The sequence below is a fragment of the Eublepharis macularius genome, chromosome 2 (genome assembly GCF_028583425.1).
Source record: "Eublepharis macularius isolate TG4126 chromosome 2, MPM_Emac_v1.0, whole genome shotgun sequence".
NCBI lineage: Eukaryota > Metazoa > Chordata > Lepidosauria > Squamata > Eublepharidae > Eublepharis > Eublepharis macularius.
Window position 1 is genome coordinate 49,987,290 of NC_072791.1, and position 236,174 is coordinate 50,223,463.

The window sequence follows — 236,174 nt, forward strand, 5'->3', positions numbered from 1 at the left end:
CAGTATGAAAAGTAGACACAGAATGCTGTGTTGAAATAAACTTCTACATAGGAGTTTGTTTCTTTTCTTTCATTTTTTGTTATCAATGCCAGAAGGGACTGTTTTGTTATTGGGTTGTTTTGTGTAGTTTTGTCTCATTATTATTTTAGTTACTGTTGTTTCATTTTCATAATTCTATTTCATTTTATTTCCTACTAGTTTTGCTGGAAGATTGCCCCCCCCTTTCCTTGCATCTGTGTTTTCATGGCTTCCATCCAAATTCAGAGGGATTGTAATCCTCAATGCCAATTTTTAAACAGATAAAATAAAACTGCAATCCCTCCCCCCCCCCCGGAAATTAGAGGCAATGAAGGCATCCATGTTTAAAATTAAAGTATATAGGAGAATTGATAGGGAAGATTCCAATCATTAATACAGACAACACTGCCGCCAGTTAGCTTTGAAGAACAGTAGCACAAGGAAGAGGCAGACAGACAAAGCAAGGACATTTGGTGGTACAAGGAGGTTAAGGCATCTAGGCAGGCAAGCAGGGACAGGAGGACCTTGAGGTAGATTTGCTTGGACGAGGTACAAGTAAATTTGCTGGCCCCTTGTGGGGCCAGGGAATCCCCTGCTCCCAGCCTTCTCACCCCACCACCACTCACTCACCTGTCCAGCAGGGGGAAAGGTGTGGGAATGGACCTCCCAGGGTGCACACTAAGTGCAGCATGACATCATCGCACAGGCCCCAGGAGAGCTCCTGGGCTTCACGTCGGGCTGATTTGGCCTGTTTGGGGGCGCAAATTGGCCTGGCACAAATCCAGGGAGCACTCTCAGGGCCTGCACAATGGTGCTATTCTCAGAAGTGACATCATTGCACCATGCCAGGAACGCGCGTGAGGCAAGTGCTAGGTCCCCCCTTCCCACTGGGAGGGTAAAGGGACCTGGCAACCTTAGGTATAAGGCTTGGAGAGCAGCCAGCAAGCAGGGGAGTGCAGATGACAAGGGAAAATTTAACACAGTGGGGCAGGCATCGGGTGGAGGGAGGAAAACAAAGTCCCACCCCCATATCCTGCAGGATTTGAATACCTCACATATATATCTAATCCTAGTGGCTACTGCTTGCAGTGAGAGTGTATGTTCCCCCTCCCCTTAAGGAACTCTTTCTATGCCCCAATTAGGAAAATGTTGTCTTGTAAGTAAAACAAATTGAGGTAGATAGTGCAATAAAATAAATTGAAAGAAAATAATATAAAACCATGGGATTTTTTTTCATTATAAGCTATTTAGACTGGGAATTTGTTTCATTTTGATTTTAATTATGATAGTTACAAAACACCTCATTATCATACTTATTGTAACTAAAACAAAAGAAACACACAAGTCTAGTTTGAAGCTTATCTTTTGCCATTTTGACCAGGGGAACAGATGAAGCAACTTTGTTCCTCAATATCAGATAGCAGCCCCTCCCGTAGCACCTTTTTATTGGGGGGGGGGGAATCCTGTCTTCATCCTGTTCTTCCTCCAAGGCGTTCAGGGTAGTGTACTAGATGGGGCCTGGAGATCTCCCAGTATTACAACTGATCTCCAGACTACAGAGATCAGTTCCCCTGGAGAAAATGGCAAGCTTTGATGGGTCAATTTAATGGCATTATACCCTGCTGAAGTCCCCCCCTTCCCAAACCTGCCCTCCACAGGCTCCAGCCAAAATCTCCAGGAATTTCTGAACGTGGAGTTGGTAACCCTAGGTACACGGTTTCCCCTCCTCTGTTTTGTCCATATGGCAACCCTGTGAGGTAAATTAGACTAAGACATTTTGACTAACGCAAGGGTGATTCTCATGGCAAAATGGGATGCAATTCTGTCTCTTATTACTCCAGTGTTCTAAATATTATACCACAAAAGAGTGCCAGCTTGGGAGATTGTGGGTGGAATATCTCGTTCTTTCTGTAGTTCTGTTCACCTGCGAACTCACGTAAATCTTTAATTTAAGGGCTCCAGGTCTTCTTTAATATGTGTTTTAGTTTTGGTTTTAATTTTTTAATTGATTGTTTCATAATATTTTAACTGCTTGCCTCCTTGGTGCCCTGATCAAGCAGAAAAACAGCATAGAATTTTTGTAAATGAATAAATAAACTGTTGAGGTTATTTTTCTCTTTTTAATTTTTAAAAAAATACAGTATGCTTTCACAACAACCGTGCTTTGCCCTGTGCTATGGGAAAAAAATATAGCTACCCAGCAATTTTTGTCAGCAGGAAGAATGTTACAAGATTATGATTTTCAGCTGGAAAACAGCATGAAATCTACTTTTTAGTATTGGGGGGAGTTTTGTGGATACCATGGACTGCCAAAAAGACAAATAAATGATAAATGGTTCTAGCTCAAATCAAGCCTGCGTTCTCCCTATAGGCTAAGCTATGTAACGGAGGCTACCATACTTTGGTCACATCATGAGGAAGCAGGACTCACTGGAAAAGACAATCATGCTAGGAAAAGTTGAAGCTGGTAGGAAAAGTCCCAATATGAGATGGATTGACTCAATAAAGGAAGCCATGGCCTTTAGTTTGCAAGACCTGAGCAAGGCGAGGTAATTGATTCATATAAATCAGAAGCAACTTTACAGCACATAACACACAGTACTGGGGGGTTCCGGGCTTTACCCCTCCTCCATTATATACTAAGGTATGTTTCAGGAAGGCTCAGTATCTCCCAGAAGCTGGCCTTAGAACTCTGTGCAGTCTCTCCTGCTTCCTTGCTGTTTCTTTGGCACCCTCCCTTCTAAAAGAAAAGCCGCCAGCTTCATGGGACAGTTGCTCGCTCATCTCTTCAAGTGATCTTAAAGGTGTCTGCCAAACCCCAGCTAGCATAATTAGCATGTTGGCTCCTCCATAAGAACATTTATTTGTTTCTCACATTGAGACTTGCCATGGGGAAGGAATGGAGACTACCTTAATATCCACTGCTGCCTGCACAGGGATTCCATTCCTCAAATGCTTCATTATAACCTATACTCCTGGTTCACTGAACACTTCAGTATGAAAACTCCACTCCTGGTCCTGAAGATGTATTTTTCCAAATGTCACCAGGGAGGTTCCAACCATAAGACTCATCTTTGCCCATATTCTTACGGTTTTGTCATCAAGGGACCTCAGAGTCAACAACGTGCTTGTGAGAATATGCATAAGATGCTCTTCTTCTGAGAAAATGCGCTAGAATAATAGATATCGTTCCTGCCCTCAGTGGTACTGATTGAGCAACAGCCACAGCAAATGGAGCAGGGCTTTCTCCTCTCATTCACCTCAGTCATTATCAATAGAAAAACACATCAGAAAATTCTGCAATGACCTAGTAAGTTGGACTCTCTTTTTAATTTTTTAAAAATTTATTTGTACAAAACAAAAAAGAAAACAAAAACAATAAAAACAACAATGGCAGCAAATCTACACATAATGGTCTATAAAAGGTCTCCAAAGTTGGACTCTTTTTGCCCATCTTGCCAGCAGTAGTTCCACAAAACTCAAAAGATCTCTCTTGTGACACCCGCATGTCAAGACATCATGCTCTCATGTGACACCCACATGTCAAGACATCATGATCAAGGAATAAGCCACATTTTAATTTGTCATTTTTGAAGCTGAATTCAGACAAGACAAAGGTAATGCTTGTCAAAAAGTTTGATACTCTAGAGAGACTGGATCCACTTGTCCTGAATGGAGTGGAGCTGGCTTTTTCAGAGTAGGTTAAGAGCTTAGGGGTGCTCAAACAGCTCTGCCATTTGTAAAGCAGGTTAGCACGCTGGCCAACATTCTCTTTTGTTTGTGGTGTCTGATTCTCCGTCTCCTTTCTTAGCCTCTGCCAATCTGTCTATGCTGATCCATGCTTTTGTAATTCATGGTTTGATTATTATAACATGAGCTACTTTAGGCGGCCTTAAAGACAACCTGCAAATTGAGAGTGGTCTAGAATGCAGCAGCCTGAATATTGTCAGGGCTAGCCCACGGGAAGATATGTTGCCCATCCAAAAAGTCTACATTGGCTGCAATTTTGTTTTGAGTTCAATTGAAGGTGCTGCTTATTATGACCTTTAAAGCCTTTCATAGGTTGGGGCCCACACATGTGAGGGCCTCTGCTTCCATATGCTACGATCTTCAGGCTGCCACCTGCTGGCTGTTTCCCCACTTAGGGTGGCCTGCCTGGTATCAGAGAGAGCCTTTTCCACCGTGGCTCCCATTCTATGGAGTGGGCTCCCTGGAGAGGTGAGGGGAGCCCCCTTGTTGGAGATCTCCATGAGGTGTTGCAAGTCTTGAAGAGAAATCAGAGTTTGTTTGCCAGGACTTTTGACGGGCTATGGACAGCAGGCATCTTTGGAAGCAGGGAGTTATTTATGGTTTGTTATTTTGGTTTTAACTTACTATGTTTTAATTATTACTGTAAGCTGCCCTGAGCCATGAGGAAAGGTGGGAAATATCAGTGTGGTTGGTGGTTAGAGTGTCTGACTAGGATCTGGGAACTGAGGTGCAAATAATCCCTACTCTGCCATGGTAGTTCACAGGGTGACCGTGTGCCAGTCACTTCCTCTGTTCGCTCGACCTAACTCACAGCTTTGTTGCTGTGAGGATAAAATGGAGGAGAGATGGGAAATGTTGCAAGCTGGTTCAGGCCCCCTTTGTGGAGAAAAACACAGTATCAATATCTAAATAAAATTAAAATCTGAATAAATTCTGTGAGCTGCTTTGGGGCACAAATTGGCCCACTGAGAAGCCTGGGAGCGCCCTCAGGAGGGTGTGATGGCATCACTCCTCATCATGCTGCCTAGGGCGTGCCCCCGGGAGGCCCATTCCCATGTCTCCCCCCCCCACACACACACACACTGGCCAGGTGAGTGGTGGAAGGGGGTGGACGGTGGAGCGGAAGATCCCCCATCCCCACTGGGTGGACTGTTAACCCTACATGGTGATGGGGCTTACTATTTACAAGGAAGAAAACTAGCCACACAGACCTGGAAGGTTTGGCTTAAACAATTAGGCATGGACTGGCCCTGCTTACTCAACAGGGTGAATGGGCACTCTGCACATATTTAGAGGTCCCTCATCTTTTATATTATTTAACCTAGAGCCAGGGTGTGGCCCTTCAAACAGATTCTCAGGAACCCTGGTTTAAAGACGGCTGGTATTGCAAGTTGACCCACTAAATGACTAATTAAAAGTTTATCCTTCACCACCAAATGATCACCAGTATAACAAGGATTTGCAGCACTTGGAAAACAGCCTTAGGCTTAGTGGGAGTTGCCACAAGGAAAGCCTTGATATTGCATCCATATAGACAGTAAATAGTGAGGCTGGTCCCCCAGGCAAAGAATACACAATGTACCATCTTTGGATGAAAACAGGCCAGACATTTATTGATTACAGCCACTGGAGCATTGGCAAGGCCTAGGGCAAAGATCCACTGGATCGAATGGCCCCTTACTGCTTGATGGGTGCTTCCTCAGTATGCGTGCTGGGCACTATAGGATGACGGGGTATACTCCCAACCAGGCACGGTTAAGGCAGTCTCTGCCACCCAGGGTGAAGCCTATAATGGCCAGCCCAGGCACATACCTTTTGGCTTCCCCCAGGTCCCTTAAGGAGACCCCGAAAAGGGAGGGGTGAGCAGTCCGTTCAGCACAACTCACCCCACTGAATCCAACCAAATGCCTCAAAATTGCCAAAAAGTTGTGACAAGCAACCCTCAACTGCAGCTGGCACCAAAGGAGGGAGGAAGAGAGACAATACATCGCCTCTGCCTTCCAATGCAGGAATGGTAGTGCTAACCACAAAGTGCTGCTGGAGTGGAGCCAGACCCCTCCTCCACTCCTCCCCCAGCCCTCCGTGGCAGGCACCCTTACCGTGATGGGGCACTTGCCCTCCACCCCCAGCCTCGCCTCCCGGCTACAACTGCCCTGCCAGTAAGTCTGCAAGCCCCCTTTTTTATTACATACCTATATCAAGCTTCTTCCAGGGAGCTTATGATGGTGTGTGTGAAGCTTTCCAGTGTGATCCTCACAACAGCCTTGTGAAGTAAGCTAGTGTGGTGTAGTGGTTGGAGTGCTGGATTAGAGCTTGGATTCAAATCCCCACTCAGCCATTAAGTTTGTTGGATGGCTTTGGGCCAGTTACTCTCTTTCATTCTAACCTACCTTCCAGGGTTGTAGTTAGAACAGGGTTGCCAGGCAGCAGCTGGCACCCAGCAGGAGACAGGGCAGGAGGAGTGTTGTCAGAGTGATAATGTGGTGTCACTTCTAGGTCAACCTAGAAGTAATATTATTCCATTGATATGATAATCTAGGATTCACCAGGAACTCTATGGTAAAACCATTGATACAGTAATGTAATTTCTAGCTTTAACCTTGAAGTAATGTCAGACCTATGATTTGAGGAGCATTCCCGCCCCCAAGACCCTACTGAGTGCTAGTGGGAGGCAGGGACTGCTGTTGGGAGTGTTCCAGCTCTAGCCTGTATAAGGATAAAATGGAAGACAGAAAAACCACACCACCCTGAGCTCCTTAGAGGAACGGTAAGATAAAAATGTGACAGGCAGACAAGCAGGTGAGTTAAAGAATAGTTGAACCACCAAGAGGGGGTTTAGGGGTACAAAATTTCAGGGTCACCTGGAGGCTGGGGAAAGTCCCGCTTGGGAATAGTAGCTAGCAGATTTTTTATTTATTTTATTTCATTTTATTTACGTTATTTACAGTCTGCCTTTGTCACTGAGACTTAAGGTAGATTACACAGTATAAGACAATATGGATCAATGGCTGGGACATTCAATAAACAATGCAATAGGGTATGGATTGCAGAAATTTGAAAACAGCAGAAATCTGATAACAGAACTGTAATAATTTTGGTGGTCCTGTAGATATGAGGGACCAAGGCCATGAAGGGCTTTGTATGTGATAGCCAAAACCTTGAACTGTGTGCAGAAACTGATGGGAAGCCAATGAAGGGACTACAGAATGGGTGTAATATGCCTGCATGCCTAGCTCCTGTTGCATTTTGCAACAACTGGAGTCTCTGAGCTGACTTTGAGAGGAGGCCTATGCAGAGTGCATTACAGTAGTGTAGCCTTGATTTTACCATGGAGTGGATCCACATGGCCAGATTGGGGGCTATCTTCTGGGCTAGACTGAATTGGGCTTTTTTGGGGGGGGGGCAGCTGCATTAACTTGCTTCTCTACTAGCAATGCTGGATCCAATATAGCCCCTAGCTCTTAATCATGTCTGCAAGGCTTAACTGAACCCCATCAAAAGCGGGGAGCACAATGTCCTTCAATATCTCTACCTTCTCAACCAGCATCACTTCCATCATGTCTGAGTTCAATTTTGATTTGTTCATTTTCAGCCATTTGACCACAGCAGGGAGGCAGAAATTCAGGACCTCTACTGTATCAGCAGGGGATTTGGTTTGAGCGCTGGGTGTCATCCACACATTGATAACATCCAATTCCATAGCTATGAATGATTTCTCCTAAAGGCTAGAGATGGAATAACACAAGGGATAAGACTGCACTCAGTGGAAACCAGCAAGATAACTTTCACACTGAAGATGGCTGGTCACCAACAGCAACCCTCTGAATCCATTCCATGAGAAACAACTTAAACCAATCCAAGGCACACCCGATACCTACTTCTGCCTCCAAACACCTCAACAGGATGGCATGATCTACTGTATCAAAGGCTGCAGATAGATCTAGGAGGAGCAACAGAAAAGCGTGACCTTTGTCTACATTAAAATGGAGGTCATTAACTAAAGCCTCCAGGGCCATCTCCCTTCTATATTCCAGCCTGAAAGAAGACTGAAAAGGGTCCAAAGCATAAGAGTTCACCAAGAAGACCTGGAATTGGTATGTTACTGCTCTCTAGATCACTATGCCTAGAAAGGGCAGATTAGAGAGACTGGGTGATAATTGGCCACACCACTTTTGTCTATGGATGTTTTTTTAAGTAGTGGTGGGACGATAACCGCCTATTTGAGTGGCCGAGGGAAGGTGCCTTGATTTATGATAGACATCGAGAGCTCATTTATATGGTCTTTACATTTATATAGTCTTTACATTTATATAGTCTTTACGTGATTTTTTTCAGCCAATGTGGGCAAGGATCTGGTGCCCAAGTAGTGATCTTCACAGATCACAGGATCTTATCAATATCTATCATTGTAATGAGGTCAAAATTGTCCATAAGTAGACCAGAAGGTGTATTAAGCCTCACCTATATTACAGCTGGCATCCAGATGTAAGCATATTCTAATTTGTCAGCAAAAACCTCTACAAAGGTGTGTTAATTGTTCCTGAGCCAGTAAAGGTTCAGATTTAAGAATTAGATAATGTTGAGATATTTTAAACAACTGGGATGGTCACAACCAGCGGATGCAATAGTTGCAGAGAAGTAACATTCCTTTGCCACTATTATTACAGTTTCATAGGTTTTCCAGTGAGCTGTATAGCACACTTTATCTGATTCAGTGTGGGTTTTCCACATATCTTAAGCATCTCACACATATGCTTCTGAGTTTGAGAGGTTCAGTGCTAGGGTTGCCAGCCTCCAGGTAGCGGCTGGAGATCTCCCGGAATTGTAACTGGTCTCCAGGCCACAGAGATCAGTTCACCTGGAGAAAATGGCTACTTTGGGGGTGGAATGTATGGAATTATGCCTTTCCAAGGTCCTTTCACCCCCAAACCCCTCTTTCTCCAGGTTTCACCCCCCAGATCTCTAGGAATTTCCCAACTTGGAGCTGGCAACCCTATGCAGTGCATGTAAGTAGGCCAGACAGGATCTTTATCTGGGAGCCTATGGTGCTTTCAGCAACACTTCAAGATAGTAATTAGCCAAAAGTCACCCAATGATCCAAGCATTTGAATCTGGTCTCCCTTAATCTCTATTTGATATGCCACACCATGTGTGCTGTTAGCCTGTTACTTTCCAGACTTTGCACAAAGCAAGAGTCCGCCTGTAAGCCACAGAAATCAACCACAGAAATTGCCCCATCTCAGAGGAAAAAGCTCACCCGAATCACATCTACACATGAAGCTGCTTGCTGAGATTGACCCTCGATCTGTCAAGGTCCGTGTTTTCACCCTGTCCAGTAGAGGCTCTTCAATCTTTTACATCACCTGATTGATCCTTTTAACAACAGGTGCTGCTGATTGAACCTGGGGCCTTCTGCCTACCAATAAGGTGCTCGACCACTGAGCCATGACGACCCCTCTCTGGTTAAAAGGCAAGATAGCCCACAGGCAAGTATGTTTTGTGAAGCATCAGGCTTCTTTTCTTAAAGCTAGCCACAATAATATTTCGAATGATCAGACTTAGCTTTTGTATTGAAGCCGCCTGCTCTGAAGCAGCTCACAAAAATTCTGTAGGAAATGTTTTGATGACTGCCAGAATGCTCAGAGCCTATGGACTGGAGCCAAGCTTTTTCAAACATTGAGCCTGTTTATATGTAAGATCCTGGTACAGCCACTTTGGACTAGTGGAGGTTGGAAAGATAGAACAAGCTTCCATTCTTCCAGAAGGCGAGCCAAGGATAAGATTGTGCAGGTTAGGCTACAGTGAGTGCCAATAACACAGTAGGTAAAAGAGGAAATCCCAGGCAAGCAGTCTCACAGATACCTTACAGAAGACATCAACAGGAAGTCATGCTGGCAACAACAAAATTCAACTTTGCCAAGTTGAGGGTGGGAAGCAAAAACTGGGACCCAAGCCAGCAGAGACCAGGGAGTTGTATTTTCAGCAGAAGTAGCTCTCAATAGATTTTCACAATGCAGGGGATTCTGAGGCATCACTTTGCAAGGAGGTTTTATGATTGCATTGTGCATAGCCAAAGGGCATTACAAACAAGAAGATTTTAAATTCAAACTCAATTTTTTTAAAGGTGGTAAATGTAGGGTCTGCCCCCATGACACCCCTGGAAAATATGAAATGTTGCACAGTCTGTGTCAGATTAAGACATGCTGAGGCCTTAGGCTACATCAAGATTAAGAGATGCCATAGCATTACCAAAAGCAGTAATTTAATAATTTGTTTTATTTAGAAACCCAATGTAATTGGAGGCCCTAAACTGTAGATTACTTAGTTTGTGCATAAATCTTGCTCTGTGCACAGTAGAGTTACATTGGAAAGATTTTTGACATGCATAGTAAATGCTGAAATCCAGACAAAGGGTTTCTAATACCTGCTAGTATCAGGTGGTTAGCCATAGAGCAAAGTTCACGTTTAGTAGCATCTTAAAGACCAACAAAATTTTCCAAGGGGTAAGTTCTCGTAAGTCAGAGTTTCCTTTGTCACCCCTGTTAGGGATCAAAATTTATTTGGGTTAGCGTTTGTTCATTTAAAACTGTGTTTGGATTTGTTAGTATTGTTATATTGTGTTTAGAGTTGTTGCTACATTTGGACATTTTCACTGATTTTAATGGAAAATATATTCTCCCTGTAACTTTTTTTTGTCTCCCAAACAGGTGGGATTAAATTCCATGGATTGTACTCCTCATTCAAGGCAGCTTTCAGATAGGTAGGAGAAAAGCTACCCTAAACTAGAGGCAACCACAATTCTCACAATTACAATTCTTCCCAGGAACAGGGGTTGTCTCCTCTGCCTCTTTCATGATGCTTTGGACAACAGCTAAGCACCCCTTGCTTTGCAGAGTCAGGCCCTCCTCCAGGGCTGAGTTATCTCATGAATCTTTATGTGCTGGTGTTAATTTCCATCAACTGAGTATTGCATGCACATTTACTCAGAAGTAAGTTCTACTTTATGCATAGGGCTTTACTCCCAGGTGAGCATGCATTAGGACTGCAGCCCTGGTTTGCAGAGAAAAGGTTCATGCCTTAACCAACTAGCCAGCCTTTTGGGCACCACAGCTTCAGGCATCCATGTCTGCTATCGATATAGCGAGGATTTGGCTTATCTTGAAAAGAGTTGTTGTCACATTTGATCAAATGAGCCTCAGCTTGCAGGGTTTCATCAATCAAGCCAGTCACAATGGAACAGAAGCAAGCCTCTGATTGAAATCTGTTCAAGTGACTTCATGGAATGTGTTCCTCCCTCCTGGGAACAGCTTTGGAGCAGAGGAGTGAAACATAAGCCAGATTGCTTACAGAGAGACAATGTCATTAGATCCAAAGCAGTTAATGTTGGGAATTTCCAAGGTTTCTCCACAATGAATTGCCTCCTTCCTTTCCTCTTTGTTCTTTGGAGATTCCTATATGGGCCCAGTCTCTCCAACCACAATGAATGCAGCAAGAGGCCAACTGACAACTGACAGAGCAGCATTTGTTTTTCTTCATATATGAGGTCATCTTTGGCACAAACATTTTACAAAAGCCAGGTCTTCTGTATTTAAATGTATGTACATGGGATATAAGGCTTGGAAGTAGTGAGTTGTGATTTTCCAGGTGTGTGTGGATGGGAGATCATCAAGGTGTCTTCCAGACATCAGTATTCATTAGCGTTTAGCAAACTGTGGAGGCAGTTCCTCCCAGAGTGCTTTGGGGATGGGCATCTCACATGGTGCGTAGTACTCTGCACCATCTCTGTTTGTGTTCACTACACATGTCCCTGACTCAATACCATTTCCTTTTTTTAAAAAAATTGTGCACATAAGCTGTTGCAATATGCCAGGATGGCATCAGCAAGAACTCCAAAGGAACACGCTCTTCCACCACCATCCCAATCTACATGTCTTAGTGACTAGACTACTTTCCTGCCTGTCTATACCTGCTTCTGTTGATCTCTCTCTGTGGTATTTTTTAAAAAAATAATTATAAAGTGGTAGATTTTTTTTTAATTATGACTTGGAACCTAGTGGGCATGGCATCTGGAAATGCAGCATATCTTCCATGAGGGGAAAAATGCAATGAAAGCACTTTTGAGGGAAACATTAGAGCAGAGGAGGTTTGGAAATGTGAGGGGGGGGGAGAGGAAAAGGTGGCACAGTATGTAATTGAAATGACACAGTGTGGAAGCTCTCTCTCACACACAAATGTTCAGGACCAGAACTGCAGCAAGAAGGCTGTCTGGAAGACATCATTGTGGGGTTGCCAACTTACAGGTGGAGCCTGGAGATCTCCTGGAATTATGACTGATTTCTAGGCTACAGAGATCAGTTCCCCTGGATAAAATGGTTTCTTTGGAGGGTGCCTCTTATGGCATTATACCCTGCTTGCGATCCTACCCTGCAGTCCCCCTCCTCAGGTTTCCAGAAATTTCCCATCCCAGAATTGGCAATCTTATGTCATGGTTAAGGTGGTATCCTTCAACAATGAATGGATGAAGGAATTACCTTTCATGACAACAGGCAGTGAGGCAATTGTCAGGAAGTTAAGATGAGTAGCAGCCAGTAATGTAATAGTAACACCAACAGGGAGGGAAATATTTGAAAGATGTAGCGTGAATAAAATCCTAGTTGGAATGTCTGAAGCAAACTCCTCCTAGTTCACTCCTACCTCGCAATCTGTATTCCTTGAGCTGAAAACAGCTGAGAACAAGAAGAGGTCAAAGCCCATTTTTCCTCTTACAGGACTGGAGTCTCCTAGTTTCCCCTGTGGGAGAAGGCAAGATGGGGCAGGAGGAATTATTCTCTCTTGCCCATGTTCCCTCTTCTCCATAGCTCAGTTTCAGCATAGCTAGAAAACATGCCAATGCAAACAGAGGAACTTGGTGATTAGTATCAGTAGAGGGAGGCGTTGAGAAGCCACAAATTCTGACACGGAAACATTGGCCTTGTTTTCAAGAACTCTGTGCAGACTTGTTTGGCTTACTCAGTTAGGAGGAACAGACACTCTGCACATGCTTAAAAACCTCTTTCTGTTAGTGATATTTAACCTGTTGCAAAATGAACCTGTGGCCGTTGTGACAGATTCCTGGAAGCCCTGGCTCAAACTGGGTCAGGCATTGCAAGTGAATCTATTAAAATGACAAAGCAAAGATTTCCTCCTCTTATTCCTAACTGCTAAACTGTTGCTTGGATTTGGATCACTCCTGACTTACTGCAAGTGAACATCCTTACCTTAGTTACATCTTTACTGACTACTGCAATGTGCTGTACTTGGGGCTACCCTTGAAGAGTGTTCAGAAAGCTGCAGCTAGTGAAGAATGCTGCAGCTAATCTACTGGTTAGTGCCAGTGTTGGGAAAATATGACCCTGATATTACAGCAATTACACTGGCTACTGATCTGCTTCTGAGCCCAATTCAAGTTGTTGCTTTTATCCTAGGGTAATCAGGTCCCTTGGGGCCCAAACTGGGGGACAGGGGGTTGTGGGGGGCATGCATGGGGGAACTTACTTCACGTGCATGCTCCATAAGATTTCCTTAGGATTGCTATTTAAAGCACCAGGATATTTCAAGGACTATCTTATCTCAAATGTTCCTGCCTAGATCACAGGGAGAAGCCCTCCTAGGGTTGCCAGGTCCTCTTACCATCCCAGTGGGAGGGGAGACCTGGTGATTCCCTCAAATGCACAGGAACGGGCCCACTGCAAAGTGCAGGAGCACTCCTGGGGCCTGTGTGATGACATCACTCCTGGGAGTGACGTTGCGTCACACCAAGAGTGTGCCCAAGAGACCTGTTCCTTTTCCCCCCACCAGCTAGATGAGTGGTGGCAGGGGGCGGAGAGAGGAAGTGGGGGATTCCCCGCCCTCACCAGAGGACCTGGCAGCCCTATGCCCTCCTGACTGTCCCATCAGCCAAAAAAGCTCAGGTGGCAGGCACATGAGAGAGGGTCTTTTCAGTGGCAGCCCCACTATTGTGAAACAACCTCCCCAGGGAAGTGCACCTGGCCTCCTTACTCTTGATCTTTAGGAGGCAACTGAAGACAGTTTTATTTAGAACAGCATTCAATTAATTTTATTATTTATTAATAGTTTTAGATAGTGGTTTTTCATTGAGGTTTTAATGTATTTTTATGTCTGCTATAAGCTGCCTTGAGTGCCTAAGGTAGAAAGGCAGCTAACAAAAGTTTTAAACACAGACACACATAAATAAATGTTATTTTCAAGGTCAAACAGGCAGGGCATTTTTTCAAATAATAGTTGTATGTCCAAATGGACACCCAGCCCAGCTGTTGGCCTTCCAGTGGACACAGATTGGGCATGTGACATCACATTCGAGTAATGAACCAAAAACCACACACTCATCTGGCATAGTAGCCTGGCTCCACCAGAGCATTTCCACAGACAGAAAATTTACTATCTGAGGAGCATGACGTTTTCACTTCCCCCCATCCTGCTGCAGTCAATAAAAACACTGTGGTGGATCAAGCCCTATATTTTGACTCTTCCTTTTAGCTTTCTAAAAATAGCCTTAATATTCTTTTTAAAAATTCCAAACATTCCACCGCAAACCAATAAAACCAAGAAATTATTTTTTCTCTTCAGACATTGTTTTCTCTGGAACTTTTTCCACTTAACCTTTCTAAATATTTCTGGTTTTTTGTTTCATATAAGGCATGCTTCCCTACAGGGATAAGTCACCTAGAAGGCTTCCACCCTCCGAGTCCTGTGCCTCTGTACTGGTCAAGGGGAAATGACCACTAGGGTTCCCTTCCTTTTTTGAAGTGAATTTTCTGCCATTCAGAGAATTAAGATTAGCCATATAGGGAAATTATCGGCCAGGCCAGCCCTGGAGAGGCTTAGCTGGCCCTCGGCCTGGTGTAAATCAAGGGGGTTACACTCCAGTTTAACGCAATCCCTGGTAAAGGGCAATCTTTTGTCTCTGCACCTAGAACTAATGCAGGATGGCTCTGATACTATCAAGAGCTTTGAAAGCATAACCCAACTCCTCATTGAGAGAATTAAGATTAGCCATACCATCCAGTCCAGCCCTGGAGAGCCTTGGGGCAACTATTATCATGGGCCTGCCTTGGATACCTCATATTTTAAGAGCTGCAGTAGCATGATGGTTAAGTTGCTGTTCTATGAACCAGCACTCTGGTTCACTGTGCTGGTTCAAATTTCGCTACTGCCATGAGCTCAGCAGGTGGCCTTTGGTAAACTACTTCGCTCCAGCTGTACGGTGGGGATTATCGCTGATTTTGTTCATTCCTCTGAGTGGGCACTAATCTGTCTAGAAGAGGAGTAGATAAGCACACTGATATTATTGTTTATTATAATTACTCTAACTCCACCTCATCTATTGTGAATGCTGCACTCCCCTCCTAGAGATTTAAATAGAGCAATTTCACCCTAAATGAAATCAGGTATCAGCAGCCTCTCAGCAGCTCTCCCCCCACCCCCGGTAGCACTACCAAAAACTGGATTTTTCCTGTTCAAACATAAAATCAATAACCTTTAAAAAAATTCTCCTGCTATCCATTTTATTCTAAAAAGTGTGTCCTTTGCCTCCCTCCATATCAGGGGAATATGGTACCAAGCTTGACTTACGTAAATCCTGAAGGTCCCAAAGACACAAGCCTGTAAGTGCACTGGGAGCTGGTCTGGTAATATTTCTTTGGTTTTGGTGGATATCAGAAATAAGGTGACAATGGGTATGATTATTTCCTGGGTGTAGGAAGAAGAGTGTGTTCAAAAACAGGTACTTGATAGAAAAACGCAAAGATATGCCGAAGAGGTGTGTGTTAAATGCAAGAATAACACACACACATACAGGACACATGCACTCCACAGCAGTCCCATTCTTGTCATTGTCATTCTTGTTAGTGGGCAAACCCCACAACCATAATGGAGGGACCTCCCTATATAATGTAGGAAAAAAATTAAACTCGTGGTAGCACAGATTAGGTGAACGGCACAAAGTTACAGCTTGGAAATGGATATTCAGTTACAATTTATTTAAAACAAACATTCTCCAAACCCGATAGGACAGGGTGTTTGTTTTAAGCTTTTGCTCTTTGCACAGCTGGAACAAAAACTTGAAATGACACACCCTCCTGGATTGGTGGCTATCTGTTTTAAAAGATACAAAGAGAAGTGGGAAGGAAATGGTGCAAATGTCTTTCCTGCTTAAAGTTTTGTATTGCTGCAGCATGACCCTGGTAGGAACTCAACCAGTGTTCCTTCTTGGGAAAAAGGAACCCGTAGCAGACATAGGGGAAGAAGGCTTGTGGGAAGGTCCCTGGGAAATGTACACATAAGCATACAATACAATGGTCACAGTGCACAACCTGGGGAGAAAATGGTTTCTTATAGGAACTCACAAATATCCAGCCATAGCTTCCTCTCCTCAGCTCATTCTTTTGCCTTAAAACCTGATGGCCATTTTGTTGGGCAAAATACTAGTGAGGGATTTTGTGGACATGCATAACCCCAGCGGCATGTTATCAATGCTGAAACCTCTGTTGTGAATGTGAGTCAACAACCATGCACTTCTGAGATGTGGTCTCCCTGGATAATGACTGGAGATAATGACTGGCTTCTTGGCTTCTAGGCTAAAATCAAGTGTAGATCTTTCAGTATCTCCATCAGGGCATTTAAACATAGTTGTGGGTCCAGCACCCAGACCTAGCTGTTGGATACCAGGAACAGATTGGCCATTTAATGTTCAGGGGAAGTTCCTGGTTGACCCTTGCCCTGGAGGGCCGCTGTCAGGCTAGGAGCATCAGAGCCAAACTCAGGAGCTCTGCTAAAGCTGCAGGGGCCTCTTGGCTAGGACCCTTCAGCATAAACAATGAATAGCATCAGCTCACCAGTTACCTCTTCTTGTATAGCCATCAGTTGGTGGTATCAGCCCTGAGCCCGCTGATGTGGGGAAGGCGGAGTATAAATCCAATAAATTAAATTATTGGGGGAAGAAATGGGTGAGCCAATGCCCATCAGTGACCTTTGAATGTGGGCTTGTATCACTGCTGGGACTGCTCAGCTTGGTTTCCTCGTGGTCTGTTTTAACTTCGCAGTCAGGCTCTGCTGGGCACCCAGTAAACACAAATCAGACACATGACATTCAAACAATGAACTGAAAACACATGTTGGGATCAGAAGCCACTGAAAATCACAATGCTTCAAGTGTGGTATTTTAATGAAATTAAATAGAAATGGTAGAACACAGAGGCAAATCATACAATATTTCTTTGGGGTTTTAAAAATCTTTCTGAAAAAAATCTAAAAATCTATTTCTGTACAGTATGATATGTGCATCTCTCTATATATCGTTGTCCATTTAAGAATTCTGCTGCACTAAGGCATGGTTCGTAAGCAGTAGTTCCTATGCCATTCAATAGAATGGGCATAAATTAATAGATTCTTCTACCAAAGCATAGGCTGAGGAGATTTTGACTGTGGCGAGAAACCACTCTCTCTATTGTCACAGGGTGGTGAGGCAACACCAAAATAGAAGCAGACTATGTCTGTAACAAAACTGTTGCACAAATAGCAAGCTCACAGAGTTAGGTAGAATAATTAGTGTCATAATCGGGAGAGTCTATTTTTAGTATTTTCTGTATTGCAGACACTAGGGAAAATTCTTCCACAGCCTCTATTAAAAATGGACTCCGCCAGTGGGCGTGGTGTCCAGCATCAATAATTCTTTAGGGGTTGATGCTGTGAAAAGAGAAGACAGAGAGAGAAAATATTGATCTCTTGTTCTTGGAGTTTAATATCAAGGAACATTGTGATACAACTTCTGCTTCATCATATAACCTCCATCTGGAGGTCCTTTTCAGGAAAATTAATTTCTCTTCCTCACCTTCTGGTGGAGGGCTGCTTCTAATGATGTTGAATTTTCAAAGTGCATTATCTCTTGCACTCGGTCTATCATGGAATATCAAGCAGATCTTCTGAAACACTTTTTTGCAGTTCTTAGAGTATGAGTTATGTCTACAATTAGAAAAGTTTATATAACTTGCTGCAACTTTATGGTGCATAGCAGGGCTTTCTTTCTGGGAAAAGAGGTGGTGGAACTCAGTGGGTTGCCAGCACAGGGAGCAGCTCTTGGTGCGAGGTAGTACCCCTGGTACCACATGCATGTGCGCAAAGTGCGCACATGCTCCCAGGACTGCAGAATGATGTCACTTTGGGTCAGCTGGAACAAGGGGGAAGTTTTTTAAAGTTTAGATCGCCCTCAGCGAAAATGGTCACATGGCTGGTGGCCCTGCCCCTGCTTTCCAGACAGAGGGGAGTTTAGATTGCCCTCCACGCCTCCTGAGTGCCGGAACTCCATTCCACTGCATTCCTGCTGAAAAAAAGCCCTGGTTCATAGCTGTTTTCATGTAAGAGATTATCTGTATAGCTCTCACTCCAGATTGTACCTTTCACCTTATAATTCTGCAATGCAAAGGGCTAGAAACCTGAGAACTAGTAGACTGTAGCAATAGATTGTTATATTATTATAACACTATAACAATCTAGCAACTCCTGACTTTAAAAACCTCCAACGTGTGTGGGAGGGAGGTAAATGGCAGACATGGGAGCTGAGGCAAGGAAAGTGGCCTTCTTGTCCAGGTGCTTTAACTGTGATGTTTCTAAAAAGATCATACCAAACCAGGCTTGGGAACTATCAGAACAAAGTAGGGGCCAGGGAGGGGGGGGGTGCTATGTCTTCAGCATTCCAGTAGTGAGATATTTTTTGTTTCGTGCTTTAGAATCAGACAGCTATTCTTCAACAGTTCTGCATCTTCTACAGGCAATGTAGAATGATAACAGTAAGGCTTCTTATAATGTTATTCAAAATATGAAAGAAACCTATGCTATTCTGGGAAAAGATGGTGCAGAATTTTCAGTTTGGAAAGGTCTGAAAGAATGCAGCTAGGTCAATAAAATTCCTTAGCCATATCTTCAGTACAGGCACTATTTTAATAGCTAATCATTACTAAATAGCTAATCATTACTAAAGGGACAAAAAAAGAACAATTCTTTCAGTGCAAGCCCCCCGAATTTTTTCAGCACTAAGGACCTACTTTGCATTATCTAGCACTTATTCTTTGTAGCCAAAGGAAATAAAATTATCTTGATGGAGACACGTCTTTCAGTGCAGTTCTATGCAGATTACTCTAGTTCACAAATATTTCTGAGCAAGACTTTCATCTACGCTGTATTAAAAAACCCAAATCTGTCTCTGGGCTGTATCTTATCAGATTACAGACTGGGCCTTACTTGGCTGAACACTCCTGCCATATATGTCTGTCTACATATCTGCCATGAGTATTTTCTGTGTTCAGTGCTGGGCAATGATCCTCTGAGAGTACATGAAGTTGCCTATTGATGCCTGTTTGGCTGGGAGTGGCTTATCTTGCAGGTGCCTATGGTGGCATCTACTTTCATTTTCACAGCCGCCTGAGTGTCCTTGAGGGCCGGCTGAGCCTGGGAACTGAAAATGACTTCATTTTTTCTTCTCTCCTCCAGTCCGTCTCCCCTCCTGTTTCGAAAGCCCTTCCTCTCCCTCCTGACCCTTTCATGCTAGAATCTCAACTGTCTTATCCCAAAGGCGGGAACTTTCCCTATAACTGACCCCTCCAAACTTCCATACATCACTTCTGCCAATGACCTTGTCTGAGTATGCTGATACTGATAGATCTCTAATAAAGTTACTTTAACTCATACCCTGGAGTGTGTGCAGTGGAGTACTATGGGGATCTAACTGCCAGAACCTGACAACTCCTCTGATTGTTTTTTTTTTTAAAATCAATGCATATAACTCAACCTTTTCCCTAACATGCTTATTTTCTAGTTGTCAGGATCTTCTTGTTTTGGACAGGAAGTGTTCTGCCAAGTGAGCTTCAATCTATAGTCTGATGTGATAAAACCTAGAAACCAGTTTGCCCCCGTCATCTGTTGATTTAGAGAAGGCGTTCAAAGCAGGGAAATCCCAGGCCCTGGCTTCCTTCCTCTTCTTCAGTGCATGCAATCATTTTGACATTATCATGTAATAAAATTTTCTTCAGGCAAAATACCATTCCATTTTTTGTGTTTGTGCTGCAGCTGCTACTGCTGGGTTCATCAAGAATTTTTTTTTCTGCAAGTGAGAGGAATTGAGGCATTTTTCTTAAAATTTGGAGACATAATGTATTGCATCAGTTCTGCTGTAACACCCTACCATAAGCAGATCTCTCTGTGGTTTCTAGCAACAGACACTGAGGTCACTTACTTGATATGTACCAAGAAGATGTTATTTGAAATGCCTGCGTGTAAATAGTTGCTAGTGCTGTTGAATTTAAGACAAAGGCCACTGGGAACCAGAACCATTTTTTCCCTCAGAGTACCTATCAAGCAGTAAGCTGCACAGTGTCACATGCTTCTCTGTGATATCAAAGCAGCCAGGGAAGCAGTAATGGCATATGCTCCCTAATATCTATACAGACTTTGCAAGCCTAGAACCGAACCGCTAGTCTACTTGAGTAACCGTTATGACATCAGAGCAGATCCACCAATGGCCTCCAGAGAGGCAGGGCAAGGCAAGCAGGGAGGACACAGGTGAAGGAGGAAATAACAAATGTGAGGACTGAGATTACACAATATTCACAGCTTTTGTTATTGTTGATGTTGTTACTGCCTAGTTCTACATATATAATATATCTTTTAGAATTTTTCCTGTGAATGTGGACATCAAAAATGTTTTGTTGGGATCAGTAATTCATATAACTTGTCCTAAATTGGGATATTGTGAGTTGTAGCTGGATTAAGGACAAAAGGGGGGGTAGTTAAGGAGATTGCCCTTGAGCAAGATGCCTAAGCACTGACCTACTCCAGTGAAACCTTTTCATGCAGATATATCTGTTGAAATCTTTCCTAGAGATTGCACCAGAACTGGTCATAAGAAAAGAACTAATTAGAGCAATGGAAACTTTGAATGACACTTGAGAATCTTGGAACATTTGTACTGGGACAAGGCAGCACTCATCTTTGAAGGCCACCTTAGTACTTAATATGCTGATGAGATGATGCAAGTTTCATTTTAGAAACTGCTGGTGTACATGATAGTATCTTCTGTGACATCATGCAAGTCCCGATCTCTTTGACTGTGCCTTTAAGTTCTGGTGTGTTGGAAAATATGATTTTTTAAAAATCTCATAAAATTAGAAGGCTGCTACTTAGCCTAAGGAACCTATTCACTTCATATGGAATTCAAGAATATAAATTGGGAAGCATACATACGTTTAGAGATTTTTTAAATTGCTATTTTTTTTTACTGTGCCTATACAGCTGGGTGAAAAAATAGGAGACACACAAAGGTGGGTGTGAAACAGGTCATATATTATATGAGAGCTTCCAATTATTTTACATACAAAAGGCAGTTGTTGCTAACTGCCTAGATTCTAACAGGTCAAACCTCCCATCTTGATTTCTGGGTATCCACCCATCCAGACTGCTAGACAAGCCAGGAAGAAAGAGTGGCTTTTGACCAGACTCTGTCTGAAGCACATTCCCACAGTCCTTAGCCTCTTTCTCAATCTAGCAGAAGGGATGCAGCTAATGTTCCATCCCAGCAATGGGCTGGGGCTGGCTGCTGCCTTGAAAATGGTTGGGGTCATCTGCCCAATGTTAAATAAGTCATTTATGACAATAAATAAGGAACCAACCATAATTAGCAATGCTGCAATTAACTTCCAGTTGCTTGTGATAAGGAAGGCAAAAACCCACACCCTGTATTGGCACATGGTGCAAGGATACCCCGCCCCCCCCCCCCCCCGCCCTTTGCTGAAAGTACTAATTTCCATAGCCATTGTTGTTGTTATCAGCGATGCATAGCATTGTAATGGACTTCAACTTTGCAGTAACAACAGTACAAAGATTCAAAAGCAGGGCAAAGAACCACTGAATGGAAGGTGGGGCAAGTTTAGTGCTGCCTTGGCTATTTGTTCCTAGTAGCCCCGAGGTTATCTAGAAACTTACCTTGACTTGTGCCAGGTACTATTAGGAATGGGATCTGTAGATTTTTTAAAAATCACATCCTTTCTCCAGGTCCCATTCTCTCAGACTAATTATCATACCACACAACTTCTTCTGATAACAATACCACATCCACCGTCCTATTATCCACCTTGGGATATGACAAACTTTAGGGAAATTTTAGCAGACAGACTAAAGCAAAGTCCAGACCATCATGTGATTTTTTAAAAAATAAAGTGTTATTAAATTTTAAAAACTTGATTATGAAAACAAACAAAAGTAAAAAAGAAATATTTCTAAAAGATAAAGCAAAAAAGAGGAAAAAAATAGGAATACATACCGATTTTCTCTTTGAAAAGGTATAGCAACGTTACATATTATATACTCAGAGGAGTTAGCAGTGTTAGTCTCCCCACCAGATGCATCTGACAAAGAGAACTGGCAGGGAGAGCTGTGGTTCTCGAAGGCTTGTGCTGCAGTGGAATTGGTTGGTCTTGAAGGTGCTGCTGGACTCTTTTTGATTTTGCTACTACAGACTAACAAGGCAAACTCCTCTGAACCTTTACAGAAGCAAACTGATCTCCATATCAGAAGGAGCTGTTTGCAACTCCATATCAAAAGGAGTTGTTTGCATCTACCCCGCCCTCCCCTCTCCTCCTCTATATCTGACCAGTTTCTTTTGGCCCTCCGTGCATCTGACGAAGAGAACTGTGATTCTCAAAAGCTTATGCTACAATAAAATTGGTTAGTCTTAAAGGTGCTACTGAACTCTTTTTGATATTATATACTAACTCTAAAATTATCACAAGTAACTACTCCTTTTCATTTAGACATTCTTTCCCTCTCCCTAATCTTTGAAAGCACAACTCATTAGTTCATCTCTTTGTTTCTCACAAAAAGTCTGGGAGGGACTTCCAGATAATCAGATATTTATCTAATGTCCTTTCCCTGATCAAAGTTGTCAGTTTAGTCATCTCAGCATAATCCATCATTTTCTCCAGCCACTCTTCTTGTAGCTTTCCATTTTTGAGCATATAACAATCTTGCTGCTGTTGTCATATACAAAAAAAGTGTGCCATGTGCACCCTCCAACTGTTTGTCATTCAACTCAACAAAAAGGTCTCTGGTTTCATTTGTACATTAGTCTTTAAAATCTTCTGAATGTATTTGTTTCTAAAACTTTTGTTGCATGTCCACCATAAATAAAAAAATGTCCCCTTCACATTTGTTCATCTGTTCACATTTGTTCACATTTCTAACATCTATTCGAAACATTCTTATACATTTTTGCTAACTTCTCCAATGACATATCATCTATATAAGATTTTATAAAATTTTCTTTCATACCCCAATTTAATATAAATTTAAGACCCTTCAACCACATATTCTCCTATTGTTCAAGTTATATATTACAGCTAACATTCTTTGCCCATTTTATCATACATCCTTTCACTTGTTCTTCTTCTGTTTCCAGTCTCAACAAAAATTTATACATTTTGACAATAACATGGTCCTCATTCAAACATAGTTCTGTTTCAAATTCCGTCCGAATTTGATCAAATCCAAGCATCTTTTTATGACTTTAAATTACTCTATTAATTGTGCATCATATGATCATTCACTGCTGACTTATTCAGACATTTAAAAGAATGCTTTGTTCTTGAACTGCACTCTTCAAAGCCTGATTGCAACTTGTATTGAAAAGTGAAGACAGAGGTCCTGCAGCTGGGACAGGGGCTGCCAGATGTTGGGATCCAGCTCCCTGCCCTGGATGGGACACCACTGGCAACTTTGCCAGTGGTAAAGAGTCTGGGTGTGCTCCTGGATGCCTCCCTATTGATGGAGGCCCAGGTCACGGCGGTTGCCAAGTCTGCATTTTTCCATCTTCGTCAGATCAGGCAACTTGCCCCTTACCTGACGCCCCAGAACCTGGCTACAGTGATCCATGCAACGGTCACCTCCAGGCTAGATTACTGTAACTCACTCTACGCTGGGCTACCCCTGGGCCTGATCCGGAAACTACAACTGGTCCAGAATGCGGCGGCGTGGGTCCTGACTGGTATACATTACCAGTCACACATCACACCTGTCCTGTGCCAGCTGCACTGGCTTCCGGTTGAATTCCGAATCAGGTTCAAAGTGTTGGTTCTTACCTTTAAAGCCCTGAGCGGGTTGGGACCGGCATATCTTTGGGACTGCCTCTCCCTGTACGTTCCCCAGAGATCGCTTCGATCAGTGAATAAATATTTACTTGTGGTCCCCAGCCCTAAGGAAACCCGCCTCGCTTCAACCAGGGCCAGGGTCTTTTCAGTCCTGGCCCCAGCCTGGTGGAACGCTCTGTCAATGGAAACCTGGGCCCAGCGGGACATATTATTGTTCCGCTGGGCCTGTAAGACAGAGCTGTTCCGCCAGGCATTCGGTGACTGAAGGGGGCGGTGCCATGTCGGCCTCCCACCTTTGGGGTGGGGGAGGGTTCTCCCCACCACTGCACTTTGTTAATTTGTTTTATTGTTTGCATATTGATTTTAGTTCTTGTTTTTATCAATGTTAACTGTTCACCGCCCAGAGCCCCTGGGGATGGGCGGTATATAAATTGAAATATAATAATATAATAATATAATAATAATAAAAAGAGTTCCAAGAAAACAGGTCCCTAGTATTCCCAAGAGTGGCCTATGAGTGGCATCTAGAGTCTCAGTAACACATAAAGAATAGAGTGTGGTTGCAAGTCTGCCTTGGCAGAAAGCATATCCTGCCAAACCCCAAACCCATTTAAATCTCATAGGAAAAAAAGCCACTCCTCTAATTCTCCTTCATTTCCTTGGTTGTCCTAAATGAAAGTACAGCCACAGGATACCAGATGTAACCTTGGGCACCTGCTTCAGGAAGCACTGCTTGTGGTAAACCACCCAGCAGGTAAAAGTATTTATTTATTTATTTATTTATTTATTAACCTGCCTTTCTCCCCAAATGTGGACTCAAAGCAGCTCACATAGTTCTTCTCTCCTTCATTTTATCCTCACAACAACCCTATGGGGTAGGTTAGGCTGAGAAGATATGACTGGTCCAAGGTCACCCAGCGAGCTTCCTTGGCAGAGTGGGGATTCATCAAACCTGGGCTTCCTCGATCCTAGTCCAGCACTCTAATCACTCTCCTAGGTGGCCTAGCAGCTCTAGTTTTCCTTTATGCATACATACTATATTGCCAGGCGTTCTCCACTGCAAGCCTGAGCTTTATCATGAGGCATCTGAGATACGCCAGTGGATTTAGTTCTAAATCTAAGTTGTTGAGTTTGATAGTAGGATCTTGGTGTCTTGTGACATGGCACGTCCAATTCATTTGCCAAGTTTTTGAAAGATTTTTGAAAGGGTTGCACAGTTTATTTCTTGTATTGGGGGAATCACATGAACAGATATTTATCCCCCAGATTTGTTCACTATATACTACTGTCTTTCCTGTTCATTTCCAAAAGGAACGGAACTTTTCAGACGCCAGAACACCCAACTGGCTTGACTTTTCCCACCCTGTAAGCTGCAATAAGCTTAAAATCTTGTCAATGGACCAGCAACCTATGAGGTTGATTTTGCCTTATCAAGGATTCCCAGTCGTGGTTCCGCTGCTCTTACCCAGCTTAGGGGCAGAGACACACAGACACCCACGTTTGGTACTCTGTTTAACAGAACTTAACAAACATGCCAATGAGAGACTAATTTTCACACTAGCCTGGTAAGCCGCCACCACTCCCTCTTGTCTATCCCTAGGCTTTGAAGCAAGGGAGAAACTCCAAGCCTATGGGGGACCTCAAAACGGAAAAGTCTACCTTGCAAGTTTGAGGTTGCAAGCAGAGTTTCCCAAACTAAAATGATTACCTTGGTAGGTGGTCCAGAAGCAGGGCATGGGGTGTGGCTGGTTCTTTGAGGTATCAGAGTCAAGACCCACGCAGGGTAAAATTTTATATTTAATTTATTAGAGTGCAAAAGAGAGACAAAAGGACACAAGACAGATTGTGGGGATTTTAAAATAACAAATCCTAAAGCAGGTAAGTACTTGCTACTACATACCCAGTAATCCACAAGAGTTAGGCAGAAACAGTGTCTCTTTCCAGAGGCACACAGAACTTCAATGGTTCAGCAAAACAAAACAAAACAAAACAAAACAAAACAAAACAAAACAAAACAAAACAAAACAAAACAAAACAAAACAAAACAAAACAAAACAAAACAAAACAAAACAAAACAAAACAAAACAAAACAAAACAAAACAAAACAAAACAAAACAGAAGAATGGTTGCAGGCTGAGCTTCCATCCTACAGTCAAATTCAGAGCCAGAACTGAAGCCAGAACTGGGTCACAGCGTAGGCTGGCTGTAACCTAACCAAAGCCCCCTTGCATTATGGAAGGCAGCAAATTTATGGGTCTTGGATTCTCGAATGGTCTGGGCCCCTGACCAATCAAGAATTCAAGAATTAGTGTCACCAAGTCAAAATGCAACATATGGAAGGAGGAGGGAGACCAGTCTGCAGCCACCTCCTTTCCCAAGGTCGAGATGGTATGATTAGGCAAGAATGTTAATTGGTAAAAAACCCTCCGTGCCAGGGAAGCTCCAGCTTGCTAACAAGGTAGTCACCTTATCTTATCTTACAAGGTCACTGCATACCCAGAGCCTCTACAGCTCAGCAAAGTTGTTCAGGGAGAAGTCTAAAGAGGCCTCTGCCTGAACCAAAGGTTTTACCAAGATGGCTGCAGTTTGAACATGCAGTTTCTTAACAAGCCTCTGATCAAGCAAACTTAGGGGCAATTGTATTATTGACCCCATAAGCCTCTGGTTTCTTAACTCATCAACATTTCAACCATGATTAAAGATTGAGGTTTGCAGGAAAATAACCAACTTTCTAGGACCTGTCCAGGAATATGACTTACAATACAAACTTCTCTGGAAACAAATAAGTGAAGCCAGGGCCATCAGTCATCTAGCCTTTTGTTTGCATGCATTAATCAGGTTTGCCATTCAGGAAATTCAGCCATCCCACTCAAATCCATCCCATCCTGTTCCTCTCCTTCCTCATTACCCTTTTCAAAATCTGCCAATGGGTGCCAGGATTCTCACTCTTCCTCAGTAGGAATGAAGTTCCTAGAATTTCTTTGGTTACACAGCATCCCATGTTCCCACAATCACAGGTAGAATTCTGACCAATGAGAGAGATGCCACCAAGAGAATTTGGCTCCAATAGTAAATGCCCAGGAAAAATAGGATAAAGGTGGCATCCTGGAGTAAGCAAGTTGGGTTCATCCTAGATGGTTCTTCTGCCACAAGACGAGTGGTGTAAAAGTTCAGTTTGACCTCCCAAGTTTGCTCCTCTTCCTCTGAAGTCACAGAGACCCTCTTTCCAGCTGGACTCCCCCCCCCCCCGCCAATACTTTGGAACTTCTTCAGCTATACTGGGACTGCTAGATCAGGCAAAGTATGAAATGTTCTGTTCTGCTTCCCTGAATTTATTCCTTTTCTTTCTCCACTCCAAGTGCCACATGGTGTTGCTTGCTTGTTAGGCAGAGAGTATCTTGGCTGTAGTATTGAAAAATCCTATGCACCAGACAAAAAGAAAGCTGGTAACGGTGGTAAAGAAATTCAGGACTCTTCAGGTTTTGTCTAAATTATATTATTGTACAAAATATGGTTTGAACGTAGCAGTTTATTGCAGCATAAGCAGCATCTAACAAGACAAGCTTACAACTCTGATCACACGAGGAGCAGTGTGATGAGGAAACATTGGGGGGGGGGGAATTCCACTAATTCTGCTTCCTTTGTACTTGTCAGTTCTCAAAGCCAATATGGTTAAGATAGCTTAAGTTAAGAAATGGCTCACTGATATATGAACACATTGGAGCAATAAAAGCATACCGGATTAATGTTTATTAATAAATTTGCTTATGATTCCACAATTCGGCAACAGTAAGAGTGTTCAATATTGCTTATGTTTTGATCTGTACAAAATGAATTGCAGGAGAATATGGGAGCCTGAAACAAATACCAAATAATGTTGCATAAAAAAGTTCCTCTTATCCAATTGAAAACAAAGTTTTCATTAAAGAACTTTTTATTCATTGTATAACTATGTTCAAACAGTTATGTAGGTCCTTTCTTGGCCAGTTAGAACTCTTAGCAAGTTAGATCTCCAACAGATATAGGACAGTGCCTAACAACTGAATACAGAAATTCCCTCCAGGCTATAATTTTAAATTTACCAAATGTTCAGTATTCAGAATATTAACTGCAGATTGCAGCTAGGTAGGCCAAACAATGCAAAAGTTTGGTTAGTTTCATGTACACCAGTGCTGTATGAAAAATTATTTTCCCAGGGTTGCCAACAGGACTTCTCCATGGCTTAGATTTTTTCATCACTGCAAGCAATGAAACTACTTTGAGCAACACTGGCCTATCGGCACAAGTGAAGCTTTCATTCCTACATGCTCGAAACTGACACTAGAGAAACTGGCTCTGCAGCAACACTATTTAATTGCTCTGGGCAGCAGCCAAAAAGAGAAAAGATAGCACTAACATATTTCATGTTTTGAGTATTGCCAAAGGAATACAAGGGCAAGACCATGTACATGCTTTCTTAGGACACAATACTAGCCTGAATTCCTTGGAGGAAGTGCACAGTAAAATGTAACTAATAAGTAAAACTCAAGATACTAGCTACCTACTTGTTTGTTCATACATTTAAAATGTAGATCCAGAGGAGTTAGCTGCGTTAGTCTGCAGAAGCAAAATAGTAGAGTCCAGTAGCACCTTTAAGCCTAACCAACTTTACTGTAGCATAAGCTTTTAAGAACCACAGTTATCTTCGTCAGATGCATGACAGAGAACTGTGGTTCTCGAAAGCTTATGCTACAGTAAAGTTGGTTAGTCTTAAAGGTGCTACTGAACTCTTTATTATTTAAAATGTAGACACACAAAGAAGTTGATTCATCTTTGAAATTCAGTATTCTCAACCAAATGCCTTGCTAGAATATACTGTTAAACCTAGAAGAATCTTGTTCCTGTCAGCCACCATCATCAGCTTCTAAAGACTCAGAAAAACCAGCTCCACAAGTAGCAGATTTGTATTAGCTGGGCTTTTACAGTAAAATGGGAACCCTTTGGGATCATGTTGAACCCAGCATGCCTTTGTTAGGAGCAGTTTACAATGCAGTGATTTTTCAAGTTACACAGAACTCAGGCTGTAAAGATCATCATTGTGAGGAGGACAGAGTTAAGCCTGTAATTCAGTTCATTTCAGTGTTGATAGTAATGGAGAAAGTTCTTATAGACTAATTGGGCTGAAACTTAACCCACCTCACAGGGCTTTGTTGGGATAAAATGGAGAGAACCATGTATGCTATCGTGAGAAGAAAACTACAAATTAAGCAGATGTGATTCAGGAGATGTTACACAAGCAGTGTAGTTAAAATTGAAAATAAAACTTGCAGCCTAATTTGCAACAACAGAAATAAATCTAAGCATCCTGCAGTGATGCTGGCAATACACCAGATTCAAAAATCTCACTGTACAACTGATATAATTTTCAAATTAAAAAATGTGCAAAGCTGATTTTCTGTGGCATCTTCAGGAATGTTTACTGCTATCAAACACTCAAATTCTTTCACACCATCACTGAAATGTAATTAATTCACTGCTGGGCAATGAGAAAGGACAAAGTTTTCCAAAACCTCCGTTTTATTTGCACAGAGTAACATACATCAGATAATGAGAATTTCATTTGCAGCCATCAACCAAGTTCGTTTTCACCAAACATTCTAGCCTGAAATCATGGAATCAGGAATTCTAAATAGTGCTAATCTCTCTCTGCTAGAGCAACAAGGTGTGTATCAATCTCTGCTTCTGTAAGGATCCTAAAAGAGGGAAAACACAAATGAAAATTTATTTTTCATCTCAAGTATTTGTACAATTAGGAAATCCACTAAACCTTGAAAAAAGATGGACAGCCTATTTGTCACCAAGAATCATACCGGAAAAGATAAGACACGTCCCACCCCCACCTTGGAGAAAGGGCAGCACCAGCAGCAAACACAAAATCTGGCCAGCTATCAAGGACAGCCAAAGAGACCCCCATTTCTAAGCAATTATCAGCTTCTTGCTTCTGTATGTAGTAGACAATTAAGTACCACCCTAACTAAACCATACTTTCAACATGTGATTAAAGTCTATACACCTGAAGCTGCCTTATACATTTATCCCCCACCCAGCTTAGTATTGCTTATAACTGCAGTGGCTCTTCAGGGTCTCAGAGCTTACTACCTTTAAGTGTTTTACTGGAATGCCAGGGACTGAATCTTGGACCTTAGACACCCAAGTATGTGCTTTCTCCTTCCTAGATGGGTTACAGAGGAGATCTGTGGCTTACTGAAGACTGCATTGCTCAAGGTCACAGATGCAATCCTTAGCAAACCCAGTTAAAGGATCTCAGGTAGCAGACATTGGGGAAGACTTTTCTGCACACAAGATGTAACTACAATGTGACTTAGAACAAGGCAGCTCTATGTTTATAAATTCACTAAAGCAACAGTCCATTCCTACCATCTTGCCAAAAGATCCAGCAATATGTATCCATTTTCAAAACTTGCCCTGCCTACTTTTATCTGGATATTTAGACCTACTCCAGTATCTCCCTCTCCCCTTGTCATTACATGCAATGCACACAATAGCACCAGAGAGTGGGAAAACACCACTGAGCTGGATCCAGCCAACTTTTTAATTGAATCCCACCCAATCCCCCTCCATTCTACAGCTCCTGTCCAACATAGCTTTTGTACATGCAGGTCTCATAATCCTGTACATGCATAATCTCATAAATCACCAGCAGCCTTTTTTGGTGGTCAAAGGAATTCCCCTGCACTTCCCTTTTCAGCAGCAGAAAAGTTGGTTGGATTCAACCAGCTGAAACTGTATCTGAACTATTTCTAGGAAACAGGTAATAAAAATGAGCAGTCCAGGCACTCTTTACCTGAATTTTGGATTTTCAACTGTGACGACTCCTACTTCTATTTCAGAAGGTTTGAAGTCAATGGACAATACGGTAGAGAGGCAAGTTATCGCTGTCTAGAAATAAAAGCATACAGGGAAAATGTAAGGACACATGAAGCCACATTCAATGAAAAGATACTTCACAATTTTATTTTTCTTTTAATTTTACATTAATTCAGTCCCTGCAACTTTTAATATGATTTTTGGTTCATCATCAATTTAAGTTCACATTTCAATCCAAATCAAGGTGCAACAGAAACAGCAACATTTCTTCTTCACGTTTACTACTACTCTGCTATTGATTCTTTCAAGTATTAAGTCATCATCTATGAAATGGTTGTCTGCCCCCCCCCCCCCAAGTCTATGGCCAAGCAGCAATTTGAGCCAAGGATCGTCCAGGGCTTTATCCATAGAGGAAAAGAATCACCTCCTGTAAGAACATTCCCTTCTGTTATAACTATAGGAACACAAATATAGAATAATTATTTCCTGAAACAAATTGTAACAGATTAATTCTAACCACTAGGATTTTGATGAGTTTTATCTATTCGTATGATTATGATCACTTCTACGATAAAAACACCCAAATAGAGTTATTCAAACATATGCAAGTTATAACACAGTACAACAAGAGTTGGCTGCAGTTCTGCAGAAGCAGCAAGATTCCACTGGAAGTCTTGAATTTTGTTTATGGGCACTTGCCTATAAAATTATCAAAACACATAACTACTTGATACAGAATTTGTTAAAAAGTAAAGCCAAATGTATATGTCTAACATCAGCAGAAACAAATTCCAATAATAAATTAGAGGTTGTTCTTAAAAAAGATGGAGAAACATTCCCACAAGGCACTTCATGTCAAAACTCAGCTTTGGCAATACAGAATGTGAGAAGCTACTGACAAGTATTAACAAGAATAATGCTAACTATCCCACAAGCACTGCCCAAGAGCACCAACACGTATGTGAAAGAGGGTAAGGCTTAAGGCTTAATTATTTTGGTGAGAATTTGCAGAACAGCCACAGGGATACAGGGGATAACTGCAGATTAATTTTAATTGCCTCTTTTGCCAAGTCTTCTCAAGTATCATAGAAGTGAAGCCAAGAACATTTTGCAATCGCTTCAGGTGGTAATGGAGAGAAATATGATCAACATGAAGTCACCTTACAATTAATTTTTTTTAAACAACCCTTTATTTTACACCTTTATACAGAAATCACATCTTTTATTTAATAATGATGACATTCCCACCTGTAAAGGCTTGGGGGTGAAAACCCAAACAGTGACTTGGCCCAAAAGTTTTATTTCACTTTTTTGCAGATTACTTTGCTCTTGTATTTTAAGAGTAATTCCCCACTAACATTTCTGGAAAGTCCTGCTTTCACACTGCCAGATCATTGTCATGACAGAGGGGTGATAACAGAAAGTGAGAAGTGGGCTAGAGTTGCTCTCATGTTTCAAGGAAACTGACTTACAAGGTGAAAAGCACTGGCTCTTGCAGTGCTATCCTAAGCAGAGTTGCACTCTTAAGCCCACTAATCTCAATGGGCCTAGAACTCTGCATAGGATGGCACTTTTCGTTCCTTTGATGCTGTGCCTCACTCACGCGCTGTTCAACACACACATGCAACAACTGTAGTGCTATGTACAGTGGTGAAAATCTCCACTGATAGAAGAATTTCCATCACCAAGCATGACTTCTCCACCTCCACCCTTCCAATGTAGCTCAGAATGTTCCCAAAGATGGTGCTCAGAGGGGACAGGGTTGTCCCTCCCTCCCTCCTGAAACAGCATGAGGTGGGAAGCGGAAATCTGGTACAGAAAGAATCAGCAAAAATTGCACCACCACCCTACCTTGTAATTGCAGAAATGATCAGTGGGATCCAACCCAATGCTAGAAACACAGCAGCTTTACCATGTATGACTGACTTATTAAAGAACCAACTATTAGAACTCAGTTGGAAAAGTAATTTTAGACGTCGCAGAATACAGAAACTCTTTAAATACAGCCTCTGGCACCTTGTGTTTGCTTACCTGTTTCTTCCATCTTCCCTACCAAGTGAAAGAAACTGATGCATTTTTAAAATTACATATATAAAAACCAAAGGACAAACTAGCAGGGGAGAAAATGAGAAGCTTGCTTCTATTCTTGTAAACTTTCGATTATCTTTCGATGTTGAAAGTCAAAGATGTTTGAAGTCAAAGTTACTGAGATGGCACAGGATATATCTTACCAATAAGAATGACTAATTGTCAGGCTTTCCTTCTTTGGGTTGGAGCCTGGGACCAGTGCACCTTCCAGCATCCTTTTGGGCTGGGCCACAGTTAAGCTTCAGTCTACAGAGAGGAGGGACTCTGTCTCACCCAGGGCCCTCTCTTCCCAAGCCTCGCATATCTACCTAAGTTGCCTGGGAGAGGTATGGCTCTTTCTCCCAGGGCTAGCCTATTGCATGGCCACTGAGGGAAGGGATAGCTCCAGGTTCCCTGCAATCCCTCTTGCCCTGCTACTGGGCTCTGGAGAGTGACAGGAATGAGCACCAATAGGTTCCCCTGCTGCCCCACCCTTGTTCCAGCCCTTAATGATCTGAGCCTTTGGTCTGTGTGGGCCTAAGGAGACTGGGAATGCTGCCACTGATGTTTTCTGATGGGCTTCCTGCTGGTGCAGCTTGTGCCTCGAGCTCCACCTCTCCACACAGCAGGCCTGCCTGGCTCTGAGGTCAGCCCTGCGATGGCTCCGTCTGAAGCTGTGTCCTTGGTCCATTGTCCTTGCCTCCCAGTCAAGGCTTGGATCCCAGCAGTTCCCAAGCAGCTCCAATCACTGTTGCTGCCCCCCAACTCTGCCTCAGCAGACTTTCAGGAGCCAATAAGTGTGGGGGATGGGATGCTAGCCCAGGTAAGAATTTATCTCAAAACTCTCCTACTTCTATAACTGAATATCCAGCAGCCACCCATATTATGCAGGTCAAAATGTCAAAAGCTACTTGTGATGTGGCATGGTTGCTCTTCCAAGTTCTGTCCTGTAGTATAAAGTTCCACTGAGCCTGTGCAAGCCCTTTGGCATATCTCTCTGAATTTAGGGCATTGTTACTCATCATGGGTATATAATTTCTTTGCTCCATATCACAAATTGCTTTCTTGCTCAACAATCCTTTGAAGGATCTTGGGACAAGTCTCTTGTTTTTAACCTAAGCCATATATTGAAATTTACGATTCAGCAGGGAACTTCGCTCTCTTGTTCATAAGCCTACCTGTCTTCCTGAAGAACCTCACTGCCACATACCCCCAGTTCACTAAAATTCATGTTATCCATCCTGCCAAAAAAGGCCTGTGCATGTCCCCTGAAAAAAGCACAAAGAGCATATTCTACAGCAATTAGATTGCTAATGTCCAGGTCAACGCTAGCATAACAGTGACTCAGTAATACTGGACTGGATCCAGCAATCTGCCAGCAGAATGTGCTGATGGACACGGGCCTTTTCTGCTTTACCCTTCTGACCTCAGGAAAACTGATTATTGGGGCTGCAGCACCTGCACGTAGTAACAGCTACATGGGGTCAGTGTGCTGCAGTGAGGAGGAGGGGGGAAAAAACCTCCTTTTCTGCCTCACTGATCAATGTACCTGCCTTTGATGGAAAGCCAAGCCCACGGTACTGGGTGGCTTTCATTCCAGGCAGGTCCCGTGAGCCCAGAAATCAACGTTCTTGGAGAAAGGAAAATGTGAGGAGATTCTACAATCCTTGTGTGAAGATCCTTGTGCAAATGGATGACTAGATCCAACATGCTGCTTGTTCAGTGAGCCAGTCACAGTCAGTGTACACTGGAGAACATGCATTTACATGCAAAAAAGATGGTTTCTTTATGATTTCCTTAGCAAGCTTGCTGCGGTGGGCATCTTCATTTGCTAAATCAGTAGTGGCCCATATACTTTTCACATGAACCAACATGTGCTAGTCATCTGCTTCTGCACTCAGTTCTTTCTGATGAAGTCTGCTTAAGGTAAAAATTGCAGTGATGTTGCAAAATCATAGGATAGCAATCAGAAGTCAGTGTAGGAGAAAGCGTTCACAGAACAAACCTACATGACTGCCTCACAATAGCTAAAAGCCTTTGATCAACAAACCCTGTAAACAGACTAAGTCACATGAGCCAAGTACACATAACATTAACAAAAGGGAAACCCCACAGTTTGACAATGAAGATACTGAAGAGAAAGAAGGAAAGGTAGACTGTTCCCATCCTCACAGTTTTCATAAAAAGGACTATTAAGAGTAGCCCTAAATTATCATATGCCAGGCAACTTGGCATGTTACTAGTAGACATGGGCATGAGCATTAAGAACAGAAAAAACCCACGAACAACCTAATCTCTGTTCCCGAACAAGCTGTTCCTGAGGCCCCATCCTAAATGAACAGGTGGTCCTTAGCCATTCGGCAAGCCAGACAGTCTGGCGCCTGCTGCAATCAATCCCCTTGGCAACTGGAGTCAGGGAGGGACTGAACTCTGTCTGAACTCCTTCTGGCTTTAACCCTTCAAAGCACTTCCAGCAGAGAGTCCCGTTTTTGCCACTGTGAAGAGAAAATGACAGCCAATGGGGAGACCCGTGGATCATGCCTTTCCCGGGGTGCAATCTCTCTAAAACTTGGGGGGGTCTTCAGTGAGGACTATGTCTCCTGCAAATTTGGTGGGTACTGGACATTGGTAAGGTCAGTTTGTGGGGTGTTTAAAGGACCCAGCCCTTTGCACATGGCAGGAAAGGGATCTTTAAAGGGCCAGGTAAGTGGGTTTGAGGGGAGGGGGGGCTAAGTGTGTGTGGGGGTTTGGGGATGAGTTCTGGCCCCCACAAACAACGAACACGGCATTCAGGGGGGTTTTTTCCGTTCATGCCCATGTCTAGTTACTAGTACTGAACGGACCTTATGCTAAAGTTGCAAATACACCAGTTTGGCAAGTGAGTGAAAGAGGAAGAAGGGGCTACTTTTCTAGGGCTAATCCAATGTAATCTTTCTCACAGTAATCCTGCCCATCTTCTAAAGCAGATTAAGATCTTTAACAGGCCAGTTCTATGGTTGTCCCAGCAAGTTCAAGAGTACGCAAGGTTGCAGCTCAACTTTGATATGCTTCTACTGACTTACCTCCACTGTCTGTTCAAATGTCCAGTCCAGTTTTTTCTTCACTTTCTTCTCCAGAAAGCTAGTGGATTCTGTCTGTTTGACTCCTGCAGCTGTAGCCTTAAACCCGCAGTAGTATCCTGCTGGATCACACTTATACACCTGAGGATTGTTCTCTTCGTCAATGCCAATCAAAATCATGCCTTTGATAAAGGAGCACAGGAGTGGGTTTTTATGCAGAAAAAATTGTAAACAAAAAAGTCAACTGTTTAGGGAATATCCATTTATACACCATACACTGGTCAACACAACACAACACAGGCCATTTGATATTGCATTGCTGAACTCTCTCTCTCTCTCTCTCACACACGCGCGCGCGCGCGCGCGTGTACATCACAGAACAGGACTCATCAGCTTCTTAGGAAACATAAGGTTTGTTGATTTTTCTAGACCTTAATTCCACAATGAAAATCCTAAAAGTGAAACAATTATCTATTTTAAAATAGTTTATATAGTCCCTTTTTGCATTTCTTAAAAAGCCAGATTCAAAAGACAGATGAAAACAAAGTAAGAAGCCCACCATGAACACCTGAAATCAGTGTCTAGTATTTCAATGATATATAGATCTGAAGCAGATTCTTTTTTTTTTAAATAAACAACTTTTATTAATTATATGAAGCAGATTCTTTTTAATCAATGGGATTTCCTTCTAAGAAATGCATTTTTTCCTCTATAGCACATCCAGCAACCTTGATAGCAGAACTCAGATTCTTGGAGTCCTTCTTTCCAATCTCATATTGTAAATCTACCTCCCAACACAACACAGAGGCCGTTCTAAATATAATGAGACTTTTCCTCTTCATTCAAAACCCAAGAATAAGTATGCTTTTCAGCTGCAAGTCTAAGGCAGCACAGTTAAACACTTACTCTGCCCATCCCTCTTTGAATCACACATGAAGCAAAACAGAGAAACCTTGAATCAAGCTTCAATTTACTCTGATAAGTGAATGCAGGCACCATGCCTTCCCTACCAAAAAACCTTGAAGCTTGATTCAAGCCATCTCAAACCCAGAAGCCTTCATTCATACTTAGTGTACAATGGGAAGAGGGAGGCAGGCGCATGAGAACAGCAATAAACTGTGCTGGTGCCCATCACATAACTGCAGCCCTTGTGATTTAAATCAGACTTTCGTAGTAAGCATGCACAGCAACCCTATCTTCCCAAAGTTCCAAATTGTTACTTTTAATGGTACTTACAGCAACCAAGAGGCCTCATTTCAGCATTCTGCGTGTAGACTTGAGAAATGTCTGCAATCCTTTTACATAACATATCCACTGGAATATCATAGTTGTACTTGTATTTCCAGTTTGCAGCCTCATAGCGGGCTCTCTGCACCTGGGACCTGCTGTCCGCTAATATCAAGAAAAGGAATTGAAGTCATTTCTATGCTTCTTCCAACAAACATGATTTAAAAGAATTTCACCTTGAATAGAAAAGAAGTATGTGGGGGCAGGATTGCAGAAAGAATATTCTCCTATCCAGTACAGTTCATGAATCTATATATTTAATACATTTGTATCTCTCCCCCGCCCCCCGCCCCATCCCAAAGAAACTCAGTACAGTCTGTTTAGGGTTACCAGTTGACCTCGACTCCAAGAACTAGCTTGAATCAGGCCTATTTAGCATCAGAGATGGAAATATGCCCAGTGAGTATGGAACATCTTCATGTCAATAGCATTTTAAAATATATAGTACTTTTTTACAGAATATGAAAGCATTTGAATCTCTCTACCCATCATTTTTGCTATCAATGTAGGTGACTTTGGTACCTGTCATGCCTGTCATTACACATCCAATATTTTCAGTTATTCTGAATAAGTGAGTTACTGTGCTGGAATCCAGTAGCTTGTCCTAAGGGATGAAACAGAGAAATAATTTTAAATAGTGCAGGTTTTTGAACGAATACCAAGTTGTCTTCAAGGGCAGCCATTAACAGGTTTTCACCCTTAGTTATGTAAATGCCAGTTATTTCAGTAACCAAAAATAACCAATACTAGAAATATATTGGGTTGGACCCAGAAGACAACTTTTGCAAGGACCTTTGCACAACCAGAAAAGTACCAACATGTCTATGCTGGGAGTTTATTGTCTCCCAACTTGCATTACTTCTTGTGCAAGACACTGCACAAGTAATTACTTGAGAAAGGGGATCAAAAAGCATTGCAGTATATGTAGCACAAGTGTATCTGCAGCGAGTTTGTTCACATATCAATGGATCCAACCCATCTGAAGGACAAGAAAGGAGGGAGAGAACAATTCTAATTTAAGTTTGGGGAGTTTTGCCCCCTTCCTCCCCTCAGCATAGCTCCTGCATAACTACACTGCTCTTAATCCACATGAGTCCTGGGGTTAGAAACGACTACTGGTAGGGAGGGGAAATCTTCACAATCCCCACACTCACGGAAAGCTAGATCTAAATCGGTGAAATCTTCACAATCCCCACACTCACGGATTGCTAGATCTAACTCAATGCTTGAAGCAGCTTTGGCATGCTGCAAAGGAATGACCTTCCGAATATGTTTCTCCAGAACTTACTTTTTATGAGCTCTAAAAGAACTCCATTTATTTCTAATACAAAAGCTCAGAGCACTGGAGTTATAATTAACAATCATGGATGCTGCCAAGGAGAAGTTTATATTACAGATTTTGCCACGATATTGCTACTTACAGGTACTTTCTTCTGTGTAACAACAACTGCACAGTCCTTTCCACGAACAGCTACTGAAGTAAGTCCACCCTGGTTTATGGCCTTAAATGCATACTCTAAATGGTACATGGAACACAGTTACTGGTCAGGCAATAATGCTACGGTAACAGTAACATCTAGAGGCAAACTGTTACTAACAGCTGATTACTGGTATATGTAGTAATATTTAAAGAACAATATACAAAGTTGCACAACTTGAAAGCAGTGTTGTAAAAAAGCCAATGTTCTCATGCACTGATTTTTTGTATTTCTCCATTAAAGTATTTGTGACATTCACACTACAATCATTCTCATTTTCCCCACTTTTTAACAGGATTTATTTGTAAATTCAGCAGTAATTCATTGCCTTTTGAGAATCCAATAAAGATACACGTTCTTCCTCTTCCCACCAAAAAGGCCTAAATATATAAATTATTTAAGATCAAATTGATATTAAACTTCTCTCCCCTTGTACATCTTATTTATGACTTTACTTTGTCTTCAAAAATGTTACATATGTAAGCACTTAAAGCCTGCCCATATTTATACATTATAAATGAAAACTGATGTGATGCCAGGGCTGAAATAAATGACCAATAAAATAGTATTTTTCATAAGTCTTGTTAAATAATCTTTTTTTACCTTGAAAAGACATGAAAATCTTCTTCCAAATCTATCAGCAGGCACATTAATCAGAATATTTTTCTAAGAGTACACTAAACAATTACTTGGTGCTTCACCAAATATCCCAAAATTCTTCAGGCTTGTATTAAATTTTTTAGCACGTGGACAACTAAATATGTTAGATATTTCCCACCTTACTCCAAAAGTTATATGGATAATAAATAGGGACACCTGCAACCTAAGATATAACCCTTGCAGAAAATAAAGAATTTGTCCTCACTGTAAGGCTCAAAGTTTCCAACTCTGTAGGCACTTTCTGTGCTCCTAATTACTGATTATGGTAGACTATAAACTACAGAACAAGTTATATATGGAAAAGTGCTAACAACACTACTGAAATAAATGGAGCAAGAATAAGAAGGGTCATAACCGACCCTTTTTATTCTTGTAGGCACTTTACACAGAACAAGATACCTGATAGTAATACCAGATATTTTAGAAACTTGATCAACCACCTACTGATGATCTGAGCTTTAGCTAAGTGAGGTTTTATAAAAAAATGAGGAACATATTTGCATTCTCAGAATGCCTAGCTAAAAAAACACAAAGGGCCTGTCTAATGAATGCCATAAGCTACCTGCAGGTTCCAGGTCACTTAAACAACCACCTCTCAATATGCTCTTCTGAGACAGTTTAGTTCATCTGAGCAAAGTTATTCTGAAGATGTTATCCTGCAAATGAGCAACATCAATAGCCACTGAGGTCTGAGTGTTCACTGCAGTGACTCCTACTTCATAGAATGATCTCAAAGAGAATTCTAGCAAAAGGGGGAAATATTCAGTAAAAAATATTATTCTAGTCTTTTTTATTTCAGCATTCTCTAATTCTGTAATCCAGTTGTAGTGCGTTGCTTGTTGTATGTATTATACTGGTTGTCACTGCATTGTTTTCCAATTCTGTAACCTGCCTTGAGGCTCAATGAGAAAGATAGACTATAAGTGAAGTTAATAAATAATCTCATTTATGTATGTATGCATGTCCATATGTATGCATGTTATTAATTGTCCGCCTCTTTCACTGAAACTCAAGGCGGATTACACAGAGAGAGATGAGTACAGTCAGTATCAAGGACAATTTTATAAACAATGCCATAGGGTAAATAAACACAAGTTTACAAAGACATAACATTAGCAAGAATCCAATACAGAGTTGAAGAAATGATGAAACAGAACATATGCAATTCTAGGGCTGACATAGGTGCACTATTTAAAGTAACAGATAGTACATAAGGCAACATACAATACAAAGGCCTTTTTGAATAATTCAGTTTTGCATCATTTGCGGAAAGCTAGGAGAGAGGGGGCTCTCCTGACCTCCTCAAGCAGGCTGTTCCACAGGGTAGGGGCCACCACAGAGAAAGCCCATGTAGATTTCGCCCATGTGCAGGGTGGCGCCTGCAGGAGACCCTGTTCAGATGAGCGAAGTTGCCTGGAGGAACATAGGGAGGGTGCCTTACCTTGGGAAGTCGATAACTTTAGGCAAGATTCTAACATCACTGGAAATATTGCCATTACACTTAAGTAAAAGATCAACCATGCAGAAGGAAAAGGCACAGAGTAGTACTCCTTTGAAAAACTATCTTCCCCTTCACCCACAACCACAGAAGTGCTATGTTAAACACTGCACCATCCATGTTTGATTGTCTCAGATGACTAAATGTTATTTAGACTGTATGATCTAAATTGGTTGTATTCAAGAATAAATCACACTTATTCTTTTAAAAGTTTCCAAGGTTCTGCTGCTTGTTTGTTTGAAACAGTACCAATATGTAGCCTGTTGTAATTTATTTTCAATTGCTTACACTACTCTCAGCCCGTGCCCCGATTATAAATCCACATCAAACAAGGCAACCCGATAAAAAGCAGGTAAAATATCCCGCAGCTTTAACAGTAGCATAAAAGGGAAGAATGGCAGACGGTGCAATTGATAATGGAATCAGTGGGCTTGATAAGAACATTCTCCTCCTCTACATCTACTAGCATCAGCATACCACCCAACAGAGACGGACTTGTTTCAGTTTCGCTTTTGAGTTCCGACAATTAATCTCACTATGCCCCTACGTTGCCCGTTTTTTACAACCAAGGTACGGGGCTGTGACTCAGCACTCTGCTGGTTTGAATCCCTCGACTACCATGAGCTCAGCAGGTGGCCTTGGGTAAGCCATTCTTCCCAGCCCCCACTGAGTTGTGCGGATAACAGCATTGACTTTGTTCACCGCTCTCAATGGGGTACTAATCTGTCTAGAAGAGCGGCACATAAGCACCGTTATCATTATCATCATCATTCTGTTTCTCCCCACAGTGGTTCACATTTGCTGGGCAGAAGAACGCGGGCTGTATCTTAAACGATGCCTCTGAAATCGGAGAATTGGCAGCGCTGCTCCCCCACACCACACAAAAACAGGAGTAATTGTTCGAGGCGGTTCTTAGCACTCACCTACTTGGTAGAGGCGCCCCTCAGGCGAGAAAATAGTGATATGCCGGTCAAAGCCGGCACTGGAGCCTCGGGACATGGTAACACGTGAAACGAGAGCGTGAAAGCGGGGGCAGAAAAAGAAACCGTCTGTAGACACACAGTGTAGGGGCCACCACCAACCGAACTGTGAGTAACGGAGAAATACTTCCGGGGCCACAAGCCTCTCGCGCACGCGCAGTTGGCGAGTATCTCCATAGGCAGTGAAAGAGTCGCAGCTTCATTTCCTGCTCGCTTCACTCCTTAGTCATTGTATATAATGCGCAGGCGCAGCGAGTGCTGTAGGTATGAAGTGGTTGCTTTCTGAGCATGCGCGCCCGCAAGCGGCTCTCTCTCTCTCTCTCTCTCTCTCTCTCTCGCGCGCGCGCGCGCTCGATAAGCACAAATGTAGTGGCCGCAGTTCTCGCTGCAGCACCTTCATACTAGGAGCAAGTCGCGTGCAAGGCGCTAAAGACATGGGAGCGCTGTCAGAAAAGAGGATGACGGCTGTGCCTCTGCCCTTAGTGGTATGATTGACCAGAATTCCCGCACGTAACAGCCTCTACCTCTCCTCCTCTCTCTGCTACTTGGGAATCCCACAAGATTCCAGTTCGAGAGGGTGGGAGGAAATTACGATTCCTCGTTGCTTTTGCCTATATTTCTTCACCACAATACTTCCACTTACCTTTTAGCTACTCTATTGTGTTGTTTCAGATGAATTTAAACCTTGGTTACTTTGCTGTTTTCAAGGAAGGAAAAAGAAAGTATTTTGACCACCACAACATACGCTTCCTGAATCAGAAGTGCTTAGGAATTAGACCTGGTCCTTGGCAGACACGCAAACCACAGACTGTGGCTTTCTGTGGCCAATTGTCCTTGGCTGTAGTTGCAATTTACTTTTTAATCACAATGCATTTGCTAAATTTTCATCCTTGTTTTCTGCCACTACAATCCCATCCTACGCTTTTACTACGCACAAGCTGTATGCTGTTATAGTTGAACAGCAGCAGCAATATATATACTTTTTTGGTCTAAGCACAAACAGTGGAAAGGTGCTATACACTTTGAAAACTGTGTGAAATGGCCTTAAGACTGCAATCTTGTGCACATTTAGCTGGGAGTAAGCTTTGTTCAATTCATTGGAAAATTTACTTCTGAGTAAACATGCACACAACTGATTGCAGCACATCTCTAATTGGTCCCTGTCATTTGTTACATTGATATCAGATTTCTTGTCTTTACTTTCAGTTCTCTTTCTTTGCCTTTTGACTATAGTGCATGTGTTTGTTACTGCTGTATGGCTGCATCAAGATCCCATGTTCTAGCCCTCAAGTCGGCTACAAAGCCCCTCTTCGAGGTTTGTGCTGTTTTTCTTGCACACTATCACCTTAACAAGTCCGAACTGTCTGCCACCTGCTAACCCTCCTGTATTTCCCATTCTCACAAATCCTGTATCAGATACTGTTGTCCTTTTATTTTTGTTGTTTGTGGTGTTTTAACTGTGAGTACATTTCCAGAAGTCAAATCTATACATCATAGATGCTAAATAATAACAACTGCACTTATATACCACTCTTCTAGTCAGATAATGCAGTGAACAAATTCAGTATTATTATCACAACAATACAATTGGAGAGCTGGGGCTGACAGGAGTGGCTTACCCAAGGCCACCTGCTGAGCTCATGGCGGTAATAGGAGTCAAACCATCAGAGAGCTGCTTTTTTAATCCAACCACTATGCTACAGCAGCTCTCAATAACAACAACATTCATTTTATATACCACTCTTCAGGACAACTTAACACCGATGCAGAGTTGTTTACAAAGTGTGTTATTTTATCCTCGCAACAATCATGCTGTGAGGTGGATGGGGCTGAGAGAGCTCGGAGAAGCTGTGACAGACCCAAGGTCACCCAGCTGGCTTCAAGTGGAGTAGTGGGGAATCAAACCCGGTTCTCCAGATTAGAGTCCTGTTGCTCTTAACCACTACACCAAACTGGCTGTCAATATAATAGTGGTGGTCATCACTTCTATCTACAAGGGTTGTTGCAATAAGCCATTTTCTTTAATCTGTTCAAAAGGCTTGGAATATACTATAAGACTGGATGTAATCAGTGTATGATTATTATTTGCGCTTGTAAGGAAAGGTGTATGCTGAACAGCTGTAACAAACTGAAAAAACAGAAAATACGAGGCATTTGTAAAACATAATCCCCCCATTTCTTAGCACTATGATCTGCCATTATGATGAGTAAGGTTTGTGTGGAAGGAGGGATGTGCCTGCATACTGCAGAGACTGTCTCTATATTTTATTGGACACAGTTGGGGACACTGCTGAGCCTAGGGTGAGGATCAGGTTTAGTCCCATCTCAGCTGCGCTCCATCTTGCAGTCTATTTACTATGGAAGAAAAAGCTATTGAGGATGGCACTAGCCCTTATTTGAATGAGCTTACCTCTTCATCGTCATATTTGCTTGCACAAAGTTATGTTAGAGTGTGTACAAATGTATCACAAGGATCAGTATACTTTTTAATAATGCTGCAGAGTGAACTCAGCTTCTCTTAGTCCTCACTCAAGGAACACCCAACCCACACTCACTCATGTGAATCCAGCACTGATTTTCTTCTTTCCTTTATGGTGGGCTTTTAAAATTACTTTTTCCAAATGCCTTTCATGTTTGTCTGATTGCTTATTAGATGGCTTTAAAAATGAACTGCCACAGCTTTTTAGAAAATCTTTAAATTTATATAGAGTGGTATGATTTTGTGGGGTTTTTTAAAACTACTTTTAATCAATAGAAAACAGACCAAACATTTAACCCCTCCCTTCTTCCTCTTCCATAAGTGTGACTATTACAGTACATTGCCCTAGGTTCATAGGTTTGGAAATAGCTGTTGGGGGAGGGGAGAGCTGGGAAGCTCAGTAACCATTAGACATGGGCACGAACTGAAAAAACAACCACCTGATTCGTGGTTCGTCGCTGTTCCATGAACCATGAACTTCCATGAACTTTTACCAGTTCACGAATTGGTTCGTAGTTCGTGGAATTCAAACGCCTGGCGCTGGCTTCTGAAGCCAGTGTGGGGTGTTTGAAACTGACAGCCTCCTTCGGCTGTTGCCCTGAAGTAGCAGGAGAAGGCTGTCAGCTTCAAAACACCTCACGCAGGCTTCATCTGATTGGGTGAAGCCGGCGCAGGGCATGTGAAACTGACAGCCCCGTTCTCCTGTTCCCTGAATGGCAGGAGAACAGGGCTGTCAGCATCACCTACCCCGCACTGGCTTCACCCCATCAGTTGAACCCAGCATGAGGTGAGTGAAACTGACAGCCCTGTTCTCCTGTCCCCCGAGTGGCAGGAAAACGGGGCTGTCAGCTTCACTCACCCCGCACCGGCTTCAGCCCATTGGCTGAACCCAGCGTGGGGTGAGTAAAACTGACCGCCCTGTTCTCCTGCTGCCAGAGTGGGAGGAGAACGAGAGCTGTCAGTTTGACAGACCAGCACGGGATCTGTCAAACTGACAGTGCCCGTTATCCCACTGCCCAGGGCAGCAGGAGAACAGGAGCTGTCAGCTTCACTCACCCTGCGCTGGCCTCAGCCCATGGGCTGAACCCGGCGCGGGGTCTGTCAAACTGACAGCCCCCATTCTCCTTCTGCCCAGGGCGTTAGGAGAACGGGAGCTGTCAGTTTCACCCCACATTGGCTTCAGCCCATGGGCTGAACCTGATGTGGGCAGTTTCACATACCCCTCAGTGGCGCCAGCCTGTCTGGAATCACGAACTTATGAACCAGGCAAAAAAGTTGTGGGGTTCGTGGAAAACGTGGCCCCACGAACCGTGTTTTCCCGAACCACGAACTAGCCCGGTTTGTGCATTTTTTTGGTTCGTATTGGGAGTTCCTGCCCACCTCTAGTAACCATCAGTGCATCTTGTTGACAGATAAGAGGATGCAACACAAATCTTTTGTGCTAGAAAGAGCCAGTGTTCATATAACAGTTAAAGTTTTGAACCAGAAGCTGAGAGACCTGCATTTGAATCTCCCTTTTGCCCACAAGTTTGCTGGGTGACCTTGAGCCAATCTATCTCTCAGCTTAAACTACCTCCTAGGGTAATTGTACGGACAAAATGAGAAAGGGAGAACCATGTACGTCGCCCAGAGCTCCTTGGAGGAAAGGTAGAATAAAAATGTATTAGAGAGATGGAATGTGAATTCTATAATGGATACCCAGAGTCTCACTTATTTAAAATAATAGAGCTACACATACAATGTCAGTTTAGAAAAATTGATCCTTTATTTCTGTTGAAGACAAAGCCATTTTGTTGGCACTTCGTAAGAAGATCTTTCCAAGAGACTGTCATCATAGGGAATATGCCATGTACTACCTGTAGTCTGCACAACTGTATCGTAATTCTGTACATGCTGGTGAGTAAAAAGAGAGAAATTATAGTTTTTAATACATGTAACAATACAAATGATGCATATTTCCTAGAATACATTTTTCTTCTTTTCAAGTATTAAAGGACTATTTGTTTTATTTAGTAAAATTTTACATTGCTTGTCTGGACCTACTTGACAATAAAATAATTCATTTGATAAATGAATTAGTTACTAAGAGCTTAAACACCAAACTGATTACTTTGAGAGGGATGTCTGTAAATAAAACCTTATTTCATGTTATCAACGTTATCCTTCGAGGTTAAAAAAATATCCTGTTCCCCTTTAAGTTTACCCCCCCCCACCCCACAACATCAAGTTCCCCAATTTAGGGAACTCAAAATATAGTATACTATACAGTATATCAGACCAGTTTATCACTGCTAACACTACATAACTGTTAAACTGACTAGTGCAATAAACTCATACCTCAAACTTTATCCTCTTTCCTGGTGCATATTCAGATAGCACCATCTGATGCCCACGCTGCCATTTAAAGAACAGGCGTCGAGTGAGACTGTCAGGAAGACAAGCTTTGTGATCACGTAACAGATCCCTAGTAACAAACCTACAATGACTGCCTGAGTGAAGAGTGGCATAGAGCAGGAAGGGATCATCTTCAGACCTTAAAGCAGAAAAGACAGAGAGAGATCATATACCACAGAGCTGAGTGGAAGGCTATAAAATGAAATTTTGTTTGCCCACATTAACCCATTGTGATCTTGACTGTATATGTTCCGTGCAGGGCAACCCTGTAGAAATGTAAAAATGAAATGTAATTACATGTAATGAAAGTTTGAATGTATTTTGTGACGAGAACTTTTGTGGCTTAATAACTTGAGTGATTGAATATTCCATGTTAAGGACTTCACTTATAAAACCTATCATTTAATTGAAAAGGGAAGGTGTATTATTATCACTCCTTGCTATACTTCCTTGAGCTTGGGCTCCTTTGTTGATGCCCTCGTTAATTACAAAACTATTCTTGATTTTTTTTCCTACTCACCCCAACTAGATGTACATTTTAGGGAACAAAACTTTAAAGAAAGTTTCTCCTTCCAGTACAGTCTGATACAATAACATGTTCATGAGAACATCAGCACCAGGTAAAGGTTACAACTTAACACACAGTGAAATTCCCTCGCCCAGACTCATGGGGTTGGATCCAGACTAAATTGACAATTTCTACAGATCTTCCTTCCCACAGCAAACTCTGTTCAAGTGGCTCCTCAGGGTCCCACCATATCTCCCAGGAGCAGATTTTCATGGAGATCAGTAGGTTGCAGTGCAAAGAGAGAAGCAGGGAAGCTTCTTTTTGCTGATGGAAAATTTAATCTAGATCCAACTCACTGATTTAAATGGTTTTAATAATAATAACAGCAACAACAACATTCGATTTATATACCACCCTTCAGGACAACTTAATGCCCACTCAGAGTGGTTTACAAAGTAAGTCATTATTATCCCCACAATAATCACCCTATGGGGTGGGGTGGAGCTGAGAGAGTTCCTAGAAGCTGTGACTGATCCAAGGTCATCCAGCTGGCTTCAAGCGGCAGAATGGGGAATCAAATCCGGTTCTCCTAATTATGGTCCTGCCACTTTTAACCACTACACCAAACAATGTTAGACAAGCAAGTGCTGAACACATCTGGACTCTTGTAATGCAAGTAAGCATACAAAATATTCTTGATCTATTCTTGACTTTTTGCACTACTTTCTACTCCCCAGGGTAATGTAATGAATCCATCCATTTCATGTAGCTCTGCTATATGGTAGCCTTGTGTTGTACTTGTTTATCTGATGCTCATCTGCTTTGTGTTCCCAACAACATTTCCAGGAAGTATATCAGCCAACCTGTTATGATGAAGGAGCAGATGGAGTGATAAGATGAGCTTATTAAAGCTGCCTCTCTAATCCTAAACATTAAGCAAATTGGTGGCAACAATATCACAAACTTTTAGATGAGCAACACTGTACAGAAATGAAGTTGAGAGTTTTGCAAGCATTCAACCAAAAGATCAAACACTTCATTATTCAGTCTCTCACTTTTCCTCTGTACATCCATACACAACTGAGAGTGAAAAGTACAGTGTAGATAATGCAGTTAATCATTTCATGACTTACAGCTAGCTTCTTTAAGAGTTCAGTTCAATGCTAAGGCTAACTATTTTTTAGAATCAATCATATTTAAACTTCTGGTCTAGAAAGATGGCTACAGTTCATTTTAATTAGTACATACACATTTTCAGTAAAGAAGAAGTCTGCTTTCTTCTTCATAATAGCTATATTTTTTGGGTTCCAATGGTGAGATCTTTTCAGCATGTGTTTACGCCCCAGCACGAGTAATCGCAAATTCTGATGTGCTAAGTGGAGGACAACATCTAGCAGCTGTAAGAAGAGAGAGGAAAAACAAACAAACAAACAGAGAATTAGGGTACTGTAACCAGAAACAAGTTTCTAATGCATGAACTTCTTTCTGTATCGGTTCTCTCTAGCTTAATACTCAAGAAGATCCTGAAAACCCTATGGGCTTATCCAAATCACAGCATTACTGTAGGCCACTGCTAAAGCTGATTGAATTAACAGCAGTTTGGCAAAATCTAGGATGAAAATTTTGAGAATCAGTGTAGGTATTTATTTATTTATTTTATCGTATTTATATTCTGCCCTCCCCGCAAGCAGGCTCAGGGCGGATAACAACATTAAAACATTTAAAACATTTAATTAAACATTAAACACAAAACATTAAAAACATTGTATAAAGATATTAAAAATAGCAGCACTCTTTTCTTGGTGGCGGCAATATCGTTGATTACAGAAAGTGCAGCAGTGCAATTGAACATGGCAGCAGCTTCAGAACAGTGGTGGGCAGCTCTCATAGGGAGGGGAGTAGATGTTGTATCCTCCAGCCAGTGAAGGCCCAGCCTCAGCCATAAGCCTGGCAGAACAACTCTGTCTTACAGGCCCGGCGGAAAGATAGTAGATCCTGCCGGGCCCTGGTCTCGGTAGACAGAGTGTTCTACCAGGTAGGAGCCAGGACTGAGAAAGCTCTGGCTCTAGTCGAGGCCAGGCGGGCCTCCTTGGAGCCAGGGACTGATAGCAATTTCTTTTCTCCTGATCGGAGAGTCCTCTGGGGAATATACAGGGAGAGACGGTCCCTCAGGTACGCTGGCCCCAGTCCGCACAGGGCCTTATAGGTCAATACCAAAACCTTGAACCTGATCCGATACTCCACTGGCAACCAATGCAGCTCGCGCAATACTGGTGTAATATGTGCCCTATTTGGTGCTTTCATAATGATGCGCGCCGCTGCATTTTGCACCAGCTTTAATCTTCGGGTAGGCACACGGGTAGGCCCGTGTAGAGCGAGTTACAGTAATCCAACCTAGAGATGACCGTTGCCAGGATCACTGTAGTTAAGTCACAGGTAGACAGGTAAGGGACAAGTTGTCTGGTCTGCTGCAGGTGGAAAAAAGAAGACCTGACAACCGCTGTGACCAGTGCCTCCATTTTCAGGGAGGCATCTAGGATCACCCCCAGGCTCTTAACCCTTGGAACAGGCACAAGCTGTGCCCCATCGAGAGTCGGGAGCCGGAGTCCTGAATCCAGTCCCCCATGACTCAAGTATAGGACCTCTGTCTTTGTTGGGTTCAGTTTCAGTCAACTCTGTTTCAACCAATCAGTCACGGCTGCAAATGCATGTTCCAGGACATCTGGGGCTGAGCCGGGCTGGCCGTCCATCATCAGATACAGCTGGGTGTCATCTGCATATTGATGGCACCCAAGCCCAAAACTTCGCACCAGCTGGGCAAGGGGGCGTATATAGATGTTAAACAGTAAAGGGGAGAGTATTGCCCCCTGTGGGACCCCACACACCAATGGGTGACGGGGTGACAATTTCTCCCCAAGCGGCACCCTGTCCCCGACTGTGGAGAAAAGAGACAAGCCACTGTAAGGCAGTCCCTCGTATCCCCACATCGGCGAGGCGGTGAGTCAGAAGATCGTAATCAACTGTGTCAAATGCTGCTGACAAATCCAATAATATCAGCAGCGCTGAACCACCTCAGTCCAGATGTCTGTGAAGGTTGTCCGTGAGGGCGACCAGCAGCGTCTCCGTCCCATGTCCTGGCCGGAACCCGGACTGAAAGGGATCTAGGGCCGAGACATCATTCAGAAAACCCTGTACCTGTCCCACCGCTGCCTGTTCAATCACCTTTCCCAGAAACGGGAGGTTCGAGACTGGGCGATAATTGACCATGTCAGTGGGGTCCAGTGATGGTCTTTTCAGGAGCGGTCTCACCACGGCTTCCTTTAGTGGCCCGGGGAAAACCCCAGTGCCCAAGGATGTGTTAACAATGGCCTCCAGCGAGGACCGTAGACCATCGGCATTGGCCTTTACCAGCCACGATGGGCAAGGGTCCAGGGGGCACGTGGTGGGCCTAACAGATTGCAGGGTCCTGTCAATCTCTTCCCCAGATAGTGGACTGAACTGATTAAATATTGACCCTAAAGACGGCCTAGGGTCTCTAAGTTCCTTCACTGTATCAACTGTGGCTGGCAGGTCACGGCGGAGAGACAAAATTTTTTCAGCAAAAAAGCTCCCAAAAGCCTCACAGCTGATGTCTGAATTCTGAATTTGGCAGTCTCCCCCTGAGAGGGAGACTAGTGACCGAACCACATTGAACAATTTTGTTGGGCGTGAGCTAGCTGATGCGATGGAGGCTGTATAAAACTCCTTCTTCACAGCCTTCACCGCCATCTCATAGGCTTTCATAAACGTCCTATAAGATGATCTTGCCTCTTCGTTGCGAGATTGCCGCCACACTCGCTCAAGCCGTCTTAGCTCCTGCTTCTTTTCTCGAAGCTCCTCTGTATACCAGGGAGCCTGTCTTACACGGGGGCAAAGAGGGCGACGGGGAGCAATTTCATCGATGGCTTCGGAGAACTGGCATTGCCAGTCCTCCACCCGCTCATCTAACGAACTGCCGTGGAGCATAGGATCCCGCAGAGCATTCTGGAAATCAATTGGATCCATAAGTCTCTGCGGGCGAGCATAAATCAGCTCACCGCCCTTGCAAGGGGGGGGTGGCATCTCCAGTCGAGCCCTCAAAACCGTGTGGTCTGACCATGGCACTGGTTCTATTGCCTCTAGATCCACATCAAGGCCCATCCCGAAGATCAAGTCTAGCATGTGGCCCGCTCTGTGTGTGTGGGTCGATACAAATTGGGAGAGTCCGCAGCCTGCGCAGAGGAGGCGTCTTCAGCGTGGACGTTGAAATCCCCCAAGACCAACACTCTGGAGAACTCCAAGGCCCACCCCGCTACCACCTCTAGCAGGCACGACAGGGTATCTGCTGGTGCGCTAGGCAGACGGTACACCAGACAGATGGCCAAACTCTCCTCAGCACCCCACACCAGGCCTACACATTCAATGCCAGAGATCTCAGGGGTGGGGAGCGGCTTGAAGGAGAAAGACTCTCGAGCAAGGATTGCCACCCCTCCCCCCGGCCTCCTATTCGGGACTGATGAAGGACCGAATACCCAGGGGGGGGGGGTCAGTTCTCCCAGGGCAACCGTTTCGCCCTCCCTCACCCAGGTCTTGGTCACGCATACCAGGTCCATATTGCTCACCGCAAAAAAGTCTTGCAATGTAGCAGTCTTGTTATTTATGGACCATTGAAGCAGTCTCTCCATACCTGGCATGCTATTGGCTCCTCTACCCTTACATTTCCATCATGAAGCACCATTTGTTAAAGGAGTTGGTGGTTAAGGAGAGACTATATTGAAGCTGCAGAGCTGATGTGGCATTGGCTGCAGATGATGCAGGATAAGAAAGGGAAGGGAGCTGAATCATAGCAAGAATGGGCGCAAAGCCAGGGCCACCTCAGGTGGCCTTTCAGCCTTAGCAGGGCGAGGCTATCCTTGCATGAGCCAAGTGCAATCTAGAAGCACCTGAGACATCAGAGAGAGCTGTGGCGTGATGTTAGAGAGTCAAATTGGAATCCGGGATACCCAAGTTTGAATGCCCACTCTGCCATGGAAACTTGGGGGGGGGGGTGACCTGGGGTCAGTCACATTCTCTCAACCTAATCTACCTCACAGGGCTGCTGTGAGGATAAAATGGATGAGGGGACAGCAATGTTGTAAGTTGTTTTAGATCCCCATTGGGTTTTATCCCCTAATGTCTATTTCTCTAACCTTTCTTTTTGTGTGTGTCTGTAGAATAAAATTTGGTTAAATATATCCTCAAGATTTCTTAAAGTAGCCGCAATTTTTACAGTTAAAAGTTTAAAGAGCTAGAAGCCAGAGGCCTGAATACACTACCAAGGTATGGCATAGGCTGGGGTCGGGGGTGACCCTGGAATATAAAGGGACCCCACAAAGGGTCTATAAGTGAAGTCCAGGATGGGGAGATTGTTAAGGACAAAAACAAATGCCTGGCTAACCTAAACCTTCCAGCTCCCTGTTCAAAGGTCTGGGCTACCCAAGTCTTAACTCTTGAGAGGCAAGTGGGAGTCTTACCTGCTTTGTGAGAAGGGAGAGATGTCACATACACACACACATATCTTCATACATACGAGAAAAAGGAGATTTATTGTGCCATAAAGAAAGATAAAAGCCTGGATCTTACTTAGGTATGCATGTACACGTAACTACATAGACACATACCCTGTTGCCTCAGTATAGAAAGGCAAGTGCTGCAACAGCCAGTGCTGGGTGTCCCAAAGGAAATGAGGGGGACCCCAAGCTAGGGTATGCATCAGCTCTTATTCCCCTTTCCCCCCTTCTTCTTTAGGATTGGCTAGTGTCACCCTGGGAGGATTGTAATCTAGTTCTACAGCAAATTTGGGTCCAGTAGTACCTTAAAGATGAACTAGATTTCCAGGTATGAACTTTGACTCTCAAAAGCTCATACCCTGGAAATCTAGTTGGTCTTTAAGGTGCTACTAGACCCAAATCTTGCTTTTCCACTGTTGACCAACAAGGCTACCCTGATATTATCTACGGCTAGGTCTAGTATTAATCTTGGTACTTGGAAATAAAAGAACCAAGGCCCCTTTGTTCTCCTTTTATCTCTGGGATTCTCACAGACACCTGAGTTTGTAAATTATAAACTGTGTTAATAGTCCTAAACCGTAATTCTGGCTGCCAGCTATGACCCTAGGGTTGCCAGCTCCAAGTTGGAAAATTCCTGGAGATCTAGGGGGTGAAACCTGGAGAAAGGGGTTTGGGGAGGGAAAGGACCTTGGCATGGCATAATTCCACAGAGTCCACCCCTCAAAGTAGCCATTTTCTCCAGGTGAACTGATCTCTGTGGCCTGGAGACCAGTTGTAATTCCGGGGGATCTCCAGCCACTACCTGGAGGCTGGCAACCCTATATAACCCTGAGGTGTTGATAAGAATCCCACATACCCACATTTTAATCTGGCTCACTGGGAAGAGCTGAGGAAGGTGAGAATGTAGATGGCTACAGTATTGCTCTCTGAGGAGGCCTCAAATCAGAAGACAGCCAGAGTTGCCTCTAACAAGACCAAGACAATAATTATGGGAGTTGATAGTGTCCAGTATCTCATACAGGCTATACAGTGGAAGGTGGTGATCATGTGGGGTGGGAACCTTCTGAAATAGGGAAGGAATTCTGCCAGAGGACATATTAAAGGATGGCTGTCCTTCTCCTGAAAGTAAAAGGGGGAATGTTTTGCCATACACAGAACAAGAGTCCTGCTTAGAGCCAAGCCACAAGTGACGCCTGACACAGGTTGGACACTTGTCAGCTTCTCTCAAGTTTTGATGGGAAATGTAGGCATCCTGGTCTTGCAGCTGTAATGGAGAGCCAAGCTGTAAAACCAGGACGCCTACATTTCCCATCAAAACTTGAGGGAAGCTGACAAGTGTCCAACCTGTGTCAGGCGTCACTTGTGGCTTGGCTCTTAGACAACCTAACATGGGTCAGACTAATCCTTCTACTGAAATAATCAAAAGCCGCTGAACACCAATGGAACAGAACCACAGTCACCACAGAGTGGCTGAAAACTATCCTGCCTGCTTAAAAAACCTCCTTCTACCCACTTGTTGCTCATCTAATGAACTATTATATCTAATTTAGATTTGAATAGGACTGTGGTGGTCTAAACTTAGCTACACTATGTTCATGGCAGGGGGATTTCCTGTCTGGTTCTTCTCCCACGCAGAACTGTTTCTCAGGAAAGGAACATACGACAAACCACCTCCTTTTAGTCATAAAGAAAACTGAATATAGTGCAAACTGTAAGAATGCAGGTAAAAGTTCGATGCCTTAAAATCTGCATATACACTGTTTTCTCCATTCACTAATAGAGAAAACTGGAACCTAAGTGGCACAGTTAAAACCTTTCTTAAATTTGCTTCTTTTAAAGCCAAAACAAAACAGTGTGGTATAGTGGTCAGAGTCCCAAACATGGCACCCATCAATATCTTCCAGGTGCCCACCAAATGATTTTAGAAAGTGGGTGGGGCCAGCAGGGCTTCTAATTGGCCACTGGATATCCAGTTGGCTGTGCAGATAAAAAAACTGTTGTCTCAGTGATAGTTGCCACCATGGTTTTATTCTCTCTCCCTCCTCTTTCCCAGTGTATTTTTAAAATTAACCCTCTTCTCCCCTGCACTTGGGCTTCTTCTGTGTGTGTGTGACTCCTCCTCCTGTGGTAGCCATTTTGTGGTTGTGCACAACCACTAACAGAATTCCAGAGGTGCCCACAAGACTCAAAGGGAACCCCAAGTTAGACTATCAGACTAGGACCTGAGAGATCTAGGTTCTAATGCCCATTCTACCAGTAATCTTACTTGTGGCCTTGGGTCAGTCACACACTTTCAGCCTAATCTAAAACAAAAGAGAGGAGGATAATGTAAGCCACTTTGGATGCTCTTTAGGTAGAAAGGTGGGGTACATAAATTAAGTAAATAATAAACATATGCAGTAAAAGTTACTGCATGTGTATGTGTGTACTGTGGAAGCAGATAGCCTCATGGTCAAGAATGGGATAGGCGATTGAAGAGTACAGCATGAGTGAAAGACAACAGCCAGACCTTAATTGGAAGAGACGATTTAAATGACTAGAAATTAGTTGCCTAGAAGTCACATAATTTATTATGTATCGACAAAGGAAAACCACAAGATTTATGTCATCAGTATTAGTAAAGGTGTATTTTATCACCTTTTGTAATCAATGGGAACTCAGCAATTGGTAATGGAATTAAAATGGATCCAAATCATTGTATAAAGCAAGGTACAACATCTAAAAACCTTACTTCCTAATCACAGACATTATTAAATCGCATAATATATGTGTATCATACTTTTTTAAAATAGTAAAGAGTCCTGTGGCACCTTTAAGACTAACCAACTTTGCGTCAGATGCATCTGACGAAGAGAACTGTGGTTCTCGAAAACTTGTACTACAATAAAGTTGGTTAGTCTTAAAGGTGCTACTGGACTCTACTATTTTGTGACTACAGACTAATACTTTTTTAAAAGTTCAGGCATTTACTACAACAACCTTCCTCCTCAAAACATGGGAACATTTCTCAGATGGGAATTCCCTGAATACTTTTGTACAAAAGCACTACAGATTATGACTCAGCTAAAAGGCCACTAACCTTCTGAAGCTGTATCATACAAGGAAGTCACCTTCAAGAGCATTCACCTTTGCTAGCATAAGAGTGATTCAAAAATACATAGCTGTTTTCTGTGAAATAGTCAGCGAGTGACTATGGCTGAGTAGTAGAGCACGTGCTTTGCATGCCAAAGGTTCCATGTCCAACACTTTGCACCTCCAGTTACAGGACCAGGCAGCAGGTGTTATGAAAGGCCTGAGACTCTGGAGAGCCAATGGTAGAAGTGGAGTGACTATTTCACTTACAGAGAAATTTCCCACTGGATTACTGCAAGCAGAACCAAGCCCCAACAACTCTGCCAGGACCTCATAGGCCACCCTTCTGTGATAAAGGCAATCAGTGTCAGCTTGCCAACTGCCACCTGTTTGCACCAAGGAAGCACTGGGTTAATTAATGTCCATGGTACTGCTGAGCTTAGAGCCCCTGCAACATTGGCCTGCAGTGCCACAGAGGGTGCTCAGGTTGCTCCAGGGCCATTTTAACTTTCCATTGCCAGTCAGATAGACAATGCTGAGCTTGAGAGACCAATGATTTGACTTGGTACAAGGCAGCTCCATGTGTTCTAGCAAATGTACGTGCTGGTGGGAGGAGTGCAAAAATCAAATCGGTTCACCTACCACCTTAATGCTTGTGATTGAAACAGGATGTTTCTCTAGCAAAGCAGGCTTGTCTCTAAAGCCAGGTCTGCACAAGTCTATTTTGCCAGTTCAGTTCCCATACTGCAGCGATTTTTTGTGTGACCGTCAGCACCAGATTTGCCGCCATGAGTAATCACTCTTTTTCCGCAGCTTTCCTGGGAGTGCTTATACTACAACTTTTTTAAAAATCGGCTTTGCAGTCTGCTGTTTCCCTGTGCACACTCTTTATTCTGTCTTGGGGTGTTCTACCCTCTTCCTCCCTCTCCCATTCCCTGCCAGCCCACTTCATTGTGATTGGCAACTGTCATCTATCCAGCCATTCCCTCTCTCCTCTTTTTCATCTCCTCTCCTCTCCCACCCCCTTTTTCTTTAAATGTTAAGTCCAGTGCAGGATCGATTAATCGCTGCTTTGAAAACGGGAAGGGGAAGTTCCCTTTTTATTCTTTTTGCAAAGAGCCCCTAGAACTGAAATTGACTGAACTTTGTCAATTTCATCTCCTAGCTAAGCGGCTCCTCAATTTCATCCCATTTCTATCCAGACTCGTGGCAAATAGCAAGTTTTTAAAATGCTGCCTCCTTGTTAAGGCCGGGCAGGTTGTCATCGTCCCCGCCCCCCCCCCCGCCCCCCAGTTCTCAACCTGAGAGCCAGTCAGAACGGAGCTGCTCAAATTTGACCCCCCCCCCAAAATATGGGGCCACGTGGACCAAACATGAGAGTTGAAAATGGCCATATACAAACTGGTTCCATGCCTTTTGGCTTGTCTGCAGGGATAATGAGGAGTTATGTCCCCAGTGCAGAAGGGGCTTCAGTTGCACAGAACTTTTTGCCTGTGGGGTATTCTGTCCCCGCCTTTTGTTTTGTTTGCAAGGTCCTTGAACTAGCTCTGACGATCACAGACCTGGTCCATATTATAATGTAGCTTTATAAAGCTGCAAAGTCAGAAATTTTCAGAAAAACTTGTAAGCAAGGTACAGCGCCAGTATGGATCATAACCTGCAAAAACTGCAACTTTGTATTAAATGCAAAATTCTGTGCTTATTAATCATCTGATCAGGAAATTTTTTGTAAAACACAACAACATGGAAATGTAAAGCATCGGGCTGTTTCAATTTTTGAATCACCATGATGCATGGAACTGTGTTTTCAAGGGGTTATTTGCACTACCTGTAGTGGAAACATTTCCTTTTTGAACAGGTAATTGTCATTTTAAAAGATTTCTGGATTCAAAAGTAAAATATGAGGGCTGAGTTCTATAATACAATATGCTGCCTTTTGTTTTTTAAGAGGATTTAAACTAGAGATGATGTGAGTTGTTAAAGCCAAGAAAGATAATAGAATCTCTCTCTCCCTCAGAAGGCAAACTTTAAAAAGAAGCATAGCATTTTAAAAACAAATACTAAATGTAGCCACATCTTACCACAGTCCTGCAAAAGCAGTGGTTATCATAAACTACATGGGAAGGGGGGCTTTTTTCAATTGCATAAATTTTGCAGATGAATAATTAATAGTCTACTAATAGTTAATAGTTAACAATTCAACATTTCAGGCTGAAGCTCTGCTTAACACGATGCTTTTAAAAATGAACGTATTGTTTGAAAATATTTTCTTGCATAGACACAACTTAGCTTCAATCATGCAATGAAAAATTCTTGTGTTGTGGCAGCAGCTGCAGCCAAAACAACATCTTTTAAAAATCTGCACAGCCAATCAGATCTCCAATATTCAATCAGAAGCCTTGCTGGGCAAAAGCCACACCTGGTTCCCTCCCACTTTCTAAAAACACTTGGTGGGCACCTGGAAAGGTGTTGGTAGGTGTCATGGTGCCCACGGGCACTACATTGGGACCCCTGTTATATTGCTTAACTCATAACGGAGCAGTTTTGCTGGTGACAGAAAGGAGCCACCAGGTCCTGAATCCTAATACGGACATATCAGAGTATGTCCCTAAGCCAGAGCCAACCCCCTCCACAGCTTCACACTTCACCTAGACAGAAGGAACTGCCTTACAATTACAAAATTGCCATCTATGCACGTGCCTTTCAGGGCTATCCATGTGCCTGAGTGCCTGGAGAGGCGATGCCAAGCAGGCAGTCCATCTAATCCAGTGCTGCCTGCTTGGCATCACCTCTCCAGGCACTCAGGCACATGGATAGCCCTGAAAGGCATGTGCATAGATGGCAATTTTGTAGGAACACAGAAAAAGCTTCTTGAGAGATTCTCTACTCTCTCCCTTTTGTGTGTCTTTTTAAAAGGAAAGTATCTAGTCCTTATGGCCGGGAAGATATTCTAGAGTAAGCAATGTCTAGTGAAGTCTCAAAAGCTGCTGTAGCATAGTGGTTAAGTGTTTGGGATGCAAATCAGCACTCTGCTGGTTCAGATCCCACTACTGCCATGAACTCTGCAGGTGGACTTGGATAAACTGCTCCTCTTAACCCCCGTTCCCCAGCTATATTGTGGGGATAATAACAACACTAACTTTGTTCACCACTCTGAGCGAGGTACTATTCTGTCCAGAACAGTGGCATATGAGCACACTGTTATAAAAGTCAGGAGTGGCAGAAATGAAGTAAATAAAAATAAATATACAAGCTACAGAAAACAAAAGGAAGAGAAAAATAAGCATGGGAGTAATAAAAAGATGTGCCAAATTACACATCTGCTGCACCAACATAAATAGGAAAATGCAGTTACACTTGCCTTCAGATGCCTTGGTGTGAGAGGAGAAATGAGCAATTTCATATTATTTAGGCTGCTTTTATTTTACAATCTTGCTAACTAGACTACTTAACTAGGCTAATTGTTTGGGCATGCTTTTGCCTAAAAGCAGAGAATTCTGTCTCTACTTTGTGATGCCAGAGGGTAGCAAGAGCATACTTCTCTCACTGTAGTTCCAGATGCAATACTGCAGAATTCTTTCCAACAACTTTATTACTCAAAACAATACAACAATCTCAGCAAGATCAAGAGGGCTTGCATGCACCCTGAGAGGTGTTTTCTTTGAGCAGCAGACCCCATAATCTATAGCACAAATGATTTCTGAAACTCTCCCAAGTCTCAAAAGTGCATGTCACATGGGAGCCATTCAGGAAATAGGTCCAAAGCCCAGCAGGGAACACAGTAACTGCATGGTTCTTCCAATTCTGGACTATAGATGGGGCAGGTCTAGAGACAGCAGAATAAAAGGAAAAAATTTCCAAAACCAAAAGCCATGTATTAAAACCTTTTATTAGAATCAACCAAAATCACACAAAACAGCATAGTAGTAGAGTCCAGTAGCACCTTTAAGACTAACCAACTTTATTGTAGCATGAGCTTTCGAGAGCCACAGTTCTTTTCGTCAGATGCATCTGATGAAGAGAGCTGTGGCTCTCAAAGACGTATGGTATAATAAAGCTCGTTAGTCTTAAAGGTACTACTGGACTCTTTACGATTTTGCAATTACAGACTAACATAGCTAACTCCTCTGGATCTACAAAACAGCATACAAACTTTCAGGTTCTCCAGAGTTCTTCATCTCGCTGGATGTTAAAAAAAAAAAAAGGGGAGGGGGGAGAGGAAATAAAATGATCCAGGCCCTGATTTTAAGGTCTCTTATCTGCAGCCTATATAGAATGCCAGGCAGATCACAATAAATAAAGCAGTGATAGGAGAGGCTGGTGTCAAGTTGCACTGTTTTCCTCCTGGGGAGAAGAAAGTATAACAGCAGCAGCCACTAACTGAATCAAGGGTCCCTTAAAAGGACTGAGATAGAGGGACAATATGGTAGTCATCTCCTGTTTTGTTAATGTAATTTTAGATGCTACATTCTGTAAAGACCCAATATATGAGCCAAATTGGATAATATTACCTAGTTACAGGGAAACCCCATAAGCACAGTACTTTCCAGGGTCATTTTCTTCCAGTAGAAGAACTCTTTTCTGCTGAGGATCTACAAAACACAGCAACTGCGAGCATTTCTTTCTAGGAAGACACAAATGGCCTTGCCTTCGGGCTGCAGTTCAGAAAAGGCCTGGAGGATAATTATTATTTTACCCAGCACTGTACAGTGCAAATGCTATACAAACTTCCCTAGGAGACATTATAAGCGAAGAACTTCCGTAATCCCAGCAACTTCTTGAGAACTAATTTAAGACCTTTCCTCTGCATTCAGTACATGCAATTGCAATGCTGGCTACAACGGTTAGGGATACTAGCCTCCTAGTGGCATCTATCATCCCTACCTTTTACCCCCCACCTGGCTGGGGGAGGGGGGGGAGAAGAGGCAGGCTGGGAGCCACCAGAGCATGTGGCAAAATAGTGTGTGCATTGTGGAGGCCCCGATGACACACTTCCAGTTAAAAACTGGTCGCGATGGCGTCTCATCAGTTTGGGGCTGATTTTGCCCCTACTGAGACTCCTTCGCTTCCAGTTTTCAACTGGAAATGATGTCATTGGGGCTTCCAGAGCACACATGCAAAGAAGCTGGATTGGGTGCCTGTGTCTGCAACGTGACCACCAGCCCCCCCCCCCCCCCCCGTTGGTTGGGAGATAAGTGGGGCTGACAATTCTAGCAAAGGTGGCATCTGTGATTGCAACAGAAATGGCCAACAAAAAGCAATTTCCAAGACCAAGAGATGTCTACAAGACAAGGAACTTAACACATAATCAGTTGTGTATCTAGAAATACAGCATTTTGATGTACCCTTCCCATTTGAAATTTCTGTAAGGCCAATTTACAGGTCAACAAACGTGTAGTCATGCCAGGGGAGGGTGTGTTGGTGAGAAGTGGTCTTATTTATTTACAATATTTTTATGCCACCTTTTTACCCAAGTTAGGGTCCCCAAGGTACCAAACAATCAGAAATATTAAAACAGCTTACACCCACAATTGAAGATAATTAAATAAAACACACACACGAAGAAGGGACAGTTAGTGTGAGGGAATGCCAAACTAAGCAGAAAGATTTCACCTGCTGGCAGAAGACAATGACAGAAGGGGGCAGATTAATCTTTGGAGAGGGGGGGCATAATTTTGGTGCAATGACCAAGAAGGCCATTTCTCGGGTTACCATCCATCTCAATCTCAAGGGCACCTGAAGCAGGGCCCCCAAAGATGGCCATAGTGGTTGGGTAGGTCCATAAGGGAGTAAGTGGTCTATAAGGTATGCTAGCCCAGAATTTGGCATTTTCCTTATATACGCCCCTTCACCACCATGTCAGCTGAGGGATGGGGGATGAAACCAATAAAACAGCAGAGAGAAAAAGAACTAAAGTCCTGCTTATGCAGCACCACATTCCCAATTACAAGTCTACTATTAATAGAAATTTAAAGAGAAGGGAGAACTGGTCCCAAATATCCATCATGTTATAACTCTGGCCCATATTGCATCAGTAAACTCATGATGACTAGACTGTGCCACTTCAGAATGGGGGCTTATGTGATTATACTCTGCCATATAAAAATGAGTACCAGAGTGGCAGAAGTACACAGAAATGCTGTTCTCTCTGCATCCTGCCAGTATTGCTGCCACATGGTGACCATCCTGTCAACTCTCATTTCTGATGCCAACAAGAGCAGCAGAACACCCACATTGCAGTTGCCCCCCGCACTTTCTTTAACTCACCCCTCTGTGACTACCATTCTCCTCCTGTACCAATGGAGGACTTTTTAAAAAATCAGTGACTGCTGTGTTGCTATAACAGCAATATAGCAATTAATGATTTCTTTTTCTATTAAAATGATAGAAAAATACGTAAAAGGCAAGAGTAACCAAATAATTCCCATGTATGAACATGCTATTAATATGAAACCTGTACAAATACCTATAAGGATGGTTTCCCCCTGAATTTCTTTTAAAGTCCTACCAAAATCAGCCAGTGGTGTGGTGAGGAATGGAAGCACCAGGGAGTTGAGGCAACAAAAATGGCACCAGTATGGGTGGGACCTACAAAAATGCATGCCTTCGGCTCCACGTGTGTGCAAACACTTTGACTGCGATCTTTCACAAAATATTGTATCCAACCAGACTTGGGTAAGATAAGAGCAATGTAGTGGAAAGTAGATGATTTGGGGACATTATCATGTGGCTGCCCCCCTGCCCGCCGTTAACTTATAGTGAAACCCACCAGGGCCATTATTTTTCAGTTTGCAGCTGGGGACTGACAAACTGGCTTCGCTGAGGAGGTGGCACGTGCTTTCCTTCCCCGCAGCTGACAAAAAGCCATTCCCTCAGCGGTTGAGGTCTGGTTCCTGCAGACTCTTGTCTGCAACAGATATTGGTTGAACAATGAAAACAGGCCTGATGGTTGCCTTACTTTTATTTTTGCAAAACAAGTTACTTATTTTTATTTTTGCAAAACAAGTTACAGCTAAGTTCTCAATGTACATCCTAAATAGTGGTATGTTACAATAGTTGGATCGATGCCCAAAATAAAATCTTACAATATGAAGAACAAACAGATCACTGATTTGCAACATGTATTCTATGGGAGACTTCTATATTTCAGGCAGGAACTCATGTTATGCCATAGGGAAGTGACAAATTGGATGACTTTGGTATGGTTATGGATGACTTTGGTATGGTTATGTGTGTTTTATGTCACTGGGTCTATATTAGAAAGCCACAACCAAAGACGCCTGAATCTCTCAGACATGGGTTGCATGAAACTTTCTAATCTTTTCAGAAAGTACTTTGGTGAAATTCTTAAAATTGTATTTTATCTTTTAGATATAAAATATATAGGATAAGGGATGATGACATGTATACTTCTCTGCTGATCCTCTTTGACATATGGAACAGTTTTCTGTATCTCTGTGATCCTTGTAAATTCGACTATTTCAAGATTGATTTTAAATAAGTCTATAAAGACAATGATGAGTGATTTTTGCTGGGATACACGGTTTTCACTTTACACCTGGAATAAACAAACTTCTGATTTCATTTCAATCAGAAGGCTGTTAGCCTATAAGAAACAGGCTGAACAGAACAGCCTTTTTAATAATCTTGTTGTCTAGTGGTTAGAGCGTTGCTTTGAAATAGACAAAGAGACTTCTTGGTTCCATGTGTCTATTCTAAGTGGAATGCTCCACCCACAGGAGACATAATACTTAGTGACATGATGTCTTACAGGGCATGCCAACAGCATGGAAGAAAGTATTTTTGAGTATTGGAGGAGGAGGAACACTTTACTGTGCTTTATTGGAGGACACTTTACTGTGTCTATCCTCCTCGTTTAGGTCCCTGGGATGTCCATACACAGTCATCCTGTGTGAGAAATACAGGAAGTAATGATTTATTCAGGTTAAGACCAATAAGTGTGATTCATCAATTTTTAAAACCATTCTCTTCTAAAGAAGTAACCTAAATCTTAAAAAGGTTATGTTCTGGTTCAACAGTCTTTCAAATTGCAATTCAGGTTCCATTCTATTTCGAGGGGGAGGGAGGGAATGAAGATAATAGGGTCTGTGGTTTTTTTATTCAGATTTGACGGGACTCCCTGTATAAGACTGAAACTTAAAGATGAATAATGGTAATATTTTTGCTTATAAATGTGTGCCTGACATTAATAGATTTATCTTCCTTTGTGTGGTTTAAAAAGTGTTCCAAAAAATACTTTCACACTTGTGTCGGGGGTTAGTAACACATGAATGAGGGGAACCACCAGTAATATAGGTCCTGACCTGGGATTTCCTGACCTTAAACATCAGCTTTTACTAAAAATTTCCTGCATTCTTAAACACTCATGAATACACAAGGATTTACAATCTTGATTAAAACTTGAATTAAAATAATTGTTGCAAATAGTTCACTGTCATGAGAAGCACTTAGCATTACATTCCTCACAAATGTGTGGTACACCACAGGTAAGAAGCATCTCCTTCTGGTCAGGTTCCTCTCACAATATAGATAACTCTCCACATCAGGTTGTGTGGCTTTATTATCAGAGGTCAACTGAGCTGCGATTCAGCTGTTGTTGAGGGCTGACTTCCAGAAGATCACCAGAAGTCTCTGCTATGTTCAAAACCCTGACATGGAACCAAGTATCTACAAATGATGGGAAGTATTTTACCTTCATAAAAAGTACCAGATGTTTAATCTTTGATTAATGATTTGAATGGAGCAATCCACTAAAACAATGGGGTTATGTCCTCCATTAAATTTTTTTTAAAAAACCTGTCTTATTAGCAAACTATTTAAACCCATGTTGGCCGTGCCCATCCATTAAAATCTGACCATAAAGTAAGACATTCCGCATTTTAATAAAACATTTTCCTTTCTAAAAATCTATGTATAGGGTTGAAATGCTACCAATGGCATGAGTAAATATCTCCCTTAAAATGAAACCAAACTATGAACAAATTAATTAAGTTTTTTATTTGAACATATATTGTGAAACATTCTTATCGGAATATGCCACAAGTCAGGGAGCGCTTTTTCCAGTTCTTTTTAAGCCAAAGTGACAGAACCACAAGTAGATAAACAAAGCTATTATTGGAATGTCAGCGATGGAAACCATGACCTCCAACATCCCTTCCAGCCACACCCTAGGACGCACATGTTATGGCAGCAATGACCTCAGGAGGCAGTCTTAACCTCTAACAACCAGCAATTAAATTAATTTGAAACACGTACGGCCCACTTTTCACCTTCAGAGCACCTAGTAAACAATATCTAAAATTCAAACTTCACATCCTACTCAGAAGGAGGTTGTGAGGTTTTATTATCTTCAAATTGTAAATGGAGAAAAAAGATCCAATACCCTAAGGGAAACTGCAAAACAATGTGTACAGGTTCAAAACGGTGTGTGAAATCCCAGTTACCCTGTTTCAAAGATGTAGTGGAACGGAACTCATTTCAGAGAAGGGTAAACTATATTACTGAAGGAGATAAAGCAAGATAGGAACTTTGGCAAGTCATCTATCACCCTCCTAAAATATCCTTTCATCCCAAAGGCCACCCTCTAAGGCAGATAAGAGCTGATGCAGTGTAGTGGTTAGAGTGCTGAACTAGGGCAAGGGTTCATATCTCCACTCTTCCCTGAAGTCCACAGAGTGACCTTGGGCCCAGAACCCCCTTACCATAATCTACCACACAAGGGTGCTGTGAAGATAAAATGAGAAGAAACCATTGGTGCCACCCTGAGTTTGCTGCAGGAAGAGCAGAAGAAAACCTAGTAAATAAGTAAATAATTATGGAATCCTCTCACACAACCTCACATAGAAAAGTTGCAGTTGCTATTTTAAGCAATGTTACATCCTTTTAAGCCCACTGAAGTCATGGGGCTCAGAAAGGTGTAACTCTGTTTAGGAGTCTGTATCATTTAATTTGCAGCATAGTATTATAAGCAAGCAAAGTTGCAAGATACTTAGGCTTTAGGAGAGGGGCAGCCTACTAATCCTACTTGAATAACCCAGATTCGTGGGAGGGAGGGGAGAATGCTACAGTAACCCAATGGCTCCTGTCCAGGGGAAGCGGGTGGCAGGGCAACCCTTCTGTCTTACCACACTCCTCCTGGCCCATATCAATTGTACCTCAGCAACCGGGAAACATTCAGCTATATAATAGTAAGTAGGCCTGGTACGCGCATGCCAGCATGATCCTGCTGTAAGAAGCAATGTGAATAATTCATTTTTAAAAAATTACACCTTGCCTCTTTGTAAAAAGCCTTCAAGGCTTTTAAAATAATTAAACAATAATCAACAATTACAAGCAACATAACTAAAACAGCAACATCAGCTAGCATTAACAAATAACTTCAGACAATATTTAAATCAGATCAATCAAATGCTTGAGAGAGTAAAAATGTTGTTAGCTGTTGCCTAAAAGCTGACATACTAGGTGCCATTTGAATATCTCTGGGGACGCACCAACAATTCCCTAGCCCTGGTCACTAGCCACTTGACTTCTGAAGGCAGGAGCACCTGAGTCAAGGCTCCTGAAGATGACCTCCGCTGATGAGCATGTTTTTATGAGAGCAGGTAGCCCTTTGGGGTTACCCAGTAATTTAAGGCTTTAAAAGACTAGCATTCTGCCCAGAAATAAACTGGACACTAGTGAAGATATTTTTATGCTGCCAAAAGACATTCCAGTTAATAATCAGGTAGCCTTATTCTGGACTACCTGCAGCACTCTGAAACCTACAACGTTAACAGATGTGGTCAACCTACCTCTACCCAGGAAGAACAGCAACTGGCACAATAGACTAGACTAGGTCCTTCAAGCCACACAAAAAGGTCCTTCAAGCCACACAAGGTCACCTGTGCCCAAGTATGAGGTAAATCTGACAGCACCCTTAAACTGTGTACTTGATCAGTAAGGGAGAATTACAACCCCAGTCGGGGGTTGAACCATTGGTGCCAGCATCATCATCGTTAATTGCCATCCTTTTCTGTGCATTTTTACACTCAATGCAAGGAAAGGCTGGCAACATCCACGTGGGCATGCACACGTGGGTGTGAGGAGGGAAGAGTCTTCTTCAGGTTCTGAGTTGCCAGCTGCCGCAAAGGCTTATGTTATGCATGTTAGCAGGGCTTTTTTTCAGGGGGAATGTGGTGGAACGGAGTTCCAGAACCTCTTGAAAATACTTGGCAATAGTGCTTGAAAATAATATTATTTTAAAGAATCCTGTATATTTTTTCCTCATTTCCCTCTTGAGAGTTCCGCCACCTCTTTTCCCAGAAAAAAAAACCCTGAATGTTAGGATGAAAATTGGAAAGAAAACTGGAAAGTATAGAATAGAACCATTAAATTTGGAAAGAAAAAGCAATTATTAAAGGAGAAACACAGTGGCCTTCTGCTGCTGCTGTCCTTTGCTTAGATGCCACAGTGCCAGGGCTACCACTGTGACTAAAGAAGTCCTCCAAAGATAGCGGGCCAAGGAGCACCAGCATTAAATGATGGAGAGGTAGCAGATATGTGTATGGCTCACTTGCATGCATACCCATCTTTCCAGATCAGTATTCCACATGGAAGGGCCAATCTGGTCAGATTTTTTATTGTCTGGCACAGGAACAGGACTCCTTCCTTGCTTGTCTTCCTGTGATTTCTCCTTTTTCCTTTTCATTCAACTCTGGATTAATGGTTTTAGTTGGAAAGGAAGGCAGCCAGCCAGCAACCTATCCAGTCTCTCATTTTTACTAGGAAAAAAAAGACAGCTATTCCCTCTCTACTTCCTTTCCCATGAAGGAAAAGCCAACATCTAGCTCTCCTTTTCTGTGCTTTTATGCACAGTCCAGGAACAGGCTGGTGGGTTTAAACAAGGAGTCCCGGGTTGCTGCAAAGCTGATTAGGGTGAGGAGGATTCAATCCTCATTGTGGAAATGAAACTACAAGGCATAACAGCAGGACTCAATGGTTATAATTTTGGGGTTTGTCACTAAAGCAGGATTTTTTTTTTTTTTAATTTCCAGGCTGGGTGTGATCCCTCCCCTCAGATTCAGCTATGGATTGTGCACTCCCAACTTTTTCATGACTTTTGCAACTGATTTGCATCTACTCCCCCCTCCCCTCACTACCTATATATCTCTGGCCATTTTCTTCATATCCTCCATGCATCTGATGAAGAGAACTGTGGTTCTCGAAAGCTTATGCTACAATAAAGTTGGTTAGTCTTAAAGGTGCTACTGGACTCTTTACTATTTTGCATTCTGTGCCATTCTAGATGCCCCTCTTGATTATGACTGATCAGTTGAATTCTGTACTACTTTGGCATTGATAAGCATCAGTGGCCATTTTCAGCCCCTTTTTGCCATTTTGGGCCTAGTTTCGGCCTTGAATGGCCAGGACTGGGTCCAAAACAGCCAGGATAGGTGATGTCAGGGTGTGTGGCATATGCAAATCAGTTATGCTAATTAATCATGCTAATGAGTTCCTCCAGCATTTTTTCTACAAAACGACCCCTGACAATAATTAAATAAATGTCATCGACATTTTTCCCACCAACTTCTCTGCTGTGCTTAGAATTGCCTTCTAACCAGTGTTTAGTAAATCAGATGCAACGTTTCCAAATGTTGCATCACTCTGTCCTTAATCAATGGTTCAAGATACACTTAAGCAAAACTGGACTTGCCCATCTATGGCTTTCTGGATGACAGAGAGCGAATAATTTCATAAGTCACAAAGGCATATGAATCACCTCTACTGTAACTCTACTCTCATTATTGTTTCAGGATTTCCTTCACTGAAATACATGCTATTCAAATAAATTGAACAATACTGGATTATCAGCAGGAGGTATCTATTGTTGACACTATCTGCTACCCTACCTATTCATCCAAGATTTGACATGTACTTTCCTGAAAGCTTTTGCATTGATTTCTTAAGCTTACTCTCAATTTTTATTTCACATGGATTGCACACTGGATTGTATTTTAGCACCGCACTCAGTCAAGGATAGCCTGATCCACCAATACAAGTAGGATCTTCTTCCAGCACAGTGTGCCTTGCGCTGGCATACCACTCGCAACTGAGGGGAGGGGTAGGATGCAGCCCTCTTTGTATTATTTCATTGATATCAGAGGAATAATTTTAATCCTCACTTTAAGGCAAACCCAGCAAATAACAGGGGAAAGTCAACTGTTAGTGTCAATCATTGCCTCTTTCCAGCTAGCTAGAAATGATAGCATGCAGAGAATGAATTCACATTCTGCTGCTATACACAAATATATGAGGAGTGCATAAAAACTAGCAACATGTTGTCAATGCTTTTTTATAGTTGTGTAAATGAGGTTTAATTAAATTTACCTTTATATGTTTAGAACTGAACGTCTTCCTAGTCTGTATTGAGTTATGGTGCCAGGGAACTTCCTGTTAGATAATGGTCCACAAACCGCCCCCCCCCCACTTCTTCTGTCTACCATGGAGGGGAAACCCAAGCCCTTCTGAGATTAAAGATGGATTTTTGTGGTTGGCTATGTACCAAGTCTGAGCTGACAGAAATAAACAATAAGTAGGTATATATGCCTATTATGTTGCTAGTATTAACCCTTGCTGTATCCATTATGTGATTTTACTGCGAAGCTCAAGAATATTCAGTCTGGTAATGTAAAGGATTTAAAAACATTTTAAAAGGCCTTTGGAGGTCAGATAAATAGGCCATTTATAAGAGTGACAAGTATTTATGTATTCCTTATTGCATTTGTATACCACTTTTCTCCTTTCTTGCAAGTAAAAGATGCTACAGCAGAAGTAAGCTGTAGCACAGCGCTAATAGAGTGTCTCAATCACTTTCAACTCCTGCAGTTCTAATGCTGTAAGACAGGATTGTCAACAACCTGGGCTTCATTCACTCCAAGGAATACCAGATCAAAGGGGGTTTTGAACTTGAAGACAGATAGCTGAAAAGCCTGCAGCCCAAGCAGAATGAGGCTGAATTTGGACTTAAGCTTTTCAGCCACCTCCCAAACTTCAACACTATTCTAGTACCACCAGTTTGGCCACTTTAAATCCTCATAGATGTGAATGGTTGTGACATAAAACACACATAATCAGATCCAAGATTCCATCTCCCCTGTCAGTACAGTTTTACATATCGGCATAAGAAAACAAGAGAATGGAGGAAAAGGTCCTAGTTGTACACCCATGCCTTTGGTAATTTGTAATAATACAAGAAATGGCACATGGGGCTTGCGGGAAGGTGGGAATTTAGTACAGCTATTGTCTGTAGCTGTTCTTCTCTCCCCTCACATGAACTTAGAACACAACTATCTTTGAATATTGCACACACTTTCCCAACACAGCCAGAATTGCCCAAGTTGCACAAGGACTGAAGAGCATCAGCTAAACAGCCATTGGTTAACTGAGTGATCAAGAGCTACTGCATTTTTTAAAATCCTGTTGGCAGATACCCGCATCCCGCAGAAATGAGAGAAGTATTTTTGAACACAGAAAAAATTAAGTGACACATTGTAAACTTGTATGCAGCTGTCCTCTAGCTCAAATCCTATGAGAAATGACAAAACACTTCCCATTAACTTTATCCAAACCACATATGCTTTTTCTACACTGAACATTATCAGTATCTTATGATCCTCATGGTGCAGAGTGGTAAGCTGCAGTACTGCAGCCCAAGCTCTGCTCACAACCTGAGTCCGATCCTGGCAGAAGCTGGGTTCAGTTAGCCTGCTCAAGGTTGACTCAGCCTTCCATCCTTCCGAGGTTGGTAAAATGAATACCCAGTTTCCTGGGGGTAAAGTGTAGATGACTGGGGAAGGCAATGGAAAACCACCCCATAAAAAGTCTGCCAAGAAAATGTCGTGATGCGACATCCCCCACGGGTCAGTAATGACTTGGTGCTTGCACAGGGGACTACCTTTACCTTTACCTATCAGTATCTTAGCTGCCAGTGTGTTTTTGCATTATTTTATGCTGTTTTAGTTAAACTGGGGGAAAGGGTGGCAGGGTGAATTTTCCTCTTGGCACAGTCTCATGTTCTACTTTTTAGCCTATAACAGCAGCATAATACAGTAGAATCAGAGTTCCTAGTGCTTTATAAAGTAGGGTTGGAATCCCTCTTTTAGTACATAAAAGAATCTATGCTTCCTCCTGGTGGACAAAATAATATATTGCTAATTACGATTCATTGCTACTAACGCTTATAGTCTGATACAGCAATTTTGGTGGCTTTCAGACCGAGGGTTTACTCTACTGCGGTATCCACAGCAGTGTTCATTGTTTTTATTTTTGGCATTCAAGAACTTTGTTAATCGTTCACTTTCTCTCTCCCCTGCCCCTGTTGTGATCTTTCCTGAGCCTGGTTTGGTGCAATCTTTATGGACAAATCACACTCAAAATGTAATTTTACACCAGATAGACAGGAAGGTGTGTATTTTCCAGGTTCAAGCCATATCACCTCACACACACACATATCCTGTTTCTCCAACCATTGGAGGGTGTGTGTTTTTTTTCCTTTTAAGTTAGAAGTCTAGCTCTTTTTGTTGCAGTGATATGCCTTTCCCCTTATATCACCACAGCCAAAGGAGCAAGAGGCTTTTTAAAAAAGGAAAGCTGGGAATTCAGAGGAGCTAGTAGATATATCAGTATAGCCTTATATGACTATAGTGATAAGTCAGTTTGTGATTTTTTTTAAAAAATTTTTTTAGTAAAGAGCCCCCCAAAGTCCTTTGGTGATAGTGGAAGGGGGAAAATGGGGGCTGAGGCAAGGTATGAGGAAAGTAGCTTTGTGGATGTGGCTCCATTGCCATTGCAAATCCCTCTGCTTTTGCAGTGGTAATGCAAGCTATACAGAGAACAGTGATCATATAGACGCAGCATTCCTCTGTCTTTGGAGTAAATAACTCAAGAGGGTTTGAAAAGAGAGTACATTTTCTTTTCTCATCTGTGTTGCTTCATGCTTTATGTATTTTCATACATTAAGGATTGGTTCTCCTTTTGTATTTCAACCCTCTGTTCTTATTGTGTGTGTATGTGTGCATTTTCAGGGTATCTTTCACTAAAGAGGGCACTGATGACAGAGTCAATCAAAGTAAAGGGATGAAAAATCACTCAGTGGTAGCATTCTGACAAGAAAGTAGACTCCCTCAGATGCAACAAGGCCTCCGCTATCAGTCTACAACAACCCAGAGACTATAGGGTGCAACAAGTGCAAGGCAAGAACTAGAAATATATGCCTCTGTTGATTATTTTATAACATATAATCTTTAAGTTTAATTCTGTGGAAAATTTCCATTACTGGCAGGGGAAAGATTTTCATTTACCACCACCCTGCAGTAAAATAAATAATGGATTTTTACTGATTCCACTGTCATTGCAGACATCTAATTGCATGTCAGAAAGCAGAGGGGTTCCCTTTCCCCAGGTACAGCATTCCAGGGGCATTCCAGGCTGCAGCAGAAGAAGTAAGAAAGTCCCACTCTGCTGACAGAAATCCTGCCTATTGGCAGAAATTTACCCTGGGATCCAAGTTACTAGATTGAAATAAAATGTGAACAGAAACTGAAGCTTTGTTTTCTAAACATTTCTATTGTTTTAAATTAACCTAATGCAAGTAAAAGGTTAAATGCAACCCTAAGGTAACAACTACAACTAGGTAAGCTGGGTGTGCTCTGAATTTCTCCATGAAACACCTGCAACACAATGGGAGCAACTAACAACACATCATGGCACATGAATGACAGAGAAACCTTCCTGAATCCAAGCAAGTATGAGCTAGTCATTGTAATTATACTGATACTGCTCTTTACCACCCTTCCTAGGAACCTCATGTTATGTGGTCTAGAGTTTCACAATGGAAGAAAAGTGTGTTACAAACAAATAAAAATACTCTGCTGAAAAAATAGTTAAGGCAAGGAAGTGTTAATTATTTAGTATTTTCACTATCTCCAGAAGGTCTTGAGCTGAACAGAAACATGTATGAATAAGTTATTAGTTATCTGAGGTCTTGTAGGACCTTGGAGGCTATTACACATCTCATATGCTTTCTCTATATACTGGGAAGGTAATACTTTTCTGCTATAAACAATAATCCTTAATCCTTAAATTGGAGTCTTCAAATACATTATTATAGTCCCCCCTTCATTAAAATATGATTTGATTAGAAATCTGAACCTAATATCAGATTGGTGTTTTCTAAAAGGCAAAGGAGGGTTAAACGTAAGATCATCATCCACTAGGTTTGTCATTTTCTGGTTTCTTTGCATAAAAGAAATGCAGCCAAACTATGTGAATGTTATCAAAGCTATTGATGGAATCCACTGCCTAAGGTGGTAAAGGGCAGTATTAGTAAAATTACTATGAAGAAATGGTGACATGAATATAGACAACTGTGTTACCAACTTGAGGGATCCAAGTAGAGAACTTTCTCAGCAATCAACCTATTTTATTCAGTCTTTGTACTAGTGACCCTAGGGAGGAAAGTAGGAAGTGCTGATGAAATATGCAAATAACAGAAAGGCAGCACGGGTTTGTACTGAGAAGGATGCAGAAGTTATGCAGGATGAACTTGTTAGCATCATGAACTGCGAGCAGAAGGGCATTAGCTCCAAAAAAGCACACAGTTATGTGGCTGGGGGACTAAATTACAAACATTTTTGTTATCACTACTGGCAAATCTTCTGGGAACAAATTAAACGAATGTGGAGGATCATTAGACTATGAGCCAACATGGCTGTAGGTAAAAAAGGGTAAATTGTTTAGTCTGTTCTCCCAGTGAAGAGCCAGGTTTTGAAAACACACTATAAGTTCCTCAAAAAGAATGCTGACAATAAAAGACTCTCCCTCCCCACTGACAAATAGTAAGTCTTGAAACGTAAAGACTAACTATGTATATATGGGCCGTGCCTGATATGCAGTATTTTACCATTGTCATCTTGAGGAGAAGTTTTATTGTATATAGTTGTTTTAATTTTACTGTAATGTTTTAACTGTTTTAAAGTGTATTTATGTAAACTGGAATGTTGTACTCCGCCCTGAGCCCGCCTGCAGGGAAGGCAGACTAAAAATCTAATATAATAATAAAATTAAAAATAACGATTATGACATTATCTTAGTTTTTGTGAACTCAGTTGTTAAAGGAGGCAAGAATATCCAGCAATTCAAGAGACAGATGGGTTGCGTTACTATGCAAAGAAGAAATGAGTACAAAAGAGCAAGCAATCCCATCAGGGGAGGTATGGTCAACTCCCAACAGGTGACTCCCAAGAGAAGTAGAAGCGGCCAAGCTGGAATGTGTACAGATTTGACTCCATCAAACTGGGAATCAATATGGACTAAGGGAGGCTCCCTGCTCAGTACTCTATTCCTTTGTAAAGGGTTACGTATGCCTCATCTTACTTTATTCCTTCACCACTGGGACTGTTCTGTTTGTACCCCACATATATTTCTACCAGCATCATGTACCTGGGCTCTGGTTCATGCAAACTTTTGCCACAGTACATTTGTTATTCCATAAGGGTGGAATGGAAGAGATGATGATGTAAGCAGCGTTGGGTCGCCATTGGAGTATTTATACCCATGGGAGGGTATAAATAAAGTTAAATAAAATAAATAAAAATAGGCTCTAGTCAATTACAGTCAACACAAAACACTGTTAGCTGCGGATTTTTATCTTTCCTTGCTATTACTAGCAGCTGTCTTGGGACTACTATATTGCTGTTCTGTTAGTACAGCTGTAAGTTAAATCCAGGGGCAGTATGAAAAATGTGACTTCTGAAGTCTGCAAAATGAGCAGTTTCAGGGGAGCACTAGTTTGTTAAAAGCCATGTGCTAAGTTGACATGGTTCAAAGATGGGGCTCACAGGTCTGGCCACTGCCCCACATAAATGTGCCCCAGCATAAACAACAACATGCAAGAGTGTCATGGTAGATAGTTGGGGATCCTCTGCAGACAAGGCAACACAAAAGGAGTTCCCGAAGGGCAGAAAGCTGTAATTTTATTTCATCTCCTGCCTTTCTCCTGTGAAATTCAATTGTTCTGCAGAACAACACTACACTAGCACATGTGTTTAGATATATCTGCAATCGGTGTTAGAAAAGCCAATACTGAAGCAAATCTGTCAAGGCACAACTTCTAGTTTTATGCATTATGCTTCAACTTTAGGGCCAAATTAGATGAGATGGTCGAGATTCATTATTGATTCTACAGTTTTTTGTTTTTTTAAGCTAAGCATTGGAAGAAAAAATTAGATCAGGACTGCAGCGCTGGGGTAAGAGAGGGTTTCAAATCTTTTTCTGTGCCCCCTCCCCCTCCAGGATATAAAATAAGCCCACTCTCACCAAAACTATTTGCTTAGGTGAGTTTTCCAAATAGGTACAAAACAGAAACTGGGTAGGGTAGGATATAATAACCATACTTTCATATTATAATTTAATTTGAAAAGAATGCAAAATCTTATTTGAAAATAAAACAAAATCTATAACAGGGTAAGAGTGATGTTTGAATTTAAGTGCAAACCAATTCAATGGAACAGGCACGATATCTTAGCATTTCGCATATAATCCCTCCCTTTTGTTGCCATGTATGCTCTTTTCAAGTGTATCATTAGACATGTGTAGACTCTCTACCTTTGGATCACTCACCCATAACCATGACCACTTTGGGGAACTTAAGTTCAATGTCGGGGGAAACCTCTTTCCACTTCCACAGCCTGGCTAGCATGGAAACCTGACAGGGTTAAATGAACTGAAAAGACATTTAGGTGTAAGAATAATGAAATGGTTATGTCCAGAAGGCCATGTCTGAAGAGTTAAAGGGGAGAAGAGAAAGAGGAAACCAAGCTGCCAGCTGAGTAAGATTTCTACACCAGAAAACGGGCATGAAGATGAGTGGGAAGCAGGGAAATTTTTAAAAGGGGAGAGAGAGTTTTGAGAGCAATTAAAAGTCAAAGTCCAATGAAGGAGTTTACCTATTTTCAGTCAGCTGTGCAGGGTAGAGTATGTTGTCTGTTTAACTGAAGGGCAATGATCCAGAAAATTAGCATGAGTGAACTCTATCACACCCCACAAAGGCTATTTTATGGAAGCCAGCTGCTAGAATGATCCAGAGGTCAACCTTTATGGCCAATAAAAAAATGATAGGCAGAGTTCCAGAAAAGTCCCAAGGAAGAGAGCCAGTTTGGTGTAGTGGTTAAGAGCGGCAGGACTCTAATCTGGAGAGCTGGGTTTGATTCCGCACTCCTCCGCTTGAAGCCAGCTGGGTGACCTTGGGTCAGTCACAACTCTCTCAGAGCTCTTTCAGCCCCAACCACCTCAAAGGGTGATTGCTGTGGGGATACTAACAACATACTTTGCAAACCACTCTGAGTGGGTATTAAGATATCCCAAAGGGCGGTATATATAGGGGCAGCGCCAGGGCTTCTGGTACCCGCGGCTGCCCCTATGTGCGCACGCACATAGTGCAAGCGCGCCCCCTGGTCTGCGTGATGATGTCACCGTGTGATGATGTTCATCACGCAGCAAAGCCGGGCCCATTGGCTGGCGGGTGGCTGGGGTGGCGCACGGAGGCTCCCCACGCGCCGCACACCACCCTGGACGCCTGCCATGCCTGGACCACAGCTGCTGCGGCTAGCCGGGAGTGTGTGGCAGTGGTGGCGGTGAGGTGCTGGCCAGGTGCAGCAGCTGCGGGCCAGGCACGCCAGCTCCATGGCATGCACCTCTGCCCCCAGCACCTCCTCCGGCGCCCGCCTCACCACCTCAATGGTGGCGCCAGCCCTGGGTATGTAAATCGAATGTTGTTGTTGTTGTTGTTGAAATAATAAAAGACAGGGCAACAGAGGGACACTCCTTAGTGGCAAGAAAACTTTCCAAAGTTCCAGAAGAAAAACAGACATGGCAGCCCCTGAGTGGGCACAGGGGGTGAGAATAACAAAATTCTGTTTAGCAGAGCAGCACCAGTTATAGGAGCCAGCAAAAAAGGAATATGAGAAATATTGGGAAAATAAAGACATTTGGGGCAAGCGTGTATCAATTTTCCAGCTGTATTTGGGTTGGGGGGTTCTTCTCAGGAGGGCATAAAACATGATTACACTCAGGTTGAAGAATATCCTTGGTAGACAAAAGGACCTGCAGGGTGGAAGCTTCACTCATGCCTGAGGTAGGGAAGGTACACTGGTAGGGGACATTCAAGCAAGGTCAATAAGCCCATCTAGCAGTAATTTGATTTCGCAATCAGGAGGACTGATATTGGTTGAGGAGATCAAAATGATAGACTGAGGTGGGCGTTTTGCAAGCCCTTGCAGCAACAGGTAGATATGCAGACACCCCATCAGTGGGCCAAACATCTCTAATATATAAAAGGCAACCTATGTTGCCAACGACTCACTTTTTATTCTGCCGCAGATGTGGTGAGTCATCAGCAACATTGCCCCTGTGCCAGGATAAGCCCAGAGAAGCAGCGGAGGCGGCAGGGAAGCCCAACGTGGTGCTGCACCACTCCCAAAGCCTCTGTGATGCTGCCTTCCCAGGGAGGCCTGGCAGCCTTTTCCATCACTGCGGGGCCTTGGAAGAGGCGTGGTATGGTGGCAGGCCTCTCTGTCATCTCTGTGGCTGTGGAGGTGGTGGGGAAGCCTGGCATGGTGGTGCGCCCCTCCAGAAGCCCGGGAAGGCCTGGTGCGGCAGCAGGAAGGCCTGGCACTGTGTCGTGGCCTTCCAGAGGCCCAGTGGAGTAGCAGGAAGGCCTGGTGCACCAGTGCAGCCCTCCGGAGGCCCAGGAAGGCCTGGTGCGGTGTTCCGCCCCTGCAGAGGCCATTTTCTAGAGCCCATTGTTTTTACAATGGGTTTAGTTGCTAGCTAGCAGAACAAAGGGGAATTGCATAACTTAAGGAGAGCCATGACCTCACCTTCTCCAAACTGAGGCACTGCTAATTCCTAAAATGGCTGTGAAGATATGGGTTCAGCCAAGATGGAGTCAGGAGGACTGATAGCACACATTTAGGAAGGGGGTTCTTGGTAACACTTTCTCCAAAGAATATGCTACATCTTCAGCGCTTTAGAAGAAAAGTGGAATAAAATAAAAGTATCTAATAGCCATCCTAGATTTTAAAAAAATATTAAAAGCAAAAGGCTTATTTTAATAACAATCACCATGTAAAGCATGCAAATGACATCCATTTAAGTTAGTTTATTCTTCCACTATCTTGTGATTGTCCTTAGATTCTCAACTCAAAGAAAAAAACCCAAACCCTAACATAATATAGGTTACCATAGGAACTATCTATTCAACAATGATTCACTAAGACAACTCCTTGTTTTATTCAACTGAAAGATTTTAAAGTGACGTTTTTATTGACAAAGAAGGCTTGCTGATGCAAAGGAAATGTAAATACTGCTTTCTCACTTTACTGGGATTCCCTATTCTGAATACTTGCTGTGCTACTAATATGTACAACTAAGAACCTTACTTTGCAAGTAGCAGTGTTACAGCCTTAACCCTTGCATTTTTCTAAGTAACTCTGCCTGTTACAAGGTTGAATATTATTACTCTTGTGATGTGGAAGTCATGTAGACAGAAAATGGTCAGACATGCCTGGCTTGTTCTCGGTTGCAAACAATGGGTATCTGAATTCTCCCAGGAAGTAACAAATAAATTTGGGAGAGAGCCCATAAACTTACATGCCTCTGACCCTATTGAGAAAATGTCTCTCAGTCTTCTTTAGTCTCCAGATGAAATTAAAGGCTGTCCAAACTTGCAAATATTTAGTCTTACTTATAACTATAATTATTTCCATGCCTTGCAAGAAGCTGATATGAACGGAACATATTGGTTAAATTAGTGATGCGAAAATGAACTTTTAAAAAAATAGTGACAAACCCTCATTTGAAATTACGTAACTAGTTTCTGCACATACACTTCAAAACTCTAAAATACACTTCCATCTTACGTTTATCATTATTAGGCAAAAGGTGACACTGTGTGGGAGAAAAGCATTCTAAAAAAACTGGTTAAGGATTAACATTAAGAAACTGATGGGGAGGAAAAGTGTCTCATCTGAAAAGAAGCAACAATGTGATGCAGCATGAGTCATTTTGTGGGTAGGATTCCCTGCACAAAAATCAGAAAAATAGCTTGCGCAGGCACAGCTCAGTAGCAACAAATTGTGGTTGCCCCAACAACAGCTGATACACATTGAGCAACTGAAGCAATGCTGTTTTATGCTAGTCATTACAAATGCAGTCGTCAAAGTTCTGAGAAAGTTTCCCTATCTTTGAAGAAGAAAGAACTTGAAATGCTTCCTGGAGTATCTGTCCAAACTATTACTGGTCTGGTTGTTGTGGATTTTCCGGGCTGTATAGCCATGGTCTTGGCATTGTAGTTCCTGATGTTTCGCCAGCAGCTGTGGCTGGCATCTTCAGAGGTGTAGCACCAAAAGACAATCCACAACAACCATTGTTCTCCAGCCGTGAAAGCCTTCGACAATACATATTATTGGTCTGTGCTGCTTTATATGTGACTGGTGAAGATCCGAGTTTAAATAGATAGATTTGTTACAGTTGCACGTGGTTTGAGTTTCATCAATACAAACAACAGATGTGGCAAAGACCTTCTCTTATTATGTAACTCAGCCACTTTCTCCTGGGTGCCTATGCAGCTCACTATTTAACTCTCAAGCTCTGCTCTCTGTGTCTCCACCTTCAAAGGTGAGGTGGGGCCTAGGGACAAGGCATTTTCTCTGGTGGCATCTCACCTTTGAAACACCCTCCCCCTTGAGGCTCCCCTGACAGCTGCTTTACTTTCTTTTAGGTACGAGGCCAAAATATCCTTTACCCAAGCATGCCCTGTGGCACAGTAGTAACCTGCAGTACTGCAGCCCAAGCTCTGCTCATGACTAGGGGTGTGCAGCAAGGAAAGATTCGGTTTTCCCGATTTGGATTTACCCAAAGCGGGAAAACAATCCGGAATACCCCAAAACGGGCCCAGTTCAGGTATTCGGAAATCGCTTTGGTATGTTTCGAAATGATTCGGAGCATACCGAAGTAAGATTCTCATCTCCCCCCTGAGCCCCCCTTCCCCCAATCCCACTTACTTCCGAAAGCTGGAGCAGGCCTTCTGCTGCCACCGCCGCTGCAGCCAGCAGGGCGTCGGGGAAGGCTGGAGCCAGTACCTCCGATGCTCATGGCGCCATGGAGGCCTCTGAGGCAGCCAGCAGCAAACACCAATGCCTGCACTGCCCGCACTGCCGCGGAGGCCTCTGCAGCGGCCGGCAGCAAGTGCCGGCACCTGTGCTGCCTGCGCCACCGCGGAGGCCTCTGCGGTGGCTGGAAGGGCAGCAGCGAGTGCTGCCAGTGCTGGCGCCAAGGTTTCTGCAGCGGCCGGCAGGGCGGCAGCAAACGTCGCCACCAGAACACTACCCCAGGTAAGTGGTGGGAGGGCGGGCACCCATTAAGGCCCTGAAGCCTTCTGAAGCAATCCAAATTGCTTTGGAAAGCTTTGATTTGGTATTTCCAAATCAGGGCCATCGTACTGGCCCCGATTCAGAAATACTGAATCTTTACAATTAGGGCCCGGTTTGGGTTTTATTTCCAAACTGGGAACCCGAAACGTACACCCCTACTCATGACCTGAGTTCGATCCTGGCGGAAGTTGAGTTCAGGTAGCTGGCTCAAGGTTGACTCAGTTTTCCATCCTTCTGAGGTTGGTAAAATGAGTACCCAGTTTCCTGGGGGTAAAGTGCAGATGACTGGGGAAGGCAATGGCAAAGAACCCCATAACAAAAGTCTGCCAAGAAAACATCGTGATGCGACGACCCCCTATGGGTCAGTAATGACTCGGTGCTTGCACAGGGGACTACCTTTACCTTTTCCTACCCAAGCTTTTTAACTGTCTTCTGTTTTATGGATAGTTTTTATGCTGCTTATGTCCAATGGCTTATTTTTAATGGCTTGTTTTTTTATTGTGATTTTAATTGCAGGACTCTGAAGAGGTGGCATGGAAGTATCCTAACGAATGGCCTGAGTGTTTGTGTGTGCAGCAAACATGTGGAGAATCATATTTTTGAATGCTTTCCTATGTTTGTTTTTAAAAATTTCATGCAAATTTTTAAAAAACTCTAGCACAGCAGAGTGAAGGCTAAGCTAGAACTTCTTTCCCCGGTGTGTTAATTTTCTAGCTACAAGGAATCACTATGTGGAATATGGGGATGTGGAGACACCCTCCTCTCACATGCAGTCTGAAACCATCCTGTTCACTCCACCATCCCAGGACTCTATAACCTCATTCACCGGCATGTTTGACAGGCAAAACGTAGTGTGAAGCATGTTTTCAGACAGGCAGAATTCTGCGTGAGTCTCTGTTGTGACCAGGTTGGGAGTCTTAAAGTTTGTTGCCTCTGTGTTGGCTTGCTTGGGAGTAAGTCAGTGGGCACTGTACAAACTGCTGACCCTTCAGCCCTTGTTCAGGAGCATGAAAGCGAATTAGCACAGCAAGATGAATAGTAGCTGTCACATCAATGCTAAGGTTAGAGGTAGGTTGCTGCACAAATGGCCATTTAAGAACTGATCCTTCACAACAGCACTAAGAGCTATATGCCCCATCTTATACATGTCTGTCCTTCAGCACAAGAGCTCTCAGTAACCATGCTGCTGACCGATTGCCTTTCTTGCTTTTTTGGATGAAGCATGTTTCTAGCCTTCACAGGGTGGCACAGTTACATTTGAAAATCTGATAGCTAAAATACAAAGGCCAAGAGCGCAAAGTAAAATAAAGCCCAGTTATTTGATTTTTCAGCTGCTATCTCTCACCACTAAAAAACAAATCTGCTGCCAGTTCAAAAATTTTCAAGTATGTCATAGGTGTGTGGAAAATATGCAAATCAGAAGTGTCCTTCTGGCTTGATGTATTTTGGACATAGTCCATCCCTGAAATCTGGTTTGGCTTTTGCTTACAACAGTTTCTGTCTCCATTTCGTAAAGGAAGAACTTGGTGACCATCAATAACATTAATGCTTAGCCAAAAAAAAGTTCAAGCACGTGCCTCTTATACAGTGCTCTGTATTATATCTTACTAGCAACCAGGCCTGTTGTAAAAACAACGGGCTCTAGAAAATGGCCTCTGAGGGCTGGGCCACCCCGCCCCACCGGGCCTTCCCACCACCATGCTGGGCCATCCTGCACCTCCTTCCCACCACAGCACCACACCCCTCTCAAGGCCCTGAAGTGATGGAGAAGGCTGCTACATTGGCATGGCCCTCCAGAAGCCTCCTTGGGAGGGCTGCGCCATGGAGGCCTTGGCCGCTGCTTCTCTAGACTTATCCTGGTGCAGGCACAGTGTTGTTGACGACTCACTGTGCCTGCGCCAGGATAAAAAGTGAGTCGTCGGCAACGCACTTTGCCTTTTATATCTCAGGATAATTACTGCCTGCCTACATGCTAGCTACATAGATGCAGGTTGCCTGGGGGGACATAGTTACACATCTAATTTTCTTAAATTTCAACATACAATAGGAATCAGTTTGACCACTTCCTGCATTTTTGCCATTTTCTCCCTTTCCCCATTTGTAAATTACAAGGAAAATTTCCTGACAACTCTAATGCTACACAGTAGTTAATTAATTAAGAGGTAGGGAAGTCTCTATTGTTGCCAAATTAGGAATTCACTTCGCCTCTCTTACATGGATCTTTGTAATACAACTTATTTTCTTATGAGAAAGAAGTATGGGGAACCATTTATTTCTGTTTAGTCTAAAAAAGATTAGAAAATACATTGCAGTCAAAACACTAAAAATAAATAATAAAAAAGACTTCCACTATAACAGACAGAAAACATTATTGCTTGTATAGGTTTCAGACAGCCTGATTTGCAATGGCAAAATTGCACACTGGTGGTAGAGAGTACTATCAAGTCATAACTTATCTATGGTGACCCCTGGTGGGGTTTTCATAGAAAGAAACTAACAGAGATGGTTTGCCATTGCCTGCCTCTACAATCGTGGTCTTCACTGGAGGTCTCCCATCTAATCACTGACCAAGGCCAACCCTGCTTAGCTTCCCAGATTTCACAAGATCAGGCTTGCCTGAGCTATCTAGATCAGAGGGAAAATTATACCCTACTCAATCCCAAAGGAACTCTCCAACTCTCATACCACCAGGCTAACAGCATAATCCCAAGCAGAATTGCACCCTTCTAACTCCACAGGTCAATGGGTTTAGAATGGCATAACTGTGTTAAGAATTGCAGGGCAAGACCACTGCAAGTACAACGTAATATGCCTTGAGTCTCATTGAGAAAGGTGGGCAATGGATAAACAAACAAATGCAAAGAGTCCCTTCAATGGAGCTAGTTTCAGTTGGGTAGCCACATTGGTTTGCAGTACAAAAGCAAGATTCGTGTCCAGTAGCACCTTAAAGACTAACTAGATTTCCAAGGTATGAGCTACTGAGAATCAAAGCTCCCTTCATCAGATACAAGGAGTGGAAAATAGTAGGAGTCTGTATAATCCAGGCAGAGGGTGAGAGGGGTACTGCAAATTTGAGTGTCAGGAAGTTAGCTATAATACATGTTGTAATTACTTTGATTTTTCTTGCACTACCAATGCTAATTCTCTGCACTTCACACCCTTCTCTATCAACTTATGACATGTATTATAGCTAGCTTCCTGACACTCTAATTTGCAATACCCCTCCCACCCTCTGCCTGAATTATAAAGACTCCTTTCTTTTTCCACTCCTTGTATCTAATGAAGGGGAGCTTTGACTCTTGAAAGTTCATACCCAGAAAATCTTGTTGGTCTTTAAGGTGCTACTGGACCTGAATCTTCGGGCTATTATTCATTGTGGTTCAACTTGCACTAACATTCTTCAAACAGGCTGGATACTGGCAGAAATTAAAGGAGAGAGAGTCTGCAATACCCCTGCTGTGCTGCTGCCATAGTGTTACAATTATGGTATTACTGTAGAAGTTAAAATACCAGCATCACCACCCTGGTAGTTATGCCTTGTTTCATGGACATCCAGCACAGGATATTCCTGTTACTGACTTAGACCTGAGTCATAAGTCACTGGAGTAACACTGGATTTGCTTCTTCACAAAACTTCCCACACTGTTCTTGTAACATCTGTGGAATGGAGGCACATGGGTCAGCCAAACGATAATGGCTTTCCCCCAAACCAGCAAAACCAAGGACATTATTTCCTATTCTCTTGTGCTCTTACCTAAGCAAAGAAGTATGGAATCATGTTTATTAAAATATTTTTATCTCACCTTTGCTCAAGGAGGCTTACATTAAAAGCTTTTACAGTTAAAATCAAAATAAAATAACTCCCAAATCCATCCCTCCTCCCCTTAAAAAATGACTGCATTTAACTCCCCTCAAAAGCCCTGGCAAACAGTGCCTCCTAAAGATCTCCAAAGTGGGAACTCCTGTCACCTTTTCAGCGAACTCATTCCATACAGCAGAGGCAACAATGGAAATGTCCAAGCTCTGGCTGATACCTGATGGACCATCCTAAGAGGTGGGACCACTAGGAGACAACTGCCTCAAAGCCATAGCTGGTGCATAGGGATATATGCAAGGATAAATTCCTTCAAATATGTGGATCCCAAGTCATGAAGAGCTTTAAAGGTCATAATCGGCTCCTTGAATTAAGCTTGGAAACAGACTAGCAACTAATGTAGAGTGACATCATAGCCGCTATTATATATGCAAACTCAGAATTTTGTTCTTAAGCCATACACATAAAATTGCCATTGAAGCTGATACCCCAGGGGATAGCCTGGTCACACAGACAGCATAAGGAATTTGGCAACCAAAAGCAGGGAAACTTGGTGGTTAAGAGTGGCAGGACTCTAATCTGGAGAACCGGGTTTTGATTCCCCACTCCTCCACTTGAAGCCAGCTGGGTGACCTTGGGTTAGTCACACCTCTTTCCAAGCTCTCTCAGCCCCACTCACCTCACAGGGTTATTGTTGTGAAGATAATAACAACACACTTTGTAAACTACTCTGAGTCGGCATTAAGTTTTCCTGAAGGGCAGTATATAAATCCAATGTTGCTATTATTGTTGTTGTTATTGTTATATGTGCAGAAGGAAGAAGACACTATGAATGATGCAGCTACTTACTCAGCCCCCCGCCCCCCGCCATCATCAAGCTGCTTATCCTGTACTGGGGCACTAAAGATCAATTCTTTAGGAATAGATAGGTTGTATTGTATTTTTTATGCTGTAACCCTTAAATATACTGGGAACTCTGCCTTAATTGATCTACAAGGGTAATGAACTCTTTCAAGGTAACGTGGGAGAGGAAAAGTCTTCTGCATTATTTACAACACTTATTTTTACAAACCAAATCCTGTGGGAAGGTGTTAGTACCAAACTCTGTAATTTTACAATTGATAGCAATATGCACATATGGTATGGTTCTGAATTCTCTTGTCTTCTAGACTAACTAGGATGTGAGCCTTTCACTCTGAGAACTTTCCCATGGTATTATATCCTCTTCACACTATAATACTATTGCCTAAGGTACTAGGGAATGGGAAGTCTCAAGCTTCGAACCCCAAATATACTGACTTTTGGTCTCCAAGCAAATATACTAGGGCTCAGAAATCAGAATTTCCCCACTTCCCACTGTACATAGGAATATCCAGCCTCCAATCTCAGTCCAAATTAAACCCGTGACCAATTATAACGAAGTCATGTGATAAGCATTCATATTAAATAGTCTCATTTACATAATATACAAGTTGCCCAAGTATAAAGGGAACCCCAAAAGGATTAGTTGGTTACTCTTGTACCACTTGGTGCACCTTATGCCACCTTTTCCTATCGGAGTGGTCTTGGAGCCAACTTTTCTACTTAACACGCACTGCCAACACTTGAAGATTCTCAGCACAAACTCATGGAGAAAAACATCCCAACTATCTTCTCTTCAAGGCAGGTCATAAGGTTTTCTTATGTGCCCACACACATGATAGAGAAATTACAGCCTTTGTGTAACCTAGGCTCACGGATGTACAGCAGAAGCAAAATTCTTTTTCTTATGTAGGACTTGCTGATCAACGTTTCCCTCTTTGCTTATATTTTCTTCAATGTATTTTCCTAATTTTTGCCTTAGTGACTGTTCCTTGCCTGTTGTATATAATTTTGCCTAAGCCTCATATTAGACCATACGAGGTTAATGACTGGCATTTACAGCTGCCTGGTAAATGAGAAATTGTACACCTGACTTTGCTTATTGTTGTTCAATGACTGTTTTTATTTTGGTTACTGCATTATTATTATGTATTATTATTATGTATATGAGTATATGAGTATCCTGAGTTAATAAGCACCTTTATACTGGATATCAATGAGTTGTCTAATGGCTTCTTTGAAGTTGGTAAGGTAATGTCGATGCTCCATAAGATTTAGTTGTAACTTGAGAGGGCTGTAAGATCACCCTCTCCCACAAGGTGTTTTTCCCCCAGTAACCAGGGACAGTCCCCCCCATGGGAACCGAGCAGATACAGGAAGCAAGATCCCCATGCAACAATCACCTGGTTGCACTGTGGATGCGCTCAGAAGGATGCCTTTAGAGGCCACGGAACAAACCTGGGTAGCCATTTTGGGTAACATGTAGTTTTAAAATAGGCAACATATGTTCCCAGTGGTTGGCCCCTGACAATAGTCAGGTTGGATTACTGCAATGCATTCTGCGTCAGGCATTCTGGACCAGTTATAGTTTTCCCAGTTGTTTTGAAGGGCAGCCCCACACAATGTGCATTGCAGTAATCCAAACAAGAGAACAAGAGGTTATAGACACATGGGTCAGCGTGGCCAGATTAGCTGAGTCTACGTATCATTAGAGTTGGTAAACTAGATGCAGCTGATAGAAGACACTCTGGGCCACCATGCCAATCTGATTTTCAAAGAGCACCTCCAAGTTTTTAACCTGCTCTGAAAAACTAAGTTCACTCTATCCAGGATGAGTGAATTTATCCCCTCTAGAATATAAGCCTTCCCTACCAGCATTACTTCTGTCATGTCTGCAATTTAGCTTCCGCTTGTTCTGCCGTAGCCACCTGACCACAGCTTCAAAGTACCGGTTCAGAACCAAGACGATGCAACTGGAGGCTTGGATAATGAAATACAGAGTTGGGTATCATCTGCACATTGATGACACCCAAACCCAAAGTCCCAGATGATCACATCCAGCAGTCTCATAATATTTGTAGGTAGGTAGGTATGGGTGAGAGAACAGAATCCTGTAACACTCCGTAAGACAAATTCCACTCAACCAATTCCACATCTCCAGAGGAGACTCTTCAAGTTGGTCAGACAGAAAAGAGTGAAACCACTGAAGGGCTATACCCTTAACACCAACTCTGTATTCAAGCTGGCGGATGAGAATGAAGTGGTCAACTCTGCCAAAGACTGCTGAAAGATCTAACAGTATCAACAGCAAAAACTATCCCCAGTCCAACTTTAAATGAAGGTTGTTCATCAGTGCAACTAAAACCATTTCAGTACCAAACCCTGGCTTGAAACCAGATTGAAATGGGTCTAGGGCAGATGTGTCGTCCAGGAAGCCCTGGAGCTGCTCTGCCACCACATGTTCTATCACCTTCCCTAGAAAAGATAAATTAGAGATTGGCCTTTAATTGATCACCTCATCCCTGGCCAATAAAGTTTTTTTGAGCAGAGGTCTAATAAGTGTCTCTTTCAAAGATTTAGGGAGAACCCCCTCAGTCAGGAAGGAATTGACTATTTTTACTAATGGCTTCAATATCTTTTCCCAGCAAGATTTTAAAAGTAAGGATGGGCATAGGTACATAGGAAAAAAGTAGCCCTAACACTCCCAAGGACCCTGTCAGCATCCATAAGCAGGATCATCTGAAACTACCCATAACAAAAGGACAAGCAGGCACTTCTGACACTTCGGGTATCTGATCAGCTTTCAATTTGGCTTGCAGATTAGAATGGATGAGAGATTTTGTCTGCAAATAAATGTTCAACTCACTTGCATTGTGTGTTCAGCAAAGTGCCTCTAACTTAAGAAATTTATGCTGCAATAAACTTATTTGAATGTTATATAGCAAACATAAAATGACCAGCCCAGCAGAATGGGTGTCCAGGAGAAACATGCAAAAGCAGAACTAGAAGGAACAGTGTTCAGAAAGACATAAAATGTGCATGCATAGAAGTAATACTATTGGTATAGGTCAAAAATGGAAGTACTTATGGAAAGAAAATAGGTAATTCCAGAGGCACTTAGGGAAAATTTCCCAAGGTGGGGATATACAGGTTTTAATCTGTTTAAGGAAGGGAGTGAAAGAGAGATGTGGCTCAAACAAAATAGGTCTTCTATGGAGAATCAGGAAGTGGCAGGACTCCTCCCCAACAATGGCAAGTTTTGATACTAGTGATATGGGTTTTCCAGTAGAAATATGTTGAGAAAGTTTTTGGTAAAGTTTTTTCAGGTTTTTTTGGAAATTTTTCTGATGCCCTCATTGTCAAAATAAGCACTAAATGATAAAATTTAACATATTTATTTAACATGCTATGCAATATTGCTGAGGGAGGGGCAGAGAATCTCCATTTATTTGCAACAGTCCACTACTCCCTTATGCATTCATTGTTCACATGAATTAGCCCTTTATTTCTGTTCCCCCCAAACTAAAACATTTTGCAAGTCTGTATGATGGGATGGAGGTGAACAAGTTAGGGGTTAGGGAGTAAAGAAGTAAAGGAAGTGTCTGCAGAGAAGGTTAACCATCTGTGAACTCGTTCTGCACTCTACTCCCTTTACTTTGCAGATGAAGCCCCCCTCTTTCTCCAGGACACACATGGCCCCTAAAATCTTCCCCACTCAACCACCCTCCTGCAGGTTTACTTATTCCTCATTTGCCCTCTTCTTATTGGGTGCACTCATCCCAGGCCAACTGCTGCTTTCTTCTGCTCCTTCATCACTAATCAACAATGCCAAGATCAGATCAATGGGCAGAAAGTAGAGGAAGCGTCATGATGGTGGAAAGCATATCCAGTGCTTAGAAGAAACACTCTGGATCTTTCTAATTCCCTACATAGCTCTGTATTACCAGAAGATAAAGCTGAAACAGAGGGAAAGCTTTTGTGGATAACGGTGTTCCAGTAGATATGTACACGTTGACTTCCAAAAGGCTTTCAACACAGTCCCTCACCAGACTCCTCAGTAAGCTCAGCAGTCATGAGATAAGAGGACGGATCCTCTTATTGATTAAAAGTTGGTTAAATGCCAAGAAGCAGAGAGTAGGAATAAATGAACAGTTATTGTAATGGAGGGAAGTGAGCTGTGGAGTTCCACAAGAATCGGTATCGGGACTGGTGATATTAAATTGGTTTATAAATGAACAGGGTAGGGAGAAGACAGACACACAAGAACAAAGTAATGTATAGCGAGGCCTTCAGACAGTAGGCAGACAGACAGTATTGATAGGCTTCAGTCAATGTACTTTTCCATCCTCCTCTCTCACCCACTTTCCCCAGAACTGGTATCTCATTTTTAAAAAATGGAAACAGCAGTACTTTTTAGGATGAGAGGGAATCAGGTTGTGAGCCATAATAACCCATGGGTGAAAAGACAACAAGTGAGATCATAGCATAGTGCGCATCAACGTATCAAGGATTTAGGGGCTTCTATCAGGACCCACAGGATCTGAGGCTGGGATCTACACTACTGAGCTCCTGTGGTCTACCTCAGAACTCTCTTCAGGTACAAGAGGAGTAGAGAAGTGTAGCGCTGGCTCCTCATCATGAGCCTCTCTGACTGGCCACTTGTGGAATGCATGCTGGAAGCCTGGCCTTGGCTTTGCCTGGCTACCACAGCACAGCTTCCTCCAGTTCAGCTGGTGGTTCAGCAGACCTCAGGCTTCAGCTCCCAACCACCAGGCTGCAGAGAAGGAAAACACCCTGCAGGCCTAGAATCAGGTATGGCTGGCCACAGTCTCAGCTTGCCCCATTACTGTAATAAGCATAATGCTGACCTTTCAGAAATCTCTCTTTAAGCAAGAGAGAAGCATGCAGCATCTGGGGCACGAGACCTTGGATAATAACCTCGTCCTTCAGCTTGTACACACAAGAGAACAGCTTGTACACTTCTTGTTTTGCTTCACAATTTGGGAAAGTACCCCTACACTGTGACCTAATTACTCAGATTGCCTATGAATGTACCCTATGGTCTGTTCTCAGAAGAACACACTTTTATCTTGTGTTTTATTTCAATGTAAATATTATTCTCTACACCTTTTACGCTCATTTCCTTGAAAATTTGGAATTTTTAAAAAGGATGACATTTTATACAATAAAAAACCAATAATCGTTTTTTACTTTCTCCCCAGTGTTGTGAATGGGACTCGCCCCCTGCCCCCGATCCCTATTCTGGAATTAAAGCCCTGCTCACCATAGGCATTTAAGCTCACAACATGAAATACTCAGGGCACCGAATAGGATGTTGTGCGTGAGTGGCAAGGGCCATAAAAGGCTGCGAGAGGGGTGTGGACATTTATCCATACCAGACAGAAGCCACCAGGTGCAGCTGTAGCACTGTTTAATTCACAGGCCAACTCAGTTTACGAAGAGAATCTTCCCAGGAAAACTAGCAGCCTGCTCATCTCTCTCTCCTCAGCCCTTTTTATATGCTAGCTCTGCCCCTGGGCTGAGATTGCTCTCTCCTGCAATGACTTTGCCTAACCCTCCCAGAGGATGGGCTCCTGTCTCCTGCCATACACACAGTCCACCCTACACCTGAGAATCCTTGCCAGCCTTGGTCTAATTGATTTCTTGGCTCCCTGTTAGCTTCCACCTGCTCCAAGGCCTGGGTTAACTCGTTAGGTTCCCTTGTTGATAAAGCTCCCTTCCTACTGAGGGTTGCTGTGATTTCCCTGCTAACCCCTTTCTCCCCTATCAGCCCATCAGGATCCTCCCTGCCACACTGTATTAAATGCCAGTATGATTTGCAGTTTCGGATGATGAAAAATCTGGTTTGTTTTTTTTAATTCCAGGTGTCCTTTTAATTAGTCAACCAACACATATTTGCTAGACTTCATAGTTAAGGAGGCTCCTACCGAAATCCTATTGCCATGATTATACCTCCCTCTCATGGCCAGTTGAACCCCACTTAGACTCTATATACAGCAGGCCACATGAATGAACTATGGGCTCATACGTATCTGCATGGCAATACGCCACGAACTCCCTGCCCAATGATTTATCTTGCAAAAATAAATGAGATGGGAGAATTTCATTGCTGGGATGTGCACACTATAGACTGGAAGTAAAAAAAGTGCCATTTCTACAGAGAAAAGTCCCGTAGCACCTTTAAGTCTAACTTTATTGAGGTATAAGCTTTCGAGAACCACAGCTCTCTTTGTCAGATGCAGAGAGCTGTGGTTATTGAAAGCTTATGCCTCAATAAAGTTGGTTAGTCTTAAAGGTGCTACTGGACTTCTTACTATTTTGCAACTACAGACTAACACGGCTAACTCCTCTGGATCTATGACGATGAAAAGCACCTCATTCTACAGAGAAGAGACTGATGCCAAATTGTTACTAAGGTTAGCTAGAGGCTGACCCGGTTAATACAATTTATGTCTTCAGCTTTGGATGATATATTCATTGTCACACATATATAGTAGGAAAATATACATACAGATTTTTTATATAGAGACATACAGTTTCTTAGAAACAGTAAAACAGCACTTACTGTTTGAGAGGGATTATGTTTGTAGGAAACTCTGGCAACATTAAGGCCATCTATCACAACATCGAAAGGAGGACGTGCATTCACAAATGTCTGAAATTCTTCAAGTTCCTAGAACAGAAGAAGGAGGAGAAGAAGCAACACAACTGGCTCACCAGAGTTGTATATGATAACATGATGTACGATAAAAACTTGCAGTGGCCACTGTATTCAGTATTATAAGCCCTAAGCTCTGTTTTTCATACAAACACAAAATTTCTATTCCCCAGGGCAATAATGTTGGACGTTATAGCATATGGACAATAGTAGACAAAATCTCAGAAGTCTAGGGGGAAGTTCTGAGTGGCTCCGAGCCCACCCAGCCTAATGACTAGAAGAAAGGGAGTTATGCAAATAAAATATGCCAGTTTTCATGGTGGGGCTATCCTCAAAGACAAACTGCAACTAATTCTAATGCAAAGAACATCTTGCCTATCTTAAAATAACTATACTGACCACCAATTTGTTTCCAAGTTTAAATCAAAGTGCTGGTTGTAACCTTTAAAGAGCTCATTGCCACGTGTCTGAAGGACATATTTCCCCATGTGCCAATTACTGTTGTCTAGCTGCTCCCTTCGAATTGCCCAGCCACTTAAGGTTGTCTGCTTGGACCGAGTCTGCCAGAACCTAGTCCTTTTCAATGAAATGTCTCAATAAGTGGAACAGGCTTCCTGAGATAATGAAGAGGTACCCTTCTTTTAGGAAGTTTTTTTGAAGGCACTGCAAGGCCATTTTGTCTGCTAGGGCTTTTTATGAGTTTGAACTACAGGTTTGGGGTAGGGGTGTTAAAGGGGTTTTGCTACGTTATGAATGTTTTTAATTTGGATTTGTTAGCCACACTGAGAGGGAAACTACACGAGATGGCCTGGGCACGTGTCAGGTCCCGCAAGGTTCCCTGGCTAGTGTAGTCTTACAAAGAACAGCTGAGCGACACGATTCTCTGCCAGGGGAAGAACGATAGGAGGGATTTTATCTCTTGCAAAAAGCCTCAGCTCAGGTTTTCTTCCAGGAGCTCGGGGGGTGGGGGTGGGGGTAACAGGAGGCAGGAAATTCAGTGCAGCTTTTTGTGAGAGAAACTGCAATGCAATTCTCCACCAAAGTGCGGGGGGGGGGGCAGGAATTCCCTCTCTCTCTCTCAAAAAGCAGCCATGGATTTCCTGCCTCCTGTTACATCTCCCCCCTGTCCCTGCTCCCGAGCTCCTAGAGGAAAACTCAAGCTGAGGCGTTTTGCAAGAGAGAAAATCCCTCCATTGCTCTTCTCCCCATGGAGAATCGCATCGAGTGGCTGTTCTTTGTAAGACTACACTACCCAGGGAACCTTGCGGGACCTGACATGTGAAGAAAACGTGTCTGGCATCTCACGTAGTTTGGCTGTGAGCTGCAAGAAAAGGTAGGGTATAAATAACTAAATGTATGTTATAGCTTTCTGCCTCTCTTGATTAAAAAACCAGGATAATCACAAAATGTCAATTTTAAAACATACAGAGTCCTGTCTCTATGAATAAACCCTGGAGATCAACTGGGTTTTGTTTTTACACTAGCTACAGAACTTACTATTTCTTGTTTCTGAACTGAAGTTAATTTCCTTGGGAACAGCCAATTTCCTCTGACTAGTGGAAGCAGGAAGCAATTTCCCTTGAAATTTCCACTTACTACCAAAAAGTTCCATACATGTCTCAGAAAAAAATGAAGAAACACTTGGCATATTTGCTTATCTGTGGGGCAAAATCTGATAATGGTTTTCCAAAGCAGTTCAGACTCTTAGCAAAGTAGTTAGGAATATAAACTGTGAAGTCCGTGGTTCAAGTCTCACCTAAGCCATGAACTTATCTGATGGCCTTTGGTAAGCATTTATTCTCTAATCCTCAACCACAGGACCCCAATCTGCAATATGCAGCAATAATTCTGAAACTGCCATTGAAAGGATTACTTCAAGAATACACATGAAGCACCATGAATACTCTGGAATGGTGAGTGTGCTTAAAATGTGGTTGCCTGATCTGAAGCAACAGATTGCATTAGCAATCATAGAGATACTGCCAGGTATGTTTAATCAAACTGACAATTTTACTTTCAGGCCATAAAGAAATCAGATGCATATTTGCCATTTAGCTCTATAAAAACAGAAACTACTACTATTGGCGAACTCTGCGTGAAAACAAGGACTGAGGCTACTTGAGCTGTTTTTTTTTAATGATCCTTCAATCCCTGCTGCAGATGCAAAATCTGCCCTTTTATCTCAGAGTAAAGAGAAATTTCTCATGGCAGGACAGGAAGAAACAGCACCTCACTCTACCACTTCTTCTGCAGTCACTAAAAAAAGAAAAAAAACACTGCTCCAATAAATTAATTTTTAAAAAGTGTTGGGATAAATCTCGCATGGAGCCTAGAGAGGCAGGAATGAGTGAAGGCTGTGAGTAAGCAAGGAAACATGAAGGACTTGGAGCACTATAAGCTAAAGATCTGGCCATGTCAAAGAGGGATCAATTTCATCTATCAGTCTAAAGCCATTAGCCACATTCTTTTGCTTCAAGACCAGTGCTTAAATTATCAGTTTATATTTCATAATTAATAGTGCAATCCTATTAAGATAATCCTATGATATCAATGGACTATGATGATGATCACAGGGTTACCAAGATCCTCCAACTAGCAATGAACCTAGCTGCAGAGGGTTGGGGAGAAACAGAGACTCCTCCTATTAAGATAATCCTATGATATTAATGGACTATGATGATGATCACAGGGTTACCAAGATCCTCCAGCTAGCAATGAACCTAGCTGCAGAGGGTTGGGGAGAAACAGAGACTCCTCTGGGGCTTCTTTGGTTACCCAATTTATTACTGGAAACAAAAGGGAAAAGAATCTATGCACAAATATAATTCTGAAGGAAGGTGAGATAGGTAGTGAGTAGAGGTGGGCACGGACCAGGAAAAAAACACGGACCACCGTTGACCTGTGGTCCGTCGCATTTCCTGGACCATAGACCATGAACTTTCCATGGACCCATCCCTGTTTGCGGACTGGTTTGTCAGTCCATGGTCTGTCACTTCCGGGAGTCCTAGGATGGCCTCCTTCACACTCAGAGATGCCAAACTCACAGGGAGTCTTCAGCAGTCTCTTCTCCAGCCACCCTCCAAGTTTGGTGAAGATTAGATTTCAGATGTCCGAGTTATAGACACCCAAAGTGGCTGCCCCCAGAAAAGTTCCATTACATATAATAGGAGCCACAAATGCCAAATGACTTGCACTGGCTCTATTGAGATACACTGCAGCACCAAAAAGTTGCAAAGAAAATGGAAAGTGCTCTGCAGAGGGGCTGTTCTCTGTTATTTCTGGACAAGCTTAGATGCACTGCTCTGCTCTAAGCCTAGGGTTGCCAGCCTCCAGGTGGTGGCTGGAGATCTCCCTGATCTGATCTCTAGGCCATAGAGATGAGTTAATCAGGAGAAAACGGCTGCTTTGGAAGGAGATCTCTATGGCATTATTCCTTGCTGAGGTTCCTCCCTTCCCCAACCCTGCCTTCTTCAGGCTCCACCCCCAAATTCTCCTGGTATTTCCCAACCTGGAGCTGGCAACCCTATCTGGGCCTGGAATGAAGGCCCTCCGAGTAGAATGATGGTCTCTGGGAACAGATCAAAGGGAGTGAGTAAAAGTCGGATCCAGATGATTTTAAACAGACCCTCATGAATTCATATGATTTTTATATTGAAACAAACCAAAAAGGCTGTCATACTATAGATCATGTCCTAGTCTACAGATAGCACCATAACAATCATGCACCCACTGATCTGTGGTGCTGCCGCAACGCAAAAACATGCTTCAAAAGCATGGATCATCTTGATTTTTACATTGCGCCACCCCAAATCCACCACACAATCCCATATCATGTCCACCACACAATCCCATATCATGTCTATTGCCACAAATCGCACCCAAAACACCATGAACTCATCGCTTCATTGCACCACCAGGGCACAAAAACATGCTTCAAAACTACGGATCCTCATGGTCTAGTGGCAAGGAATTCCCAAAGGGGGAAAGGGTTCAGATCCTCCTGGAACAAACCCAGCTATGGGCAATGAGTTCCTCTGCTAGGATGCAGCCAGAGGGCAGAAGGCACTGGTGGACTAGGAGATGGGAGGGCCCATGGGAAAGGAGGTTAAAATTTCCCTTGTGGGGGGTGCATTCACACTTGGCAAGGACAGGGGGTGGCCCAGAGCCCTGACCCACCCAGACACCTTCCCAGCTGGGACAAGTGCTCTAAATAATAATGATACTGTTAGTAAGTATAATAAATAAAAGTATTCTGTGAGCCCTCACAGGCTTAGCCCCTAAGCCTAGCTGTGAAACAGAAGCAGCCAGAATCTCAAGCAAAAGTTTCAAATACCTCCCTCTGTGACTGAAAAATCCACCCTGCAGTTTCTCCAAGACTTGCTGCCTGCTGGAAACTGAAACTACTTGCCAAAGAGGTAGGGAGAAAATTACTTCTGTTCTCATAGAGACGAACGGGAGCTCTCTGTCTGACAGCCAGAGAAGGGCTGTGGATGTCCCCTCCGTTGCCTAGGGAATGGATTGCTCAGCGCCAGCATATCTGGTTTCATGGACCAATGGACTGACAGACTGGCCCAAAAGCAGTCGTGACCATGAAAAATGCCCGTCCCACAACCTGCCAGTTTGTGAACGTCGAACCAAGCTGGTCTGTGTCAAATTTTGGTCCATTTTTTGGTTCGTGCCCACCTCTAGTAATGAGGGAAAAACACAAATCAAAGGCTTTGTTTGCTTTTAGGGACAAGTAGAAGAGGTCAAGTTCTTTTACATTAACTGGGAACAGGGGCGGCGCCAGGGTTTCTGGCGCCCGAGGCTGCCCCTACGCGCACACACAGAGTGCATGTGTGCATGCACCCTGGACTGCGTGATGACATCACTGCATGTGACATCATCACGCAGCAAGCTGGCCCCACTGGCCGGTGGGCAGCTGGAACGGCGCACGGTGGGTGGCTGGGGAGGTGCATGTGCGTCCTCCCAGCCCTCTTGCTCCATCATTCCACACGCCGCCCCAGACGCCTACTGTGCCTGGCCCGCAGCTGCTGCACCCGGCTGGGGGCGTGTGTTGGTGGTAGCGGTGCGGGATGGGAGAGCTGGTAGGCTGCAGCAGCTGCGGGCCAGGCACAGCAGGTGGCCGGGGCAATGCATGAGCAGCTTCCCATCCCTTCCACTCAGCTGCCAGTGCTGCTGCTGCCAGCTCCGTGGCGTGCACCCCAGCTCCCGGCACCCCCTCCGGCACCTCAGAGCTCAAGGTGGGGCCCGGACCTGCCTCAATGAGCGTGCCAGCCCTGACTGGGAAGAGTGTAGATTAACAACACTAAAACCTGACTAGCAGTGTGACAAGAGAAACTACCCAGCGGTTTTTTTTTACCATAAAAGCAAAGCCACCATCTTAAGAACATATAATTGTCGCAGTCTCATCAATACTTGATGGTTGCACTTTGTTCTAATATTTGACGTTAGTCATTGATGTGAATCATTCACCCCTCATTATGTCTCAAAACCTTATTTTCAACCTAGTTCTTGTACAAAGTACCCAAGTCGTCATCAGCAAATATTCTGGGAACTCCCCAGTGTTTTGTTATGCAAAATGCACTGTGCAGTTTACTACTGTTTAAGGTAGGTCTCCTGAAATGAACCCTTTTAACTCACAAGTGTAATCAAATCCCTCTAATTGCTCCTGGCATTTTTGTAGCATCAAAAGAAAAGCAGAATCAGACATTTTGCGCTTGTTTGAGTTAACGTGTTGCAACATGCTGCTGAGAAGTTCACACAAGATTCTTGTGCAAGCACCACAAACATAGAAGATTATTTTCCTATTTTCATAAAAGTTCCTGGTTTTGCCATCAATTATGTTAGAAAATAACCAAAAATCCTTTTTCTTGAAGGGATTTCCCCCTTAGTATCACTTCTATGGGTAACACAGCCCCAGAACTGTGGAGGACTAGATTCTCCCATGAGCTTGGGTCAACTGTCTGGGCCTTGCTCTAATTTCCATAGCTATGGAAAAATAAGCTGCTGGTTACCAGAAGTTGGGCTTTGGGAATGTGGTACTTCTTTACAAAAGTCCTATCTCAGTAAAGCCTTCCAGGCTTGCTTTTTCAGGTTTTAGGAAGCAGTCTAAGACTTGCTCATTTAAGAGGGCACGGGCGAGCTATTTTTATAATTCTCCCTCTGTACCCTTTATTTTAAACCTAGACAGAGCTTAATTTTAACATTTGTATCCTATCTTAACATCCATACAAGAATCCAAGGCAGCCAGCAGTGAGGAATTAAAAACAACATGGATTAATACTCCTGCTCTTTGAAGGTTCCTCCGAACCATGGTTGCTGCCAGCTCTCATCCGATATCCTCCTGTGCCACCCACCAATAGCCTCTTCCCACTGAAATGGGCACCAAGAAAACAAAACACTAGTGTTGTGTTTTAATAGCTGATTTGCTAACACATTGTTAAAATTTGGAAGTTTGTCCCATTAGAGAGACTATAGCTTGTTGCTAGGCTGACTAGGTCCTGTGGACCTGAAGGGGGAAAGAAAAAGGAGAAAGATGAAGGAAAAAGTAAAACAGGGCGGGGACTTCCGGTTTGGGATTCATGGAGGTCTAACGCAGCTCCATTTGCGGAGCTGACCGGACTGCCGTTTTAACCGGCCGGAGGGGTGAAAATAGCCCGCGGCCGACTGCTCTCAGGCGGGGAGCAGGCAAAGAACGCTCAAGACCCTAGGGTGAGCTAGATCTCGGACGAGGGGGGGCTCTACACAACGAGTCTCCCCCCGATCCTTGAGGTCCCACCTTGCGACGGGTCGGCTATAATCTCTGCGGCAGTTTTGGGGCCAATTCGGCTGGCATAAGACCTACATACCCAAGCTTCGATTGGGGGAAAGAAGCTGAGAGGAGAATTTAAAATCGAAACAGCGATTACAACCCGAGAAAAGTGAAGAGAAGGTAAAGATCGCTATCTTTTGATACGGGACAGATTGACAAAAACAGAGAGGAAAAAAAGTAGATTTTTAAACTGCAACAGACTAGTGAAAAGGAGGTGAAGACTCGGCAGGAGTTGTATTCGAAAAGAGACTAAGTTTAAAGAAGTTATTAAAGAAATCGGACTATTGTTTTGAATACCTGTGGCTTTGGAGCTGTGAGAAAAAGACACCATCGCGAGACCTGCTGTGGGAAGACGGGAGACAGGAAGTGCGTAACAACAATAGAGTGGCTGGAGAGAAGCGGCCCTTGCCGGAGGACAGGAAGTAGGGAATCGCCATTTTTGAAAGGGGAAGGGTCGCGGCTTCAGCGGAAGAGGAAGTAGGCCATTTTGGATTACAACATCATAGAGAAACCATAGAGAAAAGACGCCCGACATTTTGGACACTTTAAAATTTAATTTTGGCAAGAAGATTGGGACATTTGAAAAAGAAAAACGTTTAATTTTACGCCACGGAGTTAAGGAAGAGAGCGGATTCGTGGGAGCGAGCTAAAGCAAGCCCCACGATGTCGAAAAAAGAGTGGCAATCGGCAATAGAAAATCTGGATAAAAATCTGGACAAAAAACTTTTAGATATGATTAAAGAGCTTAAGGACACGAAATTGGAGCTGATTAAAGAGGTTAAAGAGGTTACACAGACAGTAAAGTCGGAGCTGTCAGAAGTGAATAAAGGTATGGAAACGATTCGTAGTGAATTACAAGGAACGCAGCAGAGAGTTAAAACAGTAGAAGACGCGATGGAGAATTTAATAGACACGCAACAAACAGAGATGAGATTGGTGAAGGGGAGAATGTCAGTTGCAGAAACTAAACACATGGAGAAGCAGCTACGTTTTCGTGGCCTGCCAGAAGTGGAAGGGAAGTCAGCGCAAGAACAGATGACTGAGGTGTTGGCTGAATACCTGGGGAAGGAGGAGGAGGAAGTTGTGGCTATCCTAGATGTGGCATACCGTGTGAATTCGAGAATTGCAACCCAGAGGAAATTACCAAGGGATGTGATTGTGCAGTTTACAACACGAAACATGAAAGAGAGGATTGTGACAAAACAGTTTCAAGATCCATTGGAGATTGATGGCAAGACGATCATTATAATGAAGGAACTGCCCAGATCAGTGTTATTGGACCGGAAAAAATACAAAGGGCTAATTCAGATTTTGAAGGACATGAAAATCAGGTACAGATGGGAGCTACCGGAAGGAGTGTCCTTTGAGTTTGGAGGGGCAAAAAAACGCATTAGATCTGAGCGAGAGATGGAGCGATTTATTAAGGACAATGAAAAAGACTTACCAACAAAACTATGAGTATGGAGTGCAAAGTATTATCTTGGAATGTAAATGGACTAAACTCACCGAATAAGAGGAAAAATATTTTTCATTGGCTACTAAAACAAAAATGTGATATTGTTTGTTTGCAAGAGACCCATATTAGAAAACAGGATGTAAAATATTTAAAATCTGGAAAACTGGGTAAAGAATTTGTAGCGGCCTCCAACAAGAAAAAAAGAGGAGTGGTGTTGTATATAAAAGAGGAGCTACAGCCAAAATTTGTTATGAGAGATGTGGAAGCTAGATTTGTAGCAGTGGAATGCATTTGGAATTTAAAGAGAGTGTTGGTAGTCGGACTTTATGCACCTAACGGTGCAAAAGAAAGCTTCTTTGAGGATTTAAGGAAGCATTTAGACGATCTTGTATACGACCAGATAATTCTTGCTGGAGACTTCAATGGAGTGACAGACTTGGAGCTAGACAAAAAGATTACAACGGCACAAAAGAAAAGAGGACTATTACCAAAGCTTTTTTTTGAGTTGATTCAACAAGAGACTCTCGAAGATGTATGGAGGAGAGAATATCCTAAAAGTAGACAGTTTACTTTCTATTCTGCAAGGCATTCTACATTATCAAGAATTGATATGATCTGGGCCTCAAAAGACTTAGCGTTATGGACTAAGGAGGTAGAAATAATGCCGATGGTAGGCTCAGATCACAACCCAATTATGTGGAAATTTGGAAAAAGGAGAAAAAGGAAAGCATGGAGAATAAATGAGGACTTGTTACAGGAAAGAGAGAATATGGAAATACTGAGAAGAGAGACAAAGTTTTTTATACAATACAACGTGAATAAAGAAGTACCAACCAACAAAGTTTGGGATGCGTACAAGGCGGTTGTAAGGGGCATACTAATGGACTTAAATGGTAGAGCAAGAAAGAAGAAAGAGGAGAAAAGACAAGAGATTGAGGAGAAAATAAAAGCCAAAGAAATACAACTAAAAAAGAGACCAGGGAAAAAGAAGGCATACCAGGAAATCAAAATTCTTCAAGAACAGCTAACAGCAATGAGTAATAAAGAATTGGAGTGGAATCTTAAAAGACTGAATCAAAAAGCGTTTGAGGGTGCTAACAAACCTGGGAAATACCTGGCATGGCAATTGAAGAAGAAAAGGGAAAAGAAAATAATAAATAAAATTTGTGAAGATAACAAAACGTATTTGGAGCAGACTACCATTAGTAGAGCCTTTTATAAATTCTACGCTAAGCTGTATAATAAAAAAGAAGTAAACAAAGAATCAATAGCATCATATCTGGAGAAAACCAAACTTCCAGAAATCTCGGAAGCTTGGAGAAATAAGTTGAACAGTGAAGTAACTGACGAGGAAATAAGCAAGGCAATACAATCCGCAAATCTAGGAAAGGCGCCAGGGCCAGATGGACTTACGGCTAAATTTTATAAGACAATGGCCAATGAACTGGCACCATTCCTAAAAGAGGTGATGAATGGAGTTTTCAGGGATCAAAGGATTCCAGATACTTGGAGTGAAGCGAATATATCATTGATCCCAAAAGAGGGCCAAGATTTGACTAACGTGAAAAATTATAGACCTATATCACTACTCAACAATGACTACAAAATTTTTGCGAAGATATTGGCGGAGAGACTGAAGGGGTGGCTCTCGGAAGTCATAGAGGAGGAACAAGCAGGCTTTTTGCCAGACAGACAAATAAGAGACAATTTAAGGACAGTGATCAATGCTATTGAATATTATGATAAGCGTTGTGACAAAGAGGTTGGTTTCTTCTTTGTAGACGCTGAAAAAGCGTTTGACAATTTAAACTGGGACTTTATGTTTGCCACTATGGAAAAGCTACAATTGGGAGAAAGATTCATCAGAGCAATTAAGGAAATTTACAGAGACCAGACTGCAGCAATTGTAGTGAATGATGAATTGACCAAGAAATTGACGATTAGTAAAGGAACAAGACAAGGTTGCCCGTTATCTCCATTGTTGTTCATTTTAGTATTGGAGATTCTGATGATACAAATACGTCAAGATGAGGAAATTCGTGGAATAAAAATAAAGGATTATTCATACAAGGTCAGAGCATTCGCGGATGACATAATGTTAATTGTAGAGGACCCATTGGAGAACATGCCAAAAGTGATAGATAAGATCAAGGAGTTTGGAGACTTGGCAGGTTTTTATATTAATAAAAAGAAGTCAAAGATATTATGTAAAAATATGACTAAGCAGAAACAACAATTGTTAATGGAAACAACGGACTGTGAAGTAACAAGCAAAGTGAAATATTTGGGAGTTGAACTGACTGCAAAGAATATAGACTTATTCAAAAACAACTATGAAAAACTATGGACTCAGATAGAGAGAGACTTGATCAAATGGAATAGACTGAACTTGTCATGGTTGGGTAGGATTGCAGCAGTCAAGATGAATGTGTTACCAAGAGTAATGTTTTTGCTACAGACAATACCAATCATCAGAGACTCTAAACAATTTGAAAAATGGCAGAGGAAAATATCAGATTTTGTTTGGGCAGGCAAGAAGCCTCGAGTGAAAGTAAAAGTTTTACAGGATGCAAAGGAAAGAGGCGGAATGCAACTGCCCAACCTGAGACTTTATCATGATGCAATCTGCCTAGTTTGGTTGAAAGAGTGGATGACACTAAAGAACAAGAAACTATTAGCCCTAGAGGGATATAAAAATTTTTTTGGATGGCACGCATACCTATGGCATGACAAAGTAAAGGTCAACTCGATGTTCCTGCACCATTTTGTACGGAGAAGTTTATATATAATCTGGAAGAAGTATAGAATTTACCTACAAGAAGGAACCCCCTTGTGGGTGGTTCCATATGAGGTGATAGATCCGAGAGCTGTTGATAATGAACAACAATGTTTAACGTATAAAGAAATAACTAAAACTGAAGCATCTAAACTTAGAATAAAGACACAAGAGGAACTATCACCTAATTATGACTGGTTCCAGTATAGACAGATTAGAGACTTATATAATTCGGACTCTGTAAAGGGGGGCATACGAACAGAGAACTCGGAACTAGAGCAGACCCTTCTTAAAGAAGACAAGAAAAGAATATCCAAGGTATACCAAGTACTGTTGAAATGGTATACCGAGGACGAGACAGTTAAAACACAGATGGTGAAATGGGCTATAAACTTTAATAAAGAAATAACAATGGAGGCATGGGAATACTTGTGGAAAACTACAATGAAGACAACGACATGTACTAATATTAAAGAGAACATTTACAAAATGATCTATCGTTGGTACATGACACCAAAGAAGATTGCGCTAGGGAATTTGAATACTTCTAATAAATGCTGGAAATGTAAGAAGCATGAGGGCTCCCTCTATCATATGTGGTGGTCATGTGAGGTAGCCAGGCAGTACTGGGGGGAAATAATAAGAGAAATGAGCGAAATTTTACAGTTTCAAATAAATAAGAACCCAGAACTCCTGCTACTAAACTTGGGAATGGAGGGAATTCCAGCCCATCATAGGACGTTAATATTTTATATGACAGCAGCAGCTAGACTTTTGTACGCGCAAAAATGGAAAGTACGAGAAGTGCCAACTATTGAAGATTGGATCTACAAATTGCTGTACATGGCCGAAATGGACAAGATGACAAGAAAACTGAGAAATCTGGACTCAGGGCAGTTTAACACAGATTGGGAGAAGCTGAAACAATATCTGGAGAAGAAATGGGAGGTGGGAGGAAAACTGTGGCAGTTTGAGAACTACTGAAGCATAATAAAATGTAGAGGGGGGTGACTTTACCGGGGAAGGAAGAGATAAATGTGAATTTATAAGCAGTTAGATTAACAGATTGATATATATATAGATATATATAGGTTAATAGATAGAACATTGATAGAAAATAATTAATGATAAGGTTTAAACATAAGGATTGAGCAACCAACAGTATTTTCTTTCTTTGATAAGATCTATATAATGCACCAAACTGAATATACAGAAGAGTCAAATTGATTGACTATGTGATGAGCTATATAGAATTACCATAAAAAGATAGAATGAGTAATATATAGAGAATAAGTCAAATTGTTTGATTTGAATGTAAGATTTTTATGGTTTATGATATATAGGTTTATGATATGTAGAAATATTTAAAAATGGTTTATCCAAGATGGAAATAAGGACTTACAGTTTGGGTATATAACAAGAAAAGTAGTTAAGGATGTACTGCTTAATATAATGGAGAATGTATATCTGTTTTAGATAGAGGAAATTAATAGAAGTAAGGGAAAAAGGACAAAGGGTGGGAAAGCTGTTGGAAGTCAACAAAAGGGGGGGAAAGGGAGGGGGTTAGAAATGAAAAACTTGGGAAAAACTGAATGTAAATGTAAAAATAACGGATTCTAACCCAATAAAAAATTTTTCAAAAAAAGAAAAGAAAAAGTAAAACAGGGCCTGTAACAAAAGAATAAAACTTCTTAAGTATCCTTCCTGATATTGCCTCCTTGCCTACATCAAGCCACAAACTCCAGATTACATTACAGGGTGAGGGCTTTAGAACTGCCACACTAGAGACTTATGAGCGGCCCCGAGAATCTCTTCATCTCCACAGCAACAAAACCTGAAGTAAATGGCAACTGGCCTCATTCCAGCCTAGGTGTTCTGGTAGGCCCACTGTAAACAGTTGCTTTCCCTGGAAATGTCCCTTAGGAAAACCTGGCATCGGATAAATAACAAGAAAGCAGGGAGCAGAGTCTCTATGTGTATGCTGTTTTATTGGAATGGTTTTAGAAACACTGTGTGTGTCAGCTAGGCTTCCCAGTAGGGTTGCCAGGTCCAGGTTGGGAAATTCCTGGAGATTTTGGGGGCAGAGCCTGAAGACGGTGTGGTTTGGGGAGGGGAGGGACCTCAGTGGAGTATAATTCCATAGAGTTCACTGTTCAAAGCAGCCGTTTTCTCCAGGAGAACTGATCTCTGTTGCCTGGAGATCAGTTGTAATTCCGGGAGATCTCCAGCTATCACCTGGCGGCTGGCAAGCCTACTTCCCAGTTGCCCACTGGTGGTGGACAATCTCCCAGGGGATTTGCCCCATTGCCCACTGATTGCTAGTGACCAGGCCAATTTTGGACCCAAATGGACTGAACTTGCCCTACCCAAAGCACAGGAGCATGCCTGTGGCTGGCTTGATGATGTCACTTTTCAGAAGTGATGCCATCTCGCAAGTGTGGGGGGGGGGGGAAAGAGGCACGAGCACACACCCCTGTTGAGAGGGTATAGAGACCTGGGAACCCTAGTGTCAAGTTTATATTTATTTTAAGTATTTTTTGTCTGTAAGATGCCTCAAAGGCCCTGTATAGGAAAAAAAGAAATAAGTCTCATTATATTTGCTTTGAAATACCTTTCCATCCTTCCAGATCTACCTTGGCTAGCTTTCTCAACAAAAGAGGATGATCATGAAAGAATGAGATGAAGCCAGGAGGGAACTAATATGGGACAAAAAGCTGGTATAGGAAGGGCAGAGAGGGTAAGGAAATGGGTCTGGGAATGGTAGGAGCAGGAAAGAACTAAAAAGGGAATTTGCAGAATGCAGGAAGGTGGTAGCAGCAGCTCAGAGTGGGGAAATACAGCTGTCAGGAAGGATTAAGTGGCATTTCAACTTCTAATGGTACCTGAAAATTGCAGATTACTTGCAGCAGCATCCTAAGCAGAATTGCACCTTTCTAAGTTCATAGAAGGCAATGCTCTTATGAGCAGGAAACTCTGCTTATGATGACACTATAAATTCCGGTTCCCTGATACATTTCACTCAGTTTGCATAGCAACGTTAAACACGTACTTATATCCAGTGCAGCTTTATGCAAACTGGAAATGAAATGCTGACATAATATATGAGAAGGTTTTTGGCCTCTATGAATGCTATTCTCTAGAGAGGGACTTTTAAAGTCTTGTCTCTTGCTATAAATATTTTGTCAGCTCTCTAAGAAGCAAGAAACACTTTTTAAATGCTTATTCCCTCACCTCTCCCAATACTAGTCTGTGAGCAATGATTAAAACAAGATGCAAAGACTCTTGACAAGGAAACTAGAGGGAAATGATTTGAGTTAATGACTCATTAAACTGCCACTGCACCCCTTTGGCTAACTAACAAATTTCTGGAAGGCAATAATTAGCTACCATTGCATTCAAATTCATTTCATTATTTCCTTTTTGAAATGACAGGTATTAGGAGCAGGGATTAATTAACAGTTTTATAAAGGCTAATGGAAATGGGTAGGTGTCATTGCTTTAACTTGTAGCAGTAGTGGATAAAAATCCAAATGAGTCAGTGACAAATAGGGTTCTGAGTCTCAACCTAAAGAATCTGCCTGGCTCTTGAAGACCTCTGCTGAAGCATGAGAATATATAGTACAGAAATCTGGCATCTTGCTGTTCTAAGAACCCCCTCACCCACCTATTTATTCCTAAGTATTTTGTGTTTAGAAAACAGCAGGAACAAAGGCAGGCAAAATGCCCCCTGGAAAAGTAAAGCAAGATGGTTTCTTTTTCCAAGGTCTTGGGCAATCTCCAAGTTACATCCCTATTTGATGAAGAGGCCAGTGCAAATGTTACTCATTTATCCAAGGACTACAACTGAGAAAAGGTGAGGAGGAAAGGGCTGGCAAGAGGAAAGCAGCCTTATTTCTTCCTTTTCCGGCAGGCTGTTTTTGTTTTTTTATGCTCAGTACACAATGCTCTTGAAAGAAGATGAGATCCTATCTTTGCATTATGGTCCCCTATAAAACACGCAGTGCCTGAGAACCCTTTCCTGCCAGATATAAACATGCATCCTGTGCAACAGACGCAACGAAGAAAACTGGAGGCTTTAAAAACCTCATAAAAAGAAATAATGCTATTCATTGGGAATATTCAAAATCACGGGTTGCTGAAGCTGTAGCTTTTCTTACATTATATATTATCTAGCAGGAATGTAAGAATCATTTAGTTGCCTTAGCAGGTTGAGACATGCCTATAGCAAGAAATTTTGTAGTGAGGAGAGCTGAGTTCCTGGGGACGAGGAGTCATCATAAACCCTGTAAGTCGTTCGGTGGGGCCTGATGTCATGAGTAGGGGTCCAACAATGTCATGGGGTAGAGCTTGCCACACTGGATAGCTGTACCAATAGCAGTATTACCGAATTCCACAGTGTGCCATATGTATCACTGTGTATTCACAATCATGTGCCTTAGAAGATGTGTACTATTTACCAGTTCTAAAAAACCCACAGAAATTAGCTATGCGCTGAATATAAAATGTAGTTGATTTTTCCGTCCCAATTACTGACTTCCAGTTACAGTTCATATGTACAGTATTTACCAGAGGAAGGCACACAGAAATCTTACAAGAAACCATATCTCTGCAATGGGGCACACTCATCATCTATCTGGGGAAAAGTGATTTGCTTATGATCATACAATGAGTCCTTTCATTTAAATGAACAGTGTACCTACATTCTTCTCTCAAGAGATGTTGCAGGGCAAGATTGAAAACTGTGTTGGGTAAGCAGAGAGAAAGCTATTAATCAGTGCCTCGGCTACTAAAATTGGAGATTCCTAAGCCACATCTGCCTGCAAACCAATTCCTCCAACCTAGGTATTATCCCCCAATATCATCTAGACAGATGTGTGTGGTTACTGTGTAATAAGGGGAAAGCCCTCTACGTATGTACTGTGTTTCCAGTCTTGCCATTCAGAGAATTGATTATGCTTGGTGCAGAATTATTTAGGTCCTCCCAAAGACTTTTTCTCCCTGTAGTGAGAAGTAATGGAGCTTAGGACTGCCCAAGAAGTATGTCCCCTTAGCCATTTGGTCATCTGTAGTAAGGTACTACTTTTTATGTTGTGAAAAGTTCTGGAGTTAAGATCTACCTTGGTATTATGCTGCCTCAATCTTTTAGCCCTAATCCAGGATTTTTTGGGGGAGGGGGTAGAGGGAGAAGACAAGAGCTTGATGTGGTTTCACTGGTGAGCAAAAGGCATTCTGCACATGCTCAGAGACTGAATTCACTTTTCTTCTCTATTTTTTTACTCTCCTCCAGTCTTACGTACTCTTCAGGAAAATTCCTCACTGCAGAGGAAACAATCTCAAAACAGTATAGATTTCAGTCTAATTTTCTGCACAGCTGTCCCTCTGAACATTAAAGAGGGCAGAAACAACAACAACAAAAAAGCAAAAGTCTCATGGGATGAGATAACATAAAAGATAATGCATTTCATCAGGAAGGTGTTCATCACTCTACTCCAGACGGCTTGCAGCTGCCCCTCCCCTATTCCTTCCAAGGCAACCAGACAAAAACTGCTTGCACATTTTCATTATATCTCAGCAATGGAAAGGTCTAGACACTTTTTCAAAAAATTAAAGCTAAGAATTCAGAGGTGGGGCATGACTTATTTTTTGGGTGGGTGTGTTCTTTCTCCCAAAAGCCCCCCATAGCTATGGGGCTGGTTTAATAGAAGAAGATAAGGCAGCACAGAGAAGTTCTGATTCCATAAAAGGTTCTTGCTGGATAAGATGAAGGATTCATCTAATCCAGTATGCTGTTTCTCACAGTGATTATACAAATGCTTCTGGGAAGTCCACAAACAAGGTATGAAAGCACCAGCATCTTCTCTGTCTGTCAGGATATTCAGATAATACAGAATACATACAATGGAAAGATTCCATGCAGAAGAGAGGGAAAGAGAGGTAGTAGGTCAGTGCAGCTGGTCCCAGGATTTGTGGTATGGATCTGGTTTAGCTAAAGATATGTTGGCCTCTGCATGGTTGGCCTAGGGTACCCCTTCGGGATATTTTCTAGCTTATTGGGATGGATGTGCCTGCTGAATGATAACTGCAAGCTGTGACCAGGATACATGCAATCCGTAAAGCTGTGGCACTGCACTGAGGAACTGCACCAGGACCTTTGACTGAAGCTTATTAGCCTAACCTTGGCCACAAGGGATGCTCTCTTCTTTCTCAAAGATTCGGCACCTTTACGTTCCTTATATTTGTTCTTCATGTGCAAGAGCTCATTGGGAAAAGGATGAGTTACAAATGCAAAACTGGCCCATCATGAAATCCAGTTACTCAACAAGAATACCAATGAAATTCTGTGATATTCTCACCAAAGAGCAGAGTGCTCGAGGCATTCTGAGTCAAGAGGCAAGGCGAGGTATAAATATTTTCATATATAAATAAATAAATTCTCACTGCACAGCAAAATATTCATGGAAACAAATTCAGCAAATATACATTATTTATGCAGTGCATCTCAAGTGTTCAAGTCTCTGCACATTCATTATACCAGTAATCCATAGATAATCCATAGATAAAAGCCTTGTAAGGTCATTTCACACAGAGTATAATCAGAGAATAATTGCTTGCCTAAAGCTATCCAGCACATGTATGGAAGAGGTGATGTTTGAACCAGGGACTTTTTAGCCATTACACTCTACAAGTATAACTAGTTTAAAAAACAGGTTAAAAAAACACATCATTTAGATTGTGATGTGTGTGTATGACACACACAATCTACATGATATATATGAATGAGATGTGGGAGAAGGAAATGCCACCCTCTCCCTTGATTCCTCTTCTTCTTCTCTGCCCCTCTCATCACAACCCCATTTTGTTGAAGAATTTATAAACAGCAATGCCCTCTCAATGTTACTATGTTCTATAGTTCATTCAAACATTGTATTACTTTATTTATTCTTTTGGAACAGCATCAGAATCTTTGGTTTAGTCAACGCTATCCATCATTAATATCATATATGAGGTACATCAGCACCACCTAGGGGCCATTCCTTTCTATTCCAAAGGAAACAAAGGTTTAAATTACTAATTCCTACTGCAAGATAGTAGTTCAGAAGAACTCAGTGCATACCGAATGTCAAATTGCTTGGAGTCTTGGTGAGAAAGGCAGACAATCAATCAACCAATGTTTTGCATTATGCAAGCAAATGATGGTTGTGATTTCTTTTCTTACCATTTCATGGCAAACCAGAGTTTTGCCATGTGAAACAGAAAACTATGGTTTACGCTTGACCTCCAAACTAGAACTGAAACATAGTTTAGGATGGGGTGGATCAACATTATAAGCCATAACGTTATGCCAGAGGCAAGAATATTGCAACAGAATGATAGGTATATATATTCCTGCAAATAATTAGATTAAAATGCAAACACTATTCTCTTTGAAACTCACCTGGGGAGTTGTTTTCCTAAATGTATCTGTCCCCTGTATCACATTCTTTATTATTTTTTCCTTGAGAATGTTGTATTCTTCAGGGCTCAGATTAATGCTTTCCAAATACTGATTACAAGAAGGGCACTGTCCACTGTAATATCAAAAAAGTCATAGACATCAGTGGATCTATCAGATGATCGTGAAGTATCAGTGTGTCAAATTTGATTTCAAGAAAAGATATGAAAAAAAATCTACTGAAATCATTGCTTGATAGGTAGAGTCTCAGAAAACACAGTACATAAAATAAAAATTCTGAAGATTAAGAAAAATGAACTGAACCATATATATTTTGTTGATTCATCGCTGCCTCCTCTAACTTTCAAGATTACAATCATTCACCAAGGTTAGAATCACTGAATTGTCATTTAGAAATATCTACTTATTGTCCATAACAAAAAACAGAATGATCAAAATGGCAAAATGAAAACATTGACTAGGGTGGCACAGCAATATACTACACTAGAAAGAAAAAGGAATTTGGCTAATCATGTTCATGGTATCTTGAAGACATTTACAAATGCAAACTATGTGATTTGAAGCTTTTTTTAAAGACCATGTGATACTAAGATTTTTACTCATAAGTAAGCAGCACAAAGTTAATGGGACTCCTTGTCCCGTAAGTGCACTTGGGACTGCAACATGAGGCAGGCTAGTTATCCTTTGCAAAATCAGATCAGACAAACCTATAAGCAGTCCTTAATATTTTACATGGTCCGGTTTTTCCAGGATTCAATAAACAATAAAATAAGGTACAAATTGCAGAAATTTGAAAACATGCAGAAACTTGATACAGAGCTGAAACAATATTAAAACAAAACATATGCAATTTGACATGACATAATTAGTGACAGCAACAGACAGTACACATGAGGGGCTTTGTATGTTAGCCAAAACCTTGAATTGAGCCCAGAAACTGATGGACAGCTAACGACCGCAGAATGGGACTAATATGCATATTCCACCTAGCTCCTGATAATAATTGAGAAGCAACATTCTGCATCAACTGGAGTCTCCAAGTTGACTATGAGGGAAGACCTACATAGAGTACAGGGATCCCAGGTGCTATCAGTGTTGGGCAATCTCCTGGTGGTTTAACTGCTTGCCCACCAGCAGGCACCCCCAGAATATGCACAGCATGCGCACTCTCAGCGGATGCAACAACATCACTTCCAGAAGTGCCGGCATTGCGTTAGATGTAGGAGTGTTCCCGTGCTTTATCTTGGGCTGATTTTGGCCCCAAACGGGCCGCTTCTCAAAGAATTGGACCTGCGCAGAGTGCAGGAGTACTCCTACAGTCAGTGTGAGGACATCACTTCCTGCACATGGAAGGCATGATATAAGTGCCGGGTCACCCCCTCCCACTGGGAGGGTAAGAGGACCTGGCAACCCTAATAGACAACATTACAGTAGTCTAGCCTCAATATTACAATGGCATGAGTTCAGGTAGCCAGATCAGCAGTGTCAAGTTAGGGAAGCATTTTTTAGGCTAGACTAAGTTTGTGGAAGACATTTCTTTTTGCAACTGTATTAACTTACTTCTCTAGCAGCAGCTATATAACCCCCTGTCATATAGCAGTTTTTAGCACCATGTGTATTATGGATCTACAATACTGCATGTACCATTACATCTTGAATTTAGTTTTAACGTCCACATCATTCAAGTAGTATTTTATAAAATAATTTTAACCATTCATAATCTTATTTTGGTGGTTATAAATCTTGAAAAATCCTGCTTGAATCTACTACTGTACAGACTGGAAATGTTATTAAATCCCCAAAAGAACTCTTTGAATTCTCTGTCTGTAATTTCTCAGAAAAATGATAAGCCTAAATTAAATCTGAAGCCACAGCCATGAGTCTTTTCTTCTGGCACTTAAAATCAAAGCACTTAAGAGCAAAATATTAATACAGAGCTCTAAAACGAGGAATATATTTACCTATTTTTCATAGAGGTTAAGTTTCCTTTCCAGTTCTCTCCAGGAAGACTACAAAAGATTGCACAAAATATAAATCCAGTATTACACCTAATCACAGGCAAATAAAAAGAATATCATCTCAGTACAATCTAATTAGGGCAATTCTTGTACATTTACCTGGGAGTAGGTCCTTAGTACATCACGGGACATTTGACTAAACATTTTAATTTATTCTATTTCTAGTCTTTCCTCCAACGAACTCAGAGTACCTTATATGGCCTCCTCCCCCAGCCCACCATTTTTGACTCAGAACAACTCTGTAGAACGAGACAGAGAGGGTGGCCCAAAGTCAGCCAGTGACCTCCATTGCTGAGCGGGCACAGTTCTCTCCAGTCCATGTTCTAGTCACAGTACTACCATACCGGCTATCAAAAACCAAGATACATGGCTGCAATCCTGTGAATAAAATGTTGCGCAGCCATTATCAATCCATGCAAAATCCAAAAACAAGAACAGAATCCATGTAATACCTTTTACTGGACCAACCGATGCTATGCACATCTACTTGAGAATAACCCCTCTTGATCTCAGTAGGATTTTGCTTTAAGGTAGCCACCAGTTCCTTATTTGAAAGAACTTTTTTCATATTTAGTATTAAAATCTAAAGTGACTTTATAACTACAAATATAAAAATAACTTTAATACATTATAAGGATGATATATTCTAATAAAGACACATTGAGTCTAGGGATGCTAAGAGGCAGACCCAAGAGTTTCAAGGGTACAGAAAGGGGTGGAAATTATATCAGGCTATGTGGTGATGTCACACCCAGGCAAAAATCCAGACATGTTAGCACACTGACTGACTATCTAGAAACTCTATGGTATTACAACAGTTTCTAGAGTGTTGGCTGATGCTTGAAAACCCAGACATAGCATCAGCATATAGCCCAACATCATTTCCTCCCCCCACTGCTTTTCCCTCTAGCTCAAGAGAAAAGTGCCATTGGGACAGCTCTTTCCCAAATAATATATACAAATGTTTTTTATATATATATATATATATATATATATATATATATATATATATATATATATATATATATATATATATATATAAAACATTTGTATATATTATATGTTATATATATAACAAACGTTATATATATAACATTTGATCCAGAGAGCTGTGATTAGCCCACGGTCACCCAGCTGGCTTCAAGTGGAGGAGCGGGGAATCAAGGAATCAAACCCAGCTCTCCAGAGTTCCACGCTCTTAACCACTACACCAAACTCTGTGTGTGTGTGTGTGTGTGTGTGTGTGTGTATAAACTGTATATATAAAAAACTATATATATCTATATATAAAACATATATATATTGTGTATATATATATAACAATACACACACACAAACTATTTTTATACACACACACACACACACAATACCATCTTTCCTCTTGGCTCAAGATAGGAGTATTTCAATGTGACTTGGAAGTTCCTTATACTATGCTGTGAATGCTATACTATGAATAAGTTACTTATTATATGCTAATGTGTCAATAAGAGCTACCAAAAAAGATTCATAACATTCAATTTATATATCGCTCTTCGGGGCAACTTAATGCCATGCTCAGAGTGGTTTACAAAGTGTGTTGTTGTTATTACCCTCACGACAATCACCCTGTGAGGTGGGTGGGGCTGAAAGAGCTCTGAAAGAGCTGTGACTGACCCAAGGTCACCCAGCTGCTTCAAGTGGAGGAATCAAACCCGGTTCTCAAGATCAGAGTCATGCCGCTCAGAAGTGCCTTGCGCAGTTATGATGAGAGGCAGTTGGAAAATCCTATGCCTCTCCCTGCTGACATGAAAGACAAAATCCAGAAATTTTGTGACTGAAAGCTGTCCTTAGAGGTGGTCATGTAGGATTTCAGTGATGAAATGGCTGCTCTTTGAAAGGAGGGAGGAAAAACACAAGAAGAACAGAGGAAGCAGTGGAAGAAAGAGGCACCAGAGTAGAGGTGACTCTGGCAAATCAGCATCCTACCCTTTCAGCAGAAAAGAAGACAGTGTTCTACAATCTGTACCTAGAAATCCTGAGAGATTTGCTACTACCCCTTTTGTGCAGAGCCATCAGGAATTCACCTCAAGGAGACACTGGTGAGAGATAACTGTAGAGGGAAACTGACATGATTGGGCTGTTGGGGTTACCAGATACTTGGGAAAAGAACACCGCTAATAACTTTTGGGCTTCTGAGGGTATTTGGGTTGTGGGGAAGAAATCAACTAGTCCTGTCTCTCATTGAAGGCTCTTAGCTGTTGTTTCCTGACGCTACCCTTTTCATCATGGCATGTAAGCCCAAGATCTGGGTGTGCCTGGACTACACAAGGAGCCAAATGGCATTATTCAAAGTGGAAAGGGAGGAGTCAATTGTTTGTTTCTGTTCCTGTTCTTTGTTGGGAAAGAAGGTCTGCCCTCTTTTGTAGCTATGTGGGAGGTCAGTGAGCTTTTGAGGCAGCTAATGGAGTGACTGCAGAATGGTAGCAGATCGAATGGCAGAAGAGAGACAAATGGGGAGTTTCCGTGTAATTTTAATATGTCATGCTAAATTGCTTATGTTATGTGTCAGATCTTTATCAAATTTCTGCTTGTTTTTTCATATTCTGCCATACGTACCCTATTGCGTTGAGTTTTAGTGAGAAAGGTGGATAAAAATGAATAAAAAATGAATAAATGAATAAAAAATAAATCCTAAGAAAAATTGTAAGGGTTACTAAGGGTGTAACTCTACTTAGGATAGCATTGTTAAGTTACAGCCAGTGGCTGATCGCTTCAGCTTCACCCCCCTCACCAACACACACAAGCTGACACAGAAAAGAGATCCCCCCTCTCTTATTACTGACTGCTCACATCATCATAGGTAGTGTTGTCTCACATCTGGGGAACCAGATAGGAGACTTTGCTATGCTCTTTGCCAGACACACAGACAGAAAGGGAATCTAACAGCACATCATGGTTATTTCTTACCAACAAACAAAACTAAAGGCTAACAAGTTCTTTATAACAATCTGTATTTCGAAGCCTATATGATTGTAAATAGCCTTCAGATAAAAATTAGGCTGAACTATCTTAACCAGTATCAGATATATAGTCCAGATGGATGACTTCAAATGGGGGGGGGTGAGGAATGGATACTGCATTACCTTGTACCTCTGTAATCCCAACCTGCATTGGTCACACTATGTCAGCCTGGACAGTTTGTTGTTCACCTTGTCATTTAATTTTGTATTCCTAGTCCTGTTGCATTGGTATTACTGTTTAATTTTGTATTCCTAGTTCTACTGCATTTTTCTTTGTACATCTTATACTTTATTTCACATTACTGTTCAAACTGTCATTCAATTTTGTATTCCCAGACCTGTTGTACTCCTATTCATTCAGTGTCCTATACTATAGAATTACCCCTTTCCCCCTCCTTCAGTATTCTGTAATGTGTCTTGAGTCACAACAAAAAAGGCGGGCTATAAATAAGCCAAATAAATAAAAAAATTACCTTTCAAACCACTGGTTAATACTCTGCATTAGCACTTCTCCAGGATATACTTGATTATCTCTTAAGTAGAATAGGACATGAATGAGTTTGGTTTTCCATTGGTCATCCTTCACATTTTTGCCGACATCAAAGAAAGCCTGTATGGTATCCAAGTTTGGTATCAAATCCTTTGCTACCATCTCATAAAACAGTTCGCATGCAAGATTTATGTCCTGGTTAATAAGAGCCCCCTTGATGCAATCCCCATAGTTTCTTTTCGAAGGGGTCATGACTTTTTTAATCTCCTCCAGCAGGGACAATGCCTCCCTCCAGTGCTGAGAACTGCTCAGACCGCTGATCAGGAGACCATAAGCTGTTGTTTCTAAAACCTTAAATCTGGTTTTCATAATGTCTTGGATCTCATATATCTCCTCCACCTCTCTCTGAGACACACAGAGAGCCAAGTATTTCACCAGCAGACCATACCCAATATCCCCTTCTCGATTAGCAACTGCAACCAGTAAGGACTTAGCCACATCTATCGGACTGCAGCGAATAATCATTTGCTCCATCATCAATTCTTCAAACTTTTTAGTCCCTCCAAATTCTCCTATCATCTTTCCCCACTCCTCTACACTCAAAGGTTTTTCTGGAGGACAGAGGGTCATCTTCTTAGAAGCAATAGGTTTCTTCAGATCTGTAAGAGGGTCTTGAGCCACTGATCTCCTCTTGGAAGCTCCAGCAGCAAATAAGTTGAAGGGGCGGGGAGAGGAATAATCTTTCCCAGCTCTGCTTTGCCTTATACCATCCTCTTTTTCTCTATATTTTATTTTGGGAGTGCCATTATAAATTGCTTTAGGATCCACTGGTTTTGCAGACCGAGATGATGATGTACAAATTAAGTACCCAAAGACTGTAGGCAATCGGCGAAGATGCAGAACAGGGTAGAACATCTGATAGCTCTTCAATGAAGTCAGTAATGCACAGTTGCTTTTTTGGCAGAAGAGCGCCATGATGACTAAACAAGTAAAAATTGTAGGAGAGATTTCTAAGGGAATAACCCAGGAGAAAGTGTCATTTGAAGTACAAAAGAATATAGAAAGTGTTGTCAAAACTTGGGACAAAAGGTGATAGAAGTCACTGACAAACTTAGCCTTTTCATTAATTTCATCAGCCTTTAGCTCCCTCAGAAGAAAAGACTCAATAAAATCCCTTTAAAATGTGACCATCTCTTTCCTCAAAAAACCTCCATTGATGTTCTTTCATCTGTCATAAATGTACACTGGAGCAAGAACTATGATGTTGTAAAATATTCATTCAAGTCAAGCCAGGCTAGAGAAAAGCAGAACAATGAGTTAACACCTCTCCAAAGCAACACAAGATTTTACACACACACACAATTTTAGCAAGCTGAAATTCTCCCCATCCATGGCACAATGAAACAAGATTTCAGAGTCCTGGGCAAGTTTCTTTCTGCTCACCTAGTCCAAAACTTCTGCCATGTAGCAGTATGAGTCAATTGCTTTCAAACTCCAACTACTAACATTTAAAGCAGGTGAACAAAAAGCTGCTCATTAACCTCCAACCTGAGTAGTACAATGCAAAGAGGGGTACATTTTTGTGCTACCCTCTCTATGCTCTATGGAACACATCCCTGACTTGACTTTCACCCTCATTCCAAAATGGAATGAAGACCTCATCCTCATTGCTGCTAAGAGTCTTGAGTGTAAGCATACATATATAAATGCACACACATGTAATTTATTTGCACTAGAGGAAACTCTAGTCACATAGCCTTCAAGTAAGTTTTCAGTTCACAAGATGGGGTCTGGCTCAGGAGACATTGTTAACCTAATGTAACTGCATGGTCCCACATTTCTACTAAGAGGCAACCTGGTGGTTATGTATATTGACATGGTCAAAAGACTGAGCTCACTGAGCTATTGCAATCTTACCATTCCAGTTCTCAGAATACCTCAGTAAGGCTCGTATCACACATGTAGGAGAATGAGAATTAGATAGTAATAAGGGGGCAGACTGAACCATTTCAGACTGCAGAGGATGGATTCCAGCTGTGAATGCTCCATCACATTTTTTTTAAAAATGCAAATACAAAATTAGCTTAGCAGACATTCCCTCTCTTTGCATACTGCACTGCTTTTCTTGTTGTAGAGACCTTTAAAGAACATTCCAAAATGTCCACGATTGTGCCCCTGCAGTCTGAAGTGATGCAGCCTATTCTACCATCCTGGTTTTGCAGCTGTAATGGAGAGCCAAGCTGTAAAACCAGGACGCCTACATTTCCCATCAAAACTTGAGGTAAGCTGACAAGTGTCCAACCTGTGTAAGGGGTCACTTGTAGCTTGGCTCTCATACTCTGGAACAGGCCAGGTCCAAGTTTGCCCTCACACTACCATAGTGAACAAGGCTAACTAGAGAGCTTTACTGTAACATACTGCACAATAAAAAAGACAAAACAGAACAAATTGGTTTTAAAAAATAAGATTATGAAAAGTTGATCACAAGCATAGAAAGAGATAAGGTCTCAGTGAGACTCTATTTACAATCTTGTAGCTTTTGTTTCCTCACTAGAAGAGACCGTTACGAATGGAGTAACAATCCCTACTAATGTTGTATAACTAAAGAGATGTCATGGATGGTAGAAACAGCAATCTACATCTTCTAATTACGTTATCACTCGGTGCACGTTGTAAAAACAGAAGGAAACACACACACAACTGAGTTTAGACCTGATTTTGATTTCTCTTCTCTCATACGCTCGTGCAATTATGTTACAGCTTGTGCAGACAAAACACCCCCCACCGCGAACGTACCTGAGTTTTACAAATGATAACCCCCCACTTCCAATACTGAGTCAAACTTTCAACATGCTACAGAAAATACCTTCCGGAAAACTAGAGCACAGAGGATGCTGGGAATTGTAGTCCGTGTTCACCACAGAGGCAAATTGCTGGGTAAATTTAGGACAACCGAATGATTTGGTTACAATATCCATGCAATAAAAAACAAGTATCATATGAATATGGACTCCATATAACCAGCTGCACTAAAAATCGACCATACACCGCGAAGCGCACTCGAAATCGCTTGAAGCCTTTCCCGGGTCTTTCGACGCTCTGAAGATGGCGCTCCCTAGATCAGCTGACTATAACCCGTGATCTCCAGGACCCAATGAGAGATGAGAATGGGAAAGGATTGTTTTGTGGCCATGTGGGTTAAGGGCAAGTGCTCTCAGAAAAGTGTGGACTGCTGAGGTTTTCTCGTCGCTAGGGAAGATGGCGGCCGAATAGAGCGGTGCGTGTCACGTGATCCTGGTACCGTTGTCCGGATGTTGGGCAGTTGGAGGCGGCGAATGGGAGCGGGGTTGTTGGTTGGCTAAGGTGGAAGCATCGTGGGACATGGACTGGAAGCAGGCACTGAAGAACCGCCTGGCTGCCGGTACCGACAGTAAGTGCCTGCGCTGGGGAAGAGGCTGCCGGTTGGCGCTAGTCTGTCCGCGGTGCTGGCCTTGCGGTCTCTCTGGCGGGCTGTGAGGAGGGAATCTCTGATAGTTGGAGGACGGTTGCTGGCTTCAGCACCTGCGGGCCTTAGCTGCCTCTCAGGGAATCTTTGGCTAGCCGGCTCCAGTGGTTGCCGCCTCTAGGATGGAGCCTTTGGGGCTGCCGCTCTTGCTCTCTGGCTTACCCTGCTCCTCTTTTCTCTCTGGAGCCTGTGCTAGGCCGCCCCTCGGGGGGAAAAACCGATCAAGACTTTTTTTTAGTCCATAAGATTTGTATACCGCTGTTCATTGTAGAAGTCCCAAAACGCCGAGGAAAGACAAAAAACCAGCAACCGGGTCCTAACATCTCAGCTAGATTATAAAGCAATTTATAAACCAGGAATGGTGGAGGACGGATTTAACCATTTAACTTGCGAAGACTCAAGGGAAAAGAAAACATAATCCTATGCATTGTGTACCCACAAATAAGGCTCACTATGGTTAAGGGGGCTTACTGCCATGTAAATTGGAAAGTAATGGGGGATGTCTTTGATCTAATGGTGTCAGATGATTTTTCAGAATCCTTTCCCAGACCTTTTTTATTCCCTCGTTGTACTAAGAACTTAGTTTCCAGGTGCACAGGAACCTGATTTGGATCAGGACTCAGGCAGACAGGATTGGGTTAACCCCATTCTGGGGCTGTTTTCATGACCTGAAATCGCTTCAGGAGCTACTTGGGAAACTTCATGCACTCATGGTTACATATACGTTTTGCCAGTGGAACAAATAATGGCTTGCCAGAGCGTTTTGTGCTGGAAAAACAGTATGGGGGGTTTTAAGCTTACCCACTCTATGTTCTTTGGCTCCCCATGTACTGGGAATTGAGTTCCTAGCATGTAATTCTGAGTGTATATTGGATCACAAGCCCTTGTGGTGTCCACAACTTTATTGGAGAATGAGACAATAGTACTAGGGGTAGTAGTAATTCCTGATTAACAAATTATCATTTGCGATTACATTATAATGCTTTTGTATCTTCCTTTACCAGCTGCAATTCAAATTTGAAATGCTGCTCTGTGTATGGAGGAAGGGGAGAAATCAGCTTAATTAATCTCAGTCAAGGTGCCTACCAAATTGTGGTTAAGATCTTTCTAACAGCTAGAATTGTATTTAGTTCTCTTAACTATATGATATCTACTTGTGTCTGAAGAAGCGAACTCTGACTCTTGAAAACTTACACCCTGAAACTCTTGCTGGTCTCTAAGGTGTCACTGGATTCAAATTCTGTATGACACCTGGTTGTTTTGTTCCCTGTTTTAGAGTGGGAGCTGAGGCTGTGACAGACTAATTTGCCTAACACTACTCATGAATTTATTGATTGTTGGGGACTTGAGTCCACCTTCAAATCAAACAGAACCATGGCAAGTTGCAATGGTGCTATGAGCGGCTAAGTCTAGAAAGCTAGTGTTGGCTGAACCCTTCAGGTCAGGATGGGAAACCTGCAAGTAAATAGCTGAAATGAATAAAATGTATTCTTTCTTTGAAACCATTATAACTCCAGATTCCACAGAGCAAGCCTCTTCCTGGTCCTTTCCAACTGGCAAACCCAGAGATGGGCAACTGTAGTTGATACTTCCATCCTATAGTGGTTTTGATTAGGTTTTAATTAATAATTGTCACTTTTGGATACTTATTAAGTCTTTCTTGTACATGTAGGTCTGAAGAGAATAGCACGGGATGTGGGGAGAGAAGTGGCATGAGTCCAGTAAATCTACATTCAAAGGTCCACCATATATTGGGTTGTCTCTCTACTCGTACAAATAGTTGCTATATTTGCTGATGTACCCTCTTCCTTTTTTGACATTTGAGTGGGGTTTCCCATATACTAGTCTGACACTCTAATCGCTACACCCTGCTGGCTTTCAATGTTATATCTATGTTTTTTGCTGGGTGGAGTTCCTATCAAAGGTTTTGTGATCTAGCTTCTGCTCTCGCATCTTGTACAAGCCCTTTGGTCCTAGATATCCTCATTTTTTCCAGAGATTCTAAAGCTCCTCACTACTTTTTCAATACTTAACTATGTCTAATATTGCTATCAAATCAGATTACTGCACTTAATTGCATTCCGTGTACTGTAATCACAATTGCAGATGAAGCAGGAGCAAAATGGAACATACAAAAGTCTAGAGAACATTGTTTAATTAAGGAATAATGGTCAAGACATATTTGCTAATGTTTTCCAAATAATTATTTTATATATAAAGTGTCTCTGTTATTAAAGACTTTGTTTTAATTAGTGGGAGGTAATATCTAAGTTGGCTTTGTTTTTAAATGTGTAGGTTTCAAAGGGACTTTTCTATTGCCTAAGCCTGTAAGAACTTTGTGATCTTAGTGCCATTACTTGTAGAAAAGCATCCTGGTTTTCCTTCCTTATGAATCATTATCCTTTTCTGTACATGTTATTTGCCCCAGGTTTGATGCTGTTGAGAAGTGTGTTTTCCCTTGCTTCCGCCCAGCATTGTGTGGCATTCTTTGATCTTTTCCAAACCTATATTCCTGCAAAGTTTTGAGCAAGACTGCAGTAAAGCCAGAATGTCAGCTTTGTGGATAGGAAGGTTTGGATTTCCCCCATCTAGCCCACATGGCAGCTGTTTTTTATGGTCCTGTCCCTACAGTGACCATTCACCATAGTTGGGTGGAGTGCTTTGTTGTTATAATTGGCAACTGAATAATCAGCAAGCAATGTGGTATAGTGATTAGAGCGTTAGACTAGGATCTGGGAGATCTAGGTTTGAATCCCTGCTGTGCCATGGAAGCTTGATGGGTGATCTTGGGCTAATCACGCTGTCTCAGCCTAGCCTACCTCACAAGGGTTTTTTTTGAGGGTACAATGGAGAGGTGATTGGGTCCCTACATGGGTAGGAAATAAATAATATATCACTATAATATTATAACTACCTGTGTATCAGGATCTTTGAGTTTCCAAGTTTCATTTTTTTTTTTAAAAAAAAAGCAAGGCTGTAGCCCCTTTTGTTGCCAAAATATTCTTCCCCTTATAGCTCCACAGTGAAAGAGGCTAGAGCTTGAAGGAAGCTGAGAATTTAGAGTACCTGATAACACAGATAGTTATAATGAAATCCAATAGCCAGGTTTTTAAAACACCTCAAAATGTCTTAGTGGTGCTGGAGGTGGAGCACTGCTGGGAAACTGGGTCTGGGAAACCTGCCTTGTGAAAATCCCATTGCCACTGTGCGGTAGCAGCAATAGGGAAACCATACAAGCCCTATTCCGCTGGAGAAAACATGCCTTTGAGTGCAAATGCTTGTAGGATGTTAAATCTGTAATGCTGCTGTTGATAGTGTATATCATGACTGTACAAAGCCAAGCTAAGTTGTAACAGAAGCTTAAGTGGGGAAACCTTCATCTATAGATCTTCTAGGTATTTGGAAGGCTGGTTTAAGACAAAGCTGCTTTCCTCTCTCCTTGTACTTGTTACGCACTCTCTAAGCTACATCCTAACCTCCCTCCTCCCCTTTTGCTGCTTGCGTTTTTTCCCAGCTTCCTCTCCCAAGTTTGAAAAGCTAGGAAAGGCAATCAAGAGGTGCTCTTTCTCTGTGGGGCTCTCAGGTTTGCATACTTCAGCTTTAGAGGTCCGAGAAAGAAAGTAGTCCTAAGTTTTGCAGTGCTTATTCTGTCTCTACAAAACAGTGCTACAAGGATGGATGAGGGATACTGCCACTTCTTTGTAATTGTTATTTGTGCCAGGCAAGTAACAGATTGTATCTCTGATGCAGATTTCTCTAAGGTGTCCGATTGTGATGGTGGAAGACATGGTTGGAAAAATCTGATGCTTAAAAATTGGTGCTGGTACCTCAGAATTTGGATTTTTTAAAACCTAAAACTATAACAGTCTTTAAAGAAGAAAGCAAATATGTGTGAAGAGTCTGTGTGATGTACAACTCTAGATGATTTTCACAAAAACATCAGTAAATAACCTCTGCTGTGTCTAGGAGCTGTCCACACAATGTTTTTATATGGATAATAAACTTATTCTGGTACAAAAATGGTTAATTGTTATTCAAAACATCTTTCCTATAAACAAGTACAAGTGAGGCACTATTGGAATTCAATAATCTGTGCCTTGCTGTATTGTATTGTATTGTAGCTATCTTTGGGATATGGTTTTCATTTATGCATTATACAGGAATATACACAGAGAAACAGAGAGAAAAAGAGAGAGAGATCAGTTGCTGTATAGTCCTTGAAGAATTTTTAAAAAGATGGGTGCAAATAGGAAAAGGAATATATTATATAAATATTGGAAAATTCTATCCTTTTTTTTTTATCTAACATACAAGACTACTACATACATACATAACCTACAAAACAGTAACTACAAAAGACTACAATAACACAAGGGATGGGAAGGAAAGGAGAAAAAAGAGAAAGGGAAGGGGGGGGGTGGAGAGAAATGGGAAGGCAATCTACAAACACTAAACGCTACATTTCAATGCTTTCCCTTCATACTGCCACAGTAAAAAAATAGCTTAATAAGATAGTGACGGAGTGGTTGATCATACAAATTACAAATTACAGTTCAAATTAAATCTTTTTTCCCTCCCCTGGGCCTCGGGCGCAATTCCCTCTGCGCAGCTACCGCCGGAGCGCTCATTACCTCCCCCCTCCCTTCAGGCTTCGGATCCTCTTCTCTTTGCTTGGTGTCTGGTCCAAATTCTGAATTTTTATCCACAAAATCCCTTAGCTGATCTTCGAATTAATCTTGTAAGCTTTATCTTTATAACTAAACCCGATTCCTTCCGGGAGTAGCCATTTGTACTTCATGTCCCTTTCCCTCAAAAGAGCTGCCAACATCTTGTACTTAAATCTTTTCTTCCGCACTAGAAATGGAACGTCCTTCAATATCTTGACTTTATTTCCCAGAAAGTCCAATTCCGCATTATATGAATTATATAGGATACTGTCCCGGACCCTCCTAGATGAAAACTCGATAACAATCTCGCGAGGCAGCTGCCGCTTCGTTGCATATTTTGAAGATGCCCGACGGACTCCCAAAATGGCGCTTTTCACTTCTTCTTTAGTTGCCCTCGCGGGTGTCGCTAAAAGTTCCGAGGCAAGATCCCATAAATCCTCTTTTTCCTCCTCCTTAACATTCTGGAGGCGCAAAATGGTTTGTGTTCGCTCCACTTGCAGTCCCCGATCAGCTGCAAAAAAATATTTTGGGGGGGGGGAAATTCTATCCTTAATGGACTATTCTGCCTCCTTTTCATATATTTAGTCTACTCAGATTTTAGCATTTGATTCTTTGTCTTCCAGAGCCCTTTCCAATATATTTGGAAAGTTACTATGGCAACAACTGTACTACTTCATTGTAAGAATCCAACCACCTCTAGTCTCTTGTCTTGAAAACCCCAGCCGGGGTTACAATAAGTTGGCTGCAACTCGATGGCACTTTCCTCCACCACCTAGAAGTCACTACAGCCTGCACTGGCATTACCAGTTCCTCAAGCACAAACCACTAATCAGATAATGACACAGGTTACCAAGAAAGCACTTGAATTCCTCATTGCTGATTATGGAGAAAAAGAAGATGATAATTTATCCTTTTTCAGGGAATCTGTACATGAGTTTTTGGTCCTGAATTGGGTTGGATTTATCTATGTTAGTGATATGAAGAAGTTAAATATTTTTAAATTTAAGCAGATATGCATTGAATGTAATATGAATAAATTTGAATATCAGATGTCAATATTAATTGTAGCTCATTGAGCTAAACATGTTTTCCTTTCTACTGAACTTGAGCTCAGAATCCTACTTTGACAGCAGCCAGTGACTCCTAGGTGTAGGAGCTTTTCACCACTCTGCAGCCCTGGGGTGGTGCTACCAAACTAGCTGGGATTCTTGTACTTATGTGTAACAGCCAATAAGTGTTACAACAAAGCAATACTGGAAGATGGGATGTAAATCTTGTTAAGAATCACAGGTTGTGACCCCTCTACTTACTAGTGTTAACTGGGTGTCAGCATTCAGACATCACATTTAACTGGTGCTTAATCAGGCTGTGATTTAGTGTGACATTTGAATGCAGTCAGTAAGTACAGGCTCATTGTAAACAAATTTGTGGTAGTTTGTTGTAGATTGTGTCACTCAAGATTTTATCATATCCCCTGATGAGTCACTTTATTCTAAAAGCTAGTTGGCATCAGCTAGGCAGTCTAACTGCTCAGAGAAAACTTTCAGTGGTAGATTGTAAACAAATCACTGCTGCTTATGTTGGGAAAGTGAGAGGTCAGTTTGGGAGGGAAACCTGTCATGGGTCCTGTGGCCAGGAGGAAATGTATGCTTCTCACAGAGAATAGGGTTACAGTTAACAGGTCTTGAACACTGAACGCTAGTTATGCAGGGATGTATATATGTTGAACATAAGAAGAGCCCTGCTGGGTCAGACCAGTGGTCCATCTAGGCCAGCACAGTGGCTAACCTGTTACTATGGAGAACCAACAACAGGGCATGGGGACTGAGGCCTTCTCCCAGTATTGCCTTCTGGCATTGGTCTTCATAGTTTATTGCCTCTGAATGTGGAGATTCCCTTTAGTCACCATGGCTAGTAAATATAACATAGTGGGTCATTCATCCAAACTGTTTTGACTACTAGTCTGTTAGGATAATGTTAAGGCAAAGCAAAATCATTTATACTTGAAGTGTGTCTTAATATAGCCCATATAAGTAAAGTGTAATGCATCTTGTCTTATGTTTAACTAGCTAAAAGGAGTGATCAAGAGCTGAAAGATGAAGAAATGGAGCTGTTCACAAAATACTATCTGGAATGGAAAGGAGGAAGAAAACATGCCAATACTTCCTATACGAACATACCACGATTTTATTATAGGGTAAGTTTTGTATTTCTTACTTCCATAACTATTCCAGATATTTTTTAAAAATCTGCCTCTTGTATAGAAGAGCAGTTTGGCCCATTCTACACGATGAAGAGAATTAATCGTGAGCTAGTAGTCAATGTCATTAAAACCTTTTCTTACCTAGGATAGAATTGCAATATGCATGAACTATCATATTTCTAAAACTAAGGGATGCAGGAGTGAGTTTGTTCCTATCACTACAAGGTTCTTTTGATAAAAATGAAAAGGAGGAAGCTCTTCTTCTTTCCTGCCCAGATCTTAGTATGAAAAATGGTTCATTTGTGCAAAAGTATTGATTTAAAGCAAATTATTGTTGATTGATTTAAAACAGATTATTGTTGAATCACTGACTGTAATTTATCCCATATTTTTAACTAGGAGAGGCAATCCTTGACAATTTTAATCTTTTTCTTGAAAAAGGGAAGAATTCTGTGTTCCAAGGCCAAGTGTGTGGCTGTGAATTTCTCCAGTTAAGTCTCACCCTACCTCAGTCAGTTCTTTTGAGAGGTGGCATGTACATTTTCTAAATAAATAAAAACAAATTGTTCACACAGGTTTGTAGTGTATAGGAGCTTACTGAAACTTCAGCTGTAAGCTTTGCCAGCATTACTTAATGTCATGATGCAGCCTGGGACATACAGTGTTGTCTAGGTCACAAAGATCCTTGGCTCCCCCCCACCCTCAACATGGAGTCCTTGGGTTGAAATAGCAAGGTGTCGTTTATTTATTTACTTGTGTTTATTTTTAATTACACATAATCATACATTTTCAAAATACAGCAAACAAAAAAATCCTGTCAGGCTCTTCCAAGTCGGGGTGGACTCCTGACCCTTCACTGTTGTGGCCTCCCTCTGTTGATGCCTCAGATGTGGAACCAAAGGGGAGGTTGGGTTTTGTGACCCTTAGTGCTCACCATTGATCCTGGAAGGTGGTTCTTTGTCTCAGGACCAGCAGCTCTGTTTCTCCTCCTTGTCCTGGTTTTGGAAGCCTCCTTGCATTACCTCCTGCATTACCTGAACCCTATCCTCACCCTCCAGGGTCCTGTCCCCAGGGCATGTCCCAGCACCTGGGCTAAGGACTGCAACACTACTCTCTCTAGCCCTGAGTGCCAACCTATCTAACCCTTCCCTGCACCCTCAGGCCAGCCTGAATCCCAACCCATTCTCCTGGTTCCCTGCTGGCCCTACGCCTTCCTTGGCTTCCATGCTGCGTCTGCTGCCTGTACAGGGTCAGGCTTTTCCTGGTTGAGGCTTGGGGCCAAGGCTGTTGTTTTGGCTGGGGACCTCTCTGGGCATTAAGGCCATCTCAGCAGGGCCCAGTGGTATCATTCCCAGCCCAATGCCAGGTAATAATGTTGTCCTGGAGGACCCAGCAACATGAAGCTCCAGTGAGCATCTTTGGAGCTCTGTACTGTGGCCTGGGGCCACTGGCGCCTGGCTGTTGCTGCCTGGAGCATTGAGTGCCCCCCAATCCTGTCTCCAGAGGTGAGTAGGAGCTTCCAGGGTGTCTTCAGGACTTGCCGTCATGAGCCGCAGAGGAAAGTGGGACAGATTGCAGCCCGTCGGCTGACCAAGTCCTGGGCAAATTCCAAAAGTAGTCATAGACAGTCTCTGTCAAAATGCAGGGCAGGAAAGAAAGCATTACATGGATTGAAAAGATTTGGTTTCAAGATTTACTTTTGCTGTGAACTGTAGTTTAGTTTACACAAACGGCACATGAGTGGTTAGAGCCAGTCTAGATTGTCTATCAGTAGAATGGAATGTTCCAGCCTCCCCCCTCCCACTAATTACCCTGAAATGTTCCTCTTGGGAGATGAGAGACCCTGAGGTACAACATGAGGGAGATCTGCAGTGAGGAGGGAGAAATGGCAGACATTTCTTTTAGTGGAAAATTGAGTCTGGGTCTAAAAGTATTTACAGTAGTAAATAGGCATGTACATGAAGCTGCTTTATATGTCCATCTAGTCTGGTACTTTGTCTGGTAATGGATGTCCTGCGTCCCATGCTCCTCAGTCTTTTCTAGTTCTGCCCCCTAAGATCATGTGTCTAGAGGTGTTAGGGACTGAACAGACAATCTTCTGCATGCAAACTATGTGTGCTAACTACTGAGCTGTGATCACTTTCTGGTTCCAAAGCTTTGGATGTATCATGCTGAAATCCTACTTATATTTCAAATATTGTAGTGTTGCTGTGCAAATGTCTACACCACTTTTCCTCCTATTGAGTATAGCTGCACATCTGTTTTGATGGGCTGGTACACAGGTGGTGCCTGTCCTGTGTGGGTGAAGCTCTGGACTTGTTACATGTTACATTTTTGCATCATTTCCCACCATGGTATCTTGGTTTTTTTTTGGAATATCAAGCATGAGTTGTTGATTATGGGGATATAATTGTACCTTTGAGTGATTAAGCAATGGGAAAGTACCTGTTGTGCAAAGGGGAAGCTAGTTTGCCCTATAGTTGAGGGATTTTTAAAGATCTGTTAAAAACTTCCTTGTCATAGGTGGCTCTGTTGGGGTGCTGCCCTCTGCTTATTACATCCAGCATCTTTTGTGATGAGCTCTTGAGGAATTCTTCCATATTCTGTTGTCCCTCTTTATGGAAGTGATATTGCAACATATCTATGTTGTGTCTGCCCCTTTGCAGACACACACTCATGCTGTGGGTGCAAATCCCTCCTTGACACAGGACACAGTCTGCAAAGACAACTCTGCCTTTTTTCTCCAGGAACCATTCCCAACTGTCATGGAGGGAGAACAGCCAGGCAAATCCAAATCATCTGGCCGGGCCCCTCGTGGACCCACCTGGACTGATGAGGAGACCAGAGTTCTCTTGAGTCACTGGAACACTTTGCTAGTCCAGCGTCGGGTTCAAAATATGCCCACCAACAGTGATCTCTATGCCATACTAGCCAAGAAGATGGCTGAGGAAGGATTCCTGCGCACACGAATCCAGTGTAACAACCGCATCCGGGACCTTCGCAAAGCCTACCGAAAGGCAAAGGATGCTATGAGCAAGGCAGGATCCATGCCAGTTCGCTGCCGTTTCTTCAGGGAGCTGGATGAGATCTGTGGAGGAGAAACAGAGACTGTCCCCTCCTCCATAAGTCAATCAATGAAGCTCCAGTCCTCCACTACCATGGTTCAACCAGGTCCATCCTGGGAACCAGGTCCATCCTGGGAACCAATACCAGAAATCTCCTGGAAGGTGGAAGAGGATTCTGAGTCTGAGGCAGCCCTTGATGGGATGAGTGATACCACACAACCAATGCAAGAAGTATTAAAGATTAAGATAGAATCTGAACTTGAGGAAGCCACCACTTTTCAGCTGCCCTTACAGCCTGTTTCCTCCTCATCCTCGAGCACAGTGGCAGTTGCACCTGCCTTAGAGGAGGATCAGCAGTCTGCTGTCCAGGAACCAGATATCCTCATGCCTTCCAGGCCAGCTGCTACTCAGGCTACACGGCCCTCATCTCCTACCTACTGTTCGGAACAGAGGTTGAAACCAGAGATCCAGGACAATGTTACCATAGGTGAGAGTTCCTAGTAATTTTTTCCATATTTCTTTTAATACTACTTCTGATTCTCTTTGCTCTGATTGTTTCACTTACTAATGCACGGGAATTGTGCCGGCCACTTTAAATTCCTCTCCTACCACCCGTCCAGCTTACAAAGGAAAATGTACTCATGTTGGTCACATCCTTGATCTTATCCCTGCTGGCAGTCCCCAGAAATTCCACTGAGTTGAGCATCTGTCTCTCTATTCTTCAAGTTAAGTTTTAAAAGGACAGTTTATGATGGATTGGGTTGCCATAAAATGACCAAAAGACGTTTCTTTCAGTGGGTTTCTGTGGGTTTCTAATTCAACTATTGTTGAAGCTATCTTGCCTTGTCATATACTTAGTAGAGTACTGATATTACTATCAACCCATTGCTATTCCTTTCACCTGAAGTTTTTCTTACCAGAATGGGGTCCCGTTTACCAAAACTGTCTGCACATATAAACTGAGAACCTGTAGGATGATGGGCACTAATACACTTCTTTGCCTGGCTTCTGTTTGCTGACCATAACAACATTGCTTTCATAATAGATCCATGTCTAAACAGAGACATGGTAGCAACAAACTTCTTCACCATGGCAAAATTATTTTTGCATGATAATTGATACTTTATTAAAGTTACTCCTTTTTACTAAGTACATAACACATTTTTGTTACTTTTCTTCCACCCCCTACCCCCGAAACAGGAAGACCAAGACATGTCTCAGAGACTGTGCGAAAGCCAGTACTGGGCAAAATGGCACAGCTGAGAGCTAGAAGATGCCAGGCAAGGAAGGAAACCATCAGTTGTCTGCTTGAGGAGATAAGGGCTGGGAGGGAGGCCATGGACACAACATTCCGGCTTTTCCTGGAACAACAGCGGTCATTTCAGAATAGCCTCATCAAGGAGATGCGACTGGCAAGACAAGAACAACGTCGGGCTGCCGAAGCAGAACTCAAAGCCCATCAGGAGGAGTGGCAACAGCAGAGGACTCAGCGTATCCTGGATTCGAACAGAACTGATGCTGAGATTGTTCACTTCCGCCAGGAGCTCAGTCTGCTTAGAAACACTTTTGTGGAGTTCTTTTCAGGAACAAGACCTTGCCATCCAGCTTCTCAAGTGAGGATACCCTCCCCTGCCCCCACTCAGAGGGAGAGTCCTGTCCTTCCTGGATCACACTGGGAATGGTCTATCCCTACAGCATCCCAGCAGCAGGCACCTCTTCCAGACCTACACGTGCTTGGGGCATCTGCAAGGGGAAGGAGAGGAAGATCAAGGAGACGTGGGGGTTGTGCCCAGAAGCTGTTCCACAAAGAGTAGTCACAGTGTGGCTGAGGTGGCACTTTAGGTGGGCTGCCTGTGGGATTGGTGCTAGACAACTTTCTTTCTACCTCTTTTATTTCTGCACTGACAGTCAATCTCTGGTTTTCAGTACTGTTTTTTTAAAATAAATCAGCTTTTAAATACTTTTAAAATGTACCTGAATACAATAAGGGTTGTGCATCACCATGCATTTTAATGTTGTTATGAAGTAAGGGACAATTTCACTGTATGATTCTTCAGTAATTCTGTGATTTGTTTGTTCTTCCCTCGCCCCTAATAAATTTTGTCATTGTACAGTGTGATGCTATATGTGCATTGAATAGCTGAACCTTTCAAAAGCAAATGGAAGTCGAAATTGGGTTTGCAGTTGGGCTTAAGTCATTTAGTTGGGAAGAATAGCAGTCTTGCCTCAGTCCAGGGAACTTAGCGATTCACAAACATATTTGCTTGTTGTTTGAAGTGTGCAGAAGGAAGAACGCATCTTTCTTGGCTAGTAACCTTCTTCTCAAAGCTCTTCAGGCGTTTATGGTTTGAACCCAGTGGGCATGAACAGAAGTCACTTATGTGAACACATTGGAGCTCATCTGCCCCTTCATTCCCCCCTCCCCCTGCCAACAGATTTCCCCTGCTGCCCTGTGATGGTAGTGTGGAGAGATGCTGCTGGAAGGGAAATTGGCAATGCCCCCTGCATGTGGTTGAGAATGCTGTCTGCTCATGCATGGGGATCCTTGGGTCCAAGACACTAACAGGCACATAATACTACTAAACTTTTAAAAGGCAACCTTCTACTTACCTGTTTTTGTCTCTCCCCCGCTCCCTCTCTCTGAACTTTTAAAGGAAGGCCACCTAGTCATTCTTGGGATTCAGTTTACCAAGATCCAGAGGAGTAGCCGTGTTAGTCTGTAGTAGCAAAATCAAAAAGAGTCCAGTAGCACCTTTAAGACTAACCAACTTTATTGTAGCATAAGCTTTCGAGAATCACAGTTCTCTTCATCAGATGCATGGAGGGCACTTATCTGACCAGTTACTTCTTGCCCTCCATGCATCTGACGAAGAGAACTGTGATTCTCGAAAGCTTATGCTACAATAAAGTTGGTTAGTCTTAAAGGTGCTACTGGACTCTTTTTGATTTAGTTTACCAAAATGTTCTCTCTTTTTACTGAGGTTTTCTAGGCCTCTTTATGCTTCTTTGAGTATGGATTAAATAGTTAATTTTCTCTGTCTCATTTTAAAAGGATTTCACATACTGAAGCCATTTCTCTCACAACTGCCAATGTCTTGAGCATTTTTTAATTTTTTTTCTTACTTCTGGTACTTGAGTTACCAGAATCTTCTGAGTGCTTGTAGTCCTTTCTAGGAAGAACCCTCTCAGCTTTTCCTTCTGTCTGCATTCAAAAATTCCATTTTATTCAGAGACCAGGCTACAAAGTTTCCTGCAGCAAACAGAGAAATCGAGCTGCTTTAGAAAAATTTGGCTATAGATGATGCTTTCTCAGGACGCCTTCTCTTTTGTGTCCCCTGCCTATTAGTGAAGACTCACCAAGCAGGATTGTCTGGAACCAGCCTCCCCCAAGGGGAAATTTAAAAGTAGTTGACTATCCTGTACTTATAATCCTATACTTTTATTCATTTTGCTATGTGTACAGTAAAGATTGCTGCACACAAAGCACAGCAGCAGTCAAAAGCAGTTCACAACTCACTCACTGCTGTACCTCCCACTAAAGAGAGCTTCCTCTTTGTATCCCAAGAAAAAGCGAGTGTATTTTAACCTAAGCTTTTATTTTTATTTTTGAGAGAAAATGTGGTTAGGGAATATGGTGAAATGGCAAGAGAGGAGGAAGGCAGTTATAGCTGTAAAATGTTCCTTTTTCCCAGAGTGAAAAGCTTTAGAGAATGCAGCACAATGGCTAGACAGAAAGGAGGATAAGCATAACCAAGAGTGACCCAAAATTCTCCATGGATGGTTGGCTTGCTCTAGCTTTTCCTGCCCATTTGTTGAAAACAGTAAATATGTGAGCTGTGTATGTAGTTACACTTTACCAACCATTTGGGAGCTCGAGATAGCATTGCTTTGAAGTAAAAAAAAGATGTGAACAGCAGGCAGTTTTACAAAGGTTTAGTCTGTCAGGATCATCTGCTTGATTAGCTAAGGTTTGCACAACAAACTGCAGTTGAAACAAATAGTTTATCATGAAGTTTGAAAATGACTACAGAAATTTGCATATTTTAGACTACCTGCACTTGTAACTGTTACTGCATATGTGTGGACCATTTGCAGATGTATGTTGGATGTTAGCTGTGGTAGTCTGCTATTTATCAGCAGTAAATAGACCTAGGATGTGAAGAATTGTATAATTTGACTACTCATCATTGATTACTGCAAATAAAGTTGGATCATCTTAGGTAATTAAAATTTCCTTGTCAGTTCTAAGTAATGTAACATTGGTTAGCGAGAGCTGAAGATCCAAAATGACAAGGAAGTTACCAGACAGCAAGAATTCCTGTCGCAGAAATGTGACGTGAAACAACCATAGACTCATACCTATATTCTGAGGTTTTCAAATGGATTTGCAAGGGATTGATTGTATTAACAAACTCACTTCAGTGTAGTTAGGGGATCTTGATTTTTATAGCCATGTTTTAATGTTGGAAGACGTTTAAAATTAGCATAGTGTAGATTAATTTCTCTAAGTATGTTAGGCAAATTGAAAATGGAGAGGTTAGTCTTGTGCATGTGTATGTATGCCTTACCAATATCAGTAAAAAAGCTCATGAAAAAGATTAGGAGCAGGTTACACACTTTAATCTCATATCCTTCATTTGTTTGACCTTGTATATTGAGGCAACATAGCCTAACTTCTTTCTTGTGGCCATGGACTGGTTTTGTACATATTTGTATGGTATATGTTCAATAAGGCTCTGTCACTGCAAATAACTCATTATCTTTTTTTAGCTGCCAGCTGAAGATGAAATTTTATTGCAGAAATTAAGAGAAGAATCTAGAGCAGTCTTTTTGCAGAGAAAAAGTAGAGAGCTATTAGATAATGAAGAACTGCAGGTAAGAAAGCATTAAAATTTGTTACTTGATTATAAAAATGTGTAATTTTAGAGCATGACCGTTCAGTTATATGACCAATCCTTAATGAGTCTAAATCCCCCTTTAAGAATTTGTGGTTTCTGCTGGACAAACATCAGACACGACCCATGATGGGGGATGAAGCAATGATCAACTATGAAAACTTCTTGGAAGTTGGTGAGAAAGCTGGATCCAAATGCAAGTAAGGTTGCTTCTTTTTAAAATCCTTAATCTAGTCTACATGATGTAAAGTTTTCAGTTAACTAGGCAGACATTCAAAGTGTAGATTTTCGAGTTTTGATTCTTATGTTCATATTTTATTTAATTTCTAGACTGCTTCATAGCAGAGTTCTTGGAGCAGACAACAACAAAGTTTAGTTAAACCCATGGAAAAATTGAATGACTAAATTTTAATATTAGAATAAACTTGGGGCCACAAGATTTCTGCTAACTGTATTGAAGATGCTGAATCCAATATGGAAATTCTTTCCCATGTAGACCAGAAGGGAGACTGCTCTTCCTTCTGCCCTTCAAATTGCTTAGAGTTTTTATGTAGTACATGTTTCATTATGCCCTTCCTCCACAGAGCTGAGGGCAGTGTATATTTTCCTCTCCTCCAAGTTCGTATTCAGTAGGATCTTCTTATTTGCTAGGGTATCTGAAGGGTTTGGTCACTTGTTTTTATGTGTAAAAGGAAAGAACCATTATGAATGCCACAGAAACATGGTTGCATTTCAACATACACATGCGTGCGCATACACACACACACCCAGTAATCAGAAAAAAGTGTGTTTCCCTCAAAGAAATTGTCCTCCTGTCCCATAGCACCACAACCCCAGTCTAATTCAGCCTGTTTAGCAGCTTTTCAGTGTTAAAGATAACAATGGTACTGTTCATTTCCTAGATGATGGTTTCGTCCTGAAATGGGGAAATTTTATTGGAATGTCTACTAGATTTTTACATGTGTAGAATTTATGAGGCTTGTTATGTGGTTTTGTTACATAAATAAATAAAAAACATATGCTAAAAGCTTGAGTTGTTCCTCAGTACTGCATTTGACACATTTCTGTGAAATGCCTTCTTCAGCTCTACTGGGTCATAAAACAGAAACACAAAAGTATCCAAACTTACCTCTCACAAAATAATTACCAGAAGAATTTTAAATTATTAAACTTACAGCTTTGGTAGAACTATATTCGTTCTGCAAGAGTTCAGTCTTGTTCCTTTTCATGTTTCACAGGCAGTTCTTCACAGCTAGAGTCTATGCTAAGTTACTTCACAATGATCCCTATGGAAGGATATCTATCATGCAGTTTTTCAATTATGTGATGAGGAAAGGTGGGTTTGTTTCAAATCCTGTGATATGTTAGCAGTTCTGGACCTGGCATTAGCAAGAAGATACACAATTTACATTACTGAACTATAGAATAAGCAATCTAACAAGAATGAGTATCTTGGGTTTAATGTTTCTGAACTACAACATTTTTACCATCATGAATGAAGGGAAAATACATGCTGGAAGACTGCTTTTGAGCGTTTAGAAAGGAGAAGAAAATCTTGGAAAAAATTCTCATGAATAGCAGTTCTACAGATTGATCAAAAAGGAAAAATCAAAACTGAACAGAATGTTGTTTATAATTCTGTAAGAAAATAAGATTTTTTTGGACCAAGCAAAAGTTACAATTTTTATAGAATAGAAAAGAGTCCAGTAGCACCTTTAAGACTAACCAACTTTACTGTAGCACAAGCTTTCGAGAACCACAGTTCTCTTCGTCAGATGCATGCGAAAACAGTAAGCTAGGATGTCTCTGACGAAGAGAACTGTGGTTCTCGAAAGCTTATGCTACAGTAAAGTTGGTTAGTCTTAAAGGTGCTACTGGACTCTTCTATTTTGCTACTACAGACTAACACTGCTAACCCCTCTGGATCTAATTTTTATAGAAGCTTTTGGTGCAAGTAAACCTTTGTTCAAGAGGTTTGGCAGGAGAGAAGTAACAGTGAGCTTCTTGCTCACTGCTGCTGACATCAGTGGCATATTTGCTACACACTCACACAGCAAGTTGTGCTGCACAAGCCAAAAACTATGCAAGAGGTGCCTTCCTGCTTCCAAAGCATTGTGAGAGGACATCTGCCATAATGTGACATCATGCCCTCATCCTGCAAATCTTTCTTTCAGCTCATACAGAAAGGGGTGGGGGCAGCACACAGTTATCTGATAGCCTGGTTGCTGTCTAAGAGCTGCTGGTTGTATCCCTGATGTAAAATACAAATGCACAAAAACAGCAGTGTTTTAAAGTATGGCATTCCAAATGTGCAAATGCAAGTTACTTTTGAAAGGAGAACCAAGAGTGTTACAACTTCCTTAGGCACTGTGCTCTATGCCAACAGGAACAGTATATGGTCATGGGCATTATCTTTGTTCTATGTGGGAAGCTTTTCAAATGGAATCTAAGTAATACTTAATCGCTTGGATCCAGCCAACCATCAGCAGAAGGCAGGTGTGGGTTTTCTCCCCATCCACTTCACTCAGCAGCCCCCTTTGACCCCTGGAAATATAATTCTGAAGTCATGGGATTCTATGTAGACAAAACAGCTGGAGGGGGCAACATTTCCCCTCCTGCCTCTTACATCAGTGGAGCTATGCTAATGAAGGAAAGGATGATCCAACTCCCTTCTCTGTCTTTGCTCTGGCCTCCACAGTTCCAAGAATTGTCTTCCCAAGGGTGGAAAGGGACTGATAAGGAGGGAGCAGAATAAGGGGGAAATCCTTACCTTCCAGTACTCTTTTTACAGTGTGACCTGAGCCATTAATAACGAGTATTTATATTGTGCTTGTTCCAACCACTTCATACCTTATTATCCTCACAGTATTTCTGTCAGGTGGGCCATTATGAAACTTCTAGGACTTGCCAAAACTTCACTCATTCTTACAGCCACTACGTTATACCAGCTGACTTAGCTTCCTGTTGCTAGAGCACAATAAAATGAAATAATGATATATTATTTCTTCATGCAATTTTTTGCTGGTTCCATTCCATAGATCTGTAATTAGGAAGAAATCATTCTTTTACTAAAAAAGGGCCATAAAATGAAATGTTTGTTGGAAATATTATTCTGTCCCTTTTTTGCTCAACTAGACACTTGTCATCAGAAAAACATGTTAGGTTGAAATTCATTTGCCTAGTATAAATGTAGAAGGCAGTGCTTGTTCTCAGTGGGAAATGGTTGCCAATTTTATCCAATAAAAGCAGCTGTCTATATTAAGCTTGTGCAGATGGGTTGGTAACTCAGTCACATAATGACTTCCTTTTAAACCTTGCCTTTACTGCACTTCTTTTTTTCCCAATTACAACTTCAGTTAGCAAAAGGAACACTGTTGTTTAGAAAGTAATTTTGCATGGACTGTGTAATGTAATGATTTGATTTAGCTTGCTGTGGATCTGTAGAATTTGGCTTTATTAGAATTGAATTTAGTAGATTAGGAAATGTTATGAGTGCTTCCATGTGTGCTCTATATAGAGAATTCTTTAATGTTATTTTTTTTTTACTTTTAAGTGTTGTCACACCTTATTTTGTGTTGCCAGGTGTGTTATGTGCCTCAAAATAAATTCCATCATAATATTTGTCTCTATTTTGACAGTATGGCTATACCAGACAAGAATAGGCCTCAGTTTGTATGATGTGGCTGGACAAGGTTATCTCAGAGAATCAGTAAGTGATGCATGCTCATAATTGAATGTATTTATCTGGTATAATCAAGTTACCCAAGCATTTGCTTTCTGATCTCTTAACTTGAAAGAATATATATAAAGATAGAGAGGCAAGTCATGCACAGACATGGAGAGGTTGTTTGAATTGCGATGTCTGCGCTTGCATAGGGTAACTTCTCTGAGGGGGCATTAAACCACCCAGGGTTTTTAAAAATGCTTTGGTATTTTCCTAAAAACCTGGGGATTTCTGTAGCTGGACTAATTGTGCATTTTTGATTAACGCTCTTGAGTTCTGGGTCAGAATTAAATATTTGATAAATTAACCAAAAGAGTTAAAAATCAGCTTAATGAGGACTGAATATATTCCAGGAGGTGGTATGGAATGCTGAGCAATTCATTAAAAGGTGAAAAAGAGGGAGCTGAGAAAACTGACCAGCTCAAGCACCCATTCCTAAAGAGGAGATCGGGGTGTGGGGAGGCAATTTCCAAATAGTCTCTCTCCCTTGCCCCCATAATTCCTTATGAATCTCCAACTTGTGACTTCTCAGAGTTTATTGCCTTCAAAGCAGAACCTCTATCAGTAGAGCAGCAGAACTGGGTTGTAGTTTCTGCATACTTGGCAGATCCCTCAGGTGAGGCAGAAAAATATTAGTCTGTGAATGTTAAAAATGTCCAAAAGCAGCCTAATGAGATCAAAGTATGTTCTAGCAGGCGCAGAATTTTGGGGAGAATTGAATGTCAGTTAAAGAGGAAAGGGAGAGGAAATTTTTAAAAAAAAGAGCGAGAGAAGGATGGGGAAGCTGGCCTGCTTAAGCTCTTTATTGTGACCTGGAGGGGAAATTATTGAGTCATGAGGAATTTCATACTCATTTAACACCCATGCCCAGCACAGTTTCTTTCACAGACCCTTGTTCTTTTTAAAATTCTCATCATTCTATAGTAATAGAAATTCTACCAGTTATGGCTTAAATCCAAGACTAATTTTAGTTAGCCGTACTCCATGTGAATTTAGTTGGATAAAATAAAAACTTGTCTGAAACCTGGGAAAAACTATTAGCAATCCCGTTCCACAATAAAAAAAGACAAGAATTTTTTCGATGGTGTTTTATCCTAGGAGCAGAAGACTAAGCCAAAGTTTTATTTTTCCAGGATTTAGAAAATTATATTCTGGAACTTATCCCCACTTTGCCACAGTTGGATGGTTTAGAAAAATCCTTTTATTCCTTTTATGTCTGCACAGCGGTCAGGAAGTTCTTCTTCTTTTTAGATCCTCTTAGAACAGGTAAGTTCATATGTGGCCAACTATTTAAAGACTAATTTTAATGAATAGAGGAATTCTTTGCCATGATGTTGATACTTTTCCTAGGTTTCAGTTCTGCAGTCTGAGGTATTGCTGCTCATTAGCATGACAGGGCTTTTGCCTGAGCTCAGCATTCACATGAAGGATTAAGCCCATGAAGGATTTCTTGTAGCATGCATATTATCTCAATGCTTGGGCTCTCTAATATGCCTTTCATAATGGTACATTATATACCAGGCAAATCACTGCAAACAATTTAACATTGAATTGCATTGCTGGTGTAGAATGCAAGTAGCACAGCAATGTTTAGTTGATCATATGCTGATGCAGAATCATCTGCTAAGAGGAGCAAGGCTGAATGCTGTCTTTTCTTTGCTTTGAGTGGCCTGTATACACATAAGAGTTCCCAGGTAGACACAGCCTGGCTGACTAAGCCTTGGAGTGCTGCTTTCACAAAAGCAGCGTTCTAGAACAAGCAGAAGACTCTGCTAATTCTGACCATTGTATGCAAGAGCATGCTCTCACCTTTGATAGACACATGCTGTAGCTTTAACCATTGGGTGTTCTTATTTATTTAAAATATTTCTGTGCTGCCTTTCCATCCAACTCCTCTCAAGGTCCTCAAGGCAGCAACATTCTAAACATTAAAACAGCATTTAAAATATAGGCAAACACTTAAGCGCATATAAACACACAGAGAGGAGGGCTAAAATGAATTCACGAGGGAATCAACAAACCAAACAAAAAATTTTGCCCAATGGCAGAAGGCATCTCCCTGGGGATGGAATTCCAAAGCTTTGGCCCCACAGTCAAGAAGGCCATAGTCACAGATGGCAGAGGAACCTTAAGGGGGCCTCTGAAGGTGAGTGAAATGGTTGAGTTGGTTCATTTGGGAGTAGGTGGTTAATAATAACTGAGGTCTATCATATTTGTCCCACAAAATTGGGCTGCAGAACTGTATTTCCTTTTGGCTATTATAGGCTCAGCTGCAATCCTGACTTTTCTGCATTAGAACCATGGGCTTGGATTTAGTTGGGAGTTTCCATGGGTAAAAGGATTTCCACCCATGGTGTGTGACATTCTCACTCCACCTTCTGTTGCAGCTTAAAATGTTCCTTACTTCTCCCCCAGAGAATGCTGTAGTGGTGGATCCAAGCCCCAGACTCTGCTCTGTTCACTGTAGTATTCTGTTGAACATACTAAAGCTGCTCTGGAGTCTGGTAGATATTGAGTGTTTTTCCATATGGAAATTCAAGCATCCCCCCCTGCCCCATACTCTAGTCCTTATTTATAGTGAGGAATATGGGGTCTTCATCAGAACTAGAAGTATGTAACTGAAACTAGGGATACCATGCAATTATGTTTTTCAAAGAAATGTGAAAGCAGTTCCTCTGGAAAATACCTTTTTGATCAGTTGGAAGGTCTAATTGAATTATTTTCCTACTGCTTGTTGTCCTAGGACCATGAAGGGCTAATGGCAGCATTTATTCTTTTAATCACTTCTGATTTGCTCTTATTTTGATCGAAGGTTTTCAAACACAATTCTTGTTCCTATGTGAACATCTTGGAAATAAATGGAGTGGAATAGTCCTTGCTGTAGCTCTGTTCTTTTTATAATCCAACATACCCCTGCCATTTACTAGTTATTCTTCAGTAGCCAGCTACAGTGCATTCTAAGATGGAAAGAGAGCAAAGCTCTTCCCATTACCCCTTCCCACTCTGTGTTAGAGGTCATCCATTCTGCAGATTAGCAGGAGGAGAGGGTAGGATGTATATAAGTATGTGTAAATTATTTTTGTTAATTATTTAAACTTTTTTCCTAGGGAAGATCAAAATACAGGATATTTTAGCTTGCAGCTTCCTAGATGATCTATTAGAGGTGGGTATTTCAGTATATACTATACTTCTTACATTTCCTCACTACACTTAATGAGCTCTAACTCAGAATTTCCATGTTCCTTCAGTTACGGGATGAAGAACTTTCTAAAGAAAGTCAAGAAACCAATTGGTTTTCTGCTCCTTCTGCATTGAGGGTTTATGGTATGTTCCATATGCATTGTAATTTTCCTTGTATCACTTCAGTTTCTGAAATTAGCATTCTTCACTCTGTGAGATGGTGGTTGGGTTTTTTTTTAACCTTTACTACCATTTATATGGTGTTTTTGCACCAGTTCAGAATTATCACAAGACACGACACTGTAGCTTGTAAGGGACAACCCCTGTAGTTATCCTATGTTGCCACACCTCATGCATTGGATCTAGTTCCCTGGTAGGAGCCCTATGTTGATACACACAAGTTTTCTGTTGAAACCTGACTGTGCTTGAGTAGACAGATCATCTGGGTTCACCTTGATATTTATTTAAAATGCTCATATCTCAACTTTCTGCTTTAACATGACAAGTGATTAAAATACATTAAATTTCAGCTTAAAAACAGTACACATATATAAAGGCAGCAATCAAAAATAAAAGAGTGAGGGTCAGTAAGGGAATGCCAGGTAGGACAGAAAAGTCTTCACCAGCTAGCAGAAGACAATGATTAAGGAGAAAAGATGAATTTCACTGTGAAGGGAATTCTACAATTTTAATGCTGCAGCTAAAGCAGCCCGTTACTGGGCTGCCTGTTACTTTCCTCTTAAACACAGCAAGACAGTGGGACAGGATAGATTGGAGGTTGCACAACTCTTTGCTGCCACCAAGTATTTATTTATTTTTATTTAGTTCATTTATATCTCCGTGGTGCAGAGTGGTAAGCTGCCGTACTGCAGTCCAAGCTCTGCTCACAACCTGAGTTTGATCCTGGTGGAAGCCGGGTTCAAATAGCCTGCTCAAGGTTGACTCAGCCTTCCATTCTTCTGAGGTCGATACAATGAGTACCCAGTTTCCTGGGGGTAAAGTGTAGATGACTGGGGAAGGCAATGGCAAACCACCCCATAAAAAGTCTGCCAAGAAAACGTCGTGATGCGACGTCCCCCCATGGGTCAGTAATGACTCAGTGCTTGCACAGGGGACTACTTTTACCTTTATATCCCATCTTTCTCCCCAGTGGGGAACTAGAGTGGATTACATCATTCTTCTATCTTCCATTTTGTCCTCACAAGAACCCTGTGAGGAAGATTAGACTGACAGTATGTGACTGGACCAAAGTGATCCTGGGAGTTTGCATGGCAGTTGAGGATTCCAATCTGGATCTCCCAAATCCTAGTCTGACATGCTAACTACTGCACCACACTGGCATTCTTGACCATAGACTGGTTCATAAGCTGGGCACTCTGGAGAATAAAGCAGGCTAGATATGGCCACTGGGCCTTCCGTTACCTAATTTTGCTCTATAGCATATAAATGTCAAATGCTTAAATAATACTATTGTTGAATCACGTTTTCACTAACATGCCAGCTTCCACATCTGCTTTGTGTTTTCTGGCTTCTACATACACAGTTCTCAAAATTTCAGCATTGTCATTTGAGCTCACTAGCCTTAAGTAAGCTATTATTTTCTCCCCCCCACCCCAAAGAGAAAAGTACTGTCCTACCTCTTAGAACTGTTTTAAAGAATGAAAACATAGTGTCAGGTTTTCTCCCGGGCACTGCTGCATTGGGCGCCAGAGTACCTGGCTTTGGCACCGGGATGCCGCTAGGGATCATGCTGGGTCCCGCTTTGTGGGAGGAGGGGAGGTATACATCACCAGTGCACCCTCTCAAGCCACCAGCAAGCCCGCTCAACGTAGCCCTGCTCCTGTACCTGCATGCCTGCCTCCTTCACCACCTTCTTTCCTTGCTCACTCATTTTCTCTATCCAACCTCCAACAACTCCTCCTGCACAACCCACCCTGCCCTCTGGGTGGACTTCCCTTTTATCCTTTCAGCCTTTCCCTGCTCCACCTGTCAACCACGCCCTCCTCCTGCCCTCTAACCACGGCTCTGGCTGGCCCAGGCAGCTGCACCTGTGTTTGCTTGGTGGGAAGCAATGGGCTGGTCCACCTGTGTCTCGTTGGCTGGCTGCCAGGCCTCTCCTGGTGAGCTGACTGCTGGAGGCAGGCACAGCTGTGTCTCCTTGGCTGGCTGTCAAGCTTCTCCTACAGAGTGCCTCAGGCAGCTCCACCTGGAGTAGTTTTGTTTCTGGCATCCCCTGGACCAGGCTATTGCCTTCTAGCTGGGCTGCTGTGGCTGCTTCTCCTCCCTGGCTGGTAAAGTTTCTGTTTGGTTAGCTGCTGGCTGCCTGTCCCCGCTGCCTTTGCCCTCTGCCACAGATAGCCGGACCCAGATTGAGCGTGGGTTGGAGCTTTGCTTCATGGCTGGGCTTCACCATTCACCTGCCGAGGGGAGCCCTGGAAAGAATTGTTATAACTATTCCAAAAAGACTGTGGGAATTGTGTGTGTCTACTGCAACTTGCCCTGTATGATTATGTAAAAGATTATTGTATTGTTGATGTGTGTGCCTGAAAATTGCATCAAGAGATTGTTATTTATTTATTTGAATACAATGATGAAATTTTGTAGCCTTTGCACTCTGAATACAGTTTTGTAATTTTATAAATTAGTATTGTATTCCCTGTGGATTTTTTCCTCTTCTATTTGCTGAGGCCTCTCCTGGTGAGCTGACTGCTGGAGGCAGGCACAGCTGTTTCTCCTTGGCTGGCTGTCAAGCTTCTCCTACAGAGTGCCTCAGGCAGCTCCACCTGGAGTAGTTTTGTTTCTGGCATCCCCTGGACCAGGCTATTGCCTTCTAGCTGGGCTGCTGTGGCTGCTTCTCCTCCCTGGCTGGTAAAGTTTCTGTTTGGTTAGCTGCTGGCTGCCTGTCCCCGTTGCCTTTGCCCTCTGCCTCTGTCCTGGCCCCGTCTGGGTTGACCCCACTCTCCCTGCCTGGCCTCCTAGACTCCCACTGCAGGGTGGGCCTCCACCTGCCCCTTCTAACCCTCTGAGGCTTGGGTGCTTCTTTCCCTCCCTCCTGTGTAGGTAGGTTCTTGTCCTGGGCGTCTGCTGGGGCAGCTGGGCAGCTGTCCGCCGGCTGCCTCCCATCCCCTTCTCCCAGCAAGTCCTGGGGCTGCGCTTCAGACCCCAGACGCATAGGCACTATTTGCTATTATTTGGCTTCTACTACTCCATATATATATAAAATATCTGTTAAGTTTCTCAGCATAAAAGCCTTTGTTTAACGTCAGAGTTGGACAGGAACACCAGAGTCATCTAGGCCAACCCCCTGCCAACGCAGGAACTACAACTATAATGTCCCCGACAAACAGGTATCTAATCAATGCTTAAAAACCTCATGATGAAGAATCCACCGCTTCATGCCGAAGACTGCTCCAGTGTCAAACACCCTGCACCATCAGAAAATTCTTTCTCAAACTTAATCAAAACCTCTTTTGATATGGGGGGCGTGGCTCCGGCTGAGACAAGATGGATGCCTGAAGTGCTGGCTCCAGCAAAACTCAGAAGCGGTGAAGCATCTAAAGGACTATTTTCCTGCCGCTGAACCCTCCAGAGGAGATAACAAACACAGCGGCAAGAGATGGCGACGATAGAAGGCCAAGTAAGTATGAAAGAGCTATTAACCCTTGACCCTGCACTGCAAGCAATATTTACTAACTTGGAAAAGAGCATCTTGAGTAAAATGACTTTGCTTTTAAATGCAATAACTGAGCAGATTGGGGAAATGAAAGCAGCCTTAAATGCAGTTGTGCAAGCAACAGACCAAGCACTAGGAATGAATGCTGCAATGCAAGAAGAAATTTGGGTGCTACAATCAGAAGATGAAGATGCTCAAAAAAGAATATTAATGTTAGAAATGCACAACCAAAGCCAGAATTTAAAATTTAGGGGCTTTAAAGAGCATGCAGTATCCAAACTGGACCTTGTAAAATTCTTATCAGATTGGTTAGCACCAATATTGCAATTGGAAGATGGAGCTGCACCAATAATAAACAAAGCATATAGAATTGGCCCAGCAAATGCTAAAAGCAAAGAAACCCCAAGAGACATTGTAGCAACCTTCACAAACTGGAGAGAAAGAAAGAGGGTATTGGAAATTGCTAGAACTCAAAAGTCACTAGCTTTCAATGAGACATTAATCACCGTCTATACAGATCTACCAAAAGAAATATTGGCTAAAAGAAGGCTGCTGAAACTAATAAAAGAAGAATTACAAAAAGCAATTTGGCATACCAATGGGTAAACTTTTGCAATCTTCAGGTCAACTACAATAATAAGACATACCAAGCTGCAGATCAAGAAACTGGAAACAACATGCTGCATGCATTGGGCATAACAACATCAATGGAAATAGAAATGAACTCACAAAAAAGGAAACGCAGCCAACCATCTACTCCGCAGAAAGGAAGCAAGATGCCCATAAGAAACAATTGAGTGCAAAGAACAGACAAGGGAAAACGAAATCCATCTTTTTTTTTCTTTGTTTCCTTCGTTATTTTTCTTTTTATTTTCTTGCTCTTTTCCTCTTTTTCTTGTAGAAAGCCTAAAAATGTGATTGCCTATACAAGCAATAGACTGGGGGTTTGGGGGAGGGGGAGGGGGAGGGGGGGAAAGTCATACTAATTGCTCTCAGAACAGTCAGTCCCTTTTACTATACCATATGCAATAAACCTGTTGAAGAGGTTATAAGGGATTGTTTAGCAATCACAAATTTTCTTTATATATAAGGCTAAATATTAACATCAAGAGAAACTATAAAGATAAGATTTTTTTATTTAATAAGTAACAAATATATTTAGATAAGAAATATAAAATTTGAAATACCACAGAAACAAGCTTGTTATAGAAATAAAGTTAACAGTTAAGTGTTAAATTAGCGAAATGAACTGAGAATTATCTAGAAAGAACTGTAATTATTAAGAATTTTTTTTAGTTGATAAAACAAAAGTTCACTGTTGAACATTTAATTTTATTACTCTTTACTCAGCGTTGAAATAAGAGCATGCAACTTACTTTGAAGAAAAATAAGGAAGTGTGTATAAGTTATAAAAGGGAACAGAAAGGGAGTTGAACTAACTACAGCATAGTCGTAACTCAATCGGTTAAGTGAAATTATTTGTTAACTCTTGTTAAGTAATATTGCTTTTTTAATCTCATTTTGAGGAAAATTGGGACTATCTATTGTGGTATCTAACATTTCACAAAGGTCACTTGATTTTACTTTTTATATAATAACAGATTAAGGAGAAACATAGAGGGAAGGCGTAATAACTTCAAAACCTAGAGTCTACACAGAAGAAACAAATGGCTTCTCCCTCAAAATTAGATATAGTATCTCAAAATACACGTGGTATCCACAACTTGATTAAAAGAAAACGAATTCTAACAAATTTGGCAAAGCTCAATCCAGACATAGTCTTGTTACAGGAAACCCATCTACACTCTAAGAATGAGGAAGGACTGAAAACTAAGTGGATTCAAATGCAATTTCATGCCAAAGGCACCTCTAAATCTAGAGGAGTTGCAATAATCTTGTCTAAAAAGATCCAATTTACACACAAAGCTACTTTAAAAGACTCAAGGGGTAGATACATCTTTGTAAAGGGATCAATTGAAGAACAAATGTACATATTAGCTTCAATTTATGCACCAAATTCCAACAATTAAATTTTATAGAAGAGACTTAAATAACTACAGCTTTTTCAGGAGGATTCAGTGATAGCAGGAGGAGGTGATCTTAACTACATCATGAACAATAAACTAGACAGAACTTACTTCAATAACAGGAAAAGAAAAAAGAATAAAAACGACACTCATTTAGTATCAATATTAAAGCACTACCATATGGTAGTATTTTCTTATTTAGAACTATACCTATTAATATTCCCAATAAGCTACTAAAACACTGGCAATCATTAATAAATCAATTTTTATGGCATTATAAACCTAGAATCACTTTCAACATAATAAAAAAGAAAAGATCACAAGGAGGCCTAAATTACCCTGACCTCACAACATACAGTGCAGCTTCTAGACTTTTAAATGTAGTTCACATATTACAAAATAAATGACACACTGACTGGGTCAATGTTTTGGACCCTTCACAGCAATACAATACAAGATACTATTTGGACTTGCCAAAAATATAGATAATCAAAAACAGGTAAACAAAACATTATTTTTGCAGATTCCTTAATTTTTGGGATAAATATAAAAGCAAAATTGTTCCAGAGATCTCGCGGTACTCACCGATCCTACCACCTCGACACTCTCTATCCATATAAGGAAATATATGGCTAACAGACATAGCTACCAAACAACGACTACTAGGAAAGAGAGAAATAGAAACAAAAATAGATCAAACTATACCTTGGTTTTTATATTTTCAATTATCTTATTTTTCAAAGGATTTCAAACTGAAGGAAATAATGAATACACCAAAAACAAATTTTGAACAATTTTTAGAAGTAGCAGAGTTTACTCGTAAAAATTTAATCTCTAAAATTTATAACATAATACATAACAAAGACATCCAAATTACAACTGCACAATCAAAATGGCAACAAGATTGCGGAATACTCCTAACAAAAAAAGACTGGGAACAAATGCGGACATCAAATCTATCCAACTCCAAGGTTATTAACAGTAGGCTACAAACTTATAAAATTATTAATCATTGGTATCTGACTCCCCCCAAACTATCAAAATTTATTCAAAAAGTTCACCTCTTTCTTGGAAAAAGTGTGGCGAAGTATGTTCCTTTGCACACTGTTGGTGTGAATGCAAGCATGTTACAGAATTCTGGGAAAAATATTACACCAAATACCCCTTATTACATCATGCACCGTTCCCTTAAAACCAGAATTGATCTTTTTAGACACCTGGAAAGACCATTCAGTACCACAAATTGGGAAAAATTTAATAACTACATTTTTAGTAGCAGCAAAGTCTACAATAGCCTCATATTGGACATCACAAATTTTACCAAACCTTGATACCTAGTATGACAAAATTTGGGACCAAATTATGATGGAAAAAATAACAGAAAAATGCTTTCAAACAAATTTGATGAGAACAACAGAATTTTACACTAAATGGGAACACTTTTTGGAATTTCTCTCTAGAAATGAATTTTTGGTCACAAACTTCCTCAACAAGCAATTTGCAATTTGGAAAAGTTAGGTTTATGGTAACTCATTAAGAAGCCAAACAACACAATGTTAAGTTGTAGTTTATCAAAATGCCAATGTATGGAGTTTTATCAAAGCTTTAAAAGTTACAAGTTGTAATTGTAGATTCTTTATTGTTATTTGCTATTTGTTATATGTTCCTATTATATTTAAAAATTTGAATAATTAATAAATATTTTTTTAAAAACCTCTTTTGATATAATTTGTATTCATTAGTCTGAGTCCTGTCATCCAACATAACTGAGAACTAAGGTGTGTGATCCAGATCTGGGACCTGGCAAAAAAGCTGGACTTATTGCTGATCACCGGGACAAATCCCGGATCTGCTCCAGGCAACCAGACTCTGCTGGGCTGAATTATCTGGCCATAGGTAGCTGTAGCACAGCCAAGCAGCTTGGAGTGAGAGGATACTGGCATTAATGGAGTCAAGCTTCTCTGAATGCAGTAAAGTTCTCTGCCATTGCAGGAGAGTGATGCGAAGCTGGCGGAACGAGAGAGGTGGCAGAAGACAGAGTGGATTCCCATCCCATTCTGCCCCCCCCCGCCCAAGCTCTAAAAGAACCCTTCAAGTTGCTGCCATTGCTGCTAGCCACTTTTTAAATTTCACTGCTCAACAAGCTCTCCCCGCACTTTGTTTTAGTAAAGCTATTCTCAGGATTCTCAGTTTTGACATTGTTTCCTTTGATAGAGATTGATTCTGTTGGGCTTTGTTAGTTAAGCTTGCAAGGGAGTAATGTTGAGCCAGAGAATTTCAAGCAAGGGCGGGGGGGAAACTAGCCACAGAGTTTAAAAGCCTTGGAAATGTTTCTTCCATAGGAAACAATGAACAGTGGCTGGGGCAGCTTGCTCAGGTGCCCTTAGAATTGGATGCTGGGGTCCAATCCTCCTTAGATTTGGGGTGTGTGTGTCTTTACTGAGAATTAGGAGTAGTTTTCCTGCAAATTTGGTGGAGTTTGTTTTAAAAATGCCCCCAAACATTTCCCCCCACAGAGAAAAATGACTGGTTAAATCTGGGATTCTCTAACCTGGATCAGAAATCTGACCTGGATTTCAGGTATCCCAGATTTTTTTTTATCCCTGAAACCTTGGACACAGATTAACCAGATTTTGAGGGGGTGCATACCCTTTCTGAGAACATAGCTGCCCCATCTTCCATAATGCAACCCTCTAGAAATCAGAAGGTGGCAATAATACCACCTTGCAAGCATCTCTTTCTCAATGTAGACAGTCCCATCGCCTTCAGCATCTCTTCATAGGACATGGTCTCCAAACCCCTCACCAGCTTTATTGCCCCACACTGGACATTTTCTAGTTTATCAAAACTGTGGTGCAATAACTGAACACAATACTCCTGAGGCCTATCTGAGGCAATGTACTGCAGCACTAATACCTCATATGACTTCAGTGCTACATTTCTGCTAATGCAGATTAAAATCACATTAAGCATTTTTTTACTGTCAAATTGCACTACTGGCTCATACTAACTTTATGGCCCACTAGAACCCCCAAATCCTTTTAACAAGTTTCAGCCATCCAGTGTTTATACAACTGATTTTTATTACTCACATGCAGCATTTTACACTTGTCCCTATTAAACTTCCTTTTATTTGCCTGAGCCCAATCCTCCATTCTATCCAAGTCAAGCTTCACCCTATTTCTGTCCACCAAAGTATTAACTTCCCCACCCAGTTTAGTATCATCTGCGGAATATATGAGCATATTCTGTACTCTCTCATCTAAGCCATTTATGAAAATGTTAAACAGCACTGGGCCCAAAACAGAATCCTGAGGCAACCTACTTGTTATCTTCCTCCAGGCTGACAGGGAACTATAAATTATCACCCTTTGGGTACGATCTACCAACCAGGCCTTAATCCATGTAATAGAGTCTTGTCCGTATCTCACCAACTTCTCAACAAGAATATCATGAGGCACTATGTCAAAAGCTTTACTAAAATTCAAGAAGACCATTTCCACAGCATTCCTTGGAATCCCAAAGTCTATTGAAAAAAGAAATCAGATTGGTCTGACTTGACTTGTTCCTAAGAAAGCCATGCTGTGAGCTAACAATCTCACCATGTCTCTCCAGATGTTCATAAAGAGACCCCTTAATCTGTCCTAAAATCTTTTTTCCATTTCTTAAAAAAAAGTACAGTGTTAGCCTTTTTCTGTTCTCCGGTACCTCCTCTACCCTTCAAGATTTTTCAAAAAATGAAGAGAGAAGTTCCAAGATGACATTTACCAACTCCTTCAACACCCTTGGATGCAATTTGTCAGGTCCTGAGGAGCTGAATGGATTTAAAGCAACAAGGTGTTCCCAGACCATCCCTACTTACTATAATCTGAAATCCCACTACTTGATAATCCCGTACCTTCCCACCCCATTGTTTGCTAGTTCTTCTACAAAAACAAAACAAAGTATTTAAAAGCTCAGCCATTTCCCATCTCTCTTTAAAACTCACCCATCCCCTCCCCTCAGTGGACTTAATGCTTCTTTATTCTTCCTCTTAATTCCTAACATAATTTTTTAAAAACCCTACCTGTTGTCTGTTAACTCTTTCAACAACTGAATCTCTTTTGGAACCATAGTCCTGCCTACCTCCCAACAGATTGTAATCAAAAGATTATCATACTACAGATCTAAAATGTTGCAGCTATATGTATACTCTAGAACTTAAAATGTAATTAATATGCCACCTGTTGGTTCTACATGCTTTGCTCACTAAGGTTTTATGTGAAGTAGAAAGTTAATATCCTTTTTCTTCTCCTCCATCTGCAGGCCAGTATTTAAATCTGGACAAAGATCACAATGGCATGCTTAGCAAAGAGGAACTATCTCGTTATGGAACAGGGACTCTAACCAACATATTTTTAGACCGTGTCTTCCAAGAGTGTCTGACTTATGATGGAGAAATGGTACTCCTTTGTAAATTATATTACAATATAAGTCATTTTGTGTAAAAGCTACTTTAAAAAAAATAATTCCTCCTATTTCTAAAGGTTATAATAACTTGAAATTCATGTACACTGACTGGAATGAAGTCAAAATTATTATTTGAACGATAAATGAAAACCCACACATTGTGAATTCATAACTGACCCAGCAGCTAACTGAATAAGATATCTGATTGTTGTGATGGAGAGGACAGTGCTGTGACACTGTTTGCCTTCTATTGGCAAAGCAAGAGACAGTATGGAAATTATGGATGCAAAAACTTAATATAACTTAAATTTAACTGCCTAGATTCTTGTCTTCCTTTGTGTAATCTGGGCCATTAGACCCAGTCAGTTAAGTGCCCATTGTCTGCCTCCCCCAGTTGACTATTCAGTTACTTTATTGTTTAGAAACCATGCTAACAATGTGGTCATTTTTGAATAAGGCTGCTCATTTTCTGTTAAGGAATTTTACAAATGCATGCTGAACTAGGACAAAGCATAGTTTTCATTCTCTTCCATTTAATGCGAATGCTGCAAGATATGTGCTAGTGTGCAGATACGCTGCAGCAAGCTGCATTTTCTTAACGTTTCTCTTATTTAGGACACTCAGTCCCACGATCCATTTCAGCCAATGACTATTGAACAAATGCTAAAGAGAATATTTTAATTACCTGAGCAAAGAATGTGATAAACTATTGTTTAAATGTTCGTAGCTTGTTCAGCACATTGCCCTCTAATGCTGTTGATGAAAATCTATGGGTATGCTTGCCTGCCTAATAGCAGGCAAGTATTTTCTGCACTCTTTTCTTTCCTCAGTAGCCATTTTCTGTTTCCTGCTGTCTGTCAATGAAAACTAACTGCTCCCCTACAAGGAAATAGCCACCAATTATGTTCTGCTTGCAAAATCAATTTAGAAAGAGGACTATAATAAACATGATTGCATCTGCTTTTAGGACTACAAGACTTATCTGGACTTTGTACTTGCATTAGAAAACAGAAAGGAACCCGCAGCTCTGCAGTATATTTTCAAACTGCTTGATATAGAGAACAAAGGCTACCTGAATGTCTTTTCCCTTAATTATTTCTTTAGGGTAAGTTCCTTTTTGTAGAGGTAGTAATTTTTTTTAGACACGTGTTGTTACAGCCAATGTGCCTGTACTTACAGACCAATAGGCAATTATTTTAAATTACCAGTGCTCAATGTGAGGGGTCTGTCAACTTTTAAGGGAAGATAATACATGTTTAAAATGCTATTTTTAATAAAAAGGAAGAGTTCAGAATGTATTTTCAGAGTGCATAATATGATTTAATTGAAAATCTAATGTTCTCAAAAAAATTTCAGCCAAACTCATATTTTCTTTTAAGTCAAAACATGCTTAAATATGAGTTGCTAATATGAGTTGCTAATGACCACTAACAGCGAATAGCTGTGGAATGCTATTCATTGTTAATGAGGGGAAATGCTGTGGTTGTAATTGATCAGAGCACAACTTTTCAACAACATCGTGTATGTTTTGGTGCGTTCTTTCTACAATTTTCTCATTGATTGGAAGAAATGTCTCATCCTATTATGAAAGTAAATCTTACTAGATTGACTGTGATTTACTTATGCCAGAAATAAGTGCTTCATTCGGATGCAGTATTCACTAAATCAGCATGTCCCAGATCTACTGAGGCAAACATTAATTAATGATCAATATATTACATCATTAGAGATACCATTATGACTCCCAGTAGATATATTTATCAAACTGAGATCCCTCTTTTCCTTTTTTCAGAAGCCAAAATGGCTAAAAATTATGGATATACCTCCATTTTTATAGGATATGCCCTTTTGTCATTTCACTGTCAAATCCAACACATTTCATTCAGATCAAAACAATAAAAACCACTCCAAAGTATTGTTTGTAAAACCAAGGTCTGTTTTGTATTGATCACCTTCTATTCTGTGTTCTAAACAAAAGTATTCTGCAGTTAATGATTCAGGGGTAAGATAAGTCAGCTGAAAGTTTCCAAAAAAATCTGGAATACTTTCAAAGCTTTTACAGTAAGCGCTCTGCAGGTTTAAAATCCATCCAGAGCTGTGTTCTTTTAGCAGCATGAAGCAGATTAATTCTTCTGTAACAAACATCAATTGGCCCTTCATCTTCCAATTATTTTTGCTTCCAGCATACACTTTACACAGTTCATCTCAAAGTTTGGGTTAAAAGCTTCTTTTAACAATGAAGCATGCTGTCTGCCTCAGTCCTAACCCTTTTTCTTCTAAATGGGCTAGGAGGTAGGAATTGTTGTACATGGACTGAACAGATGGTAGGTCCTTTCAGCTTTGATAGTGCTGATCACCTGTTTGGGAAAGATTGAATTCAACTCCTGCCTTCCTCTCTCACAGGAGGGCAAATGGGCCTGAGTTCATACCACCCACCTCTCCAAATAGCTGATCATGGGCAGGGACCATAACTCAGTGGGAGAGCACATGGTTTGCATGTTAAAAGGTCTCAGGTTTGATAATATCTCCAGTTGAGATGTGTTTGCTAGTGCTGAACAAGACCTCTGTCTGAGACGCTGAACAGCAGCAGCTAGTTAGAGTAGAAAATACTATGATAGATGCACCAATAAGTATAACTCAAGATAATGCAGCTTCATATTCATGTAATGGTGTTGCCAGCATTAACAGTACATGCTATCTAACAGTACTTACAGTATGTACTAACAGTATATACTAACAGTATGTACTGCAGTGCAGTGCTTATACATATCTCACTGGCAAGTTACAATATAGTTAAGCATAAAATTGTTCTATCAGATACTTACTTTATTGATTGTGGCAATTTGAACAAGTCAGACTGTTGTTTTTCTCTGTTTTTTCCACCTCTCCTTAATCATTCTGCACCATTGCCACAGGCTATTCAAGAACAGATGAAAATACATGGACAAGATCTAGTTTCTTTTCAGGATGTCAAGGTGAGAGACTTCTGATTATATACCAGGATGATCAGGGGCCTGGAGACCAAGCCCTGCAAGGAAAGACTGAGGGATCAGGGAATGTTTAGTTTGGAGAATAGGAGGTTGAGAGAAGGCATGCCTAGGGGTGTGCAACAGAAATAATTCCGGGTTTCCCGCTTTGGAATTTCCAAAGTGGGAAAAAGAGTTGGAAATAAGCGATTTCTAGTGGCAAGCCGCCTTGGAAATTGCTTATGCGTCGTAAAGATTCAGAGCACACCAACAAACTTCCTGCCCCGCTGCTTATTTCACCTGATGGGAGGGGGAGGAGGAGATTCCTTCCTCCCCCTCTCATAGGGTGAAATATGTAGGGATTGAATTTAAAGTGCCCCTTTCGGGCAGTTTAAATTCAAACCCCTGCTGCTGGCTCCAGCTGACCATCTGAGGAGGGGGCTCCCTCCACCGCTGGTCAGCTGGAACCAGCTGCGGGGTTTGAAAGTGCCTTGAAGCTTTCCGAAGCAACCCAAATAGCTTCGGAATGCTTTGATTTGGCATTTCTGAATTGGGGCCAGCCTGCTGCCCCCAATTTGGAAATTCCGAATCTTTATGAATCGGGTCCAATTCAGGTATTTATCCCGAATCGGAAACCAGAATTGCACACTTCTGGACATGATTATTCTCTCTAAATATTTAAAAAGCTGTTACTTAGAGGAGGGAAGGGAGGTGTTCCTGTTGGCAACAACGGATAAGACTCGAAACAGTGGGCTTAAACTACAGGAGGGAAGATACCGGCTGGACATTAGAAAAAACTTCTTCACTTTAATAGTAGTTCAGCAGGGGAATCGAATGTGGTGGGTTCCTCCTCATTGGCAGTCTTCAGGGAGCAGCTGGACAAATAATTCTTGGGGATGCTTTAGGCTGCATGCACACACATACATTAATGGACATTAAAATGGCTTTTAAAATGTGAGACCTCCTACAGGCTTTGGCCTAGAATATGTGTTAGTAGCAAATTGATACCATGATACTAAAAGGGATATTTAAAACATACTTAATAGAATTTGTCAGTATTCTTCTTTATGTCTACACTTTTAAAATGCTATTCCAAACCGTCTCCCCAGGGTAGATAAAGCCTTGAAAGAAAGAATTCTGGAATTTTAATTGACTGCATAGGAAAAGTCTCCATTTTCTGTTCATCTGTTTAACTGAACACTTTTTAATATCCATGAACTTGAAATAAAATTAGTCATTATCAGTAATATTAATAACTGTTGCTAGCTGAGGCAATGATTTGTAGTCCAATAAACTTCTTTTTGCAACATTGTTCAAGTTAAGTTGGACTTACTGATTTTTCTCATTCTCAGCTGCTCCTTTATAAAGGCCAACACTAATGAGCAAAATGGCAGCTGATGTTGCCAGAACTTATTTGTAGCAGAGCACTGCCCGTCACTCTCTCTGCTTGCCATTAGTGGTCCTGGTCAGCTGTAAGCAATTGACACGTTTTTATTTACATAGGGTTCCTCTGACAGAAGCACTTTCTTGTAATAGATAAAAGCTCTACCATTATTGGAATGGGCACTGGATACAACACAGTATGTTTTTGGTAGCTGAGGGTCAATGCACATAACTGCTACCTGGAAACCTGAATTACTCTTGGGTGGCAGAAAATGTGCTAATGTCTCCATTTGTATCTAGCTTTTTTCCTCCATGGGACTATAAATGGGGGGAAGACGTTTGCAAACAAACGGCTTGCCACCTTGAGCTATTTAAAGCAACTTGCATGAAGTTGCTGTGCACTACCTCATCTCCCAGCAAACAACTGATGTACAAACCAAGCATTGTTGCAAAAGCAGAGAGGTGGAGGCGAGATCTGAGGTAGTATACAAAAAACCTCACTACTACAGGGGATTTAAGTATACTCACAACTGAGGGGACAGCTGGCTGTGAAGTGATTTGGTATAGCTGTAAAGTAAGCTTCTACCTTGAAATATTCTGTTTTGACAGTAATAGACTTTAAAAGATAGAACCATGTTCTCAACTGATTACTCCCCCGTCAGTGCCCCCTCTGAAGATAGGAGTATGGCTAATAGCCACTGCAGGTTAGCTTGGGCCCTGGAAACAAGGTTCTATTCCAACAGTATATGCTGATACTGCAGTTAAGATTTTTAACGCAGGAGTAAGCTGTTTCTTGAAGGCAAGTATAAATACTCAGAACTGTGTAGTTTCACATTCCTTTTCAGTAAGGTTGTTCTGTGTTTCCTGAAATAATTCTCATTTATTTTGTTAAATAACTAATATTTCAATGTTGTGCCAAATTTATATTCTGAATAATTATGTTAATTCTTGGGTTGTGTTGTATAGGATGAAATATTTGATATGGTGAAGCCAAAGAATCCTTACAAGATCTCTCTTCAGGACTTAATCAACAGTAGTCAAGGAGACACTGTCACCAGCATTTTAATTGATCTTAATGGCTTCTGGACTTATGAGAACAGAGAGGTTTTTGTAGCAAGTGATAATGACAGCTCCACAGATCTGGATGATACATGATAGAACAGGAATACACTGTATCCATGGAGATATACCCAACTGTTACTGTAGTCATTTGGAGTTAAACATATTCATTACCCAAATCAATAAAGCTACCATGTAGCCCTAAATGGGCAAAAGCTTTGTAGAAGGACTGAATAATGGATCTCATCTAATTCCCGCCCCCCCCCCCCCGCCCCCGCAATGCCTTGGTTGAGTTGACTAGTAAATCTTTATTGAACTATTTCTGGAATACAGAGTAGCAAGTCCCTTCTCAGTTAAGACAAATTATATCTGAATGTTGTTGTGGTCTTTCTTGAACAATACCTAATTCTGTACGTGTTAAATTATCATCAGTACACAAAAACTGGTTCTGCTGCAAGAAACAAGCAGTCTGAAAATTTCATTTGTATCTAATATCTGATATGCAGGTTTACTGAATTACCAACGTACTTGCTAATTTTAAAGAAAACGTAAGTGTTAAGAGGTTGGCATAGCAATCGGTTATGGTGAGTCCAAATACTCAGTCACTATTTAACCCTTTATTCTATGCAGTACTGCAAGATCTTAAATATACAGGGTTTAGAGTCATATTTGGGTTTCTACTGTAATTGTAAAGATGTGTATTCTGAAAAATCATCAATTATCTTTAGTTAAGTAAGCATACCTCCACTTGTAAATCTAAGAAAAGAACATCTATTGCCTTAGAAGAATTCTTGCAGCTAGTACTGGGTAATTCAAATAGCACCTACACACTGCAGTATTCAAAAGTTTGCCTGCATTGTAAGAATAACTCTTAGCCAAACTGTGGTTTAAAATTATATTAAATATAAAATTTTAATGCATTTACAAGAAACACTTCTGTATCATTTGCATACACAAAAGAAATATGAAAGGTAAGGCACAGCGACTAGAGTAAATTCATGATGGTGAGCCCATTTCATGTAGCAAGAAAAGTTTAGCTCGCAAAAATTCTAGATCTGGGCAATCAAAACATTCCATTCTTGTGATGCCTTGGGTGTGCCACTCTGCACAAAGATATTAAATACAAACTTGACATCTAGTTTAAGGTTGACCAGAAACCAGTATGATTCTCTAGTCAGAAGGATGCAAAGTGTAAAATTAAAAATGGTCATAACTATCTTTAGTTTAAGCAGTCTCCAATGAAGCAACGTTTCTCAAAAGAACTCCTTATCTGAGTTCTTGCCTTGAAAGGATGACAGAAGCTATATGTGTTCTATGTCTTTCTAGATTCATGTGTTGTAATGTAATCTTTTTCTTTTAGCCTGGGCACTGAAAAACAGTATGGAGCTACATTGTGCTGCTGCCTCCTATCCCGTAGTTATTTTATACAAGTGCATAGGTTATTAGTAAAAGGACTGAGGACAAGTTAAGTCATTATATTTTAAAGAAACCAAAGTTCAGTCCAGCCACCTAAAGCCAGGATATAAACAGTTTAAGCATAGCTTTTTATGAAGGGAGAAGGCCCTTTGCATCCTATTCTATATACACATCTATCCTGGAGAAATTGTTTCCTTATACTAGAGCCAGAATAGATTCTTCTCAGCTAGAAAACCGTTCTGTCACAATAGATCTTAAACAAAAAAATTCAATTCCTATGACTGTAATTAAGCCTGGTTTTTAAGTTTAGAGTAATGGAGGGGGGCTGCAGAGGTGTGACTCCAGTAACAAATGTTGCAGACCTCAGTCATGAAGAATTTTTTTTCTCTCCCAGCATTCAGCAAGTTTAGCACCTGTTCCAGAATCTATTGAAGTATAGCTAAATTGTCAAGGCTTTTGAATGCTGGCATCTCAGCTGAGTTTTCTTCTCAGCACAATTAATAAAGCTAGTATTTATGTATTCAACTGAGTTGATGGTTCTGTACAGTAAATTTTTTCCTACTAAGCAGTATCAGTATGCTTTAGGGAAACCAATAATAGGACTGTCCTTTACAAGACAACAAAATTGTCAGACAAGTTCATCTAGAAAACAGTTTCTTTTAACAGGCATTAAACAAAGCCACATTGTTATAAACTATATGACTGAACACACAAATGCAACAGCGGCAATTAAACTAAGTCACAAAGATGCTTTGTGAGTTAGTTCTATTTAGTCTAACAATCATCCACCACGGTTTCAGTAAATAACATTATAAATACAAAATCAATCTGAAAACGCAAAAGCAGCACAGTTATCTTTCCACAACTGTCCACAAGGCACCAGATGTTCAGAAAAAAGACATTTTACTTGTTCTGCATAGATAGAAGTCAGTTTAGGACCAAATTACTTACATGTTATAATCTAATAGACAGGTTAAGCAAAATGCCTTAGCCTTTATTAGACAGATGTTGACTGAAGAGACGTTATTAATCCTGTCTCCCTGACCATACTTTTAAATAAATTACATCCCACAGAACATGCATAACAATACCTACAAACTTTGACAAATTAAGTAACATGGAATTATTAATGCAGCATTTTCATTCTAAGCAGATACTGGAGAGATGTCCTGTTTGCTTTCCACAACTGATTGGCAATCACCTTCAGTTTCAAAATTAAGATTGACAAATGTATTACAGTTTGCAGCCTCTGGCTGATCAGTCTGGACAGCATTCCCTTCTTGTGTCTGGTTCTGTGCCTCCTGATACCTTCTTTCTGCTTCCTCAGACAGTTTGTTCTCTTCTTCCTCCTCTTCTTCCTTAAAAAAAAATATCGGCACATTGTAAAGCCTGCACTTGCTGCAGCTTTCTTACAATATTAATTTCAAATCAAATCCCTGAAAACTTTGTGGTCTTATAACTTTTATTTATAAATAAATGCATTTATTAATAAAACAAAAATAAATTGTAGTTTTGTTTCTGCCCTTCACATATTAATTCTGAGTCTTGCCACTGAAGGAAGACTTTCTCCACACTGAAAGGAAGTCTTTATACCCCGTTCATTACTTCTAAATTCTGGCAGAGGAGGAACTGGGGAAGATTCTGCTAGTTAGCAACTCAGTAACATTCCATTGAGTTTGCTCTCCTCACTACGCAGATATTTAAGGCCTGGGCAGGCGCCAAAGGGCAAAATCAAAAGGCTCTTGTCCTTTGGCTCAGTCTGAGAGTTGACACCTAGAGTTGGGCAAAAGACGAGCTACTACAGGGAGACCGCTTGCTGGGCAATCAGAAGCCACCCTTCCCTTTCTTGTTTGTTCTGTTGTATTTTTTCTGTTAGCTGATTTGGGTCCCCAGGAGGAAAAAAGCAGGATATAAATACACTGAATAAAAGAAAATGACAAAGGCAACAACTGACACCAACGTTACTCTAATATTTTGATGAAAGAAATTGGATTACATCAGAAAGTTACAAAGAAAATAAATGCAGAGAAGTTAGCCGTGTTAGTCTGTGGTAGCAAAATCAAAAAGAGTCCAGTAGCACCTTTAAGACTAACCAATTCACCTCATTGGACTGATGTACAGCAAGCAACAATGGATCAAACAAGAGATCTCTGAACTAGACTCTTCCAAAGAAAATAAAGTATGTTTTCTGTAAGACCAGGTCAGACTAGAGTAATTTGAAAAGTATATATAAACGTAGTTTCTCCTTTAGACATCCTGAAAGCTACTTTGAGCCAAGTTTCCCATTAAAAAAAAAACTTGTCCTGACATATGGACTAAGGAGAGAGTAAAAGTAACATCACCTAGATTTAAGAGTACTGGGAGAACGAGAAGATTCTACAAAACTGAAATGTGTCCCTTTAAAATGCATATTAAAAAAAATCAGGCTAACATGTTCATAATGCCTCTGCTGACAAAATGTACAAAGAGACACACCTCTTTCTTCATCCTGTAGTATTCATCTATGGCATACTGGTATTTTGGTGTACTGATTCCCAAGACAGAGGCGATCTTTTCCCCAAGGAAGTCACATACTGAATGAACAAAATTATGCATATTTAACAAGGCTAATGAGTGTAGTTATCAGTACCAGACTGCACCATAAACACATGCACATACACAAAGGTAAGTGTTGCAAAGCTTTTACCTCTTTTGCTTTTAAAAACCAAACTTAAACCACAACTGACCAGCTAACATTTGAGAGATATTTTTGTCCAGGCTTTCCCTAGAAGCTGCCAAAGCAGCATAACTTAAAAAGCTACATTAGAAATGTTCCACTGCTGAAATTTTCTTAGAATATTCTTTAACCAGATCATCTTACTTCCACTTTTATGTGATGATGTTAAACTAAAAGAGCAGAAATCTGAAAATGTTCAGAGGAAGTAAACCTCTAAATACCAGTACAAGAAGGCAGTATCAGGGGAACATCTTGGCCTCTAAGCCTGTTTGTTGACCTTCTAGGGCAACTACATGACCACTTTATGAAACAGGATTTTGGACTAGATGGAATGCTGGTCTGATCTAGCAGGGCTCCTCTTATGTTCTTAATCCCTATGTCATTTTAACACAGTAGGTTGCTTAATCCATGGGGCTGCTGTATGCTATGTGGACACAGATCAGGGTAGGGATAGTTTGCAAGGATGATATAATGCATATGAAACCCTCCCCCCCCGCCCAAAAAACAGAGTAACTTGCACTTAACAACTTTTGTATACAACCTAACCATATCTTCCCACAAATTCAATTAATTTATACTATGCTGTACTCTTGCTTCCTTTTAAAAACCACTTTAATTAAAGCCACTTTAATTTTTTCTCTTAAGTTATAAATTCTGCACTACTTCCACCTTTTCTCCTGCAACTCCCATGTTGCTTAAAAAAGATTTACATGAGAAGGCGTTTTTACAAAACAAGAAAGCAGGTAGTGGTAAAATAAGGATTGGAAATGTAGTTTGGTATCAGTGCTGTACCGCATAACCAACTTGTAAACTTAGAAGAAAAGTCCAATCTCTCCAGCAGCAGCTGTCTCAATGTAAAAAGCACCTTACAACAACAAGTCCCACTAGGCAACAGCCTTACGCATTTTCCTGAACCATGGGGCCGGTGCCATATTTGAGAATGGTTCTAAGAGCCACAGGTGTCATGTGAAAGAGTGGCTCCTAAGCTATTATCTGTACTAGATTATGTTGCAGTGTAGGCAATGAACTGCAGACTGTCTGCACAACCACTTGGTACATATGAACTGTGAGAAGGAATGGTACATGATGCCTCCATTTTGGAGTCTACACTAGGACCCCTCCACATGGGTTATTTGCCCTAGGACTGATGCTGTTGTAAATTGGGTTTTTCCTGATTTCTTACAACATGGTGCATTTCTGCACCTCCTGGGTTTTCCCCAATGTTTTCCAAACCTGATCTGCTTCGAAGTTTTGGAAAGGATTGCAGAAAAGCTTGGATAGATGCCATGAGGGCAGGAAAGTATGGATTTGCTTGTCCCTTGTGACAGTCATTTCCCTGATCCCAGTTCCTGCAGCAGCCATTTACCTCTCTCCTATGCCCCCAAGGGGCTTTTAAAAGGGGTTTTAAAATTGGAAATTGTCATAGCAATATGTCACTATGTCAATTACCAGTTTAAAACTCTCAATAAAGCTGTAGGGGTGGTCGTGATGGTATGGCCACTGCAGGGACCGGGAAAGGAAAATGCAAGGAAACCCACCATTTGAAAGCCCCATTGCCACTGCATCACACTGACAGCCACAGAAATAATGGAGCTTCCAAATGAAAGCATAATGTGTAGAACAGTCGGAGGTAAGCTGCATTGCTTTGCAGAAATGGGAGCTTCCATCCCTTTACTCCTTTCTGATGGCTGATGAATGAAATGTGACTTGATTTTTTTGCAAGCCAATATCCATTATGAAGGGACAGAAAAATGAAATGAAGCCACTACAGTGCACACTCACCAATATATGCAATTTGGCTTGACAGAATATTTATACGGTTAGTCTGAATATAAAAACTGAATAAATCAATACCTGAGAGTGTTGACGTGGCAACTCTTAACATATGAAACCACAAGTAAGGCCCCCATGTAAGTGTTGTCTGCAAAAAAGTAAATTTTAATTGTTTATTTATGCTATACACTTCACAATATATAAAATGCTTTAAAAACAGTTTTTTGTGACTTGAGGAAACTATCCTTTGACAGATGACAGAAATGAGATTCTAGAATCCTCTCCACCCAATGCACCACTGCTAATACTTTTCCTCTGCTGGATGTGGTGGTTGGTGTGTCAGACTAGGATTTGGGAGGCCCAGGTTCGAACCCTCATTCTGCTATGGAAGGTCATTGGGTGACCTCAGACAGTCACTGCTGACCACAGCACCCACACTCCAAGCTTATCTGTTGTTCACTAGGTGCTTCACAGGGGGTAATAATACTGACTTTGCTCTGAGTGGGGCACTAATCTGAGCATATAAACACATATATAAGCATGGTTATCATTATCATCTGTGCTTGAAATACTGCATGCTTTAGACCTCATTTGATTATAATGAATTGTAGCCAACCAAGCACCAGTGCAACACATGCAGAGCATTTCATTACATTCCCCTTCTTCAACAGTTACTTTTTAGCCTCATGAACAAAAAAAAAACCTATGAAAGTTCCTTCAACCCATTTAGTTTGCTGTCAGCCCAAGTCATAAGACTCCAGGCATAATTTTTCCAGGAATAAAATGAGACTGCTGAGGAAATGGAGAAAATCTGAGTTTGCAAACCCGTTCCACTAGTTGTTGGTTTGATACTGTCCAATGAATTCAATCTAAAGCTTGTGTTACTGTAACTACCCAAATGTAAGATTAGGATTTTTTTTCTGGATATGCCATCAAAAGGATGTGTGTGTCTACTGACTGTACTGACTTACATTAGGTAACCCACCTTGAGTCTCAGTGAGAAAGGTGGACTATAAATAACATAAATAAAAATAATATATAAACGACTTGGAAATACCAGCATTTACAGTATAAAGACTCGTTTGTCTGGCAGACAAATAGATTCATGCATGTTTAGTTGGTATGTGCTCAGGGAGCAAAGGGACACACCATGTGCAAGTCTTGGCATAAGAAAATTTCCTGCCAAGTGAAGCTCATGTTAAAAAAAAGCATGGAGTGCTCTTTTGGCACAAAAGCACTCCATGCTTGTTAATTAAGTACAATGTTGGAAATTGCTTTAATGGTCACTATTTTGTGCTTGTTCAGCCAGGAAGAGATCTGGAACAGATGTTGTTACAGGTGTGAAAAGACAGGGTTTAAGAAATCACTGTGTCAAAGTATAATTTTTAAAGCAGCAAACACTAACACTGGACAGACCAAATGATTGAAACAAACTGCCAGCAAACAAGCAGCTACAATACCAAGATACCATAATCTACCAAGCTTCTTAAGTTACAACAAGTTCTATACAGGTGTTCACTGAGATGGCCAGAAATCTAGACAAGTGTAAGACTTAGAATCATTAACAGATATCAATCTATCTGGATCCCTCAGCAGTGAGAGAAGGCAAAGTATGCACCAGTATTGCTAAAAAGCACTGCTATGTAAGTATGAGGTATCAAAGGCAACGTGATTGTAAGTAATTTGCTCTTATTGTTTGCACAAGCTTAACTAGCTACAGCGAGAGCAGTATACACAAAAAAAATAGAACAAAATAAATCTTGGTTCTAAGAAAGTAAAAATCCCCACCTCCCTCTGCCATCAGTAACATATTATGTTTACCTTCATAATAAATATAAACTATTCTAAGCTGCCTCAGGAGCCACAATTGGCTGAAATGCTAAACATGAAGTACATGTACAAGTACTAGTATTAATGTCATATCTGCAGAGAAATGCCCGAAATAGAACAGAACTGCAGGAACCCCACCCCCCACAAAAACATGGGGAATGTCTCTACACATCCATTAATTAAAGTCTATATACACCATATGCACCAGTCCTTTGCTCATAGACTTGTTTGCTCTATATTACTGCTCTGTTATTAAGGTGGGCTGATCACAAATCTAAACAGGTAGCTAAAAAAGCGATTGCAATTAAAAAAAGATCATGGTTAATATGTACTTCAGATACTGAAGTCAAGGTGAATTTACAGTGAAAATTATAGTTATAAATGAAATAATGAACTGTCAACAAGGCGCTATCAGGAAATGTACTATTTGTCTGCACAGCAATATGACATATACCATAACAAAAGCAAGAAGCAGTCAATTCTTTAGATGTTTCATTTTAAATCACTGTTACAAAGTGTGATAAACACTAGTATACTGTTTAAAATGTTCATGAAGTGTTACTTACAAGGATGTAGAAAGATTAATAGTTTTGTCCTCAGTATGTTCTGAAAATATTTGCATAGCAATATAACTCTTCCCATCTTCCTTACGCCACAATGTATATCAGTAGCACCTCTCTCTATTTTGAGGGAGAACCACTATTCAGGGGGATAAGTCTTGGCCTTGTATCTCAGAAAATGTCTAATGCAAAATTCATTGCATTATTCTGTTCCTGGGATTGATTAAAAATATACAAAAGGGTATTGGAAGGATCCTGATGATGATGTCCTAGCAAGTATTTTTACAGAAGCATCATAAAAACAGACCACTTCTTACAGTCACTCCTCCTCCAGTATAGTTCATTCCCCAAAATTTATATCTAAGAGAACTGAGCCATTTCACACACATTATATGGTGGTGCTATAGTCAGTCAAGATACAAAATGCAGTACAAAGGAAAGCAAATATTCCTTGATTTGAACACCAGAAGTTGTGTCTGTGATCTAGCTTTAAAGAATTAATCACTAAATCCAAATTGTCATCTCAGTAATCAACATCAACATTACACAAGTGTAACAAAGATATGAAATATGACCAGTTCAAAACAAAATCTACATTCAATATGGAATAGCCAAGTGTTAACAGACAGTGTGTCATCCATCTGTTTTTACAAATAGTAATACGTGACTTACTGCACATTTCAAGTATTTTATATGCATTCTCTCAGTAATTTCTACCACAGTTTTGCAATTGGGGGAGACAAAAGGAAAGGTGGTTATAAATACAAATATTTTATTTAATTGTTGTTGATCAATATTAACATCCCCATATTGCTGTTTGTAGCTGAAGAGATTAGTCACTTGCCTAAGGCCACACAGCAGATTAATGGACAAGATAGAATCTAAAACTGCATTTCAAAAACCACTTATAATCACTGTTTCTATTTACTTATCAAAATGGAACAAATCAGAATGAATTATAAACTGAGAAAAAGATCACACATCATCAAGGGAAATAACCTACTGGATCAACAGAAGGCAAGAGATCTTTTCTCTCCTGCTGCTCATCTTCCTCTTCATCTGTGCTGTACTCTTCCATGGTTTCTCCACTTGCAAAGTGAATGACCCTCCTTGGAATTTTCTTCTTTTTTCCTATGACTCCAAGTTCCACATTCTCAAAGCCTTTATCGCCATGTGCATGCAACTATAATAGAAAAGGCAACTATCAAATACAAAAATATGTATATAGGATAAAAAGAAAAGTAATGGAAAGCTTTCCAAAGAGATCAGAACCTCTCTCACCCACTACAAATAAATGTCCTTAAATTTAGGAATCATTCTCTCACCAACCACAGCTTGAGAGCAGAAATAAAATTCTTTTTAAAGGTACAGTTCATATTAGAAGTGCATAGCTTATAATAATTTATTTTTCAAAACTGTATTACTTTCTTCTTAAAATAATTTTAATGAAAGGGCTGATCGTTTATTTTTAGTCTGCTTCTAACAGAAGAACTGTTTTACAAGCTTTAGCCTGCTAAATGATTTGTGCTGTTTTTATTCCCTGGCTTGGTTTTTAATACTTTGCTAATTTTAATGGTTTTATGCTGTTTTAATTTGTAAGGTGTCTTGAGCAGAATCCTAGGTTACATATAAATAAACAAAATACTGATATGAGGAGTCAAAAACTACATATTAAATCCCCATCTAAAATAATTTTAGTACCAGTCAGATCCAATTCAGGTTCTCAGCCAATGCACAGAAACATCACTATCACCTTCATATTCATATTACTGGCAACATTTTCTCTGACATCATAATAGGACAGAGGCTATTAGAGAGCTGCTGTAGTATATTAATTAAATGGTTAGGCTGTGAATCAGCACTCTGCTGGTTTGAATCCCACTACTGACATGAGCTTAGTAGGTGGCCTTGGGTAAGCCACTCTTCTCAGCCCCAGCTTCCCAGCAGTATTGTGGAGAGAATAATAAAACTGACTTTGTTCACCTCTGAGGCACTAATCTGTCTAGAAGAACAGTATATGTGCAGTTATTATTATATTATTAGTAGTAATAAGTAGCAACTGGCATTCTATGAAACCGCTAAGAGGCTTACCTGTACCCTCTAAACTAGTCCCCCTTCACGCGAGCAGGAAAGCATTCCACTAAAGTAAAATGGTTAGTGATTGTAAAAATGATGACTGCAGTATTACAGCTTGGGATAACTGAAATGTGTGGCATTGTGGAAAAGACAGGAAGGACACTTAGACTGATTAGGAGAAACACAAAGCCTCCCGGCCAGAAATGACAGTATTATTGCTCGCAGCATGGCCTCAAAGTCAATTAACATCCAGTTCCCAGGAAAGCCTGGGTTTGGAAGGGCACCAAGTTGTATCAATGCAGCAGAGCATTGTTGCATTAAAGACATAAAAAGTAATTAAGGCTTAATTGTCATCTCCATTGCATATTAGAACCACCATTACTTGCCCCTTCTGTAGCACTCCCAGATGTAAGGAACCAGCCAGGACATCAACAGTCTCATAAAGCAACATTCAGATCCAGGAGTGCTAATACACACCTGCATTTATCCTTCATCACAGGAACAGGCCACTATTTATTCCAGTTGCACTCACTCCACAGCTCACAGAAAGCCACATTTACAATTACCATCAACCAAAAGAGTCACAAGGACGTTGCCTACTTATCTGAAACACAGGATAGGAGGCATATTGGGCAGTAGTGCTCAGAAGAACTACAGGTGGCATGCTAAAAAGTCACATGTGGCTCCAAGCCACTGAATATCACTACCTATCTTGGTGGAAGAGGATCAGGCCATTCAACAAAAACCTGACTATTTACAGTTCAGGGTCTGAAGGTTAGTTGTCTTGTACTGTTTCTCCCAAACTTCTTATAATTATTTAATGATGGGCAACAGTTTTTAGTCAGAATAAACAGGAAACTCCAAAAGGTCAGGCAACAATAAACATACCTGTGAATAGTTGCAAAGGGAGTGACGCAAAATACAAGAATAGTACTGCAGCACAATGGAACAGCTCCTGTTTACTGCACAAAAAATCCCAGATTCAAGGCAGACAAAGATGCAGGGCATTATGATAAAAAGCGAAGAGAACATGGACTAGTGGCTCCACTTTAGCCATGTTTGGAAGGGTCTGAGGCTCAGTGGATGAGGTCATGACATGCATCAGTCCTTGATCTCACCAGGGAAATGAGATGTTTCCCAACACTTTTTATACAAAATCCTGGAGAACCACTGCCAGTCAAAGTAGTCAGATTAAGTACTGAACTACATGAACCAGTGATATGGGCCGTTTCCACACTGTCTATAAGTAGCTCGAGACTCACGGAAGGCTGCCGGCTTCCTCGTGTGATTTTTGACGCCATCTGTTTACAAAACGCCACAAACGGTGATTTATGGCATTTTGTAGTCGGACAGTGTTAAAAATCACGCGAGGAAGCCAGCAGCCTTCTGTGAGTCTCACGCTATTTATAGACAGTGTGGAAACGGCCATGATTCAGTATATATTATCAAAGACAGATAGGCACAACCAAAAAGGGAAAAGAAAGTACACTTGATACATTTTCTTCTGGGTGAAGAGCCAGTTTGGTACAGTGGTTAAGAAGAGCAGCAGGACTCTAATCTGGAGAGTCGGGTTTAATTCCCCACTCCTCCACTTGAAACCTGCTGGGTGACCTTGAGTTAGTCACAGTTTCTCAGAACTCTCTCAGCCCCACTTTGTGGGACTGGTCAGTAGCAACAGAAAGACATTCTTTCTTACTCTACACAACAGGATCCAGTTCTTCCTCCCCAGTATGTTTTAAATAGCGTAACAGGTGGGAGGAAGTTTATTAATTTAAAATCAATTCTAGGCCTTGATTTAAGTTGGGGGCTTGGGGAATTAGGATGAAAAATAGATACATTATGAAACTGGGGGGAGTGTATCTAAAAATATTTATCTGGATAGAAGAAAATGGAAAAAAAGAACAAATTTGCAATGGAAAATTCTCTTTTAAAAAGAAAAAAAGTTGATAGATGTACTGAAACTTAAAAAGAGAATAGGATAAGCCAACAAGAAAACATTGAGATGTCATAAGCCTATCAGAAAATATGAAACAAACTCAAGGAAATAAATAAATTACAAATCTGGCAATATACAAATTTGCTTCAGTTTACTGGAAGCTCTAACCACAAAGCTTTTTAACCTCCTTTATTCTAAAGTTTATATTTAGTATTATTCCCAAAGCTTTTACCTCCTTTATTCTATAGTTTATATTTAGTATTATTTAATAATTTTCTTAGCACTGTAACAAGACATTAAATGAATTAGTTGTAATTAGTCCCTGTTTTGTTTGTGACGCTGGAGTTTTATTCCCAGAGGACTCTGAAGTTGTATGTATACAAATCTATATAAGCAAATCAGCAGTGAAATCACTAATTTATTACAAACATATTTAATTTTAGTAACTTTCCAGAACAATTTACATAGGCTTTTTTGTAAACTAGCAAACCCGCCCCAGTCTCCTCCAATTTTTATCTTATCACTACCTCCGTTTTTTTTAAGATAAAGAGATCTACACTACTAAGCCTGTACGTTCTAATTACGTGTTGTAAAAACCACGAACAAACATTACTCAGAAACTCTATAGTTCTTTCAGAATTCGAAGAACACAAAATAGCTTTACTTTCTGAATATCTTACAACAGTAGCCTCATGCATTACACAGCATGGTAACAGGCATTTTAAAAAATACAAACATGGGATTTCTACATCTGCTCGTAGTACAAGGGATTGTAAATTAAATTGCATAACACCAGTTTAAATTTCTTTCTCCATAGTCTGTACTTAGACTTTCATCTCTTTTTCCCTCATCACAATTGTAACTTAAACATTTATATTATTAAATATCTGTCAATGCTCCTGGAGCCAAGAACATCAAAAGCTGTCTGAACAATTTAACCATCTGTGATGTGTCAGCCGATATAAATTAGTGTTGGCTTTAATAGCCCTTATTAAAGACTTACACGTAGTAGGACAACTGTATGTCAGTACCCTTTCTGAGTTTTCAGTTAGCTGAAAGTAAAGTCCTGCCTTCATTTAATATTGAACAGACTGATTTGTAACAAGTGTTTGCTTACAAGATAAGCCAGAAGTAATCAAGACAGAACACATGCTTGTGATGTGAAAACGTGATACAAGAGAAGCCCACGTGCACAATGAGATGAAATAATAAATGGCATTTGTAAATTCATTCATACTTACATGAAAAACTGGGGCTACTGATGAATTTGATGTAAAACTTTAATTATCAGTAGTGACATTTCTGCGTCATTGGGTAATGTAAAATAGGACTCCACCTCAGAATTTGTGAAAAGACTATGAATGGTTATCTTGTTATTAGAAGTAACTGACTTCCTTAACAGAAGCAAACTGATCTCCATATCAGAAGCTACTGTTTGCATCTACTCCTCCCTCCCCTCTCCACCTAAATATCTGACCAGTTTCTTCTTGCCCTCCATGCATCTGACGAAGAGAACTGTGATTCTCAAAAGCTTATGCTACAATAAAGTTGGTTAGTCTTAAAGGTGCTACTGGACTCTTTGTGAAAAGAATGAACAGCGTATAGGGGAGGCCATTCACTAATTCCTACTTGTGTTATATTTTGTCTATCAATGACCCAGCTGTTCTGCACAAATCCATTCATGAATTTGTCCAACAAAATTAAGTTGATTTGCTGGTTAAGGAACAGAATAATTATGTTACTAGTAAATGCAGTGCTTTGAGTTTACACTGTTCTATTTTTAAACTCAAATTAACTTTGCTTAACGTCTGAAGGACACCTTCTACCTTTGAAGAGAGGTGCCCATCCACCAACCAACAGTGTGCTGTCAAAGAATCACCTGCAGCATTGCCATAAAACTTTGTCCAAAGTGTTAAAAGGGTGAATCATCACCTGGAAGTACACTCACAGCTAAAATCATTATTTTACAGCAGTGGGCAACCCTTCCCTTACTCAAAGGTGTCTCTTAACTCCACCCTCTGGGAATTATGGGTTGGTAAGAAACATAAGAAAGCAGTAGAATTCCCCCCCCCCCCCCCGCCCATGGTATGAATCTGCTTTTAGGACCTCAACTCTCAATAACCTTTAAAAGGAACTGCAGAGGCAACATACATACTTCACATTGACAGGAAAGGATGTTAATAGGTTTTAAGGAATAGTTAAACAACAGAGCATGACCAGTGCTTTTTTGGTTTTAAAAAGTGCCAATACTCATATATAAGGTTGCTCCGATTTCCAGCAATTTCCTCAAGACTTGGGAAAGCCCCTCTCCTCCCAAGGTGTGAGTATTCAGTATTACCACAGAAGAAGCCCTCTATATAAGTAAGATTGCTTACAGTGCAATCTTAATGAGAGTTACACCCTTCCAAAACTACTGCCGTCAATGGGCTTAGAAGGACATAACTGTACTCAGGATTACATTGTTAGAGTGGCTGTGTGCTGAGCAGCCCCAAGCCCCCGTATGTGACAGGGAACCTCAGGACAGATACAAACGCGGCAGGGAGACAACGAAACGCCACTTGGTGAGCAGCAAATGCGCAATATACAGCGGGAGGATCAGCAGGCAAGGGATGGCTGGGATCCCTACCTAAACAGGGTTGGGGGAGATGCAGACGAAGGTACAGCGAAAGCCTGGCTTGCCGGGGGAGACCAGACAGGCTTCCCTCCTGAGAACCTCAGGTGCGCAGACAGCCGGCACGAGGACTCACCTGCTCTTGATCCATGGCGCAGGCGGCGGTGGCAACAGCAGCTGGGGCGCAGTACAGGGTGATAGCAGACAGCCCCTGCTCCATGCTCCCCTCTGCCCAGCTTGAGGGGAAACCGGCGGCGGCTGCAGAGAACACAGCAGGCCGGGACCCTCCTCCACGGCAGACGGCCTGGGAAGTGAGCTCACAAAAAGGCCGTCCCGCCACTCACGCCCCGCCTCAAGGTTGCTAGGATACCAGGCGGGGCCTGTGCACTGCAGCCCCCCTGAGGCAGAGAAGGGAACGACGGAGAGTCACCGTAGCAGCGCCTCCCGCCAGCTTTCTGTACAAACCGGTCTCGCCATCTCCGAGCCTGTGGAACTGGTTCTACCAGCTTCTTGTGGGTTTGGGTGCAAGAAGGAGGCGGTCGTTCTCGGGTGTCAGTTTATATGCGGGTTTGTGGGAAGGCCTCACAACCTGCTGTGTGAATCTAAACTGTAAACTTTTAAGTTGGTTCAGTATTTGTCGCCTTGTCTCAGGGGATCCCCAGAGAACTGTAATTCTGGGAACGGGGGTTAGAAATCGAGCGACAGCATTTGCGTCAACTACCATTCCCAAGGTTTGTTGGGGCAGTGTAGTGTGCGTGCTAGCAAACCCTCTCCCCACTGGCGGTACCAGAGGAGAAAAAAATCGTTATGAAGGGGTAAAAGGTCTCTTGAGGAAGTCTCAAAGAACGGTCTGCCTTAGGATGGGGTGACAAGTAATAACTGTGCTTATATACCGCTCATCTAGACAGATTAGTGCTTTACCCAGAGCAGTGAACAAATTAGTGTTATGATTATCCCCACAATACAGCTGGGGAGCTGGGGCTGAGAGGAGTGGCTTACCCAAGGCCACCATGCTCATGGCAGTAGTGAGATTCGAACCAGTAGAGTGCTGATTCACAGCCAAACTACCGCTGTGTGGTGCAGCAGTTTATATGCGGTTTTGTGGGAAGGCCTCACAACCTGCTGTGTGAATCTAAACTGTAAACTTTAAACTGATTCAGTATTTGTCATTCTCTTTGAGCTAACTTGTATTGTGGTTATACCTAGTATGCTTCTCCAACATTCACATTCCACAACGTTTAGAATTATGTAGATTGACAACACAATCCTGTACATGTTTACTCAGCAGTCCCACAACATTCAAGTCCTGCTTGCTTCTAGGAAAATATACATATTTAATAGACCTTATAGAAAATGTTGGATCTTAGCAATAGTCTACTTAATTAAATGTACATAGTGACTTCTGGCTCTTTGTAGGTGATGTGATTTTTTTTGTACAATATTTGACCACAAATTATGCAGGGACAAAACCTGTTTCCTCTAATTAACACTTTAGTTGTGGGAAAATGGCAACGTTTTATTAATTATAACACTCTTCCAATATAACAAGTAACTATGGTAAAAACTTATTTACCATCATTACCAGTAAAATCTATTTTTATGACTAGTGTCACAAATTAGCAAACAAGTTTTCTACTTTCTCCTGATGAGGAGGAATGCAAGACAAGGGAAAGCATAAAATATTTGACACTAGGCATGATGGAGAAGCCTTTCTGGCTATCAACTGAAAACGTCTTCCTTCTACTGGAGGTCTGGAAGCGTGTTATGCAGATTTGAGCTGTGCTCCCCCCCATGAGACTGACACAGAAACAACAATAAGTCCCTTTGTGGAAAGATAACTGGAATCCCTCTATGGTCCTAGTGCACACTAAAGTTGAACTCTCCATATAGTCATACCATCTGCTATTTATTATCTGGTTTGGGGAACAAAAATCTTTGGATACTGTTTTTTAATATGTTACCTCTGATGCAAATATGAATGATCTTTTTATTTCCCCTCACCTACTACAGACAAACTAGCTGCATTCTAGTACTTTTATGTTTTTATTGTTTGAGGGTGGCACCTAGTGACAAAATAAAAGAAATAGGCTTCATGCATTTAGCTTTTTCAAACACCAGGTAAAACAGGCAGGACAAAGTATCTCCAGTTTGGGAAAAGGAAACAAGCATATTTTAGAACGTTAGCGTATAGAATGGCATATGCTACCTAATTTTTTTGCCCTGCCTTATTCAGAACTTCTGATCAACAGCAAGCATTCACAACAATCAGCCTGCTACTTAAAATATATTATTAAAGAACATGAATTTCATCCCTACTATTATGAGGTTGTAGAATCACAGAAAATCTTTTCAACTTGGTTTTAATTGGATAGCAGCAGCTATTCTATGACATCAATATGAAATTTGGATGGATAAAAAACCTAGTTTACACACTCAAGCAAGAGAAGTTTACACCACTGATCACCGCGGAGGCCACATTGTTCTTCCCTAAAATATCTCTACCTCAAAGCAAGAAACAATCCTGGCTTTTTTCCACCTCATTAGAGCAGGCAGTATTTCAAAACAAGCCAGGAGGTGTATCTACAAGGTACACCCATTCAGAAACAGCTGCATCCATTAACAGGAAGATGCTTGGTTTAGAACCTCCCAAAATTGTTTGACTAGCCCCAGCCCTTTGGCAGCCATTTTGTGGGTGATAGCTGCTATCTGACTTCAAAATTCCAAAAGTATCCACAGTTTCAACAAGGTCAGGGACTACTGGGTTCAACCACCCCTGAGAACTTCCAAATATAAGTATTTGGGTTGCTTGGAACTGTCTCTGCAGTCACAGTGTATTGATTTATGAAAAATTTATCTAAAACAAAGTAAGAAATGCTCACTGTCTATCCCTCATACATTATCCATAGCCTAGTGGCTAGTACCAGATAGATTCTGTAGCTCACACTGATGTACACAGCAATTCATTGGAGGAGGGGGAAAGAAATGAGACACCCTGAATGGACTTGACAATTTGTGTTAGCACCACTTTGTTGACTGTGATTAATGCTGAACATTAATGCTGAACACCTTGAACATGGAGGAAACAAAAATTAATAAGCTCATCCAGGACATGGAAGATAAACACAATAATTGGCTTCAAGAGAAATGCTATGTAGGAGATACTGGGTTGGAACAGAGGGCTCTGCTAGATATAAGGGGATGATTTTTTAAAACAGATTCTTCCCTCCTACAGCATACCTCTGACATACACACCCTCCACAAGCTGTTCCTAGGGATGCTCCCCACCCCTGCAGCATTTCAGAGGTCATTTGTGGACATGGGAGAAGCAATCACTTCTATCTCTGGAAATTACCATTTGATCTATCCCATTAAAAGGTAAAAAAAGCTGCAGTACTGCAGCCCAAGCTCAGCTCACAACCTGAGTTCGATCCTGGCGGAAGCCGGGTTCAAATAGCTGGCTCAAGATTGACTCAGCCTTCCATCCCTCTGAGGTCGGTAAAATGAGTACCCAATTTCCTGGGGGTAAAATGTAGATGACTGGGGAAGACAATGGCAAACCACCCTGTAACAAAAAGTCTGCCAAGAAAACATGATGCGATGTCCCCCCCATCCCATTACATAGCTATATATTCAATGCAAGACTCAAAAGACCACAAATCAGCTTTGCAGCCTCCCCCCATAGAGTTATATTACCAAGACAGTGGATCCTGGAAGTTAGAGCATCAAAGAGCTTTAGAATAAAATGCAGTGGGAATCATCAAATCTCAGCCTAGATCTGGATGAAAATCTTGTTGGTCTCTAAGGTGTCACTGGACTCAAACCCTTGAAGTCTAGTGGTGCCCAACAGGACAGAAGTGGCTCAACTGTAAAACTTGCATCCAGGAAAGAAGGAAGGAAAAACCAATCAAAGGCATTTGGAGGTGTGAGCATTGTCAAAAGCTCATTTCCTTGCAAGAAGCTTATTCTTGAAATCCAGTAATGTGATTTTTAAAGTCTTCATTTACAACCACAAGTTTATTTTACAGTATATTTGTGACATATTGGCATTAACCAAAGATCTGGATTGTTTACAAATATAACGGCTGCCATTTGAGGCAATTAAAAAGTTCCTCTAAATATTAGTTTTGTACATGATTTAAATTTTAACTTAAGAACTCTTCATGTAACATCAAAATTAAACAGAAAGGAACTAATTTAAGCAAAAATATAACCACTTTCTAGAAACAAATCTAGAAACTCTTAGAATTAAAGTTTCAGAAGTATCGCTTGCTGCATTAATACTCTCCTCCACTGCAAGAAGGAGATTCATTCTTTTAGTGGTGTTCCAGCAAATATGGGTAATCAAGTCAGTTTATTAAGGCTTTTTTTACATATTATTGAATCCCATCATGCCTTTCATGTTTCCAGCAGCACCCTGTTGAAACTGTCGCATCATTGACTGTAATCCTGCCATGCCACCTAGAACAGAAGAATAAATAGGACACCACAAATTAGTGACAACAATACTAACATTCTGAGAAAGCGTTATAGTATAATACACAATAACCCTCCCATGCCACATGGCAAAGCAGTTTCCAACAATGGCAGGTAGGCCTTCTCTTCAACATCAAACTATCTAGTGGGCATACCCAAATCCTTGGATACCATCTATAGCAGGTCTTTGGATCCTGATCCATATCAATCCAAATGAGCCAAGTGATTGTCCCTCAATGTTCTTATCATGTAGTCACCAAATACTGTGAAATCTCCAAACAGAATGGGGGCTGTGCATAAAACATACCAGAGATGTTACTCATGTTGGGTCCCAACTTTACCGTGTGTTCTGATTTCAAGATGCAAATAACTTGGGAAATAAGAGTCTTAAAATAAAAACTGAGGTTTGTGGATGTATTAAGGGCACAGGAGTGGAGTATCTAACTACCTTGAAAGTACATATAAATCGTTAAGCTGAAAAAAAAACAATTCAGCTTGTGGTCAAGAACAGAATATAAAATGTGGGCCATAGTCTCTTAGAATACCAGCTTTTTCTCCATGCACTTTGTCCAACAAAGACTGAATGTGTGCTTGTTATCTAGCGGTAAGCATCTGCAATAGACTGGAGATTGATGGCATACCTTCAACTTCATTGCCCAACAGACTCTCTACCTGAGTCTATGGAGTCTTGGACCTAGCTTTGAGGAGTCTTAAGTTATAATCCTGGGGACTTATCGAGGCTGCCTTAACTGACATGACTCAGGAAGTCAGGTGTGCCATATCCACTATGCATACAGCAGGTCAAACTTTGGATTTGGTTTTCTTGGTTAGCCCAGTTGGTTAGCCCAACAGTGTTTTTGTCATAAGTCAAAATTGCCACCTAGTAAAGTTTAGACTCTAGCACAGAATCTCTTCAGGGGTTGGGGACCAGTCTGGTTGACCCTCCCTCAAGGCCCAATGAATACAGATAGATTCCAGGACACTCCTATAGAACTTTTCTGTTGACATGACTGGCAATTCTATTTGATGCCCTAGTTCATCTCTAGAAAACAAAGATGACCCAGGCAGTAGACACAACCACTTTTATACATTTTCTCCCGCTACCTAAAACCAGATTGACTCCCTGGTATACTAGTGACAGGTTGAACGCAAATGGAGGAAGAGTGAACAAATCTGACCACAGGCAAGAACTCCATTTGGAGTCTCCTCTGTGGTGGTAAAACTATTTCTCTGCCGCCACCACCACGTCCGTTCAATTCCATCCTGCAATATTTTTCAAGACCATAAAGAGGCTCTTAAATGTAGAGTTCCAAGATGATTCATTTAAAGTCCTTGGATGCTTGCTGTGTAATGTGTACTAAGCAAATAAAGTTGCTTACATCTACTCCTGCTTGACTGCAGGTTGATTATAGTGTAAATGCAGTATTAGTGCTGCTGCAACGTTCTACCTCGGATAACTTTCCATTGTTGCAGCCTGAGAATGCTGACAGGTGTGGCTACCATGTTTATACTTGGCCCTTATATGTGCTGGCTGATAACACCTAGCAGGAAGGGGTTGAAAAATGGATCATTGTATCTGGGAGGCAGTGAATAGTAGTCCTGGCTGCCTTGAAAATGGTGGTTGCCGGAGTATTCCTAAAGAAAGCTTCCCTGAACCTTAAAAATGCCTTTTTTGTCGGGGTGCTATTATCCCCTTGAGGTCTTGTTTTGGGACTGAAAAAGACCTGGCCATCCTGATGAACATCCTGTGCCGGGAGATAATCAGGGCACTGTGCTGATTCTCCAGTACTTTCATCTGCATCTGAAAAAGCCAGCTCTGACTCATGAAAACTCTGACTCATGAAAACTTAAGATGAAATAAATTTTGTTAGTCTTTAAGGTGCTACTCGACTCCTTACATTGTTTGTGGGTGGCCCAGCTTTATGGCTTTCATTATCCACATGGGACCAACTGGTTTACTACTAAACATTGTGATGAATAGAGAAAACAGTTTTATTTTAGCAAACCTGTCCACATCTAGGACTGAATTATCTCCCCGATGTACTGAAGCCATATTACAAAATACTCTGACAAACTCTTTTTGAGCCTCTGTTATTTCAGAGGTAGACAACATGCAGATTACATGATCACAAAAAAGTTCAAGCTGCTAAATTCATGGAGCATACTTCTCCATCAGCCTCTTGTGATCAGTGGAAAAAAATAATTACCCATGTGATGAAGAACTCTGGGATCCATCATCTTTGCCATCTGTTGGTTCAATTTTGCCATCTGGGATGGGTTAACGTTCTTTGACATATCGCCTCCTGAAAAGGAGAAAAAACAATTAAGGCAGAATGGTGGCAGCGGCAAACATAACAGAATTCTAGCTTTTCCAACGCTGCCCAATTTTGAATGTCAGATTAGCATACTGGCAATCACAGATTAGAAAAACGTTAAGTTTCGCCTGCAATTGCTGCATTCTTTTCCACAAGCGATCTGAACTGTCAATTTTCTACAAGCTGTACAGAAATCAAGGAAGCCGTTGAGAGATTTCATCAGGACTTCAATAACTTTCACCCTACTATCAACCTAAGCCTGGACCACTCTACACAACAGGTACACTTCCTGGACACCACTGTACAACTACATAATGGACGAATAAATACCACCTTATACCGGAAACCAACAGACCGATACTCATATCTACATGCCTCCAGCTTCCACCCTAAACATACCACTCGGTCTATTGTCTACAGCCAAGCCTTACGTTACAACCGTATCTGCTCCAATGCTCTTGACCGAGACTCACACTTAAGAGATTTACAACAAGCATTTTTGAGACTACAGTACCAACCAAATGAAGTGAAGAAACAAATCAACAGGGCCAGACTAGTACCCAGAAACAGTCTGCTCCAGGACAAACCTAAAGGAACTAACAACAGAACACCACTGGTTGTCACCTATAGCTCCCAGCTCAAACCCATCCAACGTATCATCAGTGAGCTACAACCCATCCTGGAAAATGATACCTCTCTCTCAGAAGCCCTGGGTGGAAGACCTTTCCTTGCCTACAGACAGCCCCCCAATCTTAAACGACTTCTCACTTACAATCATGAATCGGCCAGCAGAGTCACCAGCACAGGTACCAGGCCCTGCAACAGACCCAGATGCCAGCTCTGCCCCTATATCTACCCAGGGAATACAATTACAGGACCCAATGGCATCAACTATACTGTCTCTGGCTCTTACAGCTGCTCATCCTCCAATCTGATATATGCCCTCATGTGCCAACAATGTCCTTCTGCTCTGTACATTGGACAAACCAGCCAACCTCTATGCAAAAGAATAAATGGACACAAATCTGACATTAGAAATGGAAACGTCCAAAAACCAGTGGGAAAACACTTCAATCTACCAGGACATTCCACCAAAGACTTAAAGGTCGCTGTGGTTCAACAGAAACCTTTCAAAAACAAAATCCAACGGGAGGCTGCTGAATTGGAATTCATATGCAAATTTGACTCTGTCAAGCTGGGACTGAATAGAGACTATGAATGGTTATCACATTATCACAGGTAACAGATTCTCTTTACAGAGGCGTGATCTGGGGGAGCCCAATGACGCCTGGTGTGAGCTTTCGGGGACCACAGTTCTCTTTGTCAGATGCAGCTGGCAGGGAGAGCTGTGGTTACCAAAGGCTTATACTACATAGGAATTGGATACTTTCACTGCTACAAACTAAAACAGCAAACTGACTGCACACCAAAAGGAGATGTTTACATTTCCAAGCAAAGGAATGTTTTGATTGCCTCCATGCTAATTGCATTCTGTCCTCTTGTGATTTATGCCCCCTTCTTTCCTCTCTTTCTCTCTCTTTCCCCCTCCTCTTCTGTATCTGCCAAGTTTTGATCAGGCATCTGATGAAGAGAACTTGATTCTCGAAAGCTTATGCTATAATAAAATTGGTTAGTCTTAAAGGTGCTACTGGACTCTTTTTGATTTAGAAATCAATTAAACTCTCGAGGAGCCTTTGAATTGTTCTAAATTGTGGCAAAGAGAGTAAACAAAAAAATAAACTGAAGAAATAACTACTTCCTGTGCTAGTATAAGAAAATATGAAATTTTAACCTACAACACTGGCACACGACCTGATAAAGAGACAATTTACTGACAAATTAAAAACTAACGTTTATAAAGGCTGTAGAAAACTGTGGCTAACAACTATTTGCGTTTTTTTTTTTAAAAAAACAGCTATTCTTCCAATGAAGTGCCATTTCATTTGTGGCAAGGGAAATGTTTTGCTGGTTTCCCCTCCTGCTGCAGGCTCTCACTTTGCTCCTCCACTGTTCTGTGGGGTTCACTGACTCACAGGAGCACAATTTTGGGTAGAGGGCACAAAAGGCTGCAGTGGGGAGGGAGGAGATGTGGAAATTGCCTTCCTCAAGCAGAACTTCATTTGCACTGCCCAGGATCCAAGTCACAGTGCTGATTAAAGAGCTGTACATCAATTTGACCACTAGATCATTTAACCAAAGCTAGAAATACTGCTTAATACAAATAGTGTGTGATGAATTTCAGTCTCATGTTCTCTTTTAAGAAGAGATGACCATAGTCTTTTCATCACCATCACAACCTCCTTGTTCAACCTGAGCCAGTGATAAAAGGACTTTCTGAAGGAATCCTAAGAAGAAATGTTACCCACTACTTTTGCAGGACAAGCAAGGATTCTACATGTAAATTAAGTTATAGAGTTTACCTAATTACCAATTTCTATATCATGTTTCTATATGAGGATGTTCATGATATTCCTTTTCAAAAGCAAATCCACAAACACAAAGCAAGCTGCATCAGTGGTTTTCACATTAGTCTAGAAATGTTTCTAGAACTAAGCTACTGATTCATTATAATTCAGTTGTTACATAAGATTCTTACCTTTGAAGAGTCCTTTGATGCCTCCCATCTTTTTCACCATTTGTGCAAATTTTGTGTACTGTGTCAGGAGTTCTTGAACATCTCTAGTTGAAACACCAGAACCTCTTGCTACTCTCTGTATTCTTCCTGGTTGTTTACTGAACACTTTGGCCCCATCTGTACTATCGAGTTCTACAATCAGAAGCAAGTGAAGAAGGATCAACTAATTCAACACTATTCAAATATATCAGAATTTTCTCCTAGCAATTTAGTGTCTAGATTACCTATTTAACATTAATGACTTGGATCCTAAACCTCGCTTCCACTTTGCATTGTACTTTTTTCCACTGCAGAAGCAGTCCTCCACTACAAAGCACCTTCCTCTAGCACCAGGAGCTTCCACTCATGCCAGGGCATCGTCTTTCAATGAGCCCAAAAGCACTCACCTCCAGAGGAATGCACTGAGCAGTAGAGGACCAGCTCCATTATAGACAAGGAAAGCACATACAGAAGCAAGTATTAGGATCCAAGGCAATATCAACATTGCGTTTTGCCACTATATTTCCAATAATAAAAGCTACAAACCTCATTTTTTAAAACAGTAAATACCACAAAATATTACCAGGTTGATATTTTATCAAAATGTACATGCAATCTCTAATATGTTAACTACAACATTTAAGATTTATGTTTGCTCAGCTATAAGTAAAAAGTTCTATTCACTTAGAGCTTTTATAATTAATGCAGCCCAACACTGCTTTGTCATTTTTTAAATTACTAGAAACTTTACCTTGATCATTCATACTGTCCATTATAGTCATCAATTTTTTTAGTCTTGCCATAGATTCTTGTTCATTGCCTTTACTCATAAAATCTGTTCCAAAACCAGGGATCATACCCTACCAAAAAAAAGACATTGTTGAAATTACTTTCAAGCGCTTTGCAAGTGTTTTTATGCAACCTTTAAATACAACCTATTCTTTTGAGTATTTTGATTCAGAAGCTAAGTCACAGGTCCAATACAACAATAACAAAATATTAAAATTGTTTTCTAAAATGGTAAGATAATAAATCTTCAGCCAAAGTTACCAAGATTTGACTGAAGGGTCCCATTTTCATGATGTTTTGGAACTGTTCATACATGTCTCTCAATGTAAATTGACCTAAAATGCAACAAAAATGGGAAACCAGGTTACACATGTAATAATTTAACCATCATTATGCTGCTTATCATCTACTATTTCTAAATCTGTTTTTGATGATGACTGTTAAAATGCTAAACAGCATATTAGTACATTTTTGGTGAAACTTACCATGTTTTAATTTCTCTATGAGTGCCTCATTGTCATCTAATTTCAATTCATTTACTTTATCTATCAATCCTTCAATATCTCCCATGCCTGGAAAACAAAAAAGCTGCCTTCAATAATGGACAGAAACATCATCATTTTACAAGACATGCAATCAGAAGAATCACAATTTTGGCGCAAACAACCGTGTCATCAACAGTTAATACATACCAAGAAGTTTGCTGATAAAAGGTTGCGTTTTAAAAGGTTCGAAGTCATCTATGTGCTCTCCAGTACCAATAAAAATTATTGGACTTTTAGTGGCAGCAACTCTACAATGAAGAAGTTACACAGTAAGTCAATCAGGAGCAGAGTATATGATAAAAGAATTAGGAACTGAAAACTTCCAGATACCGTTTTCACATTAATCTGTTCATTTTTTAGATTATTAAATCACACAATCTAACTCAACAATATGCCTGCTTAAATTCATAGTCTTACATCAAATAATGGCTACTTTTAGTGTTGCATATCTAATACTAATTGCACAGTGCAAATGTGTCACTGTGGCTAATCCGGAAAAAAAACGGGATAATATTAAATGCATTCCGTTTACAAAAGAGAGGCACCCCTCCCCCCAATTGCAACAAGCAGTAAAGAAACTAAATTAAAAGGAAACACATGGACAGCAGCTGCCACGGGCCAGAGGAGCCTACAGGCAGGTGGAAGCACTACTTCTGCAAGTCGGCATCTTTGCCATCAACTAGTCCTGACTCCCGAGTGTCCCTGCAGCTCCTTCAGCCCATTACTTCTGGAGGAAAGAAACAGGATCATGCCATGAATTGCAACATATGCTTAACATCTGATTTGAATTGTTCTTTATTACTTTGGGAGTTAACTGTGGTTGAAAAACAGGTTACGCATGCAAGAAAAGCTAAACATGAGGCAATGGCATGCGGCTTATACTTTATTTCTATTGTACACCACTTTGCCAATTGCAGAAAAAATCCTCCTCTATAAGAGTGCATTTATCTTGTGATAGGCACCTTTTGGCTCATTGGAAAGCATTGGTCTTGCATGGGCAGAAATGCATAGCACCCAAGGAACATGCACTCTACATCAAAGGACTACTTCTGCAATGGACAAAGAGGAGTGCTCATAACAAGAAGATTTAGGACCCAGGCCAATGTCCCTGAATACTTTTTCCCCCATAAGGGGGAAAGTTCAAAACAGAAAACAGATTAGGTGAGCATTTTCAGAGTCATTTAAATGTATAAAAATCAAAAAGAGTCCAGTAGCACCTTTAAGACTAACCAATTTTATTGTAGCATAAGCTTTCGAGAATCAAGTTCTCTTCATCAGATGCCTGATACAGATACTGTATCTGTATCTGTATCAGGCATCTGACGAAGAGAACTTGATTCTCGAAAGCTTATGCTACAATAAAATTGGTTAGTCTTAAAGGTGCTACTGGACTCTTTTTGATTTTGCTACCACAGACTAACACGGCTAACTCCTCTGCATCTATTTAAATGTATAAAGATGGTTTTTAAAAACTACACAGATCATTATAGAGCCCAGTGATGAAGTGAAATGATACTTACGCACTGAGTGCGCCACCTCCCTTTGCATGACCATCAAGTTTTGTCACAATCACAGAAGCAACATCCACTTTATCTTTGAAGGCCTTTGCTTGAGCTTCACAGGCTTGACCAATAGAGGCATCCATCACATAAACAATATTATCTGGTTGCTAGAAAGGTTTATATAAGTGACAGAAAGAAAGGGGTTAAACTCTCCTTTCTTTACAAAGGCTTTAACCTCAAGTATAAGGTATATCATTTTATATTTAGTTTTCTGTAATTTTAAGTGCCTTCAAAGCACCATTTACAACATTTTGCCATTTAAAATGGGCATTTCTAACTTACCCTAGTCTTTACATAAGCATAGTTATGCAGCAGCATACCAAGGTCCATATAACAGGCCATTTGTTCCCCACACTCCATCATGAAGACATTAGAATAAATAAACTGATTAAACCAAGATTTTACTGATTGCTGGTCTGTAAGAACAGTTCATTCCACTTAATGTTTCTCTTCCATGTGGGATAGCTGCCTCCAGTTAAGACACTGTCTGGATACCACTGTTTAAGCAAAGCCACCCTTGCTCAAGTCCCAAAATGATTATATAGACTTGCCTGATTTTTCACAGCTGGTACACTGAAACTTTATGCTGAGAGAGGCGCACCCTCACAACAGTTTCAGGTAAATAGCTAAAAGTTTCCTCCTTCAGATACCTGATGGTATCTTTGACTCTTGAAAGCTGATACTCTGAAAATCTTTTTGCTCTCTAAGGAGCCTCTGGACTCCAATTCAGCCTCAGGACTGTGTCCCAAGCTGGTCAACAACACTTGGGTGCAACTCAACTCCAAGGGAATTCTTTCACCAATTCCTTTTATCTTGTCAACTATTAGCACTAGCTTGGGTATGCTTCCCTGCATTATGGGATGTCTCTTATATTTTGGCCCAAACCTACACTACTACCGCTAGAGGTAGTTAGCCTTGTACAGCTGTAGCATGGAAAATCTGTTCAGTGGCAGAGGATGCATCCCCCCACTCAGGTATCAAAGCACTGTAAGTCCCTGTTCACCATGGACCAGACTTTGTCCACCTGCTGCAGCTTAAGTATTTTTCACCAAACTCTCTAGTAACTTTGACCAGACAATGGCCAGGCATGGGCACCAATGTCTTACCACCTCCTGTTTCCTTCATGCCTGAAAGCTAAGTGATAGCCACCAAGTCTGACAGAGCTCATTCTCATCAAGATGAATCAGCAAGACTTTATCCAAGCAGTGTGTAGATCTGTTCATGGTTATTTGACCCATTTAGGCACAGATGTTAACAGTGTGTAACACTTATGTACATGCATCAGGGAAGTTAGATGTTGTTTCTGAGTAAGCATGCTTAAATTACAACAGTTTCAAGGAAAAAACATTTCTAGTAGGCAATTAGAACACCAGCACGGCTATCTAACAAATATTTCACAAGTAAGCAAAACATGGACAGTTTCAAATTGTTCACACTTAACTGTATGCAGCATTTATGATAGCTCCAAATGTTTGCCTTATTAGTGAGCTACTGATGTTCAATAAATCAGGTATGCTACCAGCTACTCAAAATCTAAGAAAGTGAACATTCTTTGTATTTACTTACTATGGCATTGGCAACTTGCAACATTTCTTCAAAAAGAGAGTCTTCCTGCTTGTGGCGGCCGCTTGTATCAACAATTATTATTTCAAAATTTTCATTCTTAAACTTGTCGACACCTTCTGATGCAATAATGACAGGGTCCATTTCTGTGTAACTGTTCCAATGGAGAAACATCCTTTAAATTCCTGCTCAAAGATTTACTTTCTATGAAGATATTATTCTGCTAGTTTTCTTTGCACATAAGCAGATACTTGCCAACTTATTTTGGCATCTCAGACACTAGCCAGTTTTTAAAAAGGGATTTTTTTATAACACTGAGATACATAAGGATATGCTCTTTGAATTCCAACCTATAATAATAAAGTTAAAGTAATGCTTGCAATCAGTATAGCATGCACACATTAAAAATGAAAAAGAAATTGGGGACAAAGTCATACCAAAGTCCTGCTATCCTGTTAACCAGCAGAAATGAAGAGAGGAACCAAATATTTTACCAGAAGCACTGGACCATTAATACATCAAAACATGGGATTTTAATATGGAGAGAGAGTTCTATTCTCTTTCAGAGATTCTAACAGTGCCACCCTAAGCTCAGTTATAGCCTTCGAAGTCCATTAAAATCAGTAGATTAGAAGGGCGCGACTCTGCCTAGGATGCCATTGTATAAGACATACAAATCACAATGTATCAAGTACAGTTGTTGGTTCCTTCCTCATACAGTGATTGGCACTGACTCTAGGGCTAGTGTACCAAAGCCAGCTCTGCCCTTATATCTACCCAGGAAATACAATTACAGGACCCAATGGCGTCAACTACACTGTCTCTGTCTCTTACAACTGCTCATCCTCCAATGTGATATATGCCTCATGTGCCAACACTGTCCATCTGCTCTGTACATTGGACAAACCAGCCAACCTCTACGCAAAAGAATAAATGGACACAAATCTGACATTAAAAATGGCAACATCCAGAAACCAGTGGGAGAACACTTCAATCTACCAGGACATTCCATCAAGGACTTAAAGGTCACTGTAGTTCAACAGAAACCTTTCAAAAACAAAATCCAACGGGAAGCTGCTGAATTGGAATTCATATGTAAATTTGACTCAGTCAAGCTGGGATTGAATAGAGACTATGAATGGTTATCTCATTATCAGAAGTAACTGACTTCCTTAACAGAAGCAAACTGATCTCCATATCAGAAGCTACTGTTTGCATCTACTCCGCCCTCCCCTCTCCACCTATATATCTGACCAGTTTCTTCTTGCCCTCCATGCATCTGACAAAGAGAACTGTGATTCTTGAAAGCTTATGCTACAATAAAGTTGGTTAAAGGTGTATTGTCGAAGGCTTTCACGGCCGGAGAACGATGGTTGTTGTGGGTTTTCCGGGCTGTATTGCCGTGGTCTTGGCATTGTAGTTCCTGACGTTTCGCCAGCAGCTGTGGCTGGCATCTTCAGAGGTGTAGCACCAAAAGACAGAGATCTCTCAGTGTCACAGTGTGGAAAAGATGTTGGCAGGTCATTTGTATCTACTCAGGAGGGGTGGGGTTGAGCTGAGTCATCCTGTAAGAGTTTCCCAGGGTGTGGAATGCTAATGGCGGGAGGCTTCACTGTATCCTGAGGAGGTTCTTTTGCATATGGATTGGTGCTTGATGTGCTAATCTTCTCTGCAGGGCTATTGTCGAGTATAGAGTGTTTTGTTAGCCTGGTGTTTTTCAGAACTGGAAACCATGCTCTGTTCATTCTTAAGGTTTCTTCTTTCCTGTTGAAGTTTTGCTTATGCTTGTGAATTTCAATGGCTTCCCTGTGCAGTCTGACAAAGTAGTTGGAAGTGTTGTCCAGTATTTTGGTGTCCTGGAATAAGATACTGTGCCCTGTTTGAGTTAGGCTATGTTCAGCCACTGCTGATTTTTCAGGTTGTCCAGGTTTTTCAGGTTGTCGTAGCATCTGTTGTATTTTTCGGGTGGGTCTGAATACTGCTTGAAGCATAACCTGAAGCATATGAAAAAGCATAACCTTCAAGCAGTATTCAGACCCACCCGAAAAATACAACAGATGCTACGATCAGCAAAAGACAGTAGAGACCCCCTCACCTCTGCAGGAGTATACCGTATACCCTGCAGCTGTGGACAAGTTTACATCGGGACCACAAAGCGTAGCATCCAGAAAAGAATAAAAGAACATGAAAGACACTGCAGACTTGGACAACCTGAAAAATCAGCAGTGGTTGAACATAGCCTAACTCAAACAGGGCACAGTATCTTATTCCACGACACCAAAATACTGGACAACACTTCCAACTACTTCGTCAGACTGCACAGGGAAGCCATTGAAATTCACAAGCATAAGCAAAACTTCAACAGGAAAGAAGAAACCTTAAGAATGAACAGAGCATGGTTTCCAGTTCTGAAAAACACCAGGCTAACAAAACACCCTATACTCGACAATAGCCCTGCAGAGAAGATTAGCACATCAAGCACCAATCCATATGCAAAAGAACCTCCTCAGGATACAGTGAAGCCTCCCGCCACTAGCATTCCACACCCTGGGAAACTCTTACAGGATGACTCAGCTCAACCCCACCCCTCCTGAGTAGATACAAATGACCTGCCAACATCTTTTCCACACTGTGACACTGAGAGATCTCTGTCTTTTGGTGCTACACCTCTGAAGATGCCAGCCACAGCTGCTGGCGAAACGTCAGGAACTACAATGCCAAGACCACGGCAATACAGCCCGGAAAACCCACAACAACCATTGGTTAAAGGTGCTACTGGACTCTTTTTGATTTTGCTACTACAGACTAACACAGCTAACTCCTCTGCATCTATGTACCAAAGCAGTAACTCATAAGAGCCCTAGTCAGGAGAACAGAGATTTAGCCAAGCTGAATGAAATAATATTCACTCATATACAGTTTAAGAACTTCTTTTTGTAGACAGGCTTGCAAAAATCTGTATCATAGTGCAGGAGGAATGCAGAGAAGCAGCAAGGTAGCATCCTGACACAGAGCCCTACTGGAACTCAAACAGGCTCCTGATTCCTACTGACATCAATTTAAAGTTATTAAGCTTCTCTGTACAACCACAAAGAGATGGTTTAAAAATCATGCTTAATAATGTAATGATTAAAGAATGGAAGTTTGTTGGTTTAACTCATTGAGCTTCTACATGTATCATCTTAAAATGCATCAATAAGATTTTTTTTCCTTACAAAATTTAGTAAACAAACATACCTCCCATAAAATGGAATCCTTGCTTTTGTTGCATTCTGTTTTAACTGGTCAAAAGCACCTGTGGAATGGCAGTATTGGTGATTAGTCATGAAGAACAATGTATATCTGCAAAAAGTGAACAGCTAAAACTCAAGCTCTCATTTACCTGCTCGGTAAGTGTCTGCACATATCAAACACGTCTTCCAACCTTTCCTCTGGTAATAGTATGCCAACTGTAAATTTGAAAAATAAAGAATATAACACCAATGTAATATTAAAACCATTGAAAACATTATGCAATCATCATATTGTGAGATTCCATAAGCATATTTACACAAGAGTTTAAAACTAAAGACTCTATTTTAACAAACCACAAGCAGAACTGGGCTTTCTGGCTACTGCCTTTCTATAACAGTGCCCTGAAGAGCTACTCTGAAGAACTTGGGAGACTTTCCAAACACCATGGAAGGCTCCAACAGCAAAAACAAAACAAGCATAACTGCAATTGTTCTCGATGAACAATTATGGAGTGTTCATTGACAGGCAGAGACATGGCCCAGACAATGGCAAATCCTGATTTGCCACTATTTGATGAAGAAGTATGAAGGTTTGCTTGATCATTTCCTACACAAACAAGACAGTTATTTCAATTTGCAGCAAACTCTAATTTGCACCACCCTGCAAGGTGCGATTCTAACCTGAGAACAGGCTAAAATTTGGAATCCAGGTCTGCAGACAAGTACAAACCATAGCTTGCCAGTTTGGATGTTAACAGGATGCTATGGTTTGCGCGGAAGTAATTATCTCTCAGCATGGAGTAGAGGGGAGTAGAGCTCATACAAGCAAGACTGAAGCCTCTGCATTGTCCTGCCATTATTGATGAACCATGTCACACATTCTGTCACATTCACACACCAAGTCTTTTCATCATGTATCATAAAATGTTACTTGGTGCTCTTTATAGCCCCAAAATTATACTTGAAAAAAGCCAGAATTATACACTGTGCTAAAGCATTTTACCTTAGAACATGATGTTGTTTTACCACTTCCCTGTAGTCCTACAAACATTATGATGTTTTGTTTTCCTTTCGTTGGTGTCCAGGCTTTGACTCCTGGATCTACAAGCTGTAAAGCAAAAGTGTACATGCATGCTGAATAGCCAATTTTCAGGAGTGCAAAACAGCTGCCAAGAATGCAAAGTAATTCCAGAAGTTTTGAAAAGTCTTCACTTTGTAGATGCAAATGATTTCAATCATCACTTTTGCAACAAGTTTATTTTCAGTTTTGTATACAAGAGATGTCCATTACTTTGTTTTTTTTTCATCTCAATCCTATCCCACGGTATACTTGCACCCTGTGATGATAATAAAAAGGGAGCTGCCAATGAGGAGACAGCTAGACTCTTAAAGCCATTTCCATCTTGTCTTTACACTGGCACAACTATGTACCAGCCCTAATTGAACAAGGCCATTCCCACAGCTCTTAAGATACTGTGTTAGAACTGGTAGGTAACCTTGCCCCATCTCCTCAGAGTCCCTACAGCTGCATGCTTTCCCCAGTACAGGCACACTAATACTAATGTCTGCACTCTTGACAGCAGAAGAGCAGAAGGGGGTGACCTTCAACCAGTATTAACAGCAACATGTATAAAGTTGTGCTGTTCTCCTGTTATGCAAAGAAAAGAATTCTCTGAGTTCTCAGCTTCTCAGTCTGAAAAAAATTATTCAGCCTAACATGAGAAGCCAATACATTTATGACAAGCATTATCTACAAACACAAGGATCAGAAATTTAGTCTGCAAAGTATATCAAGATCTCCTTGATCATCTGCCATGAAGCAGAATGGTTTTTTTTAAAAATGAACAAGATGGGGCGAGAACTGGCAATCTCCCATTTCACCCATTTACTAAACACTAAAAATATTGTGAACGTGATACAGAAAGGTATGTACAAAGACTGTCACCTGAACACTGGGCCTTTTCACTCTACCACTGCCTCCTCACATCACATTTGAGATATCTTCTAAAGCTCTGTAAATTTTAGGGGGAGCTTTTTAATCCGCACATGTGGCTGCTTTTGAAACATGGGGCATAAAGCCCCAGTAAGCTCTCAGTTCATTTCATGGCATTTGAACTGGGATTACAGAGCTGAAGTAAAACACAAACAGTTTTATTAATTTAAACAAGCTATGATTTGGGCAACGTTAACCATAGCTTAGAACCCGAACTTACTGTATCAGCCAAACAATTAGGCAATCCACAGTTTTACACTACTGTTATTCTTTTCTGTCTGCTCAGCTCTCTGGTTCTAGGTCCAGGAACCTCAACAAACAAAACAATAACAGTGTTTATTATTAAGACAGTTCAGACATGTCAGACTATACAGACTGATCCAGCAATCCATGCAGATTGGGGAGAGATGCAGAAAGGAATGGCATAAAGTAGCCCCCCTCTGTGAAATGCATTTACATGGGGGCAGGTGTCCTCCCCGCAACTCACGTGGATGTTTGTCCATACAGCTCTTGCAACCCCACAGATCAACACTTCAGGGGTTGGAATGGATTGATGGGGTGAGTGCACAGCAAAAGTCTGAATCTACCAGTGCCATATGTTGATGGATTGCCAGATCCAGGCCAATGGCAGCAAAATCATTATTTCATCAGAAGAGTTAGAGCATAGTCTCTTAATGCTGGCTGATAAACTATAGTTCTATTTTATTTATCATTAAAATGTATACCCCAGCTTTCTGCCCTCACCAAGGCAGCTAACAAATTAAAACATACATAATAAAATCACAATTTAAAACCATTAAAACCAACCCAAAAACATATCATTAAAACAAGAGCTAAAATACACACAAAACAACAAATAAAACATTGATGAGGGAGAAGGGCTCACTAAGAAAATGCCAAACAAAATAAAAAGTCTTCACCAACTAGCAGAAGATGGCAACAGAAGGGGACAGACTAAACTCCCTGGGGAGAGACTTCCAGAGTTTTGGTGCCATGGCAGAGAAGCCCCTCTCCCAGGCTACTACCACCTGCCTAATCTCAGAAGGCAGGGCACCCAAAGCAGGGCCTTGGAAGATGACTGAAGTGGTAGGGTAGGTTCATAAAGCAGTAGGTAGCCCTTTAAGTATGTTGGTCCTAAACCATATAGGGCTTTAAAGGCCAACATCAGCACCTTGAATTATGTCTGGAAATAAAATGTGAACCACTGTGGCTGGCTCAAGGCTGGAGTGATATGGTTCTTATGACTCACTCCAGTCAACATCCCGAATGTACCATTCTGCATCAACTGAAGTTTCCAAACACTTTTCAAGGGTAGCCCTATGTACATTGCAATAATCTAATCTAGATGAAGCCAGGGCATGCATTACAGTGATCAGACATGCCCAAGAAAGGCTGCAGCTGGCTAACCAATCCAAGCTGGTAAAAGACACTCCTAGCCACAGCTGCTACCTGCTTATAGACCTTGATCCAAGAGTACACCCAAACTATGGATCTGTTGCTTCAACTCTATCCAGAATGCGTGACACCTTAAATTCCAGGTCAGACTTTCTGCTCACCAGTAGCACTTCCATCTTGCCAGAATTAAGTTTCAGTTTATTAGCATGCATCCACTCTAAAACTGTATCCAGCAGTTCAGGGTTTCTACAGTCTCCCTGGGGTTGTCCAGAAGCATGAGATAGAGCTGAATGTCATCTGCATATTGGTGACATCCCAGCCCAAATCTCTGGATGCCCTCACCCAGTGGCTTCATGTTGATTCTAAAGAGCACAGGGGATAAGGAGGAATCTTGCAGAACCCCACAGGTCAAAGGGGTAAACAGCAGTTCCCCTGCACCACCTTCTGAAACCTATACTCAAGGGTAGGACTAGAACTACCACAAAACAATGCATCCCAGTTTCAGAAGGGAAAGGTGGTCCAGGAGGATACCATGATCATTGGTACTGAAAGCAGCTGAGAGATCCAGGAGAATCAAGAGTCACACTCCCTCTGTCCAGTGCAACCAAGCCTGTTTCAGTCCCATAACCAGATTGGAAAGGTTTCAACAATTTGCTTCATCAAGGAATGCTTGCAGTTGTCCAGACACCACCTGCTCAATCACCTTGCTCAAGAATGGAACATCTGAGACTTGTCGATAGTTGTTGAGATCTCCTGGGTCCAAGGAAGGCTTCTTAAGTAATGGGCATATCACAGAGTATTTCAAGTCTGGACAATTACCCCATCTCTCAAGAAGGCATTAACTACCTCTCAGACCTAGAACCATCAGCAACAACAACATTCAATTTATATACCGCCCTTCAGGACAATTTAACACCTACTCAGAGAGGTTTACAAAGTATGTTACTATTATCCACACAAAAATCGCCTTGTGAGGTGGGTGGGGCTGAGAGATCTCTAGAAGAGCTGTGACTGACCCAAGGTCACCCAGCTGACTTCAAGTGGAAGAGTGAGGAATCAAACCCAGCTCTCCAGATTAGAGTCCCAGCACTCTTAACCACTACACCAAACTGGCCAGTCAGATCTATTTGGCTTTGGAGTGGGGGTCATTTTAATACATCTCCCAACCATGCAGAGTGTTGGTAGCCCTGTAAGTCTAACCTTGAGCAAATAGTGTTCTGTTCATGACAAAGGAACCATATTCAATTCCTCCACTCTCAGACCTCATCGTTTCTGCCCAGAGCAAAATACCAAATCAAGAGTATGACCTGCACAATGTGTAGGACTGAGACAGGCCCATAGTTGTAATAGAGCTACTCCCGACAAGACAGTCTCAGCTGGAAGTCCCCCAGAACAACCAGTCTAGAGGTCTTCAACACCATGCCCAAGGCCACCTCTGTCGACTCAGGCACGAAGTCTGTTAGGCAGCATCGTGAGCAGTACTTCTGCAAAATCCCAATCCTGTCTCTCAATCCCAACATTAGATACACAATTTCAAAACTAGAAGTAATCTGGGTATGGCACCATGCTATGGGGAGAGTGTCCTTATAGGCTACAGCAACTCCACTTCCCTGCCCACCAGACCTATACGAATGTATCACTGAGTATCCTGGGCAACCCAGTTGGAAGAGGTTAACACTTCCCCAAGTCCCCAACAGAGTCTCAGTGATACATGCCAGGACATCCAGGATTAAAACCTGAATGGCTGCTGTTTTTCCTGTGACTTAACTGATATTTAGCAGCAGGATTTTATAGCCTGGCAGATTGTAGACATGGCTACCAATATTACTTTGGAGAAGAAGAGCCAGAAAGGGCAACAGCATACAGATATCTGCTGTCCCTTCCCCTTACCCGGCCTGCTTCCCCCCCCCCACCAACTCTGCCCCTATCCCACACACTAAAAATCATGGCACCATCTCTCATACCATTCCATCACACCATCCAAAATTAAGCTTCACCAACTGTGGTTTGGTATTATGTCTCAACTGAGTTTGTACAACTTGGGACCAAGCCAGAAGACTTTGTAGTTATCCACTCCTCAAGCCAGACTAAAGGAAACCATTTCAGTAATCAATATACATTTACATGTAAAATAACTGGATCAAAACAAATGCTATATCATTATGTAAAATAACCAGTTTTTTGTAATATCATGCCTTAGTAAAAATACAAGTACCCATAATCTAAGCATGATTTTTCCATGATTGCTCATATCAGAACAAGGGCATGAGGAAGACAACAGGATACTTTTTTACTTCAAGCTATCTCCAAGATTATACTGTTGAAAGACAGTCGGAAAAAAATTAACTGTAACTGGTAAGAAAAATAAAAAGTGCTTGTCAGAATTAAATAAATATATATGGATTAGAAAAAAAAATAAGACTAGTAAAGTAATCTTAAACTGGTCTACTCAGAATCCTACTCATAGGAACTTATTCCTCAGAAAAAGGATCCTTAAAATTCCACTGTAAATGCTATACATTTTACCTTAACCAGTTCTTTAAAGACAGCATGCTGAATCATTTTCCTTTTGTTGAGACCAGAAGCCATCTCTTCAAGATCGATAGCAGATCTACAAAATACATAAAAATCAATATATGATCATGTCACAACCTTCATATGCTGACCTAAAAATACCTCTAAATTCAAGGGGCTTCAGAAAACAAGCTGATTTGTGTTAACGAAGTATACTGTGAGAACTTAGTGCCAGCTTACAATCATTCTATGGCAAAAGATTTTTACACAACTTATTTCATAGACAAAAGACAATATACTCGTTCACATTACACAGTCAGATTAATACCTTTAATGTGTGCATTATCAGCACTTTTTACATCCAGTAAGTTTCCCTTGACACTAAGCACAGAGTGAATGTTTCTTGCCTCCTCTTTCCACCTGAAAAGCCACTCCTGATAGCCAGAAGGCCCTCAGAAATGCTCCAAGAGGCTGCAGCTGAAAATCAAGGAACCTCTGTTGTACAATCAAAAATACTTTTCACTCCCCAGGAGCGGGGTTAGAAAGGAGGATGACACACTATGAGATGGAACTACACTCCTGTCTATGAAGCTACAATTAAGGAACTGAACTTTCCTAGAAACAGCGCTGGGCCTATTGTGGGAGCTTGTTTAGTGGTGATGTTGGGGAAAACTGGCAAAAAGAAATCTCATCCCAGTTGACAGAATTACTGTTCCAGCAACAGGAGATGAGGTTTGAACCCATATTTTAAAATCAATTCTAGTAGGGTTATACATTACATTTTTATAAGTGCTGTATTGCAACATGTAAGCAAAATTTTAGTTTTGCAGAGAAAATCCATTCTAGATCAACGGAACACTTCTTTGATAAATATACACAAATCTTTAAAGATATCAAAATAACTGTTTTAAGTTAGGTATGAAATCAAGAAATGCAAAAAGCTGCATGCACCACCTCTCTGGGCAGATAAGCCAGCATACAGAGAGAAATAAATCTACCACTTTAGCATTCTAATTACATATTTTAAGGTAAACCTACCAATATGCTTCATTGCTCAATTAACTTACTTGACATTTTCTCTCAGTTGTTTTACTAACTTGATGTTGACATCAGCTTCCAACAATGCCGTACATACTTCTTTTAACATAGCATTTAAAACCTTGTAAGGAAAAAAAAGACATTTCAGAAAAAAACCACTGCATTTCTGCAAATCCTTTGGCAAAACAACTTATGATGCAAAACTAAGAAGTTCTATTCATTTGGGCTTACTCCCAGGGAAGTGTTTTTAGGGTTACACTGTTAGGCCTCCACTCCCCCTTCTGAACCTAACAAGCACATTTAATTAAATGTTTATTCTTCCCGTTTATCTCTGCCTCCCCTTACTTCATTCTCTATCTTAAAATTTAGACTGCGGTATCTTTGGGGCAAGGACTCATCTTGTTGCACTCCATAAAGCACCATACACACCAATAGTGGCATCACCATCTTTACCATCAAGGGAGCCCTGAGAGAACTGTGGGTGGGGGGGACCTGCCAGGACCATTTGAAAACTAAGCACTGGGGGTGAAAGGAGAAAGGGCGAAGGGCTCTCTGGGCTCTTCCTTCCATGTTTGTGCTTTGGCACATTGCAGTTGGGAAGGAGCATGGCAGTCCCAACAGTCTTTTACTCTGCCATCATAGCGAACACCTTTCCCTCTTTGGCCCTTCCAGAAGAGGCAGCAATGGTTGCAAGAGTGGCCTGCAGGCTACTTCCACTGCCAGGGAAGGGCCAGCCAGGACAAGATGGGTCAGAGGTGAGACACCCAAAGGAGCAGGACTAAAGACAAACACACTTTTCTGTGCTTCTGCTGCCTGCACCCCACATGACAGCTTTATCCATCCATCCCAGCTTTCTAGTGGGGAAGGAGCCTGGCAGCCCAAGCACAAGGTAAGAGGACTGTCTTTTCATCTTCCAGAAGAGGCAGCAGTTGTAAGAGCAGCCTGCAAGCCACGGAAGGCCCAGTCAAAGTAAAAGGGGCGGGGAGTGCCCTAGCTTTGCTGAGGCAATAGGTCATCACTCTGGCCTAACCTCATCTTCTGTACAGCTGGTGTTCCCTCCACCAACCCCAGCCTTGCTGCTCATTTTTTTCCTCCTCCCATCACCACCTTTACCGGACCGTGCACAAGTCCTGGCCTCCATCACAATGAATTGTGAGGAGGTAATTTGTGCATGCACACACCACACATTATTGTTTTCTTGGGGGGGGGGGTGTTAAACCCCTGGTGTATTTTTTCTTGATTTTCAGATTTTTCTGTAAACCTGGAGGGTCCCTCTAGTTTGTAAAAGCATCTATTTTGTCTCCAAGCAGGCCTGATTCAAAGTATCTGCATGTCATGGCCACTTGGAAATTAGATGATGATGATATTCCACTGAGTTTTCAAAGTGATAACATTTATTAGACAGAAAATGCTGTAGAAAATTATCAGTTTACTATTGTTCAGCCAAGCAGACTGAGAAACAGCTGAAAAGAGGCAAGATGGAAAACAAAACAAACATTTTTTAGACTATCCCAACAAGAGGATGCAAGCCTAACCAATTAGTAAATGGAACTAGATAACAGGATCACACATTGCTAGAAAAATAGGCACAATTATTAGGTTGATGTCTCCAACAACAAGACATATGCACAGGATTGGGAGGAATGTAAGCACAGGTCATACAGTCACAGTGCTGAACTGCATCAACACATCACCTGCAACTAACAAACAAACAAAGTGCTATTATACATTTCTCTTCTCTGGATGTTAGAGTATGGAAGCATGTGACTGTGTGACTTATGGAATGGCTTCATGCAACAAGAACTTCCACGAAGTCAGTTTTTCAATACAACAAGAACTTCCACAAAGTCAGTTTTTAAGAAATTTTGACCTTATAAATAATTTGCTCAATTTCAACTTTATTACTTCCATATCACCAACTTTTTTGAAGACCAAATTAATCATGACAGTGCCCTTCTGGCAATTTTTGCCTCCTAGTCAGCTATTATAAATATATCACATGGATGATGGTTACATACCTCTTCATTGATAATTGTAGCATTGCTCAGAGAGCGCAACGCTGAGGTTATTTTTCTCCCAAGATCTGCTAAAACCATTTTGGCAGCTGTGACAACAATTCAAATGCAATCTGTAAAAACATTAGAAGAACATTAGTTGTACCTTATGCTCCTTCTCATACGTGAGTTGACATGTTAGTTCTAAGAACATGAAACTGTTTTCAGAATTAGTACATGGCTTTTTATTCCACATGAAACTACTCAACAAGAGTAACAGTGAAATATATGCCCTGGAAGCTGTTCCTACTGATACTGCCGTTTTTCACTGGCAAGAGAAGCTAACATACCTAAAGATGCAGTCAAAATTCATGCTTGAAATAAGAACTTGAGAGGGTCATTATTACTTGTGTTCAATATGATATCAAAGCTTTACTTCCCCCCAATCCTACTTTGGCTTGAATTCTATACATGACCCAGAAAGCTTCCCTCCCTCTATAATCACTGCACAATGACAGGAATATTTAATCAGAAATACCAGAAAGCAATTTTCCAGAACCCATTCTATTCTTCTATCAAATATCATAAATCAATGACGCCTCAAGATATAAATGAAATTATTCAACAGATTACTCCTGTGATGGAGCATACTGGCGGTTTTCCTTACAGATAAACCAAATCAAAATTCTGATCACAACTGGCACTCCTATTTAGACCCTTGTTCAACTTTGCCATATAATCTGAAAGCCAAGTCTCTGCTCATGATTTAAGTTTCCTGTGTGCCCTTGGGCCAGTCACATCTCACCTGAAGAAATTTGGAGGAAGGGTGAAATATAAGTGCTGTACATACAGAATGAATAACTCTGGTTTTAGATTTTTTAGTATTATCTAGTATTTTTAATAATGTTGATTCTCTTTCTAAAGAGAGTCTCTAGATTCTACATCACAGGGCTGACTGAAAAAGATAAACATAACAAGCAAGCGAATTCAAGTGCAGTATAAATTAGACTCAAAGGTATGAGAACACTAGCAATAAATCAACATTTAAAGAAGTTTCACAAATATTTCTAGGAACTTAGGTAAATTTTAAAAGAAAATTTAACACTAAGTATAATTTGGTGTGCAACATTATAATGACTTGCTTAAAATCATTAAAAGCAAAAATATGACTCTTCAAAGCACAAAGGAATTTTAACATGAATGATAATTTTTTTCATTAATTATGAACTATAACAAAAAAAGAAGAGGGAAAACAGAAATCAATCACTATGGGAGAATAACATGTGCATTCAACAGGTCGTTTTAACATGATCATATGGGTATCTCCACATTTTAAAAAAACACAGTAGAAATAGCAAGCAACATCAACAAAGAGGTAAGCAAAACTCCCATTCCATCTCAGCTTCTACCAAGCAGGAAACTGCTTTAGGATCCATTCAGTTTTCCTTCTAGTTAAAAGAGCGAACAAGGCCAGTAAACCACATTCTTTGTGACTTACTTCCCTGCTGACTAACACTTCTGTTGACATGTTTTCTTCCCTTTATATTTGGTATACCAGTGAATATGAAAGAACTGATACAATTGTCCACTAACTTTAAATAGCTGGTGAGTATTCTCCCATAGTTGAAGCAGTAGAAGGAGAAACTGAAAGCTTAATATGGGGCTCTGCTTAAATGATCAAGGCACATATTACATAGGTATCAAGAAAAAACAGGTCTGACTCTAGTCTCTGGCCCAAAGGTTTGAATTATCAAACATCCTGAATTCCTCTAAAAGAGCCAATAGCTACGAACTGAGTTGCAGGATAATTACAAAAATCCGCCCCAAACCCCACAAGTTGGGAAGCTCCCATACACACTAGTTTCCTGTCCAAGTTCAGCTAGAAGAAAACTGCATTGTACGTTGCAAGTGACATGGCAAAGTTCATGGAGATATTAAGAAAAAAGCCATCGTGAGAAACCCTATCAGCAACCAGTGCTTACAGCCCAGCAAGGCTGAATTCCAAAAAATCTGTTTTCAATGCCATCTCTCATCCCCGAATTGCGAAGGAAAAATGAAGGGGAAGGCACTATCCACACGGGTTAGAAGAGAAATCATAGCATCCCAGCTGATCCGAGGACTTGAGCACCGACACCGCGCAAACGCTACTGCGCCGTTGCTAGTTCACTGGGGCACATTATGGTGTCACGACAGCAGAGGCGCTCCTTTCAAGTCCAGCCGTTACAAGCTGGCCAAGACGACAGGAGTCACCTGGACCCAAAGCGGGGAAAACACAGCCGAGTGGTGACCCTGGGGGAAGGAAGAGCGTCCAGCAACTCTCCCACCACCCCGCACAGGAACTCACCGGGAACAGAAGAGTTTCGCCTCTGCAGCGGCGCCCTGGCTCTACTGCGAGGGCCGCGCAACGGCTAGTCTCGACCCTCAGAGCCGCCCTCGGAAGCCGCTGACTAGAGCCCAGCCGGTCCCACCAGCTCCCTCATCTCCATTCCCCCAGCCAAGGAACCGAGGCGAGTGTCACGTCACCACTGCACGGAGCCTACGGAGTCACCATTTTCCTTTAAAAACCAAGTTCCGCTTCCGGGGCACCTCCGTGGTGCCGCCTACTCCGTGTTAGGAGCCAAGAAAGAGGAAACAATAGTGGTGGGCAGCCAACACGTTAGGTTATCAGTCGAACGGGTCCATTGAAAGGGAAGGTAAACAAGGTCCGAAAGTAACTGACGAAAGGTGCTCTGACTCTCGAAAGCCCATATCTTGGTAATCTAGTTGGTCTTTAAAGTGCCCAAATCTTGCTCTTCTAGTACTGACCAATGCGGTCACCCACCTAAAAGTAAAGTCAGTGGGCGTTATTCCCGGTTACGTAGGCGTGGGATTGCAGGTTAAAGCGGACGCGTGATACGGTTCCTTTTCCAAATTTAAGTGGGGGGATCGTTGTTTTTAATATGAGGATCAGTTGAGAGTTTATTGGATTATACTTCAATATTACAAGTTCAGTGTTGAAGTTCAGTTGGGGAGTTCTCCTGGCCTTGCTGCTGCATTTCTGGTTGTTTTGGAACTTTTTAAAAACTATGGGGTCCCTGACCCCAACTCCTATCAGTGATTATTTTCCTTGGACAAAATGTGAGAGTTTCCAGGTCCTGAAGAAAAAATAGCCTGTAAATCAAGCAGAACGATGGAGGGTGCTTGTGAACCTTGCTAAGGAAAAAAGTAATTGGGCTCTGCTTTTTGTACTTATTTTAGCAACGACAGTATTATTTCATAGAACTGTCGTTTTATTTATTTACATTATTTATAGTCCACCTTTCTCGCTGAGACACAAAGTGAAATACAGTGTGAATCAGTACAGTCAATTTCAAAGGCATTTCAATAACCGATGTAATAGGGTACAAACTTGCAAGGATTTAAGCCTATATAGAGTTGAAGAAATGCTGAAACATGAAAATTCTATTATACGAAGTCCTGCAATGAAAAGACGTCTCTAACCTCGCCTATTTTATTTGAGAATTTGGGGGTTTCTTTCCATTTTTCTACGCTTTAGGAACAGGATGCCCCAGCATATGACGACTTTGTTAGCTCATTCCCCTCAGAAAGGTGCACAAGTTCATTTTTTCACGGTCTTCCTCCGAGAGGCGAGACCTCCGCGCATGCGTACAGAGACAGGGGAAGATGGTGACTGATTCCGAAACTCATCTCCAGTCCCTGGGAGGATTGCGCAAGACGGACGAAGTTCAGACGCATGCGTAATAGGCTCAGCCCGATAAGCATGGACTTTGCTTCTGCACGCTTGGCGATTTTGAAGGTGCTGAGGGCTGCGCACGCGGAGGAGGTGCCCCGCCTGTTGCATTGGATAAAATCGAGTAGTAAGCCACGTGACTTCTTTCTTGGTTCAGGACTTATCTGCAATAACGGTTTCCAGCTACTGACTTAGGGATTCATGTATAATTATCTTTTATTGCTACAGTGTTATTTTATACCTATTATGTGGTACTTTATGTTGCATTTATATTTGCTGGTGGATTTTCTAATGCATTTTGTTTTAATGTAGAGGGTATGTAGTTTGCCAGCTGCACACTTCTTTGTAGGCTGGGTAATGCATGCTTTAGAGACCAATTCTAAGCAGGTCTACCCAGAAGCAAGTCCCATTTTATTTAATGGAGCTTACTCCTAGTATATTTAAAGCTGCTGCCTATAATAGTGAGTAGATCTAAGTGGGAAACATTGGACAACTGTTATTAGCCTGGCAGCTCATAAAACAAGAATATAAGAAGAATGCTGCTTCATCAGACGAGTGGCCCAGTTGCCCTGGAAGGCCAAAAAAAAGGGAATAGAGACTTCCCCTTTTAATGCTGGAATGTGGAGGTTTGGTGTCTCTGTATTCGCTTGCTCCCTTTACTCAGTATGGCTTGTAATCACTGACGGACCAATCTTCCCCGAATCTTTCTGTTTCCTATTTAAAGCCATTCATGCTTGTGGCCATCACAACATTCTCTGGCAACGAATCCCTTGATTTAATCACTGAGCAAAAAAAAATTTTTGCATTAAAAAAAAGAATTTCTTTTGTCTATCCTAAATTGCCTATCAGCTTCATTGGTTGCTCCCCAAGTTTTACTATTTTGGGAAAAGAAAAAAAAGTTCTCTGTCCACTTTCTCTGTCTCTTGCAAAATTTTATAAGCCTCTGTAATGTCCCTTTTTATTTGGTTTTTTTAAAAACTCAGAAATCCCCAGATTCTTGGCCTTTTCTCATAGGCTTTCATCATTTTGGTTGCCTTCTGCACTTTTTCCAGCCCTGTAATACCTTTTTTGAGATGAGGCAACCAGAACTGTACACAGTATTCCAAATGAGGTTGCAGCATAGATCAATGCAGGGGTATTACAATATTGTCCCCTTCTGTTGCCCTCTTCCACCAGCACAGGAAGAGTTCTTTGCTCCTCTTGGCATTTCCTCAGTGATCCCTCCTGTTGCTTTTATGTTTTGTATTTATTTTAACCTCTGGTTTTAAATTGTTTCAATGAAGTATATGTGCTGGTTTTTATTGGGGTAGAAAATCATTGAACATTGAACTTCATTTGCCGCATAGCTGCCCACTCAGTTTAGAAACATCCTCTTATTTTCTTCATTTACAGTTTGCCTTGGCTTTCACCATCTTCAGTAATTTAATATCATCTACAGACTTGGCTACTATGCTGCTCACCCTCCAATTCCAATTCATTCATGAACAAATTAAATGGCCTCAGACCTTTTGATGAAAGCACTCTCCTAAACCATTCTGTTATACTACTACCCTGTTCCTTTCTGTTCACCTCATTGAGGAAAATTTTCCATTAGGCTTGGTGGTTCCTTACTTGAGGTATGCATACTATCTATGCCCTCAATTAGTATGGTTTTAAATAGTTTTCAGGTATCCTGAAGAGATTTTATTCCCTTAGTTCTCCCTTCTAACTTCCTTCTGACTAGTCGCATAATTTTTGTGAAATTTTCTTTTATGAAATAGTTGCCATTGTTTTGGACTTTGGAGCAATTTTCCATCAACATATATGTTGAATAGCATTGTGGTAATGGCTCACAATTAGTGCAACAACATCTGCATCTTGTACGTGGTCTCAAGCACCACTTGTAACCAAGTCTGGGATCGCTACTCTCTAGTCAGCTCTGTGACTAGCTGTTCAAACACACAGTCATTTATTGTACCTGGGGATCCTGTTTCTGTGAAGTGACTTGAGAATATATTTGCCTAGTCAGTGTGAGGGTAGTTGAAGTTACCCACTATTAAAACATTTTCCCACTATGGTCACCATCTGTATAACAACAACAATAACATTTGATTTATATACCGCCTTTCAGGACAACTTAATGCCCACTCAGAGAGATTTACAAAGTATGTTATTATTATGCTCAGGACAATCACCCTGTGAGGTGGGTGGGGTTGAGAGAGCTCCTAGAAGCTGTGACTGACCCAAGGTCACCTAGCTGGCTTCAAGCAGAGGAGTGGGGAATCAGACCCGGTTCTCCAGATTAGAGTCCCACCACTCTTAATCACTACACTAAACTGACTCTCATTTCCCCCTCAAGTTTCCCTCTTCTTGTTTCCCTCTCAGTTTTGAGATCTGCCACATGGTTTTGATTGAGCTGGTGATAGTACATGCACTTTTGATCCCTAAGGAGTTATTTAAAACATTCCAAAGCACATCTCTTGATACCTACTTCTGCCTCCAAACATCTCAAACAAATGGCATGTTCTGTCACATCAAAGGCTGCTGATAAATCCAGTATTAACAAGCACAGCTCCATCTATAATAAGTACTTCTGGAGTTGTCTATGACTTAATGCTGGTATTTTCCACCATCTCATGTGCACCTTTCTCTGTATTTAAAGAAAAACATTGGCTTCACTAGTTTCACCACCTTAGATTTGGCAGACCTACCAATAACCTAACTTCTCTATAGGCAAGCTTACGTATGTGCAGCAGTGACTGTGGAGTGGTTGGCTGGCAGTTATATCCCACCATGTCTATAGGGCTTCTGTGGGGGGAGTAAGCCCTTACCTTGCTATACTGCAAACTCCCAGCTTCTGAATAGCTGTCAGCCTTTGCTGATGTCAGCAGCTTGCACCTGGGCCAGGGATTGCTCACCAGTCAGCAGCTTTAGAATACTGACTGATTTATCCCTATCTCTGCTGCCACCTTCTAATGGTTGCTGAGAAGGACGTCTTCACAACTGCCACCCTTGATTGCCCTGTTGAGGTGGGATATGTGGGCCAGTGCATCACTTCGCTGCCTGCTGCTGTGTGGTCAGTGCCTGGGTCACTGTATTTGTCTATTGCTCCTATCATTCCCTACCCCGGTCTAAGTCTCAAATAACAGACTGGATCTTAGTCTGGACTGCACATGCAGCAAAATAAGAAGAAAACGAGTTCATCGAATGGTCAACTAGGGGAAACAACATTTTGCGATACTGTAAACTCCTTACAAACAGAAAACTAACAGTATGGCAAAGCCTTTTAGCCTGTGCTTCAAAAAACAGGAGGGATATTTTTTTTTAAGTATTATCATAGCCCACTCTTCCACTTCTTTCTGTTCCTGAAATAAGTTTTTAGAACAAGTTTAAAGAAATTACTCTCCGTCTTCTCTGTATTGTCATCTAAGTAAACTCTCATAACCACCTATCTTTTGCCCAAATCCCTCCTCAGACCAACACACAAGGCAAAAGTTTAACTGTCAGTTATGGCATTAGGAGCCTGTTCGGACTCGTAGCTCATTGTTTATCATAGCTGGGATGGCAAATGCTGGACTACAGGTGAAGCTGGAAAATCAGCACATGCTTTTTTTCCTTTTTGCTGTATGCTGAGTATGAATCCATCAAGTGCTGAGCTGACGTAACCCTTAGGCAATTTGATCTATGAATAGATACTTAATATGGATATACTTCTATGTATGTGTATATTTTATATTATAACTCCTTTAAAGTCCAAGGTACCAATATTGCATGGAAAAATCAAAACAGAATGTCAGTTGTCAACAGGTATATTGATAGAAATTTTCTCACATTTTAAATCTCTTCTACCATGGAACATAAGGTGATGTGCATAGATTTCTTAGAGGGGTTCTGTCCAGGCCCTGATCAGAGCTATACCTGTTCAGCTTCAGCCAAGTAGCTGTATCTTGTACTTTCTAATCATTCTGTGAGGTGAGAAGTGAATCTTCTGAAGCGTTTAGATTCTTAAAGCAGTGTAGAATTTTTACCTATCATGTCTACTTCATCACTAGACCGACTTTCACAGCATATGGAATTTACTTCTGGCCATCCCTGCATAAAGTTTCTTTCAAGAATATCTCTATATCTAAAGAGTAACTTTCTAGTCTGGCTTAGGACATGTGCCTGGCTCCCAATTGTGCATTAAGTTTGAAAACAAACCTGGCTAGTCCCAAAGTTACTGTACAGTTGTGTGGTACTGCTGGTGGCCTGCAATGAACACTGTAACTTCTCTCCTTTGGGGCAAAAATTGATTCCCATTGCAGCCCAGTGGTATAAACAGATATTCTGGGGGGCAAGAATTCTTAGCTAGATCCAGGTATGATGAAGGTTTCCTAGCTGCTTCCTGCCCTCCCTCTTATGCCTCTTTGAAGCAAGATTATCAGTGCAATCCTAAGAAGAGTTACTCCAGTCTAAACCTATAATGGGTTTAGACTGAAGTAACTCTGTTTAGGATTGAGCTGTAAATTACAGTTAGGATTGATCTGTAAATTACAATTCATATATATGGTTAGTTGCTGCAAGAAGGTAGAGATTCTTCCTTTTTCCTCATATGAAATAAAATTGGGGTACTATTAGGGCTTTTAGCAAACTATATCATATCTGCATTTTAATATAGTTTAGGTGGGTAGCATTGTTGGTCTGCAGTAGAACAGCAGGATGTGAGTCCAGTGACACTGTAGAGACCAACAAGATTTTTAGCATGTAAACTTTTGAGAGTAAGAGCTCCCTTCTTCAGGGAGTTTATACTCTCTAAGCTGCCACTGGACTCAAATCCTACTGTTACACATTTTAATATGATTATAGAAGTATACTCTGCTATCTTGAATCAGCTGCTTTAACTATTGCATAATTGGAGTGTTCTTTCAACACAGGGTGACATGTAAAATTACTGTATTTGATAGCTTAAACTTATTTTTCCTTTTACTGTAGTTTGTTGAAGAAGTTAAGTATAGCATAGAATGCATCACTTCCACAATTGTGTCTTTGTCAGCTAGCAATTTCTCTTTTAGATGTGTAGCCCACTGTCTCCCTGCCTCTGAGAATAGGGCAGGTTATTTCTTTATCTTGTTTTTACCCTTTTAAGAAACATGTGTGCTACATTCAGTTTTTACAAATGGGGATGGACAATGTGAGTGAGATTTGCTGTGCCTCAAGAAATATTGAGATCTTTGCTGAGAAAAACTTTGAGAACAGAACAGTTTTATGCTGAAACCAGGATCTCAATATTTTCATACCATTTGCTTGGTCACTGAGAGAAAGGACAGGAGATTGAACCTTTGTCGTGTCGCTCCCCTGTTAATAAAGTAGGTGTCTTGCATGTGGATGTTATGGGGGAAAGTGACACAGAAAGGCTTTCTATATAAACGGAGGACCCTGAGGGATTTTTTTTAAAAAACTATATATCCACCCCTTTCAAACAAAACCCATGGGAACCGGGAGATGTTGTGGGGGGGGGGTGCATACATGCACGTGCATGCATGCTACCGTCATGCTGCCAGCACACATTCACAAGTAGAGAGCAGTGTCAGGCGACCGGATTTTGTAGACCATAGGCTGAAGTGGCTTTTTTCCCTGCAGGCTTGCGACTCGAAAAGTGAAGAAGACAATTGACTTTTAAGAATGAAACATATCCTTAGAACTCTACTTCCCAAACCATAAACCCTTTAAGCAGCAAGATAGGCTGTCCCTACATAGCTGAAAGGGTTGGCTATGTCAGGAAGTGACAATTACAAACAGACAAGATAAGCATCATATGGAGTGACACCATGCTTTCCTGCCTTCCCACAGCAGCCCCCTGAGACCTCCAAAATACTGATGTTGGAGATTGCAGGACTCTTGGGGACAAATAGCTATATAATCCAGGGGACTGCAGGGATACCAGTAAAATGCCTTGTTTCAACAAAACATCAAAATGGGAAAGGTAGGGTGATTTGTTTTGGTCTGGTTCCATTTTCTTACTATGCCCCTGTAATGATTCCAAGTAAATGTGTGCATGTATCTTTAAATGCGTGGTTTGAGGTAGGTGAAGAGTGGGGGTGAGAGAGGGAAGAGTGAGTGATATGATTGGTTGATGACAGAGTGTGGGCGGAGTGAATGCAGTTTGAGACTGACAGGGCAGAGAGAAAGGTTTCAGTCAGAAGAAAGCCAGGCTAGCTGTGTGCTGCCTGAATATGTTGAAGTGTTTTATGAGAGAAATATAACCTGTGTGGAACCTGAACTGAGCATGTTTGTGAAAGGACACTCAGTCAGGGAAAGGGAGGCCAGCTGTGTGCTGCCTGAGCAGGTTTAATATTTCTGTGAATGAGAGTCAGAGAAAAAGAGGCTAGCTGTGTGCTGCCTATATTTGAAGTATTTGTGAGAGAACTATTGAGTCTAGTGAAGGAGGCTGTGTGTGAAGCCTTAGAAGAGATCTGTGTGAATGAGTTTATAGGAAGTAACTTTAAGAACTAAGAACTACTTTTATGAAACCAATATGCTTCTTGAAAAATAAACATTTATTTTGTTTTGTTATATCCCAGTGTAGCTGTCATTGCTATATCCCATTCATATCCTCAGGGCCACAGAGAACCACGAAGGAGCCTGACGCTTAAACACGTTACCAAAGGGGAAATTTGAATAAAATATTTTGGAATAATATATTCCTGGTGACAGCAAACTACCCAGAGGGTGTAAGGGGAAGATTAAAAGAAAAATCTACCCAAGAGAAAGTACAGGTCATAACAGCCCCCCTCCTCCAGGCCTTGTGCTTTTTGTCCATAGGACAACCTTCAGCATCATGGGGATATTTTATATATGGGAAGGAACCACTTCCTGAGTATCCTGGCAGACACACACACACACTCTGTAGGATCCAAGCCATAATATTTTCTATAGCCACACTTACAATTATTACCATTGACAGAGGTGCACTTAATTTAAGCCTGCTGGATTCCATTTACAAGGTTTCTGGGTTTTGTTTGCTATGTTAGCTCTAGGCAGTCACAAGGTCTCTTCCTCCCTTCCCCCAACATTAATTTAAATGGAAAACTGGATGGCCCTGTAGGACTAGTCTTGCTATGGAATACAAACAATACCTTCCATAAAAACAACAAATAGTTCTTGGAACCAGTTTGGAAATTTCCCATAGTAATAGCAATGAGCTTAAAATTAGTTCTTTAACTTAGGAATTTGTGCTGTACCTGAGTGTCGTGTGCCAGAAGCAAGCTGAAGATGCCATAGATGATACTGAATTCAAGATATAACCACCTACAGAGCGAACGCTGACTTTTGGAGTTTTAATTACATTAATATTTCATGATTATAGATGCCTTGTAAATGTTGCTACTGATATATGCTTTCTTTCTGTTCTACTGTGATCTTCTCAATTACTATTCCAACGTGTTTTGTTTGAACAACATGTAAAGAAAAGTTGTGTGTCAAAAATGTGTTCGGCAAGCACCTGCAAGTTTTTGTAATTCTTATCCTTCAAAAGCATTTTTGATGTTGAACTCGGGGTCTCCTGCATCTATAGCATGCACTCTGCCATTGAATAACAGCCTCTCCCAGTTGGAAAATTGGCAGTTGCCAAGTTGGAAATTGGCCCTTCAAATAAAAATGCACCATCTGGAACCAAGTACAAATCACAGCTGTATTAAATAAGTCTATTGCCTTACAACCCACATGATCATTTAATCGTCTTTGTTTTATAGATGACTTTGATGAATTTAGATCCACTAATGATGATGTTCTTCTCAGAAGTATTGCTGAAGATCTTCGGCGTTTTTTGCCCACTGAGGCAATGCTTGCTTCTGAGCCCTTTGCCATTCAAAAAGTAAGTTCTGTTCTTTTCATGCAGAGGTAATAGTAGCTGGTGATTTTGCTATTTGGGCTACTTAAAGCTTTGTTCTAATGTGAATGACCTCAGTGAATCACTTGGCTTGTGTTTCATTTTCCAAGCCTAGCCAATAGAGAGAACTACAAAGAATAAGCTTTACCAGTCAAGGAAGCCTCTTTGCATTGCTGCTGTGTGATATTCGCCAGACCCATTTAGTTCAAGCCAGGCCTGTTGATCAGTCTTGGTAAATTAGACCAGTTCTTAATGTCTGCTGACTTGTGTTTATTTTGCCCCACTCTTAGCTATGTAGGAGCAGGTCTGACAATCATGTAAAATATATTGTAGTCTGGTATTCAGGCTCTTCTGACATTTTAAGCAGGTGTATGGGGGTGGCCAAGCATGCACATCACTGTCATATCTTACAGTGAAATCCTAAATAGAGTTACACCCTTCTAAATGTGTTGGCTTCAATGGACTCACAGGAGTGTAACTTTGGTTAGAATTGAACTGTTAGTCATGTATGGACAATTTCATTATTTAGTGAGAGAGAAAGACTAGTTCACTTTGTGGTGGTTCACTCTGTGCATGTAGGGCATTGAGGTGACAGAATGGATAGGATCACTTTCAGTCTGTAGGTGGAATACCATGCAAGGTCATATTTTGGAATGTTCCCTTTAGGAAAAACTCCCTGAAAACAGAAAACAAAGACGGACAAACAAAGAGATGAGGTTGAAACTTTCTCCCTGCTGTACTAGTTTTCTACCTGCATGGAGGGTTTTGTAAGCAAAGGAACATTCAGTACTGGAATGTGGCACTTGCAGCCTCAAATGGTTCAATTCATTCTGTCATCTTATTCTGCATGTATGAACCAGGCCTCATTTTCATTAATCCCTGGACATATATGGTAGTTCAGACGGGCATGCATAACAGCTAGTAATACGTGCCATATTGTGAAAGTGGTTCTTTGTCTGTATTGGATGCATATGTTCCCAATGAAATCTCAGGTGAATCTCTAAGCAGTTGAAATGTATTCTCAGTTATCCTACTGTCTTACTGTATATGTAGAATGAATAGATCCTCTTGATTCTCATATACAGTCACCTTAATACACAATAGCCTAGAGTGTAGAATAGACAATTCTATGGTGGTTTAGTTTGGCATGGGAATTTGAATCTGGGGTTGGGTTGTAAAATCATTATGCAGTTTGTAACTGATTGTGTGTTTGGTATTGTGTAGCTATCCTCTTTCCCTTCTTTGATGAGCTTTCACACGTCATGGATACTCTTTGTGATTCTTTCTTTTTCCTGTTGGGTTACTGAGGACTTGTTCATTTTCTGATATGTGGGTTTCCAATTTCCATGTGGAAGCACCTTGAAGCTCTTTAGGAGACTGCTCATGTATGACAGCAGTATCATACAGAATGCCGTTTCCTACTTCTGCATTTTATGGGAATACCTGCAGAAGTATCTCTCCTGCCTCCTAGAAAATGCTTTATCACAGTTCTTCAAGGCAAGCTGCTGCCTTTGGCATCTTCAATATCTTTATCAGTAAATCACTATTTGCAAATTGCATGCCTCCCCTCCCTGCCGCTAGTCCCCCTCTAACATAAAGACATGACTTTATTTACATTCAGGTGTTTACATTCAGGAGGTCTTTTCCTCCTTTCCCGAATAACTGAACCTTTCAGATTTTTGATACCCAAAGCAAATGTTTCGCTATTCCTCAAGAGCTGTTCTCTTGCTTCTCTCCCTGCCCCCACTGGTAGTGATCATTGGTAACTACTTCTTTCAAAAGGATGGTTTGGTGATCCTACATATACTCCGACAGATTAGAGGCAAACAAATGAGACCTAGCACTTTTGAGGGTAACCTGTTTCCCAAGCTTTTAAATCCCAAGGAAATGGGGAAGGAACTAAGAAGAAGAACATAAGAAAAGCCGAGCTGGGTCAGACCAAAGGCCTATCCAGTACAGCTGTTCACATAGTGGCCAACCAGCTGCCTTTAAGAAGTCCTCAAGCAGGATGATTGCAACAGCCCATGCTCCCCAGCAACTGATATAACGAGGTATGCTGCTCTGGTACTGGAGGGAGTAGGTAGTCGTCGTGACTAGTAGCCATTGATAGTCCCGTCCTCTATGAATTTGTCCACTCCCCTTTTAAAGCCTTCAAAGTTGGCCATCACCACATCCTGTGGCAACAAGTTCTACAATTGCACTATATGTAGTGTGAAGTATTTGTTTCCTTTTGTCTTTCCTGAATCTCCCAGCTTAAGTGAATGACCCTGAGTTCTAGTATTATGTTCACATTCCTGTCCACATGTTTATAGACACTTTCAAACAACTCTAATAGGTTAGAGACAGAAGCCATGTTGATTTTTATTTATCAGGGCTTGCCCTTATATATGCTTGACAATTTTATCTTTAATAATTGGCTAGTAACAGTTTTGTTATTAGATCCTTAGAGTATATTGAAAGCTTTCATAGATTCAATGCATCTGGAAAAGTGAGTTCTAGTCCACAAAAGTTTATGCTGGAATGGAACTTTTAGTCTGAAGTGCCATCAGACTCTTCTTTATTTCAGCTGCAAGTGATTAGCAGAGCTGCTCCTCTGCATTACCTCCTCTTATTTCCCTCTCACCCAATTAATCCTTTGTTTATTGTATGTTGTAATCCATTTTCCTTACACCATGTTAAACTCAGTAACATTTTATTGAAATTCATTGCACTGTGTTGCAGTTTCTGAAATACAAAATAGTGGTAAAGGCAGAGCCAATGCCCAAAGGGAAATGGGGAAGAGATTAAATTCTGCAGAAATGAGATGCCTCACACATAAAAATAGCAAGCAGCTTATTTTAAAAAAAACCATTTTGGGGGGAGAAGTACCAGAAAGTTAGCCTTCAGTTAACAGCAAGCAATCTCGAGATTTTCCTTCTTTTAGGGATCTTTGCAATACCAAGGCTACGTGAGGGAGTCCTGGAAAGTCTTTTAGTGAACACTCTGAGCTACTACTCTGAGGTGGGTTCAAGAGAGCCAAGAAGTGGGGATGGAGATGTGATCTGCTCCTGAACAACTGAAATGCCTTTGTCAGGTTCTGGGCCATGGCCGTCAGTACCTTCTGAGCAGAAAGCCAGAGCAGGTGTGTCCTCAGCTTCTTCCCTCAAGCTTTTTAAGGCCCTAACCATGTCTTTTTACGTCATGCCCAGCAAACCTCCTTTACCCAGAAGCTCTGTGGAGGTGTGGCCACACCCATGAGAGCTGAGACCAATCCCTTTCTGGTCACTCCTACCATTAGAGCTGGAGCCATTAGACAGTTTGATTGTCAAAGGGCAGGCTGTCACTGACTAACTGACTCTTAAAGGGCCAGCCACCATTGATCAGCTGCTTGGTGTGCATGGCTTTTTAGAGTGTGGCTGTGACCCTGCTGGGCCTGGTGAATGCTGCATTTGGTGCCAGACAGTGCCTGGAGAAGAGGGGTCTAGAGTCATCCTGCCCCCCTCAAGTTTTCCTGGGGCGCTAACAGCCACCTATTCTACAGCCTCTGGAGATACCTTTCACTTTAGAACTTCAGAGTTCATAGCCTGCAACTGACAAAGATCTAGCCAGGTGGAAGCAGGGTTTTTTGGAGAAGGTTCTCCCACCCCCACAACAGCATTACAACAGTATTTGTTTCCAGTTTTTGACTTTGGAAAAGTAGACAACACATATTAGAAATCTTTGTAGAAAAAAGTTTCATGTGAATAGTAATCAATGGATATGGATTGTTGTATATATTTTTATAAACTTGGTTCAGGATCACCAGATAAGTGGCACACTTACTTTTTATGACTAAATTTATTGCCAAGTATCATCTGTTTAAGTCCTGAAGTTTGGTGAACCATGATATACTAACAGTGTATTCCTAAACAGAGTTACCCCCTTCTAAGTCCTTTAAAGTCAGTTGGATTAAAAGGGCATAGGATTGCACCATATCACACATCACTGCAAATATGCAAATTTCCAACATTAAGCATTTAGGAACCGTATGCAAAATTCTGAAATAGCAAATTAAAATACTTATTCAGTGTTTATGGTTTTTCTTCAGCTGCATCAGCAACCAAAACCTACCGTGCATGTTGATGCATTCCTTTATGATGATGAAAGTATTGATTCTTTATGTGAAGAAGGAAAGATGAGCAGAAACTACTGTCTAATTTGTGGTTCTCATCAGACAGCACCATTAGGTAAGCATGTGATGCACTCAAGAATATGTGTCTGCATAGTAGATCCTGGAGGGCTCCTGAATGTGATAGAAAATAAAGTGAAGCTGGAGTTTCCACTGCCTTAAAATACAATAATTGCCAGTTCCGTGGTGTACTCAAGTAGGGGCTATATTCTTCAGAGCCAAATGACTTACTATTCTGAATGTGCTCTGAAACTTATTTCCCGTTATTGGGCCTGTGGACCCTTTTCATTCAGTGGTACAGGAAATTAACAAACAAAAAAGCATCCAAATTGGGGGCTGCAAAATCGCCAGGCCACTGAAACTCCCTGAGAACCTTTCTATGCTCATATCAGCAATAAAACAATGACACAGTAAAATAATGAAATGACACCTCCATAACACTAATAGAAAAAAAACTATCAAGTAGGGCAGCAACTGTTTCCAATTTCCAAATGGCAGTTTAATTAATGCTTTTGCTTGACATCTGAAAACCACCCAAGGTGTTTCCCCTTAAGGACCAAGATCCTAAGTCAAGAAGCCACAAGGTATCAGCCCTTAATCTGTATCTCATTCTGCTCACTCTTACTTCCATGTTGGAACTGTGAAAAAATGGCTCCAAACCATTTGTTTGACCTACAAGCTGAGAAAATAATCTTCAGAGAAGACTAAAACAGATGAAATGGTATTTTGAGTGGATCTTCCCATTGAAATTGTGCAGTGGTGGAAGAATTAAACTTCTCCCCACCTCACATGGTCTTAATTTCAATCTGAGTCCCTAAAAGTAGTATGGAATCACTTCCATTGACTTTCTAACAGTTTATCTGAAATCACAGCATATTGCTATGGAGATCTTGAAAAATATTTGCACATGGCTGGTATTAAGAATATTCTTGTCATATTCTCAACGTATGAAATGAGAATTCTCAATGGAAGACTGGTTTAAATCCATATTTTATAGTGGATTGATCAGCATTCTAACAATACCTTTATTTTGTGCTTATTCCACAGAGTTCATTTCCCATTCCTTTTCCGTCTCAGAACTGAAATTTCTCTACCAGCATGTTCTACCTGATTTGACAGGGAAGGTTGTGATTGACGTTGGCTCCAGGCTTGGTGCAGTACTGTTTGGGGTAAAACCTTACCTGGCAATTTGTTTTTAAAAATTTATTTTGTATCTGATCTTTTCCAAGTGTTTTCATTCATCTACTCATTTGTTGGCCTACCAATTTGATGTGTTCTATTGATCTCTCTGGCTCAGAATTTTGTCTGCAGTTTTGACTCAAGCAGTAGTGGACTTTATGCTCCAAGCTCAGAGAAATTACTTTGACATTATGCATTCTTTTCTCTGTGCAAACAGGCACTGATGCTACTTTGTGGTACATGGTATTGTTACAGGGCAGTATCACTTCAGCCGACCATTAGCTTGCCAGGATGATGTACTACCCATATATTTTGATGAGTTTTGGGCAGATCCAGTTATGTGAGTCAAACATACTTGTCCTCTACAATAGTTAAACTCACTTCTGTTTCGGAATATTATAAACAATACATATACCAAAAAAAAATCAGAAAATTATAGTTTGGCTGTTTTTTAAACAATTAGGCCAGTATCTTTGAAAACTGGAGCTCTCTAATTTTGTCAGTGTCCTTTCCTGAAAGCTTTACAGCAGGACCTTAGGTTAGGGATTAGGGCACATTGCTTTGTATGGAGAAGGTTCCAGATTCAGTCCCTATGATCTCAGGTTGAATGATCTTAAACACAACTGACAATACTGGATTATATAGACAGTGTCTATTTAAGGCAGCTTTGTACATTTTTAATTTTTGACTCTTTGTTACTAAAAGAAAACGAAATGTAGTTTACTTGAATACACTCTTCCTCTTTTAAAACAAGAGATAAAGTAGATCAAATAAATAGGTTAGAATCCAGGTTATGGTTGAAAAGGCTTTAAGGAGGTACACTGCTCCTGAAAAATAATAGGCTTTCTGCAACAGCTGAAGCCTTGATAAAAAAGATATTTGTATCTTTCCAGACAACTCTGTCCCTTCCATGTGAGCTCTCTATAAGGTAACCTAATAACTGTTGTAAAAGATCTTTGGGTCTGGCTTCCTAGCATCATTTTCACAAAAAGTTACTGCCATGCCAGCTTCATGTAATGCATCCTAGAATCAAAACATTTGTTATATCACTAAAATGGAAGATAACCTCAGGATGAAGCACCCATAAAGTTTTAAAAATAGTTCTTTTCATCATATTTTTGGCTTCTGTTACAAAAAGTGGCAATTGGTCATATTTTATTTGCAGACAGTTTTTCTGCTAGGGGTTAGAGTGCTTCAGAAAGTTATAATAATGAGAGTATGGATGGGTATGATTTCTGAGTCTTATCTCATAGGTTTGGGGTTTGTTTAACTTGTCCTGACAATTGCTAAAGGCAGTGAATAGCATTCGTAAGAGTTAATGCTACGGATGTTTGTTAAAAATTCCTATAAATTAAACGTTTATTTATTTGTTGTTATAGAAATTCTCTTCCAATGATAGGTCTAAGCTCTGTTTTGAGTACTGAGCCTGGCACATAAGGAAGGCCCAGAGTTTTAGAACCACACTGTTTTTGAAGCAAATCTTACTTGCAAATGAAACCAAATTTCCAATGCTTTTTAATTTCGCCTTGGGTTTTTAAAATCTTTCTGGCTTCTTAATTTTATTCTAGGCCTACTTTTACAGCTCAGCATCTCAAATCTATGGTGTTGAAATGAATGCAGAATTTTGCCAATTGCAAGGAATTATTGTGGCCAAATACCAACTCAGTGAAAGAATAAAGGTAATAGTGCTCCTGTGACTGCTTTATTTTCAGAGAGACAGCAAGTTAGCAGATTGATTGGAAATACACACCAGTTTCTGTTACACAAATCTCACACAGTTCTTCTAGGAAATATGGCAGGATCAGCCAGCTGGTTCAGAGCAACTGCATAACAGCACCAATCCTGATCTCTACTATTTTGGATTTTAAAAGAGGTCAGAGGAAAATATAGATTCAAAATATCAGCAAGGGACTGCAGCTGAAGATAAATTTGCTAGTGAGATTATTTTAAGGCTTTGCCATTCTTGCATTCTGTCTATTTTGTGCCTTATGCACTATTGATATATACTCACTTTGGGTGTGGTGCCTATTCAGTAGAGAGCAGTCAATGGGTCGCAACAGTTAATTGATTAAGGGTACCTGGGATAAGGCAAACATGCTATCCTTTCCTCTTTTGCCCTCAATTGATCTTCAGCTCATGTTGATAGCACCCAGTGTCTCCTTTGGGCTCTCTTAACATGTATTCAGCTTTTAATCCCATTGCAACTCATCATCTCCCTGTATGTGTCTGTGATGGATTAGTCTGGGGACAAGTCACAAACACTGAGGAGAGCCTGCAGCAAAGATTGATGCGAGCAACCCTTTTCTAATCTGTAGGTGTTAGTGATGAGGACTGTCCAATGACAATCTTTCATCTTAATAAGCTGTAAAATTCTCTTCCTTCAGGTGCTTCACGCAGACATTTGTACCCAGGCCTCACTGCTTCAGAATGCTGATGTTGTTGTAATGAATAATGTCTTTGAATATTTCCTTGACAAAGAGGAACAGGCCAGGTAGGCTCCGTATTCTAGACATTTTTAGAGAAATACGCATTTGGCAGCACAGCTAGCTAGCACTGGATTGCCTGTTCTGCACCCCTTTTTCTTAAAACAAAAAAACAAAAAACGAGATCTGAAATGTATATTAAAATAAATTTTGAACATTAGTAGAAGCATTAGCTGTCTCAAAGGTCTCTTGTTTTTTAGGCTGAGAGGTTGGATATTCATTTTTTGAATGAACTATTATCTTTCTAATTGGAGGCAATAAATCTTGTTTCTGTACTTAATGGACAAAGAAAACCAAGACCATCAACACAAGTTTTGGTTTATATTTCCTATTCACAGCTATGAAAATAGCCTTGAAATAGACATAGGTCATTTTCCCTCTGTTATGATACCCAAAGATCTGAGTTATTGCTGTAATGGAAAAACTTGCTTACCAGCTTCAGTTCTCACAAAGCTGTCAAACGGGAACCTTTGAAATCCAGTTATCTTTTTTTGGCCTAGTTTGCATGACAGGCCTTGGTAATGTGTAATATTATTCTAATGTGAATAGGCTGGTCATGATTTATATATTTGTGGGATCACTCTGTACTGTGAATTCACAGCTTTACTTTGTGGTTTCTTTCAAAGAGGTGGGCAATCTGGGGTTTGCTGTAACAAACAAATCCTGTAAGGGTTTTTAGGTATAGCATCTTGTTTCCTATTGAGAAATATCAGTAAAAACAGCTGATACCTTATGACTCTTGATCTAGTGATCCCAACATATCTTAAGCGGCTTCATTAATATAAGTAATGTGCTTTTAAGTAACATGCTTTTCTTAATGAAGGAGTTTATTTAGGGCATTATTTACAGTAAAGCAAGGCTTGTTTTTTTGTCTTGCTTTTTCAAAGATTTCTCTAATTTTTATAAAAATGGTTGTGTTGCTATGTCTCTAGTAGAATTCATTTTTCTAATTATCTTGTCCATAGATATGTAAGGAAAATGGTTACACTAGAAAGATCAACGTCTTGTTCCTCAGAAAGGTCTTAATGTTCCTACAGGCCAAGCTACGTTTCTAGCATTAGGATTAGTGTGGGTCTTTAATGTAGATATATACATGTTTTGGAATATGTGCATGCATGCAATAGGAAAACAGGACTGGAAAGAAAAGATTGGTTCTTCTGTCTCTTGAAATTGTTTCCCCAAGACAAAGAAGTTTGCTAGCATTACTTCAGCTCCTTTTTAGTGCCAACATTCTTGGATCGCTAAAAAATCTTTGTTCTATAGAAATAAGGCTTTGGAATAGCATTCAAGTTTCTACATGAGTCTAGAATTGTCGTGCTCAACATTATTATATATTTTTTAATTTTAACATGATCAAACACAGCCTCATAAAGCCCAAGTGTTAGACAGCCGCATTTCATTGGAATGTGTTTGGGGTTCTATATGCTGATATCTTCCTGAAGGAGGAATTTTATATGAAATCTAAAAATAATTTTTCCTAGATCCTGGGAATTTATCAGTCAAAATGTAAAAAAGAAAGGATCGTTATTGGTCACAGTCCCAAGTCTTGATGAATCTTTATCAAATCTTCAGGTGAGTAAGTCTATTTGAAACCTGTTAGCTGTCTTTCTTTTAACGTAAAGAGCCTTTTTCATCTAGGTAAAATGCTAGGATTTTGTTGGTAATCAATAGTTTGCTTCTCTTTGAGGAGGCGTTGTGGTCTTACTCTCAGCCATAAGTTAGAATCTGCTTTTATTATTCTAATCTCAGATTGATCACTAGTTTTTAGGCAACAAAGAAGCCTGTGGCACCTTAAAAACAATTGTATTTATTGTGGCATAAGCTTTCAGGGACCAGAGTTCACTTCTACAGATACATGGTATAAAGGAGAAAAAGCTAACAAGGAGACCAAAAACTGGATCCGAATACTAAACTAGTATTTTTTTAACCTGAATATTGGGAAGATTAATATCTGAATCCAAAAAATACTACTTCTTCTTTTTTTAGTGCACAATCCTATTTTAAATATCTATGTAAAGCTGCTGGGAGAGTTCATCTGGAGACTTGGGCTGAGTTGCCACCAATATGCTGATATTGATCTTTAGAGTCCTATATGGCTTGGAGCCAGCGTACCTATATGGCTTGGGGCCCGCCTTCTCCCATTTGAGTCTATCCATACATATGTCATCTTCGGAGGCCCCGCTTCAGGTGATCCAGTGGCTGAGGCTAGATGGGTGGCAACCCAAGAAAGGGCTTTCTCAATCATGGCACCAAAACTGTGGAACTGCTTCCCCAGGGAGACTCATTTGTCTCCCTCAATTGTTGTCTTCCTCTAGTAGGTGAAAACTTCTTTGTTTTGTTTAGTGTACCTCCAGTAATGTTTATTGGCCCACCTCCCTGGTTGTGTTATGTGTGTTGTTATTTTAATGTCTTAAATGCTTTAGGGTTGAAATGCCACCTTGGGGACCTATTTGAGTTGAAGGGTGGGACAGAAATGTTTTAAATAAAACAAATTTATTTTTGTTGATGATTATATAGATGATGATTATAGTGTCTTGGAAGTTGCTGTGAAGGTTTAAAAGGGGACATACATTTGTTCTTACCATGAACTTAACAAATAACTAAATTTGAGCTCAAGTAGGGATTACTTGACACCTTTAAAAACTGTAAAACAATCCAAAGGATACTTCAAGATAAGGAAGGTGAAGGAGATGAGGTATATAGTCAAAATAAGCGCCTTCCACATAGAACAGCCATGAATATCTGCCACTTTTCCTCCTTAAAAAGAAAAGGATCCTACCTGGGGGGGGGCAGGGGGGTTGTATTTGCTTATTGCAAATCCAAACTTGGGTATTCCAGTTCTCTTCTTTCTTGTTTTCCCCTCTGAGCTGGTATTTTTACAAGTCTTGCACTTTTTCCTGTTGGGACATGCAGAATATATTTCAGTTGCAGATAATTCTGACTTCAACCAGCTCACTTAATGATAACTTTTGCAGAGCTATTGAAAAAAACATTTCTAGGTGTGTCGAAGGAGTAATATCTGCAGTGCAGTCCTATCTAGAGTTATTCTAGTCTAAGATTACTGGGATCAGTAGGCTTAGACTGGAGTAATCATGTATAGGATTATAGTTGGTCAACACGAGGAGATATACAGTCCATGGAATAACACTCTAGAGTTTATTTTATTTATTTTAAACTTAATTTTAACTGAGAATCCAATAGCGCCTTAAAGACTGAAAAGTATTTCCAGGGCATAAGCTTTCAAGAATCCAGCTCTCTTCATCAGATACAAGTAGAAATTGAGATCTGTCTTATATCCTGAACTTTATATTTGACTGGGATATAAAGACTCAGAGCTATGAGTTTATACCCTGGAAACTCTTGTTTGTCTGTGACCTGCTAACACCTTGAATATTATCTGGGGTGGGGGTGGGGCAGTGATGGGAAATTGATACAATTTCTAGAAAATGGCATCTACATAAAATGACGAGTGACATTAGTCCTAATGTACTATGTAGATTCTTGCTGCATCATAAAGCATTAGTATTAGCAGGAGGGGCTGGGGAAAAGCTAGTTTTGTCAGTGAAAGAAGAAAAATTGATTCACTGGCTACACAGTATTGTAACTTACAAGCCATTCCAGTGCTTGCAGAATGTCTCAGGTTCAGTCCCTGGCATCTCCATTTCAGAGCAGGCATTTGACAGTTTGGGCAAGGACAGGGACTCTTCCTTTACCTAACCTTGGCGAGCAGCTTAGTTGAGCTAGATGAGACGTTAGTTTGACTCTGCAGCTTTACATGGTTGTGTGTGCATTTCCATGGTTAAGTGCTACTATAGTTAGTTGCAAATCCTCATCAGATATTCAAGCAGCCGTGTATATTTTGAAGACTTTTGCCTATAATGATTCCACTATGTAATTTATTATTTTATTTTATTTTTCTTTATAATATGCTTTCATCATTACTGCACAGGGCTGTATGTTCACAGAAACAGATTTGGTTACCCATATAGTTCTGTTACCCTAATTGGTTGGGAAAAATTAACTTAAAGGAGACAAAATGATTCTCCGCCAATGTTTAAGGGGATTTGTCCCTAGAGAGAAATCTCAAAATAAACCAGCCAGATGTTCAGCTTGAAAGGTTTTTATTAAAAGAGAAATAAAAGGACAAACATACAATCACACACAGAACACATATGCGGCTAACTAAGAGGAGATCAGAGAAAGCAATTTCGGAGAAGGCTACAGTTACCAATCTCAAAGATGAAGGTCTGCAGAGGCAGCAGTGAAACAACCAGTTGTACGGTTCCCAGAACATGCACACGCCCCCTTGTGCCCGCCCGTGCGCGCACACGCACGCACGCGCACACGCACACACACACACTCTGGTGGCTAGGAAGTCCAGATAAGTGCAAACTGCTCCCTGGGGCAAGCTTATATATTCACCTCCAAAATAATAACTTGATGGGTGGATAATAGGTGTTGTAAATGGTGCTTGATGACCTTGTGAGTACCGGATGAGAAAAGCTACCAGGTTAGTGAATAATGTTAGGTTTTGCTTAATTAGGGTAAATGTGTGAGGGGAAGTGAGATCGGGTGTGAATGAGATTAGTCAGGAGCTTCTTGGAAGACCCATTGTCCTAAATTATGTATCTCTCCGGGGCATAGAGGGGGCTATTAGTCATTCAGCCAGTCTGACTCCCCTTCTAAAATAGATTCCAGGCTCTTTTGTGGCTGGCATCTATTTTGTTTCATTTTAGGCCAGGTGGTGCCTTGCACTTACGATATTTGTTACGACCTTCTTTATTTCTCAGTTAGATTTGGCATCAACCCTCTTCTTACACCCTCTGGGTAGATTTCTGTCACCAGGAATTATATTACAAAATAGTTTAAATTTCCCCTTTAATAACGTGCCCGAGTGTCAGGCTCCTTCATGGAACTATGTAGCCCTGTGGAAAGGAGTAGAATATAGGAATTACATATACTCTGGGAAGTGGGGGTGCGGGGAACCAAACTTCTATTTTTACAAGAAGCATATCAGTTTCACACTATTACTTAAGCTTGATGGTTTCAAAGAGAGTTCTCAGTTGTTAAAGTTTCTTTACATAGGCGCAGTCACACAGACATACTTAAAACTTTCTCTCCTAGGCGCACACACAGTTTGCCTGCTTCAGATAGATAAATCACTCACTCAGATGTACATAGACTTCCTCTCAGGCACACACACAGTTTGCTTGTCTAAACTAGAATCAATATTTCTCTCAGAAATACAGAGACTCCCTCAGGCTGCACATTGCTTGCCTGTCTAAACCAGAAAGCCCTTTTTCTCTCTCAGGCAGGGCTGATGCCAGTTTCTGGTGCCTGAGGCCAGGGGCAGCTTCAGGGCTGTTGCCACCCCCACGCATGCACGTGAAGCACGCACGTGTACCTGGACTGCATGATGATGTCATCACGCCACTGCAAGCCAGCCCCATTGGCACGGCAGGCAGCTGGGACGGCGCGCGGGTGGCCTCCCAGTCCTCCTGCTCAGTTGCCCTGTGCTGCCCCGGCCACCTGCCATGCCTGGCCCGCAACTGTGTGTAGGCAGCGGCGGCAGCACAGGGCAACTGAGCGGGAGGCTGGGAGGCTGCCCGCTCAGACTGCCCCGCACTGCCACCACCAGCACGTGCTCCCAGCCAGGTGCAGCAGGTGGCTGGGGCGGCATGTGGGTGGCTTCCCTGCCCTCCCGCTCAGCCACCAGTGCTGCCGCCACCAGCTCCGCAGCGTGTGCCCCCACCCCCAGTGCCCCCTCCGGTGCCTCAGCGCTCAAGGCGGCTGCTGGACCCATCTCTGTGGACGCGCTGGCCCTGCTTTCAGGCGCGCACACGGTTTGCCTGTTTTAGATAGAATGTTTTCTCTTAGAAATACAGAGAGACTCTCTGGCTGCACACAGCTTGCCTGTCTAAACCAGAAATCCTTTTTCTCTCTCCGCAGTAACTAAAAACTGCAATTCACTCTGCCCTCACTCTCAGTCATCAACCAGTCATCTCACTCACTCATCCCTCTTTCACCCCCGTTCTTCATCTGTAACCACACCAAGCATTTAAAGACACACACACCCTTAAAATCATTACAAGGGTGTTTATGGTTTCATATCTATAAACTGCCCCTCAGCAGGAGGAGGGGTCTGACTCCTAACAATTCGAGTATGGAAAACTTAATTTTGTATTGCAATTTTTTTCCAGGTGAACATTCAGCTCAGCCAGTGGGTAGAAGCAGTGCCGTTAATCTATGATGTATTTTTGGAAGAAGATGGTGATATAGAAGCTCTTAAACAAATTTACTTATATAAGATTCTATAGTATAAATACTTATTCAAACTGTAGAATTGTGGTTCATATAGCCGTCTTTTTTTTATGAGCACTATGTAGAGGCTGTGCCCTTTCCAGTGGACAAAATGAAAAGGCAGAGATGTGCACTTGGTTATGTTAAAGAGCATCTGATTGGTTCATCTTAATGAAAAGACCATGCTTAAAGAGCAAAAAATGCTGCCGTGCTACTTTTTAATGGATTTTGTCTTTTTTTGAGTACTGAATATGATAATGTATCGTTTTGATGTATATTTATGTCAGCTGCTGATTTTTAAAAAATTTCTACTGGCTTTTTTATTTCTACTGGCTTTTAAATATGTAGATATAGTTATTTTTGTTACCAAATTGTGTTTACATTTTGTAAGCCCCCTGATAGTAGAGATTTCAAAATAAATATTGTATATTCTAAAATATGCATTTACTTTTTGGCAAGAATTTTTCCCTTTCCCTGGCTGTTTATACTGCTCCGTACAACCAGTAGTACAGATGACTTTTTTATGTAATGTGAAAGTTCCCCTGCACCATATATCTTTTTTTCCCTAGGCCTTGTCTCGTTTGTTTGCTGTCTCTTTTGCACTGCAGTGCTAAGCATTTGGACCAGAATTCCATGTAATTTTTGCTTCATCAAGGGTGTGGCAGAACGGGCGCTGGCTCTCAGTCCAGGCAACTGAGCCACCGTCAATGGCCTAGCCCCGCTATCCGCCTCCCACCATCCCTGGTGGGCATGGTTCACACTCTTCGTCGCTGCCACCACTCACTGATTTGTACATTGCCTGACTGAGGGGCAGTGAGACCCCTCTGGCTGAATTTCCTTACTGGGAAATGAATTACCCAGTCTTTGGTTGGGCCCTGGAGAATTGGCAACCTACCAAGGTCTGGCCTGATCCGTTTCTCCCGGGCTCCCTCCTTCCCTGTAGCGTGCCAAGTAGGGGAGGTTATGTAGTCAGAGCACCACAAGGTTCTTTATATTCAAAAAAGTATAATTTAATAACTATATACAGAGCACTATATACAAAGCAGGTAAAGGCACAACACATAGGGGTAGACCCCCCTGTTCAGAACTCATAGGGCAGAAAATCAAACTGAAGAGAACCGCTGTCTGCTTTCCCTACCACACTGTTCCCTACTCTACCTTAACGGTGGTGGTGGTCTGAGGGAAGGTTCCCCCTTTCTTTCCTTTCTGCTGCCTCCCAGGCCATCCACATTTAGGGCCTAGGCAACCAGGTTTCACTCAGCAGCAGGAGCCTCTCCTTCAACCAAGAAGGCAACTCTTTCCCCTCAGGATCGGCTGTCTCTCTCTATTCAGGCTCCACCCCTTATTTTTCCTGCACTTTCTTGGCCTGGGGCAGCTGGGAGTTGTAGTCCAGGAAGAAGGGCGTCCCACACCAAGACTCCTGCAGGCCCCTCCCTGGCCCTACATCCCATCAAACCTCATGGGGAACATTTTTTTTCTTTTCTCTTTAAGACAGATTGCTAGCAGCACTCATTTCACCCTTGGCAACCATTTCGTTAAAAAGGGTCTAGCCACAGTTGGGACACTTAATTGGACCATTTGAAAAAGGACATTGTAGAGCTGGAAAAAGTACAGAAGAGGGCAGCCAAGAAAATTAGGGGTTTGCAGCTCCTTTCCTGTGAGGAAAGGTTGAAGAATCTGGCACAAGGAAGGGGGACAATGATAGAGATCTATAAAATTATGCAAGGGGTGAAGAAAGTGGATAGAGAGAGCTTTTCCTCCCTCTCTCATAATAATAGACACGAGGTGCCCAGTGAAGCTGATAACCAGTAGACAAAAGGAAACACTTCAGTACTCAAGTAATTAAATTGTAGAATTAACTACAATTAACTACGCCAGTGGACATAGTGGTAGCTATCGTGTTTCCCCTCTGTTGCCTTTTTTTCTAAATTAAAACATCCCAGATTCCTGAATTGAAACAAGACAGCTTTTCTCATAGGAAAGATACTACAACCATGCCATCTTACTAAGGCATCTGGAGGCAAAAGTGGATATTGAGGAATGTGCCATGTACTAATGTAAACCATTCTTCATGGACAGGCTCAAAAAGTTGCACTTGGCGACCAGCTATCTTCAGTGTCAGAATTACCTTGTGGGATTCTTATACCCCGTGTTATTTAACCTCTATGTAAAGCCTTTAGGAGAAATCATCTGTAACAATATAATAGATGTCATCAATATGCAGATGACACCTAGCTCTATATCTCTCTATCCAAATCCCCTGGTGATGCAGTAGAGTTTTGGAGTAATTGACTGACTGTTGTTGAAAACTAACAAATTGAAACTGAACCCAGAGAAGATAGAAGTGATGCTGGTTGGGAAGGTAGAGATATTAAAGGATTCTGTCAATGGGGTTAAGTTGACCCTTGCAGACTCGGTTAAGGGGCTTATACTGGATCCAGCATTGCTGTTGGAGAAGCAAATTAATGCAGCTGCAAAAAAGCCTTCATCCAACTCGGTCTAGCCTGGAAGATAGCTCCATACCTTGACACAGCCAAAATGACCACCTGGATGCATGCCACAGTAACATTGAACTAGACTACTGTAATGACTCTACTTGGGCCTCCTGTCAAAGTCAACTCAGAGACTCTAGTTGGTGCAGAATGCAGTGGCTTGATTATTATCAGAAGCTAGGCAGAGCATACATAATATTCCCATCAGTTACTGAGCTCAATTCAAGGTTTTGGCTATCGCATACAAAGCCTTTCAAGGCCTTGGTCCCTCATATCTACAGCACCACTTCTCCCCCTATGCTCTACCATGGCATCTTTGCTCATCTGAACAGGGCCTTCTGTAGGCACCACACTGCAAATGGACAAATTCAAAAGCTGCCTGTACATGCGCGTTCTCTGTGGTGGCCCCCACCTTGTGGAATGCCCTATCTGAAAAGATCAAGAAAGCTCCCACTCTCCTGGCTTTCCACATATTATGTAAAACCTAAATATATTTTTAGGGCTGTGCTGTAAGGAAATGGTTCAGAGAGATGCATTAGTAAAGGGATAGGGACTGTAGAGTATATTTTTGTGTACTGTCTGTTGCTGCAAGTGCACTCCTACTGGGTAGTTCCTGCGTCATTTAATATGTCATATTAAATTGCTTATGTTTTGTTTCAGCTCTGTATTAGATTTCTGTTGTTCTCAAATTTCTCAAATTCTGTTGTTCTCAAATTAGATTTCTGTTGTTCTCAAAATCAGTACTCTTATTTTATTGTTGGATTGTCTCATCTGTTGATTGTATTGACTGTAATCTGTCCTAAGTCTCAGTGAGAAAAGCAGACTATAAATAATGTAAATAAATTAAAAAAGGGAAGGCTGTACCAAAAGATGAAAAATGTGTCAAGCAATTCTTGTCTGTGGTTGCAATGAGAACTTTTATTGTCATGTAAGCAGGGCTTTTTTTCAGCTGGAATGCGGTGGAACGGAGTTCCGGAACCTCTTGAAAATGGTCACATGGCTGGTGGCCCTGCCCCCTGATTTTCAGGCAGAGGGGAGTTTAGATTGCCCTCCACACCGCCAAGCGGCGCAGAGGGCAATCTAAACGCCCCTCTGTATAGAGATCAGGGGGTGGGGCCACCAGCCATGTGACCATTTTCTCCGAGGGCAACCCACTGAGTTCCACCACCTCTTTCCCCAGAAAAAAAGCCCTGCATGTAAGGTAGCATTACTACTGGCAGATGTTGTCCCTAAAGTCCAGACCATTTGCAGCTTCTTTTACACAATTTGTCTGCCACTGCACTGTCAATTTTGCATTGGTGACTGTATATAGAGAGCTGCTGTAGTATAATGGTTAAGTGCTTGTGCCATGATCAGCACTCTGCTGGTTTGAATACCATTACTGCCATGAGCTCAATAGGTGGCCTTGGGTAAGCCCACCCCTCTCAGCCCCAGCTCCCCAGCTGTATTGTGATGATAATGATAACACTGACTTTGTTCACTGCTCTGAGTGGGGCTCTAATCTGTCTAGAAGAACAGTATATAAGCACAATTATTATTGAACAGATTGCATAATAAATGACAAATAAGGGATAAACTTGTGTAGTGTTTTATATATATTATTTTAGTATTAAATGATAAACCTCGATAACTAAATCTAAGAAAGTCTCCACAAGTCATTGTTACTATTTTGTATTCCCCAAACCCTCTATTTTCCAGATTAGACTTTCAACAGGTATATTTAGTGGAATTACCACAAGGGGGCATTCCAAACATTATGTTCAGGGTTTTCAAAGGTCCGAGTAATGCTGGACACACAATGACTTTTGCAGGGCAGCACTCTCGTTCCTGAATGAAAATTATACTGAGATGCACTTTGAAGGTACAGTGTTTGAGACAGGTTGCTGCCCAGCAGATAATATCAAACAGTGTATTGGTGTAGAAAGCCCCTCGTGGCTTGTGAGCAAAGGAAAGTAACATGCTGTACTGGGCACACACTGCTCAGGCATATTGCATTACCATTTGAGCAGGGTGAATCATTAATTTTAATTATCTAAAAAGAGGCCTTTTGTTCTTTCCCAAACCTGCATGTGTGTAGGCAACTCAGACTGACAACCAACTTTCTCCTTGCTGTACCTCGTTCACCCTTAAGACCACTTAAGAACATGCATGAATTTACATGTCTTGATTAACATGAATACTCCTTGAAAAGTCTGAATGATCCCTGACAGCTAGAAAAACTCTCTTCTGGCCTTGGTAGGTGATGCCCTTCAGCTCAGCTTGTGGGAGGAACGGAGAAACTGTTTTCAGTATTTGAATTTGGGATTCAGAAACAATTGAGATGTTTTAATGAGAGCTGGCTAAAACTTGGGCATCCTTGTTAAGTTGCCTTCTTCAGGAATCCTAATCAACACAAGAGTAATACTTGTTTACTATCTTCCTTAGAAGTCTACACCCAAAGTAGAATGCTTCTATATTTGTAAATAAGCAGCTGTTACATCCTGAGTCTCCAATGCACTCTCCCATCTAAAGGAGCTACACTGTAGCATTGCTCTTGTACTTTTCAAGTTCCAGAGAAGAGAAGTGAATGAGAAGTATCATATCTATACTGAATTTGGTTTTTGGTGGAAGACTCCAATCTGGTGCAAATTGTATTTCCGGTGTTTCTAGTAATACTAGTTGTCCAATCCCTGGACCATCGGAAAGAGGTGTGATTTTTTTTCCCTTCCTAGTTTGAATGTTCACTAGTCTGTCCTCAGAAGATGTTGGGTCTTGCCTCTTCTAACCAGATTTTTTTCTGCTGTAAGAGAAGGACTCCGGTTGGTAATGGTGTTTTAAGAGAGACAGTTCATGTGGGATAACTGCCCCACTTACATGAAGTTTGTGCCCTACGACATGCCTCAGAATGCTCTGTACTATCCAGGGGTTCTGTTTCAATCATTTGGGGGTTAATTGGCAGTCAAAATTGTACAGAAAGTGAGGAGATGCAATTGAATACTCAAGAAGAAAAGGCAAAAAACCCGCATTTATGTTTCTAGATGCTGAAAAAGCGTTTAATAATGTGTCTTGGAAGTTTTTTATGAAAGCACTGCAAAGAATGAATTATGAGACTGAGTGCGTGAATTGGATTCAAAGTATCTACACCAACCAGCAAACTCCAATCCTAGTAAATGGTTCATTTACGAAACAAATTGAAATAACAAAAAGAACATGGCAGGGATGTCCAATATCACCATTATTGTTTATTGGAAATTTTGCCAGTGAAAATAAGGCAAGATAGAAGAATGGCTGGGAAAAAAGAGGGGAAAGAGATATATAAAATGAAAAGCTATGCAGATGATGTGATCATATCAGTGATGAACCCAAACAATTCCCTGATATATGTAATGGAACAAATATCAAGATTTGGACAGTATTTTGGATATAAGTTGAATAAAAAGAAAACAAAGATAATGCTACTTTTGACAAGGGCAGAGGAATGAGATTGAAAAAATAACGGACTGCCAGTAAAATACTTAGGGATATATGTAACAGCATGAAATGAGAATCTTTATAAGGACAATTACCAAAAAGTTTGGACAAGAATTACCGAAGATTTGCAGAGATGGGAAAAATTGACTATTTCATGGTTAGGAAGAATCTCTGCTGTTAAAATGAACATATTACCAAAATTGAATTTTTTTATTTCAAATCATCCCAACTCATACAGACCAAAAGATTCTAAATAAGTGGCAGAAAGTAATAAATGACTTCATATGGAAAAGGAAAAAACCAAGGATAAGATTTAAAGTATTACAGGATGACAAAAACTGAGGAAGATTGGCAGTACTGAATAGCAAATTGTATTACCAAACAGCAGCACTAGTCTGGATACCAAAATGGATTATAAATCTGAGTAGCAGACACATCAAATTGGAGATTGCGGACACCAAAGAAGGCATTCACAATTATTTATGGTTTAAGAAATCAGTGAAATCTATTCAAAAACAGGACGGGATCCGTATACTAAGAGATGGACTACTTAAAACATGGTTCAGATGTAGAAATAGAATGAGTCCACTGGTCTCCCCATTGATCTCCCCAATAAATGCTTACTATGACGCAGCTACTAGAAACATAATTGAGAAGCTCAGCTATGAATCAATGATTGATAAGAAAGGAAATGTAAAAACTTGGCAATAAATTCAAGCTCAGGGCAAAAATATCTCATGGCTGATGTATCACCAAACAGTAGCAAGGTAAAAAGAACAAACTCTTAAAGAAGGCTGTAGATTAAGAGAAAAAACTATTATTAATATCTGGACATCTGAAGCATCTGTTAGGGAAAATTTATAAAATTATATTGCAATACCATACAGAAATGGAACAAGTTAAAATGGAACAAGATCTATGGACTAAGGATATAAAATTTACAGGCTGTCAGTTACTTAGAATTTGTACAATATGTTTTTTAGATGGTATACTACTCCCAAAGACATTGCGTGAATCAGTAAGGGTTATAGTGGACAGTGCTGGAAATGTCAATGCATGGATGCAACATTTTATCATATGTGGTGGACTTGTAAGAAAGCGCAAAATATTGGATGAAGATACATGAAGAGATACAGAAGATTTTCAAGCTCAAATTTGAACTAAATCCAAAAAGCATGCTATTAAACATCTTACCAAATAATGTCAGAAAAGAACAGGGAAACCTTTTCCGTGACATGGTGACAGCAGCGAAATGGAAAGTAGATATGTGCCCTGATGTGTCAGAGTGGATAGATAAGATCTATGAATATGCATCAGTGGCCAAATTAACTACTTATGTACATAACCAATAGCTGAATTTTGGGGAAAATGGAAGGATTTCTTTGACTACTTAGATTAAAATTAAGATTAATTAAGGTTACTCAGTACAAAGATAAGAAGATAAAACACAGGGAAATGATTTACCAAAACAGTTGATATTAAAGACTGTATAAGTAACCAAGGAGAGGAAGGAAAGCTATTACACAATTAAACTGTTATTATGAATTTTGTCTGTTTAACCTAATTTCAAATGTAGTGCTTGTTTAAATTTCAAACTAATTTCAAATGTAGTGTTTGTATAAGTTTTTTATGCACTTTCTATGTTATATCTTTTCTTTTTAAATAAATCTCTATATTAATTTTAAAAATTGTACAGAAAGTGTTTCTAGGCAACAAGTTGGAAAACTATGAGTTTGTTTTTTGATTGGTCTGGTGTCTGATGAGAGAGACCATGTTTGTTAGTTCCTGTCTTTTTTGTTTTCTAACTAGTTGTGTGTGCTTAGAATAACAGTGCCTGTTCATTTCATTTTGCATTAATGTGGCATAATGGTTACGTCATCCTGGGGAAAGGTGACTTGCCTGGTGACCAGTTACTCTCTCTTAGCCTGACCTACTTTAAATAGTGGTTGTGAGGAGAAAATAGATGTATGGGGATGGAGAACAGTGTACCCAGCCTTTTGCTACCTGAAGGAATGGCAGAAATAAATGTGCTGGAGAAATGAGTAGATCAGAGACAATGTCTAAACTTTTGCAACTACCAGAGCAAACTGTGGGTAGGCTTGGCCAATTAGGTAGGAAATGCTTTTGAGTCCCTAAAGAAAAAAAGATGAGGTAAAAGTTGTCTATATAAACCAGTAAAACTGACACCAAAGGTGTCCTGAACAGAAGCTTACTGCAGAACAGCGGGAAGCAGTTCTACTGCAGACCAACATGGCTATCCACATGAAACAATTCTCTGCAACAAACTCTTAATTGTCCTCATGAGTATCACAGGACACAACATACTATTGATAGTCATACTATCAAAACTTAATTTACCTGCAAAACTTCTAAAAGGATATATGTCTTATGAGCCTGCCATGCTCTCTTGTCATTTATATTGGCCAGCCTGAACTGCCTCTCTACAAGATAACAAATCTAAAATTTGTGCAACATGGCACAAATCAGACATTAAAAACTAGTGGAGAAAAATTCAACCTCCCTGAATATTTAACAACAGACTTAAATGTTGGCATACTAGAAGAAAACCAAACCAAAAAAGTTTCAAAGGGTGGGTCCAGCATGAAGCTGTTGAATTGGAATTCACATTTAGATCACAGAATAATTTTATCAGAGATACTCTATTCATCTTGCTTTGTCAAAACACCACCACCAGTGGAAGCTGGTCACACCCATTCTGATTGAATTGTGATTGGATCTCATTTTCAATTGTGTTTTGCATAGTAATAAACATACCTGTTTGTTAGACCACTGGACCTTCTAGCTTCACTTTGAAGGAGGGTTTTCCCCCCAGTATTACCCTTCTTTGACATGCATCCTACATTTTGTTAGTCTTCTAAGAGCCACAAGATTCTGCTGTTTCTCATTCAGGAGCTATATTTCCAGTAGACCTCCTTTCTCATATTACACCAGTGGCATGAGAACAGCAAGATTTGAGTCCCATAGCACCTCAGATACCTGATGAAGGGAACTTTGACTCTGGAAAGCTTGTACTCTGAAAATCTTGGTCTTTTAAGGTTCTACTAGACTTTAATCTTTCAGGGAATAGTTTCTGAGTTTACGTCCTGGTTGGATGGTCTATTAATGCTTTGAATAGTGTCTTCAGTTGGGGAGGGGGGCTGTCTGTAAGTAATACAGGCCTCCCCCTCCCCCAAGGCATATTGAGGTTGGTGGAAGAATCATCTTCTAGGATATGCGGTGGATCCTTGATCATGCACTGGAGAAACTTTAGCTGGCAGCTGTAAGTAACCAGTGGTATTCTGTTGCTTTATCTGCTTTGCCCATCCTATAAGAAGAGTATCCTGGATACCGGTCTGAACATGTCTTTTTTTTTTTTTTACCCCAGACAGGTGTTATAGCTTTCCTTCAAACCCCACATATGTTTATTTTATGTCCAATAAGAACACAAGATACCTGTTGGATCATCTAGTCCATATCCTGTTTCCCACAACAGTCAATCATATGCTCACAAAGGCCTACAAGCAGAGCATAGATGCCCAAGCTCCCTGCTGCAGTTGCCCTCAGCAAATGGCATGTTTCCTTTATACATACAGGCTCCACTTAGCCATAATTCCTAGCAGCCACTGGTGGATCTCTACGAGTATGTGAATCCTATTTTAAAGCCATTTCAAGCTAGCAGCCATCCCTACATCTTATGGCAGTGAATTCCATAATTTAATTACGTTATGTGATGACATGCTTTCTTTTGTCTGTCCTGAATGTAGTGTCCATTGAGTGCCCCAAATGTTAATGTTATGGGAGAAGAGAAAAAAGTTCTATTTGCTTTCTCCACACTATGCATCATTTTATAAACTTGCCCAGTCTTAGCAATCTATTTTTTTCTTTAAAGCTCCAAGCTCTTTAGCCTTTCCTTGTTGGAAAGCACTCCAACTCCCTGATCATTCAGATTGCTCTTTTCTGCATGCTTTCTGGTTCATATTCTTTCTGAGATGGAATAAAAAGAACTTTACTTAGTATTCCCAATGAAGCTGCACCATGTCTATGGATCTATACACAAGTTTTATTTTCAGTAACTTTCCTAATAATCCCTAGCACAGAATTTTGCTTTTTCATCGTCACTGACATTTTCACTGAGTAACGCACAACTTTAAAATCTTCGTGTTCAGTTACTGCTAATTCAGACCCTATCAGTGCATATTATGGTTGCCAACTCCAGGTTGGGAAATTCCTGGACATTTGGGGGTGGAGTCAAAAAACTTTCAATATTTATTGAATTATACTTTGTATATGAAAGATTGCACTGTTGCACATTTAGCACTTTAGTAAATTGTTACCTTAACAGTATTTAAAACAAGAGGAGAGTTTTTTGGCTCTGGCTTTTCATTCTCTCCCTTGAGTGCCTCTCCTTGTGTATTCATTTGGGGGTGGAGCCTGAGGAGGGTGCGGTTTGAATTGGCAAAGGGCCTCAAAAGGATATAATGCAATACTGTCCACCCTTCAAACTTGCCATTTCCTCCAGGGGAACTGATCTCTATAGTTTGGAGATCAGTTGTAATTTTATATATCTATCCCCCACCTGCTGGCAAACCTTAAGTGTGAGTACTTTCTAAATCCCGGGTTTAATCCTTTTTTCAATCAAATTGTATGCATAAAACACTTTATTGATGTGTTCATGATCCTTTATCAGCAAGACTGTGCTAATGCATGTGTAGAGTGGATGAATACAGTAGACCCAAATATAAGATTTACTTCCCAGGGACATTTACAGCGTGTCTCGTTCTTGGATGTGGTAGTCTATAAAAAATCCCCTACATGGTTAGGAGTTAGACCTTTTTGTAAAAACACAGATCGCTGTGCATATTTGGAATACGCATTTTTTCACAGGAACAACTTAAAGCGTAACATACCATTCAGCCAATTTTTGCGGCTGAAACGTAATTCCACCGAGCAAGCGGATTATGTTAGAGAATTAGAGAAGTTGAAAGATTCCTTTATTGCCAGAGGCTATCCTAATGACATTGTCCATAATGCCTTAATCAAAGTAGATGGGATCCCCAGGAATAGGTTATTATTGCCTAAGAGTAGCAATGGAGGTAAAGACACAGGACTCTCTTGAGCAATTGATTTCCCACCATTATCTGGAGATATTGTGAAAATTATCAAAGCTAATTGGCATATTGTGCAGGACTTGCCAGGATGTGAAACATTTCCAAAAATAGGCTACAGGAGAAGAAGAAGCTTAAAGGATAGTTTGGTCCATTCAGATTTAAACAAGCAGCGATCCATAGACAACTTACCGAGGGGGCATTTTGCATGTGGCAGATGTAACGTGTGCTCGTTAAGCATAGGTTTAAATAACTTTAAGGATCCAGCTACGGGCTCACCTTTGTACTCAAAGACTTTTCCTAACTGCACTACCTCTAATGTGGTCTATATTATTCAATGCCCATGCAATTTAAATTACATAGGGAGCACCATTCACCCCATCAGGACATGCATCCAAGAACACATCTAAAATTCGAACAAGGAGTATAGAAGACCCATTGGCGCAGCATTTTGAGGCTTGCCATAAGAACGAGTGGGAGCTCAAATACTCAGTACTGCAGGTCATTAGAGTAGCAGGAGATAGTATCAAGAAACTGCATCCGTCTGAAGTATATTGGATATTTAAGATGAACAGTCTTGCTCCTAACGGTCTCAATAATGAGATGGACCTTGTGGTATTCCTGTGAAATATAAATTGTAAATACTTTTTAAACAGTATGTAACCCTTTCCCTTTAAATTGTAATTGACCAGCGTCTGTTAAATAGGCAACAGTTGTGGCACGCACCCAACAGGAAATTGGAGTGCTACTATGCGGTATGGAAGTGACAATCTAAAGGAGTATTGTAAGTCCGACATTGAAAAATGCAAGAATGTTTTATTTATGTTTGTATTGAGAATGCTTGATGAATGGAATTACGTTTATAGAAAGAGAAAATTGGCTGTGACAAAGAATTCTCGAAATGAGCAAGAACACAAGCTGGCGGGCTCGTTGCCAACCGACAGGAGCGCAAGGACACCTTGGTCAGCACCGGAACTATATCAGCACCTGAAAAAGAACAAAAAGGAAGAAAAGAGATATGAACTATATCATTTATGAATTCTTGAATTTTTGAACATTACTTTTAACAGCTTGTTAAATTCCGTTGGAATGGATGAAGTTTGATTTAGTACATGTAATTCTCGATTAATTTTCTCAGAATACAACTGTATATAGGTTAACACCAGGTAGTGTGCTGGGTCTTCTTGCAATTGTTAGTGATTGCTCTGGTAGTGCCACTCTTCAAACCTGCCATTTCCTCCAGGGGAACTGATCTCTGTAGTCTGGAGATCAGTTGTAATTTTTTATCTCCAGCCCCCACCTGCTGGTTAGCAACCCTAATGTAAGACAAATGAGGGGTTTTCGCCTCAGTGAGTTTCACTTTATACTTTCTAATACTAACCTTAACCTACTTGATTGCTCAGTAATGACACCCACTGGGGGCCCTACTCCTACCCCACACATTTCCTGTTGAAACTCAGGAGCAGATCCAGAAACTACAGCAGTTGACTCACTTTTCTCACCCCTTCAACTTGCATCTCCAAACTGGAGCCATTTTCATCCAGTGTTGCTGCTTGTTTTGTCATGGTTTCATAAACCCAAGCAAACATTATGAACACTTGAACACTTCCAACACTTGAACACTACATGAACACTTCCAACTTCCTTTTTTTTTTCCAACACCCATCCAAACTGATCCCGTGTTTGCTTTTCCTCTACCAAATTCCAAATCTCTTCTGGCAGAGTTTCTCTCTCTCACCAGCTTCCTGGTGCCCATCCGCATAGGTTTTCTGGTTGTGGCTTGCTGTTCTTCTCCACTACTCAGTGAAGGAGGATTCTTTCCTTAAGGCCAGGCCTTGCCCTGCTCCTAGGTCTTTCCCCACTGATTTCTGTAGTATGGGGGGAGGGCAATTTAAAGGAAAGAACCATTGGTGAAGCCTCCCCCTAGAGTTGGAGTGCGGCAGACCTAGATAAACAGATGCCAGCCTTCTAAGATATAC

The 236,174-nt window shown here is 41.2% G+C and overlaps 6 protein-coding genes across 10 annotated transcripts; 2 read left to right on the forward strand and 4 right to left on the reverse strand.

Annotated features, from left to right (window-relative positions):
- Positions 1 to 29,495: 29,495 nt before the first annotated feature.
- Positions 29,496 to 41,994, reverse strand: PSMA6 (proteasome 20S subunit alpha 6). The gene is made up of 7 exons (XM_054971967.1): positions 41,797 to 41,994; positions 38,659 to 38,753; positions 37,760 to 37,841; positions 37,187 to 37,342; positions 35,954 to 36,132; positions 30,802 to 30,896; positions 29,496 to 29,689 (listed from the first exon to the last, which is right to left on the reverse strand). The coding sequence occupies exons 1-7, from the start codon at positions 41,870 to 41,872 to the stop codon at positions 29,632 to 29,634; spliced, it is 741 nt and encodes a 246-aa protein (XP_054827942.1). The 5' UTR covers positions 41,873 to 41,994; the 3' UTR covers positions 29,496 to 29,631.
- A 4,080-nt stretch (positions 41,995 to 46,074) lies between these two features.
- On the reverse strand, positions 46,075 to 118,816 carry PRORP (protein only RNase P catalytic subunit). Of its 4 annotated transcripts, none has more exons than XM_054971575.1 (8): positions 118,588 to 118,816; positions 115,705 to 115,841; positions 112,176 to 112,262; positions 110,197 to 110,329; positions 91,623 to 91,730; positions 48,483 to 48,631; positions 46,670 to 46,865; positions 46,075 to 46,225 (listed from the first exon to the last, which is right to left on the reverse strand). In XM_054971575.1, exons 2-8 carry the CDS (start codon positions 115,731 to 115,733, stop codon positions 46,097 to 46,099), a joined length of 831 nt encoding a protein of 276 aa, XP_054827550.1. In that variant the 5' UTR covers positions 115,734 to 115,841; positions 118,588 to 118,816; the 3' UTR covers positions 46,075 to 46,096. The 4 variants fall into 4 exon arrangements, with proteins under 4 accessions (XP_054827550.1, XP_054827549.1, XP_054827547.1 ...); XM_054971574.1 differs by having other exon boundaries at positions 112,176 to 112,223; positions 115,705 to 117,015; XM_054971572.1 differs by having other exon boundaries at positions 115,705 to 117,015.
- Positions 118,817 to 118,982: 166 nt separating this feature from the next.
- On the forward strand, positions 118,983 to 158,129 carry PPP2R3C (protein phosphatase 2 regulatory subunit B''gamma). 2 transcript variants are annotated; one of them, XM_054970193.1, is made up of 13 exons: positions 118,983 to 119,151; positions 125,963 to 126,090; positions 133,932 to 134,036; positions 134,144 to 134,256; positions 135,295 to 135,392; positions 137,695 to 137,765; positions 138,914 to 139,046; positions 140,888 to 140,943; positions 141,029 to 141,104; positions 150,966 to 151,102; positions 152,077 to 152,214; positions 154,025 to 154,084; positions 156,425 to 158,129. In XM_054970193.1, the coding sequence occupies exons 1-13, from the start codon at positions 119,103 to 119,105 to the stop codon at positions 156,611 to 156,613; spliced, it is 1,353 nt and encodes a 450-aa protein (XP_054826168.1). In that variant the 5' UTR covers positions 118,983 to 119,102; the 3' UTR covers positions 156,614 to 158,129. The 2 variants fall into 2 exon arrangements, with proteins under 2 accessions (XP_054826168.1, XP_054826167.1); XM_054970192.1 differs by lacking the exons at positions 133,932 to 134,036; positions 134,144 to 134,256; positions 135,295 to 135,392; ... (6 more) ...; positions 154,025 to 154,084; positions 156,425 to 158,129 and adding exons at positions 128,844 to 129,648; positions 130,362 to 131,101.
- A 445-nt stretch (positions 158,130 to 158,574) lies between these two features.
- Positions 158,575 to 171,842, reverse strand: FAM177A1 (family with sequence similarity 177 member A1). Its single transcript, XM_054970195.1, has 5 exons — positions 171,572 to 171,842; positions 165,816 to 165,995; positions 162,504 to 162,570; positions 160,409 to 160,506; positions 158,575 to 159,291 (listed from the first exon to the last, which is right to left on the reverse strand). The coding sequence occupies exons 1-5, from the start codon at positions 171,653 to 171,655 to the stop codon at positions 159,079 to 159,081; spliced, it is 642 nt and encodes a 213-aa protein (XP_054826170.1). The 5' UTR covers positions 171,656 to 171,842; the 3' UTR covers positions 158,575 to 159,078.
- Positions 171,843 to 175,430: 3,588 nt separating this feature from the next.
- SRP54 (signal recognition particle 54) lies at positions 175,431 to 200,026 on the reverse strand. Its single transcript, XM_054970194.1, has 16 exons — positions 199,808 to 200,026; positions 197,488 to 197,597; positions 195,499 to 195,590; positions 194,444 to 194,528; positions 189,533 to 189,637; positions 188,679 to 188,745; positions 188,534 to 188,591; positions 185,300 to 185,450; positions 183,692 to 183,840; positions 182,319 to 182,419; positions 182,112 to 182,198; positions 181,888 to 181,961; positions 181,589 to 181,697; positions 180,820 to 180,990; positions 178,116 to 178,211; positions 175,431 to 175,893 (listed from the first exon to the last, which is right to left on the reverse strand). The coding sequence occupies exons 2-16, from the start codon at positions 197,563 to 197,565 to the stop codon at positions 175,802 to 175,804; spliced, it is 1,515 nt and encodes a 504-aa protein (XP_054826169.1). The 5' UTR covers positions 197,566 to 197,597; positions 199,808 to 200,026; the 3' UTR covers positions 175,431 to 175,801.
- Positions 200,027 to 201,223: 1,197 nt separating this feature from the next.
- On the forward strand, positions 201,224 to 223,562 carry LOC129324683 (uncharacterized). Its single transcript, XM_054972046.1, has 8 exons — positions 201,224 to 201,320; positions 208,903 to 209,024; positions 213,106 to 213,244; positions 214,234 to 214,355; positions 215,934 to 216,044; positions 216,750 to 216,856; positions 218,330 to 218,420; positions 223,049 to 223,562. The coding sequence occupies exons 1-8, from the start codon at positions 201,224 to 201,226 to the stop codon at positions 223,163 to 223,165; spliced, it is 906 nt and encodes a 301-aa protein (XP_054828021.1). The 3' UTR covers positions 223,166 to 223,562.
- The last annotated feature ends 12,612 nt before the right edge of the window (positions 223,563 to 236,174 follow it).

What these genes read in the sequence shown, in the direction of transcription:
- PPP2R3C (XM_054970192.1), top strand. Translation starts at nt 119,103, where the DNA reads ATGGACTGGAAGCAGGCACTGAAGAACCGCCTGGCTGCCGGTACCGAC. An exon ending in CCTGGCTGCCGGTACCGACA is followed by an intron (nt 119,152 to 125,962) that starts GTAAGTGCCTGC and finishes ATGTTTAACTAG; the next exon opens with CTAAAAGGAGTGATCAAGAG. An exon ending in CCAGGACAATGTTACCATAG is followed by an intron (nt 129,649 to 130,361) that starts GTGAGAGTTCCT and finishes CCCCCGAAACAG; the next exon opens with GAAGACCAAGACATGTCTCA.
- FAM177A1 (XM_054970195.1), bottom strand. Translation starts at nt 171,655, where the DNA reads ATGGAGCAGGGGCTGTCTGCTATCACCCTGTACTGCGCCCCAGCTGCT. An exon ending in TCTTGCCTTCTGTTGATCCA is followed by an intron (nt 162,571 to 165,815) that starts GTAGGTTATTTC and finishes ACTTTTTTGCAG; the next exon opens with ACAACACTTACATGGGGGCC. An exon ending in TGCCACGTCAACACTCTCAG is followed by an intron (nt 160,507 to 162,503) that starts GTATTGATTTAT and finishes TTGTTCATTCAG; the next exon opens with TATGTGACTTCCTTGGGGAA.
- LOC129324683 (XM_054972046.1), top strand. Translation starts at nt 201,224, where the DNA reads ATGGACTTTGCTTCTGCACGCTTGGCGATTTTGAAGGTGCTGAGGGCT. An exon ending in AGCCCTTTGCCATTCAAAAA is followed by an intron (nt 209,025 to 213,105) that starts GTAAGTTCTGTT and finishes GTTTTTCTTCAG; the next exon opens with CTGCATCAGCAACCAAAACC. An exon ending in AACTCAGTGAAAGAATAAAG is followed by an intron (nt 216,045 to 216,749) that starts GTAATAGTGCTC and finishes CTCTTCCTTCAG; the next exon opens with GTGCTTCACGCAGACATTTG.
- SRP54 (XM_054970194.1), bottom strand. Translation starts at nt 197,565, where the DNA reads ATGGTTTTAGCAGATCTTGGGAGAAAAATAACCTCAGCGTTGCGCTCT. An exon ending in TTTTATCAGCAAACTTCTTG is followed by an intron (nt 182,199 to 182,318) that starts GTATGTATTAAC and finishes TTTGTTTTCCAG; the next exon opens with GCATGGGAGATATTGAAGGA. An exon ending in CATAGAGAAATTAAAACATG is followed by an intron (nt 181,962 to 182,111) that starts GTAAGTTTCACC and finishes GTTGCATTTTAG; the next exon opens with GTCAATTTACATTGAGAGAC.
- PRORP (XM_054971572.1), bottom strand. Translation starts at nt 116,696, where the DNA reads ATGGCGCTCTTCTGCCAAAAAAGCAACTGTGCATTACTGACTTCATTG. An exon ending in AACATAATCCCTCTCAAACA is followed by an intron (nt 48,632 to 91,622) that starts GTAAGTGCTGTT and finishes CTCTTCTTACAG; the next exon opens with CTGCTAGATGTTGTCCTCCA. An exon ending in TTCTTCTTTACTGAAAATGT is followed by an intron (nt 46,866 to 48,482) that starts GTATGTACTAAT and finishes TTCTGCTTTAAG; the next exon opens with GTCTGAAGATGATCCCTTCC.
- PSMA6 (XM_054971967.1), bottom strand. Translation starts at nt 41,872, where the DNA reads ATGTCCCGAGGCTCCAGTGCCGGCTTTGACCGGCATATCACTATTTTC. An exon ending in TTACACAGAAGAAAGTACCT is followed by an intron (nt 37,842 to 38,658) that starts GTAAGTAGCAAT and finishes TTCATCCCTTAG; the next exon opens with GACAAGCTACTGGATTCCAG. An exon ending in TGTAATGACAGGCATGACAG is followed by an intron (nt 37,343 to 37,759) that starts GTACCAAAGTCA and finishes TCTTGATATTAG; the next exon opens with CGGACAGCAGGTCCCAGGTG.